The 288,358-nt window shown below is 45.4% G+C and overlaps 1 protein-coding gene across 1 annotated transcript; it reads right to left on the reverse strand.

Annotated features, from left to right (window-relative positions):
- Nucleotides 1–11,045: 11,045 nt before the first annotated feature.
- LOC115471270 (putative hexokinase HKDC1) lies at nucleotides 11,046–231,358 on the reverse strand. The gene is made up of 18 exons (XM_030204972.1): nucleotides 231,292–231,358; nucleotides 207,971–208,133; nucleotides 191,754–191,902; nucleotides 160,640–160,759; nucleotides 159,933–160,028; nucleotides 152,422–152,521; nucleotides 132,407–132,590; nucleotides 131,691–131,846; nucleotides 100,707–100,940; nucleotides 94,370–94,677; nucleotides 92,114–92,262; nucleotides 83,501–83,620; nucleotides 57,155–57,250; nucleotides 56,208–56,307; nucleotides 52,902–53,085; nucleotides 42,052–42,207; nucleotides 14,543–14,776; nucleotides 11,046–11,208 (listed from the first exon to the last, which is right to left on the reverse strand). The coding sequence occupies exons 1-18, from the start codon at nucleotides 231,352–231,354 to the stop codon at nucleotides 11,046–11,048; spliced, it is 2,775 nt and encodes a 924-aa protein (XP_030060832.1). The 5' UTR covers nucleotides 231,355–231,358.
- Between the last annotated feature and the right edge of the window lie 57,000 nt (nucleotides 231,359–288,358).

Below are 288,358 nucleotides of genomic sequence, written 5' to 3' on the forward strand. Positions count from 1 at the left end.
TCTTGGCTGATAAAGGTGTAAAAGTGCATGGATTTCAGTTCATGAACAGTTATACAGATTCCTAAAGACATCAAACTGCACACCTGAAGCTTTATGGCATTGGACATTGCCGGCCTTTATAAAGTTTTTGTATCTTATGTATGACTAGTAAAAAAAGGCCCGTTTCTGGCTCAAATGAAACGGGCGCTAGCAAGGTTTTCCTCCCCAACACCCCCTCCCTCCCTACCCACTGGTTTGTCGTTCTGAAGCCACTGACGCCATAGGTCCGCACCTCGTGAACGCACCTTCATCAGCTTCTTGGTTGTGAAGCCACTGACGCCATTGGCCCGCCCTCGATGCGTGACACCATTGCTCTGCCCTTGACGTCATCACGTTTGACGCGAGGGCAGGACCCAGCGACATGGTGCTTTCGGTGGCTTCACCACCACAAACCCTTCATTTCGGAAGTGACGTCAGTGGCCTCAGAACGTTGAGGGTGAGTTTTATATACGGAAGTGATGTCTGTGTCCTCAGAACGTTGAGGGTGAGTTTTATTATATTAGATGTTTTGGTCCTCATTCAGCTTTAAATTTTCTGAACATTCCACAGCACCTGCCTGCTTTGTGCCCCAGAGATCGCAGTAGTGCTACAACCAACCCACAATGTAAGAAGACAGACTCTCGTTCACCTTAAAGGGAGATATGAATCTGAAGATGGAGTTGATCCGGAGGGTGGCTACCAAATTGATAAACGGTCTCTGTCCTAAAGCATATGGTGAATAGGCTCATGGACCTCAACATGTATACGCTCCAAGAGAGGCAGGAGAGAGGGGATATGATGGAGACATTTAAATACCTCAGTGGCATTAATTCATAGGAGGTGAGCCTTTTCCAAATGAAGGAAAACTCTGGAATGAGAGGGCATAGGATGAAGTTAAGAGGAAATAGGCTTAGGAAGAATCTAAGAAAATACTATTTCATGGAAAGGGTGGTGGATGCCTTGGAGATGAGGACTGTGATGGAATTTTAAAAAGCGTGGGACAGGCACATGTGATCCCTTATGAAAAGGAGGAGCTAGTGGTTACTGAGGAAAGGCAGACTGGATGGGCTTTTTGGCCCTTTTCTGCCATCATGATTCTATGTCTCTATGAAAGACTGGAGGAGCATCACCTCTGAGACTCTCCACACCAATCTGTGGTAGGTGAGGACCACTACAGTAGCATCAGCTGTCTTTCCTCTCTTCCTGATCCTGACCTCTTGCCTTCTATGGCACACACATGCCCTGAAGATCTATTGGACAGCAGACTTTCAATACGAATCTGCTAGACTGCAGACAGTGCAAAAGCTTGAATTATGGGCCAACTTTTATTCTTAAATTTGGCAATAGTGATATAATTTTTCCATTCAAAATGCAGCATCATTTCCATACACTCTGTCTATTAAGAGAAATTGATTTTTACTTTCCTTGCTGAATGCCTAACAATGACAAAGCTAAAATAGCAGAAACCATTGTATATTTTATTAAAGCACATAGCACTACATTCCAAGGCTGATGATCCAAAGTCTATTTCTCTATCAAATTAAGTCCTGAAATCCCCCAGTGAGGCATCATCTCCGAAAGCTTCCTATTCAGTGTTAATGCACATTTTCCCCTCATTGCCTTCCACTAAGCTGTTACTCATTTCTTCCTTTTAACAGGCATTGGTACAAGTATTGCAAATGATACAAAAATAGACAATGAAGCATAAATTCCAGGTAAAGTGTAAAACAGTGACTGGAGGAATTGCAAAAGTGAGACTGCAAGCAGAGTAGGGCACTGTATTCATTTTGAAATGGAAGTGAAATACAGTGAAACAAGCTTTTTTTACTATTTCTTTTTAAAAAAGACAAATTTCATTTTAATGCATGAAATAAGGCAAACTAGAAACCAGGGCCGCCGAGAGGGGGGGACAGGGGGTACAAAATTCTCCCTGGCATTGAATTTAAGCGCCTCACCTTCGAAAGCGCAGCAAGCAGCGGCAGACCACTCCTTCCTTCCGTGTCCCGCCCTCGCCTGACGTAACTTCCGCAAGGGCGGGACACAGAAGGAAGGAGTGGTCTGCCGCTGCTTGCTGTGCCTTCGAAAGGTGAGGCGTTTAAGGTCAGTGCAGAGGGCCCGGGGGTGGAGAGAGGGCCTGGTGGTGGGTGGAGGGGGGACCCGGCGACCTCAGGTGGGGGCGGCCTTGTCCCGGGCCTGGCCCAGTCTCTCGGCAGCCCTGCTAGAAACTACATATGAAAAAAAAATAAACTACAGAAAACACTTATTTTGAAAATGAACTGCTAAACGAACATGAAATGAAAGATGGCCATATGCACACCATGAATCAGGCAATGGGTAGGAACATGTAGAGGCTAACAATGAAAAGCAAGTGTACTAAATTTTCTGTTGTTCACTGAGAAGTCTTGAAGGTGGAACACAGAAACTACCACAAACAGGAATAGAACCGAAGTGGACATTTTTCAGAAGACTGTTTATAGGTATTTAGCTGAACTAAAAATAAAGCAATGGGTTAGAAAGGATACATCTTTGTATTACCCTCCCTACAGAATTAATTCTTTACCTAGAGATTTATGTATAGAGACCTCTTACCACAAATTCAGCTCTGCCCTAAAGGCACACTTGTTTAAACTAACATTCCCAGATTATTTGTAGGCCTTTGTCATGCTGGGGTCCTGTCTGCACTTCTATATTACAGTTCTCCACATTCCTTTGTTATGTGTGTTCTGCTCTGGATATTTCTGTGTCCCAGGAAGGCTCACAAGTTTGTACATGAGGCAATGGAGGGTTAAGTGACATGCCCAAGATCACAAGGAATGAACAGCAGTGGGATTTGAAGTGGCTTGCATTTGGTAGTTTCTGAGATGGACGTCCTTAGTTTCGATTATCACTGAAAATCGGAAACAACCAAGTCTAGGGACGACCAAATTTAAGGAGTTGGACGTCCCTGATGGTATTTTCAAAATGAAAGATGGACGTCCATCTTGTTTTAAAAATACGGATTTCCCTGCCCCTAGATTGGGACGTTTTGCAAGGACGTCCAGATCAAAACATGGGTGTCCCTTTTCGAAAATGCCCCTCCTGTTTTAATGATGACTAAGTCACAAAAAGGTGCCCTAAATGACCAGATGACCACTGGAGGAATAAAGGAATAACACACCCTTAGTCCTTCAGTGGTCACTGACCTCCACCCACCCCGCAAAGATGTGAATTAAATGGTACATACCAGCCTCTATGACAGGTCTAAACCCATTCATCTACGCAGAAGATGTGACCATCTTTATCTCATTCAAAAACATCATTAACTAACACTTCTGGTCAAAACACCCTATTTATCAGTTAATTCAATAAATTATCTCAATTATAACCTAAATATTACAAAAACTATACTCAACCTAAACTAGTACATCAAAAACCGTACCTTTATTAACATTCAACATAAAAATTCAACATGAAAAATCAAAATGGTAATGGAGATTCAATTTTTACCCACCGAAGTAGGTTAATTATCAACTATAACAGATGTCCGTAATTATCAAGCATACCTCCTTGAACTTTGCGTATAATAAATGTAGTCTTTTACTTATCTTATTTGCATTCCCAAAAAGACACTGTAAAGTTCATCCATAAATAAATGTCAAATATTCTGTTCGTTGATAAGAAACCACTGTCATCAATCCAAACAGTATCAATCTCCTTAGGAGGGTGCAATCTCTTCAAACGCATTGGGCATTATTAATGTCCGTATAAAAGTAGGTGCTGTGCATAAAGTTTGGAAGTTCAATTCAGTATGATGCTGTACGTCATCAGTGAGGGTTGTCCTGTTTTTGAGCCTAGCGCTTAAATGTGGCTGGTAAGAGATTTAAATAAATAATTGTTGATAGAATGATTTTTTAATATACGTTATAGGGTTTAGTAAGTTTGTATGTGTATATTTAGGATCTCCTGAAGAAGTAATTATGAAACACGGCCTGTGTTGAGATCCGTGGACTGAGTGGATAATGTGAGATTACAACACCGTTGTGGGAGGTATCCAACAGAAGGATTACTTTGGAGTGCAACAGATTGCGTTTGAAGAGATTGCACCCTCCTAAGGAGATTGATACTGTTTGGATTGATGACAGTGGTTTCTTATCAACGAACAGAATATTTGACATTTATTTATGGATGAACTTTACAGTGTCTTTTTGGGAATGCAAATAAGATAAGTAAAAGACTACATTTATTATACGCAAAGTTCAAGGAGGTATGCTTGATAATTACGGACATCTGTTATAGTTGATAATTAACCTACTTCGGTGGGTAAAAATTGAATCTCCATTACCATTTTGATTTTTCATGTTGAATTTTTATGTTGAATGTTAATAAAGGTACGGTTTTTGATGTACTAGTTTAGGTTGAGTATAGTTTTTGTAATATTTAGGTTATAATTGAGATAATTCAAAAACATCAAAGATATCACACAGGAAATCCAAAAGAGGCCTAAACACGTTAGAAAACTAGGCAACCACCTTAAAGCTCAAACTCAACAGAGAAAAGACCCAATTCCTGATCACCCTACAAACAAACCACCATACCTGGTATAACCATTGTCAAAATCACATACCCCCTTCTCAAACAGCCTAAAACTCCTGGGAGTGATCATTGATCAAAAACTAACGTTCGAACACCAGTTCACAAAGGCAATGAATACATTCCACACAATGTGGAAACTAAGGAGAATTAGAAACAACTTCCCCACAAAAGTATTATGACTCATTGTACAATCCTTAGTTCTTATACATTTAGATTACTGCAATGCTATCTACTCAGGTTGCAAAGAGCAACTCATAAAGAGATCCCAAACTGCCCAAAATCATTTTCAGGAAGACATGATATGAAAAGGCCACCCCTCTATTGCAAGTTCTCCACTGGCTCCCAATGAAAGCCTGCATAACAGCCAAACTCTGTACCATGGTCAGGCACATAGACCACGGTGAAGTGCCTGCATACCTCTCAGACATGATCATCCTGCCTCTTAAGAACACCCTGAAGGAGGCAAGGAAATACCTGACTCTTCACTATCCCATATGTCACAGGCTAATCTACAAGTCCGTTCACTCAGTGAACTTCCCCTATCAATGTTCCAAGCTGTGGAATGCCCTTCCCAAATCACTAAGAGGGTCTTTTACTAAAGCACGCTCACATTTTTGGTGTGCACTAAAATTGTGGGCGTGCTAAATGCTAGAGATGCCAATGCATTCCTATGAGTGTCTCTAATGTTTAGCATGCCCACAATTTTAGCGTGCGCTAAAAATGTGAGCGCGCCTTAGTAAAAGACGCCCAAAGATCCTTAACTTCTCACACCAACTTTCGGAAACACCTCAAGACTTACCTGTTCAAAAGGTTCATACCCACTGACAACAAAAATGAACAGATTAGCTGAGCCCCCCCCCCTCCCAACTCTCACTAAGGCAACCATCTGCCCCTCACTCCCTAAGACCTCCCTTTCAATCCTCTACACACCATCTAATCTCTAAAAATGCAATTCGCTAAAACTGTTAAAATATAATTCTTGTTCCTACACTTCTCCACCCCCTCAAAATCTAATTCTCTACCTGTAACTCTGTTAAAATGTAATTATTTTGTCTCTACACTCCTCCTCCATCCCCTTAAATTCTACCTGGACTAACTAAAATTATGAAACCACATTGAACCAAACATGTTTGGAAAATGTGGGATATAAATGCTGCTATAAATAAAATAAATAAAGATATAGGTGACTTCTGCAAGCATAAGGGCTGTTGTAGTGGTGTACTGTTGGGTACAGTAGGTTTTTGGTGGATTTTTGAGGGTTCACCATAGAATATAAGGGACTAACAGTGAGATGTGTACCTGGGACCTTATATGTGAAGTCTACTGTAGTGCCCCCTAGTGTGCTCCACTGCTCTGCTGGGATGTCTGTGGCCAGTCTACTAAGAATGCTGGTCCCCATATGTCCCAGTGCCTTCTTTTTTTGCGTTTTTCACTTGGACTTTTTTTTTTTTAATGGTCGCAAAAGAAAAAAGCATTGAGTACAAAATGTTTAGGAAAGGGCCATTTTTGAAACAAAAAGATAGTCCACCACTTGATTTTTGGATGTTTTCAATGGCCAAAGTTGGATTTAGACATCATATCGAAAAAGCCCCTTCACTCCTCTTTTTATCGTAATTGCTGTCTCCTTTTCAGCAGCGGCGTACCAAGGGCGGGGTGGTGGGGGCAGTCTGCCTTGGGTGCACGCTGCAGGAGGGGTGCAGGGAGCATGTGCGTAGCTGTTGGCTCTGCCGGTTCCCTGCTCCCTCTGATGTTACTTCCTGTTCTGGGGTACAAGGAGCAGGGAACCAGCAGAGCGGACAGCCGCGCAGCTGCTCCCAGCATCCCAGAAGGTAAGAGCAATGCACTGGGGAGGGGGGGGGGAGGGGCGCAGCAGCGATCCACCCTGGGTGGCAACCGACCAAGAAGCACCACTGCTCTTTAGTTTCCAACAGTTTCCAACATTGGACATTATTAAAAAAAAAAAAGACCTTCTCCCATGTTGTGCCAAAGGAAAAATCTTTTGTAGAAAAGACTTCTATTAATACAAAACTGTAGAAACCTAAAGCATGATATATACCAAAAAATACCTTCTTGATCTATGTAAGATCATCTCTGGGCTCTTTTTATTGCATAACATAGAATGCTAGATGCATTTAATTGTGTAAGAACAAGGCATATGGGATGCTATTTTATCAATAGTAGAATAAGAAGAAACAGTTTTATTGTGATATTGTGACTGCTTTGAGGTACAGGCTATGTTTTGTCATTGAGTCCTGCCCATTCTGTGCCTATATGGAAAGCACTGATGAATTTCACCAGGGGGCCCCAGGATAAAATTGGTGGTTCATGTCTTCACATTTCATATAGTACATCAAAGCAATCCAAAATCAACAAAAAATTTAGGGCTTCTTTTGCAAAGCTGCGTTAGTGATTCCTGCGTGGCAAATAAGAGGAAGCCCATTCAATTCCTATTAAGGACTGTAGAGCCTGGAGTCGGCCAACAAGTTGTTCAGTTGGCCATTCATCTCCACCATACAATCATTGATCCTGGCCCATACATAGTCTCAGTTATTTTTTTTTACATAATATCAAAATCATATGTGTGTTTTCTAATAAAGCAAAGATTTCTTATATCTTCAAATACGGCTTTCTTATCTTAAATAGCTGGATGTTGAACATATTCCCTCCTCCTGACTTAAGTTTCATCAATTAGTCTTTGTCAATGGTTGGCAAAGTTCAAAAGTCAATAAACCCAGTGCACAGTTTATATGCTTTTCATATAGTATACAAAAGAAGACAACCACTGTAACATATGGGAGAGATGTGGTTCTTGAATTTTACTTATTTTCAGCATTTATATTTGGCTCTAATTTACCAAGTTTAGGTGGAGTACATAGTTACATATATAATTATCAAAAACATAAAAACATCAAATATAAAACAAAGATAAAATAAAATCATTCTTAAAAACAAAAGCCATAACTTCAGCATAAATGCAATGGTGTGTAGTTTGACAGTAGGCATACAAAGGGTGGAGCATGGGCAGAATGAACAGTTATGCACATAAATTATAGACTACAATAATTTACATAAATATTTTAACAATTTACACTCAAGCATTTACAGCTTAAGTGCTCATGCCTAATGTAAACATGCAAATATACCTGGTTACATTGGTGCCTACTTTCCTTTATAGAACATGAGCATCCTCTAGGTGACTAAGGGGGTCTTTTACAAAAGTGCGCTAGTGTTTTTAGCGCATGCTAATCAGCGCATGCTAAACACTAGAGACACCCATAGGAATATATTGGCATCTCTAGCATTTAGCCCTAAATGTACTGCAGGCACATCTTTATAGAATTCCCTTCCACCTGCTCATTCTATATTGCTATCTCCTGCCCAGAGCTCATTAGGGGCCCAATGCTCCCAACTTTGAGAGTTACGCTCATAAATTGGCCTCTTTGAACATTTACTAGGGCTAAGTGTATAATTTTATACTGAAAGGGAGTAAAATTCAGTCCATGGCAGTAAGCAGCTTGTAAGCCACTCAAAGCTGTGGGCTGAACCGAGCCTTGTGGAGCTGCCGGCATTGAATACCTGGGTATGTGAGCTGACTGGTGCCCAGTTAACTCAGCACATCGATAGGTCAGCCTTTTATGCACTTAGTTGGTTAGCAGACAAAATGTTGGGTCCTAACTTGCTTTCTCAGAGATAGAACACAAATCAAATTAAAACAAAATTCAGTGAATAAAAGCCCCAATGCTTAATATAAAATATGTTCCTTAGAACATTTATCTAAAGCTATAGCTTTCAAGAAATTAAACTGCCTAAATAGCTGAGGCTCTCAATTTATCTGAGTACTACTCAAAGACCATTATGTCTTGATATCCACCACAAATGGAAACTGCCAAAACAACCTGTGGCCAGTAGAAGAGGTCAACAAATGTACAACTCACAGATAGTTGTAATTAAAATATTCTTTACTTGATTTTTTTTTTTTAAGTAGTGTTATTGGTGGTATCCTGTTTTTTCACAGATTTTGGTGATCACAGTCCACCATGTGATTATAGCATTCGTGGTAGGAATCTGCCACGGTTTGCTGTTGTCTTTTACAGCTCTTAGAATCCAAGTAGCTACCAGGATCTGATAGATTCAAGCTCATCCATGGTGGTGTTACTGGGGGTATCACAGCTATGGTACACTGTACATATTGAGTTAGTTTACTTTTTGTGATTTTTAAGTAGCCAGGAGAATATGATGCCCTTGTTAAGAATTATTTGCTATTTCCCTACCTTTTTCGTCCTTCTGGCAAACTTAGAGGCATGTAGGAGTGGTTTAGTGGTTAGATGCAGTGAGTTGCAAACCTGGGGAACTGGATTTGATGCCCACTACAGCTCCTTGTGACCCTGGGCAAGTCACTTAACCCTCCATTGCTCCTGGAGTGAAGGAGTAGTTTAGTGGTGAGCTAAGATCCTGGGGAACTGGGTTCAATTCCCACCCCAGCTCCCTGTGACCCTGGGCAAGTCACTTAACCCTCCATTGCCCCAGATAGAAATAATACTTAAATTTGGGACAGAAAGTACCTGCACAGATATTTGTGTGTGAATTGCTCTATGCCTTCATGTCACGAACACCTAGCACCCACCTGGGGTTAACACAGTGGCTACCTGGAGGGTCCCCAGCACTGCTCAGGCCCACTACCATCTGAGCACATACTCTACACTGGCATACCCTTCCACCTGTCTGCTGGGCGAGTCTCCCACTCTCATTTATTCCCTGGCGATTTCTAGGACACTGACCTGCTTATAATCGAACGAGAAAAACGCCCAAGTTCCGACCTAAATCGGGAGATGGGCGTTTTTCTCACAAAAACAAATAAAGCGGTATAATCGAAAGCCGAACTTTGGACGCTTTCAACTGCACTCCGTCGCGGATGCGGACAAAGTTGACGGGGGCGTGTCGGAGGCGTGGTGAAGGCGGAACTGGGGCGTGGTTATCACCCGAACAGAGATGGGCGCCTTTCGCCGATAATGGATACGTTTGTAGCTAGAATTTAGGGCACTTTTCCTGGACCCTGTTTTTTCACGAATAAGGCCCCAAAAAGTGCCCTAAATGACCAGATGACCCCCAGAGGGAGTCGGGGATGACCTCCCCTGACTCCCCCAGTGGTCACTAACCCCCTCCCACCACAAAAAAATGATGTTTCACAACTTTTTACTTTCACCCTCAAATGTCATACCCTCCTCCCAAGCAGCAGTATGCAGGTCCCTGGAGCAGTTGTTAGGGGGTGCAGTGGACGTCAGGCAGGTGGACCCAGGCCCATCCCCCCCCTACCTGTTACAATTGTGCTGCTTAATGCTTAGTCGTCCAACCCCCCCAAACTCACTGTACCCACATGTAGGTGCCCCCCTTCACCTCTTAGGGCTATAGTAATGGTGTAGACTTGTGGGCAGTAGGTTTTGAGGGGGATTTGGGGGGCTCAACACCCAAGGGAAGGGTGCTATGCACCTGGGAGCTCTTTTACCTTTTTTTTTGTTTTTGTAAAAGTGCCCCCTAGGGTGCCCGGTTGGTGTCCTGGCATGTGAGGGGGACCAGTGCACTATGAATCCTGGCCCCTCCCACGAACAAATGCCTTGGATTTATTCGTTTTTGAGCTGGGCGATTTCATTTTCCATTATCGCTGAAAAGCAAAAACGCCCAGCTCACACCTTGGCGAATAACACATGGGCGTCTATTTTTTTTAAAAATACGGTTCACTCCGCCCCTTCACGGACCCGTTCTCGGAGATAAACGCCCATGGAGATAGGCGTTTCTGGTCGATTATGCCGCTCTGAGGCCACACTCCCAGGGGTCCCACAGTTCCTACAAAGCACAAACCACCAGGATTCTTAGTCAATCCAAGACATCAGAGCTAATAAACTAATGGGTTTATTATCACAGAAATAGAACAGTGGCTGATATAAAACAGGTGGAAAAACAACAAGCAATAACAGGTAACAATAAGGATAAATATTAAAACTAAACACTTTGTCACTACCTGGGTAACACCTGAGGAGTTTCAGAAAAATAACTGCTCACAGTTCTTGAACAGAGCCTTAGGGAAGAGATGTTTACCCTCTGCACTCCCTATCTGAGACTGGGGAAAATCCAGTATCTCCTGGCTGGATTTGAACTCCAGAGCTAATCAGAGCCCACAGCATAAAAGAATCTGGCCAATAGTAGGGCAGGATACTTTTTCCTCAGGGCTTAAACTGAAAAGAAACAGCTTTCTCTGCAACAGCTTTAAAACACAGAACAAACACCACCGGCTGGCCAAACAAGAGAAATACACTGCATGAAAATATTATTACAGTTCACAGGCTTGAACTTTTTAACATAAACTAAAGGTTATGTAGTACAACATATAGTTGCACTCTCCTACTTCTCATAGCCTAAGCCTTTTGGATGGCTTATCAAACCCTTCAAGTACATTTTGGCTACAATATACCTTTTCTGTCTATTGTAATTTTATTGTGCAGTCTCTTTGCCACTGCAGTAATGAGTGCAGCCCCCTTGCCACTACCATCTTCAGACAGCATGAAAGTCACGTTGCACTTGGGAGCCAGGTCTGCCACAGTCTCTTGTAAAATCCTAGAGAAACTAAATTTAAGACAAAATTAGTGTAATCATGTTTTCTACTTCAGAAAAGAGCAATGAGAAATCTCTACACTCAGATTCTATATAGGTCATCAAACTTAAGGCATGGTGAACAGACTGATTAGTTAATAGGCCATTAACAATCAATTGGTGTTAATTTGCACTCATTTGGGTTTACATGTGGATCTGCCCTGTGCCGTATTCTATAAAATGTGTGCCTAAATTGAGCCTGCAAATAGGTGGGAAAATGTGGGATATAAATGCAGCAAAATAAAATAAATAAATAGCACACAACACAAAAAGAGGGTGTGGCCATGGGAGGGGAATGGATGGGTCAGGAGCATTCCCAGTATTTAGGCACAACGTTATAGAATAGGGTTGTTTACATGCCCAACTGCCATTAGTTGCACACCAGCATTTACACTAGGTTTCAGCAGAGTGACATCCAAAGTTAAGCATGAGATCCGCAACAAAGTAGTATTTTATAAAGAGCATTCCACACAGAGTGCCCTTTGCAGAATACCAGTTTGGTGCAGATCTTCCCGGCACCTAATTTTGGGCATCATTTATAGTTTTAGTCAACCTCCAAACCCTCAAGTTCTTCATAGTGGTTGTTCTGTCAACTTCTTTGACCTCATAGCTGTAGTATGTTTCTATAGAGCAGGGGTTCTCAACCCAGTCTTTAGGACACAACTAGCCAGTCAGGTTTTCAGGATATCCACAATCACAATGAATATGCATGAGGTGACAAAACAATGCAACAAGGAGGTGGCTGTGGCCATGGCCAGAAGGATGCTAGGCTGCATAGAGAGGGATATAACCAGTAGAAGAAAGAAGGTGTTGATGCCCCTCTACAAGCTGTTGGTGAGGCCCCACATGGAGTTTTGGAGGCCATATCTTACTAAGGATGTAAAAACACTTGAAGCGGTTCAAAGAAAAGCGACAAAAATGATATGGGATTCTGCATTGCAAGAAGTATGAGGAGAGACTTACTGTCCTGAACATGTATACCCTGGAGGAAAGGAGAAACAAGGGTGATATGATACAGACGTTCAAATATTTGAAAGGTATTAATCTGCAAACAAACCTTTTCCAGAGAGGGGAGGATGCTAGAGCTAGAGGACATGAATTGAGGTTGAAAGTGGGCAGACTCAGGAATAATGTCAGGAAGTATTTTTTCATGGAAAGGGTGGTAGATATCTGGAATGCCCTCCTGCAGGAGGTGGTGGAGATGAAAACAGTAATGGAATTAAAAAATGCCTGGAATAAGCACAAATGAATCCTGTTTAGAAGGAATGGATCCAAAGAAGCTTAGCGGAGATTAGGAAGCAACACCTGCAATTGGGAAGCAAAGTCAGTACTGGGCAAACCTCTGTGGTCTGTGTTCTGATCGTGGCTGGACAGATTTCGCTTCAGCTTCAGAAGTTGGAGAACAAGGCCAGTGCTGGGCAGACTTCTATGGTCTTTGCCCTGATCATGGCTGAATAGATTTGGATGGGCTGGAGTGGAGCTTTTCAGGGGCTTCGATGTTAACTTCACAAATTTTAGAACAAGGACAGTGCTGGGTAGACTTCTACTTGCCCTGAAAATGGCAAGGACAAATCAAGGCCAGGCATACATATGAAGTATCACATACCATATGCAATGAGTTTATCTTGTTGGGCAGACTGGATGGACCATACAGGTCTTTACCTGCCGTCATCTACTATGTTATATGTAGATGGATTTGCATGTCCTACCTCCATTGTATGAAAATTTATCTCATGCATATTCATTGTGGGTATCCTGAAAAGCTGACTGGCTATGTGTGTCCCGAGGACTGGGTTGAGAATCCCTGCTGTAGAGACACACACCTTATCAATAAGGAACCCTTAAATCCACTTAAACTTATTTTGCTTGGATTTATATATATATATATATATATATATATATATATATATATATATATATATATAGTGATAAACACAGTGTCTGCCCTTACATGAGGAGGCCGCCAGAGGGCGCTCTCCCACTGAAAACCGGGAAAATGCCCATTCTGGTCACTAGAGGGAGCTCCAGAGAGATAGCTGGGGGAGTGAGAAGAGACTTCTAGGCCAGATCTTTCTGGAACCAGAGGGGCGAGGTCTCAAGAGGTGGGGAGGTTTATTGGACACCTCATAAATAGCTTCCTCTCAGTAGAGGAAGGAGTTTTGCCCGAGGGAAAGGAGATGGGAGCCTGGAGGCCGGAAGCCTGAACTGTGGAGGAGGAAGGACTGTGTGTCCAAGAAGGAAAGCAGGCTGAAAATTCTGGGATAAGAAGTCCCTGAAGTATTGGGGTGGGACTGTGTGTCCTCAGTACTGGGAAAGAACTGGGTGTTCAAGGGGAAGGACTGTGTGTCCAGGACTGTGGGTCCCCAGTACTGATGTTGGAACTGTGAAGGGTTTAAAAAGAACAAACAGCCGTGGGGTGGAGGATAGGACCGTAAGGTTAATGTGAATAAAGAAGGTCCTATCCAGGGGAGGAGGCTGTTATACCCTGAGACCCAGGTGTCCCACAGTAAATGGTCTCAGGGGAGTGAATTTGGGGTAACCAAATAATAGTTGGAAAGCAAGGTTCCCACTAGACTGGAGCATAATTCCAATAAACTGAATTTAATTATGATCAGCTTAATTTGCATATTTCTGTGAGCAAAGGGATCTGCGCTATCTTCCAGAGGAGGGTGACCAGGGGGCCCACCAGAAGAACTGGTAAGGTGGGTCGGTTACCAGGAGATACAGCGGGGAGGCCGGGCCAGGACTGAAGGTTAATGCAGAGGTCACCCTGAGGTAAAGGGGAGGACCAAACATAGAGGCCCGAGTCAACGGAGACACAGAGAGGTCTGGTTTCAAGGTGGTTCCTTGAAGCCAAGGGCTGGTGAGGATGGGCAGGAGCCACTAGAGGGCCACTGCATATATATATATATTTTTGTGGGTTGAGGGTGTGGAAAAGGGGGGGGGGGGGTGCTATGTTCTTCTTTTGTCTTTAATTTTCTTCTTTCTGGCTTCTTTTTCTCTCTCCCTCCTCCTCCCCCTCCCCAACTTAGTTTTTCTGGAAAATTATGTATACCTGTGCATACATTTTCTAGATTAAATTATACATTTGTACTTAAATTTTTGAAATCATGCAAATAACTGCAATCCTACCCTTTGGAAATGCTTCCAATATGTGCATGTAAAAGTGTGCACATACCTGCATATAGGGAAGGCAGTTCTTGTAAAAACCCATTCCTATCATGAAAGCACTGTTTTGCCCACTGAAATGGCTTTGAAAATTTTCCACCATGCAAACCTTTATGAAAAGCTGGTAAGATTCACTCACTGTGGGTGCAGCTTGTACAGAATTCCGTCCACACCAACAGTGATATCCAGATGATGTAATCCTCTGTTCTCCCTGATCTTATCCACGACAGCAGCCATTCCGGCACCGCAGAGCTGGGCAGCTCTTTTAGAAACTGTGCCACACACTTTTTTTACAATAATACTGTCATCACAGGTGCTTTCCAGGCCCAGCTGCTGTAGAATATTTCTTACTTGATGCAGGGCTTGCTGGTCACTGCATCAATATAAACATATGCACAGCAGATCTTACAGGTTATACAATACACTGTGAAACACAGTAGCAAGAGCATACAGTATTACTTAAATCAGTCAAATTACTAAAAGCTAAAGATGGTTGCTCTCATCACAAGAGCCTGGATTATGAGACGTACATGCCAAGCTAACTAGTTTGTATACACTTTAATCTGTAAAAATAAAATGGACTTCCAAAAGAAATGGCAGAGACACAATCCAAAAAGGAATTCAAAATAAGAAGGGGAAAAAGCAAGCAGAGCATGGCTCATGGAATTCATTTCAGCCCCTCAACATGTAAATGCTTCTATGCGTGTTGGTGGGGGGATTTTGGGTGGTTCTGGGGAGGGTGTTCTGTGTGTCTGTGATCAGGAGAGATGATGGGAGTGGAAGCCCATTTGAAAGGTGAAATTCCTTTATCACTACATGTGAATCAATGTATGTATACAGCAACTGTTGTAACTGCTTCTCCCATACACATGTACTGAGCCATTTTTGGAAGGGGTTTATTTCTCTTTGAAGAAACTTCCTCTGAATCACCTCCCTCCATCATAGAAGCCCAGACCAGATGTGTTCTACAAGCAACAGCCAGCGTGGTTAAAAGGTGAAGCAGTTGGGGGGGGGGGGGGGGGAATAGGGGGGATAAAAGGGTTATAAGCATAATGTTAAAATAAAAATTAAATTGTTGCATTGTCATGTGCTGGAGCCAATGGCTCGTTGTTATGTTTGAGATGTTATTTCAATAAAAATTCAAAAGTTAAAAAAAAAAGGTGGGATGGCGGCACGCAGGTTAGCGAGCTCTGAACTCCTCTGGGATTGACGCGCTGTAAAACGAATTCCTCTGAATTATGCCACATACTAAACGGAAGGGCAAGGTCCGGAATGTAACCTTGACACCCCGGACCTCAATCCCGCGTCAGCTGTTGATCGATCAGTTCACCTCGCAAACTTCTCTCCCATACGCCGTGAGTGAGCCCGCTGTCCACCAGATAGGGGAAACTCTGGAGGACTTGGGCCTTGAAGTCACGCTTTCTCCTCTAGCGCTTGAACCTCCACCCCACCCAGAAGGTCGCCAACTACAGAGAGGTTCTACCGGGACCGAAGGAGTATTTTGCAAAAACATGTATCATTACTACTACTACTACTACTATTATTTAGCATTTCTATAGCGCTACAAGGCATACGCAGCGCTGCACAAACATAGAAGAAAGACAGTCCCTGCTCAAAGAGCTTACAATCTAATAGACAAAAAATAAATAAAGTAAGCAAATCAAATCAATTAATGTGAACGGGAAGGAAGAGAGGAGGGTAGGTGGAGGCGAGTGGTTACAAGTGGTTACGAGTCAAAAGCAATGTTAAAGAGGTGGGCTTTCAGTCTAGATTTAAAGGTGGCCAAGGATGGGGCAAGACGTAGGGGCTCAGGAAGTTTATTCCAGGCGTAGGGTGCAGCGAGACAGAAGGCGCGAAGTCTGGAGTTGGCAGTAGTGGAGAAGGGAACAGATAAGAAGGATTTATCCATGGAGCGGAGTGCACGGGAAGGGGTGTAGGGAAGGACGAGTGTGGAAAGATACTGGGGAGCAGCAGAGTGAGTACATTTATAGGTTAGTAGAAGAAGTTTGAACAGGATGCGAAAACGGATAGGGAGCCAGTGAAGGGTCTTGAGGAGAGGGGTAGTATGAGTAAAGCGACCCTGGCGGAAGATGAGACGGGCAGCAGAGTTTTGAACCGACTGGAGAGGGGAGAGGTGACTAAGTGGGAGGCCAGCAAAAAGCAGATTGCAGTAGTCTAAACGAGAGGTGACAAGGGTGTGGATGAGGGTTTTGGTAGAGTGCTCGGAAAGAAAGGGGTGGATGCATACTGAACTTCAGATTTTTTTGTTTTTAACATTTCAATACTGTAAATCCCCCCTTCCCATATCCTCCCTCCCCTCTCCCCCCCCTCCCTAAACCTTCTCCAACTTCCCATATATAGCCCAGTTAGCCAGAACATTTTTGTAGAAAGGGTCCCCAAACCCTTTCCCATGCGGGCTTAGTTTTTCTTCTTACTGCAGTTAGTCTCTCCATTTCACATATGTTTCAATAATTTTTATTGATGAACATCAAAAAGATCCAATACAATGAGATAAGAAACATTTAAATGCCAATCTCAAGAAACAGAAAATTGTTTTTACCACATTTGTTCCTAAAGCCATTGTCATCAATTCGTTTTTCACTTTTATATCCCCCCTCCCCCTTCTTCTATTATAGCACTAAACAACAACCAAGAGAGCAGATCCCAAGGAGCCTGTGTTCTGATGGCCCCCCCGAGATCCCCCCCCAGGTCCACACTTTATCACCTATTCCCACCCCTCTACCCTCCCCTTCCCTTCCAAAGCTCTAGATATAGGTCAATGGGACAACGTCCTGGGTTATTCTATCAGTCAAATGTTCAAAAAGGAGCTTTTCGCTCTTGGGGGCAAAGAGTCCAAAAACGGGCCCCATCTCAAACAAAATTTATCAAACTCACGCCTGTCACCTTCTTTTATCATCATACGCTCAGTTCGCAATAGTTGTACCATCCGCACTCGCCAGCTTTGAAGAGATGGGCCTTCCGGTGATAACCAAGCTGCTAGAATGGACTTTTTTGCAATCAGAGTAGCTCGCCGGACAAAGTTTATAAGACCTTTCGGCCTTGGAGCTCTTAAGCAGGGATTCCCAAACAGCAGGAGCGGCGAACCAGACCACTTAGTTCTCCACAAAGCAGAAACCTTTAAAAGTAGAGTTGACCAGAAGTTCTGAATTTTTGGGCAGGCCCAATACATATGTCCCAAGGTCGCCCCTTCAGCATAGCACTTGGGGCACATCCCATCTGGAGAGGCCCCTGCATAGAATGCTCGTCGGGGTGGCATATGCATCCGAAAAGCAAAGCGATACTGTAGCTCCCAATGGTCCGCTAGGGGAGACGCTCTATGCAGTGTTAACACATGTTCTTTAAGCAAACCCGATGAAACTTCTACCAGCAGGTCTCTGCTCCAAGCCTCCGCATATTTGCCAAAATCCGGTTCTGCAATTGTATGTTTAATATGTCGGAGATGGAATCTCAATGGAACTTTTTGTTGCGATCCCAAGGCAAACGCCACTGGCAATTCCTCTTGCACATCTTCCGCTAAAGATTCCCAAGGTAGGCTCCTCGTGTAATGTAGTAACTGCCAGTAATGAAAATAGTCTTTAGGGTGAAATAGGCCTCTTTTTTGTAATTCCTGAAACGATTGCAGCTTTCCCTCCCGGGTTAAGATCTGTTGCAGGTAAATTATGCCCCGCTCTCTCCATTGTTTGAAGACATTATACATCATTCCAGGGGGGAATTCAGGGTTCCCATACAATGGTAACATCGGGGTGACCTTTGTCGAAAAGTGATGTAATCTGCAGATCCAGTTCCATGCCTTCTGCGCCTGTGGCAGGATATTAGAAATATCAACAGTGGAGAGGCCCCCCCACTCCCATGGAGACAACTACTGAAATGAATAGGTTCAAATAAGCTCAATTCCATGGCAGTGGCTGAGAAGTCCGTAGAGTTACGGAACCAGTCTGTTACATGTCTCATAGCATTTGCAACCGCCAGGTGTCGCACACTTTGTAAGCCCAACCCTCCATACTCTTTTGGAACATACATTTTGTCTAAAGGGAATCTAGGTTTCCTTCCCCGCCACAAGAATTTCCTTAACATTCCATTCAGTCGTCTTTCATCCCTATTTGTGAAGTGTAGAGGTAGGGTTTGGAACATATATGACCAGCAGGGGATAACCATCATGTTGTAAAGCGCGACACGTCCCAAGAGGGAGATAGGAAGACCCCGCCACTGCTCCAGTTTTCTAGCCGTGTCCCTCAGCAACTTTTGAATGTTCACCTCATACAGACAGCTTAATGTCCTAGGAATTAATATACCTAAATACTTAATCTCCGTCCCCGCCTTCTGCAGTGAAAAATCCTTTGGGCCGGGGCCATCTAAATGATCATGTAATCTCATCATTTGCGATTTTTCCTGATTGATTTGAAACCCTGATATAACACTAAATCGTTCTATCTCCTCCAAGAGGGCTGGTAAGGCCACACTCGGGGATGTGGATATGATCAACAAGTCATCTGCAAAGGCAAATGTCTTTACCCGATCTCCCCCCACTGACACCCCTGCCACCCCTTCTCCCCGCTGGATACTTCTAATCAATGGCTCAATGGAAAGCACAAAGAGGAGTGGGGACAGGGGGCATCCCTGCCTGGTCCCTCTCTCTATATTTATTTGCTGAGTTCTGCCTCCATTAATCAGCACGGCTGCTTTAGGGTTAGAATATAGCGATCTGATAGCCCCAAATGCCCAGCCTCTCACGCCTACAAATTGTAGTACCTCAAACATATAATCCCAACCCACCTTATCAAATGCTTTTTCAGCGTCCAGGCTGACCAACATCGTTTCACAGCCTGAACGCTGGGTCTGAGCTAGGGCTAATAACAATCGCTGCACGTTGGTTCCTGAATGTCTGTTACGGACAAATCCCACTTGTTCTTGACCAATAAGCCTAGGTAGGTATTCCTGCAATCTATTTGCCAACAACTTTGCAAGAATTTTTACATCTACGTTAATTAGTGAGATCGGTCTGTAAGAGCCAGCTTGATTTTCAAGTTTCCCTGGCTTAAGCAATAATGTTATTAATGCTTCATTAGCATAAGCTGGAAATTGTCCCTGAGTCACTACCTCTTCCAGGTATGAATGTAGGGGACCCACCAAGTGCGGACTTAAAATTTTATAGAATTCGCTAGTGAACCCGTCTGGGCCTGGAGCTGAGTTTGAGGGGAGTGCCCGAATGATTCCCTGCAGTTCCTTTCCTGTGATAGGGCTATTTAGTTCCTCCACTTCCAATGCCGTCAATTCTGGCATCCCAGCTTCTCTCAAATAGTCTGTTATGGTTGCTAAGGATGGGGGGGGGGGGGGGTTGCTTTTTATACAAATCACTGTAAAATTTCTGAAACACCTGTTGCACTCCCTCCCTCCCATTCTGGATGTGCCCTGCCTGATCTTTCACCGCCACTATCACTCTCGGTCCACCCCAGGACTTAACCACCCTTGCTAACATTGCTCCTGACTTATTCCCATATCTCTGGAGACGGAACTTCCTGGTCGCTAAAGCTCTAGAGGCTCTTTCATGTAATAGAGAGTTTAAAGCTATTTGGGCTATTTTCATCTGTTCCCGGTTATGATTCGTTGGGGTCGCAGCAAACCGGTGTCTAGCTCTCCCCAATTTGCGTTCTAGATTAAAGATTGCCCCTGTAATTCTACGTTCACGTTTCACCGTGAATGCAATCACTGCACCCCGTATGACCGCTTTCGCTGCCTGCCAGAACAATATGGGGTCATCCTTGTGTCTTCCATTAAATCGTAAGTATTCCCCCCAACTCTCTAACAAATGCTGTTTAAACGCTGGGTCATTAGCCAAATATGAGGGAAACCTCCACCCTCTTCCCCCAATCCCTGGGTCTCGGTCTTCTAAATCCAGCCAAACCATAGAATGGTCTGAAATTTCCTCCGGGCCAATCTCCACTGCACTCACGTATGGGAATACCCTTCGGTCTACCAAAATATAGTCCAATCGGGAGAGTGTCCCATGTGCCCTCGAAAGGTGGGTATAATCCCGTTCCCCTGGATGTAAGACACGCCAAGGATCCACCACTTCAAGAGCCTGCATAAATTGAGATAAAATCCTTGATTCTGGGCCCCTCCGGGTCGCCCTCCCAGAGGAGGAGCTATCTAATGTGGGATCGGCTACTAAGTTAAAGTCTCCCATTAGAAGCAGTGGCAATGATCTATGTGGAAGACACATCTGGAGCAAATGGTCATAAAAGGGTCTCCCATGTTGGTTTGGGGCGTATAGCGCTACTACCAAATATTCAATATGATGGAGCCAGAGACGTACCACCACATACCTCCCCTCAGGGTCACTACCCACCAATTGTGCCTTAGCCACCGCCCCCCTTCGAATTAGGATTGCTACCCCACTTCGCCTGCCCTCAGCCTCCGCCCCGAATACCTCTCCTACCCAAGCACGCTTCAACTTTTGTAATTCCTCCTGTGACAATCTCGTCTCCTGAATGCAAGCCACATCGGCACAGTGTCTTTTTAAAGCATGTAGGATCTTTGTCCTCTTAATTGGAGATGTTATGCCCCCTACATTCCAAGTTATAAATCTAGTCCAGGCGCCCCCCCGTTACAAATGGAGTAATTTCCATAAGTATAATACATAGTAACGTACGGGTAACCCAGGCGCCCAGCTCCACCTAAGTCTCCCTCTGTCTTAACCATTAACCCTGCGGCGTATCCCTGACCCTCAACCCTCTGATGTTCTTTAATCCCCCCCCTTCCCCCCTCTTCCTCCCTCCCGTACCCTCCCCCTCCCCAAATTTCCCCCCCCCCCCAACTACCCATGCCCTCTTCTTTCGCAACATCTACTAGAAGAGCGCCGGTCTGTCAATGGCAGGGGTCCCCTTCCCCGCCCCCTCACTCATTCCTTTGTCATCCATTCCTCTTTCCTTACATTAAGTTACAATTTATGCATAACATACAACAGCCCCCAAACAAACTGTTTTAATGACAGTATAACATAACAGATGTCAACTGGGTGCACCATTTACCAACAGCCCATGTGCGACTTTTGCCTATTAACGGGCTCCCCCTTGGCCCTCTTCCTGTAAGTTCCATCAGCCATTTTGTCCAGGGGGAGAGGGAGGATTCTCCCGCAGTAGGCCCTGAGCCTCTTCCAGCGAGTAGTACATCTTCCAGCCTCCCTCTTCCAGCACTTTAAGCTGGGCTGGGTATAGTAACATAAATCTTTGATTTTTCACTGCCAAATGGCGGCACACTGGGCCGAACGCCTTCCTACGCTCTTGCAGGGCCGCAGAATAATCCTGAAAAATTTTTACAGCTGCTCCATCAAACGACAATGAGTCCCATTTGGAACGAGCCCCTCTCAAGATTTCTTCCTTGTGCAGGAAGTTATGTACCTTAATTATGACCACTCTTGGCCTGTTGCCTCCTCCGGTTTTCCTACCCAGGCGATGCGCTCTCTCCAGGCACAGCGGGCCAGCGCTGTCCGAGAGCGCGAACTCGGATTTCAGCCAATTCTCCAACTGGGTAGGTAGGGCACGATCTGACACGGATTCCGGAATCCCAATCAGACGGAGGTTAGACCTCCGAGATCTATTTTCTAGGTCGTCCAAATGTTTTGCTTGAGTTCGCAGCATTTTCTGTAAGTCTTGCACAGCAGTTTCCCTGTCCCTACTCGAGTCCTCCAGCTCAGACACTCGTACTTCAAGTTCCCCCGTTCGTCTAGTTGTTTCTCCTAACAGCTACTCCACACCCGCTATTTGTTCAGATAGCTTTGTTAGCTCTGGCTGTAAAGCTGCTTTCACCGCTTCTGTAATTTGCTGTACTTGTAGCGGGTGGAATCTCGGAGGGGAGTCCGAGATCGGGTCGGGCGCCATCTTGGCATCCCCCGATCCACGCTGTTTCTCGGCGCTTTTTTTCCCTGATTTCAGCGCTGACGCCCGAGTCTCCTTTGTAACAAAAGAATCCATTGATAGGCAGTAGATGTGCCTTCAATTTCGGAATGTTTTAATTCGATTTTCACTCGTTATTCGGGGAATGAAGGAAGGGGAGCCCCGGAGAGAAGAAAGACACGACTTCCTTCCTCAAACCATCACGTGACCTCCAGAGTGTGTATTTCTCCATTTCACATATATAACGCACCTTAGTGATCCAATGTACCATTGAGGGAACTTTGGACGACTTCCAACTCTGTGCTAAATTTGTACGCGCTGCATGCAAGGCTCCTCTCGTCAGAAGCCACTGATCCAGCGTAAAACCCTCAGGCCACTGCCCAAGTAGGAAAATTAAAGGATGCCATTGCACAGATTTACCCACCCAAACCTGCAGACGCGACTTCACCCCCTTCCAATAGGCCTGAGCTTTAGGACATAACCACCAAATATGACCCATGGTCCCCACTCCCCCACATTTTCGCCAGCAATCTTTGGGCACATGGGCAAACATATGATGTAATCGGACTGGTGTTAAATACCATCTATAAAAGACTGATGGCATTTTCCTGCATTGCCACTGCTATAGAAGATCTCAGAATCTTTTTTTCCAACGCCAGCCATGCTGCCTCTGGTAGAGTAAAATGTAATTCCTGTTCCCACCATTTCCTATGCAATACATAATGTTTAACTGTCATCACCTGGTAGGCATACAAGTGGGATAACATGTCCCTTGTTATGTTCCAATTAACACATAGCTCTTCCATAGGGTGTGTGTCCCGCAGCATACAACCTCTATAGACTTGTCCTAAAATGAAATGTTGTAACTGTAAGTATGCATAACGATCGTCAGGCCGAAGCCCAAAATCTTCCACCAACTTCTCAAAGGTTACCATGTTACCACCCACATGTACCTGTCCCAACATGTCCAAACCTGAGTCTGCCCAACTGCTAAATGTAGTATTTCCTATACCCGGTTCAAACATAGGGTTATCCACTATTGGGGCTAAGCCTGACACCGGTGGTTGATGCTCTGCAAACATAATGTCCCAATAATAAAAAGTGGTCTGTACAGTAGGCGGAAACCTATCCACTCGTCCTCTATATTTACTAGCAAACCACGTTATGTGTCCCAACTTCCGAGTGCCTACCAGGGATTGTTCAATATCTACCCACAATTTACTTTCGTCCTTCCTAAACCAGTCTATTGCAGCTCTAGCTTGTGCTGCACAATAGTACCAGAACAGATTTGGCACTCCCAGTCCTCCCTCTCGTCGACTTTTGTAAAGAAAGGCATGCGGCAGCCTTGGCCTCCTCTGATTCCACACATATCGAATCAATACATCCTGCAGTCCCAACAAGAAGGTGCGAGATAACCTCAGGGGAAGGACCTGAAATAAATATAAGAGACGGGGCAGTATATTCATTTTGATCGTCGCTATCCTCCCAAACCAGGATAACTCCATAGATGACCACTTATTCAGGTCCTCTCGCACCTCCTTTTTAAGTCTCGGGTAATTTGCTATGAACAGCTCAGATAAATCACTCCGTATCTTAACTCCAAGATAGGTTAATTCATGAGCAGCCCACTTAAAAGCAAAAGACGTCCTTAATGTCTCCATCACACCCTGAGGTACTCCCACTGCCAGGCCAAGAGATTTACTCGCATTTAATTTGTAGCCCGATATCCGGGTGTAGTCCTCTATCACCCTCATTAGATTGGGTAATGAGATCAGCGGGTTTGCTAGAGACAACAGCACATCATCTGCGAATAATGCTATTTTATATTCCCGTTCCCCCACCCGTATTCCAGCTATATCGTCATTCTCTCTGATAGCTGCCGCTAAGGGTTCCATTGCTAGAGCGAACAGTAAGGGGGACAATGGGCAGCCCTGTCAAGTTCCTCGACCCAACACAAATGTCTCTGAATTCCCCCCGTTGACTCTCACACAAGCTTGCGGCGAGGAATACAAGGCCTGTATTCAGGCTCTAAAAAGCTGTCCAATCCCTACTCTATGTAGAACCTTGTCCAAATATCCCCAGTGCACTCGGTCAAACGCTTTTTCTGCATCCAACCCGAGTAACACCATGGGCCTGGCTTTTATCTGAGCAGCATAGAGGAGATCCACCGTTCTACGTATGTTATCCATGGCCTGTCTTTTTGCTATAAAGCCCACTTGGTCTGGGTGGATTAGATTAGGAAGCACCTTTCCCAAACGGTCAGCCAACACCTTTGCCAAAATTTTGACATCTGTGTTGAGAATCGAGATGGGTCGGTAAGAAGCACATTCAGTTTTGTCCTTGCCTGGCTTTGGTATAACCGCCACCCAAGCCTCCATCATTGTCTTAGGGAGAGGAGCCCCTTGCCTCACAGCATTGATTATCATTGTCAGGTAGGGTGCCAGCTCTACCACATATGTCTTATCAGTGCTTTTTTTGTAGAAAAAAAGGTGCCGGTACTCATTGTGGGCGGAGTCACCACATGTGACTCCACCCCTATTATAGCCACACCCACCTTAGCCACACCCCTTATATCCACCATAGCGCATATAAACACACATCATTGAAAATATTATACTAGTATAGGAGAAAAAAATAATGTGATTTTTTTTTTCATTATAAATAATTTCTGTAAGCTGTTACAGCTCCAGTATACCTAGTGCAAAATAAGACAGCAGATGTAAATTCTCAAATTGGACATATTCCAGACACTAAAATGAAAATAAAATGATTTTTTCTACCTTTGTTGTCTGGTGACTTTGTTTTTCTGATCGTGCTGGCTCAGTATCCGATACTGCTGCTATCTATCCTCTTAACTCCGTTTCCAGGGCTTCCTTTCCATTTATTTCTTTACTTTCCGCCTTTCTTCTTCATTTGTTGCCCTACATCCGTAAGTAAAAGCTGGGTCCTCCGCAGACTTGACTGTCCAGTGGATCCAGCTTCTGCCTATTTTCTTCATCCATGTGCAGTTTTTCTCCTCTCTTCCTTTTCCCTCATCTCATCTCCTTCCTCACTCTTCCCTCGCCTCCATCCATGTCCAGCATTTCTTCTCTCTCCTCCATCCACCCATGTCTAGCAGCTCTCCTCTCCCCTGCCCTCCATCCACCCATGTCCAGCATTTCTTCTCTCTCCCTGCCCTCCCCTCCATCCGCTCAGGCTATTTGTGAGACCTCACTTTGAATACTTTAGATTTGGAAGCTGTATCTTTGTAACAATATAACATGGCTAGAGGTTGTCCAGAGAAAATCAAAATGGTGCAAGGCCTGCACCAGAAGACATACAAGATGAGAACTGAGAGTCTAAATATTGTGGTAAAGGTACCTTTGGGTTAGCTCTTTTGGACAGGAACTCAACTGTCCGCTGGTGTACTATTTATATTCTTTATTTACCAATTTAAATGTGAAACCTCTCCATTAACTTATTAGCAAATTTCCATGCTTAACATACAGCCACTTATAAAGCCATTTCCATACCAATTAACCGATAGTGCTTTCCTCAAACCATAACATGCAATAGACCTTTTCTGATCCAGACTTCAGTCAGTGGTTTTAAACAGCTCAGTTCCAGTGAATCATAGGCTTACAGTTGACTTTTCTAAGTACAGTTTCCAGGCAGGCAAAATACCTCTGTTTGGATAGCTCTATGCTACTACATTTATTCTAATTATAAAGTTACTCCACCCATGCTCTCTGGTCAGCAACTTGGAGCTCTCTAGCAACATTCTAAACCAGCACAGCATAAATGCAGCTTTATGGCTTCCATCAGAACATTTCACACAGCATACACGTTATTCTTCTGTCTGCTCAAACACTACTGGTTCCTTAATACCTTAAATATAAAGCTAGAAAGCATTCGGGGTTCTGCGTTATTAGAGATTCTGAAAATTAAACATGTAGTGCAAGCTGATCTCCATCTCCCAGCTGCATATTCTCACCTGGTCCAGCATCAGCTTCTGCTTTGCCACTGCCAACAAGTACCTGGTCATCCTACAAGCCATGCCTCACTGTGCCCTCATTACTGCCTCAACTTCCCAGCAGCTCTTCCTCGGTGCCACAGCATGTTCAACTGGCAGGGTTCAAGGCCTCTCTACAAAGTGCCACTTTCTTAAAAAAAAATATATACAAAGCAGCGGCGCGGTGCCTCGCGTCAGAATGTAAAAGAAGAAAAATCGCTTCGGCCAGCCTTCTGTCGCTGTGTCGTCCCGCCCTCTGATGTAACTTCCTATTTCCGCAAGGGCGGGACGAACAGCGAGGGAAGGCCGCCCGAAGCGATTTTTCTTCTTTTATATTCTGACGTGAGGCACCGCGCCGCTGCTTCGTATATTTTTTTTAAAGGCAGTCAGGTGCCAGCCGGGTTGGGTGGCAGACGAAGAGGAAGACTGACTCGGACCCTGTAGGCTAGCTTGGGAGGGGGTTGGGAGGAAGGAAGGAGAGCAGGCTCGCTCTCAAGAGCAACCGGCTCCAGCACGCCGGACCTACAAAAAAGGTGCCGGTACGCCGTACCGGTGCGTACCGGCACAAAAAAAGCACTGTGTCTTATAAAACTCATTAGTAAAGCCATCTAACCCTGGCACCTTCCCCGTGGGCAAGGCTTTTACAACCCCTATAACCTCCACCCTCACCGGTTCCTCCAGCTCTCTTTTTTGGAATTCAGAGAGGGCCGGCAGCTCCCTAGCAGCCAAATACTCATCTATTCCCCCCGTCTGTACAGTAGCATCCTCTGTATATAGGTTCTCATAATATTGGGCAAAACGGTCCCTTATCTGAGCTGACTTATGCAACATATCTCCCTTGGCATCCCTTACCCCCAGGATATGCCTATCCGCTCTCATCTTTCTTAATTTAGCAGCTAACAATCTTCCCGGCTTATTGGTTCAAGCGTAATGTACCTGTTTCATTCTCTCATTCACATATTTTAAACTCTCCTCATGCAACCCTGCAATTTCCAGTCTCACCGCCTGCAATTTGCATTAGTCAGCCACAGAGCCGGAGGCCCTGTATCTGTCTTCCAGGACAGCCAATCTTTCCATACACTGGGCTAGACGTACTCTATGGACTCGGGCCTTTTGACTAGCACATTTAATAAAGTGCCCTCTTGAGACTGCCTTGAATGCGTCCCACACCGTACCCAATGTTGGTCCCGAGTCCATATTGATGTCAAAGTACTCTTTCAGAACTAGTTTAAAACTAGCTACTGTATCCATATCCTGTAACAGGTTGTTGTTAAACGTCCACCGTTTGTCCCTCACCTCCTCCCTAAGAGAAGGGATGACAGTCCAGACCGGGGCATGATCCGATATGGAAATATTGCCTATAGAGGATTCCTCTCCCCCTTCAGACAGTTTTATCAAGAAAAATATAGTCTAGGCGGGAGTAAGTGAGGTGTACCTGGGAGTAGAAAGTGTAATCCCGCCCCCTAGGATGTCCCATTCTCCACACATCATACAGGCCAATCCCCTCTACAAAGTTATTCAAAGCATAAGATATTCTGCAATCCGTCGGAGTAGGAAGGGCTGACTTATCAAGCCTAGGTTGCATAGTGGCATTAAAATCTCCCGCCACCAGAACCTTACCCCTGACGAAGGCCTGGAGTTCCCTTTGAAGTCGCTTGAAAAAGTGTTCCTGCCTCTCATTTGGCGCATATACATTAACCAATGTGTATTCTTCATGCTCCAACATAACATGTAAAAAAAGGAATCGTCCCTCCCCATCTCTCTTTGTATGCATAATCTGCACCTGTACATCTTTGTGAAACATGATAGCCACCCCTCTTTTTTTAGCCCCTTTTACGTCCGAGGCACAGACCACATGCGGATATTGTTTAGAGGTCAATAACCTCTCATGCTTTTTTAAGAAGTGAGTTTCTTGTACAAAGACCACCTGTGGCCACGCCAGACGCAATTCACGCATTAGTCCATGTCTTTTATAAGGGGAATTCAACCCCTTTATATTATGTTTAAATCTTTTTATTATGAAGCAGTGACTAAACTTTACCAGACATTATCCACATACAAGCACCTCCAATGATCCAATTATGTCTGTCTAGAAACAATGTACAATTTTCTCCCAACCCCCACCCTCTCCCCCTCCCCAAACCCCTCCCCCTCCCCCCCTCCCCCCTCCCCCAAGAATAACCCCCCCCACATTACCCCCCCCCCTCCCGCCCACAACACAAGGTAACACTCATCAGTCTATCCTACATTCCTATGACACTGTCAATTCAGGAGTCTACTGCGTGCTAGGGGTTGCAGTGTGTCCCTAAAGCTCGCCCATGTTTTTTGGAGAGCCCGACCCTCTTTAGAGTCCAGATCCTGAACTCCGCGCCTCTCCAGCTTCAGCAGTTCTATCATTTGTGACCTCCATGCTCCAATAGCTGGTGCTCTGTGTTCTCTCCAATGGAGGAGGATGACCCATTTTTCCATCAGGACAGTCCGCTGTACAAACGAACAAAAACCTGGCAGTGTGGGTTTAGCTTGTTTGAATTCTCCAAAGAGAAGTAGAGGTTGTCTCTGGATTGTGCGTCCCCAATATTTCTTCGTCTCACCAAGAATGAGAGTCCACAATTGCGACGCATGGCGACAAAACCAAAACATGTGAGCCAGCGAGGCATGGGCCACCGCACACCATGGGCAGGCATCTGATTGACCAAAGTCTGTCTTGAAGGCCCTCGTTGGGGAGACGTACAGTCTTAAAGCAAATTTATATTGCATCTCCCAGAATCGAGTAGAGATGTGTTCCGAGTATGGAGGTCAAAAATCTGCTCAGTACATCTCCTGTGATCTCGGCCTGCAGGTCAACTGCCCATTTCCGTGCTCTGGTATGATAGTCTATGTCCTCTGTTGAATCCTGCAGGAATCTATGATGAAATTTTAACGGCACTGGGTTATGTGCTCCCAGTGTCAGAGCAGTATTTAAGGTATCCTGGACATCCTCACTCAAGTTACTCCAACCCAAGGCTGTGATGTAGTGATGAATTTGTAGGTAGGCAAACCGGTCACGTTCAGTCAATCTAAATTCCTGCTGCAGCTCCGCAAATGGTCGTGTCTTGCCCTCCTCCGACACCAACTGATAAATGTATCATATTACCCCTTTATATTATAAGTGAAAAACTTATAACCCACCATTGAACCATCTCTGAATGATGCTAGTTATTAAAGAACGGTGTAAGGCCTTCCCTAACTCTCCCTTTGCCCCTCTAACTATACCCAGCCCCTCCCCAACTATCCCCCCCTCCCTCTCAACCCCTCCCCCCCTACCATATCCACCCACCAGACAATGCCTTCTAGCATTGCATGGGAACCTGGAATAAAGTGACTCAAGGAGCGAACTCACCACCCACTCCTCCCCCCACACTTCAAACCAGTGGTGTAGCTACGTGGGGCCTGAGGGGGCCTGGGCCCCCATAGATTTCAGTGGGGACCCCCCTGCTGCCTACCTTCCATTTTGCTGGCGGGGGACCCCACTCCCCGCCAGCCGACGTCCTCTCCGACCGTAGAACGCAGCGGCAGCCGGCAGAGAAAAGTCTTCTTCCTTGCATGCTGACTCAGAGAACAGTTCTGTTCTGTTCTCTGAGTCTGACGTCCTGCATGTGCAGGACGTCAGCATGCAAGGAAGAAGACTTTTCTCTGCCGGCTGCCACTGCATTCTACGGTCGGAGAGGACGTCGGCTGGCGGGGAGTGGGGTCCCCCGCCAGCAAAACGGAAGGTAGGCGGTGGCGGGGGAGGGTTTGCGGCGGGAGGGGGGTCGGCAGAGACGGGGGGGGGGCGACAATGGTGGCAGGAGGGGCGGCGGCGGGGGGGGGGGCTAAAATGTGCCCCTCCCCTCGAGCTCTGGACCCCCCTCCCACGGAAGTCTGGCTACGCCCCTGCTTCAAACACATCCCCACCACCTCTTTTAAACCAGATAAACAGCCCACTACAACCTTAAAACCCTTGCAAAACAGAACACTTCTCAATCTCCCCAGCTCATCCAGCTAGTCAGCATTCATCTCTGATATTGATACAGATATAATTAGAACAGTAAAGTCCTCTTTGAGCCTTCAGGTGTGAGCCTTAGGTGTCTTCTGTTTCTGTGGAACTCTCTTCCACTTCTGCAGGCGTGCTTTGGTCGTTGAAGCCAGCTCAGCAGGCAACATCTCTGACGTGGTCAGCCCAGCCTCATATAAAGACTTCCACACATCAGCCACTTTCCGCGTCCGACATTGTTGTCCCTTAAGTTCATAGCAGATGGCAAATGGAAAAGCCCATCTGTAGGCAATTTTTTCTTTATTCAAAACCTCAATCGCCGGTCTCATGGCACGCCTCTGTGTTAATGTGAACACGGAGAGGTCCTGGAACACAGACACCCGGGCTGCATTGTAATCCAAGTCTGGGAGCTTATGAGCCTTCTGCAAGAGCAGTTCCTTAAACGCATATGATGAAACGCGAACAAGAATGTCTCTCGGTCTATTATCCACTCGCTGACCTTGCACTCTATGCGCTCTATCAATCGCCGCTGCAGCCGGATCCCAGGCCTCACCCAAGATTTTTTCACAAAGGTTCCTCACCATCACTGGGATGTCCTCTAGGCCTCCACTTTCAGGAATTCCACGAAAGCGTAAATTGTGCCTTCTGCCTCTGTTCTCGAGGTCATCAAGTTTATACTGAAAGTCCTCTGATTGTTCCTGCATCTGCGAGATACGCATGGTCAGCACCCCATGTTGTTCGACCTGGTCATCTAACTGCTCCTCCAAGGTTTCTACGCGGCTTGCTAGCTCTCTCAAATCCAAACTAACTGCATCAATATGCTCCAAGATTTCCACTTGCGTTGCTTTTATTTCGGCGCGAATCGCCTCCAAACATTTTGCCAGATCCGTGGATGCACTCTTTTTTGAGGCGGAGTGGCGCACCGCCGCGTGTGAGGCCGCTGAGTCTGAGTCCGACATCGCGGGAGATGTATGGCGCGAAAGGCTCCTCGCGGTCTGGCGCTTCGAAGTACGCTCGCTTCCCCTTTGCTGCGACGCTGATGACTTACTAATTTTAAGCAGCAGTTTGTCTGGAACAGCTTTCAGTGGGGTTTCGCTGAAAATATTCCTCAAATAGCGCTATTTGGGCAGCGTTAAGGTAGGGAAGTGTGGGAGCTATAAGCTTAGGCAGCCATTCGCCTCCGTGACATCACTTCCTTAATGCCCGCAGGCCACTTTTTACTGCGGCTTTGTAAAAGGGCCCCTTGGAGCCTTACTGGTAACACAACTAGGATGGTATTCGTAGTGTTTAAATGGAATGACAAGATCTCAGCTCATCTAGAGAAGGAGGATTAGAATATTGTGACTTCATGCCACGACATTCTGTTGGGCCAAAACCACTCTGGCCTAATATTTTGCAGTCTCCACAGAACTTATATACAGGGTGAGGCAAAAAGTAACCTAGAGTTATTTTTTTGCTTTTTTTTTTCAGCAACCACTTGGAATTGCAATGTGAAATTTTACAGCTTTATTTTTTGTTATTATCTACATTTATGTGCCTAGTGAAATGAGATTATCTTTAAACATGGTGAAGTTACACATTTTTTAGTGTGACCACCCAGCGATTTTCATGTGTTCAAAAATGTTTGTACTGTAACATTGCCAATACTTGGAAAAAAAAGTGTGTGTGTGGGGGGGGGGGGGGGGGGGGGAGGGTGGGGGGGGGGGGTACCAGCTCACTGTTAATGACATCACAGTGATGTAGACATTTTCTGGGGAGCAATGTTGGAGGCCTAGCATAAGCTCCACCCAAAGTCGCAAACAATCGCCAAAGTCAAGGAAGTGTTGCAGATGATCTAGGGACAGATTGAGAAGGCTGTTAAGAACATCAGTGACTGAAGGCCTGTGTTAAAGCTGGGGGTGGACACTTTGAGCATTCACAGTGACTGTGAAATTCTGACACATTGTTAATTGTTTTGAATGATGTTATTTTACTGTGTTTTAACTCAAACATTTTTAACGTGCAAAAATCACTAGGTAGTAGTATTAAAATGTCATTAACATTACCATAACATAAGATAATTAAATAGCATTTAATAGTAATATGTAAGTATGATGACTAAATAAGTACGTAAAATTTCTTGTTGAAATTCAAAGTGGTTGCTGAGAAAACAACAAAAAACTCTACAGGGTTACTTTTTTTTGCCTCATCCTATATACCCAACCTTCTATAAATTCAGCTGACATGTTAGCAGGGGCGTAGCCACGGGTGGGCCTGGACAGGCCCAGGCCCAGCCATTTTCCCTCCAGGCCCGACCATCCACATCCTTCGTGCGCTGTCGCTGCCCTTTTGTCCCGCGGAGGCAGCGTTCAGTGTTTCCATCCTGCCCTGTCTTCCCCAAGCTCCGCTGCAAGTGCATTCTCCTTTTCGCCCGTCACGCTGCACTGCCATTCACACAGGCAGCTTCGCTCCTCCCCCTGCTGCGCCCATCTGGCCCTCTCTGATGCACTTCCTGTTTAGGGCCGGATGAACGCGGCAGGGGGGAGCGAAGCTGCCTGTGTGTATGGCAGCACAGCGCGATGGGCAAAAAGGAGAAGAATTCCACTTGTAGGGACTGATGCAGCGGAGCCTGGGGAGAAGACAGGGCAGGAAGGAAATGCTGAACGCTGTCTCCGTGGGACAAAAGGGCAGCGACAGCGCGCGAAGGATGTGGATGGGTGGGCTCGGAGGGAAAGTGGCTGAGCTGCTGGGACATGGGAGGGAGAGGAGGAAGGGGCTGGAGTGCTGCTGGACAAGGGATGAAGAGGAAGAAGGGACTGGAGGGAAGGGAGAGAGCTACTGGACATGGGAGGGAGAGGAAGAAGGGACTGGAGGGAAGGGAGAGAGCTGCTGGGACATGGGAGGGAGAGGAAGAAGGGACTGGCAGGAAGGGAGAGAGCTGCTGTACAAGGGAGGAAGAGGAAGAAGGGACTAGAGGGAAGGGAGAGAGCTGCTGGACATGGGAGGGAGAGGAGGAGGGGATTGGATGGAACGGAGAGAGCTGCTGGACATGGGAGGATGTGGAGAGAAAGAGGGGAGATGGATGAAAGGATGCAGAGAGAAAGGGGAGAAACTGGAAGGATGTGGAGAGAGAGGGGAGACTGAACATGGGACATGGGACAAGGGAGAGGAGGAAGGGGCTGGAGAGCTTCTGGACAAGGGAGGAAGAGGAAGAAGGGACTGGAGGGAAGGGAGAGAGCTGCCTGACATGGGAGGATGTGGAGAGAAAGAGGGGAGATGGATGAAAGGATGCAGAGAGAAAGGGGAGAAACTGGAAGGATGTGGAGAGAGAGGGGAGACTGAACATGGGACATGGGACAAGGGAGAGGAGGAAGGGGCTGGAGAGCTTCTGGACAAGGGAGGAAGAGGAAGAAGGGACTGGAGGGAAGGGAGAGAGCTGCCTGACATGGGAGGATGTGGAGAGAAAGAGGGGAGATGGATGAAAGGATGCAGAGAGAAAGGGGAGAAACTGGAAGGATGTGGAGAGAGAGGGGAGACTGAACAGAAAAGGGTAGAGAGATAGAGAGACACTGGCTAGAAGGAGAGGGGAGATAGAGACACTAGATGGAAGGATCAGGAGAGAGGGTAGATGGGTGGAAGGATGAGGAGAGAAAGAGGAAAGACACTGGATGGAAGGGTAAGGAGAAAAACAGGGCTGTGCCAAGGGTCTCTGGTGCCCCCCTGCAGACTATCAGTTGGCGCCCCCCCCCCCCCGCCGGCAGCGGCAGGAATTCACCGCTACCGCTGCTGTTTGGAACCTCTCTTCTGCCGTGACCCACCCCCTTCTGATGCAACTTCCTTTTATGCGGGGGTGGACCAGGGCAGAAGAGACTTCAATCAGGCTGCATGAAGCGGTTGTGAATTACTGCTGCTGCCGGGGAACTTCCTTCAAGACATTTGGGGGGGGGGGGGAGAGAGTCAAAGAAACAGGGAGAAATGTGGCAATGGGCCCCCTGTTGCTCTGGGTCTTCAGTTGCCAGAAGTCAGTCCGCTCCTGCCCACATCTCACCTAGGGAGCAGCTGTGGCACACCTGTTGAAAAACACTGCATTGGACTTTGTGTGTAAGCAAAATAAGGTAGCCACACATAGGGTGACATCATCACTAGAAGACGCCAGTTCTGACCTGCTCCCTAGAGCCCAGAAAAATCTTTGAGCATGTCTGAACTTGCACACCTAGTGGTTACTCCAACCAAAGCACCCATGTGCCAGTCTGTTTCATGAGCTTTTAGCCTACAGACAAATTCTGCTCCACTCTCTATAACAATGCTGGATTCCAAAGCACAAAAAACAAAAGACAAATCAAAATCAAAGGCCAAGCCTCACGACCCAATATGAAAACCAGGATTTAAAAAATACCCACAGTGCGGGAAGAATATGGCACTATCAGACTCCCACCACATGTGTGTCCAGTGGCTGGAGCCCCAAGCATAATGTGGTTATACAGTTATATATAGTTGCTGGATCTTAAGTACTACTAGAACTGGAAATATGACTGTGTTATGTCAAAATCCATTTTATTACTCATTATCAACTTATCTCTTCCTTTCCTCGTGTCTTAGTCTCCCCTCCTTCCTCCCTGATTCTAGCTTGTTCTCTCCCCCCCTCCCCCCCAACAGAAATTTCCTTGCCTGTTGGCTGTTGTTTATTTGTTGCATTTATATCACACATTATCCCATCTTTCTTTTCTTCCCCAGCTGGCCTGGTTGGTTCCAGTCCCCCACCCAACCTGCAGCCTCAAATGCACTTTCTTTTTCTTTATCCATGATAAGTAGGCCCACGCCACGCCAGCCAGCCAACAAAGTAATGAAAAGTTAACACAACAAGGCGAAACCTTACCAGTGCTGTCCACCACAGTCTGACTCTGACTCTCACAGCAAAAAACAAAATTAATGCGGAGCACCACAGGAGCGGGCAGCGATCAATCATCCAGCAGCGGCGCCGGCTCTCCTCTCTCCTCTCAGCACTGCTGCACACTGCACTCCAACGCGATGGCGGCAACACCCGTCCAGGTCCTGGAGAGTCGGACTGCCTGCGAGGCTCCACAGGCGTGCGTCAGAGCTGGGGCGGTGCTAAACAGACGAACGAGTGCTGCGCACGGGAAGGCAGCAGCGAGCCAGTCAGCCAGACCCAGCAGCGCATGCGAATAGGCGCCAACAATGCGAGAGAGGTTTATATTTTTTAATTTTAGAACACGACTTGGCTGGCGGCGGCAGCGGCGGTGGCGCCCTTGATTGGCAGGCGCCCTCCTGCCGTGCTTACCGCGCTTACCGGGTTGGCATGGCCCTGGAGAAAAAGGAGACGCTGGATGCAAAAGAAAGAGGGGAGACACTGGAAGGATGGGGAGAGAAAGAGGGGAGCTGCTGGATGGAAAGAGGTAGAGGACAGAGTAGGGAAAGACTGGAGAATAAGAGGAAGGGGCATGTGGAGAACAAGGGTGAGGAAAAGATGAAAAGCCATAGGTGATGAATGGACAGGAAACCCTGGCAAGAGAAAGACGAAGGAAAGCAGAATCTAGAGACTGGGAGCAACACAATAAGAAAAAGTAAATGGCCATACAACAAAGGTAAAGAAAATAAATTTATTTTTAATTTAGGATAAAGTAATATGGTACCTGTGTTAATAAAGTTTCAGAGACCAATACTTCCTTCCTTAGGTCAGGAGAGGATACCATAACAGCATTATACTGACCTGAGGCAGGAGGTTTTGGCCTCTGAAAGCTCATTGAAAAGGGTGTTAGGCTATTAAATAAATTATTTTCTGAAACCTGATGCACTGAAAAGAAGCACTTTACCCCTGTGTGACAAATGCATCTGATTAGTGTGACTAAATTTTGCTGGGGAAGGGGAGTAGAGAGAAAATTTTGTGCCCACCCACTTTAGGTTCAGGCCCATCCAAAATTGGTAGTCTGGCTATGCCGCTGCATGTTAGTCCCCTTTGCTGGAGATGCTGTAGATGTGGTAGATACTGAAAGGCTTTGCTTAACAGAAGACTATCTCTACTTCAGGAAGCAAGTGAAAGCTTGTATTTTTCAACTAGGCCTTTAATGGAAGAAGTAACTAACTTGTTAGTCACACACACACACAAGGAATGACCCTGGCTGCACATTCTATAGCACAAGTTTACACACTCCTACCCTAGCCAAAATAACATTCAAGCACACTTCTGACCTCCTCACTTGCAACTTTCCTTAAATTAGTACCTTATTTTCTTACTCCTGTTACTCTACCTTATCTGTCTATATGTTCCATCTTTGCTTACATCCTATACTGTCTATTAAAATGTTTTATTGCATATTCTGTTGACATTGTAATGTAGCATACTATGCCATACTTTGTAATGTTGTTTGAATATTTTTACTGCTGTAATTATCTTTTGCTTATGTTTGACTTATTCTTGCAGTATATCACCTTGAGTAAATTTCTTCAAAAAAAATAAATACATTTCTTATGGTTTCTCTCTTCTGGGCAGAGGTGTTCCACACTGTTACAGGAATTGTAGACTTTTTAGTGGATCTATTCCCAGAATTAGGACTTCTAAGTTCCTGGTGTGCAACTGATCATTTATGGAGATGCCCCATCATACATGTCAGACTTAATTGACTTACCAGAGAGAAACAATAAACGTTCATCACGCACCTGCTTAAACTTTCATTATCCCAATTGCAGAGGCCTTAAATACAAGTCTGTACATACATCCAGTTTCTCATACACCTGCACGCAACTATGGAATGAATTACCGATTGCCATAAAAACAACACATGACCTGACAATCTTCCGAAAGTTATTAAAGACCTACTTATTCATAAAGGCGTACAATAAAGATTCCCCATAACGATCTGACTTCCTAATTATTCCAATCACAACTATTAAGGAACCCTCCTATCTGTCCATCCTAATTACATCCTCACGACTGAATATTATGTTTAAATTATATTTATTAGGCAAGATACAAATTATCAAACAACTATGCAGTACTTATTAACATAATGCTTACCATCTTTTATACAAACCATCACGACTGAATATTATATCTTGTCCTGATATCATTATGTTATGTTATGTTGATCTTTCAATCCACTTCCAATCCAATATGATTTACTTATGCATTCTTATTTGTAATAATTGTAAAATTATTATTCCGTTAATATGATTGCTTTGATATTCTTCCCTAAGTGCAAAGGCATAAAGTACAAAGTACTACATGCATCAACCTTCTCCTATATGAGCACGCAATTCTGGAATACACTACCACGCAACCTGAAAACGATTTACAAATTAACCGACTTCCGCAAACGATTGAAGACTTATCTCTTTGAAAAAACTTACTGCAAGGACCAAAACACATGAACTCCATACACACTAATAGAAATGCATCAATACACTCTCTTCTGAATTCTCTTCCCCTGTATTCTCTCCACACCTAAAATCTACCCACAAATAAAGTTGTCATACCCTAACACCCTCTTGCTATTATTCGATCATCCTATCATTTCCGCAATGTCACATTCAATAATTTCCATGCCCCAAAGATGTTTTGACTTGACTTTGTCTTCCATAACTCTTCACAATGTAACCTATAATCGCATTGTAACAGACTGTATTTCCATCATTCACAATGTATTGTAAGCCACACTGAGCCCGCAAATAGGTGGGAAAATGTGGGATACAAATGCAATAAATAAATAAATAAATAAATGCTATGTACCCATCTGTATCTATATTTTGAAATTCTTATCCTATAATGTGTACATGTTGTTATACCATTTTGTAAGCCACATTGAGCCTGCAAATAGGTGGGAAAATATGGGATACAAGTGCAGCAAATAAATAAATAAATACATACATACATAAAATACTTCCAGGAGCTCAAAAGCAATGATCTTATGTGCTTTGGGCAGCAAGATTTACTATTGCTGGCTTGTGAAATGTATCCCTACCAACTCAGTCTTGGATATCACAGCCGCTTGAAATAGACCGCATGCAAAAGTTAACTTGCTCACTAGAAGAAGAGCTGTACAGATACAGGGGTAAGGGTTACTAAGGTGTGCTAATGATTAGCATATGCTAAATGATAAAACACCCATTATATTCCAAAGGGGCAGAAGTGTAGCCAGGTTTTCACGTCAGGAGGAGTAGATGTTTTGTAAAATAGGTGCTGGTGCGATGCTGCAGGCCCAATCCATTTGGGGGAGTGGATGCTCTCCTTGCACCCCCTAGCTACGTCTCTGCTGTGGGTGTTTTATCATTTAGCATGGGCTAATTGTTAGCGCACCTGAGTAAAAGGACTCCACAGTGCCTTGCAAAAGTCTTCACTTTCTACCATCTAAAATATGCAATTCAAAACATATTAAAATAAGAATTTGTTTCCAAATCTATACAACATATTCTACTTTTTCATAGAATGCCCTGCCATGTCAAACTAGGAATAAATGTTACCCAAGCAATTGTTTTAAAAGCGTTATAAATGTCATTATTTGTGGAAAGATCTGGTTGAAACAAATTGTTTGCTCCTTGTGTGTTTTCCTTGGATAAATTGTAGCACTTACCTACTGTGGACTGTTTGTTAAAATGTCTATATCCTATGCTAACTGCCCAGAACTGTACAGTGGCGTAGCTACGTGGGGCCTGGGGGGCCTGGGCCCCCGTAGATTTGGCCTTGGACCCCCCTGACGACGACCCGCCCAACCCTCCTCCCGCCGCCAACCCGCCGTCGCCTGCCTTTGCTGGTGGGGGACCCCAACTCCCGCCAGCCGAGGTCCTCTTCTTCTCGCAAAAGGCAGATCTGCAAGGCTTCGTTCTGTGAGTCTGTCGTCCTGCACGTACAACATGCAGGACGTCAGAAACAGAAGGAAGCCTTTTGCGAGAAGAAGAGGACCTTGGCTGGCGGGGGTTGAGGTCCTCGCCAGCAAAGGTAGGCGACGGCGGGTTGGCAGCTGGAGGGGGGTCAAGAGGGTCGGCGGCAGGGGGGGGCAAAGTCGGCAATGGCGGGGGGGGGGGGGATAAAATGTGCCCCCTCACCTCGGGCTCTGGAGCCCCCTCCCGCTGAAGTCTGGCTACACCCCTGGAATTGTACACTGCTCGGATATTTTGTTGTAAGAGATACAACAAAATTTGGGGCCCTTTTACTAAGTGGAGTGGAGGAATGGTCTAATGGCTAGTGTAAAAACAAAAAAGGAGGTAAAAACCTTCACGAAACCGTGAGATATAAAACAAAAAGTGAGGAGAGTGAATGAGGATACCAAAAAATATATTTATTCACATACAAAATAAAAATTTAAAAAGTAACATAATATACATAAAAATGACCTTTGGGCCGAAACACGGCCGTGTCGGGTCATTTTTATGTATATTATGTTACTTTTTAAATTTTTATTTTTTATGTGAATAAATATATTTTTTGGTATCCTCATTCACTCTCCTCACTTTTTGTTTTATATCTAATGGCTAGTGTAGCAGGTTGTAGACCTGGGGAAATGGGTTCAGTTCCCACTGTTGCCTGATGGCCAGCAGTGGGCTAAGATCCTGGGGAACCAGATTCCTTTCTCTCTGCAGCTCCGTGTGACCCTGGGCAAGTCACTTAACCCTCCATTGCCCCAGGTACAACAGTAGTACAATGTATTACTCAGATTGTGAGCCCACTAGGGACTGTACAAAAAAAATGAAACTGTAAGCCACTTAGGTCTAAGTGGTATATAAATACCTAATGGGGTCTTTTACTGAAGCTTAGCTTGAGTTATCTGCAGCAGGGCCCATTTAATTCCTATGGGCCGTGCTGCAGATAACTCAAGCTAAGCTTTAATAAAAGATCCCCTAAATAAAATAAGCTGTGCTAAAAGGTGGGCTGCACTATGATTAGCACGTGGGTTTCCGCATGTGCTGAGGCCATTTTTAGTGCAGCTGTAAAATGACAGATTTTTCATTTCCTCAATTAATGTCCACGCACTAATTAATTAGTGCCTGGCCATTAGAGTGAGAGCCCTATTTAGTAGGCGGAAAGGGCTCGCACGCTAACAATGCACTAATCAGTAGGCGTGTGCCAATGTAGCTATGCTAACTGATTAATGCTGGGCATGCCTACTCTTCGCCCCCAAACACACTCCCAGCGCTAAAAAATAGAAAATATTTTTTAGTGCATGGGAAGGGTGCGCAGATGCCAGCACTACTGTGGGATGCCTCAGCACGCCCTACGGTAGTGCATTTTCCCACACGGTAAGCATTTGTTAGTGCTTACCATCACTTAGTAAAAGGACCCCTTAATACATAAAGAAATAGAAATAATTTATAGAGGCTCTTTTGCAAGTTTATGCCAGTATATGCACAAAAAGGACTAGATTCAGGAAATGGCGCTCAAATTTGGGCACCAAAAAAAATGACCACTAAGCACTATTACATAAATGGCACCATTTATAAAATAACAGCACTGGGATCTACACCCAAGTTTGGGACCAAGGATTTATACCAAAACCTGGTATAAATCTTTGCACCAAATTTGAGTTTAGATATACCATATTTTATAATACTGCTCACATCTTTAGTGAATGCCCCTCCCATGGCCACACCCCCTTTTCACTTGTATGCTAAAAAATTTGTGCGTGCATCTTTATAGAATAGTGCTTAGCTAGATGCGTGCATAAATTTAATTAGTGTCAATTGATTGCACCCAATTATTGGTGCCAATTGGCTTGTTAGCCAATTAAATTGCATGCACTAATTGGGCATGCACACAATTTTGAGCACTATTTTTAGAATTTGGGGGACTATGCTGCTTATAGAAATTACCCTCAGGTAAAATTACCCACTGTGACAAGAATGTTCGTATGTTTATGTAACTCAGGTATAGGCATATTTGGGGGTGGGTTTTAGGTGGAATATGGATAGAATTGCATTTTATGCGTGTATAAAATACATGCATTCTGAGGGACTGTTCATGCGAATATTTATACCTGCTACTGAACAGGTGCAAATATATGAAGCTTTATTTTATTTGCAATTTCTGTGGCTTTTATGGGGAAATTTTATTAAAATACATAGGTGCCCACAAGTTATTATTAAATAGGTCCAAAATAGGCATCTACTTGCCCTCCAGCTAGTCTCCACCATTACTCTCCACATGTATACATTAATTGGTCGATATTTAGTTCATGGTGGGTTGAATTAGGCCTGGATACTCAGTGCCAGCCAGTGTCTGTCTGAGCCATAAAAAAGAATTACAAAAAAAAAAAAAGAAAAAAAAAGGTAAGAATTAGAAATACATAAAGCAGCATGTGGCATTGGGATTTATAGTGTATAGACAGCCTTCAGAGACTAATGAGAAGATGGATTACATGGCAAATCTTGAACAATGAAGGACCATACAAGATGTGGAATTAAAGATTTATGTCGTTAAGGAAAAATTCTGCATTAAATGGAATAGTTACCACAAAGCAGTAGTGTGAGGGAAATAAGGAGAAAGAATGCAGATATGATAACTCTACTAGCAATGGAAACTTATGCAGCCCAGTCATTAGAAAATTACTGAAAGAGACCAGGATCATATTACCAAGTTTGCATTTAATTTTTTTTCTTCAGTTTCTGATAAACATATTCATGCAGTGCCTATTTATTGAAACATTCCATTAGAACCATATCAAAGAAATATAACTTTATATTGAACATTATATATATAATATATTTATATTTGAGCATTATATCGTAGCATCTAACATTTTTCTTACCTTTCAATCATGGATATAAATTTAGATTCAAATATGCCTTTAGTTCTTAGTCTTTCCGAAATCAGACCTCTGAACAACAGGTCATGTTTGGTTAATTCGATCAGAATTTGCCTTACTATTTCACCCAGATACATTCCACTGATCATTTTTTCGAACCTAGTGTGCAAAGAAAATTCCCAAAATGAGGAAACCATCTTCAGCATATAGTCAACACCATCACTGCACTACTCATAGAATCCACAGACCCGGAGAACAGCACCAGTAGCATTTTAAAGATCTGAAGGAAATGTACATTTCTAGAGTAGGCTTTATTAATAGACAATATATCATTATATTTGTTGTTTATTGTTTAATATACTATGCAGAGCTGTTACAAAGTTCTGATGTCAAGATTTTAGAATTCTGTTCATGTCTGGTGTGGCCTAGTGCTTAGAGTATCCATATTGACATCCAGAGATGGCTGTTCAAATCCCACTGCTGCTCCTTATGACCTTGAGCAAGTCACTTAACCTTCCATTGCCTCAGGTACAAACTTAGATTGTGAGCTCTCCAGGGACAGGGAAATACCTAATGTACCTGAATATAACTCTACTTGAGCTACTACTGAAAAGGTGTGAGCAAAATCCCAGTAAATAAATAATAAATAAATATATGCCAAGGATTAGCATTAGAGAGCTACATATAGTCTATAATATATACTTGAAAAGCAAGAAGTTTGGTTCATAGTTTAACAAGATATAAATTACATACGTTATGACACAATGGCACATTTCCCCTTGCTCTATTCGCAGAATCAGGCATGTCTGTATGGAGGGCTTGATGATAACAGATGTGGTAAAGTATGTCTCCGAGTACCAGAGATTGGGTAGGTTAGTGGAAGAAGACATATATGATATCTGCATGTTGTGGCTGGCAATGCAGGACTGTACTAAGGACTGTATGGGTACACAGGGATACAAGGGAGGTGAGGGTGCCAAAATTGCTCCTTGTCCATTGTTCCCTATCCTTGGCTGCAGTGCAGTGGGCAGAATGGGGGCACCAGGAGTTGTTTTGCATATGGTGTGATTCTGGCTCAGTATGGTCCATGTGGAGATATATATGAATTGTGAACATATCTGAGTGGTGTATTTATAAAGAGTGGAGGTATGTATCTTGAGGGATATCTGACAAGTGTGTATGGTGTGTATGAGATGTTGAGAAGTTACGTGGAGTGGCATAGCATGGGATGGGATGTTGGTGTTACCTACCGGACCTTTTCGTATACAGGATCTAGGATCAAAGAAATTGTTGCATAGCAGATAGCAACTGAACACCCATTCCTTGGTCAGACCACTACAAACTGACCTTCTCCCTACACTGGAGAGAGGTAGGAATAACAAAGGAACACAACAATACCCCAGAAATCCACTGAAGACTTATTGGCATCCTGGGATACCAGTAGCAGGCTAATCCTGGAGACGACAGCACCCAAAAAAATGCAAAAAAGAAGACAGCCACCAGATCCTCCCTCTGGATTAATCAAGAGATTGAAACAGACAAGAGGCTTTGCAGGAAACTAGAGAGGAAATGGAGTAAGGATCACACGGAAGATAATAAGGTAACCTGGAGCAAGGCAGTGAGAACCTACAACAATCTCATCCAACAGGCTAGAAAAATCATTTTGAGCGATACATAAGCTCAGGCCAGCTAAATACCAAAAAACCTTTCCACTTAGTGTCCAACGTACTAGATACACAAGATACTATATCAATAAATGAAGACCCCCCTCCCTCCCCACACACACAGTGACCGCCCTAGCCACATACTTAGAACAAAAGGTAAGCAAGATCATATTTACAAACACCAAAGAATAATGTTGATCGATAGATGGACACACTAAACAGGGAATGGGAACCCATTTGTGCAGACAGATCATGGTCTGCCTTCCAAACACCCACAGCTACAGAAATAAATATCCTATTACACAAATATGCAAAATCACAATGCATCCTTACGAATGTCCAAACACCTTCATGAGAGACGCTCCCACATGGGTCATTGCCTCACTGATGGAACATCTAACCCACATGCTTAATAATGGATACATTCCAAGTAACAAAGGAAGTATCATACTCACCCCACTCCTCAAGAACACTGCAAACAAGAAAAATGATGTATCCAACTACAGACTGGTGGCTTCCATTCCTTCCATTCCCCTTCTAGTAAAAATCATGGAAGTAGTAGTTTCACAGCAACGGAAGGAATATGTATCCTGCTTCTTGGTTCTCCACAAATTGCAATCAGGATTTAGACTACAACACAGCACAGAATCTGTATTGATATCACTGGTGAGTGATGTGAAAACAGAGCTCAACAATGGTAGCTCAGTCCTGGTCCTACAGTTCGACGTGTCCAGCGCATTCGATATGGTGGACCACGACATAGTGATTTACCTACTAGACACAATACTCTGCTGGTTTCGTGCCTTCCTCACCAAAAGATCATACAGAGTTAAAATGTCCAAATGCTTCTCCTCCTCCTGGTCCCCTAACTGCGGAGTACCAGAAGGCTCACCTTTATCATCCATGTTATTTAACATTCTAATGTCACCTTTGGGCAGGAAACTAGAAGAAAATTGATTCAGGATGCATATTTATGTAGATGACATAATGATACACATCCTGCTTAAAGGAAATACCCTCGATATAAAAGACCAAATCCAATTAGGACTTAATATCATGGCAACGCGGGCATCCACATTCAGACTGAAGTTGAACAAAGACAAGATCAAATTCCTGGTAATATCTAATCCTACTAACCCCTATATCCAAACTGACCTTGAAATCAACAATCACAAATACCAATTGGAAAAGAGCCTTAAGATACTCGGGGTAATTATAGACCAACAACTAACCTTCGAACCACAAATATCTGCAGTAATAAAAAAAAACGTTCCACACATTCTGGAAACTAAGAAGAATAAGGTCCCATTTCTCTACCACCACATTTTGTCTCTTGATGCAATCCCTGACACTATCTCAAATTGACTACTGCAACAGTATCTTTATGCTGGCTGTGAAGAATACAGCTTAAAGAGACTGCAAACGGTGCAGAATACTGATGCACATCTGATTTTCAAAGCATCACGATATCACAGAGCAACCCCCTTATTACATACATTACACTGGCTTTGTTACACTCTGTTCCACTCCTCCAGAGGTGCAGCCTGCTTGCGCAGGGTATGGGCATTCGAGGATGCGGCGGCCATCTTGGATGTGGTATCTCCAGGATAGGACGGCCATCTTGGAGATGGGCGTCTCAGGTTGTGGCAGCCATCTTGGAGTTGGGCAGCTTCAGGCAGGAAGCCCATATTTGGGCGTAGGACATCTCTTCTGATGGAGGCAGCCATCTTGGATCAGCTGCACATGTTTGAACCTAATTCCTACACTATTTAAAGCCCTGCCTCCAGTCCTTCCTTGCTTCAGCTTCTAGTGCTTAGAGGTCGTGGTGTACGTCTGTGTTCTACAGCCAGCTATCTTTGTTTCTGTGATTCCTGTGTACTAGACCCTGGATTGTTGCCTGACTACACGCTGAGTTGCTGCCTGCCTAGACCTCGGACTGTTTCTCTGACTATTCGCTGCGCTGCTGATTCCTTGGCTCCTGGACGGTGTCTGCTCTCCCTGCCTGTAGGGTCAGTGGCCGTGCAACCCCGCCGGTTCCGGAAGTCCTGGTGGCCACCTGGACCTGGGGGCTCAACTCTCGGGAAACGGCAGTCGCTTCACAGGTGAAGCTAGGGGTTGTCTGGCTACCTGACCGAGTGTGGTGTCACTCCATCTTCGTTGTGCTCAGTCGGGGCACAAGGGCTCATATTCCCAGACATAACAGGCTTCCAGTGAGAGTGAGAATACAATTCAAAATCATGACCATTGTCTACCAAATCCTCAACGGCATGACCCCCGAATATCTTAGCCCCTACTGATATTACCACAATGAAATGCCCAGTCAACTGCTAGAAACTACCTGTTGTTATGCCTACTCAATTGCAAAGGATTAAAACTGAAGTCCATCCATGCCTTGGGCTTCCCCTACCTGAACACACTACCATTAGCTGGAAGAAAAATGACTATCTACAATTCCATAAGACTCTAAAAACATTGATCTTTAATAAGCACTATATAGACAACGCCTAGCTCGTCAAATATAGGACCACTACACAATGCCTCTACTGAATTGATTAGAAATACACACCTAGAAGTACTAATTTGCCCTCTATGGTCACGTTGTTGAATAACCACTATACACTATACCAGTGATGGCGAACCTTTCAGAGACCGAGTGCCCAAACAGCAACCCAAAATCTAATTATTTATCGCGAAGTGACGGTACTCATTATGGGTGGGGTCACCACATATGACTCCACTCCTATGATAGCCACACACCCTTACACTAGCCATGGCGCATATAAACAGACATCATTGAAAATATTATACTAGTATAGGAGAAAAAAATAACATGATTTTCTTTCATTATAAATAATTTCTGTAAGTTGTTACAGCTCCAGTATACCCAGTGCAAAATAAGACAGCAGATGTAAATTCTCAAATTGGACATATTCCAAACACTAACATGAAAATAAAATGATTTTATCTACCTTTGTTTGGTGATTTTGTTTTTCTATCCATATTGGTCCTAGTCGCTGATTCTGCTGCTCTCTATCTGTTCTCTTAACTCCGTTTCCAGGGCTTCCTTTCTATTTATTTCTTTACTTTCCTCCTTTCTTCTTCATTTCTTGCCCTCCATCCATGTCCAGCAACCCTCCTCTCCCCTCCAGCCACCCTCCTCCCCAGCCACCCATGTCCAGCCACCCTCTTCTCCCGCTCACCCAGCACCCAGCATCAGCCCTCCCAGCACCCAGCATCAGGCCGCCAGCCCTCCCACCCAGCACTAGGCCTCCCTCCCTCCCAGCACCCAGCACCAGGCCTCCCTCCCTCCCACCCACTCAGCACCCAGCATCAAGCCTCCCTCCCTCCCACCCAGCACCCAGCGGCACCCAACACCAGGCCTTCCTCCGTGCCAGCACTAAGCATTAAGCCTCCCACCCACCCAGCAGCACCCAGCGTCAGGCCTCCCTCCCACCCAGCAGCATCCAGCACCAGGCCTACCTCCCTCCCACCCAGCACCAGGCCGGCCTCCCTCCCTACTACTACTACTACTACTTAGCATTTCTATAGCGCTGCTAGGGTTACGCAGCGCTGTACAAGTTTAGCATGGGGAAGGACAGTCCCTGCTCAAGAGAGCTTACAATCTACCAAGCACCACGCCGCTTGCCCTCACTCCCTCCCTCTTCCAAACAAGCATCAGCCCGCTCGTCCTCCCTCCCAGCACCAGGGCCCCCCTCCTCCTCCTCTAAAATTGAAAAAGCGTACCGGGTTAAGGCAGCGTCGGCAGTGGCAGCAGCAACAAAAAGCTCTGAGCTTGAGAGAGAGACAGAAGGGAAGCGCGCTGAGTGAATACCACGCTTTTCGTTGCCGCTGCCAAAGCTGACGCTGCCTTAACCCGGTATGCTTTTTCAATTTCAGAGGAGGAGGAGGAGGGGGGGGGGGGGGTGCTGGGAGGGAGGGAGGGAGGACGAGCGGGCTGATGCTTGTTTGGAAGAGGGAGGGAGCGAGGGCAAGCGGCGTGGTGCTTGGTGGGAGGGAGGGAGGCCGGCCTGGTACTCGGAGGGAGGGAGGGAGGGAGAGTGGGCGGAGCGAACCAGCGACCGGCACGCGTGCCAAGGGAGAGGGCTCTGCGTGCCCTCTCTGGCACACGTGCCATAGGTTCGCCATCACCGCACTATACTGTTTTAATTTAGGCACCAATGATGTCCTACCCAACCACACTACAAACACTACTTCATACATTCCACCTTAGTTATACTACCAGTTACGTTGTTATCTATATCGTTATCTACCCTGTCTATATTATTATCTATTGTTATCTACCCTAGTTACATTGTTATCTACATAGAGGGCCATTTTCGAAAGAAAAGTCTAAGTGTGAATATGGACATTTTACAAAGATGTCCAAATTCAGAGGCGGGGAGGTCATTTTCGAAAAAAGATGGACGTCCATCTTTGTGTTCGAAAATACCATGGACGTCCTTGGATTTGGATGTCTTTGATTTTCGGCCATTTTCGGAACCAAAAACGTCCAAGTCTAAAATGTCCAAATTCAAGCCATTTGGACATGTGAGGAGCCAGCATTTTTAGTAGACTGGTCCCCCTGACATGCCAGGACAGCAATCAGGCACCCTAGGGGGCACTGCAGTGGACTTCATAAAATGCTCCCAGATACACAGCTCCCTTACCTTGTGTGTTGAGCCCCTCAAAACACACTACCCCCAACTGTGCACAACTACCATAGCCCTTATGGATGAAGGATGGCACCTATATGTGGGTACAGAGGGTTTCTGGTGGGTTTTAGAGGGCTTGCTGTTTCCTCCACAAATGTAACAAGTAGGAGGGGGTATGGGCCTGGGTCCACCTGTCTGAAGTGCACTGCACCTACTACTAAACTACTCCAGGGACCTGCATGCACTGTCATGGACCTGAGTATGACATCTGAGGATGGCATAGAGGCTGGCAAGTAATATTTTTAATCATGTTTTTTGAGGGTGGGAGGGGGTTAGTGAACACTGGGGGAGTAACAGGAGGTCATCCCTGATTGCCTCCAGTGGTCATCTGGTCATTTTGGGCACCTTTTTGTGACTTATTCGTAGTAAAAACAGGTCTGGGTGAAAATGTCCAAGTTTTAATCCTGGACGTCTTTGCTTTGTTCTATTATGGCTCAAAGATGTCCAAGTCTTAGGATCGCACAAATCCTGCCTCAAACATGCCTCCAATACGCCCCCTTCAGATTTGGACGTCCTTGTGATGGACTTCTGAGAAAGATGTCCAAAATCGGATTTTGATTATACCGATTTGGACGTCTCTGTGAGATGGACGTCCAAGTGCCGATTTATGTCATTTTTTGGATGTCCATCTTTGTCAAAAATGAGCCTGAAAGTAACATAGTAAATGATGGCAGATAAAGACCTGAACGGTCCATCTATTCTGCCCAACACCATCCATTTTCACACAGTTATAATGTAAGCCACATTGACCAGAACTTTGTCTGGAGAATGTGGGATATAAGTACAGTGCAATCCGCTTAAGTGCAAGGGTCTGGGACCAAAGAAATACATGCAGTTAACCGGAGCGTGCACTTAACCGTTGTGACCCAAAGAAGCTTGACATCTGATAAACATATGTACAGTACTGTTTATTATATGTACAGTATACAGTCCCCGTTAACTGACAATAGGCTTACTTGATGTAATCAGTCATAGTCCTCTGTACACTCTTGTATCTGTGAGTTCCACAGACTACGTCTGCCAAACGGTAAAAACTGTCATAGCACTGACATCCAGTGGCCTCCAGATAGGCCCGCACGGTGTTGAGACTCTCCAGCGATCTTGCAAAAGTGACAGGAGGTTGTTCAATTTTGTCAGCATGTGCCTCGCTGCTCATTTCATCATCTGTTTCATCATCAGCCGTTGCCTGCATGTAGGCGCATATCGACATCAGTGCTGTCGTCAGCTGTTCGTAGATCGTAATCAACAGATACGTAGTGATGAAACTCCTCTTCAGTAACACCGGCTGGGATGTCAATAGCCTGTTCATCTGACTCGTTTGCAACAGTTGCATCTGTTTCGTCCCTCTCCACATCCTTAACAAAGCTTGCCCGCTTGTAGCAGTTCACAATGGTTGCCTGTGTAACATGATTCCAGGCTTCTTTCTGCATATATAGGGACTCCAACAGTGATAGATTACGAGCCAGTTCAACAGCACGTTTATCCTTGCCAGTCTGGTCATCCATAATGCTCATCAGACGACGTAGCACAAGAGCCCGATAATGTTGTTTGAAATTGGCTATTATAGGTTGGATCAGAGAGGTAGTGTTTGGTGGCAGGAAGACCACCTTGAAATTAGACAGCCTGACATCATCACTGTGTGCAGCACAATTATCACAAAGCAACAAAATCTGATGCTTTTGTGCCCGCATTCTAATGTCTAACTTCTTTAGCCACTGCTTCCAAATTTCCCCAGTCATCCATGAATTTGCGTTAGCCTCGTATGACACAGGAAGTCGCATAACATTCTTGAAGCAACGGGGCTGTTTGCTCTTTCCAATGACGAGGGGTTCCAACTTCTCACTCCCATCCATATTGCAGCAAAGGAGGATCATTAGTTGGTCCTTCGACGTTTTACTTCCTGTGGTTTTGGCTTGTTTGAATGCAAGTGTTGCACTTAACCGTTGTGACCCAAAGAAGCAAGTGTTCCATCCGGAATTGCTCGCCAGTAGAGACAGTTTTCATCAGCATTGAAAATGTCACGAGGTGCAAATTCATTCAAGATGGTAGGAATAACTGAAACAACCCAATTTTCAGCACCAAAGTCATCAGCGTCTTGTTTTCACCATGCTGTTTCTTGAATTTTATGTTGTTCCTCTCCTTCCATCTTTCCAACCATCCAACAGTGGCTTTGAATTCAGTTAGTCCAAGACTTTCAGCTAGCTGATTAGCTTTCTCCATAAGCAATGGACCACTGACAGGAAACTGTCTGCTCCTGACTTGAGAAAACCACCGAAGAAGAGCATCTTCTACATCCTCAGCTTTTCCCGCCCGTTTTCGTTTCCTGTGTGGATTTGTATTGTTTTGCCAGTCTTCCAGAAACTGATCTTTCTGCTTCAAGATACGTGAAATTTGACTGGGATTGACACCATATTCTTTAGCAATAGATGCTTGACTTTGTTTGTTTTCTAATTTTTTAAGAACTTCTATTAATTCAGCCAGTGTTAAAAGTCTTACAGTTGCACAACGACTCCAGTGTACACTCTAACAACATTCTTTCGCTTATTCTGCCTGAGGCAGTTAGCCAACGAGATTTCAAATTTACCGCCCATTTGTCACGTGCCAATCGGCTTCCATATTCCATGCATTTCCTGCAGAGGAGCGGTCTTAAACCATGCATATAAGCGAATCTTGCACTTATCAGTGGTGCTCTAAACCGAAGTTTGTCCCCATAGAAATTGATGGTGCCAAAAACGGGACCGAAGTACGGCAAGTTAAACAGAGTATGCGCTTATCCGACGTGCACTTAAATGGAGTACACTGTACTAATAAATGAAAAAAATGGAATTAAACGGTGGGAGACTGTGTGATTATCTAATGGAAGAGCTGTATATGGTAGGTGGATTGGGATGTTGAATGTTTGGGAGTTGAATGGACATCTGATGTGGTGTAGAGAGATATGGATAACTTAGTCATCACAATACAGGATTTTTTAGGGTGATCAGCACAGCTCAAGAGATTCTCTCTTTCAGTCAGAGCACATAACTCACAGTTCAGTTCTATTTCTTACACTTTTTTTATTTATTTTTTTTTTTATTTATTCCATTATATAATTTTACATTCATATCATATAAATGCTCAGAATTAGAAAATAATCAATAAGAAACTAACAAAAACAATTCCCAAAAGGGATTAATGGAAATTAAATTTTTTATATTTGACCACAATTTTTTTTTTGGGAGCAAGATCTGGAAAAAGAAGAATAAAAAATGAAAAAAAAAGAGAGGAGAACACAAAATCAACCCGCGTGTCCTTATTTAAATCTGGAAAAATTTGTATCTTTTCACCCAAGAACTTGTCATTCAAATGTTTAAAATATAATCTGAAAACATTATTACGATCGGATTCAAATGCAAATGAAACTAATAAGGTAGATCGATGAGTAACAACTTCCAGTGAACTTTCCAAGAGATCGGTTATATTGAGTCCAGGTTGAAGTTCCAAGCCTCTGGATTTAATTCCATGTATAGTCTGGGCTCGAGTAATAGGAGGAACAGCTTCTGTTGGAATTAGCAAGATTTCTCTAAAATATTTTTTCACCATATCAATTGGAGACAGTACTGAAATTTGCGGGAAGTTTAAGAATCTTAAGTTATTCTTTCTGGCTTGGTTATCAAGATATTCTAGTTTTTTCACTAGAATATCCCTGTCTCTAATAATTGTTCCTGTTTGACTCTGTAAATCCTTAATCTCTCCACTTAATGATACAATCTTTCCTTCATTTTCATGTACTCTTGCTAGTATTGAATCCTGTGTTTGTTTTAATGAAGAAACTTCTTCGGTAAAAGTCTTTATAGCTTGGGAAAAGGTGGAGTTCAATCCCTGAATTGCCTCCCACAGATTGTCCATTGTAACTATAGCTGGTTTTGTCAGTCCTCCAGCCCCCGAAGAAACAAACCCTATGTTAGTGGCAGGAATCGGATCACTCACCGTTCCACCTCCCAACATCGATGTTACAGGGGTTGAGGCATCAGCAGGCCCTCCTCCGGCTGCAATCAAGCTCAGCTCCTCAGGCATAGTTTGTTGCAGCAGTTCTGCCATCCTCGGTTTGCTTCCGGGTTGCGGTGGAATGGCCAACAGGGGCGGACTCAATGATGCCGCTTCAACGCTGTGATCCGAGAAAACCTCGGATCCAACCAACGCGGGTGTTTGTTGTTCCTGTCTCCGAACTCCACAATCTTCCAGCGTCTGCTGGCGGTAAGCGGGACCCTCGGGGGTGGAGGAGACTGGTCGCCCGATTTTCCCCTTCCTCTTGCCCATGTTCTCTAGGGGCAGGAGGAATCTCACTCGTCGGCGTCTGCTGGAGTAGGGAGCTCAGGAGCGCACATCCTCTCCCGACGCCATCTTGCTCCTGACTCTATTTCTTACACTTTAATGGTCAAATTAAATAAAAAGATTTTGTACCCCTCATACTATCGAACAGTACGATGATCCCTACCTCTGCTTTCCAGAATTCAGTGACCCTTCATCCACTTGTTGGTCATAATTTGTTCTGATATCATCGAGGCAGCCGTTGTCACCAAATCCTCCCCATTCTGTGTTGATGCACATTCTTTCTTCCTTTTCTTCTATATATTCTATGTTTTTCATCTCTTCCATGTAACACACATTTGTACCAGTACCTAGAAGGAAAAAGAGTTCAGCCATTAACTGACATCATCACTCCTGTGGGCTGTTACATTTTTTGAAGGAATGAATAAACATGTGGAAAACGGTAACCCAATTGATGCAGTGTACCTAGATTTTCATGATTTGAGAGACGTCTGAAGAAATTAAAAAGCCATGGGATAGGAGGCAATGTCCTGTCATAGGTTTGGAATTGGTTAAAATATGGAAAACAGAAGGTAGGAGGGTAAATAGTGGAGTACCACATAGAACCAGAGCTTTTTAACTTATTTATAAATGAACTGGACAAGGCAGTGGCATAACCTCGGGTGGCCACCCCACCCCACCCAGTTGTAGCACACCTAGCTCCTCCAGCTCTCCCTCCCATGTACCTTTTAAATAGCAGATCTTCTCAAGTTGCGACTGATATACACTGCTCACGCCGGCCCTACAGCCTACCTCTGATGTACTCCCACCTATGCGGCAACAGGAAGATGCATCAGAGGGAAAGCTGTGGGGCCGGCACGAGCAGTGTGTATCAGATGCTGCACACTGCTGGTGAAGATCTGAAGGCCTGCCTTACTCAAATCTCTGATTGGTTAACCAATCAGAAACGGTAACCCAATTGATGCAGTGTACCTAGATTTTCATGATTTGAGAGACGTCTGAAGAAATTAAAAAGCCATGGGATAGGAGGCAATGTCCTGTCATAGGTTTGGAATTGGTTAAAATATGGAAAACAGAAGGTAGGAGGGTAAATAGTGGAGTACCACATAGAACCAGAGCTTTTTAACTTATTTATAAATGAACTGGACAAGGCAGTGGCATAACCTCGGGTGGCCACCCCACCCCACCCAGTTGTAGCACACCTAGCTCCTCCAGCTCTCCCTCCCATGTACCTTTTAAATAGCAGATCTTCTCAAGTTGCGACTGATATACACTGCTCACGCCGGCCCTACAGCCTACCTCTGATGTACTCCCACCTATGCGGCAACAGGAAGATGCATCAGAGGGAAAGCTGTGGGGCCGGCACGAGCAGTGTGTATCAGATGCTGCACACTGCTGGTGAAGATCTGAAGGCCTGCCTTACTCAAATCTCTGATTGGTTAACCAATCAGAAACTAAGAGAACACAGTGGCATGCTGGTTCTCTGGAGGTCCATCCTTTCCTACTATTCCATTGCATCTCTTTGGTGCTAATACTGTCCAGTAGAGTCTTTTAGATATCTTGGCATTATTTTAGATTCCCATCTGACGTTCTCCCCACAGATTTCTGCCCTTTGCAAAACTAGTTTCTTCTACCTTTGTCAACTAAGGGCTGTTTGAAGATTTTTTGATAAGAAAACTTTCTATTCTCTTGTATCGTCCCTCTTGGTTTCTCGGCTCGACTATTGTAATATTATTTACTTAGGCTGTTCCTGAACAAATATAAAATGGCTTCAAAACACTGCCGTTAAACTCATTTGCCATGCATATAAATTTGACCATGTCTCCCCTCTATTTCAGGAACTTCACTGGCTTCCAGTGGAAAAGGGATTTATTTTCAAATTACTTACACTTACATTTAAAGCACACAGGAATGGTTTACCCGACTACTTATCTATTTTTCCCATCCCATACTCCCCTGTGCGATTGCTTTGTTCTATCAATGACCATCGTTTAGTTCTTCCAAACCCCAAAACAAGCACAATTAGAATCCACATGTCATCGCACTTTTTATTTCCAGGCACCATTCCACTTGAACTCTCTCCCACTGTATATCCGCTCTGAATCATCTTTTTAAAAATTTAAGATAGTTTTAAAAACCTGGCTATTCAAACAAGCATTTGATTTAGTCTGAGGGGTGAGGGTGTGTTGCATCATTTTCACGATTGGTTTCCTTTCCCTGTATTTCTTTGTCTCCCTTACCCTCTTGGTCTATTATGCTGTCTTCTGTTGTGTGCCTGACTCTATCCTATTGATAAATTGGAGTATTGTTTTAGACTGAAAACCGCCCTAGTCTGCAAATCAGTTTGGGTGGTATAGTAAGTTTTAAATAAAATGAAAATGAAAAAAGATCTGATCTCCCCACAAACCTCCCCAGTTCTGATCTCCCTTCCATTATCCTCCTAGTTCTGACCCCCCAATCCTTCCCAACCCCCCATTCCCCAGCCCACCGCCTTGGTTCTGGTACGTCTATCTCTAGAGTCAACCTGCCATATAAAGAGTCCAGGGGGATCGGGGTATTGAACCAGGGAGTATGGGAGGATCTGAAATGGGATTAAAGGGGAGGATTTAATTTGGGGTATGGGGAGGGTCAGAAATAAGGGGGGTTAGAAAGGGGATTGAGCGAGAGGGATCAAATTAGGAGGAAGGAATAGATGGGGGTGGGGTGGTGTTGGAGTACCAGATCCCTTTATCCAGGTCCTGGCTGATATTTAACTAGGACCTGAATAAGTGTCTTATGCATGGCCATACATGCTTTGGTTTGGGATGCCCAGGTTAGGGGTGCCTCGAGACTTGGGATCTGTGGATCCCAACCCTAGGGCTCCCCAACTTTGAGGCTATGCTAAACCTTTTACTTCTCATTGACAGTACAAACTTAAAACTTCATTTTTTCTCTGGAGATGAAGTTAAGCTTCAGCAGTAACTGGGAAGGAAGTAATTCTCTGTACAGCTTATTAGCATGTAGTTCCATGCATACAGCATTAAGAGTAGTTCAGCACTTTACATCTGGTGTAGTGCTGATTTTTATACACTACACTATGATCCCTTCTACATCAAAAGTGATCATAATGTATAAAAATTGGCGCTAAACTGGAAGTAATCTGCTATACTGAGATTAGTGGTTTATTTCACTGGGATTACAGATTGTAAAGCGTCTTAGCCAGGGAAATAACTTCTGTGCTTATAAACAATTTGTGTTTTGCTTGGATATGGAAGGGTAAATAAGCAAATCTGCGATAATTCACGGTAAATATAGAAATTAGGTAATTCCACTATTTGGGCTATAATCATCTGAATCTGATTGACAGCAGAAGAAATTTTTTTTAATAGAGAAATGTTTTAGAGCCCCACAGAGGGATCCCTGGAAGTAAAACTGCAGAATTTATTATACCTACCCTTTCATAGCTAAATGTTTACTCAAAACAGGGTCTTACCAACAATAAGACCAATTTCACAGTTTGGATCTTCATATGCACATGCCATCATTGTCCCAACGGTATCATTGACAACTGTTACAATATCCAGGTCAAACTCCTACAGTAAGACAAACACATCAGTAATCAGTTGGTAGAATGAGCCTCACCGGACTTGTGGAGGGTAATTTATAAGGGGGTGCCCAGCATAATTCCATTTTAAAGTCACTTATAAATACAAATGCAGTAGACACCTACTTGTTTTTATAAAATACTACTGTAATAGTAGAAAATACACCTACATTGAAAGGGCGGACATTTACACCTGCTCTGGAGCACCTGTGTCCACACCTATAATTTTTAAATATGCGTAATTAGTGTATTTTTTTCATTTTGGGGGTATTTTATCCAAATGGGTTAGTTTTACACATCAGACCAAAAACGGCAGGTGACTGCTTCCACAACAATCAAACAGGGAAGCAAAAAAGTGGAAAGAATAGTTCCAAGAACTGTCAGAAGTCCAATGTCTTCAAAATGAAAATTTATTCTCCAATAAAAGTTACATACACAGTGCTGACCCAATACGGACCATGTTTCGGCAATGTGCCTTCCTCAGGGGTCACAACTTGACATGAATGTAAAAAAAAAGTATGGAGAATAACTGCAATATTAGCAGATAGCACAAAAATCATCAGTAGCAGCATAACGAGTCTGTTCATGACAGGAATGAACCTCACTCCTAAACCAGGGTATGTTGAGGATGATCTCAGTCTCAAATTTACTGCTAACGCAAATATGAGCGTACATGTGTGCTGTATCCATGCTCCAGCAAAACTCTACCCCTGTACTTGTCTACCAGCAAAGTACGCTCCATCATGTCAAAGTGAGAACTTTTATGTGGGCCAGAATTTTATAAGAAGCCTCATTTGTGCAAAAATGATTTTATAAAATTACCCCAATGTGCTTACATTTCTCCTTTTTATAGCTTTTCTCAGCATGTCAACGATATCTTCCCCTTCACAGTTTGTTGCTTTGAAACCTTTAGTCCACTCAATAAGAGTTCCCTGTAACAAGGCCAAAAACATAACAGTATAGAAAACCAAGTTTTTCATGGAAAGGTTGATCAGAAATTAACACAATTTGAATAGCATAAAGATATCTATTTTTTAATAAAATGATGTTGAACATTAAGGAGAAATTAGACCTTACCTGCTAATTTGCTTTCCTTTAGTCCCTGTGGACTGGCCCAGAATGTGACCGATGGATTGTGCACACCTTCCAGCAGGTGGAGACTGAGAAAAAACTGTGACTGTAGAGAGAGCCAATAAGAGCCCTTGCCAGCTAGAGAAAGATCCAATTATAAAGTACCAAAGCAGAAGGAAGCAAAACAGTACGGAAATGGTCTGTGCATCCGAAAGCCTGAGCATCCACCGGCACATTGCCAACAGAAGGTGTGTGCCACAGAAAATATAGTGTCCCAAAGACATGCCCTGCATATCATGCACAACATGTTATGTACTGATCCATAGAATCTTTTTTTTTTATTTTTTAACTATAGAACCACAAACCAGCAACACAGCTCCCAAGAAAAAAAATCAGTTAACTCTTGAAGACACAGAATACCTGAAGGGAGGGATCTGAACCGGTTCGGAGGGACTAAAGGAAAGCAAATCAGCAGGTAAGGTCTCATTTCTCCTTCCTTAGCATCCCTCCAGACCGACCCAGAATGTGACTGATGGGAAGTAACAAAGCAGTAAGATTATGGGAGGGACCCTAGTAGCCCCACCGTTAAAACATTTGCCCCGAAAACAACTTGCTGACAACTCAGGCCGTCCAATCGATAGTGCTTAGAAAAGGAATGCAAAGAAGTCGCCACCCTACAAATGTCCTCTGGAGGCACCAGACAACGCTCTTCCCAAGAAGTTGACTGACCTCTGGTAGAGTAGGCCTTAACTCCTTCTGGAACAGGTTTCCTGAAGAGAAGGCAAGCTGAGGCAATCATTTCCTTAAGCCAACGGGAAATAGTGGGCTTAGAATCCATGAGCCCTTTGCGTGAACCTTTTGATGAGAATAAACAAATGATCGGACCGACGAATCTCCTCCGTAGACTTGACATAATGCTTCAGAACTCGTTTGACATCCAAACATTTCAAGCGACACTGCTCCTCCGTCCTGGAGAAAGAACCTAGTACAGGCAACACCACCGGTTGAGATAAATGAAAATGAGTCAATACCTTGGGTAGAAAAGAAGGAATCGGTCGCAAAACCACCTGATCCGAGCTGAACTCCAAAAATGGTGACCTACACGAAAGAGCTTGCAACTCCGAAACTCGCCTAGCCGAGGCAATAAGCACTAAGAACACTGTCTTCAGAGTAAAGTCCTTCAAAGTATAAGAAGACAAAGGCTCAAAGGGAGGCTTGGTAAAAACTGAGAGCACTAAATTAAGATCCCAGCGAGGAAAGGAGCAGTGAGACGGAGGACGAAGGAGGTTAGCCCCTCTCAAAAAACGGAGCACATCTGGGTGGCTAGCTAGAGACTTTCCTTGGACACGACCTCAAAAACACAAAAGGGCTGCAATCTACACCTTAAGAGAGGCCAAAGCAAGACCTTTGTCGAAACCATGCTGCAGAAATTCTAAAATTTGTGGAATAGATGTGCGAAAGGGAGATATACCAAGCTCCTCACACCACGCCTCAAAGATCCTCCGTGTCCGAACATAATTCAAAGAGGTAGAATGCCGATGAGAGCGAAGCATAGTGGCAATTACGTTCACGGAGTATCCTTTCTTTATCAATCTCGCCTGCTCAAGAGCCAGGTCGTAAGACAGAATCGACCCGGATCTGGATGAAACACTGGGCCCTGTGCCAAAAGATCTTGCCTGTCTGGGAGCCTGAGCAGAACCTCTACTAGAAGCCATTGAAGATCGGCGTACCACAGTCTGCAAGGCCAATCCGGCACCACCAAGATCACGCGGCCCCTGTGCGTCTCGACTCTCTGAAGTAGACGTCCTATCAGTGACCAGGGAGGAAAGGCATAAAGAAGACTGGCCGGACAGAGTTGAAGAAGCACGTCTACCCCCTGTGCCTTGGAATCCTTGCAATGACTGACAAACAGAGGAAATTACGCATTGAGAGCGGAAGCAAACAGAACCATCTTGGGAAGCCCCCAACAGTTCACCACCACATGAAACTCTACATCGCTTAGAGCCCACTCCCCAGGATCTAGCATGTTTCGACAGAGAATGTCTGCCTGGACATTTTGAACTCCTGCCACGTGAGCCGCTGACAGTGCCACCAGATGCACCTCCGACCACTGGAACAGTTGCAACGCTTCTTGCTCCAACTGCCGACTCCTCGTCTCCCCTTGCCGATTGATATAAGCCGCCACGGTGGCATTGTCTGACATAATGCGGACTGATTCGCCCTTCAACAGATGGATAAAGGCCTGGAGCGCTAGTCAAACTGCTCTGGTCTCTAACAGATTGATTGAGCAAAATCTCTCCTGAGGGGACCACAGGCCTTGAGCATACTGCCTCTGACAGTGAGCTCCCCAGCCCTGGAGACTGGCATCTGTTGTAACTACTCTCCAGCTGGGCTGATCTAGAGGCATTCTCTTGGTTAGAGTGGAATCCCATAGCCACCATCGTAGGCTGCTCCTCACATGTGCAGGAAGTGGCAATCTCTGATGTAGAGTCTTTTTGTGATGACCACCGAGATAGAAGTGACCTTTGTAGAGGCCTCATGTGAACCCTGGCCCAGGGCACTGCCTCGATCATCGCCGCGATGGAACCCAGGACTTGAAGATAATCCTTGGCTGTTGGTCTCGGGGACTGCAATAACTGACGAGTCTGAGACTGCAGCTTGAGGACACAAGCTGGCGGAAGAAATACAGAATTCAAAAATGCGTGGGATAAACATAAAGGAATCCTGTTCAGAAGAAATGGATCCTCAGAAGCTTAGCAGAGATTGGGTGGCAGAGCCGGTGGGGGGAAGCGGGGCTTGTGGTTGGGAGGTGGGGCTAGTGCTGGGCAAACTTCTATGGCAGATACAAATCAAGGTCAGGTAACACAAAAAAGTAACATATGAGTTTATCTTGTTGGGCAGACTGGATGGACCGTGTAGGTCTTTCTCTGCCGTCATCTACTATGTTACTATGTTACTATCCAGCTTATTTTCGAACGAGATCGCCGGCCATCTTCCGACACAAATCCTCAGGACTTTAGTCTCCCCAAGGCTACACACCAGCTTGTTCAACTCATCACCAAACAGAAAGGAACCCTTAAAGGGAAATTTACTAAGCTTGGACTTAGAGGCCGCATCCGCAGACCAGTCACGAAGCCAAAGAGCGACGGGCCGCCATGCTTTGAGCCATAGACTTCAAAGAGGCTCAAAGCAAATTGTAAAGAGCATCCGCTAAAAAGGCTGAACCCATTTCCAATTTCGCCACTTCGGCATCTATCGCTGAAAGATCATCAGAAGTACGATCCAAGACCTTTTCAGACCAACAAAAACAGGCTCTTGCTACTAAGGAACCACAAAGAGCAGCCTGCACTGCCAGAGCAGAGACATCAAAACTATTCTAAAACTAGGATTCTATACAGCGATCCTGGACATCCCTCAAAGCTGTACTGCCATCTAAGGGAACCGTATTTCGCTTGGTGACCGTGGACACTACCGCATCTACAACTGGAGGGCGTAAAAGAATCCAGGATAGGATAAAGCCTGACCATAGATCTAGCAAGACGAAAGGCAGAATCGGGCACCTCCCACTGTGCCTGAATGATGTCCCTAATATCCTGATGCACTGGAAAAGTCTTACCTGGCCTTCGAATACCCTTCACCAGCAAATCAACTTTTCTGCGTTCTGCCACCGGAGCCTCCTGCTCCTCAAAATGCAAGGTAGTGGAAACCTGAGGAATAAATTCCTGCAGGTCATCTTTATGAAAAATTCTCACCACTGAATGGTCTTCCCCTGCAAGGAGAGGCTCCGCTCCATCATCCTGTTGAATGAGGTCCTCAGGTAAGTGACCTTCAGGAAACAACTCTGGCTCTTCCAAGGATGGCATTTCCTGGTCAAGGTCAGAAGAAAAATCCGCTGCCTGAGCCACTTTGTAACTACTGATTGCCTCTCCTGAGACCTCTTCACTGGAGCTTCTACCTGAGCAGCTTTGTGCAATAAAAAAGCTTGATACATTTGTAGCACAAACTCAGGCGGGAAACCTCCTTCACACGCTGAAGAAATAGGAGTCTGACTCAGAACTGGTAGAGAGACCGGCATTGCAGGCAGGGACGCAACATTCAGAGAGGAAGATAAAATGGTGGCGCTTCCTGCCAGAATTGGCACCGCCACCGAAGCCGACCCGACTGTACCTGAAACGCCCGAATCTACTACTACTTAGCATTTCTATAGCGCTGCCAGGGTTACGCAGCGCTGTACAAGTTTAAACATGGGGAAGGACAGTCCCTGCTCAAGAGAGCTTACAATCTAAAGGTAAAAACTATGTAGTCAGTGTAGGTATCAGGAATGGGAAGGTGGTTAGGCGCCAAAAGCAAGGGAGAAGAGATGGGCCTTGAGTAAGGACTTGAAAATGGGCAGGGAGGGCGCATGGCGTATGGGCTCAGGAAGTCTGTTCCAGGCATAAGGTGATGCAAGGCAGAAGGGGCGGAGTCTGGAGTTAGCGGTGGTGGAGAAGGGTACAGAAAGGAGTGATTTGTCCTGAGAGCGGAGGTTACGGGTGGGAACATACGGGGAGAGGAGGGTAGAGAGGTAATGGGGGGCTGCAGATTGAGTGCACTTGAAGGTCAATAGGAGAAGCTTGAACTGTATATGGTAGCGGATCGGGAGCCAGTGAAGCGACTTGAGGAGAGGGGTGATATGAGAGAATCGGTTCACGCGGTAGATAAGACGTGCGGCGGAATTTTGGACAGATTGAAGGGGGGATAGGTGGCTAAGTGGGAGGCCAGCGAGGAGAAGGTTGCAATAGTCAAGATGAGAGGTAACGAGCGAGTGGACGAGGGTTCGGGTGGTCTGTTCAGAGAGGAATGGGCGAATTTTGCTAATATTATAGAGGAAGAAGCGACAGGTCTTAGCTGTCTGCTGGATATGGGCAGAGAAGGAGAGGGAGGAGTCAAAAATGACTCCGAGATTGCGGGCTGAAGAGACGGGGAGGATGAGGGCGTTGTCAATAGAGACAGAAAGTGGGGGAAGAGGAGAAGAGGGTTTGGGTGGATAGACAAGGAGCTCAGTCTTTGCCATGTTCAGTTTCAGATGTCGGTTGGACATCCAGGCAGCGATGTCTGAAAGGCAGGCCGAAACTTTGGCCTGGGTTTTGACTGTGATGTCAGGAGTGGAGAGGTAAAGCTGGGTGTCATCAGCATAGAGATGGTACTGGAAACCATGTGATGAGATCAACGAGCCCAGGGAAGAGGTGTATATCGAGAAAAGAAGCGGTCCAAGGACAGATCCTTGAAGGACCCCAACAGAGAGCGGGACGGGGGTGGAAGAAGAGCCATTAGAAAATACTCTGAAGGTGCATTGGGAAAGATACGAGGAGAACCAGGAGAGGACGGAGCCCTGGAACCCAAATGAGGACAGTGTGTCAAGAAGTAAATTATGATTGACGGTGTCAAAGGCAGCAGATAGGTCAAGGAGGATCAGGATGGAATAGTGATCTTTGGATTTGGCAAGGAACAGGTCATTGCAGACTTTAGAGAGTGCTGTTTCTGCTGAGTGTAGTGGGCGAAAGCCGGATTGAAGCGGGTCGAGGACGGCCTGAGAGGAGAGGAAGTCAAGGCAGCGGCTGTGGACAGCACGTTCAAGTAATTTGGAGAGGAAGGGTAGAAGAGAGATGGGGCGGTAGTTGGAGGGACAGGTGGGGTCAAGTGATGGTTTTTTGAGAAGTGGTGTGACTACAGCGTGCTTGAAGGTGTCAGGGACAGTGGCAGTGGAGAGAGAGAGGTTGAGGATGTGACAGATTGAGGGGTTAACTGCAGGAGAGATGTTGGTAAGCAGATTGGTGGGAATGGGATCAGAGGAACAGGTGGTGCACTTAGAGGAAGAAAGAAGGCGAGCAGTTTCCTCTTCGGTGATCACAGGGAAGGAGGAGAAGGAGGCCAGGTTAGGTTGGTTGAGGGAGTGGGTTAAGAAGTCACAGGGAGGAGAAGGCTTGGAAGTGAATTCAAGGTTTATCTTCTGCACTTTATCGCGGAAGTAGTCAGCTAGTGTTTGAGGAGAGAGTGAGGGTGGGGTGGGAGCGGAGGGTACTTAAGTAGGGAGTTGAGGGTGGCGAAGAGGCGACGAGGGTTGGAGCCAAGAGAATTGATTAATTGAGAATAATATTCCTGTTTGGCAAGGAATAGGGAGGACTGGAAGGAGGATAGCATGAATTTGTAATGGGTGAAGTCTGACAGGGTGCGAGATTTCCTCCAGAGTCGTTCAGCAGAGCGGGTGCAGGAGCGAAGGTAATGGATGCAAGGGGTTAACCAGGGCTGAGGATTAATGCGCTTAGTGGGGCAAGAGACAGATGGTGCTAGGGTATCCAGAGCAGTGGAGAGAATTTCATTGTAGGTAGAGACAGCCGTGTCGACAGATTCAGAAGACGAGATGGAAGGGAAGAGAGTGGAGATGTGAGAGGATAGGGTAGGGGGGTCGACAGCTTGAAGATTCCTGAAGGCAGTGGTTATAGTTGGGCGAGGTTGAGGGGGAGGGTGATGAAGAGTGAGGGTGATTAGGTGATGATCTGAGATAGGAAGGACTGAGGTGCCGAAATTGGAAGGTGAGCAGGAAGAGAAGAGAACGAGGTCGAGACAATGGCCATCACAGTGAGTAGGGGTGGTAGAGCATAGTCAGAGGTTGAAGGAGGATATCAGAGTGAGGAATTTAGAAGCGTAGGGGTTGGATGGGTTGTCAAAGTGAATGTTAAAATCACCAAGAAAGAGGGATGGAGATGCAGGATCAAGAAAGATGGTGAGCCAAGCGTCGAAGTCAGTAAGGAATGAAGAGAGGGGCTTATCAGGGGGGCGGTAGATGACTGCAACTCTGAGTGGTAATGGGTAGAATAGCCGGATGGAGTGAGCTTCAAAGGACGAGAAGCAGTGGGACTGCGGTAGGAGGAGGGGTTGGAAACTACAGGAGGGCGAGAGAAGTAGCCCGACGCCTCCACCGCGGCCATCTGGGCAGGGAGTGTGGGAGAAGAGATAACCTCCATGACAAAGTGCCGCGACTGAGGCAGAGTTGTCAGGGGAGAGCCAGGTTTCAGTTAGGGCGAGCAGTTGGAGGGAACGAGAGATGAAGAGATCTTGGGTGAAGGGCAGTTTGTTGCAGATCGAGTGGGCATTCCACAAGGCGCATGAGAAGGGGAGGGAAGAGGGGGGGAGGAGGGGAATAGAGACGAGGTTGGAGACATCACGGAATCGTTTGCATGGATAGGAGGAGGACAGGTGAGGGGGGCCTGGATTAGGATTAATGTCTCCCGCGGATAGCAGGAGGAGGAGCAAGAGAGTGCGGAGGAGGGTGGGGGAGGTCGGGCGACGAAGGCGGGGTGCACTTAGGAGGAATGGTGAAGGGTTAATGGTAGGAAGGAGGTGTTGGAGATTAAGGGCTAGGAAGGATGAGGGGGACAAGAGAGATGGTGAGGTGGTGAGGGATGGGGTGAATAGGGTATTGCCGTAGTGGGCAGGACGGGAGGGAACACAGGTGGTCAATGAGTTCCAGCGGTAGACAGCGGTAAGGGGAGGGGAAAAAGATTAGGAAGGGACAGGGCAAGGAAGAGGATGTGGACAGGGGCCAAAAGTAGTGATTGCGGTGTGACAGGTGTAAGTGTAGTGACTGAGGTGAGAAGCAGATAGATAGAGCGAAGAGCCGGAGGCTTGGAATTGGAGGGATTGATGGACTGGAGAGTGGGTAAGTCAGTGGCTGGCAAGTTAGCAGGCAGGCAAGTGAGGCAGTGGCTGCCAAGCTTGCAGGCGGAGTGGAGCAAGCTGGTGCGGATGGACAGGAACGAGCAGGGAGAGGCAGGGGAACAGGTAAGTAAATGGCTGTCAAATTAGCAGGTTGGCAGGTAAATAAATGGGTGACAAGCTAGCAGGCGGGTTGGGGCATGATGGGGATGATGGACAGGAACGAGCAGGGAGACGCTGGAGAGCAGGTAAGTCAAGGGCTGACAAGTTAGCAGGCAGGCAAGTAAGTCAATGGCTGACAAGCTATCAGGCGGGCTGGAGCATACTAATGCAGAAGGACAGGAACGAGCAGGGAGAAATTGGAGAGCAGGTAAGTCAATTGCTGATGAGTTAGCAAGCTAGTAAGCTAGTAGGCAGGCAAGTAAGTCAATGGCTGACAAGCTAGCAGGTGGGCTGGAACAAGCTGGTGCAGATGAACAGGAACGAGCAGGGAGAAGCTGGAGCAAGCAGGCTGTAGCAGATTGACTGAAACAAGCAGGGAGAAGCTGGTTCAGGTGGATTGGAACACGCTGGAGCAGATGTACTGGAGCAGGCAGGCTGGAGCAGGTACTGGAGTAAGCAGGGAGAAGCTGGTTCAGGCAGACTGGAGCAGGTGTACTGGAACAAGCAGGGAGGAGCTGGATCAGGCGGACTGGAACACGCTGGAGCAGATGTACCGGAGCAAGTAGGCTGGAGCAGATGGGCTGGAACAAGCAGGGAGAAGCTGGTTCAGGCGGACTGGAACACGCTGGAGCAGATGTACCGGAGCAAGTAGGCTGGAGCAGATGGGCTGGAACAAGCAGGGAGAAGCTGGTTCAGGCGGACTGGAACACGCTGGAGCAGATGTACCGGAGCAAGTAGGCTGGAGCAGATGGGCTGGAACAAGCAGGGAGAAGCTGGTTCAGGCGCACTGGAACACGCTGGAGCAGATGTACTGGAGTAGGTAGGCTGGAGCAGGTGTACCGGAGCAAGTAGGCTGGAGCAGATGGGCTCGAACAAGCAGGGAGAAGCTGGAACAGTCGGACTGGAACACTGGAGCAAGCAGGGGAAGCTGGATCAGAGGACTGGAACAAGCTGGGATCAGGCGGACTGGAACAAGATGGGATCATGCAGACTGGAACGAGCTGGAGCAGGCGGACTGGAACACACTAGAGCATTTGGACTGGAACAAGCAGGTTGGAGCAGATGGACTGGAACAAGCAAGGGGGAAGCTGGATCGGTGGACTGGAACAAGATGGGCTCAGGCGGACTGGAACAAGCTGGAATCAGGCGGACCGGAATAATCTGGGATCAGGCGGACTGGAACAGGCTGGGATCAGGCGGACTGGAACAGGCTGGGAACAGGCGGACTGGAACAATCTGGAATCAGGCGGACCGGAACAAGCCAAGCTGGGATCAGACGGACTGGAACACGCTAGGGCAGCTGGATTGGAACAAGCAGGGTGGAAGCTGGATCAGCGGACTGGAACAAGCTGGAACCGTCAGACTGTAGCAGGCAAGCGGAGAGAAGCTGGCTCGGGTGGACCAGGGACCAGGGAAAGCTGGAGCAGCTGGGCTGCTCTCAGAGCAACAAAGCTGGGCTGCCCGCCACCCCAGTGTAGGAGCGGACAGTGTAGGAGCGGACAGGTAGGGCAGCAGGGCAGAGTAGGGATTACTGGGACAAGAGAAGTGGGTCAGAGAGAGGATCCACACGAGGGCCTAGGGATCGGCTGGCACAGGTCACCTGGCTCGCCACTCACTCTTGTCAGAGAGATCTACGCAGGGCCCATGGAGTACCTGCCCCAGATCACCTCGCTCCCCACTCTCTTGGGCCAGGGGATCGACAGGAGGGCTGAGGGAGCAGCCGCCCAGGACCCCTGGCTCACCACACTCAGAAGGACTAGCACTACAGGCAGGGAGATGACTCGCAGCACTCCCAAGTGCTGACGAGCCGCTGCCCTCTGCCTTGCCGCCCCACTCAGATCTCCCGGCTCACGCTGCACCGGCCACCAGGAAGGAGGGAGGGACAGCAGCCACGTGGACGCTCGGTCCCGCGGCGCCCTACCTCCTGACGGTCGCGCTGCTCTTGTTAATCGGATCCGTTGCCGATCCGATCCACCTGTCCTGCACTGCCGGCCTCCCGCCTCTATGCCCGACCAGGCCAGCGAACAGAGCGAAGCTCCGATCCCACCACAGCACAGTACCCCAGCGATCAGCTCCCTCCGTTCGCCGCCACCACATCCGCTGCGCCGTCGGCCGTAGCCTGGCCGCTGACCCGCTGGGTCCAAGCCGAGCCTCGGGCCGCGTGGGTCGCGCAGTGCAGGGCAGTGTAGGGCAAGCTGGGCCGCACACGCGTGCAGCTCCGAATCGGACCCCCCAGGCAACGGCACCAATGTTTTAACAGCCCCTGCCCCTTGCTCCGACGATTCCTCCACTGCTATGCAAAATTTACAAGCACCGCTTGTGCCGATTCCCCGCCGCTGACAGATTGAACAGCGGCGGAGCTTTTCTGCCATCGCATCTGGTTAAAAGAGCTGTGAACAAAATCAGCCCAAATTAAAAACAGAAGAGAACCGCCACAAATTGAGAACAGGAGCTGTCTTGCCCATTTAAACTCAAAAGCAGAGGACAGAGAACAAGATTTAATGTTCGTTCGTTTGGTTTTTTTTTCAGCGGCTGCCTCTCCCTGCCTCTAAAGCTCTTCCCCCAAAGAGCTTGAGGAAACTGTCTTTCTGTGCTGAGCTTTCCTGTATTGGTCCTTTTTTTTTTTTATTATGTTTTAACGATTTTTATTGATGACAAGTCAAAAGGCACACATCCTCCTAAACACAGCAAGTTCGGTGCAATCGTACAATGCTCAAAGTAGGAACACATCAAAATACAACACTACTTACAGTCATCAAACTTTCATCATTTTTAACCCACCTCCCCCCCCAAAACTATATTTCCTAGTAAACTGTTTATTGAAATACACCGTAAACATATTTACTTTAAATACTGCTATATTTGTAGTCAACTAGCCCATTAATACTTAAGGATTACCCTTCCCCCCCCCCCCCCCCCCGCACCAGGATCTTCTTTCTCTCCATCCATGTCTCACAGGGTCTGGACTCTTATAACCCCACGGGCCATTGGCCGAGAAGTCTCTATGAAGTCTGTGCCATCGCGTGCAAGTGAGGATTCAGTCGAGGCACTCTAGTGATCTTCAGGTTGACCTTGTAACTTTAATTTACCTATTCCTCTCCATACCCCCTCTCCTATGTTTAAATCTCTTCTTGACAAGAGGTACAATACCAGCAGTTGTATAACTTCAACCAAAAAGAAACAAAAAACCATAGTACAAATACAATCGAATTGTCTAAACTGCCCCCATTCCTTAATTCCGTTATTCTGAAGCTTAACATATTTTATTCAGTGATGACCTGGGGGAGCTTGACTACTGTTATCCAGGAATGATATCTTTCAAGTGAAACCAAAAACAAGAAAAAGATGAAAAGGGGAGAAACCGGTAGTTTTCCCTTTTTTTTTTTTTAAATCAAGCACCGCTCAAAAGAATACTAGGGAGGACATGGGGGAAGGGACTCGGCCACCCGACTTTGACACCCCCGAGGCACTAAGAGACCCCCATGGGCCTCTGCCTCCAACTAACAGGCTTTGTATTTTTTATTTTATTTTTTCCCTGATGCACCTAAACCAAGATTTTAGCAAACTAAAAGAAATACAGCAAGAAATAGAAAAGTATAAGGAATGAAACTGAAGGGCTCACCACCTTCCACCTGCTGGAGACTGAGATTACTGGATCTTTCTCTAGCTGGCAAAGGCTCTTATTGGCTCTCTCTAGAGTCACAGTTTTTTCTCAGTCTCCACCTGCTGGAAGTCGTGCACAACCCATCAGTCACATTCTGGGCCAGTCCGGAGGGACGCTAAGGAATCTTTGTTTACGTATATGAGAAATCCTGCTGAATTTTACAAGAAACAGAGGTGACATTTTGCCAAGCTGCGGTATAAGGGAACCTGAACTCGTGTTAGCAGGGCCGGTCTTAGGGCGAGGCGACCGAGGCGGCCGCATAGGGCCCCGCGCTCAAGGGGGCCCTGCGCGGCGCGCCTGGGGTCGCCCTGCCCGCCGCTCCCCCCTCCCCCCGACGATTGATCGCTGTCCTGTTAAAAAATTGAGAAGCGGTCGAGTAGCAGGCAGTGCCTCGCGTCTGCCCTGCTAGTAAAAATCTGCACATTGTCGGGCCGGCCTTCCCGCATTAAGTCCCGCCCTCCTCCGAGGTAATAGGCTCTTCCCGCATTAAGTCCCGCCCTCCTCTGAGGTAATAGCCTATTACCTCAGAGGAGGGCGGGACTGAAGAGCCTATTACCTCGGAGGAGGGCGGGACTTAATGCGGGAAGAGCCTATTACCTCAGAGGAGGGTGGGACTTAATGCGGGAAGGCCGGCCCGACGACGTGCAGGAGATTTTTACTAGCAGGGCAGACGCGAGGCGCTGCCTGCTACTCAGCGCTTCTCAATTTTTTAAAAAAAGTTAGTGGGTGCAGCAGGAGGAGAACAGAGTTGGTAAGTGGGTCGGGTCGGGTTGGGGGGGGACTCAGATGGGAGAAGGGTGTGGGATGGGGGTTCTCAGTTGGGGGGAGGGGGTAAGGGGGACTCAGATAGGAGAAGGGTGTGGGATGGGGGTTCTCAGTTGGGGGGAGGAGGTAAGGGGGACTCAGATGGGAGAAGGGTGTGGGATGGGGGTTCTCAGATAGGAGAAGGGGGCTGGAACTGGGGTTTGAGAAGGGGCCATATGGGAAATGGGGGCCATGCTTGGGGCTGGTGGGAAAATGGGGCATGCGTGGATCAGGTGGGAGAATGGTTCTGAGGCTGAAAAGCGGGGCTCTAACACAAGGCATGTGGATGAAGGGGGCTGAAAAGGAGGGTATGTGGGATAAGGGGGCTAGTACTGGGACTGGAGGCTGAAAAGGGGCAGGGGCTGAAACTGTGGGTACTGGGGGCTGAAAAGGAGATAGGGAGAAGTGGCTGGGGCTGAAGCTTGGGACTGGTGGGAGAAAAGGGCTGGGGCTGAAACGGGGGACTGGTGGGATAGTGGGGCAGATCCTGGATGGAAGGGGGAGCGAGAGGGAGGGCAGACCCGGATGGATAGGAGAGGGAGGGCAAATGGTGGATTGAAGGGGCAGAGAGAAAGGGCAGACAGTGGATGGAAGGGATAGAAAGGGCAGACAGTGAATGGAAGGGGCAGAGATAGAGGGCAGATGTGCACGGAAGGGGCAGGGAGAGAGGGCAGACATTGGATGGAGGGGACAGCAGAGAGGGCAGACACTTGATGGCAGAGAGAGAGCGCGAAGACAGATGCTGGATGGAAGGAAGACAGTGAAAAGAAGATGAGGAAAGCAGAAACCAGAGATGACAAACTGTAAATAAAATATATATTTTTATTTTTTTGCTTTAGGATATAGTATTGTAGCTGTGTTAATAAATGTTTATAATAGAACATGTAAACAATAAGGTAATCTTTTTATTGGACTAATTTTAATACATTTTGACAAACTTTCGGAGAACAAAGCCCCCTTCCTCAGGTCAGGATAGGATACTATAACAGCTCTATACTGTATTGGCCTGAGGACGGAGGTTTTGGCCTCTGAAAGCTAAATGTATTAGTCCAATAAAATGGTATTATTTTATTTTCTATATTTGTTTTGTTTCTATTTGTTAATTTGTAAAGTGGTGATTAGTATTTGTTAGTTTTTTTTTCAAATTTACATCTGTTGTCTTTATATTTTGCACAGTACTAGGGGACATTTTCTGTTTCTGTGGTGTTGCATTGTATGCAGAGTCTGGCATCTTGGGGGTTCAGTTTAATTTTTGTCTAAATAGAAAGTTTAAATATTACTACTTATTCTATAGTGGATTAGGGTGTATCTGTGTTTGTGAAAAAGACATGGTTTTCAGTTGGCATTGACTGTGCAGGATCGACAAGCCCTGGAGCTGGGGGCCTTGGAGCTCGGAGGGAGGGGTGGCCGGCTCTGGAGCTAGGGTTGGGGGGGCGGAGTTAGGGTGGGGGCTGGGCTAGGGTGGGGCCCCATCAAATTGGTCTGCATAGGGCCCCGCACTTGCTAAGACCGGCCCTGCGTGTTAGTGCGTGGTTTTTGACATGTGCTGAGGCCCGCTTTTACTGCAGTGGGTAAAAGGCTGTCTTTTTGAATGGAAAACAAATGGCCACTTCATCTTTGAGTCAAGTAACAGTTTATTTACTTATTTTAAAAAACTTGCACCCCACCTAACACTAAGCAGCTTACAAGCGTTTCATGTTCCAGTTTATCTTTTCCTAAATAGGTATCTGTTTTTTTTTTTAAAAGACATGTTTAAGGAACTTTTCAGGACATGTTTATATGTGTTGAATTTATGAACTGTACTGTATTGACCAATTTACAAAGTGCTGTCTCTGAAAAGCACCATGGTATACAAGTTCTAGGAAGGGTATTGATGTTTACCAGGATTCAGTTAACCCCACTGCCACATTTTGTTTACTTCAGATCCAAAGCGAAGACAGCAGACATGGCTGATTTTCAAAAATTGTTCTGTTTATTTACCTTGACAGGGAGATCTATGAAATCTTTGACTTTTTAAGGTCAGATCCATGTATTTATTTATTGTTATTGCATTACTAAATGATTTTGCATCTCAAGTACAGAAACTACAGAAATACATTATGTCCAGCTTCACAAAAAGCACTATTCACAACAGAAATACTGTTTACAATATTAGAGCCCACATTATGGGGAATAAGAAAAAACAATATACAAAACAAAGGGAAATCCGAAGGGGCCCATGCCCTCATATAAACATATGCTACCCATCTAACTACACCCAGTGCTTTTTTTGTAGAAAAAAAGGTGCCGGTACTCATTATGGGCGGGGTCACCACATATGGCTCCACCCCTATGATAGCCACACCCACATTAACCACACCCCCTACACCAGCCATGGCGCATATAAACAGACATCATTTAAAATATTACAGTACTATAGGAGAAAAAAAATATCGTGATTTTTTTCATTATAAATAATCAATGTAAGCTCTTACAGCTCCAGTATACCCAGTGCAAAATAAGACAGCCAATGTAAATTCTCAAATTGGACATATTACAAACACTAAAATGAAAATAAAATGATTTTTTTTCTACCTTTGTTGTCTGGTGACTGTTTTTCTTTCCATATTGGTCCCAGTCTGTGATTCTGCTTTCCTTTGTTTTCGCTTAACTCTTCTGTGCCATTTGTCATTTTTGTCTCCTTTTTCTTTGCTTTCTTCAATATTTTTCAGGCTCTCTCTGTCCAGATTTAATTCATTCTTACTATCCATTCTTTAATTTCCTTCATCTACCTGTGGCTTTTCATCTTTTCCTCACCCTTGTTCTCCCCATGCCCTTCCTCTTATTCTCCAGTCTTTCTCTATTCCCCTTTTCCATCCAGCAGCTCTGCTTTCTCTCCCCTATTTCTTTCTGCATTCTTCCATCCAGCGTCTTCCCTCTTTCTCTCCCCATCTTTCCGTTTTCCCTCTCTCTCTCCCCATCCTTCCATCTGTTTTTCCCCCTCTCTCCCCATCCTTCCATCTGTTTTCCCCCTCTCTTTCCCCATCCTTCCATCTGTTTTCCCTCTCTCTTTCCCCATCCTTCCATCTGTTTTTCCCTCTCTCCCCAATCCTTCCATCTGTGTTTTTCCCTCTCTCTCCCCATCCTTCCATCTGTTTTCCCCTCTCTCCCCAATCCTTCCGTTTTTTCCCCTCTCTCCCCAATCCTTCCATCTGTTTTCCCTCTCTCTCCCCATCCTTCCATCTGTTTCCCCTCTCTCTCCCCAATCCTCCCTCTCTTTCCCCATCCTTCCATCTGTTTTTCCCTCTCTCCCCAATCCTTCCATCTGTGTTTTTCCCTCTCTCTCCCCATCCTTCCATCTGTTTTCCCCTCTCTCCCCAATCCTTCCATCTGTTTTCCCTCTCTCTCCCCAATCCTTCCCTCTGTTGGTTTCCCTCTTTTTCTCTCTCCCCAATCCTTCCCTCTGTTGGTTTCCCTCTTTCTCTCTCTCCCCAATCCTTCCCTCTGTTGGATTCCTTCTTTTTCTCTCTCCCCAATCCTTCCCTCTGTTGGTTTTCCTCTCCCTGCCAAGTTTCCCCGCGAACGGCGCGAAGTCGTGACGCACGCGGCACCAGCCCCTATTTCCGGCCGCTGCTGCTTCTCCTGTTGAGCAGCAGCGGCCGCTACACAAAGAAAAAGAAGATTTAAAAAAAAAATTTCAAACCTGGCTGAAACGCGGCACCCGGCACTGTAGACAGCCATTAGGCATTGGCTGTTGCCCCGCAGCCGCTCCTCCTCTTGCCTCTACGTCACTGCCCCTGGAGGAAGACCCAGGAGGAGCGCAGTGACGTAGAGGCAAGAGGAGGAGCGGCTGCGGGGCAACAGCCAATGCCTAATGGCTGTCTACAGTGCCGGGGTGCCGCGTTTCAGCCAGGTTTGAAGTTTTTTTTAAATCTTTTTCTTTGTGTAGCGGCCGCTGCTGCTCAACAGGAGAAGCAGCAGCGGCTGGAAATGGGGGCTGGCACTGCGTCCGTCAAGGGGCGGGGGGGGAGCAAAAAAAAAAGGTGCCGGTACGCCGTACCGTTGCGTACCGGCACAAAAAAAGCACTGACTACACCATTCCCTCCAGTCACACTCTGAGTTTTCATTTCAAGAAATTTTTCCAGTTGGACATGTAACAAAACGCCTAGCCACCCACCTGGGGCTACCCTGCAGCCATCTAGAGGGTCTATTCCCAGCACAGCTCAGGCCCGCCTGCACCTGCTGCTTGTGCTCTACACTAGCATCCTCCACCCCACCGACTGGGTCTCACTTTGCCTCTGGGTGAGTCTCCCGCTCTGAAATTATTCACATTGATCTCTAGGTTACTAGGGCAACACTCCCATTGCTCCCACAGTTCCTAGAAAGCACTCACAGACCCAACACACAAACCACCAGGATTCTTAATCAGTCCAGACAAGCAGAGGCAATAAACTGAATTGTTTATTGTCATGCAAAAAATTAGAACAATGAATTGAAAAGGTGCAATCAGCAAGCAGTAACAAGTAACTGAAATATGTATCCATTATAAAACTAGCTAAACATGTGTTTACTATCTAAATAGTACCTGGGGAGATCAGGACATATAGCTGCTCACAAATTATCAAATACAACTGTTTACAGTGCTTCAGCAAAGAGATCTCTCTTTCTCTCTTCTCCCTGGCTGAAACTGGAGGCAAAACCAGTAACTCCTGGGTAATTTCAAACCCCAGGCCAATCAGAGCCCAGAACAACAACATTTGAAAATAGATGGCCACATCACTGCAGGCACCACCGCCAACTCCAGGCTCCGCCCTTTCTGCCTCGCCTCACCCCATGCTTGGAATAAACTCCCTGAGCCCATACGCCAGGCCCCTCCCTGCCAATCTTCAAATCCTTACTCAAAGCCCACCTCTTCAATGTTGCTTTCGGCACCTAACCACTATACCTCTATGCAGGAAATCTAGACTGCCCCAACTTGACATTTCATCCTTTAGATTGTAAGCTCTTTTGAGCAGGGTCTGTCCTTCTTTGTTAAATTGTACAGCGCTGCGTAACCCTAGTAGCGCTCTAGAAATGTTAAGTAGTAGTAGTAGTAGTAACTCCTGGGTAATTTCAAACCCCAGGCCAATCAGAGCCCAGAACAACAACATTTGAAAATAGATGGCCACATCACTGCAGGCACTTCCTCTTTGTGCTGAAACTAGAGGAATCATTCATTGTTCTGCGATAGCTTCAAATATAACATGCACCACCTGCTGGCCAAACTAGAGAAATACATTGCAGGAAAATATCAATTATCACAGGCTTAAAAACCCACTGTTCTGTCATAGACATGATTCACAAATGTATACATAGCACCCAAATAATGCAGCACACATTTACAGGGACATTACTAAAAAAGTGGCCCCATCCCAATAACCTTATGCTTTTTTTACCCAAAGAAAATGTCTCCTGCAGATCTGGGGGGGGGGGGGGGGGGGGGGCTGGCAGCAGCAGTCCTAGGAGGGCAGGCAGTGGCGGTCCTGGGAGGAGGCCTAGGAGCGGCGCCCTGCCCTGGGGCTGGCTCAGTCTCTTGACAGCCCTGCTGGTTTAGTACAAAATGACAGGAAAAATCCCTTGAAAATGTTTTTTTCCAGTATGTCATCAATAGTGCACACTTTTGTTTGACTAATAGTGTGCATTATCCTCTTGATTCTATAAAAGTCACCAAAAATTGCATGTGGAAATTTAGGTGCAGCCCTGATTTGTGTATGCAATTTAATAGAAGGTAAGTTAATTAGTGCCAATAATTAGCTTATTAACAAGTAATTGGCACTAATTATATTTAATTGGGACTAATGCATGTAAAGTTAGGCGCAGGATCCGTGTCTAAAATTTACATGTGGTCCAAAAGAGGGGACATGGAAATGGGAGGACTGAACGGGGGCATGGTTTTGAGTAAGGTGCATAATTACAAAATATGGATGTTCCACATGTAAATTTAGGCAAGGGAATTTGTACCGTGTTTTCATTGGTGTAAACGTTGGTGCCTAAATTTATCCACAACCTCTCTGCTTAAGTATTTATTCTATAAACTGTGTCAAACATTAGAATCTATATAAATAAATCCCCCCTCAAACGTTCTGAAGCTCACTCCGTGGCAGTGAAGCACAGAGAAGCACTGAACTCCTGTACTCTTCGTAGGCTAGGCTATGAGGACCACTCACCCTCACTCATAGACCTGCCCTCAGCCACGCCCCATCTGCACATAAAAAGCAACCTCAACGTTCTAAGGCTGACTTTGTGGCTTCAGGGTTCGTAAGTTCGAAGCTCTGTAACCACTTTTACTAACCATCTATCTCTGCCCCGCCCTCACGTCAAAACGTTATGACGTCGAGGGCGGGACATAATGACCACAACTACACTAAGCTAGGAAGCCCATTGCTTGATCTCTCTTTCCACTCCCCAATGCAGCCGTCATTCCCATACACCCTAAACCAAGCAACATCGACCCTACCTACGCGTCGCCCCCCCCTCCAAAATCCCCCCTCTCTCAGTCTCACAGATGCCCCTGCACATCACCCCCCCTCCAAAATCGCCAAACCACTCCCATCTGTCTCTCACACATGCCTCCACCCGCACAACGGCCCTCCCCTCCCCGACATAGGCCCCGCCCATCCCCCTACGTGCACGTTCGCCACCCTCCAAAATTGGTAACCCCCATCTGCTACCCTCCCTTCCTCTTACCGGGGTCCCAGTGGCAGAACTGAGGGGCAAGGTAGCTCGCACATTCTGCTGCCTTCCCTTCTCTTCGCTCTCAGTTCTCTGCTGCACTGACTCTCTGGTCCCGCCCTCCAAAAACAGGAAATGAGGGCGGGACCAGAGAGTCAGGGCACAGAGCTCATAGCGAATAGAACGGAAGGCAACAGAAACTCCGACCTACCTTGCCCTTCACTTCTGCGGCTGGGACCCCGGTAAGAGGAGCGGAAGTAGTAGAGGGGGGTTACCGATTTGGGAGGGGGGGGCCGACGTGCACGTACGGGGGATGGGCGGGGCCAATGTCGGGGAGCGGAGGACTGTTTAGTCCCGGAGGGGATGGAAGGGGAGGAAAAAATCATTCAGTATGAAGGGGAGGGCAAAGGAAAAAAGGGAAACAAGTGGCTCAAATGGTTGTGTTGTGCTATGCCATATTTTACAACTGTCTCTCCATTTTTACACTAGCCTTGCACACTCTCTTTCACATACACACACACACACACACACACACACACACACACACACACACACACACAGTGTCTCTTTCACACAAACGCCAACACACACACAAATACACACTCTATCACACACACACACACACACACACTTACTCTGTCTCACACACACACTCGCACATTCACTCTCTCTCTCACACAGTCACTCTCACACAAACTCTCTCAAGCAAACACACTCCCAGGGAAACCTTGCTAGCGCCAGTTTCATTTGTGCCAGAAACGGGCCTTCCTTACTAGTATAACATATAGAATATAACTTAATATATAATAAAAATATATATAATATAGTACTGGACGTTAATCACAATTAATGTGCTAATTATTAATCATGATTAAAAATTTTAACTGCCCTCCCGACTGCCCACCTGCATGGTCAGTCCAGCATCTCTCACTCCTTTCCTGGACCATGCGATTAAAAAGTTTAATCGAAATGGAGCCATAATATTTGTATATATCCATCTCTCTCTCTCTCTCTCTCTATCTATCTATAATTAATATAACTTATTAGCTTATAGAATACCAGTTAAGCAGGTCGGCACCATATATAGAATTTAGCCCCATATAAGCAATAGTGTGCTTTATTTGAGTAATAGCGCATGCTATTGATGACACTGGCCAAAGAAAGAAAAAATATGGAGAAAGCCGAAATAAAATGAAAATTCCAGTAAAAGTAGGAAACGAAACAAAATTACAATTTTTGGCCTTTACACACCCAACTCAAAAGTCAGCTCCCACTCTCTTTGTCTGCTGTTACTGCTGCTGTCAGGCTAAGACTGAGCTCAGCAGCTGTCCCTTGATTTGAAAGGAACAGGGAAGAGGAGGAGGAGGAGGTGACAGTGAAGATATCTGGTGGGAGAGGGGAAGAAGCAGAACAGTTTTTTCTTTTATTTAAAAGTAAGGGGGGACCACGTGACGCCGTGCTGGAGAGAAGAAGCTAAAGGGAGTCTCTCCGGTCCCTCGATTAAATTCTCTTGTTTTTTAAACGCAATTCGGACCCCGCAGGACTTGCTCTAGCTTGGTGAGGCAGAGAGTAGAAATAATTCCTCTGAGAAGCAGACGCAGGGGAGATGGCGGCAAAGGCAGCACACAAGGAAAAGTCCTGAGGCAGACAAGTGGAAGGCAAGATAGCGGCGCCTCCGAGCCCATTTGGGGCCATGGTTTCCTCAACGTGGATTGCCGAAATTACAACTGAGATGATAACGATAATGGAAGAACTGCTAGAGTGCCGCTTCACCCCACTTGATTCTAAATTGGAGCGTCTAGAGGCTCAGCTAATGGAATTGTCCAAGGAATGTGGGACATTTCAACAACACACAAGTGAGGTGGAAGACTGAATTACTAAGGTAGAGGAGGTACAAGACTTGGTACATAAAAAGATATCTGCATTAGAAGCTAAAGTGGAAGACCTGGAAAATAGGTCATGCCGAAATAATTTGCGCTTAGTTGGATTCCCAGAAACAGTATTGGATAAGGACTTGGGTGCCTTTTTGGAGCAATGGCTCACCAAGGAACTACAACTTCCAGAACAAGGAGACCCGCTGCGCATGGAGTGCGCACATCGGCTGTGGCCCAAGCAGGGTGGAAGACCAAAACCCAGGGTGGTGATATTTCGAGTATTGAATTTCAAGCATAAGTAGGCGATTTTACAATCAATGCATTCGGGCAAATCTCTCATTTATGGAAACCAAAAGGTTCTTTGTTTCAAAGACTATTCAGCAGGTGTGGCTGCACAACGCAGGATTTTTGTCCCCATACGCTCTAAACTTTTTGACTTAAAAATAAAGTTTGCTTTGGCATATCCAGCCACCCTTCGGATCACTTATGATGGAGTCTCACAGATCTATGCAACCGTGGAGGAGGCCCGAGAGTTTTTATCGAAACTGGGAGAAAGAGCAGGAGTGGTGGGCAAGAATGTGAAATCGCTGATGGGCGACGCAACACCTGATATGTAGATTGACTGTGTTTTCCTACAAATCAAGTTTGGATTTTCTTTTGAATGCTTACCACAAATAGGAGCAGTAGTGAAGTGCTCTGGATTTTTCATGTTGGGATATAACGTTTATAACACCTATGATAGCGCTCGCACGCTATGGCGCTGTTGGAGCAGGGGTTCAACACTTTATGAACTGTGGTTAAGGGACTGAAGAGGAGCCTTAAGGAAGTATAAGACCTATAATTTTTGGCTAAACCAGGCTTTATTGCCTATTCAATACTTTAGTTTCTAAGTGGTACAGATATACAGTTTTGATTGTTTGACAAAGGCTAAGGAAGAAAAACAGAAACTCAAAAAACAATTTTCTCTCCCCTCTCGCTCTCTTTTATATAGGATATATATACAGGGTCTGAAGCATGTTACAACAGGTGATGCTTGCTAAGTGGGAATGGGGGGGGGGGGTGTTAAAAAGTGGTTGTTCCTTTGGGGAAACGAGGAAGGAGAGGTTAGGGAAGGGAGGGGAGAGGGTGGGGGGGTACTTGGGGGGTCAAGGTTTCAAGGTTTGGGTAAATTTGTTCTTGTGTGTGAGGATTGGATGTTGTGGAGGATGAGGAAGGAAAGGATGCAGGCTGATACAGGGAACGATAATACATATCAGGTATTATTCGGGGGGGGGGGGGCGCTGGCTGGGATGGCGCCCCTAGATTTATAATTGGGGTTGGGTGCAGGTGAAACCTCTGTCTTTAATAGAGCTATGGTGAATGTGGTGACTTGGAATGTTCGGGGGATTGTCTCGCCTATAAAGAGGTCAAAAAGTTTACAACACTTGCAAAGAAATAAGATTGACATTGCTTTGTTGCAGGAAACTCATCTGAGTGATGTGGAGCATGCTAAATTGAAGACTTGGTGGGTAGGGGAATGTGTAGCAGCAGCGGCTAAGGGGAAGAGAGGGGGGGTTGCTGTCTTGGTTTGGAAGGGTTTGACAGAGAAAGTGCAGTCTTTGGCCGTAGACCCGGAGGGCCGTTATGTTTTGGCAGAAATGACTATTAATCACCAAGTCTTCCTTGTTTGCAATCTATGTGCTCCAAACCAATATGATAAAAAATTTTTTATCAAAAATTGATGGGTCTCCTATTGCCTTATAAGCATAATACATTATTGGTGGGGAGATACTTTAATGTGGTGTGGGACCCAGAGATAGATAAATCCCTACCAGGGGAGGTACAGTCTTATTACGCTAATAGAGGCTTACTTCAACTTAGCTGCGTGTTAGATCTTGTTGATGTTTGGAGAAAGCTGCACCCTTCGGATAGGGATTATACACATTTGTCAAGGGCACACTCTACTCAAGATCGAATAGATTACCTATTACTTTCAAAAAAGGAGTTCAGTAGGGTGGGGAAAGCAGATATAGGCCCATATGTCATCTCAGATCAAGCCTCGGTATGGATGGATTGGTCCTTGGGGTTGAAAGCTCCCCGATTGACTAGGTGGACATTCCCTCTAGAGTTGTATAAAGATCCTATCTTTCAAGAACGTCTTTTAAAGTGTTGGAAGTCATATAAAATTAGTAATGAAATACATGAGACAGACCCAGTTCTATACTGGGAGGCAGCAAAAGCTGTCCTGCGAGGAGAAATTATAAGTTATTCCCACTACATTAAAACGGCTCGGGATAGGGAGATTTTGAGGTTAAACACACAACTTCATAGGGCGCATCAGAGATTTGGGACTTTGCACACACCAGAAAGTTGGCAACAAGTGTTACACTTGCAAGTGGCCTTGAACAGCCTGCTTCATCAAAGGGCTCTTAAGTCGCAGGTGTTCTATAGATACATGTTACACCACCATGGCAATAAAGCAGGGAGGCTATTGGCTAGGCTAATACGCCCTAAAGGAAGTCTTTCAAAAATTATAACAATGCTGGGGGAAGGAGGAAGTAGAACTCATTCAGATGAGGCTATTTGTGATATCTTTCACAATTATTACTGCTGGCTTTATGCTCCGCCCCCAGAGGAGGGCTTGCTGGGACAGTTATATTGAAATAATTTGTCATTGCCTTCCATTAGCCAGGAAGTAGAGCTTGCCATTGGTCATAGTCCTTTGCTGAAAGCTCCTGGGGTGGATGGCTTCCGGGCGGAATTTTATAAGCTTATGGCGACGGAGGTTGTCCCCCCACTAACCAACTTCTTTAATAAGATTGTGGATGGACAGTCAATGCCCCCATCTCTGGATATGGCGCAAATAATTGTTTTACTTAAACTGGGAAGAGACCCGACAGTTCTGGAATCATACTGCCCTATCTCCCTTCTGAATTACGAGGCTAAGTTACTTGCTGAAATAATGGCAAATCGGCTAAGCCAGGTTTTGCCTATACTCATCCACGAGGCACAGGTGGGCTTTGTAAAGGGGCGGTCGGTGGCCAAGAACTTGAGAACTATACTGGCCACTTTAGAATACAGACAAAGAGAGGATTTTCAAACATTGCTTATTAGTTTTGACGCTGAGAAAGTGTTTGATAGGGTGCACTGGGACTTTTTGTTTGCTTCACTGGCAGCTTATGGATTTGCAGGCCATTTTGTATCCCAAATTTTTCCCGTGCTTTGAGAGACGCAACAGGGTTGTCCTCTCTCTCCCCTTCTTTTTGTACTATTGCTGGATCCCCTTGTTAGAGATATAATGGGAAATCTGGACATTCAGGGTATACAGATAGGGTCCCATTGTTTTAAGGTGGCAGCCTTTGCCGATGACCTTTTGGTACATATTACAAATCCCCGGGAATCATTGGTAGCGCTATTAGAAACTTTCCAAGAATATGGAGATTATGCAGGGTTTAAACTCAATCTTGAGAAATCTGAGGCTTTGTCATCATCGGTACAATTGCAGGATGACTGGGGCCCGAATTTTCCACTGCGTTGGGCGGAGGGGTCATTCCGATATTTGGGTGTTCGCTTGGCAATGGAGGTGACATCATTATATTGCCTCAATGTCGTGGCTCTAATGGAAAGTACTAGGTGGCAATTGGAAGGCTGGAGAGGCCTCCCTATTTCTTTGGTGGGCAGGGTGAATCTCCTGCGGATGGTGCAGTTCCCCCGATGGCTTTATGTCCTTCAGACTTTACCTTTGAGGCTTTTGCAGAAGGACCTGTGTGACATACAGAGATTGTTCAGCCGTCTTAGAGGGTGGGGGGTATAGGACTACCTAACAAAACATACTTGCATTTGAGAGACTTCAGGACTGGGTGGGGGACACATGGGGCGCTCACTACACATATTTGCAAGTCAAGCATTATGTTTGCAGTTTGAATGGAACCCTTGTAGGGGATCACTTGGGGTCCAGCATTCGGACCTTTTTTCAGGAGGTGTCTGAACGGGGTCTCACAGTTTCAGGGTTGCATAGAGCTCTTACTAAGGGGGAGCCAGACAGAGATTTCACGAGGTTGAAACATAGGTGAGAAATAGATTCTGGGGCCAATTTAATGGATTGGGATGTCACTGCAACACTGCAGGGAGTATCCTTTTTAACAACAAATGCAAGACTAAGGGAATATGGGTATAGGGTGGTCTTGAGGGCCTACATGACAAAAGCACAATTAGTTCACATAACCGACCTCGGAGAATCTGGGTGCTCGTAAGTGTGGACACTCTCCCCATACATTCTTTCATGCTTTTTGGGCCTGTTCCGGGCTGAGGCAGTTTTGGGGCGGGTCAGGGGGTTTCTGTCTATAATGTTGGAATATAATATCAGAGGGTCAGTAGAACAATTTTTACTAGATAAGCCAGGAACTTACAGACCATTGAATAGAAATGCTATTCTTTTGTGCCGTAAACTGTGTTTGGTGGCTTGGAAAGTTGTTCTGCACTATTGGACGACTCCTGATTCCCCGGCCTTCTAGCACTGGAGGAACCAGGTTCATCTTTTGATAACATGAAAGGCCTAGGAGACGAGGGGATCCCCCAAATGCAGACAGAGATTTGTATTGCTTTGGAACCCTTACGTGCAGATCCTGAGTTCTAGAGGGAGAAGCCTTATTCTTAATGCTTTATAAGCATTGTATGGGACATTTGGCCCTGGTCAATGCAGTGTGATCAATAAGACTTTTCTATACCATATGGGATCTGGGGATATTGCTCGACTAGAGACCTCACACACAAGTTATGATTTCCAGTGATGTTGCATGGTGGGGGGGGGGGGGAGAAAAGGCAGAATATTGGGTTTTGTAATTGAGATTACTTCGTTCTGTATTGTAAAGACAGTTTTGGTGCTGCTATTGTATTGTTGATATATCTCTCAATAAAAATTGTTTAAACATAAAAAAGTAAGGGATCCTGACTCTCTCTTATAAAAGTAGGGATGAGAAGAAGGATTGGCTCTCTGGTCCCTGCCATATTATTTGTGACCTCACTGCTTCAGATCACAGGTTGAAGGAGGGTCAAATATATTGTCAGTCCCACTCTGTCTCTGTTTTAGGTCTTCAATGTAGAGGGTGTTAAGGAAAAATTAATTTCTGAGCAGGCGGCATCAATGGACGAGGTTTAACCAATAATTTCAATTGAAACCTAGAATCAGCACGTCTTAGAAAATCTTGTTTGTCAGCAGCGTAATGTTCAATTCTTCTACTTACCTTATCAATGCTCACTTGCTTGCAGGGGAAGGAAAATTTGAAACCCAGGGAAAGAGGAGTCCCTTTTATTCTCATGAATTCCAAGAAATCAGCAATGCACTGTACAATGTGATCAAAGAGCTGAAAAGAAAGAATATTGTAACAGCAGTAATTTGTATCACCAATCTCATCTCAACTGGAGTCTGACACGTTTTAACTTAGGGGCCCTTTTACTAAGCCACTGTAAAGTCCCCTTGGTCCCTTGCCCCCTTGGAGGAGAGGACACTTCAGCCCTAGGGGCTGGAATAAGAGAGACAATCAGACTTAGGTATCTGCGCAACCAGTAAAAATCTTTATTGGTATCTCACTAAGCCAATACAAAATAATTGTTCTCTCTGGAGCAGATTGTCACCCAGTAGCCAGACACACAGACTGAATAACAAAACTGCTCAGCAAAACTTTCCTAGCCATCACATATATACTGTTGTAAGTTTCGTTTCTCCTAAATCATGTGATTTCTCCTATGGATTTTCCTGTTTCCTTCCATCACACAATATAGTAATATACAAAAATGGCAATTTCCTGTATTCTACCATCCTCTCCTACTTGTGTTCACATGCACACTTTGTGGCCATTGGCTAATTCCTTATCAGTAAAGCATGATCAAAGCGTGCAAAAACCATGTAGCAAGCTAGTATGAAACACTTGGTGTCCTCCTTCTCTGAACACATATTTCCGTTGGAACATCTTGGAGTCTGCAGAGTCCTCAGTCTCTCATCACCATCAAGGTTATATCCATGTGTATCTGCCATATATGGGCCGCATAGCCTCAGTTCCTCCTAAGAGTCACCTTGACATGTAACATGTACTTTCCATTTACTGAGAAAGCACTGTAGCTTACATGCAGCTGCAGGAAGAAACTAAAAATATGCTGACGACAGCAAAGCAAGGAATACTGAGGGCCATCAGAGCCATATTACAGGCCTAGTATAGGAAGGAATATACACCACGTAAGCGTCTACGCGTGCCCAACATGCACCAAAATGAAGTTACCGCCCAGCTACTGCGTGGCTCTTTTTGTAATTTCATTTTTGGCGTACGTCCGATACGTACATCCGAAAAATAATTTTTATTTTCAGACACGTGTATCAGATGTGTGCCAAGTGGCATTTGATGCGCATAGGTCATTACTGCCCGGTTACCACGTGAGACTTTACCGCTAGGTCAATGGCTGGTGGTAAGGTCTCAGACCCAAAATGGACACGTGCCAATTTTGATTTTGCCTCACGTCTGTTTTTGGCAAAAATTTAAAAAGGCATTTTTTTGCAGGCGCACTGAAAAATGGATCTGCGCGTACCCAAAACACATGCCTACACTACCGCAGGCCATTTTTCAGCACACCTTAGTAAAAAGACCCCTAAGTATTTCAGGAACATGCACAAAGGCATTTTCCAGCTGATATTCAAAGCGATTTAGCTGGCCACTGACCAGTTAAATCGCTTGGTTGGGGCTAGCTGCCAATTTTCAGCGGCACTTAACTGGCTAAGCACCGCTGAAGTTTTCTGTTAGCGCCTAACTCAAAGCCGGCTTTGCTGGGGGCATTCCAGTGATGGAGTCAGCAATTGGCCGTTTAAATACTGATATTCATCCCTTAACCCCCGGATTCTATGTAGCACACCTAGAAATCCAAGCATGGGCGTAGACTGGGGGGGGGGGGCAATGCCCCCCCCCAAACGACAAAGACGATGAAGACGAGTTGTTTCCCGCAGTGGTGAACAGGCGGGCAGGAAAGCAGCAAGCAAGCAGCCAGGCTGAACTCTGTCCTTCGCTTCCTGAATCCTGCCCTCTCAGCGTCCCGCCCGCCCCATAGGAAATGACATCAGAGGAAGGCGGGACGCAGAGAGGGCAGGATTCAGGAAGCGAAGGATGGAGTTCAGCCTGGCTGCTTGATTGCTGCTTTCCCGCCCTCCTGCCCGTTCGCCGCTGCAGCTTCGGGAGTGGAGTGAGCCAGGCCTAGCTGTAACAGTCTGTAAGTAAGGAAGCCATTTCCACTCTCCCGCGCAGCCGTCGCTGTTCACAAACACAGCAAGCAAACCTGTGTGAGCTGCTGCTGCATCCACGTTGTCGTTCTTGGGAGATGCTTTGAAGGGGGAGGGAGAGGCTGGATAGAATGGGGAGGGGAAGGGAAAGGGATGGAAAGAAACAGGATGGGCAGGGGAGAGAGAAGAATTGTTGGACAACAGGGATTGATGGAGGGGACAGGGGAGAGAGGAAATTTGCTGGAGATGGATGGAGGAGAAGGCAGGGGAGAATGGAAAGTTGCTGGACATGGAGCGGAGGGCAGGGGAAGGAGGAGAATTGCTGGACATGGATGGATGGAGGGGAAAGGGGAGAGAGGAAATTTGCTGGAGATGGATGGATGGAGGAGAGGGCAGGGGAGAATGGAGAGTTGCTGGACATGGATGGATGAATGGAGGGGGCAGGGGACACAGGACATTTGCTGGATATGGGTGGCTGGAGGAGAGGGCAGCAGGGGAGAATGGAGAGTTGCTGGACGGATGGATGGAGGGAGGGAGGGGAGAGAAGTCAGGGAGGAGATGCACTTGGATGGAGGGGAGGGAAGAGAGGAGAAATGCTGGACATGGATGGAGTGGAGGGCGGGGAAGAGAGGAGAAATGTTGGACAAGGATGGAGGGAAGGATAGACAAATATCAAATGAAAAGAAGACACTGCATAAAACAGAGGACACTAGGACCAAAGCGAATAGAAAAACTAAATGATCAGACAACAAAGGTAGAAAAAAGTATTTTATTCAGAATTTATTAATTGGAATATGTCAGCTTTTTGAAATGTGCATCTGTGATATTTTGCATGTAAGTTTCAATTTTTCTGGTATTGCTGCATGCTGAGTCTGACTTCTTGAGTTAACTTTCCAGTATTTTGCCTTCATATTTTTTGATTTCTAGTTCCTTGTGTCATGTGTTTTTCATGTTTGATATAGGTGCAGTATTCTGCTAGCGTGTAGTATTTGCAGCCCTTTTTGTTTTGCTTTTTTTTCACGAGGTAGTGTATTGGTGTTTTAGAGCTTGCCTGGTGTAATTACAGTTCTGCCTTTTCACGCATAAAGTTGTAGCTCGTCCTGTCCTTGGAATTAGTGCTGTTATGGTTTAGTAAGGATATGAGTGTGTTTTTGCACAAGTTTGTGTATTGCGTTTTCCAGTGGAGAGATTGTGTGTTGGCCTTACTGTGGTGGCACCAAAACATCAGAAAGGGTGTAGAGCCTAAATCATGACATACACTACCTCTTGAAGGATCTACTTATAGAGCCTATGCATTTCTAAGGTCAACACTGGCATGGTATGGGAAAGGGGGTGGGGAAATACTACCAGAGAGGAAGAGGGAGTGCTGGGTAAGAAGGAAGGAAGGGTGAAAGAGCTGGCTTGATATCTCATACATATTCATTATGGTTATTCCCCAAAAAAGCCAGCTCTTTTTCCCTTCCTTCCTTCCTCCATATTAGCATATTCATTTGAATATATATATATATATATATATATATATATATATATATATATATATATATATATATATATATATGCAAATGATATGCTAATATGCTCCGCCCCATCCTTTGCCCCCCCAAATGAAACATTCAAACTACACCCATGAATCCAAGCGTATTCTGTAACAACGCGCGTAACTTAATTGGCTTAACAAGCCAATCAGCGTTGATAGCACTTAACAAGTAATAGTGAGCACTAATTGGCAATAATTAAAATTTACATGGAGAACTCGCTACACGTATTCTGTAACACAGTGTGCCTAGCTTCTAATGTGCACAGCCAAAAAGGGGCATGGTTATAGGCAGGGAAATGGGTGTTTTGTGGGTGTTTCAAAATTTACGCGTGCAGTTGTAGAATATGGCCCCGTGCGCCTAAATCTACACGCCAGGATTTACACCATGTTTTCATTGGTGCAAATGGATGCGCATAGTTTTAGGGGCTGGGATATCAACTAAGCGTATTCTATATACTGTGCCTAAATCTAGGTGCAGCTTGTAGAATATGCTTAGGCAAAAATGTTTTCTGTGTGGATTTTTTAAGCACCATATATAGAATCCCCTCCTAAGCAGCCAAATTTAGCGCATATATGGGACCGCATAAAAGTCTGTCCTATCTTTATTGCTAACCCATGGCTACTTAAGTGCTGAATATAGACTTACTAGTAAAAGCCCGTTTCTGAAAGAAATGAAACGGGCGCTAGCAAGGTTGTCCTCTAATGGCAATTATGTTTTTAAGGGAACTGTTAGGAGAGAGTATGTGTGAGAGAGTGAATGAGTATGTGTCAGAGAGTGAGTATGTGTGAGAGACAAAGAGTGTGTGTCAGAGAGAGACAGTGTGTGACTGAGAGACAGAATGTGTGTGTGTGTCTGTCTGTGTGAGTGTGTAGTGTGTGTCCCGTGTGCACCAATTATGCTCTCTCCCCTGCATTCATCTATATGCAGGATCTCTCCCCTGCCCCCTCCATCCATCGTGGTGCAGCAATTCTCCTCTGTCCCTTGCCCTCCCCCCCTACATGTGCATCACACCTCTCCCCTCCGAGTTCCAGGCCCCCTCCCTCCCATTTCCATTCCCTCCTAGTTCCAGGCCCCCCTCCCTCCCTCCCTTCAACTTTGTGGCCCTCCTCCCCCCCTCTCTCTCTCCTTTCCCTCCCCCCCTCCGAGTTCCAGGGCCCCCCACCGAGTTCCAGGGTCCTCCTCTCTCTCCGAGTTCCAGGGTCCTCCTCTCCCCTCCCCTCCTTCCCTCCTAGTTCCAGGGTCATCGTCCCTCCCTCCCTCCCTCCCAGTTCCAGGCCCCCTCCCAGTTCCAGGGTCGTCGTCCCTCCCTTCCAGTTCCAGGCCCTCTCCCTCCCTTCCTCCCTCCCAGTTCTAGGGTTCCTCCCTCCCAATTCCAGGATTGTTGTCCCTCCCTTCCTCCCTCCCTTCCAGTTCCAGGGTCCCTCCCTCCCTCCCAGTTCCAGGGTCGTCATCCCTCCCTTCCTCCCTTCCAGTTCCAGGCCCCCTCCCTCCGATTTTTAAAACTCATCTTCGCTCACCACGTCGGCGTTATGGCAGCCGGCAGCAGTGGTACAACACACGCAGGCTCGGCCTGTCTCTCTGTCTTAGCTCTGGTCCCACCCTCATTTCCTGTTTCTGCAAGGGCGGGAGCAGAGCTAAGATAGAGACGGGCCAAGCCTGCGTGCGTTGTACCGCTGCTGCCGTAACGCCGACGTGGTGAGTGAAGATGAGTTTTAAAAATCGGAGGGAGGGGGCCTGGAACTGGAAGGGAGGGATGACGACCGTGGAACTGGGAGGGAGGGGGGACCCTGGAACTGGGAGGGAGGGGACCCTGTCACTGGCGTTAAACATCTGAAGTGGCTCCTCGACAGCGTCTCTGTAGTAACATCTCCTGGCGTCAGGCAAGCAGGGTTCTAGTGCGGGCCAGTGACGTCAGGAGATGGTTACGATCCCAGTGAGACACATTCGAACGTTGAAGGAGCAAATTATTATATTAGAAGTGGCTATGTGTTAGCTGGCTCAAAAATAACCAGATATGCAAAGCTGAAGCCCAGATAGAACCCAGCTTTGAATATCCAGGAATAACACCATCAGTGGTGAGCAAAACGATGGAAAAGAGGAGATATCTATATTATTTACAAAGCTGAGTTTGATAAACAATTACAAAGAATGTAGACTCTCATTCTACAGACAAAGTACTATAGGAAATACAGTGAATATTTGAATACAACTAGCAATGATGGGGGAAGGGGGAATAACAAAATAGAAGGAGAAAGAGACTGGGAGAGACAAGAGACTACAGAATGAAGAAAAATAAACTACTGAAGGGAGGAGCGACAGAAGAAACTGCAAGAAAGATGAAGGAGTTGAAAGACTAGAGAAGTAACAACAAGAAGAGACTGGGGAAAAAATGGAGGAAGAGACAGCAGAAAGAATGAAAGAAGAGATTGTGAGAGTAGAAATTGTGATAGAAAGGACAGACTAGGTAAACAAAGTTGTTGAAAACAGTTGACTTTTTTCATCTGATCAATATTTTTGTTATATACAGAAGGAAGATGGGGAAGGGATAGGAAATGAGAAAAAAAGTGAGGGGGCGGGAAGGAGAGTGAGATTACTAAGGACTGCACAGTAATATGTTGCATGCCAGTTTGTACACCAGTGTAATATTCAGCTTTAGTGCCATGGCAGTTTTAAAGACAATGGAGTCAATATTCAAAATGATTTAAGCAGCTAGGAATTTAAATCTCTTGTCCAAGGCTAACTGGGCATATTCAGTGACACTTAACTGGATGGTGTCACTGAATATACTCGGTTAGCACCCAAGACAAAACCGGCTAGTTTGTAGATATTCTAGGGATGGAATTGGCACTTATCCAGTTAAATGCTGATATTTAAAGTTAACCAGATAAATAGGACTGCATAAAACACAGTGCTATCTTTATCCATTTTGATTTACCCAATTAAGGGCCCCTTTTACAAAGGCATGCTAGTGTTTTTAGTGTGCACTAAAAATAAGCATGTGCTAAACCCTAGAGATGCCCATAAATTCCTATAGGTATCTCTAGCGTTTAGCACATGCTAATTATTAGCGTGTGCTAAAAACACTAGTGTGCCTTTGTAAAAGACCCCCTAAGTGCTGATTATCGCACGTAACTGAATAAGTTTTATCTGGCCTCCTAAACTTGGATATTCAATGCCGGTATCCAGACCTAGCCTGGCATTGAATGTTCGTGGATAATGTCGACGGCGACCAAAAAACGCTGACTGCTGCTGGCTGAATATGGTAATGCAGGCTGAAATCTCCATTCTCTGTATCAAGCTCTGTAACAGCTCTAGCTGAATGGGGCACTTAGAGCTTGGAAAGTTGTCCCATTCCTTCTGGGAACAAGACTGGACCTTTGGGTCAGTGACTTCCCTGCATCCAGAAGAGGTGAATGCCACAGAGCACCCCCAGAAGAGTTACTGCCCATCATGGAGGAAAATCCAGTCAAGTTTATGCGATCTGGATTTGATCTCACTGCATGCAATAATCTGTGCAATGGCATAGCCACGGGGGGGGGGGGGGGGGGGGGGGGGGGGGGGGGGGGGAGGGGGGAGGGGGGAGGGGGGGCTGGTCCCCTAATTTGAGTTCAACCCCCCCCCCCAATTGATACATTGTTTGCTGGTTTGGCTGGTGGGGGTCCCCAAGCCCTGCCAGCAGAAGCCCTCCTCATTATTTTCCTGAGCTGCCGTGCTGTCTGCCCTGCTCCCACTCATGCATATGCTGGTTTTAGTGAACTTGATAATGTATGAGGGAGGCTCGCCCCCACTCACATTAGTGCAAATTGAGGATGTGCAGAAGGTGGGCCTCCCTTGCGCATGCTCAATTTCACTAAAACCAACCATGCACAGTGTGTGGGGGGGGGGGGAGGAGGGGGACAGGGCCAGACCCGGGCCAGACCAGGGACAAGGCTGCCCCTGGGCTCCCCACCCACCCAAGGTCGCCGGGCCCCCCTCCACCGGGCTGGGCCCTCTTTCTATCCCCGTGCCCTCTGCACTGACCTTAAGCGCCTCACCTGCGAAGGCACAGCAAGCAGCGGCAGACCACTCCTTCCTTCTGTGTCCTGCCCTCGCGGAAGTTACATCAGGCGAGGGCGGGACTTGGAAGGAAGGAGTGGTCTGCCGCTGCTTGCTGCGCTTTCGAAGGTGAGGTGCTCAAGTTCAATGCCAGGGAGTGATGGAGGGCGGGCGGGCTATTGCCAGCCGGCAAGTGCCATTTCCCACGCTAGGGAAAATTGGTCCGTATTATTTAGCACGGTGCTAACCTGGTGGTAATCGGGCAGCGCCGCGAGCTACCTGGTTACTACCAGGTTAGCACAGGAGTCCTTACTGCCACCTCAATGGGTGGCGGTAGGTGCTCTCCCTCGCATGGTCACGCAGTAAGAGCAATCTTACCGCATGGCCATGGCTATTTTCAGAACATAGCAGAACAGCGAAGATGACTCAAAAATAAGTAGACGATGCTGCAGGAGTGGCCTAGTGATTAGGGTGGTGGACTTTGGTCCTGGGGAACTGAGGAACTGAGTTTGATTCTCACTTCAGGCTCTGGGCAAGACACTTAACCCTCCATTGCCCCATGTAAGCCACATTGAGCCTGACGTGAGTGGGAAAGTGCGGGGTACAAATGTAACAAAAAAAAAAAGATGGTTTAACGGGTGGATGATTTTATTAAATCCAAGAGACTCCTCATGCAGGCATTGTTTGCCAAAACACAGCTGTGTCGAGTCTCGTTTATCCTACAATAAGCTGCTAAACCGTCTGCAGCATCGTCTACTTATTTTTGCATCATCTTCATTGTTCTGCAGCGTACTGTACACTATTTTAAGCCATTTTTTTTACCCATTGCGGTAAAAAGGGCATTAGCGTGCGGCAAAAACAGCCCCTGTCGCTAGTGCAGGGCCATTTTTACCGCAGCTTGGTAAAAGGACCCCTTAGAAAAGTGTTCTCACTAGATCACAGCTCCTAGCTGTGTGACATCATGCAAACGCTGATATTTAAAAGCTGGTGAAATGACAGCTAACATGTTTCTGAAAAGTTACCTCTTCTCCTGTCCCTTGCATGATTTCCAGAGGGATACCAAAATTATCATTGCACATTGTGACGTATTTTCTTTGTCCACTCCTGATTTTCACAAGGAGCACCTTGAAATTTGTTTCTCCAAGATCAAGGACCAAAAAGTTTCCTTCCTCTGCCAAAGAAGACATGCCTTATTTTATAGTTCAGGGCTCTTCAAATGTAAAATGCAATTGCAGACAAAAATATTTGTGTCCCTCATGATCTGCAATACAAATACTTTTGATTTCAACATCTATATTAAAATTATTAACACAATATGGTTTTTTTATTGACTAAAAGAAGGTGTTCTGAAGGAACTATTATTTGATCCTTCTTACTCTAGTGTAAGTAATAAATGCATGTGATATTATTATACCAACAAGATCAAATAAAAATTTGGCGCTATCCCTGTTATTGTCCTGATCTGAAATTCCGGCTATAATTTGAGCATTTAATAGCAGGCAGGATTTAGTCATAGAATGTGATTGCAGACTGGAATACTAAAATCCAAGAAAATCCAGATTAACTGCATCATGAAGGCTTGGGGTTGGGAGCGATTAGTTACTATGGGGCCCTTTCACAAGCGGCGGTAAGCCCAGCTTTCTAAAAGGGAAGTACCTTCGAGCTACCGCAGCAGCCCAGCAGTAGTTTCCATCTCCAGTACGTGCCATTTCCGGTGGTAATTGGGTAGTGCCACATGCTGCCCAGTTACTGCAGGGGTAGTGCGGGAGCCCTTACCACCACCTCAGTGGGTGGCGGTAAGTGCTCCCACCCAAAATGGGTGCACAAGTGCTTCACTTGTCACATGTCCATTTCTTTAAAAACAAAACCCTGCCTTTTCCCGCCATGGTAAAAGGGGACTTCGGCACGCTTCAAAAACATGTGCCGACACCAGCACAGACCCCCTTTTGCCACATCTTCGTAAAAGGACCCCTATAGCAGCTGTCTTCCCTATTCTTCCATGATCCTTCCCCAGATTCTGTCAGATTTTTCTCCCTTTCTAGTGGTCCTTGGTCCCCTACTCTCCTTGATCTCCTTTGTCCTCTCCAGCCAATTGCCAGGAGCAGAGTAGTAAATTGTGCCAGGCTGACCTCCTCTGCCCACCATGCTCTTTCTGGTGGTTTCAAAAGTTCTTTGTGAATAAGGCTCTCTAGACTCATGATTTTATCATTTGATGAGATGCAAAGGCCAGTAAAGAGTGTTATCAATGTGGAGTGCCTGATGTGCAATACTGCATGTATCCGGGTTCCTTGCTATTCACAAATCTATGGTAAACCTTCATATGAAAGCATTGTACTTTCACAAATACAGTATATAAAAATGTCTGAGCATAAAAGAGTAGAAATATTTGACTTCCTGAATCGGGGTGGGGAAAGGCATTAAGGGGCCCTTTTACTAAGCTGTGGTAGGGCTAACGTACAGTTAGCATGTGCCAAATTGACACTATCAATGGGCTAGCATGGGCGCCTGGCAGTAATTTCGAAGTTGGTGCATGTTATTTCCTGGGGTAGAAAATATTTTTCTATTTTCTACTGTGGGGGCGTTCCCAGTGGTATTCAGTAACACGGTCACATTAGCATGCTAACTGATTAGTGCACAAGTAGTGCGGGAGCCCTTACGCTAGGTCAGTGGCTGGCGGTAAGTGCTCAGTGAATAGCCGCATGCTACTTTTAATTTTAGTGCACATCCATTTACTGCCAGTAAAAAGAGCCCTTTTTCCCAGCCACGGTAAAAAAACAGCCCAGTGTGCGCCAAAATCATGCATCCATACTACCGCAGACCATTTTTACCGCAGCTTAGTAAAAGGACCCCTAAGGATCTTATTGTTGTTTTGACTTCTAACAGCAGAATCCTTACAGACAGGTAGTTGTAACATTTTCGTTTCATGTCATTTCCTGTGCCATTTCTGGGAATTTTCATTTTATTTGGGTTTTCTTGACCATTTTTACAGGAGCAATGTAGTGTGCCTTCTTTGCAAATAGTGCACATTAATAGAGGGAAATGAAAAAACGCAAAATGTCATGTTTTTTCAGTTCATTTTCATTTACTGACATGGAACGATATGGGATATATTGTTGACATAAGATTTCAAAGTCAGCCACTGTCTGTGGCCCAAGCCAGGGACTATTCTACAATGACTGAAGAGGTGGAAAGGAAGAGGAACCTAGGATAAAGTTGCCATAACTTTTGACTCCAAAACTTAAAGTTTAATTAAAACCCTAGTCATTACGTTACTGTACCTGTTCCATCTGGGGTTCCACAAACATATGTTGGTAGCATTTTTACTGTTGCAGAGTCATGAATTTCTTTCTTCAGGCCATTTTTCAATTCCACCATCATTTTCTTTTTCACGTCTACAAGGGTTTGCTTGTTAAGTTTAAATAAGGCTAGAATCTCATCTATCTGTTTACCCTGCTGTAATTGTAGTCTAAATGCCATAGGAATGACCATGGCTGCACCCTTCCCACTTCCACTTTCAGAGAGAAGAAACCGAACATCACAGTTTGGTTCCAGTCTTTTTACAACTTTATGTAATCGTTTAGCATACCTAGAGGGGGGGGAAAAACAGACTCATGAGATCATTCTTATTTGGCTCATTTATTTTGTACTATTTGAATTAGAGAATCATTTAGAGAATAGTCCTAATCTAATCTAATTCGAGATTTGTACACCGCACTAGTCCCAGCGGAAGGTTCAGTGTGGTTAACATGAAAGAAAACTCTTAACAACACAAGGAACTACAAAAAACAATGAAAAGAAAACAATCAAAATTTATCAGATAAAAAAGTTTTTAATTTTTTACACAATTCCCATATAGCCAGCCTCAGATCAAATTGATAAAGGAAGCGAATTCCAAATTGTAATAACTCAGAAGGAAAACATCGCCACAAAATGACATGTCAATCGAACACCGTTAAATGTGGGAAGTTTTAATATGAAATTTTCTCGCAACCAAGAAGAAAAGAAAAAAAAGTTCAGAAAAACATAACTCCTCAGATTTTGGGAATGGTTGATAAACTTGTTTTCCCTTATATTAGTGCTGGGACTATGGTCTGAGGGCAGAGTCTGGGCGGTCCCAGAAAGTCATATCTTTGACTAGTTAGCTATGCGGGTGTGGCATTGAATGTCAGCTATTCCCGCTTAACTTCTGAGTATGGTCATTGATGCAGGTATTCAGTGCGGTGCCCAGACATGGCCTCACACTGGATATCTGGGTCTAACTTAGCCAGCAGCGGTCAGCGTTTTAAAAAACGCTCACTGCTGCCGAATGAATATTGATCAGATACTTTTTTTCCTTTTTCTTTCTCTTTTTGTGCCATTTATGCTTTTGTGGTTAGATCATATCCGCTACTGCAATTTCAGCACTAAGGACCCTTTTTACTAAGGTACGCTATCGTGTTTAGCGCATGCTAAAAATGAGCACGCTCTAACTGTGTAGACTCCCATAGGAATATTATGGGCATCTACACGGTTAGTGCACACTAATGCTTAGCGTGTGCTAAAAATGCTAACGTGCCCCTAGCGCAGCTTAGTAAACAGGGCCCTAAATTTTGATTCCCACTCACCCCACTTCCCTTACATGCTCTCCCTAAATATTATGGTGGGGGGGGGGGGCTTTCCACTCCTCTAGGAAATTAGCAGAGTGCAGCATTATTCTTTGCTCTTTTCAAAAGTTATTAGAATTCTTGTGTGTGCCGAATCCCATATACTCAAATTTTATTAAGGTATTATTTGGTTGCAATATGAGAGACAAACAAAGCAGCAGGATCAAGGCTATCCAGTGCCGTAGTGAGGGTGCCTGACACCCGGCTGCGCACCCCCCCCCCGGGTGCAGGGCACGGTGCACCCCCCAAAAAAACGCACCCTCCCCCCTGAAACGCACTCTTACCTTGCAGTGGGGGGCAGGCGGGAGGGCCGATCCGCCCCCAGTGCACGTCACTGGGAGCTGCATCGGCTCTGCTGCTTCCCTGCTTTCTCTGCCCCGGAACAGGACCTGTTCCGGGGCAGAAAGAGCAGGGAACCAGTGAGCCGACACCCCCCCAGCGGCGTGCACCTGGGGCGGACCGCCCCACCGCCCCCCCTTCCTACGCCACTGAGGCTATCCAGTCTTTTGTAAGACATCTAAGACAGCCTTCTTGCTGTAGAGAAGATATGGTGCCTGAAAACTCCACACCAAAAAATACACCTAGCCATATGGTGTACTGTATAGAATATGCCTAAATTTCCATGCAGATTATAGAATACGCTGAGCACCCATCCACATGGGTGCAAGAGGCCATTAGCACCGTACTAGTGCACGCATTTACCCGTGCAGAGTGTTTGGAGGCCCAGAGCACAGGAATAAATGAGCGTGCAAACAGTGGAAGTACCATGGTAATGTAGTCAACATCATGATAATGAGGTTATTTTGTTTTCCTCCCCAATGGTCAGAAAAGAGCACCCCAAACAAAACTGCCTTACCGCTGCAAGAAATAACGCCAGGTCGGAGCAGGCATTAGGGTGCTGGTTTTGATTGCTTTTGGAAGCAGAAGAAGCCCATGCAAACCCTTAACTGCTGGTCATGAGAAATCAATATGTGCAAGTCACAGCAGACCCAAGAGTGAAAGCATCTGTTTCCTGTGTTTAAATCTAAAAGTCCAAGCTATAAAAATTAAAAATGCCTATATTTAGGCCGCAGAAAACAGATGCCAATATGTGCTTTCTGTCCGGGTTTGCCAATCATATGCTGGTCATGAAAAACAAATTTGCGCAAGTCACAGCAGACCCTAAAAGCACACAGTGGCATCTGTTTCCTGCGTTTAAATGTGTCAAAAAAGAAAAAATTTCAAAATGCTCATATTGAGGCCACAGAAAACAGATGCCAATGTGTGCTTGATGTTCGGGTTTTACCAGGCACATGCACACAGGAGCAGAGCTTACTGTGGAACTCCTCTACACTAGAGAGTTGCACGGGAACAGACATCCAGCCCATCCGCTCCGGAATCTAACCTGTCCCTGTCTGTCCCCATGAGGAAACTAACCCATCCCCACCCGTCCCCGCCACAAGTAATCTCCATCCCAGCCCCAGCCCCTGGCCCGCCCAACCCCTGCCACACCACACCGCACCGTAGTCACCTTGCTCCCCCCCAAGAAAGAACTCAGCATGAAATATTTACTTTTATTATTATGTCTTATGAAAACCACTTGTCCCTGAAACATGCTCAAAACAGAATAATACATTTTTACAAAAGAGATGAGATGAAGATATGATTTCATGTGCCCCAATGAAAGTAGAGTTTAATTTTACTTCCAGTCTTTATAACACCAGGCTTCCCAAGACAGATTACAACAATTAAGTTGAACCCATCAGTAAACAGGATATCCTCACAGATTGTATAGAACCGTGTAGAAAAAAGAGCCTTTATTAGTGCTGTTTCCACCAGCTACAATAATTTTTGAAGCTGTTTTAGTGATATTCAGTTCTGATTTCATGATATTTACATCTAGATATGGGAAGCTTTCAAATAAATTAAAAAACTATCAAATAAATAAATAAAAATTCTCCACCTTTTTAAGGCACTGCCTATCCAACGGGACAGCTTTTTACAGATGGACCACGCATAGGCAGTCCTTTATGTCAAATAATCTTTTGCTATTGTTTTCAATAGCTTTTGCTATTGTTTTGGGTGAACCAATGTTGCGGAAATCTCCGCCCACTGGCTTCAACCTATTGGGCTAGATAGCCTCGTACCGTCTTCTGTTCTCAATCTAACCTCCTTGTCCCTTATCAATTTTTCCCTCCTCCCTGCACCCACACTCCCACCTTTTTTACAGCACCCTCTCTGCCACCCACCTACATGACTACATCTATCCTCCCTCCAGCCTTGGGTGCCCTCCCCGCATATACCTCAAGTCACCCTGGTGGGCTAGTGGCTTGCTTCATGGCAGGAAAGATACCCACTTTTTCCTGCCCGCTGCTGCTGATCCTCTCACTGCCACCGCTTGCTTAAAATGGCTGCTGAGGAAATCCTCGGGGGATCCAAGATGGCGACGTTGTGAATTCAATCACCAGACGCGCTACTACCTACCTCCGTTTGACGCTGAGGGAGGTGTTTTGCCGATCGTCAGCGATGGGCAAACGGAGAGGCAAAGTCAGGGAGGTTCCCTCTACCCCTGGCGAAACCCCCCAACTTCAGCAGGCAACGCTGGAACGGTATGGAATCGCGTCGGGTCCCGAGATGGTGTCAACTCCCGCTGCCGGAGCTAGCGCGTTGACGCTAGCCAACAGTATAGACGGGGTTTCTCTGAGCCCCGTCGAACGTGCGGCTCCCCCGCAACCCGGACGAGGTAGTATTCCTTCAAGTCCTGCCACACTACTCCCAGGAGGAGAATGGAGTGAACGGAGAGGGAACTTGTTGGAAACAGAAGGAAAACTGGACGCCAACTACCTGGGTGAACCAACTTTTTCTAGTCCTGTAATAAGATCTAAAACAGTGAGTACTTTGGACCAGGTTGTTAGAGCCCCCCTCCCGGATTTTTTAGCAGGACAGACAGAAAAACCAGCTGTAGTGACCTTAGAGTCACTGTGGGACTTAACTTCCAACATGCACTCCTCACTACAAACTTTGGTAAAAAAAAATACTGAGACAATTAAGACTTTGGCTGAGACTGCGTTGGCACAATTGCAAACTAATGATCTCCACACCATTGAAGTTAAAGCTCTGACTGAAAGAACTGAGAAAGTTGAGCTTATGGGACAAGCTTTTCTAAAGGATAAGAACTTATCCTTTAGAAAAGCTTGTCCCATAAGCTCAACTTTCTCAGTACTTTTTTGTACTATTTTTGTACTTTTTTGTACTATTTTTGTACTATTTTTGTACTTTTTTGTACAAAAAAAATGGCTTAAAATAGTGTACAGTACGCTGCAGAACAATGAAGATGATGCAAAAATAAGTAGACGATGCTGCAGACGGTTTAGCAGCTTATTGTAGGATAAACGAGACTCGACACAGCTGTGTTTTGGCAAACAATGCCTGCATGAGGAGTCTCTTGGATTTAATAAAATCATCCACCCGTTAAACCATCTTTTTTTTTTTTGTTACATTTGTACCCCGCACTTTCCCACTCACGTCAGGCTCAATGTGGCTTACATGGGGCAATGGAGGGTTAAGTGACTTGCCCAGAGCCTGAAGTGAGAACTTTACTTCAAGGCGATTGGAGTATTTAGAAAACCAATCTAAAAGATTGAACTTACGTTTCATAAATTTTCCTAAATCACCACTAGTTACTCCATTGCAAATGGTTAGAAAATACCTTATTGAGATATTAGGTATGTCTGAGAACTCATTGCCTCCAATAACCTGGGCTTTTTATTTGCAAACAAACACTAAAGAAGTTAAGGAAAAATTGCAAACCCAGAAAGAGGAGGCAATGAATCTCACCACTTTTCTTGAATCCTCACTTGAGGTGATAACTCAAAGACTAACCTTGTTAACTACCTTTGCACTGGAATTAGATAGGGACGCAGTGCTCAGACTCTCTCTTAGACATCTAGATTCTTTGTTCCTGGGTTCAAAGATACGAGTGTACCCGGATTTATCAAGGGACACACAAAAGAGACGCAGGATGTTTTTAACCCTGCGTCCTAGGGTGCTTGCTATAGGTGCTAATTTCCTGTTAAGATTTCCCTGTATATGTAGAGTATTGCACCAGTCTAAATCTTACCAGTTCTTTGAACCCAGTCAGCTAGAGGATTTCCTGATTAGTAGAGAGGAGGTTAATGTGGTAACATAGTCACATATGTAATACTGTATGACAGCTTGGAGTGACCACTTGGGACAAGATGTTTTCTTTAATTTAGTTTTTTCCTTTGTTTAATTTCTTTTTCTTGGATCATTTCTTTAATAATATTGTGGTCGATGAAATGAAACCTTAGATTTGAATTTACTTTTTGCTTTTTATGATATTACATATATGTGTAAACACTCATAAGAGTTATTATGATTGTTAAAAAATTAATAAAGAGAATTAAAAAAAAAAAAAAAATGGCTGCTGAGACTTTAAGCGGTTGCCTCGCAACAGCATGCAGGAAAGAAAGGGGATCTTTCCTGCCCCGAAGCAAGCCACTAAACCACCAGGGTGAGTTGAGGTATGTGTGGGGAGGGAAAGCAAAGCTTGGTTTGCCAGTTCCGCGGGAACCTCTCAGGTCCAGGGTCCATCTCCATGGGATTCCTGTGGATCTTGGTCCATTCACACAGGATCCCTGCGGACCTGAAGGAGATTCCCAGGGGATTCCCCCTATTCCCGTTCAGCTCTCTAGTCTGCACATGCGCCAAGCACAATCCTCCCGCCGAACTCCTTAATGCTCAATGTTATGAGCGTACTGATATTTGCATCTCCTTAGCGCTGAATATTAGGGAGTTGTTCTTTGGCGCTGTACTGGTGCTATTTTTACAGCGCTGTTCGGAACAGCACCGGAGTTCTGAGCATCAGGGCCTAAAAGCATTTTTTGTTGGTACCGGAACTTTAACCTTCATTGCTGTAGGAAGTACGTGTGAACTAATTGCCATCACAGAAAGGCATGCAGAATGTACTCACTGAGGATGTATCCTGTAGACAGTCCCATCTACTCCTACCGTGATTCTAAGTCTCTTTAGCTTTTTGTTTTCTCTGATACGTGTCAGAATTGCTGCCAGCGCTGCTGCGCACAGCTTTGCGGATCGGAAAGAAACAATGGTGCAGACATGCTGGACAGCAATGCAGTCATCTTCTGAAGGGTCCAGATCCAGTTGTTTAAGGATTCTTCGTGTATTACTCAGACCTTCTTTATACCTAAACAAAAATTTTAAAATAACAGAAATAAATAGAAGCAGGACAGGAAGGGTTCACTAAGCTGTGTGCATGAAAGTGAAAGTGAAAGTGCCTTGGTGCTTTGTAGCTTTTACTACATGAGACGTGGGGTAAGGAATATTGTAGATGAAAATATTCGAGTTATTCCCCAAGTTTTCCACGTCATCACTGTGACCCCTGACGCAGGTGCTAGTCACCGAAACACGGCCCGTGTCGGGTCAAGGCTCATTCATTAAAGAACTTTGTTCCATTTTAAAGGCCCGTGGTGCTGTTTTTTTGTTTGGACTTTAGTTTGTACTTTGTTCCCTCTCTTTTGTTATACCCATGATACAGTATCAGAAATATGTAAATTAAAACAACGGAGTAAAATATTCATACAGCAGTTAAATGTTGGCAGAATACAAATGATACACCACGATAGGCAGCACAAAAGAACATTCATATAATACAAATATGATACTATATTTGCACAGTACAATGAAAACCTTAATATGCAACGTATTAGAACATTCAAATAACATGGATATGATGCTAGCAATAGGCAGCTGAGGGGGTAAGTTAAGTTCAGACATATAGGACTAAATTCTATATATCACGCCTAAAAATTTGGTGCTGAAATAAAATTTGCTTAAGCGTATTAAATAAAGTACACCTTAATTTATGTGTACTTTATAGAATAAGCCTAAATTTCCACGTGATTTACAGAATAGGCCAAGTGCTGCTCCATGCGACTAAATACCTGAATGCGGAGTCCCACAGGGATCCCCCCTCTCACCAACTCTATTCAACTTAATGATGATACCCTTGGCCAAACTATTATCAAACCAAAACCTCAACCCATACATATACGCAGACGACGTAACGATCTACATCCCAGTTAAACAAGATTTAAAGGAAATTTCCAATGACATTAACCAAAGCCTCCATATCATGCAATCATGGGCGGATGCATTTAAGTTGAAACTTAATGCAGAAAAAACCCAATGCCTAGTATTTACCTCTCAATACAACACGAACAAATTCACCACCATTAACACACCAAATCTGAACCTTCCAATTTCGGATACCCTAAAAATTCTTGGAGTTACCATTGATCGACACCTAACACTTGAAAGCCATACGAATAACACAACCAGGAAGATGTTCCACTCAATGTGGAAATTAAAAAGAGTAAGATCTTTCTTCCCAAGGACTGTTTTCCGCAACCTGGTACAATCAAAGGTGCTTAGCCATCTAGACTACTGCAACGCACTCTACGCCGGCTGCAAAGAGCAAATAATCAAAAAACTTCAGACAGCCCAGAACACTGCAGCAAGACTCATATTCGGCAAAACAAAATATGAAAGTGCTAAACCCCTACGAGAAAAACTACATTGGCTCCCACTTAAAGAATGCATCACGTTCAAAATATGCTCCCTAGTCCACAAAATCATTCACGGAGAAGCACCAGCCTACATGTCAGACCTGATAGACTTACCACCCAGGAATGCTAAAAGATCATCCCGCACATTCCTTAATTTGCACTTCCCCAACTGCAAAGGTCTAAAATACAAATTAATGCATGCGTCAAACTTTACCTACTTGAGCACACAGTTATGGAACGCACTGCCATGCAACTTAAAAACAATTTACGAACTAACCAACTTCCGAAAACTACTGAAGACCCATCTCTTTAACAAAGCATATCACAAAGATCAACAAATGTGAACATACACCACTCCTCCACATATATTCAGAACTGTCTTATAATATCTGCTTGTTATACTACTAGCATGTTCTATCATTATCATGTTACCCATGATTCTTCTGTTACACTAAATGTCTATTTTCTAATATATCTTCACCATTCATGATGTATTGTAAGCCACATTGAGCCTGCAAAAATGGTGGGAAAATGTGGGATACAAATGCAATAAATAAATAAATAAATAAATTTAGTTGTGGCCAATTTTGCCAAGTAAAATCTGGTGTAAATCCCAATGCCTAAATTAGGCGCAGAGCAAGTGTATTCCATAACAACATGCATAGATTTTAGATTTGCCCACAACCTGCCCATTCCATGCCCATGGCCATGTCCCCTTTTCAACTATGCAACTTAGAATTTACACACACCACGTTATAGAACATACTTAGCATGTAGTGTGTGTAAATTCTAATTAATGCCAATTAGTACTAATTGGTTAACATCCAATTATCAGCTCTGATTAGCTTGTTAACCAAATAGTTTCTGTTCATTGTTATGGAATACACTTCGATTTTCACATGAAAATCTCAGCACAATATATACAATCCTGGGGACAGAGGGAGATTTTGATATGAAGTCTAAATCTGACTTTGGATGTTTAGCAGAAAACGTCCAAAAATCCAATAGTGAACATAGCCATTTTTGAACCTGAAAAATGAGGTTTTTTTTTTAATGGCTATTTGCTAGACGTTGTTCTACTCAGTGCATCTATCTTTTTGGACCATTTTTGGAAAAAAAAAGCCATCCAAGTGAAAAATGCACAAGATCAAGCCATTGGGATGTAGGAGGAGCCAGCATTCTTAGTAGACTGGCCACACAGACATTCCAGCAGAGCTGTGGGGCAAAGTAGGGGCACTGCAGTGGACTTCACACAAAAGGTCCCAGGTACACATCTCACCATTACCCCCTTATATAGTATGGTGAGCCCTCCAAAACACACCAAAAACCTAATGTACTCAACTGTATACCACAATAGCCCTTATGCCTACAAGTGTCACCTATATGTAGGTACAGTTGGTCCTACAGTGTTGTAGTGCTCACACTTTCCACCACAAGTGTAACAGTTAGCGTGGGTTATGGGCCTGTGTCCCCTTCTCTACGGTGCCCTGCACTAACCACTAGTCTACTCCAGGGACCTGCTTGCTACTCTAATAGCAATGACCATATCATCTGAAGCTGTCATAGAACCTGATATGTACTGTTTCTTTCACATCTTTGGGGGGTGGGAGAGAGTCAGTGACCACTGGAGGAGTAAGGGAATCATTCCTTGAACTCTACAATGGTCATGTGGTCACCTTTTTGTGACTTAGTCGTTGTAAAACAGGTCTAGCCCAAAATGTTTAACTTTTAGCCCTGGATGTTTTTGCTTTGTTCCATTATGGCAGAAAAATGTCCAAGTATTAGAAACGTCCAAATCCTACCCCAACATGTCTTCAACACATCCCCTTGTGATTTGGATGCACTTCAGATGACCTCCATAGAAAAATGTCTTAAAATACGTTTCAAAAATAGCGATTTGGATGTTTTGGGGGAAAAATGTCCAAATGCCGCTTTTTGGATGTTTTTCCGTTTGAAAATGACAAGATGAGGGGGGGGGGGGGGGGTAGGAGAAAACCATAAGGATAAATACATGGATGGTTTAACTGAATGCAACTTATATGTATAGTTGAATAAGATATGTGAAAATGGTCTTAGGTACAGAGTATGTGATAAGCCAGTTCAGATGTGGAGTGAGTGGATAGTTAATTGCCACAGGCATTAAACGCTTGGGAGAACAGCTCTAAAGCATGTACTTGTAGACACGTATAAGTGGTGGCATTTCTACATGGAAATCATGCACAGGTCTTCTAAAATAATAGTCTTAATTATGTTACTCTGTTTATTGTATTATTTTATTGCTTTTTTTGTTTGTAATTTGCTCTGGATGTTTTGAAAGCATTGTCATTTCAAGTTTGATTTAGTTTTCATATACTGCAAAATCATAGTAAAATATCTAAGCAGTTAACAAGTTAATATAATGGGAGGATACTATAAACAGATCAAAAACATACAACAAGGACCCAACAAGACAAAAGGAAAATGAGATTACAATCTATAGCAGATAAGGTGAAAGTAGCAGGGCCACCAAGAAGGGGAGGGGGGGGGGGTAGGGGGACAAGATTTCCTGGGTCCAGCATCTAAGGGGAGTCCATTTCCAGGGTCTTTTTCTCTCCTGCTCCTGTATGTTGGGACCTGGGTGAATGCATTAATGCAATAACTCACATCCCAGTACACAGGAGTAGGAAAGTGCAGACTGAGGGAGGAGCAGATGCAGGAAGGTAAGGGGAACTGGGGTGGCAGCTGCCCAGTGTGGGGGGGGGGGGGGAAGCACGGGCGGTGGCAGCTGCAGCCCTGCCCCAGGTCCGTCTCTGTCTCTTGGCAGCCCTGGATAGTAGAGGGTAGAGAAAACAAAAGGTGCTACGCTGTCAGCTACAAACTGGATGCCCACTTGACAGAACATGTCAAGCAAAGTCGTGGAAAAGCCTTGAGTGAAAAAATAGGACTTGAGGGAATTTTTGAGAGTTAAATTCTGAGGAAAAGGGGAAGATTATTCCAGCGTATCAGGGCAGTGATGCTGAAACAGGAGTGTCTAAGGACATCAAGCTAGATATGGTAATGAGAAGGTACTGTAAGTTGAGAGGAAGAAACAGTTTGGTGTGGAGAGTAGGAAATCAAAAGATTGGTTAAGAATGTCGGAAGACCACAGAACTTGATGGACTATAATCAGATATTTAAATTCACCAACCTCCACCCCTGATATGCAATTAGAAGCCAGTGTTCAGAAATAAACAGAGATATGTGGTCATATTTTTTTAATCCAACTAGAAACTTTATGGCAGTAATTTGAACAAGCTGCAGTTTTCTAATCTGGGTGACTTGCAGACTGTGGTATAAGGAGTCACGGTAATCTATTTTAGAGATAACAAGTGCGAGAAGGAGGATCCTAAATACATAAATACTAACCCCCACATTCTATTTAGTGCGACTTGAGTTGTATGTACAAATCTGGGCATATTCTGATTTGCACACACAATTGGTTAACAAGCCAATCAGTGTCAATAATTTGATGTTAACAAGCAATTATTGGCACTAATTAGAATTTACACACACTACTCGCTAAGGGTATCCTATAATATAGTCTGCATAGATTCTACTATGTGGATCTCAAAAGGGGGCGTGGCCATGGGTGGGTCATTGGCATTCCTAAAATTTACATGCAGTGTTATAGTATAACCCATTCTGCACCTAAAGTTAGGCATGGACATTTACACCTTTTCATTAGTGTAAGTAACTGCACCTAAATTTTAGTTGTATGGACGGTGCTACACCTTTTCTGTAAAGCATTTATAGAATGCACATAGGTGCATTTTCCATCGACACTGATTTTTTTCAGCGCCAAATATAGAATCTGGTTCTAAGTCTATAAATACGAAATAAATCACAGTGAGGCTGATATTCAAAGCAATTTAAGCAGGCAGGAGCCTCTCTTGCCCACTTAAATAGCTCTAAGGTGCCTAACTGAGGATATTCAGTAGCAATTAACAGGACAGTGCTGCTGAATATTCTCTGAGACTGTCCAAACAAAAAGTGGGCAGGTCAGGGGCAGCGCTGGGGGCTGCACTGGGGAGGAGCCCCAGTTTATGAATGTGCCGGCAGTATTCAGTGCTGGCACCCACATAACTAAATGGCTTCATTTAGGGCAGCTCAAGAGCTGTCATAAATACTTTCTAACTCTTCGTACTTTCTTACCCATCTATATGTTACAACTTTGCCTTACCCTTCACTATCAATTATAATGTTCTATTACTTATTGTGGTGACATTGCAAACAGTATACCATGCCATACTTTGTATTGTTAAATATTTTTACTGTATTAACTGCCTATTGCTCATGTTTGATCTATTCCTACTGTACACCGCCTTCAGTGAATCCCTTCAAAAAGGGCGGTAAATAAATCCTAATAAATAAATAAAATAAATAAGGCTGCTTAGCTATGTGGGTGCCGGCGCTGACTATCGGGCCGACACCCGCGTAACTTTTTTATGTTGTTTAAAATAAAGCCCCTGAGTCCCCTCCCACCCCAAAGTCCCTTTTTCCCTTCCTCCCTCCCCCCCGCATATTATTCTCTCCTGCAAGACCCCCACCCCTCCTCCTCCCAATGGTGAAAGTAAGCCCCTGGTCTTACCTACATCTGTGGTGGTATAGCAAGGTCATTGGGGGTAGGAATGCAGCTTCCTCGCTCCTGCCACTTGCAGCGCCTCAGTAAAATGGCTACGCAACCTCTCACTGAAGCCATTTTATAGAGGTGCCACAAGGGGCAGGAGAAAGGGAGCTGCGCTCCTGCCCCCAATGACCCCACTGGACTGCCAGGGATGCAGGTAAACCCAGGCGCTTACCTTCACCATTGGGGGGAGGCAGGGGTGGGGGGGGGGGGTCTTGTGCAGGGAGGTCTTAATGTGTGTGTGTGTGGGGGGGGGGGGGGTTCTTAATGCACGGGGGAGGGAAGGAGGGAAAATGGGGACATTGGTGTGGTAGGGGCTCAGGGGATTATTTTTAAACAACAAAAAAAAGTTATGTGGGCCGGAGCAGCCCAATATTCAGCCAGGGCCGCATAACTCTTAGCTGAATATCGGCCATGCTCACATAACCTTTGGCAGCCTGCCCGCCCCAAATTATCCCCCGCTATTCAGTGCCAGTGCCCAGACATGGCCCAGCACTGAATATCGGGGTATAATTTATTTGGTGACAATCAGCATTTTGAAAAACTCTGACCGCTGTCAACTGACTATTGGGGGGGGGGGGGGGGGGGGGGGGAAACAAAATTCTCAGTAGCAAAAACAATGCCCACAGTTCCTTTATTTATTTAACAACTCACAAACTTCAGACATAAAGAACATGTTAATCCCTTTTTACCAGATGGCCCTAACCTACCCCTTAACCCTTAAATCTTTGGGATCTTGCCGGGTATTTGTGACCTGGATTGGCCACTGTTGGAAACAGGATGCTGGGCTCGATAGACTTTTGGTCTTTCCCAGTATGGCAATACTTACTTAAATTTAAAGGCTAATCGGTGACAACCTAGCCACAACTCCCAACATTAATTTCCAACAAAGCACATCAAATATTATATTAATTAAATTCACTTAAATTCAATTAAAGTGAGCCTTGTCGTGACACCAAGACCTTGCCTCGGTGTGATGCTGTATTGCACCTGAGCCTTGAATCTTCACACACCAACTCCATTGAATTCAATCTCAAATTTCTCACCACCTCATTGGCTGCCTGGTTTCATACCCTCCTACTACCCCTAAACCAGCCCGATTTCACATGCCCCCTTCCCTACTAAAATACCCATTCCCTTCCCACCAACCCCAGCGTGGGCAGGAGGGATGCACCAAAAAATCCTTGTTTCACCTTCCTGAATCCCTCACACCACTTCTACAACCTCCCACCACCTGAAATATCCCTCAGCCTGCCAAAACAACATTCCAAACTCAAGCATACCCACCCGTTCCTATTCAACCAACCCTCTCCTCACATATGCTCCACAGCCTTCAATCTGCTCAGAAACAACTCCCAATCACCACAAACCCTATCCTTTCTATTTGCTTGTCATACATTTCATCAACTTACCTTTTACCTCCTCTCTCCCCCTTCCCCCCTTTGAATTGAATTGAATGCAGCTCTGGCCAAGGTTAAAAGCCTACTGCTAATGTCAGTGGGATCCACAAATCTCAAGCATCCAGTGGATAGAACATGTCTTACAGTGAAAAACCTCTTCTGGACTACATTGCAAATCTACTTATTACCTTTCTCCTGCCCTTATCACTGTGCTCTATCTGCTCCAGGAATGTTCAACTTCTTGAGCTAGGTTGCCACTACCTCTGTCACTAAACTTCTCCAGTTATTTACACCTATTCAATAAGAAAGAAGGTAAAATTATGTATAATCATACCTGATAATTTTCTTTCCATTAATCATAGCTGATCAATCCATAGACTGGTGGGTTGTGTCCATCTACCAGCAGGTGGAGATAGAGAGCAAACTTTTGCCTCCCTATATGTGGTCATGTGCTGCCGGAAACTCCTCAGTATGTCGATATCAAAGCTCCATCCGCAGGACTCAGCACTTAGAGAATTACACCCACGAAGGGACACTCTGCCCAGCTCACCACCGCCGAAACGGGGGAGGGGAATTAACCCAGCTCATCCCCACACAAGTGGGGGAGGGGAATCCGTCCAGCTCATCCCCGCGGAACGGGGGAGGGACACCACACCCGCCGATGCGGGGGGATCTGGCTTATCCTGCAACCGCAACCGCGGGAGGAGCTGACTGACCCTAACACCGCCGAAGCGGGAGGGGTACAAAGCTGCCCTACAGCCGCACAAAGCGGGAGGGAGTGCCGGCAGAATTTATGTCTCAATCCAGCCCCGTAAAACGGAGGGGAGAGGAATGCAGCAGCTCACTGTAACACAAACTCGTCTCAACTCTTGAAGAATCCAAGTGAAAGAAGAACTTGAACACGAAGTCCTCCTGAAGTAACTGAAGGCTAAACTTGAACCTAAAATTCAACCAGAATATAAACAGTACAGATATCTGGGAGGGGCTATGGATTGATCAGCTATGATTAATGGAAAGAAAATTATCAGGTATGATTATACATAATTTTACCTTCCATATCATCAAGCTGATCAATCCATAGACTGGTGGGATGTACCGAAGCAGTACTCACCCAGGGCGGGACATAGAAATCCCTGACCTCAACACTGAAGCTCCAAACCGGGCCTCCGCCCGTGCAGCCACAGTCAAACGGTAATGCTTGGAGAATGTATGAGCCGAAGCCCCCGTTGCCGCCTTGCATATCTCTTCCAAGGAGACGGATCCGGCCTCTGCCATCGAGGCCGCCTGAGCTCTCGTGGAGTGAGCCTTCAGCTGGATAGGCGGCACCTTCCCCGCGGCCACATAAGCCGCTGCAATGGCTTCCTTGACCCATCTTGCCACTGTAGGCTTAGCAGCCTGCAGACCCTTACGAGGACCTGCAAACAGGACAAAGAGATGATCCGATTTCCGGAAATCATTGGTCACTTCCAAGTATCTGATGATGACTCGTCTCACATCCAGATATTCAAGAGCGGAGTACTCCTCTGGGTAGTCCTCCCTACGAAAGGAAGGGAGACAGAGCTGCTGATTCACATGGAAGCGAGAAACAATCTTGGGCAGGAAGGAAGGCACTGTGCGAATAGTCACTCCTGCCTCAGTGAACTGCAGAAAAGGCTCTCGACATGAGAGCGCCTGGAGCTCGGAAACTCTTCTGGCTGAAGTGATAGCCACCAAAAAGACTGCTTTCAACGTCAGGTCTTTCAGAGATGCCCTCGACAAGGGTTCAAAAGGCGGCTTCTGCAATGCTCTTAGCACCAGGTTGAGATTCCACGCAGGCACCACTGAGTGCAGAGGAGGGCGCAGGTGATTAACTCCCTTGAGAAAGCGCACCACATCTGGCTGCGAAGCCAGGGAAGCACCCTTCAGGCGGCCCCTGAAGCAAGCCAGAGCCGCTACCTGGACTTTAAGGGAACTGAGCGACAGGCCTTTCTCCAGACCTTCTTGCAGGAACGCCAACACTGAAGAAATTGGAGCAGTGAAGGGAGAAAGTGAGCCTGCTTCACACCATGCTGCAAAGATACGCCAAACCCTGGCGTAAGCAGTAGAAGTAGAGCGCTTCCTCGCTCTCAGCATAGTGGCGATGACCTTGTCTGAGAAGCCCTTCTTCCTCAGACGCTGCCGCTCAATAGCCAGGCCGTAAGACCAAAGGGAGAGGGATCCTCCATCACCACGGGACCCTGATGTAACAGGCCCTGCTCCACTGACAGCCGCAGAGGATCGTCGACTGAGAGCCTGATCAAGTCCGCATACCAGGGACGTCTGGGCCAATCCGGACCCACCAGGATTACCCCGCCGGGATGCTTTGCCACCCGGTCTAGCACCCTGCCCAACATGGGCCAGGGCGGGAACACATAGAGGAGCTCTTGTGTCGGCCACTGTTGGAGAAGAGCATCTACTCCCAGGGATCGAGGGTCCCGTCCTCTGCTGAAAAAGCGCGGCACTTGGCAATTGGCCGATGACGCCATCAGATCTAGGCTCGGCTGGCCCCAGCGCTTCGTGATGTCCAAGAACGCCTGAGCAGATAGTTGCCACTCTCCGGGCTCCAAGGTATGGCGACTGAGAAAGTCCGCCTTGACATTCATGACTCCGGCAATGCGGGCCGCTGAAAGCTGCTCCAGGTTCGCTTCCGCCCACTGGCAAAGACTCATAGCCTCCTTGGCTAGAGGGGCGCTCTTGGTACCTCCCTGGCGGTTGATATAGGCCACAGCCGTGGCATTGTCCGACAGGACCCGTACAGGCTACAACACCAGTACCGGGATGAACTCCAATAACACCAACCGAATGGCTCTGAGTTCCAGGAGGTTGATAGACCACTTGCCTCTGCAGGAGACTAGAGCCCCTGCGCTGTCCTTCCCAAGCAGTGGGCTCCCCAGCCCATCAAAGAGGCGTCTGTCGTGACGACAGTCCACTCCGGGGTCACCAGAGGCAATCCTGCAGACAACTTGTCTGTCTGCGTCCACCAGCTCAGCGCCTTGCGCACTGCTGGGTCCACGGGAAGGCGCACAGCATAATCCTCCGACATCGGAGTCCAGCGCAGCAGCAGAGATAGCTGTAGTGGTCTCATATGAGCCCTGGCCCAGGCACTACTTCCATCGTGGCCGTCATAGAGCCCAACAGCTGCACGTAGTCCCAAGCCCGAATAGGAGAGGCTACTAGGAACTAGTCCACCTGAGCCTGAAGCTTGACAATCCGATTGTCTGGCAGGAACACTCTGCCCACTTGGGTGTCGAATCGAACTCCCAGATACTCCAGGGACTGAGTCGGGCGCAGCTGGCTCTTCTTCCAGTTGATGATCCATCCCCGGGAGCTCACAAGAGCAACTACCCGGTCCATAGCTTTGCCGCACTCTGCATAAGAGGGGGCTCGGATCAACCAGTCGTCCAGATAAGGATGGACTTGTACTCCTTCCTTTAGCAGGAAGGCCGCTATGACCCCCATTACTTTGGAAAAGGTCCGCGGAGCAGTAGCCAACCCGAAAGGGAGGGCTCTGAACTGGAAGTGTCGTCTCAGGACTGTAAAACGCAGAAAGCGTTGGAGAGGAGGCCAGATGGGAATATGCAGGTACGCTTCCTTGATGTCCAAGGAAGCCAAGAACTCTCCTGCCTTCACTGCCGCTATAACAGAGCGGAGAGTCTCCATGCGAAAGTGCCTCACTTTCCAGGCCCGATTGACCCCTTTGAGGTCGAGGATAGGCCGGACAGAACCTCCTTTCTTTGGAACCACAAAGAAAATGGAGTAACGTCCCTTGCCAATCTGATTTTTTGGCACCGGAACGACCGCACCCAGGCGGATCAGGTTGTCCAAGGTCTGCTGCACTGCCACAGCTTGACCGGAGACTTGCAGGGAGAGAGTACAAACCCGTCTCTTAAGGGTTGGCAGAACTCTAGCTTGTAGCCGTCTCTGATGACTTCCAGCACCCACGCGTCTGAAGTTATAGTGGTCCACTCGCCCAGAAACGAGGACAGCCGTCCTCCAATCTGCACTGGGGCGTGGACCAAGGCCCCGTCATTGGGTACGAGACCCTGGGGGAGGACCGGAGGGAGCACCTCCGGGACGGCGGTCTCTGCGAAAGGAATGCTGCTTGGGGGAGAAATTCCTCTTGAAGGAAGAGGGGGCAGAGGAACCCGACTTGCCCGGGCGGTACCGACGGGCTTCCAGCAACCGTCCTCTGGAGGTACCGGGACGAGTACTAGCCCGAGCCCTGACCTCTGGTAATTTCTTGCCCTTAGACGTGCCGAGATCGGTCACGATTTTGTCCAGCTCGACCCCAAAGAGCAGCTTGCCTTTAAAAGGCAATCTAGCCAGGCGGGATTTAGAGGCGTGGTCAGCAGACCAATGTTTCAGCCAAAGCCACCGCCGCGCAGAGACTGTCTGAGCCATGCCTTTAGCTGAGGCTCTCAAGACATCATACAGCAAGTCTGCCAAATGGGCTAAGCCCGATTCCAGGGCCGGCCAATCAGCCCTCAAGGAAAGATCCGAGGGGGAAGCCCGCTGCACCATAGTCAGGCACGCCCTGGCCACATAGGAGCCGCAAACTGAGGCCTGCAAACTTAAAGCAGCTGCCTCAAAGGACGACCTAAAGGCCGCCTCCAATCTTCTGTCTTGGGCGTCCTTTAGGGCCGTGCCACCTTCCACCGGCAACGCCGTTTTCTTAGTCACCGCAGTGATTAAAGAATCCACGGTAGGCCACAGATAGGCCTCACGTTCACTCACAGCCAAAGGATAGAGGCGGGACATAGCCCTAGCCACTTTAAGGCTCGTTTCCGGGACATCCCATTGAGCCGCAATTAAGGTGTGCATGGCATCATGCACGTGGAAGGATCTAGGCGGGCGCTTCGTCCCCAGCATAATGGCAGAGCCAACAGGGGCTGAGGGAGAGACGTCCTCCGGAGAGGAAATCTTCAAAGTGTCCATGGCCTGTAACAACAGGTTGGGCAAATCCTCTGGGCTAAAAAGCCGCGCTGCAGAGGGGTCATCCGCTCCATCCGAGCGGGGATCTATCTCCTCCAAGGAATCCGCAAAGGACCGTTGGGAGACCTCAGACACGCTGCCCTCATCTACATCGGAGGAGACAAAGTCCTCCAAGGCCTGGAAATCAACCCGAGGGCGTTTACCTCTGGGAACCTCAACCTCTTTATCAGAAGAGGGAGCAGGGGCAGCGTTTTGCATGAGGAAAGCCTGATGCAGCAGCAAAACAAACTCGGGGGAGAAACCCCCCAGACTGTGCACTTCCGCAGCCTGGGCAACAGCCCTAGACGCACTCTCAACCGGCGCTCGCAATAGCGGGGGAGAGACATGCTGCGCATCCAAAATGGCGTCCGGCGCGAAACTCCGCGAAGGAGCCGCGCGGGAAGAACGGCGCTTAACTTTAGCCGCTTTGTGCCGTCGCCCAAATTAAGGGCGTTCATGGCATTAATGTCTCCAACCTCAAGGGCGGCCCACGAAGAAGCCGTCCGAGCCGCGTGGCCGGCCAAGATGGCGGAGGCGAGGAGCGGGGGATGGGCGTTTATGGCGGGAAAAAACCGCCACGCCGGAGGAACGACCGGGACATTCATCGGTCACTAAACTGTCACCCATCAAGGGCGAATCAGGTTGTAAAACCCCCGCATCCCCTCTAGAAGCGCTCCAGCGATCCGGGGAGCGACCCTTTGCGCCCTCGCCCTCCGACGCCATATGCCACGAGGAGAAGAATCGGGGAACCCCCTGCCCGCTATAAAAAGGTAAAATTACCTGCTTGCCGCTCCGAGCTGTAACGAACTGGTGTCCCAGTGAGTAGCTGCAATGAACGTTTAAAGAAACGTCGAATTAAACGCCTTTAAAGACGTTTAAAAATTTTTTTTTTTTTTTTTTTTTAAACGGAGCCAGCGGGAGGGGGGAGAAAAGGAGGGACCTGGCACCACCAGGTTTGCACTTGCTCAAAAGAGCCCTCAACCCCAGGCCTCAACAAAACCTAAGGATTAGGCTTGGAGGCCTAGCCAGAGCTGCTGCTGTGTGTGACCACCACCTGCTGAGATAGAGAACATACTGAGGAGTTTCCGGCAGCACATGACCACATATAGGGAGGCAAAAGTTTGCTCTCTATCTCCACCTGCTGGTAGATGGACACAACCCACCAGTCTATGGATTGATCAGCTTGATGATATGGAAGCATTGTTTCTTTTGAATTTCTTCCCTACAACTTTGTATCATGACAACTTGTCCTAGGATTTCTTTTTCCATGGAAGATTACTCATATTCCCAGCATTCTCCTACTCTTAGATAAAATATGTGCTAACAGGTCAATAAAATCCTTGGCATATTGCCAGGGAAACAGGTAAGTATCACTAAATTAGATGATAAAATTTCCTCTCCTGTTCTCCTCCTCCTCCTCCTCCTAAACCAGGATGGGTGCTGGAAGGAAAGGAGGGAGCAAGAGGAGGAGGAATTATTACCATTGTTTTTTCCCTCTGCCACTGTGGATATTCCATCCCTCCACTACCCTTGGCAATTCCACAGGGGATGGGCTATTTCACAAGAGGGGCTGGATTTTATGGCCCTTCCTGTGGTTGCAGAATCATGAGAGACTGGGTGCACTGACAATACCGTACACCTGTACATATAGACTGATAGAATGGACAAAGTTAATAACCCTTCTGGAATGATGGCACTTCACATATTGTGACCTGCTGAGCAAAAAGGTACTAAAAGTGGGGTATGTGACTTAGTTATACCACAAGATAGAGGGATATCAGCTGCATAATCTTGCCAAATTTCAGTCTCAGGTATGGACTAATTACATCTTTAAAAGTAAGAAACATTTAGCAATAAAAAGGAAATTAACTCCATAACTCACATACCCCCCATTTTAGGTACCTGCAATTTTTCAGGTTGTAGAACATGAAAAACAAAATTTGGGGGAGATAAAGGCTATAACAAAGTTGTGAAAAAATTGCATAGTCCCATCCTACTGACCCTATAGTACACAAAACTTTCAAAATGAAAGTCGCCCCTCCAAATTTTTATAGCCTTTATCTGTATTATTTGTAATCCTATTTGTGGTACTTTTTTCACACAGTGGGTCACATTATCCCCCTAATTTTATAAAGGCCACCAAAAATTGTGTGTGCAAATTTGGGTACATGCCCAATTTAAACAAGTAATTTAATTGAATAATGAACCAATTAGCGCCAATGATTGGCTTTTTAACAAGCAATTATTGGCACTAATTAGATTTAATTGGCACATACATATGTAAATTTAGGTGCGGGATCTGTGCCTAAAATTTATGTGTGATCTGAAAAAGGGGATGCAGAAATGGGAGGGTCATAGGCATAATGGAGACGTTCTTAAAATTAATGTGCAGATATGCCTAATGTATGCACGCACATTTGCACCACATTTCAGTTGGTGGAAATGGCTGTGCGTAAAGGGCCCTGTTTCCTAAGTCATAGCAGGGGCGTATCTGGGGTTCGGCGGTAGGAGGGACCAGAGCCAGAGTGTGGGGGGGGGGCACATTATAGGCCCCCCCCACCGCCATTGCCACCCCCCTGCCGCCATCACCACCACCCCCCTACCGCCGCCAACACCTAGCTTTGCTGGCGGGGGACCCCAACCCCCGCCAGCCGGGGTCCGCTTCCTCTAAAAATATTCCTTGAGCTGAGGTCTTTTAAGTTGTTCGTCCTTGCTCCCACTCCTCTGTGCTGCTGTTCAAAGTCTGCGGAATCCAGTTTCGGAGTCTGTCTGACGTCTCAGCACGTTGTACGCGTACAACGTGCTGCGATGTCAGACAGACTCCGAAACTGGATTCCGCAGAGTTTGAACAGCAGCATAGAGGAGTGGGAGCAAGGACGAACAACTTAAAAGACCTCAGCTCAAGGAATATTTTTAGAGGAAGCGGACCCCGGCTGGCGGGGGTTGGGGTCCCCCGCCAGCAAAGCTAGGTGTTGGCGGTGGTAGGGGAGTCCAGGGTGAAATCTGCGGAGGCCCAGGCCCCTGTGGCCCCATGCAGATACGCCCCTGAGTCATAGTAGCATTTTTAACGCACGCTAAACACTAGAGACACCCACATATTCCTATGGGTGTCTTTCAGGCTCATTTTCAAAAGAGAAGGACGCCATCGGAAGATGGGCGTCCTTTTCACAGGCTCGTCCAAATCGGTATCACCGAAAGCCGATTTTGGACATCCCCAACTGCTTTCCGTCGCAAGGATGGCCAAAATTCAAGGGGCTTATCGGAGGCATAGCGAAGGCGGAACTTGGGCGTGCCTAACACATGAACGTCCTCGGCCCATAATGGAAAAAAAGGGTGTCCCTGACGAACACTTGGACGACTTTACCTGGTTGTGTTTTTGTTATGACGAAGGCACAAAAAGGTGCCCGAAATGACCAGATGACCATTGGAAAGAATCGGGAATTACCTCCCCTTACTCCCCCAGTGGTCTCTAACCCTCTCCCACCCTCAAAAACATCTTTAAAAATATTTTTTGCCAGCCTCTATGCCAGCCTCAGATGTCATACTCAGGTCCATCACAGCAGTATGCAGATCCCTGGAGCAGTTTTAGTGGGTGCAGTGCACTTCAGGCAGGCCGACTGAGGCCCATCCCCCCCCACCTGTTACACTTGTGGGGGTAAATGTGAGCCCTCCAAAACCCACCAGAAACCCACTGTGCCAATATCTAGTTGTGCCAATATCTAGTTGTCCCCCCTTCACCTGTAAGGGCTATGGTAGTGGTGTACAGTTGGGGGTAGTGGGTTTTGGGGGGCTCAGCACACAAGGTAAGGGAGCTATGTACCTGGGAGCAATTTCTGAAGTCCACTGCAGTGCCCCCTAGGGTGCCCGGTTGATGTCCTGGCATGTGAGGTGGCACAGTGCACTAGAAATGCTGGCTCCTCTCACGACCAAAGGGCTTGCATTTGGTCGTTTCTGAGATGGGCGTCCTTGGTTTCCATTATCGCTGAAAATCAGAAACGACCAAGTCTAGGGATGACCATCTCTAAGGACGACCAAAATTTCAAGATTTGGGCATCCCCGATCGTATTATCGAAACGAAAGATGGATGTCTATCTTGTTTCGATAATACAGGTTTCCCCGTTCCTCCATCGGGATGTTTTGTGAGGACATCCTCAACAAAACTTGGGTGTCCCTTTCAATTATGCCCCTCTTTAGCATTTAGTGCACAATAATGTATAGCGTGTGGTAAAAACACTAGTGCGCCCTTAGTGCAGTTTAGTAAACAGGGCCCAAAGTTAGGTGCGACTCTCAGGTGTAAGCACTATTCTATAAACCGTGCCTACCTTTGGGCCCTTTTACTAAGCTGCAGTAAAAAATGTGCTGCGCTAGTTTGGACCGTGAAATTAGCACGTGCTGGTCCATTTTTTACTGTGGCGGATAAGGAGAAATTAGGCCTTACCTGCTAATTTGCTTTCCTTTAGTCCTTCCAGCCCGGCCCACTGATTGACTGATGGGTTGTGCACACCTTCCAGCAGGTGGAGACTGAGACTTCTGACTCATCTAAGCTAGCCAACAAGAGCCCTTGTCAGATAGAACCAGTATACCGTACCAAAGCAGAAGGAAAGAAAACCCCCAATCTGTGCACCTGGGAACCTGAGCAGCCTGCACAACATGCAAAAGGTGCCTAACTCCGTAGATACTAAGGCATAGCCTGAGAACGCATGAAAAGTTGCAAACAGGGCCGACCTTTCGGCTTTTTTTGTTTGTTTTTTTCAATAACAAAGAAGTATGACCGACAATACAGCTCTGCTCTAGAAAGACAACATACCTATACCCAAACCACAATAAACCAATTGCTGTACAGGAGGAATCTGGGCAGGTCCAGAGCGACTAAAGGAAAGCAAATTAGCAGGTAAGGCCTAATTTCTCCTTCCTTAGTGTCCCTCCGGACCGGCCCAGTGATTGACTGATGAGAAGTAACACAGCAGTGAAATCATGGGCGGGACCCCAGCAACCCAGCTCTAAGCACTTGCGCCCCAAACACTGTATCCTGACGACTCTACACATCCAACCTGTAAAGTTTGGAGAAAGAGTGCAACGAGGCCCTAGTAGCAGCCCTGCAGATCTCCAACGTTGGAACCAAACACAGCTCAGCCCAAGAAGCGACTTGACCTCTGGTAGAGTGAGCCTTAACTCCTGCAGTAGCTGGTTTGCCTGTCAAAAGGTAAGCGGAAGCAACTATCTCTTTGAGCCAGCGAGAAATGGTAAGCTTAGAAGCGGCTAGGCCTTTTCGTGACCCTCCGATAAGGACAAACAAGTGATCCGCCCACCGAAACTCCTCCGTGGGCCTCAAATAGAACTTGAGTGCCCTCTTAACATCGAGATACCTGAGGCGGCGCTGCTCATCCAAACCTGAGGAAGACCCTAGGATGGGTAAAATGGCAGAGTGTGAAACCTGACAATGCGACCAGACCTTCGGAATGAAGGAGGGAACCGGCTGCAAAACCACTCGGTCCTTCACGAACTCCAAGAAACTGACAAGAAAGGGCCTGTAACACAGAAACTCTCCTAGCCAAAGCTATAGCAACCAGAAAAAGAAACCTCCTGAAGAGGAAGACCTTCAAAGAGCAGGACGCGAGAGGTTTGAAGGGAGGCCGAGAAAAGACGGAGAGAACCAAATTAAGGTCCCACAGTGGAAAAAAAACAAACTGCTCGGGAGGGCGCAGGAGACACGCTCCCCACAAGAAACGAACTACATCCAGGTGGGAGGCCAGGGACTTACCCTGAACTCGACCTCTGAATATGGTGAAGGCCTTGGTCTGAACTTTAAGCGAGGAGAGTGCCAAACCCTTGACGAGCCCCCACTGCAAAAACTCCAGGATCTGAGCAATGGAGGCGCAGAAGAGGGAAAATATCCACACCACGCTCCAAAAACAAATCCTGATATAATTAAGAGAAGTGGAACAACGCCTAGACCTCAGCATGGCAGAAATGACTCCCGCCGAGAAACCTCTTTTAGCTAACCTCACCTGCTCAAGAGCCAAGCCGTAAGACAAAATCGACCGGGGTCTGGATGAAGAACCAGTTCCTGCACTAATAACCCTGGAAGGACCATGAACCTGAGAGGGGAACCAGCCAACAGACTCTGAAGATCGGCGTACCAGAGTCTGCGAGGTCAATCCAGGGCTATCAAAATCACTCGACCCCTGTGAGCTACTATCTTTTGGATCAGATGACCTAAAAGAGGCCATGGCGGGAACGCATACAGGAGACCCTCCAGCCATGGCTGAAGCAGTGCATCGATTCCCTGGGCATTGGGGGGGGGGGGGGGTCTCTTTGGTGACTGAAGTAGGCCGGCACTTTCACGTTGGCCACTGAGGTGAACAGATCCACTGTCGGGAGTCCCCAACGATGCACAAGACTGTGGAACACGTCATCGCCTAGAGTCCACTCCCTGGTGTCCAGAGTGGTGCGACTGAGAAAGTCTGCCTGCACATTTTCCACCTCTGACACATGGACCACTGACAGGTCTAGAAGATGACTCTCCACTCAGCTTAGAAGAAGAGCGGCCTAAAGACTTTTTGTTCCTCCTTGGTGATTGAGATAGGCCACCGCCGTGGCATTCTCGGACATGACGCGGACTGACCTGCCTTCCAGGAGTGGACAAAAGGCTCGAAGTGCCAAGCGCATTGTCCTCGTCTCTAAGAGGTTGATGGAGCTGTTTGCCTCCTCCGGAACCCAGAGACCTTGAACAAACTGTCCCAGACAATGGGCTCTCCAGCCCGTCAGACTGGTATCCGTCGTAACCACTGTCCACTGCGGAGCATCCAGCGGCCTTCCCCTGGTAAGGAGGTACTGAGAGGGCTCCAAACTGACTTTCAATGGGGTTTACTACTTAACCGAGGACAGAAGAAAAAACTGGGCAACTGGAGATGTACCTTGCAGCCTCTTCAGGAGTGACTTAGTGATGACCAACCAATCATCCAGGTAAAGGTGAACTAGAATACCCTCCAACCTGAGAGCTGAAGTCGGAGAAAGGTCGAGGAACTGTAGCAAGACCAAAAAGCAAATCCTGAGACAGATAAAGCTTGCTCAAGACTGCAAAGAGCAGAAACCGCTTATGAAATGGACAAATTGGGACTGGAAGACCGGAAACTCCACTGAATGCCGAATGACTATGATGGAACGAAGATTTTCCATAAGAAAAGAGGAGATCTTGAGAGCTCAGTTGTCCACCCTGAGAACTAAGGGATCTAAAGGACCTTTCCTTTTTTGGAACGGCGAAGTAACCAGAGTAGTGCCGTGTTCTGATATCTGCCAGAGGTACTGTACCAACCGCTTGAAGGATGAAAAGCTTGTGGAAAATAGCCCTGACAGCTTCCGTTTGGAGACACGAATGACAAGACTCCAGGAGAGTATCTGGCAACTTCCTCGCAAACTCAAAGGCGCTTTGCTTCATCTTCTCCAAACCAGCAGAGCGGAGAAAACAAAGCTGGAACCACTAACGAAAGCAGAGTAGTGATAAGGGAGTGTCAACAGGACAGTATAGGAGAGGGCCCTTGGCTGGTTTATATGAAGACGGTGGAGAATCCAAAGAGCTTTGAAATAGTGCTAACTATGGCCTTGTCCCAGCGCTATAGACTTATGCCTAGAGCGTGCCACATGCAAGCATGTAAAAGGTGCTTTAACTGACATTTTCCAAAAAAAAAAAAAAAAAAATTTTTTTTCAAGATATGCCAAAATATGGGAGGAGCACGGGGAGACCATGGACATGGCACTGAGAAAAAAATGCTTGAAACGTATAGAATACTACTAGTCAAGAATGCCACATGGAACATACAGGGAAAACTGTTATATATATGGTATAAAGGGAGGAGAGGAGAAGCCCAACGGGCAGTGCAGCGAGCTGAGAACCCGGGGAGCAGGGCTAGACCCTCACTGCAAACCCCTGCACCCACAGAAAAGGAGATATTTTTTTACCTAAGATTTGGCACACGAGAATGGGTTTGCACTAGTAAGCTTATCGTAGACGTGCATATATGCCATGATAGAAATGAGCCCCAAACTCAAACCTAAACTGAAGCACCAAGGTACATTCTATGTTCTGAGTACTAGAGACTGATATCAGTGCAAGTCTAGTGGGAGGAGAAGTGAAAGAATTTTCCAGAGGATGGAATGGCATGTTTTGAATTGTGCATTATACCATGAAAACCTGAAAAAAAAGGACCAAGTAAACCCGGCGAAATACTGCTGAACGCCGCTTTTTTTGTTCCATTATCCGCGAAAGCCAGCCATCTGGTAGCCACGCCCATGCCTGCCCATGCCCCGCCTTCGCCAAGCTGCTGACACGCCCCCTTGAACTTTCGCCGGCGAGGTGACGGGAAAGCGGCGATGTTGTCAAAAAAGCAGCTTTCGATTATACTGATTTCGCTGCTTTTAAGAAATCGCCAGCCATCTCCCGATTTATGTCGGGAAATGGCAGGCGATCACTTTCGAAAATAAGCTTGATAGTGTAAGCTGTCCCAGCTATGTAATAAACTTCTTGTCAAGGCAAGCGATATGGGAGAGTGAAGTAAAATATGCCCCATATGAAAAAGAGGCGAGTGCCACAGCTTCTAATATGAAGCACAAACCAGCCTTAAATCTGTGACCTTCAGGTTGAAGGCCAGCCATCTTCCAGAAAAAAAACCTATTTGCTGAAACTACTGCACCTGGAGATAATGCCTCCATGGCAGCAGTGGAGGTTTCATGGTTACCATGGAGACCAGAGCACTAGCCTCAGAAAATAACAAAATGTAACATTTCCTACAGAAACATGGAGCCAAAGGCACTAAGCCTAGAAACCAGTGTTGCCAGGTGGGCGGTTTTACCGCCCAATTGGGCGGTTTTCCGCGACCCGCCGCGGGAAATTTTTACCCGCGGCGGGTTGCGGTTTTTTGGGCTGTTTTTGGCCTTCAGGGCGGTTTTTTCGGCCGCGGGGGGGCGGGGTTAGTGACGTTTTTGGGTGGGGTTAATGACGTTTTGGGCGGGGTTAGTGACGTGGGAGGCGGGGCCGATGACGTGGGAGGCGGGGCCGATGACAGGGAGGCGGGGCCGATGACGTGGAGGCGGGGCCGATGACGTGGGAGGCGGGGCCGATGACGGGGAGGCGGGGCCGGTGACGGCGGGGGCGGGGTTGATGACGGCGGGGGCGGGGGTGATGACGCGGGGGTGGGGGTGTCAGGGGCGGGGTTTGTGTTTGGGCGGGTTTTGGGCTGTTTTTTGGGCTCCATCGGGCTGGAAAAAAATTTTCCACCTGGCAACCCTGCTAGAAACTCCCTTCTAAAGGTGCAGAAAAAAAAAAAAGAAAACCTACAGCACCTGGTATTCGCAGGTAGTCTCCCATCCAAGTAGAAACCAGGCCCAACCCCTGCTGAGCTTCCAATTTCTGAGGGGATCAGGCACACTCAGCGTGGTGTACCCATAGACAATACCTATACTACCAATACAAAAAGTTCCACAAAGGAAGTGAAGGAAACTTTCAGGGTGTTTAAACAACTGCCCTCAGAGAAGAAAACTGAGAGGACCGAAAAGCCTGTAAATAAAAATACGAAATAGGTCCTACACATAAGAAGCCCTGCTCTGATGCTGTTCAGTGTTTCCCACACCAAGAACAGCCTTTAGCCAACGCAGGAACTATAAGAAAATCTAAACTCACCACAGACAGTGAGGCCTATTGGAGATTGTTGCCATCAATGCACTCACTTAGGCAAACATGGCTTTCCAGCTCAGGAGATTCTTGCTGCCTATGTGCAGAAAGGGACTGCCCTGAAAAGACTCCCTCTGAACTGAGGAAGACAGGAGAGCAATGGAACCTACTGCTGAGCTGGTGAGTAAACATCCCCTCTTTGGGGCAGGGGCCATCAGTGGAGACTGAGACAGGGAACAAGCCAGAAATCTCCAAAGGCTGAACTAAAAAGGAACTGTCAGTTCCCCTACCGGACTTCTGCAACATATAGGCATATGGAGCAGCAGAATGAACTTGGGGGGAAGGTCAGAAGCCCCCAGCCCCAGAGAAACCCCCAGACTGGCTGGCTGACGTGCATCCCAAAAAACAAGGCACACCGCAGAAGGACCATCAGATTGCTTCTGGAAAACCTTGTGGTCTAGAATCCATCCGCCCGAGATGGGCGTAAGAACTCCCCCGAGCCGGAAGTTATCGATAGGGAACCAGAGAGGAGTCCCAATGACCCCACCTCCAACACGGATCCCAGCTGCCTCTCCTGGAACACTGGAGCTACTGCAGAGGGTAGCAAAGTCATTACTGTACCTGAAGAAACCCTGAAAAGGGGCAGACTACAGACAAATGCTGAGGGGACAAAAGCCACTTCAACCAGTGGACATGGAGAAAATGGAGGAAGAAATCTGGGCACAAAACAATCCCCTGAATCAGGAGAGGTCAGTACAAAGCCTGAAGGGGTCCCCATAGCAGAGGCAAAGCCACCAACGCAGCCAACAGCCACCAAAAGAAAATGGCGCGTTCACCAGACACCTCAGAGCAGTGGCGTAGCCAGAAGGCAATTTTTGGGTGGGCCAACAGGTTGGGTGGATGGGCACTAGAGAAACACCTGCCACCTGATATGCCCTTCCCACGCCCCTACTCCTACCGCACATCTACTCCACTTCAATAGGAGTAGCAGTGCTGGCCTCTGTGGCTGCAGGCCACATTGAGAGCTAGGGGAAATATAAGAGGGTGCACTCTTCATCCTCCACTGAGCCACGGTTCACCAATACACATAGGCTTCCCTTAAATATGGCCTAAATATTACAGTGGGGCCCTAAAATATCAATACATCTATCAAGAAAACTGAAGAAGCCAAACTACTATAGAATACTACATAGAAAATTGATGCTCACAGAATACTTTGGTCACACACACAGAACACAAATACAGAATAAGTGACCACAAATCATAAACAAATTATATCAAAATCTCAAGAGGCCAGACCTTGCATTTAGCACAGCACAGAGAAATACAAAGAGATGCTTTTTCTCCTATACTGTGCAAAATCACATGCAAGAGACAGTGTTAGGGGAGGTACAACTAGGGCAACTGTGTTTGGCCCCCTAGCCAGAGAGAACCCCAGGCCAGCTGGAAGCTGAAGAAGGTGCAGTCTGTTAGTAAGCTTTTGTGTCCCCTCCCAAATTTCTGCCTTGGGCCCCAGCCATATCTAGCAGGATCAGTGCTGTGCTGGAGCCGGCTCGCACCGGCTCGCAAGAGCCGGTTGTTAATTTTTTAAAGATCTTGCGAGCTGGTTGTTCAGCATGGCAAGCTGGTTCTGGTAAACGAGGTAAGCATGGCAGGAGGGCGCCACAAGCCATGCTTACCCCGTTTACCTCACCTCCCACCACTGCCTTCGTTTGCCTGCACCGCCCTCATTTGCCTGTGCCACCCAGCGATTCTCCTATCTCCCCTGATTACCTCCGTTGAAATGGCCACGTCATTGAAAGCCCTGCCCGTCTCTAGCCTTCCCTTCGTGAGTTTGTTCCCTCAGAGTTCCACCTTCTGACGTCATTTCCCCTTTCCGCAAGGGTGGGACTCTGAGGGAACGAACTTAAATGGAAGGCTAGAGACGGGCAGGGCTTTCAATAATGCGGCCGCTTTGACGGAGGTAATCAGGGGAGAGAGGAGAATCGCTGGGTATGGATAGCTGGAGGGGGGGCAGGGGAGAGAAGAGAATCGCTGGGTATAGGTGGCTGGAGGGGGGCAGGGGAGAGAAGAGAATCGCTGGATATGGGTGGCTGGAGGGGTGCAGGGGAGGGGATAGTTGCTGGACATGGGTGGATGGAGGGGAGGGGAGGAGAGAGGTGAGTTGGTGAGTTGCTGGACATGGGTGGATGGAGGGGAGGGCAGGGGGAGAGGAGGGTTGCTGGACATGGGTGGATGGAGGGGAGGGCAGGGCAGGGGAGAGGAGGGTTGCTGGACATGGGTGGATGTAGGGGAGGGCAGGGGAGAGGAGGGTTGCTGAACATGGATGGAGGAGAGGGAAGGGAGAGAGAAGAAATGCTGAACATGGATGGAGGGGAGGGAAAAGTGAGGAAGGAGATGAGATGAGGGGAGGAAAAACTGCACATGGATGAAGAAAATAGGCAGAAGCTGGATCCACTGGACAGTCAAGTCTTCAGAGGACCCAGCTTTTACTTATGGATGTAGGGCAAGAAATGAAGAAGAAAGGCGGAAAGTAAAGAAATAAATGGAAAGGAAGCCCTGGAAACGGAGTTAAGAGGACATATAGCAGCAGAATCAGATACTGGGCCAGCATGATCAGAAAAACAAAGTCACCAGACAACAAAGGTAGAAAAAATCATTTTATTTTCATCATAGTGTTTGGAATATGTCCACTTTGAGAATCAGATGCTCAACATTAAAAGTTTATATTTACAGTGAAACCTCGGTTTTCATCGATAATCCGTCCGAAAATAATCGGCGAAAACCAAAACCAACGAAAACTGAGGCAATAAGAAATTTTTTCTTTTACATGAATAAAAAAGACAAATGCATAGAATAAATGAACATTTAACATGGCATTTACCTTTCTGAAGACTCTTCTTGGTGTTTGGAAGAGGGAGAGAGAGTTGCAGATATTATTGTTTGGAAGGGGGATCCCCCTCCATAAGTACAGTAGGTATCAAGGCACTATCTGGGGGGGGGGGGGGGGGTCACTTCCCTTCTTGGTCTTTTGGCACTAGGACCAGCTTCAGAGTCAGTGGACCCATGTCGCACAAGAAAGCTGTCCAAAGAGGTTTGTTTCTGCCGCCTCTTTAAGATTTGCCTAAAATGGGGCAAGACATTATCATTAAACAAGTTGCAGACACGGCCTGCAACAGCTTTGTATGGGTGATTTTTCTTCACAAACACCTGTACTTTACTCCACATGGAGAAGATGTCCTTAATCTCTGAAGAAGGTACATTTTCCCCTGTCTCTTCCTCCTTATCCGAAGCAACTTCATCTGCCGTCTGTTGCACTTCTAGTTGAAGGTCTTGCAGCTCTTCAGTGGTGAGTTCTTCACTGTGGTCATCCACCAACTCTTCCACATCCTCACCACTCACCTCCAAACCCATGGAGTTCCCCAAATAAACAATTGACTGCACAACATGTGTAGGGTTATCAGGTAAAGGCTCTAACCCTTCTAAATCTCTCTCATGCACAAATCCAGGCCATAATTTCTTCTAGCCACAGTTCATCGTCCTTGATGTCACCCCCTGCCAAGTCTTATCTATGAGGCTAATGCAGTTGAGAATGTTGAAATGGTTTTTCCAGAACTCTCTTAAGGACAACTCTGTATCTGATGTCACCTCAAAGCACCTTTGAAACAATGCTTTCGTGTACAGTTTCTTGAAATTGGAAATGACATTCTGGTCCATGGGCTGGATGAGTGGTGTGATATTAGGGGGCAAGAACTTCACAGTGATAAAACTGAACTGCTCCAACAATGCATCTTCCAAACCTGGAGGATGTGCAGGACTATTGTCCATTAACAGGAGGCACTTAAGGGGCAAATGATAATCCTGAAGGTATTTTTTCACACTCGGGCTAAACACTTCATTAATCCACTCAATGAAAATTGGCCTTGTGACCCATGCTTTCTTGTTTGCCCTCCACATCACACACAATTTACTTTTGACCACATTGTTTCTGCTAAATACTCTTGGAGTTTCTGAATGGTACACCAGTAAGGGCTTCACTTTACAATCACCACTAGCATTACCACACAACAAAAGAGTTAGCCTATCTTTTATAGGCTTATGTCCTGGCAGTGCATTTTCCTCCTGTGTAATGAACGTTCTCTTTGGCATTTTCTTCCAAAACAGGCCAGTTTCATCACAGTTGAAGACTTGTTGGGGGATGAATCCTCCAGCCTCTACTTAGTCTTTGAATTCGGACACAAATTTGTCGGCACCAGACTTGTCCGAACTCGCACCTTCGCCGTGCCTAGTAACACTGTGTATGCCAGTGCGCCTCTTGAATTTTTCAAACCAGCCTCTGCTGGCCTTAAAATCATTTAGTAAACTAGCACTTGTCCCTGGCATGTTCTTAATGAGATCAGTATACAACAGTCTGGCCTTTTCACATATGATGGCCTCAGAAACAGAATCGCCATCTAACTGTTTTTGATTGATCGAAATTAATAATAACTGTTCCACATCTTCAATTGTTTGCGATCTCTGTTTCGTTAGCACATTCACGCCTTTTGCTACTTTTGCCTCCTTTATTGCCACAATTGAACTTATCTTGGATGGTGACTTCCCGTACATGCGGCCAATTTCAGCAATCTTAATGCCGCTCTCGTATTTTTCAATGATTTCCTTCTTCAACTCGATCGTGTTCCTGTCCTTCTTCTTTGAAGGGCTGCTGGCTCTAGAAACTTTTTTTGGTCCCATGATGACGAAATTTCTATCATCAAGCCACAGTCATTTATGAAGAGGCACTGAACCAAAAGCAACAGTGTGGGCAAAATGAGAGCAGGCAGTGATCACACAACGAGAAACAACACAGTGTGGGACAAACGACAAAATTCTTATTTGCTATCTGTTGTCTGAGAGCAGGCAGTGATCAAACAATGAGAAACAACGCAGTGTGGGACAAACGACGAAATTCTTATTTGCTATCTGTTGTCTGAGAGCTGGCAGTGATCACATAACGAGAAACAACGCCCAAGAAGAACGGCCCAGGAGAACGCCCCAGAAGAACGCCGTAGGAGAACGCAAAATTGGCAGCGTGGGCACACTGACGAAATCCAAAGCAACCAATGAAAAAAGAGACAAATTTTTCGCTAATAAATTCGACGAAAACCGAAAACGACGAAATCCGAAGTCAACGAAAACCGAAGTTTCACTGTGTTTACTTATTTATGGCATTTTATCCCACATTAAACATGAATTAGATTGGAACCTGGGATAATTTAATTTTTTTTCCTGGAGTAATGCATTGCCCCCCCCCCCCCCCAGGCTCTCTCCCCGGCTATAGCCAGCTCTGCAATTTGGGGGGGGGGGGGGAGCACAGGTGGACGAGGGGCGCAGAGGTGGACTGGGGAGAGAGCCTGTTGTTAAACATTTACCAGCACACCACTGACAGGATGTACATTTTTGAAATCTGATGCATTCTAGTCACAAAATACAAAAATAAAATTCTTTTTTCTACCTTTTGTTGTCTGCTCATTTTAGTTTTCAAGTCATGTTGGTCCTAGGCTCTGGTTTCTACATCCTTCTCTTAACTCACTCACCAAGGTCTCATGTCCATTTGATAGTTCCACTCTCTCTCTCCTTGTATCCATCTTCTTCCATCTCTGTACCTCTATCTTCATGTTTAGTATCTCCCTTTCTCTGTGTCCCTATATTTCTCTGTCCAGCTTCTCCCCTCCCTTCATCCCCAGTGCCAATATATCTCTACCCTCTCTGACCCCACCCCATCCAGCTTCTCGCCCTCTCACTCCCTCCCCTTTCCAGCATCTGGTTTGGTTGCTTGATTCCCTGCCTGCCTACCCACCTTGCCCTCCCTTCTTTCCTCACACTGTAGGTTTAGTATTTGTTCCCTTTTCCTTCATCTCCTTGGACTAGTATCTCTATTTCCCTTCCTCCTTGTGCTGTACCAGCAGTTCTCTCCCTTCCCTCCAGTTCTCCTCCCCCTCTTCCTCCCATGTCCAGCAGCTCTTTCCCTTCCTTCCAGATCCCCTCATCCTCTTCCTCCAGCAGTTCTCTCCCTTCCATCCAGTCTCCTCCTCCTATTTCTCCCAGTGCAGCAGCTGTCTTGCTTCCCTCCAGCCCCCTCTTCCTCTGAAGTCCAGCAGCTCTCTCCCTTCCATCCAGATCCCCTCATCCTCTTCCTCCAGCAGCTCTCTCCCTTCCATCCAGATCCCCTCATCCTCTTCCTCCAGCAGTTCTCTCCCTTCCATCCAGTCTCCTCCTCCTATTTTTCCCAGTCCAGCAGCTGTCTTCCTTCCCTCCAGCCCCCTCTTCCTCTGAAGTCCACCAGATCTCTCCCTTCCATCCAGTCCCCTCCTCCTCTTCCTCCCATGTCCAGCAGCTCTCTCCCTTCCCTCCAGTCCCTTCTTTCTCTTTCTCCCTTGCCCAGCAGCTCTCTCCCTTCTCTCCAGCCCCTTCCTCCTCTCCCTCCCCTGGCCAGAAGATTCCATCCAGATCCCCTCCTCCATTTCCTCCCACCTCCAGCAACTCTCTCCCTTCCATTCAGTCCCCTTTTCCTCTTCCTCCCACATCCAGCAGCTCTCTCCCTTCCCTCCAATCCCCTTCCTCCCACAAGTCCGGCAACACTATCCCCACCCCCCCAAGTCCAGCACTTCTGCCTTTCTCCAGTTCATCCTGCCCCAATCCAACAACCGTGCTGCCTTTTCTCCAGCGGCTCCGGGTCTGGCTGTCTGGGAGCGTTGCCTGCCTCAAATTCTGCTCCTCCCCGCCGCTGCCTCGGTCCCTGCAGCATTCTTTTTTGGCCCATCACCGGAAGCACTGCAGTTCACACAGGCAGCTCAGCTCCCCTTTGCTGTATCCATCTGGCCCTCTCTGATGCACTTCCTGTTTACGTAGGGCCAGATGGACGTGGAAGAGGGGAGCGGAGCTGCCTGTGTGAATCGCAGCACTGCCAGTGACGGGCCAAAAAAAGAATGCTGCAGGGACCGAGGCAGCGGCGGGGAGGAGCAGAATTTGAGGCAGGCAACACTCCCAGATGGCCGGACACGGAGCCACGGGAGAAAAGGCAGCGAGGGATGTTGGGTTGGGGCTAGTTAGGGCAGGCCTTGAGCAAAAGTGGCTGGGCCTGGGCCCGTCCAGGCCCGCCCATGGCTCAGAGCGGGAATCCCGTTTTGAGAGAAAGAAATCCCTGGTGCCTGCCTGTGCCTCTGTGCACCCGGCAACACATGTCCCCGCTGCCACCAACGCTTGCTCAGAACACGAGCCTCCTATGGTGGCCTCTGCTGACAAATACCGCACGTCCCTCAATGGCAGAAAAAAATGCACTCACCGGAGACACACAGCCACATTTTCCGCCGACAGCAGGCTACACATACACACAGCAACTCCAGAGACGCTGCCCCCAAGGCTCCTCTTAGCAACCTGCTGCCCTGTTGCAGCTGCAGAGCCTGTGTCCCAAATTGATAACAGCAGCAAACAGAGGTCTGTTGTGGACTAGAGAGGCTTTTTTTTTTTTAGTGAGGAAGGCTACAGTCCAAACTCTGGGAGGAAAGGGACCACAGGGTAAGGCAGGGACCCAGGCCACCAGGCATGCCTCTAAAGTTGGCACAAAGCCCAAACACCCCCTAAGTTCAAATGGCCTAAAGGCCCAGGAGCAGGCCCAAGAAACGAATCCAGGAGCTGCAGAGGCACCGTCTACCACCTGCTAGAGATAGAGATATACTGAAGTGAAGGAGGAGGAGCTGACCGTCTGGTATCACTATCTTCATCTTTGAAATTTCTATCTCCACCTGCTGGTAGAGGGACACAACCCAGTTCCTGGATTAATCTGCTACCTACGCCAAGGAATGTGGCCGTGCTTCCGATTACTGCCAGGAAACTCCCCCCCCCCCCCCCCCCCCGCGTTAGAAAATAGAAAATTATTTTCTACCGTGGGAAACAGCGCACACCAGTGGCGTAGCCAGACCCAGTATTTTGGATGGGCCCTTCCACGGCATGGAACTCCGCAGCCCCCTCCCCCAGAGATATTTTTAAAAATTTAGATTTTTTCACCTACCCTACATCAACATCTCTCCTCCTCTGCGGCATCCAAGCATCTGCCTGCCTGTCGCTGAGCTTCATCCCTCCCTGGTATACCTTGCAGTGATTCAATTATTGCTGCCTGCGTTGGCCCCACATGCTTCCATCGGCCGGGTCCCACCTTCGCTTTCATCATTTCCTGTCTGGTAGGCCCCGGCCCATTGAAGCATGCAGGGCCGGCGTAGGCAGCAATAACTGAATCACTGCAGATGCCGGGGACGCCTGCAAGGTACACCAGGGAGGGATGGGGTTCAGTGACGGGCGAGCAGATGCCGGGATGCCGAGGAGGAGGAGAGATGTTGATGTGGGGTGCCGCCACTGGGTGGGCCTGAGCTAAGAATGTGTGGGCCTGTGCCCACCCAGGCCCACCCATAGCTATGCCCCTAGTGCACACTAACTTCAAAACACAGTGCGCCCATGCTATCCCGGCGGTAGTGTCGATTTAGAGTATGCTACCCGCACATTAGCCCTACAGTGGCTTAGTAAAAGGGCCCCTTTAAGTGCATCTTACAGAATATTGCTTTTTCCAGCACTAATGTTTTTGGGTGTTATATATAGAATCTAACCCTAGGTGCTTGATGTGTGGTTGGCATCTTACTTTTCCATGGCAGCCACATGTTCTGTCTCAATCTTCTGTTTGGTAAGTAGTGCCGTGGATACCTTCCCATTAAATAAAAGGCCCCTCTTTGTCATTTCTAATAGAATGACCCTCACGAGTTCTCCTAAATACAGTCCACCAATCATCTTCTCAAACCTGTAATTTAAGAACAACTGGTAAATTAACAAATCCCATAATGTAACAGCACATTTCACTATACAAAATCTGCATTGAAATACACAAATCCTAAAGCCTTGATCTCCTTCAGTTTTGTACCTTTTTAAAAATGAACTTGACTCATCATTACAACAAAATTAGACAATTGGCCAAGACTGCATACATGCTCATAGATATATAGATCATAGATCTATAGATCTATATGCTCATAGATCATAGACCTAGTTATATAGAAAAAGCAACGAGAGGTGACTAAGAATGACTGTAACACACTAACACCAGTAGCTGATCACAATGTGGAACCATTCAGTGCCAATAACAAAATTCTGTGTTTTACAAATTACAATACAGGTCATGAGTGAGCTAAAAAGCAAAGAAGAAACCCAAACAGAAATGGCACACAGCATAATTGCCAAACTTCATATCAACGATGGCACTTGATAGAGGTACATCTTCAGCAAAATTAACACATTTTTTAATCCTGCAAAATGGAATTTTACATACCAGAGATTTATTCAATTGTCAAAGCAAAGACTTACAACTGCACTCCAGGGTTGATGGATCCTGAGTCTATTTCTTTATCGAATTCAGTCCTAATATCCTCCAATAACCCATCATCTCCGAAAGCTCCCCATTCAGTGTTAATGCACATTCTCCCCTCATCGCCTTCTACCAGATCAACGTTACTCATTTCTTCCATGTAACAGGCATTTGAACCAGTACCTGTATTGCAGGTGATACAAAAATAAAGACAATGAAGCACAAATCCCGTACAAAGAGTTACCTTAACAAAAGAACAACTGTTCCAGGCTAGATTATGCACCATCACCTTTAGATAAAGAAGAGTGCTTTCTGAAGAGTGCAATAGTCAGGTGTTGTACCTCATTAATCTTTCATTCTTTTTGAATAAACCAACTGCACAACAACATAGTTAGGGTAAGCTGAAAATGTCAAAATATGAACCGAATATATCCTTTCAGTTTTTTCTTGATTTCTCTGACTGGGTGACCAGAGGGTTGGATCAAGTATATGTGTTAAATGTAGTCTACTTGGATTTCAACAAAACCATTAACATGGTGCCTCAAAGAGGCTCATGAATAAACTCAGCAGACTGAAGTTAGGGCCAAAAGTGATGTACTAGATTTGGAACTGGTTGAGTAATAGACAACAGAGGAGGATGGTAAATAGCATTTACTCGGAGAAAAGAAAGGTCCTTCTCCCAGTCTGTGAGGGGCATGTATTGGGGGGCACATCGGATGTGTAGGGGGAACATTGGTGGGGGGGAGGAGGAATGGAGGCAGCTGCTGAATTTGTACCAGCCCCTTTAAGAAGTACCCTGGAGCATCAGCTGTGGCTTAATGCAAACTGTGTTATTCATGTACCGCAGGAGTGACTAACAGGTGGTACTGAGCTATCACAGGTTCGTCACCTTCATGGGAAATTAAGGTGCAGTAAGTCCTTGACTTTTACTGCACCTTAATAAATACCCTGCTACCAAAGAATGTGCAAAATATGTATGTGTTTACTATTATCTGCAGTGAGCAGAGGCTTGGGAGGTTTCCATTTAAGCACATACTTTAAGCACTACCCTACGTACTATGTGCCTTCCTCTCACCTGTACTGAACCCTGCCAGATCAATGATTCAACCCTATTAGACTATGTTGTGATCCAATTCGAGTCATTTTTTGTAACTTTCTACCAATAGTCAAATAATCACCACAGAATCCCCTATGAACGCAACCTAGCTCTATAATCTGCGCAAGACAACTCCACAGACTCGCACTAATCTATTGAATTGTTAACCTGCTTGATAACTTGTAACTGCCCCCTTTATTCCATGTAAGCCACATTGAACCTACCAGAAGGTGGGATAAAGCGAAGATACTTACCTGTAGCAGGTATTCTCCGAGGACAGCAGGCTGATTGTTCTCACATGTGGGCCAACCTCCACGGCCGCCCAGGAATCGGATATTTTGCAAGCAAAATAAAAAAAACCCTTTTGCTAGAGAGTTCTGGTGCGCGAATCGCGTGCACCACGCATGCGCGGACAACTTCCCGCCCACCGCGCGATCGTGTACCTCAGTTAAATCAATAAGCAAACAAATAAACTAACAACAACTCTAAAGGGGAGGAAGGCAGGTTTGTGAGAACAATCAGCCTACTGTCCTCAGAGAATACCTGCTACAGGTAAGTATGTTCGCTTTCTCCGAGGACAAGCAGGCTGCTTGTTCTCACATGTGGGGTATCCCTAGCAGCCAGGCTCACTCAAAACAATAAACATTGGTCAATTGGGCCTCGCAACGGCGAGGACATAACATAGATTGACCTCAAACCAAAATCAACTAACTGAGAGTGCAGCCTGGAACAAAATCAAAATGGGTCTAGGGGGGTGGAGTTGGATTCTAAACCCCGAATAAATTCTGCAGCACCACCTGCCCAAACCGACTGTCGCATTGGGTATCCTACTGAAGGCAGTAGAGAGATGTGAATGTGTGGACTGATGACCACGTTGCAGCCTTGCAAATCTCTTCAATGGAGGACCACTGACGCAGCCATGGCTCTAACATTATGAGCCGTGACATGGCCCTCCAGAGTCAGCCCAACTTGGGCAAGTGAAGAATGTGCAATCTGCTAGCCAATTGGAGATTCTGCGTTTTCCAATGGCGACTCCCCTCCTTTTGGGATCAAAGGAGACAAACAACTGGGCGGACTGTCTAAAGGGCTTTGTCCGGTCCACGTAAAAGGCCAATGCTCTCTTGCAGTCCAAGGTGTGCAAACTGCTTTTGCCAGGGTGGGTATGATGACAGGGAAAGAAAGTTGGCAAGACAGTTGACTGGTTCAGATGGAACTTCGACACCACCTTTGGCAGGAATTTAGGGTGCGTGTGGAGGACTACTCTGTTGTGATGAAACTTGATATAAGGTGCATGCACTACCAAAGCCTGAAGCTCACTAACTCTATGAGCTGAAGTAACAGCCACCAAGAAAATGACCTTCCAGGTCAAGTACTTCAGATGGAAGGAATTCAGTGGCTCAAAAGGAGCTTTCATCTACTGGGTGAGAACGACGTTGAGATCCCATGACACTGGTGGAGGTTTGACCGGGGGCTTTGACAAAAGCAAACCTCTCATGAAGCGAACAACTAAAGGCTGTCCAGAGATAGGCTTAACCTCTACACGGTGATGATAGGCACTAATCACACTAAGATGAACCCTTACTGAGTTGGTTTTGAGGCCAGACTCTGATAAGTGTAGAAGGTATTCCAGCAGGGTCTGTGTAGGACAAGATAGAGGATCTAGGGCCTTGCTGTCACACCAGATGGCAAATCTCCTCCATTTAAAAGTGTAACACCTCTGTGTGGAATCTTTTCTGGAAGCATGCAAGATTCGGGAGACACCCTCTGAAAGACCCAAGGAAGCAAATTCTAAGCTCTCAACATCCAGGCCGTGAGAGCCAGAGACTGGCGGTTGGGATGTAGAAGCGACCTCTCGTTCTGGGTGATGAGGGTTGGAAAACATTCCAATCTCCACAGTTTCTCGGAGGACAACTCCAGAAGAAGAGGAAACCAAATCTGACTTGGCCAGAAGGGAGCTATCAGAATCATGGTTCCGCAGTCTTGCTTGAGTTTCAGCAAAGTCTTCCCTACTAGAGGTATGGGAGGATATGCATACAGAAGACCTGTCCTCCAATGTAGGAGAAAGGCGTCTGATGCTAGTCTGTCGTGGGCCTGGAGTCTGGAACAGAACTGAGGGTCCTTGTGATTGATCTGAGTGGCAAAAAGATCCACCGATGGGGTGCCCCACGCTCAAAAGATCTTGCGGACTACGCCCATGTTCAGTGATCACTCGTGAGGTTGCATTATCCTGCTCAGCCTGTCGGCCAGACTGTTGTTTACGCCTGCCAGATAAGTGGCTTGGAGAAACATGCCATGACAGCGTGCCCAAAGCCACATCTGGACGGCTTCCTGACACAGAGGGCGAGATCCGGTGCCCCCCTGCTTGTTGGTGTAATACATGTCAAACTGATTGTCTGTCTGAATCAATATGATTTGGTTGGACAGCTGATCTCTGAAAGCCTTTAGAGCGTTCCAGATCGCTCGCAATTCCAGGAGTTTGATCTGAAGACATTTTTCCTGAAAGGACCAAGCTGCTTGAGTGTGAAGTCCATCTACATGAACTCCCCACCCCAGGAGGGATGCATCCGTCATCAGCACTTTTTGTGGATGAGGAATTTGGAATGGATGTCTCAAGGTCAAATTGGATCGAATCATCCACCACTGCAGGGAATTCCGAAAGTCGGTGGACAGTTGGATCACATCCTCTAAACTCCCCGCAGCTTGATACCACTGGGAAGCTAGGGTCCATTGAGCTGATCTCATGTGTAAGCGTGCCATGGGAGTCACGTGAACTGTGGAGGCCATGTGCCCCAGAAGTCTCAACATCTGCCGAGCTGTGATCTGTTGAGACGCTCGAACCAAGGACACTAGGGACAGGAGGTTGTCTGCCGTCGTCTTGGGTAGATAAGCTCGAGTTGTCTTTGTATTCAACAGTGCTCCAATGAATTCCAATTTTTGAACTGGGGTGAGATGGGACTTGCAGTAATTGATCACGAACCCCAGTAGTTCTAACACCTGAATAGTCATTCACATAGACTGTAGAGCGCCTGCCTCTGAGGTGCTCTTCACCAGCCAATCGTCGAGATAAGGGAACACATGCACTCCCAGTCTGCGTAGCGACGTTGCAACTACAGCCAGGCACTTTGTGAACACCCTGGGCACAGACGCCAGACCAAAGGGCAGTACACAGTACTGAAAGTGCTGTGTTCCTAGCCGAAATCGAAGATACCTCCCGTGAGGTGGAAGTATTGAGATGTGGGTGTAAACATCCTTTAAGTCCAGAGAGCATAGCCAATCATTCTCTTGAATCATTGGAAGAAGGGTGCCTAGGGAAACCATCCTGAACTTTTCTCGAACCAGATATTCATTCAGGCCTCTTAGGTCTAGGATGGGACGCATCCCCCCTGTTTTCTTTTGCACAAGGAAGTACCTGGAATAGAATCCCAGCCCTTCTTCCCCTGGTGGAACAGGTTCGACCGCACTGGCCTTGAGAAGGGAGGAGAGTTCCTCTGCAAGTACCTGCCTGTGCTGGGAGTTGTAAGAATGAGCTCCTGGTGGGCAATTTGGAGGTTTGGATTCCAGATTGAGGGTGTATCCTAACCGGACTATTTGAAGAACCCACCGGTCGGAGGTTATGAGAGGCCACCTTTGGTGAAAAAACATCAACCTCCCCCCTACCGGTAAGTCGTTCGGTACAGACACTCCTACTGAGGCTATGCTGAACTGGAGCCAGTCAAAAGCCCGTCCCATGCTTTTTCTGGGGAGCAGAGTGGGCCTTAGTCGCATGCTGTTGACGAGAACGAGCACGCTGGGGTTATGCCTGGGCAGGCTGCCGAGAAGCAGGAGTGTACCTACTCCTAGGATAGGAATAGGGAGCACTCCTCTCCCCCCCCCCCCCCCCAAAACCTCCTAGATGAGGAGGCAGTAGCAGAAAATGCTCGGTGAGAGAGAGAATCCATAGCATCATTATGCTTCTTGATTTGATCAACTAGATCCTCTACTTTTTCTCCAAAAAGATTGTTCCCCCCGGCAAGGAATATCCGCCATCCACTGCTGAACAGAAACACGCAGCCATGAGAGTCTGTGCATCACTATACCTTGAGCAGCGATTCTGGATGTCATGTCAAAAATGTCAAAAGTACCCCTGGCCATGAACTTGCGACATGCCTTCTGCTGCCTGACCACCTGGCGAAAAGGCTTGGCCAGCTCCGTAGGGAGTGTGTCAACCAAGCTGGACAGTTGATGTATTGAGTCCCACAAGTGTACGCTCGTGAAGAGCTGGTATGACTGGATCTTGGCAGCAAGCATAGCAGCCTGATATGTCTTCCTCCCAAAAGAGTCAAGAGTCCTAGCTTCTCTGCCTGGGGGTGCCGAAGCATAGTATCTAGAACTCCTAGCTCTCTTGGAATTACCCCATGGAATTGTGGGGTAATTGGAACCTCATCAATCCAGGTTCACTGTGGATCCGGTATTGGGACTCAGCTTTCTTGGGATTCACAGGGCCAGACAGAGGGGCGGACCAGTTTCGCATAAGGACTTCCTTCAGTACCTTATGGAGAAGAATAATCCAGGACCTCGAGCATCTCAGTCCTGGGCTCATCCTCAACCTCCACAGGGAAGGGAATAGCTGTAGCCATTTCCCGGACAAAAGAGGAAAAAGACAGACTCTCGGGTGGAGATAGGCAGTGGCGTAGCTAGGGTAGTTGACACCCGGGGCCGGTCATTTTTTTAACCCCCCCCCCCCCCAAATCCAGTACTAGGCATATCGAGAATACAAAACACTCAGGACCTATAGAGCAATTCTACCATACCATAAACAGTAATTTGTACGAGTCACACAAGGAAAAGGAAAGCATCTTAAACACTACAGTGAGCACTAGAACATCAATTCACCTATTGTAAAACGAAAACAGACAGATTAGTACAGATCATCAATCCTGCACAGTCAATGCCAACCGAAAGCCATGTCTTTTTCACAAACACAGATACATCCTAATCCACTATAGAATAAGTAATCATAAACTTTCTATTTAGCCAAAAATTAAACTGAACCCCCAATGCCAGACTCTGCATACAATGCAACACCACAGAAACAGAAAATGTCCCCTAGTACTGTGCAAAATATAAAGACAGCAGATGTAAATTTGAAAAAACTAACAAATTCCCATCACCACTTTACAAATTAACAAATAGAAATAAAACAAATACAGAAAATAAAATAATACCATTTTATTGGACTAATACATTTGGCTTCCAGAGGCCAAAATCTCCTTCCTCAGGTCAATACAGTATAGTACTGTTACAGTATCCTATCCTGACCTGAGGAAGGGGGTTTTCTTTTCTGAAAGTTAAGTCGAAATGTATTAAAATTAGTCCAATAAAAAGATTACCTTATTTACATGTTCTATTTATAAACATTTATTAACACAGCTACAATACTATATCCTAAAGCAAAAAAATAAAAAAATATATTTTATTTACAGTTTGTTGTCTCTGGTTTCTGCTTTCCTCATCTTCTTTTCACTGTCTTCCTTCCATCCAGCATCTGTCTTCGCTCTCTGCCATCCAGTGTTTGCCCTCTCTAATGTCCCTTCCATCCACTGTCTGCCCTCTCTCTCTGCCCCTTCCATTCACTGTCTGCCCTCTCTCTCTGCCCCTTCCATCCACTGTCTGCCCCAGTCTGCCATCTTCCTCCCATCCACATCTGCCCTCTATCTCTGCCCCTTCCATCCACCATTTGTCCCAGGCTGCCCTCTTTCTCTCTGCCCCTTCCACCCACCATCTGCCCTTTCTCTCTGCCCCTTCAATCCGTCTGCCCTCCCTCTCCCATCCATCCAGGGTCTGCCCTCCCTCACACTCCCCACTTCCATCCAGGGTCTGTCCCCTCTCTCTCTGCCCACTCTTTTCAGCCCCCTTCATCCACCACATGCCTTGCATCCCCCTTTTTCAGCCCCAGACCCATTCTCCCACCTGCCCCAGGCATGGATCCATTTTCCCTCCTGCCCCCTTGTCAGACCCCAGTTACAGCTTCAGACCCCTTCTCCCCTCTGAGCACTCCCCTCCCCAGTCCCCTTCTCCCCTCTAAGCTCCGCCACTCTCCCCAATCCCCTTCTCCCCTGAGCACCCCTCTAAGCTCCCCCACCCTCCCGAATCCCCTTCTCCCCTCTGAGCACCCAGTGACCCATCTAAGCTCCCCCACCCTCCCCAATCCCCTTCTCCCCTGAGCACCCCTCTAGGCTCACTCACCCTCCCCAATCCCCTTCTCCCCTGAGCACCCCTCTAGGCTCTCCCACCCTCCCCAATCCCATTCTCCCCTGAGCACCCCTCTAGGCTCACTCACCCTCCCCAATCCCCTTCTCCCCTGAGCACCCCTCTAAGCTCACCCACCCTCCCCAATCCCCTTCTCCCTTGAGCACCCCTCTAGGCTCACCCACCCTCCCCAATCCCCTTCTCCCCTGAGCACCCCTCTAGGCTCTCCCACCCTCCCCAATCCCCTTCTCCCCTCTGAGCTTCCCCCTTCCCCGAGCCGGTCCCGTCCTGTGCCCCCTCCGTTGAGAGCCGACAGCTCTCGTCTCCTGCCGCTACCCTGCTTTTTTTTTTTTTAATCCATTGCACCGACGCAGGCAGCGCTTCCCGTCTGCCCTGTGAAGGAGAAAATCGCGTCGCTGGCGTCGGGCCTTCCCTCGTTGTGTCTCGCCCTCGAGGAAATAGGAAGTTACCTCAGAAGAGGGCGGGACAAAACGAGGGAAGGCCCGACACCAGCGACGCAATTTTCTCCTTCACAGGGCAGACGGGAAGTGCTGCCTGCGTCGCTGCAATGGATTAAAAAAAAAAAGCAGGGTAGCGGCAGGAGACGAGAGCTGTCGGCTCTCGACGGAGCACCCCCCACCCGCCGACACCCGGGCAGACCGCCCCCACCGCCCCGCCCTTGCTATGCCACTGGAGATAGTCTTCTTTCCAGCGGAGGGGAAGGGTCAGAGGGAATCCCAAAGGACTCATCAGAAGAGAAGTACCTAGGATCTTCCTCTGAATCCCACGAGCGCTCCTGCTCAGTGTTGGATACAACCTGTGTCAAGGTACTTCGACACTGGACCTGCCTCGACGCCGAGGAACGATGTCCTCTGTGTCGATGTCGAGAAGCTGAACCCCAATCTGACTGCGGCGAAGCTCCCTCCACCGACATCGAAGGGGAACCGACCTGGGTGGCAGCCGACCAGGCACCACTGCAGCAGATGGCATAGAAGGCGCAAGCACCCCCGACACCGAAGCTGATTGTCGCAGTAAGCCTTCCAGAAGTTCTGGAAACAAGGCCTGGATACGCTCGTTGAGAGCCATCATCGGAGAAGGCTGCGGGGCTGGTGGAATAGGCGGTGTCAGAATCCATGGAGGCTCGGGAGCAGGTACCGGACTGCCAAGAGACCAACGCATCGGCACCTCCTGTTCCGAGGGGGAGCGGTCCTCTTGGCACTGACGCTTCTCAGGTGCCGACTCTCTCGACGCCCCGGAGCTCCCAGTATCGTGCGTCAAAGGAGAACGATGACGGTGCTTCTTAGCCTTCGCTCAACGTCCCTCACCGAGACTCCTTGGTACCGATGAGGAGGAAATGGAATCCTCACGTCTCCTTGGGGCCGGGTCCCACGACAGTCAGTCCCAGGGGGCCTGCATAACAGGAGGCCTTGAGGCAGATGGAGACCCATTCGATGCCTCACTGCTCCCAGCGCGAGTTGGTCGTTCTGCAGCCATTACCTCTCTCCTCGACGTTGATACTCCTGTCGATGTCGCCGACCTCGGTACTGATGTCGATGTCAATGTCGAAGGACCGGACTGAGCCCCAAAAAGCTTCTCTCATTGGGCTTCTCGAAATGCTTGGGTCTGCTTCTTATACGAAGACACAGACAACAACGTTTGAAGCCACTGGGTGTCTTCGATGACATGGAAGAATAAAACTGCTTCGGTGAAATCAAATGACGCGATTGTGCCAAAAAGAGAAAGCACAAAAAAGGGAAAAACCCGACTGCGTCGAAAAAGAAAGGAAACTTTAAAGGTGGACAAAAAATAAGAAACTACGGGAAAACTACTTTTTTTTTTTTTTAATTTTTTCCTGTAAAAAAAGAAAATAAAAGGAAAATAAAAGCGAAAATCAGTCGTAAAGAGTAGTTCTCTTCCTGGGCCGAACGGAGTGCAGAGTAAACACTGCTGCACCTAACCGTGGAGAAAAAAGAACTGAGGTACACGCTCGTGCGGTGGGCGGGAAGTCGTCCGCGCATGCATGGTGCGTGCGATTCGCAGGCCAGAACTCTCTAACAAAAGTTTTTTTTGTTATTTTGCTTGCAAAATATCTGATTCCTGGGCCGCCATGGACGTCAACCCACATGTGAGAACAAGCAGCCTGCTTGTCCTTGGAGAATTCGGGATACAAATACAATAAATAAATAAATAAATAAATAATTTGAGTGTATGTGTTTTTTTAATAACCCAGAAAATGTATGCTGCACTGCACGATTGATGCCTACACATTTAGCACTGTGATTGCTTTTTCGTGTTTTCTGCTGTTGCCAAAACAAATTGTTCAGGTTGTTTATCAGCTGTGCTACTGTTAGCAGTTACTTTCATTTTGCCCTCACAGTCCAACAGAGTGTGGGGGGAGGGGGAGGGTTGTTTGATGGTATTGTGTTTATATCTGTGTTTAAACAGTACAAGGGGTTTACAAGTCCAGCTGAAGCTGAGACTCCTGAGGCAGGCGCACTACATGCCAAAACGCAGGACTGCATCGAGTCTTGATATCATTGTTATAGATCCCTATAAAAATGTCTTTTCAGTTGATCTTTGTTTGTGACATTTTTATGTTTCAATCTTTTTTATTGATGTTAAAAATTAACATTTGGCCAAAATAACCAACACCATCTACAAAATTTTTCTTCTGCATCCCCCTGAAAAACCCCTCCCCCATCCCTTACCTCTCCACCAGAATCGCCCTCCCTCCTTCCCTTCCCTTCAACCACAAAAGCTTAATAACAATTGATGCAAATTACATCCAGTAAAACCAAGCAAAACAAGCAGATTGCATGACTACTTTAATACCCCCTCCCTTCCCCCCACCCCATACCCCTTCTACGTCTACTATAATGCCATGCCGTATCATGTTTCAAGAATTAAGTATTCTGCTCCGTGCCACTGCTGTTAAAGAGTCCCAAAACGGGGCCCATGTCTGACAAAAAGCCGTACCTCTAGGTGAGGCCAAATCACCCACCGCTCTGCGCTCCAAGGAACAAAGAAAAATCATCCTGGTGTGCCATTGCACAAGCAGTGGGTAGTCCGTTGCTATCCACAAGTGTAGGATGACCTTTTTCCCTATCAGGACTGTCTTTTAAGAAATGGGTTTAACCCTTTTGGAGAGATCTGAGATAGGTAAAACTTATCAAACAACAACAACGGTCTCTGATGCAGGGCCGTGCCTAGGGTCTCTGGCACCCCCCTGCAGCCTATCAGTTGGCGCCCCCCCTGCAGACTATCAGTTGGTGGCGGCGGCAGCGGCGGCGCCCCCCCCCCCCCCCCCCCCCCCCCGTGAAAATGATCGCTCACCACTTGCCACACTGACAGGAATTGTCAGCAATATTCTTAGAAAGAAATTGCTATACATTGCAAAATAAGATAGCAGATGTAAATTCTCAAAGTGGACATATTCCAAACACTAAAAATGACTAGGCATACTTTATAGAATAAACCAAAATTCCCGTGCAGATTATAGAATATGCAGAGCACCTGTCCTCGCAACTAGGCATACTTTATAGAATAAACCAAAATGAAAATAAAATGATTTTTTTTCTACCTTTGTTGTCTGGTGACTTTCTTTTTCTGATCATGCTGGCCCAGTATCTGATTCTGCTGCTATCTGTCCTCTTAACTCCGTTTCCAGGGCTTCCTTTCCATTTATTTCTTTCCTTTCCTCCTTTCTTCTTCATTTCTGGTCCTCAGCTTCTGCCTATTTTCTTCATCCATGTGCAGTTTTTCTCCTCTCTTCCTTTTCCCTCATTTCATCTCCTTCATCTCTCTTCCCTCCCCTCTATGTCCAGCAATTTCTCCTCTCTCCCTGAGCCCTGCCCTCCCATCCATGCTCCTCTGTCCCCTGCCCCCTCCATTCATCCTTTTCCAGCAATTCCCCTCTCTCCCTGAGCCCTGCCCTCCCAATCCATGCCCATCCATGCTCCTCTGTCCCCTGCCCCCTCCATTCATCCCTATCCAGCAATTCCCCTCTCTCCCTGAGCCCTGCCTTCCCAATCCATGCTCCTCTGTCCCATGCCCCCTCCATTCATCCTTTTCCAGCAATCCCCCTCTCTCCCTGAGCCCTGCCCTCACAATCCATGCTCCTCTGTCCCCTGCCCCCTCCATTCATCCTTTTCCAGCAATTCCCCTCTCTCCCTGAGCCCTGCCTCCCAATCCATGCCCATCCATGCTCCTCTGTCCCCTGCCCCCTCCATTCATCCTTTTCCAGCAATACCCCTCTCTCCCTGAGCCCTGCCCTCCCAATCCATGCCCATCCATGCTCCTCTGTCCCCTGCCCCCTCCATTCATCCCTTTCCAGCAATTCCCCTCTCTCCCTGAGCCCTGCCCTCCCAATCCATGCCCATCCATGCTCCTCTGTCCCCTGCCCCCTCCATTCATCCTTTTCCAGCAAGTCCCCTCTCTCCCTTCCATGACCCCCCCTCGCATCCATGCTCCTCTCTCTCCCATGTCCCAGCCTGGCCCGCCCTCTTCTCCCCCCCCTTCGCATCCATGCTATTGTTTCTCCCCTGCCCTCCCGCTCCTATTGTTCAACTGCCCACCCTCTTCACTCCCCCCAACATCCCTTTTCTTTTTTTTTTTTTTAATTTACCTCCGTGGCGGTTCTGGCAGCGCAGCGTCAGGGAAGGAGGCGGCACTCCCGACGTCTAGCCTTCCCTTCGCTGTGTTCCGCCTTCTTCTGACGTCATCCTTGACGTCAGAAGAAGGCGGAACACAGCGAAGGGAAGGCTAGAGACGTTGGGAGCGCCGCCTCCTTCCCTGACGCTGCGCTGCCGGAACCGCCAGCACGGAGGTAAATTTAAAAAGAAAAGGAATGTTGCGGGAGGGCGAGCGAGGTGAGCATGGTGCGGCGGCGCCCCCCAGAGGGAAGCGCCCCCCTGCCATGCTTACCTCGCTTACCGGGTCAGCACGGCCCTGCTCTGATGCCAAGTAATCCCCCACAGACTGGACATATGATTACAAATCTGCCTCCAGAAATCAAGAACTCTTGGACACTTCCAGAACATGTGCCCCAGGTCTGCCGGGGAGTAACCACATTTCAAACACTTGCTATCTGTCCCCTTACTTGTCCGCCATGCCCTATTTGGAGAGATAAACATGCTGTCTCTCGCAACGCCACACTCTCTGAGACTCGTGGAATGTCCAAAAAGCATGCCTTCAATTGTTCTGCTTGAATGGTCACCACTAATTCCCTATTCCACCGGACTTGTAGGGGTATTTCCCTGTGTGTCTCACCTTGCTGGTCTTGGCCTGCATAATCCTATGCCATCAAGATGGAGTCTGCAACCTATGACCTGCACATCAGTGATTTAGCTAATTCAGCTTTCTGGAAGATCACTAGCAGTCATGTACCACCAAGGACATGCTGTGGGCAACCCCCCCCCCCTTTATCTCCCTGAGAATCTGTAAGGGAGTGAGACGGCTCCAGCAGGCCGGGTGAGAAACAGAAAATGCATACCACAATGTAACAACTTGAAGGTCAAGAACAACGGACCCTTCTTGCCATGCAGTGAGCTGAAGAAGATACAGATTGGGTTCCTGCAGTCACCTGACCGAGAGGTACTGGAAAAGCGGGAACAAGGAGAAGTTAGTTAGTCGCAATCCTTGGAAGAAGGTGGAAGCTGGAAAGAAGACCAGAGAGACCTGATTAGGTCCACCATCTTGAACTGTGTATCTGGAGAAAAGTACCATGTGGTTCAGCCACCTGCAAGGAGTGACCTGTGCCCTCCCTGTCTGCTGCAGAGTACCGGTCCTAGCTCTGACTAAGACTTGCTGGAACTCAGCTTGAGTCTGTGAAGTATCCTGTGCCAACTCCCAAGAGACTGCCCGGAGGTCAGCCTGGTGAGAGACACGGTGATTTATTTCCTTTTAGTCTGGGTTTAGTGAGTGGTAATTACCTGAGCAAAAGACTGGGTATAGTCATACCGTGATCCGGAGATAAGCTGCTAATAACCGTACTACCTCATAACATAGCTGGAGCATTACCAATCAGTTGTGTAATTTTACCTGGTAACCAGTAAGGAACAGAGTGTGTAATGTGACAATATAGTTTGTAAGTTATCAGCCAGTATTTTTGTAGTCAGCTAAAGCTTTGCCAGAGTTTCTATATTTGTATCTTATCTATATTTTCTTATCTATAATAAAAGCTAATATATAGTCCAGCCTGCTTTCAGTTGCGTTTCTCTCTCTCTCTGAAGTAATTGGCTAGGTTCCAATCCAAGGTTCCCTCCCCTAGACCGAGTACAGAGTATTTTGCTTGCAGATAGTTCTGTTTGGGGAACCTGGGACACAGGTAATTTATTACCTGTGGTAAATAACCTCTAGACTATCAAATTAACATAATCATAATCGCCAAGTTGTACCCGAAGCCCTGTATGAAAATATTTTAGGGGGACCGCCCTTTGAGCATCTAAGGCTAAGATGGACAATAACCTTTCCCAAACTACCGGGTGAATTGACGAAGGGGGGAGTGACCACAGATAGTGACGTAACTGAAATACTACAAAGAAATCCTTCCTTATAGCTCCAAACTCCCGTGTTAAATCCTCCAAGGTCTTCAAAGTCCCCTCTTCTGTATATAATCGATGAATATACAATATACCATGGGTAGCCCAGTTTGCAAAAGTAGCTGAAGTAGTCCCCGGTGGGAAGTGTTCATTGCCCCGTATCGGTAACAATGGTGAACTTGTCGCCGAAAGCTTATAATGGCGACATAACCAACGCCAAGTCCTCCGTAATGGGAGCAATAAAGGCGCAAAGAATGGTGGGCTTTGTAACTCTCTTGGCGACGCATGTAACCAAAAACTAAAATGTCGTGAAGACAACACTTTTGTTTCCATCTCTGTACATGAGAAATAACTCTTGTTACGAAACCAGTCTGAAAGGTAGTGCATATTGCTAGCCACCGACAGATATTTAAGATTCAACAAAGCTAACCCACCTTGAGTACGCGGAAGATATAGCTTTGCGGACGCCACTCTAGGCCACTTATCCCGCCAAATATACTGGGTGACCATCTGCGTCATCAATCGCTCATCCTTATGGGTAAGAAATATCGGCAGAACTTGAAGCACATACACACACTTAGGGATTAAAATCATATTATAGAGAGCTATCCTGCCCATCATAGAAAGAGGTAAAGACTTCCATACCCGCAGTGTACTTCGAGTCTTATCCCTCAAAGGCGCTATATTCAGCTCATAGAGACAAGTCAAATTTGTAGGTATCCAGACTCCCAAATATTTCAAAGGACCCTCTGCCCAAGAAAGCAGAAAAACGCCGTCCCAGGACTCCCGTATCTGTGACTGAATTGGCAAGGCCACCGATTTCTGCATATTTATAGAGAATCCCGAATAATAGCCAAACTCCTCGAGAGCACTTAATAAATGAGATAAGGAATGCTGTGGTCTAGTCAAGGTCACCAGCACGTCATCTGCAAAAGCTAATGTTTTTATTGCTCTTGAGTGCAGTTCTATTCTCGCAATATCCAGATCTCTTTGAATAGTTCTCAACAGGGGTTCTAGGTACAAAAGAAATAAGATGGGTGATAATGGATACCCTTGTCTTGTACCACACGCAACCGGAAAGGAAACTGAACGAATACTGTAAGGAAACTGAACGAATACCGTTGACTACTAAAGAGGCCCGGGGACTCGCATATAACGTTGCTATAGCATTGAAAACCAAACCTTGTAAACCTATATACTCCAACACAGAAAAAAGATAGTCCCAACACACCTTGTCGAAAGCCTTTTCTGCATCCAGACTAACCAACAACAAAGGCTCTGCGGTGGAAAGGTTCTGCGTGATGGCTAAACAAACCTTCCGGACATTTTGACATGAATGGCGGCCCCGAACAAACCCCACCTGATCCTCTCCCACCAAATCAGACACAAAGGGAGCTAAATGCTCCACTAAAACCTTCGCCAAAATCTTCAAATCAACATTGATGAGCGAAATCAGTCTATAAGACCCTGGATTTTCTAGCGGCCTACCCACTTTTGAAATTAAAGTGATCAGAGCTTCATTAGACTCTTGTGGAAATGCCCCTTGCACAATGGAATCCTCAAAGTAACCCAACAAGGAACCATAAAGTTGAGGGAATAAAAGCTGGTAGTACTCTGCCCCAAACCCATCAGGGCCCGGAGCCGAGCCTCTCTTAAGCGATTTCACCACTTTCTGCAATTCCTTGGCTTGCAACGGAGCGTTCAGCCGGTCTAACACCTCTGGGGAAAGGCGCGGCAATCCAGAATCTATTAAATAGTCTTCCAATGACAGTCCCTTCTGGGGCTCTGGAGTAGCATATAGCTTTGCGTAATAATCCTGCATAATTTTAACAACCCCTTCTATACTAACCGTCCGCCTACCATCAGGGCCCTGTAAAACTGGTATGAATCTATTACCTCCCCAGGTCTTAGTAATGCGTGCCAGCAACCTACCTGACTTATTACCATACTTATAAAATGAATAAGATCTATAAAAAAGCTGTTTCTTTGTTCTCCCATGTATCATAGCATTCAGTGCTGACAACGAGGCTAACATCACTTCCCTATTCCCTTCAGAGGGTGTTGCTAAGTAAGCCCGTTTAGCAATTTGATATTTCTTCTCCAACTGCACTATCCCCCGTGCCAGTCTCTGCGAGCGTGCACACATGAAGGCAATAATATCACCTCGTAGCACCACCTTAGAGGTTCCCAGAACAATTGTGCCTCATGCTCATGCCCACCATTCGTATCTACAAAATAAGACCAGCGCTGGTGCAGATAGTCTTTAAATGTCTCATCTTTTAAATGCACTGGAAATCTCCACATGCGTTGGCGGAGCCTAGCAACTCCCAATTCCAAGTCCACCCAAATTAAAGCATGATCTGAGACTTCCATTGGACCTATCTCTGCAGATGACAGTTGCGGGTACAAAGTAGATGACAACATAATATAATCTAGACGAGACCAGGTACCATGGGCCCTCGACATATGAGTATAGTCTCTGGCTGAAGGATGACTTAGCCGCCAAGGGTCCACCAAATTTAAAGCATTACTCAAAAACGCCAACCCCTTCCCTTTACCCATTGCTACTCCTGCAGTGTGGCCAGAGTGATCCTGCCACCCATCCATAACTTGATTAAAATCCCCCAGCACAATCCATGGAGCATTTGCATGTTGTATCCCCAGTCGAACCAAATATTGAAAGAAAGAATGGTCATAAACATTAGGACCATAGTCATTAAGAAGGAAAACCTCCTGACCCATTATATTCAAGTGAAGTAAAATATAACGACCTTCCCTATCTCTTTCCACTACCCTAGATATTCATTGCATGCTTTTATGAATCAGTACAGCCACTCCCCCCCTTTTGCCCCCAGAGGATGCAAAGTTACACTCTCCCACCCAGCGTTGTTTAAGTTTTAAATGTTCCACATCTGTTAATTTAGTTTCTTGAAGGCGTGCAATGGAGGCTTTGTGGCGCTGTAAAGCAGACAGAATCTTTGTCCTTTTAATAGGTGAGGAAATACCAGACACATGCCAAGAGATCAATCTAGGGATTTGTAATTTAACCAGGGTCCCACCACTCAGGTATAAACAAGACTAACATCTTCAGAACCTTAAGGACTCCCAGGTGCCCAGCCCTCACTTAGAAGCCGTACAATATCAACAACAATGGCACACAACCAGAACCCATGAAACAAACACCCCTGACAGGCATGGCACAGCAACTCCCCCCCTCCCCCCTCCCTCCCACTTCCACCCCCAGAAAATATCCATCTATACAAATTCCCCTCCCTACTCCCTCCCTCCCGCCCCCTCCCTCCCCCTCCTGTGTGTCTTCCTCTCCCCCCAGAGCATAACCATCCTTCCTCATGGATCGTCACCAACCCACAAGATCACTTACTAATGCCTATCAGGTCCCTCCCTCCTACAGGAGCCATGTTGAATTTATATTCGGCTTTCTAAACTAAACACTCTGAGACTTCATGTGCACAACACTCTCACACACATCCATCCGCCCCCCACCCCTGCTTCTCAACCCTTCTGCACTCGCACCTCTCATGCACTATGGTTTACCATCCCACTCTCACTCATACTCCCCGCTATTCTTATATCCTGATCAGGACTTACAATTCTTCAAACAATAAAACATCAGGTTTCCTAACAAATAATGAAAATAACTCAATAGTCCCCATGCAATTGTGTTACCAATGCAGTTCCTTAAGTGATCCGAAGCCAACCTCAAAGTACCATCTTGGAACTTAAAAGGAACACCGCAGCTCCGCACTCAGAATTAACTAGTGTTGTTAACCAGTCTCGTACTCACAATTCTGTCCAGATAAATCAACATAACTTTGTAAATCGTAACCACCAAGTCCCACACTTGCGATATAGTTTGTTTATCCTGGGCTTTGCGAAGCTGAATTTTTGGGCACCCCTTGCAACCAGGTCAGAGCGCTTTCCGGAGATTCATGGGAGCGCCACTGGCCCTGATCAAAAATTCTCAATTGTGCTGGGTACCTTAACTGGAACTTATAATTCTGCTCCATCAACTTCGCACACATGGGGGAGAACAGCCTGCGCTTCACTGATAACTTCACTGAGTAGTCCTGGAACACCCGGATTAGCGCTCCTTCGTAACGAGTCTTCTCCCGGTGCGCTCGGTAATAGTGCAAAATCAAGTACTTTTGAGCCGAGCGATGAAACTTCACAATCACAATCTGTGGTCTTTGGTCACCTGTCTTCTTAACTCCTATACGATGTGCACGTTCAAGCTGCACCTGCTCTGGCTGGCCCGCCTTTCCAAGCATCGTTCCCAGATATCGCTCCAATTCCTGGCGCAGAGTTTTCCCAGGTAATGCCTCAGGTATGCCCACAAACCGCAGGTTGTCCCTGTGGGATCGATTTTCCAAATCGTCTAATTTGGTTTGTTGGGTTTTTATCGCTGCCACCAGGCGAGTCAGGTCCGCGCTTACCACCTGCGCACCATCTTCCAGATTGGAAACTCGCACTTCCAGCTCTCCCGTTCTCCGGGCTAAATCTGTAGTTAACTGCAAGATACCCGCAACTTGTTCTGACAACTGTAGGAGTCTCGGATCCAAGGCGTTTACCACTGCCGCTGTTAGCTCTGCAATGGCTGAATCTGTGCACGACAGCTGCAGGGCCTGCAGTGGATCCGCCATCTTTTCTTTGGCCTGCTTAGCCCGTTCCGAGCCTTTTTTCCCAGATTTAGTGGACATCGTGGCCGTAACTTTCACAAATTTGTCCATATATTGTGGAGAGCTGGTCCACGCCAAAATAGCTGCGGTACACACCGTTAAAACGCTGATGTAGTGTGATGGAGGAAGGGAACCCTGAGCAGCTCCAGGCACCCACATCCGAATCTCCTCACGGCATCCCGTGATCTCTGTTTGTGACATTTTTAATACTGTAAATATTCCTCAGTTGGTACTTCTTTGGCCATTCCCCTTTTCATTTTGTTTCTCCTTATTTGGTTTTGCAAAGGGATTACTTTGTTGTTTCTTTTCTTGTTGTTGTTCTGCTGTTACAACAGAGGTGTTTTGCATACATTTACACTTCATATCGTATATATCAGAAACATTGACTCCTGAAACAGGTATTCATGCCAAAACATGGGTCTGTGTCAGGTCCACACGCATGATTGCATCTCTCTCTGGTGGACTTCATACTACAGTTGGAAAGCCACCGTTGTTCCCTATTACTATTTTATGTTTTTTGATGGACATTGTTACATGCATTTGATTTTATTAAATGATGATTATTTTTTCACCACTTGTGCCTTCTTCCTTCTGTGTTGGAAGACCATGGTCTACCCATACTCTTGGGCTTTGCTGCTGTTTTACGTAGGGTACCTTGTCTCCTTTTTTTGTTTAACCTAGAAAAAATGTGCTTCTCAAAAATCAGGTTGAAATGCAAGTGCAAAGTTTTTTCTGGGGCAATTTTACAAAAGAAGTAAGCATGTACAGTACTTAACATTTTGAAAATCTAGTAAGATCCACATAGGGAAAATTCTGAGTGTATTTGCTAACTTTCAGGCCCTTTTACAAAGCCGTGGTAGGGCCACCATGACAACGGTGCGTGGCAAATTGGCCCTACTGCTGGGCTCCTAAAGGAGCCTGGTGGGAGTGCCAGTGTGTGCTATGCACCATTTTTAGCACTCAAAATTTTTAAATTTTTTTTTAGGACCGGGGGTTTATCTGGCGGTAATTAGGCAGTGCTGCGTGGTTACCATCGGGTTAGCGTGGGAGCCCTTACCCCTTCCTAAATAGGAGATGGTAAAGGTTCCCCAGGAAATGGCCACTTGACAAGTGCTTAACTTACTGCATGGCCATTTCCATTAAAAAAAAATCCTTTTACCCACTGTGGTATAAAGGAGCCTTGGCGCATGGCAAACCCATGCACCAACGCAACTGCAGGGTCCTTTTACCACAGCTTAGTAAAAGGACCCCTTTGTGTACAGTGATAAAATTACCCCCTGCTGGAACAGGTCAATTTAACAATACACAGTAGGAAAGTTAAATTTCCACTATGCCCGACTACATAAGACATTGCAGAACATTTTTTGGGTTCAGTCCATTGTCGTTAGTTAATTTTACCCTATAAAACTTTTACTATATTATTGCAAAATAAAGTAAATGATTAATTTAATTACCAATAATGACACCAACTTCACAGTACTGATCATCATATCCACATGCCATCATAGTTCCCACTGTATCGTTCACCAGCGCTAAGACATCAACATCAATGTCCTAATAGAGCAAACACATTAGTTGCTGAGCTCATACTTATGTATACATTCTTTTGCAATTTATTCTTATGGATCAATATTAGTTCATAATTGTGGAATGCAAAATGTTACATATTAGGTTTCAGTATGTGTGTGTAATTTCTCTTCAAGGATACCAACAAAATATACCAACTAAATGTTACGCTTTAACCAATGTAGTTATTAAGCTGCAACAGGGCCTTAAGTCACGTTATTTGCACCTCAACATGATTTAAAGGGCTCTAATGTAGCTTCTCTTACTCTGCCACCGTGACATTTAGATCACTGCTGGTTAAATAGTAATGAGATGCATAAAATGTAAATGTAAAGCAGCTCATCTCTCTATATAAAACGCACCTCCAACGTTCTAATGAAGCCTCTGTTAGCCAACATTCTAAAGTGAAGGGGGTGAGATCGCATTGTGTCTGCCCCGCCCACGCGTCAAACGTGATGACGTCGAGGGCGGAGCAATGACACTCAACCAATCGCAACGCTCGGCAGCGAAGCGTCAGGGAAGGAGGCGGCGCTCTCGACGTCTAGCCTTCCCTTCGCTGTGTTCCGCCTTCTTCTGACGTCAAGGATGACGTCAAAAGAAGGCGGAACACAGCGAAGGAAAACCTAGACGTCGGGAGCACCGCCTCCTTCCCTGACACTTCGCTGCCACGGAGGTAAATTTAAAAACAAGAAAAAAAAAAAACAACAACCATGTTGGGGGGAGAGAAGAGGGTGGCCACTAAACAACAACAATGGGAGCGGGAGGGCAGGGGACAAACGACAGCATGGATGCGAAGGGGGGAGGGGGGGAGAAGAGGGCGGCCCAGGCTGGGACATGGGAGACAGAGAAGCATGGATGCAAGGGGGGGTCATGAAAGGGAGACAGGGGACTTGCTGCAAAAGGATGAATGGAGGCAGCAGGGGACAGAGGGGCATGGATTGGGATGGCAGGGCTCAGGAAGAGAGGGCAATTGCTGGAAAGGGATGAATGGAGGGGGCAGGGGACAGAGGAGCATGGATGGGCATGGATTGGGAGGGCAGGACTCAGGGACAGAGGGAAATTGCTGGATAGGGATGAATACAGGGGACAGATGGGCATGGATGGAAATGGATTGCAGGGCAGGCCTCAAGGAGAGAGGGCAATTGCTGGATAGGGAAAAATGGAGGGGCCAGGTGACAGATGAGCATGGATTCGAAGGGCAAGACTCAGGGAGACGGGAATTGCTGGATAGGGATGAATGGAGGGGACAGATGGCCATGGATGGATATGGATTGCAGGGCAGGCCTCAGGCAGAGAGGGGAAATGCTGGATAGGGAGAAATGGAGGGGCCAGGTGACAGATGAGCATGGATGGGCATGGATTCGAAGGGCAAGACTCAGGGAGACGGGAATTGCTGGATAGGGATGAATGGAGGGGACAGATGGCCATGGATGCATATGGATTGCAGGGCAGGCCTCAGGCAGAGAGGGGAATTGCTGGATAGGGATGAATGGAGGGGCCAGGTGACAGAGGAGCATGGATTGGAAGGGCAGGACTCAGGGAGAGGGGAATTGCTGAATAGGGATGAATGGAGGGGACAGATGGCCATGGATGGATATGGATTGCAGGACAGGCCTCAGGCAGAGAGGGGAAATGCTGGATACGGAAAAATGGAGGGGCCAGGTGACAGATGAGCATGGATGGGCACGTATTGGAAGGGCAGGACTCAGGGAGAGGGGAATTGCTGGATAGGGATGAATGGAGGGCACAGATGGCCATGGATGCATATGGATTGCAGGGCAGGCCTCAGGCAGAGAGGGGAATTGCTGGATAGGGATGAATGGAGGGGCCAGGTGACAGAGGAGCATGGATTGGAAGGGCAGGACTCAGGGAGAGGGGAATTGCTGGAAAGGGATGAATGGAGGGGACAGATGGCCATGGATGGATATGGATTGCAGGACAGGCCTCAGGCAGAGAGGGGAAATGCTGGATACGGAAAAATGGAGGGGCCAGGTGACAGATGAGCATGGATGGGCATGGATTGGAAGGGCAGGACTCAGGGAGAGGGGAATTGCTGGATAGGGATGAATGGAGGGCACAGATGGCCATGGATGCATATGGATTGCAGGGCAGGCCTCAGGCAGAGAGGGGAATTGCTGGATAGGGATGAATGGAGGGGCCAGGTGACAGAGGAGCATGGATTGGAAGGGCAGGACTCAGGGAGAGGGGAATTGCTGGATAGGGATGAATGGAGGGGACAGATGGCCATGGATGGATATGGATTGCAGAGCAGGCCTCAGGCAGAGAGGGGAAATGCAGGATAGGGAAAAATGGAGGGGCCAGATGACAAAGGAGCATGGATGGGCATGGATTGGAAGGGCAAGACTCAGGGAGAGGGGAATTGCTGAATAGGGATGAATGGAGGGAACAGATGGCCATGGATGCATATGGATTGCAGGGCAGGCCTCAGGGAGACAGCGGAATTGCTGGATAGGGATGAATGGAGGGGCCAGGTGACAGAGGAGCATGGATTGGACTCACACTTTCACTCTGACTCTCAAACACTCACTCTCACATACACTCTCCCAAACATACACACTCCGAGGAAAACCTTGCTAGCGCCCGTTTCATTTGTGTCAGAAACGGGCCTTTTTTACTAGTTATTATATAAAAACCATAGGGCCCCTTTTACTAAGCCACGTAGGCACCTACGCGTGCCCAATGTGTGCCAAAATGGAGTTACTGCCCGACTGCCGCGTGGCTCTTGCAGTAATTTCATTTTTGGCGCACATCTGCTTCGTGCGTCTGAATTTTGGCGTTGGCATCTGATGCATGCAGGTCATTACCGCCCAAATTCTTTACCGCAAAGTCTATGTCTGGCGGTAAGATCTCAGACCCAAAATTGACGCGTGGCAATTTTGATTTTGCCACACATCCATTTTTGGCAAAAAAGAGGCCTTTTTTACAGGCGCGCTGAAAAATGAATCTGCGCACGCCCAAAACCCATGCCTACACTACCGCAGGCCATTTTTCAGCATGCCTTTGTAAAATAATGGTAAAATAGGAGCATTGGGCCTTAAAGCTTCAGCCTGATGTTTTCAGGCCATAGCATAAAGGGGCCTGTGCCATTCCCTCCTCCCATCCAATCAAATCACCCCTGATCAAGATCCCCCAGAGCACATCCCCCCAGTCAAAACCTGCCTCCAGTATATCCCCTCACTCTGATCAAGGCCCCCCTGAGCTCACCCCCAGATCAAGGCCCTACAAGCACATTCCCCCAAACAAAGCCCCCTGAGCATATCCCCCTGATCAACCTATCAACCTCCCCCTGAGCGTATCCCTCCACCTCAGTTAAGCCCCCACTTAAGTGGCTGTCCAACATGTATAAGGCCTACCAACCCTGCACCTGGTGGTCCAATGGTTGTTGGGCAGGAACGATCCCCAGTTGCCCCTGACCTGCTAAGCCATCTCCAAAATGATACCCCTAGCAATAGTTTTGCACTACTACTGCTAGGGGTCATGTTTCTATCTATATGTTTCATATATCTGTCTATATATGATCCCCTCCCCCCCCATATTCAGCGCTATTTAACCAGCCAGGAAGGGCTCCTGACCAGTTAAATAGCACTTAACTGGCTACTCATGAGAGGTAAAATATTTCCTAATCTTCAATTTGGATGTTTCTTTCTTTCTTTCCTTGTTGTTTTATTATATACTAGTGGAAAAGGCCCGTTTCGAAAAGAAATGAAACGGGCGCTAGCATGTAGTTTGTTTTTCTGTTATTTTTGTCTGTTGATATTAAAAAATATAAGTGTTTTTAAAAAAGACAGCATTTTTTTTGTAAAAAGTTGTATTTGTATTGTAATTCTTAGTAACATTTTTTACATTTCATAGTAAACAATATGTTTTGTATAATGTTTGTTACAATCATGTAAAAGGTGTCTTTGTTCTGGTACATAAATGTTTTTTTACAAATGCAAGAGAACAGATATATATGCTCCGCCCTCGACGTCATCACGTTTGACGCGTGGGCGGGGCAGACACAATGCGATCTCACCCCCTTCACTTTAGAATGTTGGCTAACAGAGGCTTCATTAGAACGTTGGAGGTGCGTTTTATATAGAGAGATGTTACTCTGTTAGTGTTATTACACAGTTTTTGCATACTATTGACACATAGGTGAATGCAAATGATGTGCAGCACAGTGGCGTAGCTCAGTGGCGTAGCCAGAAGTCAATTTTTGGGTGGGCCAACAGGTTGGATGGGTGGGCACTACAGTGGTGTGCTGGTAAATGTTTAACAACAGGCTCTCTCCCCAGTCCACCTCTGCACCCCCCCCCCCCCATCCATCTGTGCACCTCCCCTCAAAATTGCAGAGCTGGCAATAGCCGGGGAGAGAGCCTGGGGGGGGGGGGGGGGGGGCAATGCATTACTGTCTCCAGGAAAAAAAAATTAAATGATCCCAGGTTCCAATTTAATTCATGTTTAATGTGGGATAAAATGCCATAAATAAGTAAATAAATATAAACTTTTAATGTTGAGCACCTGATTCTCAAAGTGGACATATTCCAAACACTCTAATGAAAATAAAATGATTTTTTTCTACCTTTGTTGTCTGGCGACTGTTTTTCTGATCATGCTGGCCCAGTATCCGATTCTGCTGCTATCTGTCCTCTTAACTCCGTTTCCAGGGCTTCCTTTCCATTTATTTCTTTACTTTCCTCCTTTCTTCTTCATTTCTTGCTCTATATCCATAAGTAAAAGCTGGGTCCTCTGCAGACTTGACTGTCTACTGGATCCAGCTTCTGCCTATTTTCTTCATCCATGTGCAGTTTTTCTCCTCTCTTCCTTTTCCCTCATCTCATCTCCTTCCTCATTCTTCCATCCCCTCCATCCATGTCCAGCATTTCTTCTCTCTCCCTTCCCTCTCTTCCATCCATGTCCAGCAACCCTCCTCTCCCCTTCCCTCCATCCAGCAACCCTCCTCTCCCCTTCTTCCACCATGTCCAGCAACCCTCCTCTCCCCTTCCCTCCATCCAGCAACCCTCCTCTCCCCTGCCCTCTCCTCGCCCCTTCTTCCACCATGTCCAGCAACCCTCCTCTCCCCTTCCCTCCATCCAGCAACCCTCCTCTCCCCTTCTTCCACCATATCCAGCAACCCTCCTCTCCCCTTCTTCCACCATGTCCAGCAACCCTCCTCTCCCCTTCCCTCCATCCAGCAACCCTCGTCTCCCCTTCTTCCACCATGTGCAGCAACCCTCCTCTCCCCTTCCCTCCATCCAGCAACCCTCCTCTCCCCGCCCTCTCCTCTCCCCTTCTTCCACCATGTCCAGCAACCCTCCTCTCCCCTTCCCTCCATCCAGCAACCCTCCTCTCCCCTTCTTCCACCATGTCCAGCAACCCTCCTCTCCCCTTCCCTTCATCCAGCAACCCTCCTCTCCCCTGCCCTCTCCTCTCCCCTTCTTCCACCATGTCCAGCAACCCTCCTCTCCCCTTCCCTCCATCCAGCAACCCTCCTCTCCCCTTCTTCCACCATGTCCAGCAACCCTCCTCTCCCCTTCCCTCCATCCAGCAACCCTCCTCTCCCCTTCTTCCACCATGTGCAGCAACCCTCCCCTCCCCTTCCCTCCATCCAGCAACCCTCCTCTCCCCTGCCCTCTCCTCTCCCCTTCTTCCACCATGTCCAGCAACCCTCCTCTCCCCTTCCCTCCATCCAGCAACCCTCCTCTCCCCTTCTTCCACCATGTCCAGCAACCCTCCTCTCCCCTTCTTTCCATCCAGCAACCCTCCTCTCCCCTGCCCTCTCCTCTCCCCTTCTTCCACCATGTCCAGCAACCCTCCTCTCCCCTTCTTCCACCATATCCAGCAACCCTCCTCTCCCCTTCTTCCACCATGTGCAGCAACCCTCCTCTCCCCTTCCCTCCATCCAGCAACCCTCCTCTCCCCTTCTTCCACCATGTCCAGCAACCCTCCTCTCCCCTTCCCTCCATCCAGCAACCCTCCTCTCCCCTTCTTCCACCATATCCAGCAACCCTCCTCGCCCCTTCTTCCACCATGTGCAGCAAACCTCCTCTCCCCTTCCCTCCATTCAGCAACCCTCCTCTCCCCTTCTTCCACCATATCCAGCAACCCTCCTCTCCCCTTCCCTTCATCCAGCAACCCTCCTCTCCCCTTCTTCCACCATGTCCAGCAACCCACCTCTCCCCTTCCCTTCATCCAGCAACCCTCCTCTCCCCTGCCCTCTCCTCTCCCCTTCTTCCACCATGTCCAGCAACCCTCCTCTCCCCTTCCCTCCATCCAGCAACCTTCCTCTCCTCTCCCGTCTGCCCTGTTTCCTTCCTTCCTTCCTTCCTGCCCCCCCCCCCGTACCTTTAAATATTATAGTTTTGCTGGAGTCGCGGGCAGCCGGCATTGAAGACATCGGCAGGCTTACGCCGGTTCCAGCAGCCTTCCCTTCCCTCGTTGCAAGTCGGATGATGGCTCCGCCCTCTTCTGACGTATTTCCTGTTTCTACGAGGGCGGAGCCATCATCCGACTTGCAACGAGGGAAGGGAAGGCTGCTGAAACCGGCGTAAGCCTGCCGATGTCTTCAATGCCGGCTGCCCGCGACTCCAGCAAAACTGTAATATTTAAAGGTACGGCGGGCGGCGCGGGGCAGTGGCGGGATCGGAGCTCAGCCTGCTCCCTCCGCTCCGCTGCCTCCACTGCTGGGTGGGCCTGAACCAAAACTGGGTGGGCCTGGGCCCACCCAGGCCCACCCGTGGCTACGCCCCTGGCGTAGCTACTTGGGGCCACGGGGGTCTTGGCCCCCAAAATTTCCTCTGGGCCCCTGGTTTTGCTGGCGGGGGGGGGGGGGGTCCCCAACCCCTGCCAGCTGAAGCCTTGTCCAGCGCTGGTCTCCAGCGCCGCCCTGTTGCCTGCCCTGCTCTCTCTTCTCCCTCACGTTCTGCATGCTTCTTTTAGTGAAGTTGAGCATGTACAGTTTCACTAAAAGGATCATGCAGGATGTGAAGGGGAAGAGAGAGCCTGGCAGGCAATGTGGTGGCCCTGGAGAAGGCTTCAGCTGGCGGTGGTAGTGGACCCCTGCTGGCCAAGGTATTTGCTGAAACAGTGGGTGGGGAGTGGCAGGGCAACAAGGTAGCGAGGCGACAGACCAAAATGTGCCCCCCCCCACCTTGGGCTCTGGCCCCCTCCCACTGCAAGGTCTGGCTACGCCCCTGGTACAGCAGCTTAATTTATATCAGGAAAAGATGGGACTTTAACAATAAAATCTAAACCAATGTACCAGCAGGCAGAAAGTTAGCAAGTGGATGAAAGTATACCAGAGATCCATTTGAGATCAGAACACAAGGCATCTATTGCACAACTGAATTCCTTTAGAAGCAAGTCCATGAGGGCTTCACTATAACGTGTACTGTACCTTGTGTTTGTTGATGGCATTTTGAAGAGAGTGGACCACATCTGTACCCTGAACTCCTTCTGCTTTAAAGCTTTTTGTCCAAGATAGTAAGACTCCCTTTAAAAATAATATCATAATTTAAAGTTTGGAACACAAAAGTAAAATAAACATTTATCCCCTAATTCTATAAAAGTTGCCAAAAATTACACGTGTAAATTTGGGCAGATGGCCAATTTGTGTGTGCAATTTAATTGAATGAGCTAGTTAGTGCTAATTATTCAATTATGCAATGATACCCTGTACAAAATAACCCAACTTGTGGTAAAATAACCTGACTTAATAATAGCCCATTTTAGTAACTTCCCCCTAAGCCGGTTAAGCAATGTACTAGATTAGGGTGTTCCTGGAGTGGCCTTTCTAAATTTAGCTGGGTACTGAAATCAGGTAAGGGATGTAGTTATCAATGTAGGCTACGGTTAAGACTTGTTATTTTACCACTAACTTGTGCTGGGGTTAACAGTAAAATAACACATCATACTGGTAGCCCACGTTGACAACTTCCTGTACAGATAATTCTTCTCATAGAAATAATACTTTTCCTATTCAGGTCAATTTAGAAAGTCTGCCCGTAAATATGGGCCATGGCCATTTCCTTTCCCATTTCCCCTCCAAAGAAAACACAACTCCCACCAGCAGCTGGACCTCTAGCTGCGTAGGTATTTTCTTACCTCTCCTAACTTAGTCTGTTTGCAAGGGAACGAGAATGTAGCACCAAGGGGTAGTTTCTTATGTTTTAATTTTTTTGTCTCCATAAAATCAACCAGGCAGTTAGCAACATATTCAAATAACTGCAAAAGACAAAGAGAGAAAAAGTTGAATGAACCATCAAAGACAGACTAGCTGTTGGACTGTGAGAATGAAAGGAGCTTGCAAATTAGATAAACCTCTCTGAACTAGGGGCTTTGGAACACAATGGCGGTAATTCTTATAGGGACACCTGAAATTAGGTGCCGTAAATAAATGTGCTGTGCGCATATTCTGTATTGGCAATTGTATTCACTATTGTTATAGAATACTAGCATAAATCTGCATTTATGCACCTAACTTTAGGTGAGCAACTGTACACTGCCTTGAGTGAATTCCTTCAAAAAGGTGGTAAATAAATCCGAATAAATAAATAGCTAAATAAAATTATGCTAACTCAATGGCTAGTGTAAATGCTCACACCCCTGTAGGCAGTGAGGCACATTATTTTATTTATTTACTACATTTATATCCCGCCTTTGTCCAAGGCGGGCAACAAAAGGTCATACATAGTCATTAAACGTAAAACAATCCACAATAAAAAATAATTAATAAAATTCTCCTAAAGGAAAAAAAAAACAATATTACAGTAGTCTTCATTTATCCAAAAAGGTCTTTACAAACAAATGTGACTTTAGTGTATGTTTGAATTGTTGAATGCTATCACATGATCTCAAGTATCCAGGTAAAGTATTCCATAAGGATGGAGCAGCAATAGAGAAAGCTCGCAATTTGTTTTCTCTACATAATGATACAGGAGAGGGTAAACAGAGGTGTTAAGATGACTCTGATCTTAATACTTGTTTTGGTTTATATAATTGCAAAACAGTTTGAAAATAAGTTGGAACAATCTCATATATGCACCCTGATTCATAAAATTATATACAGCGAAGCCCCGAGTTACATGACAGACCTTATAGACCTACCAACCAGAAACACAACAACACGAACATACCTAAATTTCCCAAGCTGCAAAAGCCTCAAATACAAATCAACCTATGCATCCAGATTCTCCTATATATGCACACAACTATGGAGCGCATTACCGACCGCAGTGAAAACAACATATGACCACCTAAACTTCCGGAAATTACTAAAAACTAACCTGTTCAAAAAGGCATACCCTAATGATCCAACTTAAACGCTTGAACCCTGTGTTGAATAAAAGCATAAAAATGTTGAATAAAAGCATAAAATAATAGAAGTGGAAAGCTTCAAAGATCATGCAGAACAAGCTGTTTCAACACTAAACTAAATCTCCTGAGACATGAGGCCCACATCAGCCAAAGGCAGGCTCCAGAAAGTCTGTGGGATAATGGGAACCAGATGCAGCATATGTTCTGCTGTAGGATTTATGGTATGGTACAGCCTGCAAGCACGTGATATCAGGAGAAGATTATAAGGAGAGTGGAACAAAGAAATAAGTAAGCATTTTTGAATTTTTCTTTGTCTGTGTATAGCATTTTGATTTGCCTTAAGCTTGCTGTATATTGCTTGTGTGTGTAGATATGCTTTGAGTATAGAAATGCTTCCTGACTACCCCTATTGATGGTAATCAGCTTGTACACTAAACAAATGAGTAAACTGTTTATATTAAATATGAAATTCGTCTGGCCTTCTCTACAAAAGTGGCGGCATCCTTTTACACAAAAGTGGCGAGCCAGCCAGGAGTAGGCCGCACACGGAAAAGAGAAGGCGAGACGAAGGACAAATTAAGTTGTTGTTAATGAAGTTTTTTACAGGATTGAAAGCAAAGCAAGCGTTGTTTAAACCTGATGATTTCTGTGCTCCACTGATGTGGGATTGATCAAACTACTGACGTGGACATACAGGTGATAACTCCTGGGCTTGCTAAAAAGAGAAATAAGAAGACGCGTGAGTAAGCTTACACTGTGGCCTTATTACTGGTATATTTGTTTAGCTTTGTAGTTTTCTTTTTTGTATATTTTCTTTGTTTAAGTGCATTAGTATATTTTTGTAGATTGTGGCTTTATAGGAGAAATTGTAATAGTCAGAATACAATGAAAGGGAAAGGGGCAGATAAGAAAGAAAAGCCTCCTGTATATGCTATGTATTTAGATTTAGATAGTTCAAAAAAAATGCTCCCCTTTGCAGCATGTCATAGAATTATTCCCATTAGAAAAAAAACAGATTGAAAAGATACATGAGAAATGGATCAAATATGATGCAAAAGATTCTGTTTTGAGCTGGTCTCAGGATGGATCGTTTGATCGTCCAAAATTATTATCTCTCCTGAGCTATTTACAAGAAAATAAAAATAAAACTAGGCAGAAGAAAAGCTTAGAGAAGCATCTTACAATTTGGAATTTATTTTCTTTAGCAGCAGATCTGTTTCATGCTGATGTAGATAGGATACAAAAAGAAGCAGAAAGAAATAATCCCCCGTCGTATGAATCTAGCAGGGACACGTTGTGCCCCCTAAGGGCGACTGATAAAATGAAGGAATCCAAGGCAAAGCGCCCTGTGCCATGCTCTGGGTATTCGGCTCTTGATGACCCCCCCAGTGAGTCAGAAAGTGAAAAGGGAGGGGATAATGAGGACAGTGATGTGGGGATTAGGGAACAGAAAAAGGAAAAAAAATGGGTGAGACAGAAAGAAAAAGGAAAATCTAGTGCAGAATCAGGCACTTACCCTGATTTGAAAACTCTAATTACATCAGAACAATATGATTTGGCAACGCAGTTCCAAATTGAGGGTAAAATTCGGGTATGCTCTCCAGAAGGGGACATACTCCCTGGTAAGGTTGACAAAGTAACAGATAAATCTGTTCCTGTCATCTTCCGGAAAGAGAATGTTAAGAAAGAAATGGCTGACACAGGCTGCACTAAATATGGTGAGGACTGGTGGGGGGCAACAAAACATTTTTTTGATTCGCGCCGTATTGAAATGCCATGCCACCAGGGAGGTCCTGGAACATTACAGGATATTGAAGTCCTTGCCTCAGCAGTACTGCGCCATGGTTCAGGTTTAGGAAAAGATTCCTTCGTAAGGGAAGGCTTAGAATACTGGGATAATTGGTTTAAGATTCTGGCCAAAATGGAGGCTGAGGACGCTGCCCATTCCTTACATTCCTCATCTAAATTGGAAAAAGGAAAGGAAGGGCTGATGGAGGGGGCATGTAATCAATCAGCCTTCCCAGTCATGACACGAATAGATGCAGGAGGAAACCGCATGCAGCATTATAAACCATATACTCCTGTAGATGTTACAATGTTGATTTCCAAAATTCCTAGTGTTGTGAAAGGAGCCCGCATGTGGTTAGAAGGGATAGAACAGGTTACAGCAGGCACTCTATTGACTATAGGTGATTTTAAAGCTTTGTGTGCAGCCTCGGGCATTAATATTTCTCAATTGGCAGTACAATGTGGATATCCGCGCCTGCCGTCATATACGGCCGACGGGGATATCTACGCGGGACAAATTAAGGCGCAGCTTTCTACAGCGTTGCATATTATGTACCCAACCCCAATTGATTTTTCAGCCATTACCGGTAGTAAGTGGGATCCAAAGACTGATTTTGCAGCCCACTTAACGCAGTGTTTGACCTTGTATAAAGCACAGACAGGGCAGGATGCGGATGTAGCTCATAATGTTGCCGTGTTTTTGCATCTTTTTATGTCTACCTTGCCTGGTAATATGCGTAAAAATTTGGATGCTGTTATTGCTCTGTCTTCAAAACCATGGCCAGAAATAAGACAGACTTTGATGCATTTTAGCAATGTGCATCGGAAAATGATAGAAACCCCTCAGAAAGAACAGGCAAAATTAACTTCTAAGTTAATGACTATGCAGTTAAAAGATTTGGAAAGTAAGGAACAGGATAGAAATAAAAAACAGGAAACAATGGTGATGCCCTCTGCCTCACCTCCACAGGTCATTTACTATGTACAACCGGGATATAGCCGGCCGTACCAACCAAGGGGACGAGGCATGGTTAGAGGCAGGGGTAGAGGTCGAGGGATGCAAGGATCAGGACTATCACCTAATAGAAGGGCACATGTACAATGTTGGGGATGTCAGCAATTTGGTCACTATGCCTCAGAATGTTATCAGAATGCAGGAATGCCCCAAGTACAAATGCAGACGCAGCAAGGATTAATGCCACAAGTAGTAGGGATACCTGCGAGTGCCCCGCAGACTGCAATACAGCAGCCAGCGACGCAATCACAGGGACCAGGAGTGGCAGTACAGAGACAGGGTACTGTAAATGCCTTTCCAACTTGGCAGAATATTCCAGACCAATGCTATTGACTGGAAGCAAACCCGTGTCAGGAAGAGGGAATGATTTTCAGATTAGACACAAGGGAACCCTTTATTACATTGACAATTGGCAAATATGGAACTTCTGTGAGATTTTTGATAGATACAGGGGCGAGTACCTCTGTGTTATGTGCAAAACCGCAGGGAGTTAAGCTTTCAAATCAGTATAGAACAACAGTGGGATTTACGGGGATAGAACAAAGAAAAAGGCTAACAGAACCGACTCTGGTGCGATTGGAATGCCAACCGCACGGTTCGAGGGAGGCTGTGGTACCCATCTTAGTGGCACCTGATTGCCCAGTAAATTTGTGTGGTAGAGACTTATTGTCTCAATTAGGATTGTGTTTAGATTTTGGAAATAAAGAAATACCAAGTTTGCTCACTATGGTCCAGCAGTTGAATAATGAAAATAAAGTAAGGGTTATGGAAGAATTACCACAACATATTTGGAGTACAAGTGATTCACCATATGGACTAGCCGTAAATGCAAAACCCCATAAGATAGAATTAATAGAAGGGGCAAAGGGGCCGAAGCAAGACCCTTACCCCATACGACCTAAATTAGTATCCAAAACCTTGGAACACATTGATAAATTATTGAAATGTGGTATTATTGAACCTTCAGTATCCCCGTACAATACCCCATTGTTTCCGGTCCCGAAAGGAGAAAACAATGTAAGGATAGTACATGATTTAAGAGAGCTAAATGAGGTTACAAAAAATCAATTTCCGATTTGTGCAAATCCTGCTACACGTTTGCATACCCAGAATATATATGCATATAACACTGTTATTGACTTGTCTAATGCATTCTTTTCAATACCTCTTCATCCAGAGTCTAGGGATTTGACGTCATTTATAGTACAGAATGAGGCATACAGGTGGACTAGGATGCCTCAAGGCTTTACTGATAGTCCATCGGTATTCTCAAAACAACTAATGATGGATTTAAAGGATTTCAGGAGTCAATTGCCTGACACGGTGTCATTGTTTGTCTATATAGATGATATTCTACTGTCTGCTGAGACTGAAACAGAATGTCTAGAATGGACTAGAAAATTATTTTTGTTATTAGGAGAGTTAGGATATAAATGTAACAGGGAAAAATGTGTTATAGCTCAGTCTACTGTCACCTTTTTAGGACAAAATGTTTCAGCAGAACATAAGGTCATTATACCGGAAGTTATATCTATTTTAAATGAGACTCCGGTACCGCAAACAGTTACCCAGTTACGTGCTGTTTTGGGAATGTTAAATTACTGCAGACAATGGATACCAAATTATACACAAAAAGTAATGAGACTTTATAAACATTTGAAACTGCCCGCAGCCACACTAAAGAATACATTAATTGTATTGGAAGAGCAGGATAAGATAATATTGGCTAAGATTGTGAGGGATTTGTTATCCCCAGGACCGTTAGCAGTAATAGATATCCAATCACCTGTGCATTTGTGGGTAAAAGACATGGGAAATAGTTGGGCAGCTATGATTAATCAAAACAATGAAGTAAATGCACCAGTAGCTTTTTTGTCAGGCTCTTTTAATCATGTGGAGAAGGGAATGAAAGAAATACCAAAGTTACTGACAGCTATTGTGGCAGCAGTAGGTAAATGGAGAGCACAAATGCCTTTTGTTCCTATTGTAATACATACTAACCACACGATTAAAATGCTGTTGAGCCCTAGCCAGACGGCATTGACAGCCACTAGATTTGGAAAATATCAAGCAGTACTTTTAGGACAAGATATAAGAATAATACCATTAACTAAAGAACAGAGAAATAAGATAGATCTGCTTTTTCCTGTCGATCAAAAGGGTGAGATCGATACTATAGAAATCCCTACATTTCACTGTCTTACTTTTGAACCCTTATCTGATGGATTAATATGGTTTACAGATGGAGCTTGTGAAAGGACTGTTGCAGGCTTTGCCTGCGTGCAGGTAGATGAGAATCTAAGAAAGATAATGCAAGTACAATATAAAACCCCTCCTGATCAGACTGCACAGCATGCTGAACTTTTAGCCGTTATTACAGCCTTACAACACACTGATATGACTCAAAATGTCACTATATATACTGATAGTGGTTACGTTGCAAGTTCACTACAGTATCATATATTAAAATGGCAGCGTAGGGGGATGATAACCAGTGCAGGTAAAAATCTACAACATTACACATATTGGAAATTGCTGTTTGAAATTTTGGCAAAAAGGGAATGTGAAGGTAGAAAAACTGCAGTTGTGTGGACCCCGGCCCACACTGAAAGGCCAACCTTTGAGGCACTAGGTAATGCAATGGCTGATGCAGCTGCAACGGAGGTGGTTAAGCAAAGTGAAAAGATTTTGTATAATACTAGACAGACACAGGAAGGGCCACTTACGAATGTAGATAAGATTGAAATGTGGCAGCCAGAGGGACAGGAAAGTGAAAAATGGTTGAAGAGAGGATGTATGAAATTGGGAAGTGAATGGTTTAATGCAGAAGAAGGATTACCTTGTATGCCAATGAGCCAGGCGATTAAGGTATTGGCTGAGTGGCATGCAACCATGCATTGGAATAAGGAAACAATGAAGCAACAATTTGAGCAAAGATTTTGGACTTTAAAAATTGATAACCTGATTCAACAGGTTGTGCAAAATTGCATGGTATGCAATATTAACATACCTAAACGAGGTCCTAAAATATCACCTGGGACACTTCCAATACCAGAAGGCCCAGCAAAAGAATGGTATATCGATTTCACCGATATGATTGTTCCAGTGCAGGGAAAAAGATATTTGTTAGTTTGGGTGGATGCTTTTTCAAGGTGGATAGAAGCATTTCCATGTAAAAGGGAGACAGCACATGAAGTGGTACAATGCCTGGTAACTCATATTATGCCAAGGCATGGGTGTCCGTCTAGAATAATTTCTGATAACGGGACACATTTTAATAACAGTGTTTTGAAAGAAATGGAAACGATTATGGGTTTAACACACAGAAAAGTATCAGTGTATCGCCCCACCTCCAATGGTTTGGTGGAGCGCTACAATGGTATTTTAAAAACTAAATTGAGAGTATTACTGAAGGCTTTAAACAAGGAAACAGCAGGTAAACCATATACCTGGCTTGATTTGTTACCATTAGCTTTGATGGTTATAAGGGCCCAACCTAATGGGCGTACTAAATTGACCCCATTCCAAATTCAGACAGGACGTCATTTCTTCCCGATGCAGACAGCAAGTACTGATAGCACAGCTCAGTACTGGCAAAAGCTACAACCTATGTTGAACCTGACAAGTGATATGATCCGAACAAATGTAGCATCACAGGCAGGGACTACTAATGATGTTTGTGCTTTTAAAGTAGGTGATCTAGTACTGCGAAAGAACTTTACACATAAAACATGGAAAGATCCTGTGTATGTAGGGCCTTTTGCTATCACGGCCCTTACTCAGACCGCTGCCCGTCTGGAAGGTCATACTTCCTGGATACATTTATCAGATATTCGACGAATCAATAATACTGAAATGGACAAAGAATAAACATGATGGTATTGGACTGTTGTTGTTTGTTAATGGACAATGAACACATATGATAATAGACTTGTTGCAGCGGCCAAGATGTTGAATTTGACTGATTGTATCATATGTGCCCACTGACTGACATCATCCTTGTCCTTGCCAGCTATGATATATGGGACTACAATGATAAAATCATGACTGTTATCCCAATAATACCTGTGTAAGGGACTTCATTGGACAAATGAGACTATTTATAAGCAAGCCTTGCTTACGGACAAGTATCCACAGACATCATTTTGGTGTCTGATTAATAGTATGACAACTGAACACATTCCCCTGATAAAGTGCACTTACACGCAGAATGTTGTAACAACTGATTCAATGAATGTTATGCTTTTAATTTGTGTAATTTTTAATGCCACATCAGCTAATGAAAAGTAAGAATGAATGACAGTGTATTCCCCTGTGATGAAGCTCACTGTCCTATAAATTATATACCTCAAGAGATATAAATTTTGTACCCTAGTACAATTGAATCTGTTTAATGCAATATGTATTAGCATGTTTGCAAAGATGTGCCAGGATGCTTTTAAAATGATAATGGTAACTGAAATCAGGAATGAATAGAACGTTAATATGTCAGCAGAAATATTGAAAGATGTATGATAAAGATGATGAAAAGGCAGAGCTTGCAGGCACAGCATATCATAAATAACAAGGGGGAGGAGATTTAGAAGGGAGGTAAGGAAACAGACTGGAGCTGAAACAGATGTTTGAGGCCTGAAACAATCAGTCCTCAAAAGGGAGGATGTTGAATAAAAGCATAAAAATGTTGAATAAAAGCATAAAATAATAGAAGTGGAAAGCTTCAAAGATCATGCAGAACAAGCTGTTTCAACACTAAACTAAATCTCCTGAGACATGAGGCCCACATCAGCCAAAGGCAGGCTCCAGAAAGTCTGTGGGATAATGGGAACCAGATGCAGCATATGTTCTGCTGTAGGATTTATGGTATGGTACAGCCTGCAAGCACGTGATATCAGGAGAAGATTATAAGGAGAGTGGAACAAAGAAATAAGTAAGCATTTTTGAATTTTTCTTTGTCTGTGTATAGCATTTTGATTTGCCTTAAGCTTGCTGTATATTGCTTGTGTGTGTAGATATGCTTTGAGTATAGAAATGCTTCCTGACTACCCCTATTGATGGTAATCAGCTTGTACACTAAACAAATGAGTAAACTGTTTATATTAAATATGAAATTCGTCTGGCCTTCTCTACAAAAGTGGCGGCATCCTTTTACACACCTGCAACATAACAAAACCATAGCTTGTACTGGACATAACTTAATCTCCTCCTTATGATTCCCCAATGTGTCTGTCACACATGAACTTTTACTCTACTACTATATCACTTTGTATTTGTTCATACCGAAACTGGCGATTGCCATTAAGGCACTATGTGGTATTATGTAAGCCACATTGAGCCTGCAAATAGGTGGGAAAATGTGGGATACAAATGTAACAAATAAAGAAATACTAGTAAAAAAGGCCCGTTTCGAAACGCAATGAAACGGGCGCTAGCAAGGTAAATTCCCACTCCCTCCCTCCCTTCCTTCCTTCTTTCCGAGTTGCAGACCTCCTTCCCTCCCTCCCTCCCGAGTTCCAGACCCTCCTCCCTCCCTCCCTGCAGACCCCCCTCCGCCCCTCCCTCTCTTCCTCCCTTATGAGTTCCAGACTCAAGCCCCCTCTCGAGTTGCAGACCCCCCTCCCTCCCAGTTCAAGGCCCCCTTCACGCCCCTCCCATCGAGTGGCATACTCCCCCTCCCTCCGATTTAAACACCCCCCCTTCGCGTTACTTGCCCCTGGCCCCCCCGTGGCGCGACCCTCTGGACACCACCCTTTTCTCCGGAAAACCTCCCCCGAAGCCTCTGCGTACCTCTGCTGACGGAGCCGAACTTCTGTTCTCGGCTGCGGGGTGTTCCTTGTTGAATGAGCATCTGTTGAAGTTTCTGTGCGTGCGTCTGATGTCAGACGCACGCACAGAGAGTTTGACAGATACTCCTTCATCAAGCCACGCCCCGCAGGCGAGAAGAGAAGTTCAGCTCCATTAGCAGAGGTAGGCGACGGCCTCGAGGGAGGTTTTTCGGAGGAAAGGGTGGTGTCCAGAGGGTCGCAGCAGGGGGGTCCAGGGGTCAGTAACGTGGAGGGGGGGTGTTGCAATCGGAGGGAGGGGGGAGTGTGGAACTCTGTGGGAGGCGCGTGAGGGGCCTTGAAGTGGGAGGGATGGAGGAAGGGAGTGACATGTGTGTACTCCTTCTCCTGCCTGCGTCGCTGTGTGCTTGGGGTGGTGCAGGGTGGTAGTGGTGGCTACCTGGGGTGGGTGTAGGGGTGAGTTGCGGCGACTTTGGGGGGGGGGCGTTGCGAAGGGTGGATGCTACGCCTCCTACCTTCCAATGGGACGTCATCTCTCTGTAGAAAAGGCACCTCCAACGTGTCAAATAGGGTTAGCGATGCGATTGGGTGAGTGTCATTGCTCTGCCCTTGACGTCATCACGTTGTGACGCATGGGCGGGGCAGACACTCATGTAGCAAAATCGATCTTAGCCACTTTACCACTCATTGCGCAAAATCGATCTTAGCCACTTCACTTTTAGAACGTTGGGAGAGTGAGGCTTCATTAGAACGTTGGAAGTGCGTTTTATATAGAGAGGTATACATTGATAAATCAATACAAGAATCTTAGGGCCCCTTTTATAAAGCGACAGTAAGCCAAACGCAGGCTTACCGCTCGCTAAACAGGATGTACAGACAGGCTACTGCAGCAGTCTGGCGGTACTTCCCACTCTCAGGGTGCCATCATATCTGGTGTACTGCCAGTGTGTACTCAGTGGTAATCAGGGCGCACTGCCCAGTTACCTCAGGGTTAGTGCAAGAGTCCTTACAGTGGCACTAAGGGCTCCCCCTGAAATGGCCATGCGGCAAGTGCTTTACTTGCTGCAAGGCCATTTCCAGGCGAAAAGAAAGACCTATCCTTTTATCTGCTGCGGTAAAAGGGAGCCTTGGCGCATATTAAAAACATGTGCCTTTTGCTGCAGCTTGGTAAAAGGACCCCTTAAATGGAACTCTATACAATACAGGAAGCCAATGTAATGCTTTCAATGTTGGAGTGATATGTTCAAACTTTGAAACTCCTCGTGCAGCTGCATTTTGGATGATCTGCAGAGCTTGAATCTGGGGAGATGATATATCCAGAAATAAAGAATTAAAAAAATCAATTTTTGTCAATACCAAGCTCTGCACAATCGTCCGAAAGTCATATGGTGTTACTATATTTTTCAATTTACTCAAAAATTGAAGTTGAAAGGAAGATGTAGAGATCATATGATCCATATATTTTTGCCTTGTCAAGTTAGTATCCAGGAAAACTCCTAGACTATAAATAAAAGCTTCAGCGTATTTTTTTCTCCCTGATATTCAAATGCTAGTATTCTGTAAATTGCATGTGCTATTGTTGAGTACTCCCCTGACCCGCCCAGTTCCATAACCCTTGCAGTAGTGCTGGGTTGGATAGATGTGGTGTGTGCAATTTATAAAATGGCAACTAATGGCATTTAAGTCAATTAGCATCAATTAACACCAATTAGAGCCAATAATTAGTTGTTAATACCAACTAGCAACTAATTATTAAATTAAGTTCTGCATGCAACGGACATTTCTACATCTTCCATGCACAACTTAGCACGCTACTCGTAAAATTGGAAGAGCAAGTTTATGGAATTAGGGCAGTTAACCTGGTCCTGGAGGCACCCCATTTAGTCAGTTTTTCAGGATAGCCACAATGAATATTCATGAGAGAGATTTGCATGAAGTGCATGCAGATTTCTTTCATGAATAATCATTGTGAGTATCCTGAAAACCTGGCTAGCTGGGGTGCCTCCAGCACCAGGCTTGGGATCCACTGAAACTAGGGGAAATGTGGAAGGAAGATGTAATCAATCCCCCATTATAATGGGGATTACTAAAGAATATGCTAGAACTCTCCAGAGTTACTGGGGGGGAAGGAGTGAGCTCTGAGGGTGGACAAAGATCCAGCCCAGGGAGTGTGTTTATGGGATAAGTTGCAGAGGGAAATGTTTCTTAGTGTTGAATGACAGGGGTTGAAGTTTAGAGTTGATAAAAGTTGTTGTTTCACTGAGCAGATGGTCTTTGGTAGCCTTTACCCCCGCCAGGACCCATGAGGCGAGGGGATATCCTGGAAAGGCCAGATAACCCAAGGCTGAGTCTAAGGGGAAGTTATCGTCAGCCAAAGGCAGTAGATGAAAGTGTGGAGTACAGTGGCGTAGCCAGAAGTCAATTTTTGGGTGGGCCAACAGGTTGGATGGGTGGGCACTAGACAGTGGTGTGCTGGTAAATGTTTAACAACAGGCTCTCTCCCCGGTCCACCTCTGCACCCCCCCCCCCCCCCCATCCACCTGTGCACCTCCCCTCAAAATTGCAGAGCTGGCTATAGCCGGGGAGAGCCTGGGGGGGGGGGGGGCAATGCATTACTGTCTCCAGGAAAAAAAATTAAATGACCCCAGGTTCCAATTTAATTCATGTTTAATGTGGGATAAAATGCCATAAATAAGTAAATAAATATAAACTTTTAATGTTGAGCACCTGATTCTCAAAGTGGACATATTCCAAACACTATAATGAAAATAAAATGATTTTTTTCTACCTTTGTTGTCTGGCGACTGTTTTTCTGATCATGCTGGCCCAGTATCCGATTCTGCTGCTATCTGTCCTCTTAACTCCGTTTCCAGGGCTTCCTTTCCATTTATTTCTTTACTTTCCTCCTTTCTTCTTCATTTCTTGCTCTATATCCATAAGTAAAAGCTGGGTCCTCTGCAGACTTGACTGTCTAGTGGATCCAGCTTCTGCCTATTTTCTTCATCCATGTGCAGTTTTTCACCTCTCTTCCTTTTCCCTCATCTCATCTCCTTCCTCATTCTTTCATCCCCTCCATCCATGTCCAGCATTTCTTCTCTCTCCCTTCCCTCTCTTCCATCCATGTCCAGCAACCCTCCTCTCCCCTTCCCTCCATCCAGCAACCCTCCTCTCCCCTTCTTCCACCATGTCCAGCAACCCTCCTCTCCCCTTCCCTCCATCCAGCAACCCTCCTCTCCCCTGCCCTCTCCTCTCCCCTTCTTCCACCATGTCCAGCAACCCTCCTCTCCCCTTCCCTCCATCCAGTAACCCTCCTCTCCCCTTCTTCCACCATATCCAGCAACCTTCCTCTCCCCTTCTTCCACCATGTCCAGCAACCCTCCTCTCCCCTTCCCTCCATCCAGCAATCCTCCTCTCTCCTCTCCCCTTCTTCCACCATGTCCAGCAACCCTCCTCTCCCCTTCCCTTCATCCAGCAACCCTCCTCTCCCCTTCTTCCACCATGTCCAGCAACCCTCCTCTCCCCTTCCCTCCATCCAGCAACCCTCCTCTCTCCTCTCCCCTTCTTCCACCATGTCCAGCAACCCTCCTCTCCCCTTCCCTCCATCCAGCAACCCTCCTCTCTCCTCTCCCCTTCCACCATGTCCAGCAACCCTCCTCTCCCCTTCCCTCCATCCAGTAACCCTCCTCTCCCCTTCTTCCACCATATCCAGCAACCTTCCTCTCCCCTTCTTCCACCATGTCCAGCAACCCTCCTCTCCCCTTCCCTCCATCCAGCAACCCTCCTCTCTCCTCTCCCCTTCTTCCACCATGTCCAGCAACCCTCCTCTCCCCTTCCCTTCATCAACCCTCCTCTCCCCTTCTTCCACCATGTCCAGCAACCCTCCTCTCCCCTTCCCTCCATCCAGCAACCCTCCTCCCTCCTCTCCCCTTCTTCCACCATGTCCAGCAACCCTCCTCTCCCCTTCCCTCCATCCAGCAACCCTCCTCTCTCCTCTCCCCTTCCACCATGTCCAGCAACCCTCCTCTCCCCTTCTTCCACCATGTCCAGCAACCCTCCTCTCCCCTTCCCTCCATCCAGCAACCCTCCTCTCCCCTTCTTCCACCATGTCCAGCAACCCTCCTCTCCCCTTCCCTCCATCCAGCAACCCTCCTCTCCCCTTCTTCCACCATGTCCAGCAACCCTCCTCTCCCCTTCCCTCCATCCAGCAACCCTCCTCTCTCCTCTCCCCTTCTTCCACCACGTCCAGCAACCCTCCTCTCCCCTTCCCTCCATCCAGCAACCCTCCTCTCCCCTTCTTCCACCATGTCCAGCAACCCTCCTCTCCCCTTCCCTCCATCCAGCAACCTTCCTCTCCCCTTCTTCCACCATGTCCAGCAACCCTCCTCTCCCCTTCCCTCCATCCAGCAACCCTCCTCTCCCCTTCTTCCACCATATCCAGGAACCCTCCTCTCCTCTTCTTCCACCATGTCCAGCAACCCTCCTCTCCCCTTCCCTCCATCCAGCAACCCTCCTCTCTCCTCTCCCCTTCTTCCACCATGTCCAGCAACCCTCCTCTCCCCTTCCCTTCATCCAGCAACCCTCCTCTCCCCTTCTTCCACCATATCCAGCAACCTTCCTCTCCCCTTCTTCCACCATGTCCAGCAACCCTCCTCTCCCCTTCCCTCCATCCAGCAACCCTCCTCTCTCCTCTCCCCTTCTTCCACCATGTCCAGCAACCCTCCTCTCCCCTTCCCTTCATCCAGCAACCCTCCTCTCCCCTTCTTCCACCATGTCCAGCAACCCTCCTCTCCCCTTCCCTCCATCCAGCGACCCTCCTCTCTCCTCTCCCCTTCTTCCACCATGTCCAGCAACCCTCCTCTCCCCTTCCCTCCATCCAGCAACCCTCCTCTCTCCTCTCCCCTTCCACCATGTCCAGCAACCCTCCTCTCCCCTTCCCTCCATCCAGTAACCCTCCTCTCCCCTTCTTCCACCATATCCAGCAACCTTCCTCTCCCCTTCTTCCACCATGTCCAGCAACCCTCCTCTCCCCTTTCCTCCATCCAGCAACCCTCCTCTCTCCTCTCCCCTTCTTCCACCATGTCCAGCAACCCTCCTCTCCCCTTCCCTTCATCCAGCAACCCTCCTCTCCCCTTCTTCCACCATGTCCAGCAACCCTCCTCTCCCCTTCCCTCCATCCAGCAACCCTCCTCTCTCCTCTCCCCTTCTTCCACCATGTCCAGCAACCCTCCTCTCCCCTTCCCTCCATCCAGCAACCCTCCTCTCTCCTCTCCCCTTCCACCATGTCCAGCAACCCTCCTCTCCCCTTCTTCCACCATGTCCAGCAACCCTCCTCTCCCCTTCCCTCCATCCAGCAACCCTCCTCTCCCCTTCTTCCACCATGTCCAGCAACCCTCCTCTCCCCTTCCCTCCATCCAGCAACCCTCCTCTCCCCTTCTTCCACCATGTCCAGCAACCCTCCTCTCCCCTTCCCTCCATCCAGCAACCCTCCTCTCTCCTCTCCCCTTCTTCCACCACGTCCAGCAACCCTCCTCTCCCCTTCCCTCCATCCAGCAACCCTCCTCTCCCCTTCTTCCACCATGTCCAGCAACCCTCCTCTCCCCTTCCCTCCATCCAGCAACCTTCCTCTCCCCTTCTTCCACCATGTCCAGCAACCCTCCTCTCCCCTTCCCTCCATCCAGCAACCCTCCTCTCCCCTTCTTCCACCATATCCAGGAACCCTCCTCTCCTCTTCTTCCACCATGTCCAGCAACCCTCCTCTCCCCTTCCCTCCATCCAGCAACCCTCCTCTCTCCTCTCCCCTTCTTCCACCATGTCCAGCAACCCTCCTCTCCCCTTCCCTTCATCCAGCAACCCTCCTCTCCCCTTCTTCCACCATGTCCAGCAACCCTCCTCTCCCCTTCCCTCCATCCAGCAACCCTCCTCTCCCCTTCTTCCACCATGTCCAGCAACCCTCCTCTCCCCTTCCCTCCATCCAGCAACCCTCCTCTCCCCTTCTTCCACCATGTCCCGCAACCCTCCTCTCCCCTTCTTCCACCATGTCCAGCAACCCTCCTCTCCCCTTCCCTCCATCCAGCAACCTTCCTCTCCCCTTCTTCCACCATGTCCAGCAACCCTCCTCTCCCCTTCCCTCCATCCAGCAACCCTCCTCTCCCCTTCTTCCACCATATCCAGCAACCCTCCTCTCCCCTTCTTCCACCATGTGCAGCAACCCTCCTCTCCTCTCCCGTCTGCCCTGTTTCCTTCCTGCCCCCCCCCACCGTACCTTTAAATATTATAGTTTTGCTGAAGTCGTGGGCAGCCGGCATTGAAGACATCGGCAGGCTTACGCCGGTTCCAGCAGCCTTCCCTTCCCTCGTTGCAAGTCGGATGATGGCTCCGCCCTCTTCTGACGTATTTCCTGTTTCTACGAGGGCGGAGCCATCATCCGACTTGCAACGAGGGAAGGGAAGGCTGCTGGAACCGGCGTAAGCCTGCCGATGTCTTCAATGCCGGCTGCCCGCGACTCCAGCAAAACTGTAATATTTAAAGGTACGGCGGGCGGCGGCGGGCGGGGCAGTGGCGGGCTGGGGAGGCAGATGCGGGATCGGAGCTCAGCCTGCTCCCTCCGCTGCCTCCACTGCTGGGTGGGCCTGAACCAAAACTGGGTGGGCCTGGGCCCACCCAGTCCCACCCGTGGCTACGCCCCTGGTGGAGTACTCTGGGTGGGTAAGAGGAACCCAGCCCGGGAGCAGGAACTGCCTGTTCAAGGCCAGAAGGTACAGGTCAGAGAAGTGCATCTCTGGAGATGAGGACAGATAGGGAGGTCTGATCCTGGAGGAGTTTGCTTTTGTTTACCAACACTACAAGCACAGGATTATGTATTCTGAAGGGATGGGTGATGGACTGGAGGAGTTGTAAATATGCACATACTTTAGGATTCCTATAACAAACAGTTCATTAAGTGAATAAGACTGTAACCCAGTGGTTTCCAAACCTGGATCTGGAGGCACCCCAGCCAGTCAGGTTTTCAGGATATCCACAATTAATATTCATGAAAGAAATCTGCATGCACTACTTCCACTGCATGCGAATCTCTCTCATGGGTATTCATTGTGGATATCCTGAAACTCTGACTGGCTGGGAGGAGACCTCTTAAACCAAATACAATCTGTACATTAGAAGTTATGGATTCTTTACCAGTTGCTGAAGTTCAGTAAAGTTCTGTTTTTGCATAAACTACAAATCATAAGAACATAAGCGTTGCCATACTGGGACAGACTGGAAGTCCATCAAGCCCGGTATCCTGTTTCCAACAGTGGCCAATCCAGGTCACAAGTGTCTGGCAAGATCCCAAAACAGTACATTACATTTTATGCTGCTTATCCTAGAAATAAGCAGTGTATTTTCCTTGGTGTGGAGAGTATTCTTGTGAGTGAGAGTGAAATACTTGCTCCCGGACTGATCAAGAGTGCTCAGGTAAAGCCCAGTTTAACATCCTATGGCCTACTGGAGTAAGTTTGGCCCCTGCCCATGCCCAAGCTTGTATAAGAAAGACTGCATTGAGAGAGTGAGAAAAAAGATTTTGCTTTGTGGCCCAACAATGAGAGCTGGTCATGGAGACCCAAATTACATAGAAAGCACCAGAAATTTGGTCCATGAACCAATAGCCTAAATCAGATTGTTTTGGTTCTGGTAGTGGTCCACTCAATTACCACAGAAACAACTTCTTTGGCTATGGTCCGGGTGGTGCTGAGCAATTCATTCTAATCTGTTATGCCATTTTAGGTCAGCTCTCACCTGGGAAATTCAGATTAAGCCGCTCTGTGCTGGAAACTAGAAAGGATAGGGCAAGAGCTAGAAATTGACAGAAAAATAAGTAAAAAACAAATGCTGGAACCAAGAAAATGCTATGAAACATTTTATTGTTATTGCTAAAGAAAATCATGAAAGAAAGAATGAGAGAGGAACCAGAGAACACTGAAAACTATCTGTCATTTTCCAGGGTCTGGTTGCATGCTGTAGTGTTTCAGACCCAGATGCACAAAGGTCTCCATAAAGAATCTGTCTCTATTTGGAAATACAAAGCAATTCCCAAAGCAAAGTGCATGCAAATGAGCTGCTCACTGCTTTTGCAGACAGGTTCATTTGCATGTGATGAGGGGGCGCCAGTTGGTCAGCTGAGCATGCGCAGAGCAGCCAGTCGCTAAGCACGGCTACTGTGCACATGCCACAGACAGCTTTCATGCACACAGCTGTGTGTATGAAAGTAGTAGAGGTAGCATTTTTTGTTTTATTGTTTTGTTTTCTTGCAAGCACAAGTGCCAGGTTCTATTAGATATGGGAGGCAGTGTGTAGAGAGTGGCAGTGGGTGTGGCAGTGCTGGTGGGGAGTGCACTGGGAGGAAGGTGCTGCCCACTCCCTTTGAATGGAATCCTGCTGAGCCTGCAAAATGGATTCCACACCACAGAGACAGAAATTTACATTCAATACCCAACTCATCAGTGCTGCGTAGCTCCATGTAATGACCAAAACACGACTGAATATAATGCTCCCTCCCCACCATGTCTGGAGCAGGGGGTAGGATTTGTAGTACTACTACAGGCAGTGCAGGGAATGCATCAAGAGCAATTTAACAGAAAAGTCCAAAGTGTGATGGCCACAGATTTCTCGGTTTACCTTTAAAGCACTAGCTAGCAAGGAAGGGAAGGCACTTTTATGAGCCTTGGGAATGAGCCTATCTGACCCAAGAGAGATACTTTCAGGTCAAAAACTAAATTGCAAAGTGAGCCTGCTCTTGGAACTGCAAATTATACACTGCTGAGGTCCGATCTCCTTTGTGAGGAGAAGCAGTCGTGGCCAGCCTAGTGAAACAGTCACCCGCGATTATGCCTGCCACTAAGAGCAAAGCCTTCAAGAGCACAGCCTTTATCAATATCAGCTCTGATGGGATGCTTCTTCCCTCCATCCTTTCCCTCCACTGTTTCAGCTGTCATTCTAGGCAGTACCTGCAGCTCCTGACCACCTGTTAAATTTTCCATGGTAAAGGTAGGAGCTGCTTCAGTGTATCACTGGGAAAACAGCTGTGCATTGCTTTGCATGCACATTTGTATAGTAATTAGCTCATTATAATAATTTTGCATACAATTTTTGTTAGCTGCTAGTGTGACAGGAAAAGAGCTTGGAGAAACCTTTTGTGCATGTCTTGCTTTACTCCTTGCTCGCTAAACCGGCTAGAACCAGTGTAAAAACCACGTTGCTGGCTCGTTAGGTTTTGTGCATGTGGTTCTCAGTCTTAATCTGTCAGATAGGTTTGGAGCAGTTCATGCTCCTTCACATTGATTATTCTTCATTAGTAAAAGTGATCCTGTAACAGGGAATCTCAGTTGATAGAATTATACTGTTAGGAGATTTTAATTTGCATTTGGAGCTTGAGGTCAGGATCAGATTTTATCCAAGCACTTCTTTCTTTGGGATGGTATCAGTTGTTTTATTATTCTACTCATGATGCTACAAACATAAAGGAAACCACTTTGTTTTGAACTGTTTGCTTCTGTGCTGTGCTTGCTGGAGTTACCCAGGATTTATCCCTGGGGGCTTTGAACTGCTTTGGTTGGAACTGTCTGTGGCTGAGCAGTTTGCAGTTTGCCTGGCCAATTGCAATACACGGCTTGGTTTGGGAGACAGGGGAACTCCGAGGAGACTGGCAAGTGAGACCCCGGCCAGCAGAGGGCTGCATTTCAGAATCACCCAGTGGCCGGGAGCTTTACAATTATTTCCATTCCATCCAAAACTGACACAACATTCATTAATCAGGATAAATATAAGGTCACGGATCTAAAAACCAAATGGTGTCCCAGAATAAAGTCTTTATTAAAGCTTCCATTGTGTGAAGCTGTAGAGATGAGATTGCATCATGGAAAAAAATGAGTAAATTATAGACAATATAGAGGGGCATTTTCAATAAAATGTGCAAATTAGCATTGGGATGTTCTGATCATAATGTCCAAAAGAACCCCATCCATCTCACTGGAGATAACAAGGAACAGGGATGTCTGTCTGGCAGTATTCTTAGGAAAATTGCCACAATAAATCCTTGCAGAACGGAGTAGTCGCCCGCTGGTTAGTGAAATGTACTGTAACCCAAGGGACACAGGTTTAAATCCCACTGTAGCTCTTTTTTTTTTTTGGTAAATGTGATACCTCCAGGAACAGAAAAATGATTACCGTGTAGTGAAGATACATACCTGTAGCAGGTATTCTCCGAGGACAGCAGGCTGATTGTTCTCACATGTGGGTCGACGTTCGCGTCGGCCTGGGAATCGGCAATTTTTGCAAGCAAAATATAGAAAATGTTTTGCCAGAGTCTTCTGGTGCGCGTGCAGCGCAGCCATCTTCCCGCCTGTTGCGTGAGCGTTCCCGCTCAATTAACTAAAAAATCAAATAAACAATAAACAACAACAACTCCAAAGGGGAGGTGGGCGGATTTGTGAGAATACCTGCTACAGGTATGTATCTTCACTTTTTCCAAGGACAAGCAGGCTGCTGTTCTCACATGTGGGGTATCCCTAGCACCCAGGCTCACTCAAAACAATGAACATTGGTCAATTGGGCCTTACAACGGGGAGGACATAACATAGATTGACCTGAACTCGTAAACAAGAACAAAAATGGGCCTAAGGGGGTGGAATTGGATTCTAAACCCCGAACAGATTCTGCAGCACCGCCTGCCCAAACCGACTGTCACGTCGGGTATCCTGCTGGAGGCAGTAGTGAAATGTGAATGTGTGGAGTGATGACCATGTTGCAGTCTTGCAAATCTCCTCAATGGAGGCTGACTTCAAGTGAGCCACTGTCGCAGCCATGGCTCTAACATTATGAGCCTTGACATGGCCCTCCAGAGTCAGCCCAACTTGGGCATAAGTGAAGGATGTGCAATCCACTAGCCAATTGGAGATTGTGCGTTTTCCAATGGCGACTCCCCTCCTGTTGGGATCAAAGGAGACAAACAACTGGGCGGACTGTCTAAAGGGCTTTGTCCGGACCACGTAAAAGGCCAATGCTCTCTTGCAGTCCAAGGTGTGCAAACTGCTTTTGCCAGGGTGGGTATGACGACAGGGAAAGAAAGTTGGCAAGACAGTTGACTGGTTCAGATGGAACTTCGACACCACCTTTGGCAGGAATTTAGGGTGCGTGTGGAGGACTACTCTGTTGTGATGAAACTTGATGTAAGGTGCATGCACTACCAAGGCTTGAAGCTCACTGACTCTATGAGCTGAAGTAACAGCCACCAAGAAAATGACCTTCCAGGTCAAGTACTTCAGATGGCAGAATTCAGTGGCTTAAAAGGAGCTTTCATCAGCTGGGTGAGAATGACGTTGAGATCCCATGACACTGGTGGAGGTTTGACAGGGGGCTTTGACAAAAGCATACCTCTCATGAAGCAAACAACTAAAGGCTGTCCAGAGATAGACCTACCCTCTACACGGCGGTGATCAGCACTAATCACACTAAGGTGAACCCTTAAGGAGTTGGTCTTGAGACCAGACTCTGACAAGTGCAGAAGGTATTCAAGCAGGGTCTGTGTAGGACAAGAAAGAGGATCTAGGGCCTTGCTGTAACACCAGACAGCAAACCTCCTCCATTTGAAAGAGTAACACCTCTTCGTGGAATCTTTCCTGGAAGCAAGCAAGACTCGAGAGACACCCTCTGAAAGACCCAAGGAGGCAAATTCTAAGCTCTCAACATCCAGGCCGTGAGAGCCAGAGACTGGAGGTTGGGATGCAGAAGCGACCCCTCATTCTGGGTGATGAGGGTTGGAAAACACTCCAATCTCCACAGTTCCTCAGAGGACAACTCCAGAAGAAGAGGGAACCAAATCTGACTTGGCCAGAAGGGTGCAATCAGGATCATGGTTCCGCAGTCTTGCTTGAGTTTCAGCAAAGTCTTCCCTATTAGAGGTATGGGAGGATACGCATACAGAAGGCCTATCCCCCAATGTAGGAGAAAGGCATCTGACGCTAGCCTGTCATGGGCCTGAAGTCTGAAACAGAACTGAGGGACTTTGTGATTGATCTGAGGGCAAAAAGATCCACCGAGGAGGTGCCCCACGCTCAGAAGATCTTGCGGGCGACACCCATGTTCAGTAACCACTCGTGAGGTTGCATTATTCTGCTCATCCTTTCGGCCAGACTGTTGTTTAACCCTGCCAGATAAGTAGCTTGGAGAATCATGCCGTGATGGCATGCCCAGATCCACATCTGAACGGCTTCCTGACACAGAGGGCGAGATCCTGTGCCCCCCTTGCTTGTTGGTGTAGTACATGGCAACCTGATTGTCTGTTTGAATTAAGATAACTTGGTTGGACAGCCGATCTCTGAAAGCCTTTAGTGTTCCAGATTGCTCTTAGATCCAGGAGGTTGATCTGCAGACCTCTTTCCTGAAAGGACCAGGCTCCCTGAGTGTGGAGCCCATCTACATGAGCTCCCCACCCCAGGAGAGATGCATCCATCATCAGCACTTTCCTTGGCTGAGGAACTTGGAATGGTCGCCCCATGGTCAAATTGAATCGAATCGTCCACCACATAAGAGAATTTTGAAAGCTGGTGGACAGTTTGACTACATCTTCTAGATCCCCTGCAGCTTGAAGTCACTGGGAAGCTAGGGTCCATTCAGCTGATCTCATATGTAGACGTGCCATGTTACATGAACTGTAGAAGCCATGTGCCCCAGAAGTCTTAACACCTGCTGAGCTGTGACCTGCTGGGACGCTCAAACCATGGACACTAGGGACAGAAGGTTGTCCGCCCTTGCCTCGGGAAGGTAAGCTCGAGCTGTTTGAGTGTTCAACAGGGCTCCAATGAATTCCAGTTTTTAGACTGGGGTGAGATGGGACTTGGGATAATTTATGACGAAGCCCAGTAGCTCTAGCACCCGAATAGTCATTCGCATGGACTCCAGAGCACCCTCCTCTGAGGTGCTCTTTACTAGCCAATCATCGAGATAAGGAAACACATGCACTCCCAGTCTGTGTAGTGATGCTGTGACTACAGCTAGGCATTTGGTAAACACTCAGGGTGCAGACACCAGGCCAAAATGCAGTGCACGGTACTGAAAGTGCTGTGTTCCTAGCCAAAATTGAATACTTCCTGTGAGCTGGGAGTATCGAGATGTGGGTATATGCATCCTTTAAGTCCAGAGAGCACAGCCAATCGTTTTCCTGAATCATGGGAAGAAGGTTGCCCAGGGAAACCATCCTGAACTTTTCTCGGACTAGAAATTTGTTCAGGGCCCTTAGGTTAGGATGAGATGCATCCCCCCTGTTTTCTTTTTCACAAGGAAGTACCTGGAATAGAATTCCAGCCTTTCTTCCCCTGGTGAAACGGGTTCAACTGCACTGGCCTTGAGAATGGCGGAGAGTTCCTCTGAAAGTACCTGCCTGTGCTGGGAGCTGTAGGACTGAGCTCCCGGTGGGCAATTTGGAGGCTTGGATTCCAGACTGAGGTTGTATCCTAACCGGACTATTTGAAGAACCCACCGGTCGGAGGTTATGAGAGGCTACCTTTGGTGAAAAAATATCAACCTCCCCCTGATCGGCAAGTTGTCCGGCACAGACACTTTTTCTGAGGCTATGCTGAACTGGAACCAGTCAAAAGCCCGTCCCTTGCATTTGCTGGCGGAGTGTACCTACGCCTAGCATAGGTACAAATCGCAGGAAGATTGTGGAAAACTACAAGAGGACCTTACGAGACTGGGAGACTGGGCGTCTAAATGGCAGATGACGTTTAATGTGAACAAGTGCAAAGCAAAGCATGTGGGAAAGAGGAACCCAAAATATAACTACGTTATGCAAGGTTCAGCGTTGGGAGTCACGGACCAAGAGAGGGATCTAGGTGTCATTGTTGATGATACGTTGAAAACTTCTTCTCAATGTGCTGCTGCGGCTAGGAAAGCAAATAGAATGTTGTGTATCATTAGGAAAGGGATTGAAAATAAAAATAAGGATATTATTCTGTCATTGTATCGCTCCATGGTGTGACCGCACCTCGAGTATTGTGTTCAATTCTGGTCGCCGCACCTCAAAAAAGATATAGTGGAATTGGAAAAGGTGCAGAGAAGGGCGACAAAGATGATACATGGGATGGGACATCTTCCCTATGAGGAAAGGCTGAAGAGGCTGGGGCTCTTCAGCTTGGAGAAAAGGCAGCTGAGGGGAGATATGATAGAGGTCTATAAGATATTCAGTGGAGTGTCTGTTTACGCTTTCCAAAAATACTAGGACAAGGGGGCATGTGATGAAGCTGCAGTGTGGTAAATTTAAAACGAATCGGAGGAAATTTTTCTTCACGCGTAGTTAAACTCTGGAATTCACTGCCGGGAAAAGTGGTTAAGGCGGTTAACTTAGCGGACTTCAAAAAAAATGGTTGGATGGCTTCCTGGAGGAAAAGGCCATAGAATGTTATTGAATGGATGAGGGAATAATACACTATTTCTAGGATGGGCGGGACAAATTGCTTGTTCTTTTGGTCGCTGTCGGTGACAGGGTGCTGGGCTCGATGGACCCGGTCTGTCCCAGCATGGTGATGCTTAGGTACTTATAGGGAGCACTCCTCTTCCCTCCAAACAACCTCCTAGATGAGGAGGTGGTAGCAGAAGACACCTGGCGGGAGAGAGAATCCATAGCATCATTGTGCTTTTTGAGCTGATCAACCAGATCCTCTACTTTCTCACCAAAAGTTTATTCCCCCAGCAAGGAACATCCGCCATCCACTGCTGGACCGAATGATCCAGGTCAGAGAAATGCAGCCATGAGAGTCTGCGCATCATTATACCTTGGGCTGCGATTCTGGATGCTACATCAAAAGTGTTGAATGTACCCCTGGCCAGGAATTTTCGGCATGCCTTCTGCTGCCTGACCACCTGGCGAAAAGGCTTGGCCTGCTCCGGAGGGATGGCATCAACCAAGCTAGATAGTTGCCTCACCGAGTTCCACAAGTGGATGCTCGTGAAGAGCTGGTACGTTTGAATCTTGGCAGCCAGCATAGCGACCTGATATACCTTTCTCCCAAAAGAGTCCAAGGTCCTAGATTCTCTGCCTGGTGGTGCCGAGGCATAGTCCCTAGTACTCTTGGCCCTTTTGAGAGCGGAGGCTCGTGAAGAGCTGGTACGTTTGAATCTTGGCAGCCAGCATAGCGGCCTGATATGCCTTCCTCCCAAAAGAATCCAAGGTCCTAGATTCTCTGCCTGGTGTGGCCGAGGCATAGACCCTAGTACTCTTGGCCCTTTTGAGAGCGGAGTCCACCACCATGGAATTGTGAGGTAGCTGAGACATCAGTCCAGGTTCCTCATGGATCCGATATTGGGATTCAGTTCTCCTTGGGATCTCAGGGTTAGACAGAGGGAACGACCAGTTTCGCATAAGGACTTCCTTAAGTACATTATGCAAAGGAGCCGTTGCAGCCTCTCTAGGTGGAGAAGGATAATCCAGGACCTCGAGCATCTCAGCTCTGGGCTCATTCTCAACCTCCATAGGGAAGGGAATAGCTGCAGCCATTTCCCGGACAAAGGAGGTAAAGGATAGACTCTCCGGTGGAGACAAGTCTCATTTCTGGTGGAGGGGAAGGTTCAGAAGGAATCCCAAAGGACTCGTCAGACGAAAAGTACCTGGGATCCTCCTCCTCCTCCCACGAGCGCTCCTCTTCAGTATCGGACAAGACATCTCTCAGAGCAGTCTGAAACTGAGCCTGCCTCGACGCCGAGGAACGACGTCCGCGATGGCGGTGCTGAGAAGTCGACACCCGCCTGGACTCCGGTGAAGCTTCCTCCACCGACTTCGAAGGAGAGTCGACCTGGGTGGCAGCCGGCACCGAGGTCAGGGACCTCACCAAAGGCGAAGGGCCAGAGACCGCTGCAGTCGATGGTACGGAAGGCGCAAGCACCCCAGACACCGAAGCAGCCTGGCACAGTAACCCTTCCAGAAGCTCTGGAAGTTCGGCCCTGATGTGGTCGAGAGCCGCCGTCAGACAAGGCTGCAAGGTCGGTACAGGAGCCGGTGGCAGAATCTGTCAAGGCTCAGGAGCAGGTACCGGGCTACTGGACTGACGCATCGGTACCTCCTGAATAGAGGGGGAGTGATCCTCTCGGCACCGACACTTCTTGGGTGTTGAATCCCTCAATGTCCCGGAGCTCCCGGCACCGTGTGTCGAAGGAGAACGATGACGGTGCTTCTTCACCTTCACTCGACACCCGTCATCGAGACTCCTCGGTACCAATGAGGAAGACGTGGAATCCTCATGTCTCCTTGAGGCCGGGTCCAATGAAGGTCGGCTCGGGGGGGCCTGTATAACAGGAGGCCTTGAGACAGGTGGAGACCCACTCGATGCCTCACTGCTCCCAGCACGAGTTGGTCATTCTGCAGCCATTACCTTCGCTCCCGACGTCGATGCATCCCTCGATGCCGATGCTGCCGACCTCGGTACCGATGTCGAAGGACTGGAATGAGCCCTAAAAAGCGTCTCTCGTTGGGCTTCTCGAGATGCTTGGGCCCGTTTCTTCATACGAAGACACAGACTACAAGTGGCTGGGCTATGGTCGGGCCCAAGGCACTGGATACACCAAGCGTGGCTATCGGTACCCGAGATAGTCCGGTTGCACCGAGTACAACGTTTGAAGCCGCTAGGTTCTTCAATGACATGGAAGAAAAAATGGCTTCGGCAAAATCAAAATACGCGATCGTGCCTTTAAAAAAAAATAGTGCATGGAAAAAAGGGAGCAACCCGGCCACGTCAAAAAAGAAAGGAAACTTAAAAGGGGCAAAAAAGCAAAGAAAAACTACGGGAGTTTTTTTTTTTAAACTGTAAATTGTAAACAATAGAAGAAAACAGAAAAATATACAGAAAAACTCTTTCCTGGGCCTGTGAGGAACGGAAAAAAAACTCGACTGCACCTCACCGCGGAGAAAAAAATAACTGAGCGGGAACGCTCACACGATGGGTGGGAAGATGGCCGCGCATGCGCAGTGTGCGCTGCATGCATGCCAGAAGACTCTGCAAAACTTTTTTAATATTTTGCTTGCAAAAATTGCCGATTCCCGGGCCGACGCGGACGTCGACCCACATGTGAGAACAAGCAGCCTGCTTGTCCTCGGAGAACTGAATGTACACCACCTCAATAGCCTTCAGGCTTACAGGTGTCTTACCTTTAAGTATAGCCCCCCTCCACAAATATTCAGCAGGCGTCAGGCAGCGTGGTTAGCAGCCGGCACTGGTGCTGACCCCGAGTATTCAATACCGGGTTGTATCTGGCGACCGGAATTGAATATCCAGTTTCAGTTTTGTCTTCGGCAACTGAACTTATTAAGCCAATATTCAGCGCTAACGGGTTAAATGCTTAGGGGTTAAAGATAGGCCTACGTCAGAGGAGGGCGGGCCCAGGAAGAAAGAAGGGACGTCTGAGGAGGCCTGCCGAATCGCTGATCAGCTGTTATTGCCCGTGCAGCAGAGGTGAGAGGCAAAGTAGGGGTCATTGGAGGGGGGAGTGGTGGCGACGACCTAAGGGGGGCTGCGGAGGCGGGGCACAGGAGCGGAGCATGGCGGGAGGCGGAGCTAGTGTGGGAGAATACACAGAAGAACAGGAAGGGAGGAGGGCAGGGGCCGGGGCTGCTAAAATTGGAGTTTTTTCGTGCGGAGGGGGAAGCAGGGAGCAGCGGGGGGGGGGGGGAGGCCGTCCATATAGGACGCTCATGACGAGCGCCTTTGCCCCCTCCCAATCCTTTTGCTTCAGTTTTTTCTTTTCTATTGCAGGGGGAAGCGGGGAGCCATGTGTTTTGTGGGTTATTTAATTTTTCTAACGTGCCAGAAGCTTGGATTTATGCTGCAGGGAGAAGCAGGGAGCAGTGTCACAACACGCTGTGCTGAGCCAATCACAGTGCGTTTATCACAACTATGGGCTGGGATTGGCTCAAGGTTTGTTTGTTTATAGTTTTCCAAGCCCGTGCAGCCCTAACGAGAGGTGCAGACCTCTCGTTAGATTTCACGGCGTTTCAATCGCTTTCCTTGCGGTAAACCAATCGGAAAAGGTTAGTGCATGTCATTTCAATGGGGTTTGTAGAAGAATTGCTCAGCTGCATTCCGTTTTTGTTAGCTGCTACAGTCGTCGGAAAATGGGCTTTAGTGCATGGAAAGGATAGGAAATTCTTCCTTGAGGGCTCATTTAACGATCAAAAATGTTTAGTGCATCTGGGCCATAGAGATTTATATTTCCTTTGTAGTTGTTTCCATGCATTGAGTGTTTGTTCCTCTTTTATTTTTCTCTATGTGCGATCCAGTTTCCTAGTTTGTGTTTTTAGTTTTTTTAGTTCTTCATTGAACCACGGTATCGAGTTGTGTCTGCATGAGGTTCTTATTTGTAAGGGTGCTATTTCGTCTAGTATGTGTCTGCATCTTTTGTCCCATTCTGAGAGGTAATGTATGGAGTCCGTTTGTGCTGACCAGTCGTTGTTGTACATTTGTTGCCAGAACGTATCCAGGTCTATTTGTCCTCTCGTGGTATAAGTTGTGTGTTCTCGTGTGTGGGGAGAACCCCTTTTTCGCCATTTTAGGGCTAGGTTTAGTTTGTAATGGTCAGTCCATGGTGTTTCTGTCCAACTAGTTTGTGTTATGGTTAGGTTCTGGTCAGTGGACAATTTGTATGAGATGAGGTCGAGTGTGTGGCCCTTCACGTGGGTTGTTTGCATGTTTGGCCATGTAAGGTCGCATAGATGAAGGAAGTCCTTGCAATCTTGTGCGTTGGTAGAGTTTAGGTCTTCAAGGTGAAGGTTAATGTCTCCTAATATTAGTGTATTGGAGTTACATACACATGTATTTGAAACGAAGTCCATGAAGTCCGCCTGGCTTTCATTCCAGTCAGTGCTGTAGCGAGGGCGGCTGACACCCGGGGTGGGTCGCCGCTGCGCACCCCCCCCCCCGGGTGCAGCATGGCGCCCCCCTTCGGTGAGCACCCTCCCCCCTCTGGAGTGCACCCTCCCCGGAGCGCATTCATACTTGCATAGTGAAGTGGCGAGGGGCGATCCGCCCCGAATGCACTTCGCTGGGAGCTGTGTCGGCTGCACTGGTTCCCTGCTCTCTCTGCCCCGGAACAGGAAGTAACCTGTCCCGGGGCAGAGGGAGCAGGGAACCAGCGAAGCCGACACCGCCCCAGTGGCGTGCACCCGGGGCGGACTGCCCCCCCCTTCCTATGCCACTGGTTCCAGTTACATGGTGGTCTGTAGAATAGGATGCAATTTAGGTGGTCGAGTAGGGTTTTATGGTGGATTCTGATTGAGGCTCTTTCGAGTTGGGTTGTTATAGATTCCGCAGTGGTTTCAATTGTGAGGTGAGATCGGTATCAGTCTTTGCCTCCAAGGGAGGGCCCGGGACTGGCACCGACAAGCTGCTTCCTGCATGCCTGCTCCCATGGTCTGTCCTCTCCTGTTCCTGTCTGTAAAGACCTGGATGATTGCATTAACGTGATATCACACTAACACAATCATTTGCATCCTAGGCAGAACGCAGGAGCAGAAGAGGACATACCCAGAAGCTGGCAGCAGGAAGAAGCTTGCCGGCACCGGGCCCGGGTCCCCCCTTGGAGGCTGGGCCCAGGGAATCCCCCCCCCCCGTCTCCCCCTGAATTATACCAACTAAAACCAGGTGTAAACCCTGGTGAACAAGTTGGGTGCACATCTGTGTTATTCTAAATACTGCACACAATTTTCTGTACCACTCCTGTGCATGCCCCTCCCATGGGAACACCCCTTTTCCAGTTGTGCGCAGATACATTTAGGAGCTGTACTATAACTGTGCACTCAAGTGTATGTCTGCGCTAATCTGCCATTTCAGCACCTTGCGTCCATTGGAATATGTCTCCGCACCAAAATGTAGGTATGGAATCAGTGCCTACCTTTAGGCACCATTTATGGAATTCCACAGTATGTGCATGAATTAGCTCACCGTGTTACTGCACACATGCACTAACAGTGCTAATCACTAACTGCTTAGTGCACTTTAGTGAAAGGGCCCCTTAATTTTACTTTGTCAAACTGGGATTGGCTGCTTGCAAAGGATTGGCCCTCTTTTGGCTCTAAGTTGTCTGAACTGAAAAATAAACATGCAGTGCCTCTGTTAACCCCTAGGCTTTAATGGCCAAGGGGGGAATTTATCAATGTGGGCTACCATTACCACAAGTTGTGCTACTTTAGCACAAGAGTTTACTGTATAAAATGGAACCCTGTACTAAAATAGCACACAATAAATCCTTGCAAAACAGGGGAGTGGTATTGCCTTAATGCAGGGCTAGGCAACCACAGCCCTTGAGGGTCACAAACTATATGCATGAGATTGCTTTCCATGTACTGCTGCCACTGTTTGCAAATAGATCTCATGCATATTCATTGTGGAAATTTTGAAATCCCAACTGGGTTGTGGCCTGTGAGTACCATGGTTGCCCACCACTGTCTTAACGGTAGCCTGCAATGATATCTTCCTTCCAAAATGTCAAAAATAAAATAAAAGCTGAAACAAAACCAGTACTTTGTGTACAACTTATTTTTATTTCAAATGAAGTGAAATTATTTTTTTTCATTGTATTTTTTATTTTCTTTTCAAATGAGTGTACATCCCTACTGCAAATGATCTCAGTTGGCCATTGTTAGTTGAAGTGAACAATGATATCACACAAGAGACACCTTGTTACTCTGCTGTAGACTGAGGCTTGGCAGAGTTTGTAGGGTATAGCAGAAGTACAAAGGTCTTTCTTTATAGCGACCATGTTGTGACCCTAAAAGTGCGAAGGTGACTTTCATTGTTAGAAATACTGGACAAGACTACAATTTGATATAGATAAGATCTGTTATCAAATGGATATAAATGTATATTCTAAAAAGAAAGTACTATATCCTTAGCAAAAACAAGTTGTTGAATAAATATATTGTGCATTGAGGGGCCCTTTTACAAAGGCGCACTGAAAAATGGCCTGCGGTAGTGTAGACGCATGTTTTGAGTGAGCGTAGAATCATTTTTCAGCGCACCTGTGAAAAAATGCCTTTTTAAAATTTTTGCTGAAAATGGTCATGCGGCAAAAAGGAAAATTGCTGTGTGTCCATTTTGGGTCTGAGACCTTGCCACCAGCCATTGACCTAACAGTAAGATCATACAGTAACCGGGTGGTAATGGTCTACGTGCGTAAATGGCCACATGATAGCCAGGCGGTAACTCAAAATTGATGCGTATTGGGAGCACATAGGCACCTACGCAGCTTAGTAAAAGGGCCCCTGAATTCTGAAGGACAGAAGTGAGTGACATGTACTTACTTTTGCCCCACTGCCATGTGTTATCTCTTTGGGGGCAGGGTATAGCTGGCTGTCAATCTGCACACTCCCTTTTCTATTTTTAGACAGTTTCACATTTAAGACTCGGAATTTGGAACCACCCAGATCAAGGGCAAGGAAATCTCCATTTTCTGGAAATGATAAATAGTAGTAGTAGTAATACAGACATTTTATTTATACATATATACTATGCATATAGTTTTTTTCCCTTTTCAGTTATCACACAGGGCTTTTTGCCATAATCTTTCTCACTGACATTCTGATTGTGCAGTGTTCCTCACTCCTAGCCAACTATCACCTGTCACTAGTCTCCTTAGTTCTGCTATTCACTTTGATAGAGAACAGCCTGAATGCCTGCTAACAGCTAGCTGTGCCTGTACTTGTTTTCTTTTGAAGTCTTCATAGCCAGCTTTACTTATGATACTAAATCTTTTTTTTTACTGCTATGAAGCTGTGTGACCTTTTATAATTAAGAAGGAAGCAAACTACACAATCAGATCTAACACAGTATTGATCTACAGCTGAGCAGCAGCAGCAACACCTGAGAATTCCTTCCCAGAAATTCACGATAGCTCCTAGGAGCAGGAATGGCAATGCACAAATAAATCCCGATCATTTCGCAAAGCAAGACAATATTCTAGTCCTGGCCCACCAAGCAAATCAAGTGGATATGACTTAGTAAGATCTTTATTTCATTTAAAATGTGGATAAGATAAAGTATACTATACAATTTTATTTGGCAGATCACAGTAGAAGAACGCCCCTGACTTGCCCATGCCCCTCCCATGGCCACACCCTCTTTGCAGATCCACAGGGAAAATTTACACGTGCATCTTTATAGAATAGAGACTGTAAAGATACACATATAAATTTCAATTAAATGTTATTGTGGTTTTAATAATTAGATTGGCCAATATTTAAGCACTTTGCTTAGTGTTTTTTAAAATCGCTGGCCGTGGGATAAAGATAATCTGGCTAGTCAGCACCACTATCCAGACTTCAAATGGCACTGACTATCCAGATAGAGCAGCAGATGCTGTCACTATGCAGATAGGGCTAGACTATGTATACAGTGCTGAAATATCTGTGCCGAAAAAATGAGCGCTAAGTGCTATTCTATAAAGGGTGCCCCAAATTGTGTGCCGTTTATGGAATAGAGTGCGGCACCGGAATCCATGCCGAATTTTAGGTGCAGGGATTTATACTAAGTGAAATTAGTTGTGTGCTGTTTATGGAATAGAGTGCGGCACCGGAATCCATGCTGAATTTTAGGTGCGGGGATTTATACTAGGTGAAATTATGTATGGATTTGCCTTATTCTGTAATTATTCTGCACCCCTGACCCACTCATGCCCCTACCATGGCCACACCCCCTTTTCAGATCCACAGGGAAAAATTTCAATGTGCATCTTTATAGAATAGAGACTATAAAGATGCACAAATAAATTTCAAATATTGCCAATTAGCACCAATAATTTATTGTTAATGCCCAATTATCGGTGCTAATTGGCTTGTTAAGCAATTAAACTGCATGCACAATTTTGAGCGCCATATATACAATTAGGGTGATAGAGGCAATATTCAAACCATTGTCCCATCTATCTGGATAAAGGTAGGACGGCACTTTTTCTGATCTAACATCCGGATAGTGGTCCCAATATCACTGCTTTCTAGATAAATTGCCACTACACCCACAAACCATAGGCGTAGACTGGGGGGGGGGGGGCGATGACAAGGCACCGCAGCGCCATTAGTAAAAAAAAAAAACACATGCAGGCACGCGCTGCTCTCCATCCGCTTGGCTTCCCTGCCCTCTCTATCTGCGTCCCGCCTTCCTCTGACATCATTTCCTTTCGGGCGGGACGCAGACAGAGAGGGCAGGGAAGCCAAGAGGACGGAGAGGAGCGTGTCCGTCTACCCCTCTCTCTTCCTCCCTCCCTCCGGCGCAGGCAGCAGTCTTTTTCAGTGTTCCTGACAGCGGTAGCGATGTACACGCTGCCTTCGGCTCTGCCCCAAAGCCTTCTCTTCAAGTTCCTGTTCCCGCATAGGTGGGAACAGGAACTTGAAGAGAAGGCTTCCGGGGCAGACCGAAGGCAGCGTGTACATCGCTACCGCTGCCAGGAACGCTGAAAAAGCTGAAGACTGTTGCCTGCGCCGGAGGGAGGGAGGAAGAGAGGGGGTAAACGGAGTCACCATCTTGGACCTCGCGGGGGGGGGGGCAGTAGAAGGAAGATGGATGGAACTGGGAGGGGTGGGGAGCAGAGGGAAGATGGATGGTACTGGGAGGGGTGGGGAGCAGAGGAATGGACCAGGAGATGGATGGGATTGGGAGAGGTCAGGCACAGCAGAGGGAAGGAACAGAAGATGGATGGGACTGGGAGGGGTGGGGAGCAGAGGGAAGGAGCAAGAGATGGTTGGGACTGGGAGGGGTGGGGAGCAGAGGGAAGGAGCAAGAGATGGATGGGACTGGGAGGGGTGGGGAGCAGAGGGAAGGAGCAAGAGATGGATGGATTGGGAGAGGACAGGCACAGCAGAGGGAAGGAGCAGAAGATGGATGGGACGAAGGGATGGTGAGCAGAGGGAAGGAACAGAAGATGGATGGGACTGGGAGGGGTGGGGAGCAGAGGGAAGGAGCAAAAGATGGATGGGACTGGGAGGGTGGGGAGCAGAGGGAAGCCTACTGGAAAGAAGACACTGCATAAAACAGAAGACACTGGGACCAAAGCGAATAGAAAAACTAAATGATCAGACAACAAAGGTAGATAAAAGTATTTTATTCATAATTTATTAATTGAAATGTGTCAGCTTTTTGAAATGTGCATCTGTGATATTTTGCCTGTAAATTTCAATTCCGTCCTCCATATTAGCATATTCATTTGCATATGTATATATGCAAATGATATGCTAATGTGCTCCGCCCATTCTTTGCCCCCCCCAAATGAAACAGTCAAACTACGCCTATGCCACGAACTCCCTCTAGCTTTATGTGGATAGGGCCAGATTGTTTTCCTTCAGTTTGAGCTACCACTATAACATTTTGTAGAGGATGTCCCAGCACCCCAAATCTCAGGTACTGATAGTGCAGCCCCTTTAAACATAATTGTTCACCAAATACATGCATAGGAAAGTTTTATGTTAACAAAATCAAAAATGTAAAAAATAAAAAGCTAATATTTTTATGAGTTTGCAGTAAATGTAATTTCATATACAATATCAAAAATGTCAAACTAATCGAACTTGCTTCACATATTGAGATGTTCTCTGCATGATTTTCTATAACTATCCTTCAGTACAGGTATTCTAGGTAATCGGTTAAAATTGTATTTTCCTCACTGAACTGTAGATGGTGCTCTCATCTTGGTCCGCTCTAATGTACAGAGTACAGAGCTGAAAAATGGCTTGTGCGCCTTTACATGTATAACATCCAGCAAGATCATATTTTCTTTAATCCTTTTTTAACATTTCTAGGTATATAACAAATGAAACCACCTCACTGATCAAACTTAATACTTGTTTAACCACCAATAAAGCACAATCAAACTGACATACCTCCTGAGTCTGAAGTTAATGATATTCAAGTGAAAAACAGTTTAGTATCCCATAGAAAAGTACCCACTCTCCTCCACTCCTAACAACCAAGATCTTCTGTATTTCACTAGAAGAACTCAAATTATGGAATGGGATCTGCCTAGATTTAGGCAGTAAATAGGCAGCTACTTTTATAGATTATCTCCATTTATGCACACATATATTTAAATGATGGTATTCCGACTGACCACTATTCCGTAAAGTCTCACTTATATGCATTGGTGTGTACTTTAGAAGAAGACATGCATGTGGTCTAAGATTGCGCAGAGCATGGGCAGAGTGCACATTTACTTAAGGTTGACTGAATTATGGTTTTGGTTTCGGATTCGGTACCAAAACTGACCCGAAGTTTGGGTTTCGGCCAAAAATACCTGTGCATTTTCAGCAGAAACTGAAATCATGGTTCTGCCTCCTGCCACTGGCTTGGGGGACGGACTCGTGACAGCGACAGTGACAGGGGGCATGGCCATGGTTTCAGATTCGGCTTTGGTTCCAGCTGAAACCAAGGGAAATTTCAGTTAGTGATTCGGTTTTGGCAGAAACAAAACCACTGGTTTTAGTCAGCCTCTAACATTTACACATGTACATTCTGGAATACTATAACTTATACATGTTCTTCAGCTGATTATGTGCTCACAATGAGATTATGGGCACATGTGTGACATGCTACACTAGTATTCTATAAAGAAAAGTGCGTGCCAAGCAGGGTCCAATTAGGCACTCAACAGGCAACTAAAATAGGCCCCCCATTCCAGAATTGCCCCCAAGTTGAGGATAATTTTCTACAGGTCACCAAAAGTTAGGCATGAGGATGATGCACACTAACCCACAAATTCTATATATAGTGCTCAACATTGTATGTGCAAATTTGGGCATTATAATTTGAACACGCAGTTTAATTGAGTAACAAGCCAATTAGTGACAATAATTTGGTGCTAACAATTGTTGGTGTTAATTGGCTCCAACTTGGATTTACGCATGCATCTTACTAAGCGCTATTCTATAAAGATGTACAGATAAACCTTTTAGTGTGCAATTGAAAAGGGGCATGGCCATGCGAAAGGCATGAGTGGGTCAGGGGTGTTCACTAAAGATGCGTGCAGTATTATACATAAGTACATAAGTATTGCCATACTGGGAAAGACCAAAGGTCCATCAAACCCAGCATCCTGTTTCCAACAGTGGCCAATCCAGGTTGCAAGATCCCCAAAAAGTACAAAACATTTTATACTGCTTATCCCAGAAATAGTGGATTTTCCCCAAGTCCATTTAATAATGGTCAATGGACTTTTCCTTTAGGAAGCTGTCCAAACCTTTTATAAACTCCGCTAAGCTAACTGCCTTTACCACATTCTCTGGCAACGAATTCTAGAGTTTAATTGCACGTTGAGTGAAGAAAACGTTTCTCCAATTCGTTTTAAATTTACTACATTGTAGCTTCATCGCATGCCCTCTAGTCCTAGTATTTTTGGAAAGCGTAAACAGACCCTTCACATCTACCCGTTCAACTCCACTCATTATTTTATAGACCTCTATCATATCTCTCCTCAGCCGCCTTTTCTCCAAGCTGAAGAGCCCTAGCCGCTTTAGCCTTTCCTCATAGGGAAGTCATCCCATCCCTTTATCATTTTCGTCGCCCTTCTCTGCACCTTTTCTAATTCCACTATATCTTTTTTGAGATGCGGCAACAAGAATTGAACACAATAGTCGAGGTGCGGTCGCACCATGGAGCGATACAAAGGCATTATAACATCCTCATTTTTCTTTTCCATTCCTTTCCTAATAATACCTAACATTCTATTTGCTTTCTTAGCCACAGCAGCACACTGAGCAGAAGGTTTCAACATATCATCAACGACGACACCTAGATCCCTTTCTTGGTCCGTGATTCCTAACGTGGAACCTTGCATGATGTAGCTATAATTCGGGTTCCTCTTTCCCACATGCATCACTTTGCACTTGCTCACATTAAACGTAATCTGCCATTTAGACGCCCAGTCTCCCAGTCTCGTAAGGTCTTCTTGTAATTTTTCACAATCCTCCCATGATTTATTGAATTTGAATAACTTTGTGTCATCAGCAAATTTTATTACCTCACTAGGTACTCCCATCTCTAGGTCATTTATAAATATGTTAAAAAGCAGCTGTCCCAGCACAGACCCCTGGGGAACCCCACTAACTACCCTTCTCCATTGAGAATACTGACCATTTAACCCTACTCTCTGTTTTCTATCTTTTAACCAGTTTTTAATCCACAATAGAACTCTACCTCCTATCCCATGACTTTCCAATTTCCTGTGGAGCCTTTCATGAGATATTTTGTCAAATGCCTTTTGAAAATCCAGATACACAATATTAACCTGCTCACCTTTATCCACATGTTTGTTCACCCCTTCAGAGAAATGCAATAGATTGGTGAGGCAAGATTTCCCTTCACTAAATCCATGTTGGCTTTGTCTCATTAATCCATGCTTTTGAATATGCTCTGTAATTTTGTTCTTTATAATAGTCTCTACCATTTTGCCCAGCACCAGCGTCAGGCTCATCGGTCTATAATTTCCCGGATCACATCTACTACTACTACTACTCATTTCTATAGCGCTACTAGATGTACGCAGCGCTGTACAACCTGAACATGAAGAGACAGTCTCTGCTCGACAGAGCTTACAATCTAATTAGGACAGACAAACAGGACAAACAAGAGATAAGGAAATATTAGTGAGGATGATAAAATAAATGTTCTGAACAAGTGAATAAGGGTCAGGAGTTAAAAGCAGCATCAAAAAGGTGAGCTTTTAGCTTAGATTTGAAGACGGTCAGAGATGGAGCTTGACGTACTGGCTCAGGAAGTCTATTCCAGGCATATGGTGCAGCAAGATAAAAGGAATGGAGTCTGGAGTTAGCGGTGGAGGAGAAGGGTGCAGATAAGAGAGATTTATCCAGTGAATGGAGTTCCCGGGGAGGAATGTAGGGATAGATGAGAGTGGAGGTACTGAGGAGCTACAGAGTGAATGCACTTATAAGTCAATAAGAGGAGTTTGAATTGTATGCGGAAACGGATAGGAAGCCAGTGAAGTGACTTGAGGAGAGGGCTAATATGAGCATCTGGAACCATTTATAGAAAACTAGCATAAGTTTGCAGTTATGCACTTACCTTTAGGCACAATCAATTATGTTAGCTCAATGGCTGGTGTAAATGATTGTGTGTAACTGAATTCAGGTGCATAATTGATAGTATTCTATAACCTGTCCCTGAAATTCTATATATTGCGCCTTAATTTCTATGTGGAAATTGAAATGTATTCTACAGTATAACAATGTGCATAACTTAATTGTTTAACTAGCCGATCAGCATTGTCAGTTGGATATCCTGCGTTTTTCACTTGGACTTTTATTTTTCCGAAAATGGACCAAAAAGATAAACACACATAGCTCAAAAACATTTAGCAACTAGCCATTAAAAAAAAAAAGATAGACATTTTGCTATTTCAAAAATGACCATATTCCCCAATCGAATTTTGGACATTTTGAGCAAAACATCTAAAGTAGGACTTAGATGTCATATCGAAAATGCCCCACATAGAGGGGCATAATCGAACGCGAACGCCCATCTCCATGGGCGTCTATGTCAGAAAACGGGTATGTGAAGAGGCGGGACAGACCGTATTATCGAAAAAGATGGGCATTCATCTTTCGTTTCGAAAATACGGTTTGGACGGACCAATTGCCATGGATTTGGTCCTTTCTGAGATGGGCGGGTTTTTTTTTTTTAGCGATAATGGAAACTAAAAATGCCCAGCTCAGAAACGTCCCTATCCAAGCCATTTGGTCGTGGGAGGGACAAATGCACAACACTACCATAGCTCTTAGGGGTGAAGGGGGAACAACATGTGGGTACAGTGGGTTTTAGAGGCCTCCCATTTACCACCACAAGTGTTACAGGTGGACGGGGGGGGGGGGGGGGGGGTGGACCTGGGTCTGCCTGCCTGAAGTGCACTGCAGTACCCACTAAAAGTGCTCCAGGGACAGGACTTGTTGCTGCTGTATAACCTTGGCACAGCAGTTCACACCTGAAGACTAATGTCGCTGAAAACGTCCTTTATTTGAATAAGCACGTTTACTCACAGTTAACTGCAGATTAGAGATTGTGCCCCACTGGCAACGAGTCTCACTGGTACTGAGATTAGCAGTAGGTCCGAGCTGGCAGAATAGTGTATAGTGCCCTCTTTTAGCAACATTCAAGGTAAAAACTAAGTGCTGTAACGTGGCTAACACATGAAAGGGATCTAAACCTGTCTTACACAAATGGCCACTACCTCATGGACTACCGGAAACAAAACAGGGCACACTCTGACCCAGTAAGCAGAGGGAAAAGCACCATGGGAGTAGAGCTTACCAACTACCAACACCGTGAGCATGTAACACAAGCTAGTGGAATCACAGAGTCCAATACCCTACACCCACCACAATGCATTGCTGATGTGACTCTGCAGTGCCCATAACAGAAAAGGTGTCACACTCGCCCGAGACCCGCATCAGAACCAGGGAAAGGCTGTCAGAGGATAGAACACATTCTGCTGTCATGGAGGTGGGTACGGCTGGGCATTTGAGGCTGGCATACAGGCTAGGAAAAAAGTTTGTAAAGTGTTTTTTTTTTGGTGGGAGGGGGTTAGTGACCACTGGGGAGTCAGGGGAGGTGATCCCTGATTCCCTCTGGTGGTCATCTGGTCAGTTGGGGTACTTTTTGGGGACTTGGACATGAAAAAAAGGGTCCAAATAAAGCGGACCAAATTCTCGTCAAAAACGCCCTTCTTGTTTCGATTATCAGCTAAAGACGCCCATCTCTCCTCGGCCGATAACCACGCCCCAGTCCCGCCTTCGCCACGCCTCCGACATGCCCCCATGATCTTTGTTCGTCTCCGTGATGGACTGCAGTTGAGGACGCCAAAAATCGGGTTTCGATTATACTGATTTGGGCGCCCACGGGAAACGGACGCCCATCTCCCAATTTGGGTCGAAATATGGGCGTCTTTCTCTTTCAAAAATAAGCTGGAAAGGTGCCTAAGGGGCATATTTTCAAAGCATATAGATGTCTCATAAATGGGCAAAAATTATCCATCTGCCAAAAACATTCAAACTACAATTTTGGAATGACAGAATTTGGACGTCCTACACTGCAGTTTGTCCAAATAGCAAGGGCATGTGTTTTAGGGACTAGGGAGGGCCCAAAATTAGGACGTCTAACAACAATAATCAAATCGGATGAAACGTCCAAGCCTAGAAAGAAAGAAAGAAAGAAGGAAAGAAAGAATGCATCCATTCTGCAGCCCCCCATTACCTCTCCACTCTCATCTCTCCCTACATTCCTCCCCGTGAACTCCGCTCACTGGACAAATCTCTCTTGTCGTCCCCCTTCTCCTCCACTGCTAACTCCAGGCTTTGTTCCTTTTCCCTCGCGGCACCTTATGCCTGGAATAGACTTCCTGAGCCTGTATGTCTAGCTCCATCTCTACCTGTCTTCAAATCTATGCTGAAAACCCACCTTTTCACCACTGCTTTTGGCTCCTAGCCACTTCTCAATTGCTCTCCCCTTGTTCCTTCTCACCCAGTACTTCCCTCGCCCTTAATTGTCTTGTCTGTCTGTATTTTTTAGATTGTAAGCAGTGGCGTAGCTAGGGTAGTTGACACCCGGGGCCGGTCATTTTTTAACCCCCCCCCCCCCCGAAATCCAGTACTAGGCATACCGAGAATACAAAACACTCAGGACCTATAGAGCAATTCTACCATACCATAAGCAGTAATTTGCACGAGTCACACAAGGAAAAGGAAAGCATCTTAAACACTACAGTGAGCACTAGAACATCAATTCACCTATTGTAAAACGAAAATAGACAGATTAGTACAGATCGTCGATCCTGCACAGTCAATGCCAACCGAAAGCCATGTCTTTTTCACAGATACACCCTAATCCACTATAGAATAAGTAATCACAAACTTTCTATTTAGACAAAAATTAAACTGAACCCCCGATGCCAGACTCTGCATACAATGCAACACCACAGAAACAGAAAATGTCCTCTAGTACTGTGCAAAATATAAAGACAGCAGATGTAAATTTGAAAAAACTAACAAATACCAATCACCACTTTACAAATTAACAAATAGAAATAAAACAAATAATATCATTTTATTGGACTAATACAGTTAGCTTTCAGAGGCCAAAACCTCCTTCCGCAGGTCAATTCAGTATAGTACTGTTAGTGTCCTATCCTGACCTGAGGAAGGGGGTTTTGTTCTCTGAAAGTAAAATGTATTAAAATTAGTCCAATAAAAAGATTACCTTATTTACATGTTCTATTATAAACATTTATTAACACAGCTACAATACTACTTTATCCTAAAGCAAAAAAATATAAATATATATTTACAGTTCGTTGTCTCTGGTTTCTGCTTTCCTCATCTTTTCACTGTCTTCCTTCTATCCAGCATCTGTCTCCGCTCTCTCTCTGCCATCCACTGTCTGCCCTCTCTCCCTTCCATCCACTTCTGCCCCTTCCATGCACCATCTGCCCCAGTCTGCCATCTCTCTCTCTCCCCCTTCCATCAACATCTGCCCTCTATCTCTGCCCCTTCCATCCACCATTTGCCCCAGTCTGCCCTCTTTCTCTCTGCCCCTCCAATCCGTCTGCCCTCTCTCTCCCATCCGTCCAGGGTCTGCCCTCCCTCACGTGCCCCCCTTCCATCCAGGATCTGTCCACTCTCTCTCTGCCCCCTCTTTTCAGCCCCCAGTTCCAGTCCCCTTCATACACCACATGCCTTGCATCCCCCCCTTTCAGCCCCAGACCCATTCTCCCACCTGCCCCAGGCATGGACCCATTTTCCCTCCTGCCCCCTTGTCAGACCCCAGTTTCAGCTTCAGACCCCTTCTCCCATCTGAGCACTCCCCTCTCCCCAATCTCCTTCTCCCCTCTCTGAGCACCCATCTGAGCTCCCCCACCCTCCCTAATCCCCTTTAAGCACCTCTCTGAGCTCCCCCACCCCTCCCCCACCCCTCCCCAATCCCCTTCTCCCCTCCTTGATGCTCTCCCACCCTCCCTAATCCCCTTTAAGCACCTCTCTGAGCTCCCCCACCCTTCCCCAATCCCCTTCTCCCGTCTCTGAACTCCCCACCCTCCCTAATCCCCTTTAAGCACCCCTCTGAGCTCCCCCACCCTTCCCCAATCCTCTTCTCCCTCTCTGAGCTCGCCCACCCTCCCTAACCCCCTTTAAGCACCTCTCTGAGCTCGCCCACCCTCCGTAACCCCCTTTAAGCACCCCTCTGAGCTCCCCCACCCTTCCCCAATCCCCTTCTCCCCTCTCTGAGCTCCCCACCCTCCCTAATCCCCTTTAAGCACCCCTCTGAGCTCCCCCACCCCTCCCCAATCCCCTTCTCCCCTTTCTGAGCTCCCCACCCTCCCTAATCCCCTTTAAGCACCCCTCTGAGGTCCCCCACCCTTCCCCAATCCCCTTCTCCCCTCTCTGAGCTCCCCAACCCTCCCCCAATCCCCTTCTCCCCTCTCTGAGCTCCCCCACCCTCCCTAATCCCCTTTAAGCACCCCTCTGAGGTCCTCCACCCTTCCCCAATTCCCTTCTCCCCTCTCTGAGCTCCCCCACCCTCCCTAACCCCCTTTAAGCACCCCTCTGAGCTCCCCCACCCTTCCCCCAATCCCCTTCTCCCCTCCTTGATGCTCTCCCACCCTCCCTAATCCCCTTTAAGCACCTCTCTGAGCTCCCCCACCCTTCCCCAATCCCCTTCTCCCCTCTGAATCCCCCCCCCGACCTGAGATCCGTTCTCCTACCCTGTCCTGCTTTAAAAAAAATGTTTTCGAAGCGCCGGAAAGTGGCAGGCAGCGCGCCTCGCTGGTAAAGAAGATCTCGCTGATGTCGTCGCCCTTCCCACAATGAGTCCCGCCCCCCTCTGAGGCAACTTCCTATTACCGCGAGGGCGGGCAGGACTCAATGTGGGAAGGGTGACGACGTCATTGAGATCTTCTTTACTAGCAGGGCAGACGCGAGGCGCGCTGCCTGCCACTCTCTGGCGCTTCGAAAAATTTTTTAAAGGTGGAGCAGCGGGAGCGAGCACCCCCTCACCCGATGACACCCGGGGCGGACCGTCCCCACCGCCCCGCCCTTGCTACGCCACTGATTGTAAGCTCTTTTGAGCAGGGACTGTCTCTCTCTGTGTCAGGTGTTCAGCGCTGCGTGCATCTGGTAGCGCTTTACAAATGCTAATAATAATAATAATAATGTTTTCATTAAGACCTGTTTCAATCACTTCCAGGGTACAAAAGGTTGCTCTGATTGATCAGCTGACCACTGGAGGGATCAAGGCAGGACCCCTCATGAATCCCCCTGTAGTTGCTATTCCACTCCCTCTCGCCTGAAAGTGAAACCTAAAAGAATACCGAGCTCCATTATAGCATCAGGTATTATAGGCATTCTGAAGAAAGCAGAAAACAGTTTGAGGAGTAGGCAAGTGGTCAGTACAGTGTACTGTAAAGCAGGGGACTCAGGTTCAATTCCCATTTCAGCTGTTTAAAAAAAAATCCTTTAAATTGTGAGCCCTCTAGAAACAGACATATACCTACTGTACCTAAATATTTATGACACCTGCACTATTGAGGTGCTATACAGTCAGGTACTGGAGGTATTTCCCTGTTACTGAAGGGCTCATTATTTAAAATAAGAGTTATAGAGAGATATGAACCTGGATAACTTGGTTTACAGTGCACTGCACTGACCACTAAGCCAGTAGCATAGCCAGGTTGAGGGTGCGGGGGCAGTGGAGAGCGGACTGCTGACAACACTGCTTATTTATTTATTTAATACATTTATACCCCACATTTTCCCGCTAGTTGCAGGCTCAATGTGGCTTACACAAAACTGTTGCCTCCTACAGCAAGATAATGCATTAACTATGTCTTTATTCACACTCACGTCCTACTGTTGTACTATAACATTCTGTAAAAAAAACCCATTTCTTCGATGTCTTCATAACCACTATGTACGTGCAAAAAGTTATAGTAGTGCAAAATTCTTCCAATGTTAGACAATACAATACTTAACGCCTAAATGCTGCTAGCACTGTTAACCAATGATGGCTCAGTACAAACTCATATAAACTGTTATATCATACTCACATATACAAATACACATCAGATGTTAAAACAGACAAAAGCTATACTCACAGTTTTAGTTGTATATGATATTAAATCATACTTCCATTAGATATGCCTCACGTGATTTAGTGAGCACTCTCCTTGCAATTCCACACCACATTCTACTCCATAACAGATAATCCCCTTAACTCTGGCCGAGTTTCGCAGTTGTGAAACCTTTGTGTGAGGTCCCACAGTTTGCATACAGGAGGGATTGAAATCTGGGAGAGTTGTTATCTAACCCCTGGTGTAGACAGGAGGAGCAACCCGGGCACTACAGATGTGGTAATTGTTCTTATTGCCAATATGCAGCTGAGGGGGATCGGATTCAGATACCCCACAGCTCACGACAATTTTACATGCATAGTAGAACTGACTGTAAAACTGTGGGGGTGGTCTATTGCATATGGTGCCCATGTAAACTGTTTTACATTGGTCAGATGACCCGAAAGATTAAAACTCGTATTGGGGAGTATATCAGTAACATTAAGACAGGGAAAGCTGAAGCACCTTTGTTGGCCCATTGGTAAGAGTGTCATCATGTACTATCTGAATTACAATATACAGTACTGTTGCAGGTGGTTCTGGATAGAGGTGGATCTTTGGGTAACATATTGATGCGAAAAGAGCATTGTTTTATTTTCACCTGGGACACTATTCAGCCTTGCGGCTTGAACAGAGACATTGAATAGTTGTGATAAAAAGTATGAGGAGGAGATCTGACCAATAGCAACAAGAGATTTGACACTCGTTGGGGATAAAAAGGCGAGTGTTGCTGATGATGCAATATGTATTGCGCTCAGTGTGGATGGAGCTCTGTCAGTGCCCATCGGGGTATGTGACTGTAAGGAGGATTGGGAGTTTGTTTTGTAAGTAGTTTGGATTATATATGTGTTAGGTGCTCTAAGTATACAATTAGGCTCATTTTTGAAAGAGACGGACATCCATCTTCCGACATAAATCGGTACTTGGATGTCCATCTCTCAGAGACGTCCAAATCGGTATAATCGAAACCCGATTTTGGACGTCTCTAACTGAAGCCAATCGCAAGGACGTCCAAATTTCAAGGGGGCGTGTCGCAGGCGTGGTGAAGGCGGGACTTGGGCGTTCGTAAGACTTGGACGTCTTTGACCCATAATCGAAAAAAGCAAAGACGTCCATGTCTAACACTTGGACGTTCACCCGGACATGTTTTTATTACGAATAAGGCACAAAAAGGTGCCCAAAATGACCAGATGACCACTGGAGGGAATGCCCCTCAATATATTTGTCTGGGTGGAGTATTTGATTTGAGTATGTATGTGTGTATGTAGGTTCCCCTTCTGCAGAAGCAACTGCGAAACTTGACTAGGGTTAAGGGGATTATCTGTTATGGAGTAGAATGTGAGTATGATATAACAGTTTATATGAGCCACTGAGCCATCATTGGTTAACAGCGCTAGCAGCATTTAGGCACTGAGTATTGCCATAAAGAACTTTGCACTACTATAACTTTTTAAATGTACATAGTGGTTATGAAGACGTCGAAGAAATGTTTTTTTACAAAATGTTATAGTACAACAGTAGGACGTGAGTGTGAATGAAGACACAGTTAGTTCATTATCTTGCCGTAGGAGTGTATGTACATACCTGTTATGGGATTTGGAACGCTTAATGGGCAATGATGGTTCCAAATATGACTCTGCCACATGTTCCCTTGGGGATGTAATGGTAGGAATAGGTATGAACTGAGCACATTAATATCACTATTATTGAGGATTATATTTATATGTTGATAGATTTAATACTGAGGATTATTTGGAAGTGTATTTTAAATGCGACAGATCAAGTGAAAAATAGGCGCTAGCACCGTCGGAAGTCTGTTTGGGGGAGTGACCGCTCCCCTGGTGACCCACCTAGCTACACCACTACTCTAAGCTGCCCCTCTGCTCTACGTCTGTGTGGCCATTTTTGAAAAAAAAAAATGCTGTCAGACAGATGTCCTTGTCTTTGTTTTTTTTTTGTATTTATTTATTTATTATTTATTTATTTATTGCATTTGTATCCCACATTTTCCTACCTATTTGCAGGCTCAATGTGGCTTACAGAGTCCTGTTATGGCTTTGACATTCCAGGATGTCAGATACAAGTAGTGATGTGAAAATATTAAATAAGGGAGATAAGAGAAGATTTAGGTGGATAGGTATAGAAAGTAGACTTTCATAACTGGGTGGGTTGGCGAGGTGATTTAGTAAGGTTGTGGGTTTTCTTTGTAGGCCGTGTTGAAGAGATGTGTCTTCAGAGATTTACGAAAGTTGGTGGTTTCGTCAATAGTTTTCAAGGTAGTAGGTAATGCATTCCACAACTGCGTGCTTATGTAAAAGAAGGTAGTTGAATGTATCAGTTTGTATTTTAGTCCTTTACAGCTGGGGAAGTGTAGATTCAGAAATTTGCGGAATGATCTTTTGGCATTTCTGGGAAGCAGGTCCACGAGGTTTAGCATATAAGTTGGGCCGTCTGCGTGGATGATTTTGTGAACATTCGTGCTAATCTTGAACGCGATGCGTTCCTTAAGTGGGAGCCAGTGAAGTTTCTCTCTTAAGGGTTTTGCACTTTCATATTTAGTTTTTCCAAATATGAGTCTGGCAGCGGTATTTTGGGCTGTTTGGAGTTTTTTTATATTCTGTTCTTTGCATCCAGCGTACAGTGCATTGCAGTAGTCCAGATGACTCAGTACCATTGACTGTACCAGGGTACGGAAGATGTATCTCGGGAAGAAAGGTTTTACTCTTTTGAGTTTCCACATGGAGTGGAACATCTTTTTCGTTGTATTCTTCACGTGGGCATCGAGTGTGAGGTTACGATCAATGGTAACAACGAGAATTTTCAGATTTTGTGAGACGGGAAGAGAACAGTATGGTGTGGTTATGGTGGTGAAGTTATTTGTCTTATGTTGTGAGGTAAGTACAGGACATTGTGTTTTTTCTGCGTTAAGTTTTAGCTGGAATGCATCCGCCCAGGAGTGCATGATTTGGAGGCTTTGGTTGATCATATTCATAATTTAAACGTTCCAATTTGTAAAATGGCTGTTCATTTTGGACGTTCACACATATTTTCGAACAGGAAACCACAATGTATATCCTGTTTGAAAATGGCTGTGAGATGGACAGTTTTTTGGGCATTATGAGCAGGACATCCCAATTCTGGTATGGATGTCCTTTCAAAAATGCCCCTCTTTGTGTCTCTATAAAATAATAGTGGAAACGTCACAAATAGTGCCTACTTTGCATGGACATTTATACCTGCCAATTTTCTGTTTATGAGGAACATTTCATTAAAGCAACATTCACTTACATTATATGAAAAACAACACAATGTTTGCAGTGACATTCTGTGTATTTTCCTGAATTCAGTAGAAGAGAGAGAGTTGCTCACCTGATCCATCAGGGGTTGACCTGACATGTGTTGGCAACATTTTTACTCTAGCTGTGGGGTTTGTGTCCTTTTTCAGGCCCTTCTCCATCTCTGCCTGGAAACGAGCCTTAATGTCCAGTAACACATCATCAGAGAGGCGCATGTGTTGGAGAAAGCTGTCGACCTAGGGCCATGAAAGTTGGCATGTTTTAATGATTTACTAACATGCAATCACTGAATCAAGCTACTCTGTACTTCAATTGTAATCAGAAAGAAATTTAATAGAAACGTTGCTTAGCCTATAACCTGTATGATGGAAATATGAAGCACTGATTTCTTACTGACCATGAAATCCTATATAATAATTTTCACCTCCAACAGGATGTGCTTGGGACCGTGCCTGCCGGAAGTGGTCTGCTAGGCAGGCATGCACTGACCTCAGTGACATTAGTGACAGACAATTTGACAAAGCAAAACAATCTGAGTGCTGGTCATTAGGACACAGGGTTGATAGGAGAGTTTTAAAAGACTGAAGGAACCAAAAGTGTTAAATGGGGGGAGGGGGGAGTTCTGAACGACTGAAAGACATGAACATTTGGGAAAGGAAAACAATCTGAATGCTGGCCATTAGGACACAGGGTAGATAGGAGAGTTTTAAAAGACTGAAGGAAAGTGTTAAACTGGAGAAGGGGGGTGGGAGTTGTGAATGACTGAAAGACATGCAAATTTGGTACAGGAAAACAATCTCAATGCTGGCCATTAGCACACAGGGTACATAGGAGAGTTTTAAAAGACTGAAGGAACCAAAAGTGTTCGGGGGGGGGGGGGGGGGGGGCAAGTTCTGAATGAATGAAAGAAATGAAAATTTACGACAGGAACACAATCTGAATGCCGGGCATTTGTACACAGAGTAGATAGGACACTTTTTTTAAAAAATGAAGGACGTGAAACTATTACATCTTGGGGGAGGGGTGAGGAGGAAAGCGGTGGGGTATCCGGATACTGGGCGTTAGGGCCACGGGGGTACATAGACTTTTGAAAGCCTTAAGGAACCCAAAGTGTGGGAAGGAGGAGGAAAAGGAGGGGAGGAAACGGGGTGAGGGGCATTAGGAACAGGGGAGGGGGCCCTGTCACACACTCTCATTCTCACACACACACTGTCACACAGACAGTCTCACTCTGTCACACACCCGCACATTCACTCTGGCTCTCTCTCTCAAACATACACACTCCCAGGAAAACCTTGCTAGCGCCCGTTTCATTCGTTCCAGAAACGGGCCTTTTTATTAGTAGTTTATAAAGAAAGACTGAGTGGCAAATTATTTTTTTCAAACTTTGGTCACATAACTTCAGAGCTTAATGAAGGGCTATGTATTAGCTATATGATGTTTGCAAGGGTGAAACATAATTTCTTAATTTTCTGCAAAAGATCCACCCAGTTTTTCCCAAGCATGGTGTAAATACATAAGTACAAAATCATTGCTGTAATGGGACAGGCCAAAGGTCCATTACACTCAGCAACCTGTTACCAACAGTGGTCAATTCAGGTCACAAGTACCTGGTAATCCCCAAAAAGTAAAATAGATTTCAGGATGCTTATCCCAGGAATAAACAGTGGATTTCTCAAGTCCACCTTAATAATAAATGTATGGACTTTTCTTCCAAGAATTTGTCCAAACCCTTTTAAACCCTCCTACACTAACTGCTTTTATCACATTATCTAGCAACACATTCCAAACTTTAATTACATGTTGACTGAGGAAATATTTTCTCCGATGTTATCTAAATGTACTACTAGTAATTTTGTTGTGTGCACTCTAGTCTGTGCACTTTTGGAACACCCCGCAGTCAAATTTATAAACGTCACCCAAGTTTGGGTGCTAAAATCCAGGGCACTGAATGCAAATTCTATAACAGTATCTGGGTGCTGAGATTCTGTTCTAGAATAGAAAGCAAGTTGTCATTTGTGCATCAATATTTAATCTCTATTCATGGCGTAAGTGTTAGAGCATAAATGTTGCATTTTAGTGCATAACTTCTAGCAGGGTTGTCCAACCTCGGTCCTCGAGGGCTGCGATCCAGTTGGGTTTTCAGGATTTCCCCAATGAATATGCATGAGATCTATTTGACTGCACTGCCTCCTTTGTATGCACATAGATCTCATGCATATTCATTGCCCTATTAAATAACTACATGTTATTCTAATATAAACTCTTTATTAGTATCAAAACTGATTATAAAACCAACAATTGGAATTTACCAGGTCCTTCTAATCTTCTATGTCTTTCACATACATTCCACTCATACACACCACATCATAACCCTCTACATTCATACTATAGTCCACCCACAATCACTTTTCCCTTGAAGAGATACAGAGATAACATTTCAATATAACACCCCTTGTCAATACACAAATACATAAAGTTATTATTATACTATATATTAGTATTCTATATTCCAAAATGCTATAAAGAGTCCTCTCTATGATGTAGAGTTTCTCTTGTTGTAATTATTGATAATATATTTTAATCAGCCAAATGTTATTATGTAAAACCACTCTTCTTTGAATAGGTGTTTTCCTTTTGTTTTCCTTTTGTTCAGTACCTCAGTGGTATTCATCCACTGCCATGATCAAATCTGCAAATATGATTTCCACTGCTGTAAGCACTCTGTTATTTTCTCTTGAGCTAAAGCGCAATCGTCAAACCCGACACAATCAATGCATTTCACTTTCAGCGTCTTCAGGAGTTTAACTAGATACAAACACATACATAAAGCACAGAAGAAACCTGCTTCCGTACCCTCCTTAGCAATCTCTACCAAATTTATATAATAACTATGTATCTTATTACATATTTCTGGCTGCTCATCCAGGATGGGACTCTTGCAGGTGCCCGGAGCAATGGCGCCGATACTTCTAAATGCCGAAGCATGTGCACTCCTTAAAAAGGTGTCATAGGCTACGTAATCAGATCAGGATGCTAAACTCATATCCCCATCCACTCCACCTCTTTGTTAAGCCTAGTTGGAAATACTGTACGCCACTCAAAAATCAAGCGTTGTTCCTTAGGAAGCATTTTCTGTAGAATATTTCCCCCACTGGTAACATCAAACTGGACCAAAACCAAAAGCAAAGATCAGTTACCGCGTGATTGTAAGATGTCCAATGTTCTACCAACGGAGTGTTTGTTTTTAATAATTGAATATTACTCAGGTGTTGTGCAAGTCGATATTTCACTTTTTTATCTGTCTGTCCAATGTATCACAATCCGCACGGACATATAATGGCCTAAATTGAAGGAAAAGATCCAAGATGGCAATTGGAGCAGTCGTGGCTTTCTGAGCTCCTGAACAACCTCAAGTGTGCCTTTCATTGGGAACCTTCCCCGTGTTGGAAATGGGGGAAAAGGAAAGGGAAAAACCAAGGTTATTACCTCCTCGAGCCTAGTAGGAACCTCTACCCCACGACAGACCACTCTGGAGAGTTTCGGGGTTCGAAGGCTGGGAGAGCCAATGCTCGCTTCTACGGACCCCGCCACAATTGAGGCGGATTGCAGCATCGAGGGAGTTTCACTTAGCCCTCCCTCTAGCACAGCTCCTCCACGACATGGAAGCAGTTTCATGTCAGCGGGGTTACAGCGTGTTGAAGCGCCCGAGGAGGGACAGGCTTCCCCTGCTGTGTGAGGAGTAACTGTCATAGCGTCGTCCCCGGGAAGCTTAACATCAGAGGAGAGTCAAGTTCTTCAGCTTCCCTCTTCTTTTACCCAGGGCTCTGCTTCCAGTAGGAATGGAGGTTTGGAGAGACCGACTGTGGTGACGTTGGAGTCGTTATGGGATGCGATTCAATGTTTGAATTCCTCCCTTCTTCAAGTTTCTAATTCTTTTAAGGGAGAGATTTTGGAATTAAAACAATCATACCAATCCTTGTCCGGCAAGATTGAAGATCAGGTAATTAGAACTAATTCACTGGGGGTCACGTGATGGCAGGAGCCTAGACGGACGTCTCGAGGCTGCTCTCCTCCTCATCGCTTATAAATCAGCTGATTTAATGTGCTCAAACCCCCGATCTGGTCCCTCAAAACATCGTCCAGTACAAGGTAGCGTGGGCTGCATCGATTGAGCAATAAAGGAGAAAGATCAGAAGCGGCTTTCAGGGTATGCCGGCAAAGACCCCGCGTACTCAGAAAGGGCACGGAACCCCCCACGTGGCTAAGATGGCGTCTGGAAAGGAGAAAGGAGAGGCGACCCAGAGTCAGGATGTGCCGGTGGTAGCCATACAAGACGCAGCGATACAAGAGATAATGAAGCACATGGCAGCAGTTCTGGATGACAAGCTGTCGGCGCTGCATGTCTTTATGGACGAGATGAAAGAAAGCATGGCGGCACAAAGCACCCGCATACAACTGGCAGAGGAACGAATATCACAGCAAGAGGATCTGGTGAATAATGTGAGTTCTCAAATGTCTGCTCTGGAGAAGAGGTGTAAACTGCTGGAAGAGCGGGTAGAAGATCATGAGAACCAGAGCAGGCGGAATAATATCAGGCTGGTGGGAATACCGGAATCGGTCAAAGATAAAGAGCTCTGGGACTTGGTAGAAGTCTGGCTGCCGAAAGAGCTTGGGATTGAGTCAGAAGGGCAACATCTCAAAGCAGAGCGGGTGCATCGGATCGGAGCGCTTAAAGAACATAGCAGTAAGTCACGCCCGGTAATTGCTCGTATTCTCAACTATGCTGAGAAAGCCCAGCTGATGGAAAAGTATCGCCAGAAGAGAATCCTGACTTATCAGGGGACAGGCGTGCTGATGTTTCAAGATTTCTCGCCGCGGGTGTCAGAGCTAAGAAAACAAGTGTCTCCATACTGCTCTCAGCTCTACAACAAAGGGATCCGGTTCTCGCTGCAGTACCCAGCAAAGGTGAGAGTGCTGCATGAAGGTCGTGTTCTATTCATGGAGCAGCCAGAAGAATTGCGCTCATTTCTGGAGCGGTTGCAGTGATAGAGTGCAATGTTAGAGTGGTTGAAGGGTGCCGGCTTGAAAACACCTTTGATGACACGTGGTGTGCCACCGGAGACATTATGCCAGGCAGGCTAGGATTTATTTCTTGTTATTTTTGACGTGCAGGGGATTGCAAGCAGCAGAACCATTAAAGATTGATTACTGTAAACAACAAGGAGTGGAGCCCGGGGCATTCTTAAACGGGAGACATTGTTGATTTGGAAGGAGAGGCTGTTTGTGGGGTTTTTTTTCCCCCCAGCTTTATCTGGATGCCAGCTAGAAGATTGAAGACTCAGTGGGGAAGTTGTGAGTTGCCTGGGGACGATTTGTAATTTAAAGAGGCTTGTTGCAGTGAAGCCTGTGTTCTTTTTTATAGGCTGCACGAGGGAGAGAGAGAGAAAAAAAAGGAACACAATGGACTATAGTTTGAACAAGTTTGGAGGGGTACTGTTATTTGTATAATTTGCCTCTGATGGGATCGTTTTACTTTTCTGCTGTCGTATTGGGGGAGTTGAAGGGAAAATGTTGAAACGGGTGGTGGATGTTTAAGAAAGGGAAATGCAGCGCTCAGGCAAGCTGAGGGTCCTTTTCGGGGGGGGGGGGGGGAGGGGAGGGGAGTAGCTTTCTCTTAGGGGAGGGTTGTAACACTGGTTGTTCTAAAGGGGAGGGTGGGAAGGGACTTGAGGGTGTGGACACAGGTAGGGGGGAAGGGGATGGGAGGGGAGAAGTGGGAGGAAGGAGCTATTTGACTGGATGGAGTGAATGGTACACAGAGTGTGGATGTAGCAAACGAAGGGAGGGACAGGGATGGGAAAGAGAGGGAGGGGAGGGGGAGGGGCTGGGGTGGGGGGAAGGCTCCTGGAGAAATAAGGAATACTGTTACATGGAGGAGATTGGTACCGAGGCAACACCTGGAAAGGGAGGGGGTGGTGAGCTGGGACATCACCCCTTGTTCTCGGACATAAGGCTGCATATTGTCTTTCGATCTGACAGATGGGTAGTTTGAGAATAGGATCATTAAATGTTGATGGTATTCACTCACCGGTTAAGCGGACTAAAATTTTGGCATACTGTAATAAAATGAAAGTTGATGTGATGTTTTTACAGGAGACTCATCTCTCACAACAAGAACATCGGAAGTTACAAAAAGGGTGGGTTGGGGAGGTAGTGTCATCTTCCTTTAATAACAGACAAAGGGGGGTGGTTATATTATTCCATAGAAGGCACCATGTTAGCATGCATAAATTAGTACAAGACCCAGAGGGTCGGTTTGTCATATGGTGGGGAGAGGTTGCAGGGCAGAGGGTGGCCTTATGCTCCATATATGCGCCAAATGTATATTCCCACTCTTTCTTTTCTGGTCTTTTAGCTCATTTGGTATCAGTTAGTGGGTACAAATTGGTGCTGGGGGGAGATTTTAATATTACTGCAGACCCCTTGATAGATTGCAAGCCAGCAAAGCCGCGGCCTCCAGCATGGAAAGATAAAGGGATTGACTTTCTAGTACAAGAGCTAGGGCTCCTGGATATCTGGCGGATCTTACATCCAGAATCATATGACTACACTTTTTTTTCTCAGGTACATGGGGTATATGCACGGCTCGATTATTTACTAGTTGATGCAACCCTTATGTCGAAAGTGCAGGCGGCAGATATAGTGGACGGGGCAGTGTCGGATCATTGTTTGATTTGGGCAGACATCCAGTGGCACCAAGGCAGTGCATCAAGGATGTGGCGTATGAATCCAACGTTGTATTTGGAGCCTGAGTTTCGTAGTTTTTTGTTGAAGATGTGGGACAATTATCTAATGGAAAATGACCCGGAATCAGTAGACCCTATAACTTATTGGGAAGCGGGGAAGGCCGTGATGCGGGGACATATTATCGCCTATAGGGCAAAATTAAACAGGGAGCGTAATAGTAGATTAATTGCCTTATCGAGCCATCTGCAACAGTTGAGGGGGAGGCATGTACGGCAGAGGGAAGACGAGATAAAAAAGGAATATTTGGACACTCGCCGGCAAATTAATGATATTTTGAATGCGCGGGCGGCTCAGGATATCAGCTTGTATAAATTTAATTTGTATAGATGGGGGAATAAGGCGGGGAGATTGATGTCGACCCTGGTAAAAGGCAGAGGGGCCAAAAAAATCATAACGAAGGTGAGATCTCCTGAAGGGCAGGTAGTGGCCACATCTGAGGGCATCCAGGAAGAGTTTGTCAAATTCTATCAGGCACTGTATAATGCAGGAGAGACAGATCGGACCCAGCGGGAATTATTTTTTCAGAATCTTCCTTTACCGCAGTTATCGCAGGAGCAGAGAGATCAGTTAAATGCGCCGGTGAAGGGAGAGGAAGTACTTCAGGCAGTGAAACGCCTTAAGTTGGCTAAGGCCCCCGGTCCGGACGGCCTAGGGCCTGAATTTTATAAGATATTAGGTGCCAACGTAGGACCCCCTTTTCAAGAATTATGTCATCATCTCTGCACAACTGGGGAGGCGGGCGGTAGACTTACACATGCACACATAGTGGTACTCCCTAAGCCTGGGCGAGATGAGGAATTGCTGGGTTCCTACAGGCCCATATCGCTCCTTAATCAAGACATAAAGCTTTTTGCCAATATTATGGCAAATAGGTTGGGGAGGGTCTTACCTGGCCTGGTTCACTCGGATCAGGCGGGATTCGTGCCAGGCCGATATGCATCTTCCAATATTATGAGAGCCTTGACAGTGTTGCAGAAAGGGGGGGGGGGCAAACCCGGAGATGCGATCATTACAAGTTTGGACGCGGAAAAAGCATTTGATAAGATCTTGTGGGACTATCTATTTTGGGTGTTACCGCAATTTGGTATCATGGGAGCTTTCTTAGGAGGAATCCGCGCTTTATATAGCCATCCCACAGCTCAGATATTAATAAATGGAGCATTGTCATCTGTCTTTTCCTTAAAGCGGGGCACACGGCAAGGGTGCCCGCTCTCCCCGATGCTATTTGTGCTGTCCTTAGAACCCTTTGCTATCAAAATTCGACAGACGGACAAAGTTCAGGGAATTAAAATGGGATCCCAAGAATTTAAAATTAATCTGTTTGCAGATGACATGCTTATATATCTAGATAGAGCATCCGTGACTGTTCCTATTCTTATAGACTTAATTGTCCAATTTGGGTCTTTCTCTGGTCTATGTATTAATTTTGATAAGTCTGAGGCTTTGCCGGTGTCCTCCCCTTGTGCGTGTAGGCAGCTCCACATGTTTCCCTTAGCTTGGTCAACCGGAACTTTAAAATATTTAGGAGTGTATTTGCACGCGGATATGAGAGTGGTATATCGTTGCAATATACAGGACAAGCTAGATGGCATTAAAAAACTGTGCCACAGATGGAGAGATTTGCCCCTTTCTTTATTGGGGCGTGTAGCGTTAGTAAAAATGGTTATGTTGCCAAAGATTCTATACCCCTTACAGATGATGCCATTTTGGATAACACGGAAAGATGAACTATACTATAAGGGGTTTATTGGTACTTTTCTTTGGGCGGGAAAGCGGGCCAGGATAAGTTTTGCTAAATTGACGATTGCTAGGAATAAGGGAGGATTAAATCTTCCGGACCTGCGGTTATACAATGTGGCAGCGCTACTTAGGTGGATTTTTGAGCTCCATTCTGGGTCTGCTAAATATGCCCCAAAAGGTATCTGGCAAGGTGAGGTGCTGCTGTATTCAGTGTTTAATAGTTTACAAGTACAGGGAAGCTCGAAAGGAGACCTCCAGTGTTTGCTTCACCCTCTGAGAAAGGCCTGGAATTGGTGGCGGGGTGGACTGGGAAAGGCCACAGGACCATCTCCGTTTCTGACAGTAGTAGATAAACCCTCATTTCCAGCGGGTCAGGGGGCGTCGCGGTTCAAAGTGTGGGCCAAAAATGGGTGTCGTTATGTGGGACATTTTATGGTGGAGGGACAGGGGATATTCCCCACATTTGAGCAGGCTCGGAATTCTTGGAGCTTGGGGCAGGAAGATTATTTCCCTTTTCTTCAATTGAAGCACTATTGTGCGACCTTGTCTTCTAGGAAAGAGGGGGGGCCTAGTTTTTCGCAGCTGGATAAGATGTTTTGTCAGATGCCGAACGCTGCAAACAAATTGGCGGTATGGTATTCTATAGGAAGGGAGCAAAAGGAGGACTTCTTCATTGCTGGCCTGGCAAAATGGTGGGGTGAACAAGTGGGGGAGGAAATCACGGGTAACATGTTGGCAACCTACTTTGCAGCGTCATTTAAATTGACAACTAGTGCAAATTTGCAGGAGATGCAGTTTCGGTTGCTACATGGTGCTTTTATAACAAGAGAGAAAGGAAAGCGGATGGGGCTTTGGGAAGATGACACTTGCATAAGATGTAAACACAGCAAAGGCACCTTAGTACATACCTTTTTGGAGTGTACTGAGTTGTATGTATTCTGGAAAGGGGTGCTGCAAGTACATAAGTACATAAGTACATAAGTAGTGCCATACTGGGAAAGACCAAAGGTCCATCTAGCCCAGCATCCTGTCACCGACAGTGGCCAATCCAGGTCAAGGGCACCTGGCACGCTCCCCAAACGTAAAAACATTCCAGACAAGTTATACCTAAAAATGAGGAATTTTTCCAGTCCATTTAATAGCGGTCTATGGACTTGTCCTTTAGGAATCTATCTAACCCCTTTTTAAACTCCGTCAAGCTAACCGCCCGTACCACGTTCTCCGGCAATGAATTCCAGAGTCTAATTACACGTTGGGTGAAGAAAAATTTTCTCCGATTCGTTTTAAATTTACCACACTGTAGCTTCAACTCATGCCCTCTAGTCCTAGTATTTTTGGATAGCGTGAACAGTCGCTTCACATCCACCCGATCCATTCCACTCATTATTTTATACACTTCTATCATATCTCCCCTCAGCCGTCTCTTCTCCAAGCTGAAAAGCCCTAGCCTTCTCAGCCTCTCTTCATAGGAAAGTCGTCCCATCCCCACTATCATTTTCGTCGCCCTTCGCTGTACCTTTTCCAATTCTACTATATCTTTTTTGAGATACGGAGACCAGTACTGAACACAATACTCCAGGTGCGGTCGCACCATGGAGCGATACAACGGCATTATAACATCCGCACACCTGGACTCCATACCCTTCTTAATAACACCCAACATTCTATTCGCTTTCCTAGCCGCAGCAGCACACTGAGCAGAAGGTTTCAGCGTATCATCGACGACGACACCCAGATCCCTTTCTTGATCCGTAACTCCTAACGCGGAACCTTGCAAGTGTTGGAGCATTTGTTGGCACAGGCTGTAGAGTGGTCCTACCGGATTTTGCTGTTGGGGGATGAGTCTCAGTTGCGAGAACAGGGGTTGCAGCCATCTCAGGTCCGGTTTGTATGTGTAGCGCTGATGCTGGCACGAAAAACGGTATTAGCACACTGGATTTTGGAAGACCCGCCGGCTATCAACCAGTGGTGGACTAGAATGCTGCAGATGGCTAGATGGGAAACGGAACGCAGTAAGTCCACTGGAGGGAGAGGTCAGGCATATGGTTCTTTATGGAAGCTGTTTGAGGTACTGTATTCTGCAAAGAAGGAATCTCCAGGAGCGGGGAGGGGGGTGGGGGTTAGACGAGTATAAACTAAAAAGTTAGAGGGAAGGGCAGAGGAGATATATTTATGTTTAAAATGGCCTCATTTTGAAAGTTGTATTATGTTAAGGTTATACAATAAGGTTTGTTAGCTGACACATGTAGTCAATGTATTCATTGTATTCATAGGTTATTATCGGCTGCTAGATATTGGAAATATTGGAAATAGTTGGCTTCATTGAGCCGGAATGTGATGTTCAAATGTTACATGTCTTTTCTTCTAATAATAAAGATATTTAAAAAAAAAAAAAAGAACTAATTCACTGGAAGGTGAAGTTGTCCGCCTACAGAGTTTTGCCTCAACAGCTATCAGAGACAAAGATGTACAAGCTCGCAAGCTCGAGTACTTGGAAAAACCAAGGAAGAAAGAATAACTTGAGTTTTTTAAATTTTCCTAAGTCACCACTTATTCCTGCCCTTGATATGCTAAGAAAATACTTTGGTGAAATATTGGGAATTCTGGCTGAGGGCTATCTGCCCATAGTTAGAGCCCAATATATAACGGGAACTTCTAGACCTTTAACTGAGCAACCTCAATCTGATTTAAATTTAACTGAATTTCTGGAAAGTTCTTTAGAAATAATAACGGAACAGAGTACTCTTCTAGTGACTTTTGCTTTAGAGCCGGACAAAAATAATATTTTTCACACATATTTTTGCCATATTAATGCAGTTTTCTTGGGATCTAAAATTCAAATTTTTCCTGATTTAGCAAGGGATACACAAAAAAGAAGGAGAGAATTCTTGGCCTTAAAACCAAGGATTCTCAATTTAAGTGGAATGTTTGTATTGAAATTCCCCTGTAGGTGTCTAGTGTATCTAAATTTAATTAATTATGTTTTCTTTGACCCCAAGAAACTGTTGGAATTTGTTATTACTAAAGAAGGTACTAGGGACACCTTGGTTGCACCTAATAATTGATTATGCTGTATATCGGCTGCGAGTGTTTATAGGCTCTTTACTGCTCTATTGATGTAATTTTTTTTTCTTCTTGTTTGTTTCCTGGTATCTGGATCTAAATGCATGTGGACTAAGTTGATAGAAATATTTCAATGGTAGATCTTATTTTTCCTATTATTCAATGTAAGGATATTGCTTAAGCATTTATGTTAATTATGTAAATGTAAAATAAAAATATAAGATATAATGGCATAAATTACCATCCTAGAGATACAATCAGTGTTGGATTTAAAAAATCTTTTTTTTTATTGTTTGTCTGATTAGGTATATAAACCCAACTGGTTACCAATGCATACTGACAATAAACACAGCCAGTGCATTTGGTATGACCCCCCCACTGAATGTTGATTGGTATATCTCCCTGCTAATCTCTCACCAATAATTTGCCCCCTAGTATATGCATACCGGGGCACATTTTCAAACCCGCCATGAATTACCAAAATAGGCCAACACCTAACAAAGGTATGAACACCCCCTAGATTCCACAAGAAGGGCAAAGTATACCAACAATGGCACAGAGACCCCAAGGCACAAAAGGATATATAGAGCACAAGGTAGAGGAAGACAGGTTTCAATCCCCAAAGACACAGATTGCAGAGCAATGTGTAGGGGCATTTTCGAAAGGGACATCCAAGTTGCGAATTGGATGGCCTTGCAAAACGGCGAAATCTAGGGGCAGGGAAACCCATATTTTCGAAACAAGATGGACGTCCATCTTTCGTTTCGAAAATACCATCAGGGACATCCTAATCCTTAAATTTCGCCGTCCCTAGGTTTGGATGTCCCTAGACATGGATGTTTTTGATTTTCGGCGATTTTCAAAACCAAAGACGTCCATGTCAAAAACGACCAAATGCAAGCCATTTGGTTGTGGGCGGAGCCAGCATTTATACTGCACTGGTCCCCCTGACATGCCAGGACAACAACCGGGCTCCCTAGGGGGCACTGCAGTGGACTTCAGAAATTGCTCCCAGGAACATGGCTCCCTTACCTTGTGTGCTGAGCCCCCCCAAAGCCCACTACCCCAACTGTACACCACTATCATAGCCCTTACGGGTGAAGGGGGGCACCTAGATGTGGGTATAGTGGGTTTTGGAAGGCTCAGTTTCCTCCATAAACGTAACAGGTAGGGGGGGGGATGGGCCTGGGTCCGCCTGTCTGAAGTGTACTGCACTCACTAAAACTGCTCCAGGGACCTGCATACTGCTGTGACGGACCTGAGTATGACATCTGAGGCTGGCACAAAATATTTTGAAAGATGTTTTGAGGGTGGGAGGGGGTTAGTGACCACTGGGGGAGTAAGGGGAGGTCATCCCCGATTCCCTCTGGTGGTCATCTGTCATTTCGGGCACCTTTTTGTGCCTTAGTCGTAAGAAAAACACATCTGGGTGAAAACATCCAAGTGTTCGTCAGGGACATTCTTCCTTATTTTGATTATGGGTCAAGGACGTCCAAGTGTTAGGCATGCCCAAGTCCCGCCTTTGCTACACCTCTGACACGCCCCCTTGAACTTTGGCCGTCCTTGCGATGGAGTGCAGTTGGAGACGTCCTAAATTGGGTTTCCATTATACCGATTTGGACGTCCCTGAGAGGACGTCCATCTTCCGATTTATGTCGAAAGATGGACGTCCTTCGCTTTCGAAAATGAGCCCAATAGTGATACAAATGGCATTAACCTCTCAAGGCACTGAGAGTGAAAGTGCTACCAGCTGCAGAGCAATAAAGACATAATGGTACGAGAAAAGATGCAAAGAAAAAAAGAAGATGAGGACTGGCATCAGTTCCCAAAGACATTGATTGCTGAGCAAGGCAGCAAGAACAGTGGTAGAAATAACATGATCAACCTGTTCAGAAATGACCCTGTGAGAGGCAGTGCGATTCTCTTGCTCAGATTCAAGTAACAAGCTCACCTAACATTACTACTACTACTATTTATTATTTCCATATCACTACTAGATGTACGCAGTGCTGTATTCTTGAATATGAAGAGACAGTCCCTGCTCGAGAGAGCTTACAATCTAATCAGGTCAGACAAACAGGACAAATAAGAGATAAGAAAATTACTAAGGTGGGAATGATAAAACATACATAAGTACTATACAAGTGAATAAGGTTTAGGAGTTAAAAGCAGCATCAAAAAGGTGGGCTTTTAGCCTAGATTTGAAGATGGTCAGAGATGGAGCTTGATGTACTGGCTGAGGAAGTCTGTTCCAGGCATACAGTGTAGCAAGATAAAAGGAATGGAGTCTGGAGTTGGCAGTGAATGGAGTTCCCGTGGGAGGTGTGAAACACCTGTTGGGCAGGAACACCACAAGGCATGGAGAGAGGGGCAAAGCAACAGAAACAGTGGCTTGAAGACCCAAGATACCTTGAAAAGGGCAAAGCAGAACCAAGATTGGTAGGAACCTCATCAAGATAATAATGATGAATAATGTGGACTTCGGTAATCTTTGTGTGTGTGTGTGCCAAAAATGTGGGTATTGAGGTTCAGTACCCAGGGTGTCATTGTCTGTAGCATTCATCAACTCTCCAAGATTTGCTGAGTACCTTCAGTGCTCTAATTCATCTAATTCTTTAGTTACAAATATTGCCTTTAGTTGTCTGTGGCACTGGCATCCCTTTCAAAGCCATGTTTTAGCTTATTGTGAAACAAACAGGAATATCAGTCACAGCATATTTAATAATCTGCACAGTAAATGCATCTTTGGCTATCAAAAGCAGGTCCTCTAAAGCTCTGCACCACTGCCCACCTTCAGAATATTGTTGTATGTATATGGACACATCACATTGTTGTGGTAATTCTGAAATTTTGGAACTAGCCGTATAAGTAGGATTGGTACAAAGATATTAGGCACACTACATGAATATTCAGTTTTGTGCCCCTTGTAATTAACTTTTAAGCCCCCAGTTCTCTGTGAGAACTAAATTGAACAATTATGACCACCAAACAGCATCCCCTTTCCCCCTAGATAATATCATTTATTTATTTGTACTGGAACAGATTGCTTGTTTTGTTATGAGAATAGATCAAATATGAGCAATAGGCAACTACAGCAGTAAAAGTATTCAACTAACAATACAAAGTATGGCATGGAATACTACTTGCAATGTCAACACAATATGTAATAGAACATTATAATTGATAGTGAGGGTAGGGCAAAGATGTAACATATAGATGGGTAAGAAAGTAGGAAGAGTTAGAAAGTAAGGTGACTGATTTGAAGAAAGTTGAACATGGAGTCAGAGAGATGGTTAAATATATCTCAGTTAGGTTAGGAGTCGATAAACATGTCCTGCTGCAGTATGTGGAGCCCCTTGTGTGTGAGAGTGAGAATAACAAGTTTGTTACTTCTTCCATTAAAGGCTTGGTTGAAGAGCCAAGCTTTCACCTGCTTTCTGAAGTATAGATAGTCTTGTGTTAAGCGGAGCTTTTCAGGCAATGCATTACAGAGTGTGGGGGCTACTCTGGAGAAGGCTCGCTTGTGGTTATCACGTACACCGCCTTGAGTGAATTCCTTCAAAAAGGCAGTAAATAAATCCTAATAAATAAATAAATGACCAGCAAAGGAGTAGTGTGTTCAGCAAGGCTCTCCTGTAAAAAAACAGAAGGACGAGGAATCTAATAAATAAAACCTTTTATTCTTCAGGACCCGACACAGCACTGTGTTTCAGCATAATGCACTGTAAGTTACCAACTTCCTACAGGAGTTCCTGTTTCAAAATGTCTTCATCAGGGACACCAGTGCTGATATCTGAAAATTATAACCCCTTGGATTAGAGGGTCCTTATTGTAAGCCCCGCCCCCCGGAGCCAACCACACCTGAACTTTATTTTTTTTACTCTTTGTAGTCTGTGACCTTACCTCAGGTAGGGCTCTCTCCTGGAGAACGGTCTCACATTAAATATAGGTAAATTAAGGAAAGAAGGATGGGTTAAAGGTTGAGGAGAATTCAGGGAAAGATTAAAGTAAGTTTATTAAATACAGACAATAATTATATATATTGCATGTAATAAATTTTAATAAATAGAATAAATATATAAATAAATATATTAACTTTACTTTAAAGGAATATATTATTTTTATTCTAAAAACTGGACCAATAAATATCTAAAAACTTTTCTTTATAACTTTTAATTTTCAGTTTTGTCTACTATTGGTACATAACTCCAAGAAAATACAGTGCTTAAGTGCAAGGGTCTGGGACCAAAGAAATGCATGCAGTTAACCAGAGCATGCACTTAACCATTGTGACCCAAAGAAGCTTGATATCTGATAAACATATGTACAGTACTGTTTATTATTATACGTAGAGTATACCGTCTCCGTTAACTGACGTTAGGCTTACTTGAAGTAATCAGTTATAGTCCTCTGTACACTATTGGGTCAGTGAGATCCATAGACTACGCCTGCCATAGCACTGACATCCAGTGGCCTCTAGATAGGTCCGCACGGTGTTGAGACTCTCCAGCGCTCTTGCAAAAGTGACAGGAAGAGGTTGTTGAATTTCATCAGCATGTGCCTCGCTGCTCATTTCATCATCTGTTCCATCATCAGCCATTGTTGCCTTCAGCTGTTTGTAGATCGTAATCAACAGCTAAGTAGCGATGGAACTCCTCTTCAGTAACACCGGCTGGGATGTCAATAACCTGTTCATCTGACACGTTTGCAACAGCTGCATCTGTTTCATCTCTCTCCACATCCTTAACAAAGCTTGCCTGCTTGTAGCAGTTCACAATGGTTGCCTGTGTAACATGATTCCAGGCTTCTTTCTGCATATGTAGGGAATCCAACAGTGATAGATTACAAGCCAGTTCAACAGCACGTTTATCCTTGCCAGTCTGGTCATCCATAACGCTCATCAGACGACATAGCACAAGAGCCCATTAATGTTGTTTGAATTGGCTATTATGCCCTGATCCATAGTTTGGATCAGAGAGGTAGTGTTTGGTGGCAGGAAGACCACCTTGACGTTAGACAACCTGACATCATCCCTGTGTGCAGCACAATTATCACAAAGCAACAAAATCTGATGCTTTTGTGCCTACATTCTAATGTCTAACTTCTTTAGCCACTGTTTCCAAATTTCCCCAGTCATCCATGAATTTGCGTTAGCCTCGAATGACACAGAAGGTCGCTTAACTTTCTTGAAGCAACGGGGCTGTTGCTCTTTCCAATGACGAGGGGTTCCAACTTCTCACTCCCATCCATATTGAAGCAAAGGAGGATCATCAGTCGGTCCTTCGACGTTTTACCTCCAGTAGTTTCAGCATGTTTGAATGCAAGTGTTCCATCAGGAATCGCTCGCCAGTAGAGACCATTTTCGTCAGTATTGAAAATGTCACAAGGTGCAAACTCGTTCAAGATGGTAGGAAGAACTGAAACAACCCAATTTTCAGCACCAAAGTCATCAGCGTCTTGTTTCTCACCATGCTGTTTCTTGAATTTTATGTTGTTCCTCTCCTTCCTTCTTTCCAGCCATCCAACAGTGGCTTTGAATTCAGTGAGTCCAAGACTTTCAGCTAGCTGGTTAGCTTTCTCCATAAGCAGTGGACCACTGACAGGAAACTGTCTGCTCCTGACTCGAGAGAACCACCGAAGAGCATCTTCTACCTCCTTAGCTTTTCCTGCCCGTTTTCATTTCCATTGTAGATTAGTATTGTTTTGCCAGTCTTCCAGAAGCTGGTCTTTCTGCTTCAAGACACGTGAAATTTCACTGGGATTGACACCATATTCTTTAGTAACAGATGCTTGACTTTGTTTGTTTTCTAATTTTTTAAGAACTTCTATTTGTTCAGCCAGTGTTAAAGTCTTACAGTTCCGCCGCGACAACAATGACGACCCCAGTGTAGACTCTAACAACATTCTTTTGCTTATTCTGCCTGTGGCAGTTAAAGGGGCAGTAAATTTGAAATCTCATTGGTTGTCACGCACCAATTGGCTTCCATATTCCGCGCGCACAATTATGCGAAGTCTTTCCTGCAGGGGAGCGGTCTTAAACCATGCATATAAGCGAATCTTGCACTTATCAGGGTTGTGCTAAACCGAACTTTGTCCCTATAGAAATTGATGGTGCCAAAAACGGGACCTAAGTACGGCATACAGTTAAACAGAGCATGCGCTTATCTGACATGCACTTACTACTACTATTACTACTACTACTACTCATCATTGCTATAGCGCTACTAGACGTACGCAGCGCTGTACACTGGACATAAAAGTCCCTGCTCAACAGAGCCTATAATCTAATTAGGACAGATAAACAGGACAAATAAGGGAAAAGGACAAAGAAAAGCAAGATTCCGGAATGCCAAGATTCCGGAATCCCACAGACTATTACTACTACTATTTATCATTTCTATGGCGCTACTAGACATACGCAGCACTGTACACTGGACATGTAAGAGACAGTCCCTGCTCGACAGAGCTTACAATCTAATTACAAGAGGACAAATAAGGGATAAGGGAAATATTTATGTTGGGAATGATAAAACATGGGTACTGATCATAAATGGAATGCACTGTGTAATCCTATATCATATAACATAGTAACATAGTAGATAAGTATAACTTTTAAAATTCCCCCAAACCTTTTGTATTTAACTCTCTTTTTATTCTCCCCACTTTCCACATAAGAATTGATTCTTTATGTGCATTTTTTCCTTCAGGTATCCGTACTTCTCCGTTTAGGACTCAGTCTACCAGTAAGTATTGTTCTTGAGTTTCTCTATATCTGTGAAGAATTCTAGGTTTATGATTTGTGTGTTGTGGTATTGCACTTAGCTGAAAACTCTCTTGGCTGGCACTTTGGTCTTTCTTGGAAAGTTGGGGCCCTTAGTCTGCAGCATGTTGTGCAGCACAGATGTCTTTTGCTGATTCAGATCTTCAACCTCACCTGACCTTAATTAAAATAAATGGAGGAAAAACCCTGATTCTCCTAGGTCCAGGATACCTTCAAGGAAATTAGTCTTATACTGTTGGCTCTCTAACTAGAATTTAAAATAAATTTAAATTTTTACCTTGTCTTTTAATACCCTAAACTGAGTCACTTTCCCTGATACTAATGAGGATCCCTTTTTATTTCACTTCTTTTTGACAACCATAAGCTCTCATTACAGACCTTACTCACTCTCCTCTTTCTCTTACTGCATACAGTGATGCTCACACTAAATTAATTCATAAGTTCAGAAATCATGACATGTCCACCTACATCTTTAGTACAGTCACACTTTCATATATGTATAAATTTTCTTTTCTCTCTCTCCCACACATACACTATACTACTTCCACAACTCCAATTATTCACATATCCAATATCTCAAACTAATTCACATTACATGTACACCAGGCCTTTCTTTTAACTTTCAATCACACACCACCTCTAACACTTCCACTCTCTTCAGCAGTCAGGGTTCCTCTTTCCTCTGAGCAACTGTCACAGTAAGTGAAACCATGAAAACCCCCACTCAGCTTGGTCACCTGGTCTTCAGCAACCAATCAAAAGGTTTTAAAAACTTATGTTCCTCTCACCTGTCAACCATGGAACTTTTGATCACGATTCTAATCTCCATTTTGTTTAACACCCCATATAAAATAATGGAAAAATTACATTCTTCCAAATTTTTACTAATAAAACTTAACTAAACAAGACCAAATTTTCCATGCGCTCCAAGCACATCCTTCCTCCCAAGACCATGTTTTTAGATTTTAAAATTCCTATATTTAAACAGCATAATTTAACCTTTCTCAAATTAAATCAATTTAAAATCCCAAACTTTCCCAAAATCTTTATAGAAAATTAAAGCACATTTTCAAAAACACATTCTATCGAATATATTAAAAATGGACCATCCCAGACCCTCAAATTTCCCCAAAACGTAACCTTCTGGCTTTCACTACTTTAAATATAGTTTTTTTAAAAATCACCCCCCAGTTTTCCTAAAGAGGATCTCAAGATCCCATATCAACATATAAAATTTAAATTAACTTAACCCCTTAAATTCCAGAACACTACGTACCAAAATCCAAAATTTTAAATAAACCCAAACAATATTTTGTGCCACCAGACCCCTTACCTTATCCTACATAGTCTCTGACCTGGCAACCACTGCTGGATCCGGTCCCAAATGTCATCCATCAAAATCGGGTCCAAAAGAAAAAGACCCGAAGAACAAGTCAAATCTCTGGAACTCCGGCTGGGCAGTTCTAAAATCGAGCTCCTGGCTTGTGTGGGGCCTAACCGGAGCTCCAGAGACTGACTGAGCATGTGCAAACTCTTCCACATGTTCAGTCCGTCCCCCTCCCGGCAGGCTAGGCCGAAAGCCGGCCATTTTCCTGCCGAGTCCCTGGCTGGTTCCCTGCATTTGCATCCAGCGCACTTTTGCGGCTGGACACGTTTTGGGAGCGCTCTGAGCTCCGGAACTCTCTGGAGCCCCCTGATCACCATTGCTCGCCACAAACTGACCCAAAACGGGCCCGAAGATGCTTGGACCATCTGGGAAGCGTTTGAACGCCCCCAAATCCGCTGGAACGCTCCCGGAGCTCACAACAGGCAGCTCTGGTCACCAAAGTGCCCAGCTCCCCCCCAGCAATATTCAGCATGGCCAGTACTGGCCAAAACAGCAACTAGGGAGCCCAGGTATGATAAAAAAAAATTTAACCCCATACGGTTACATTGTATATATTTTTGTGTATTTATTGAAACAACACATGCACATTTGTATATTTGATTTATTTCACGTCACTTTATTGTACTGATTTTTTTCACATATAATTCTAGAGCCATATAGAACATATTCCATGTTGTATAGAGCCTTGTAGTGTGCAAGTCTCACTGATTTCAACTGCTCGGCTATGGTTACAGCCTATACTGAACTCTCTTAGGCTCTCCACTTAAAATGAAGTACATCAAATATTTATCACATATTAGCTGTGGTTGTGCTTCTCAATAAATATTGTTTTTTTTAGTTACAAGGGATTGACTTTTTTTTGGTATTGTAGCGCCAATCCAGAACTACTGCTGGGCTATCACAGGATTATGGTGATAGTTCCCACCCCCAGTATGCACCTCCAGCACTACAAAAATATTTTCTATTTTTGTAGCACCGTGCTTACCCGTCGGTAAAGCATGGGAGTCCTTACCGTCACCTCAGAGGTTGGTGGTAAGCGCTCCCCCCCCCCCAAATTGGCCACACGGTAAGTGGTTCATCTACAGTACAGCCATTTCTTTTTCAGAAAAAAGACAGCCTTTTAGCCACTACAGTAAAAGGGGACCTCAGCGTGTGACAAAAACATGCTCCGACACTAGCACAGGACCTTGTACCACAGCTTAGTAAAAGGAACCCTTAGTGCTTATTTTACAAAATTACTCTTTTCTAACAAATACATTTCCTGTAGAACAATTTTCTTAATTGTTAATTACTTGGATGTTTTTTTATGCTGACCACTGAGAAAAAGCAAATAAAAATATTTAAAATAAATCTTAAAATGCAATTTTAATACTACGGAAAAGCAAATATTGTACATATTCTTGAAGTGAAAAGGCTTAATCCTTCCAGACAAACCAGTCAGTTGCCTTAAGTTTCAATACTGTTTTTTGACTGGGTCATCCATTTGTCCTTATCTTCTATGTGCCTTAAACTTGAAAGATCATATTCATAGGGGAAAGAAGCCTCCCCATGTGCCACTAAACATATTGTCTGGAAGGCTGTTATAACCAGTGAAGCACTATCCCCCTCCAATGTATATGGTTGGGGACTGCAGTAAATTATGGGGTGCCATTCTGTTTCAAACAAAGAAGTAATGAATTTTACTTAGGCAGCTAATCTTCCTCATTGTAAATTAGTCTGCCGTAAAAGTGGGTCTTTATACCATCATTAAGCAGAGAAACCAAAAAACTAAAAAGTCAGTTCAAAAGACATATTAGGGGAGAAAGGATCCAAGATGGCGTCTAGCTGAGAGGATGTGCGTTTAGCTCTCTCCTATCTCCACTGAAATTTGCACGTGGAGATTCACTTACCGTTATGGGGAAGCGAAAGGGTAAACCCAGTGCACTTATCTCCGCAGGCAGGGTGGAACCTGCTCCGTTGAGGCAGATGACCCTGGCAGAAATGGGATTGCTAACGATGGGAGCTGGCGGTTTCGCTACGGGCAGTCCGGACAATCTTACTGACCTGAGCACCGAGGGAGTCTCGTTGAGTCCTCCCCCAATGGCTGTACCCCCAAGGCCAGGAGAGAGGCAGGATTCAGCGGGGGAACGGAGCGAGGAATCCGGAAGTCGGTCCCCTGCGCTCATTTGTGGAGACCCCGCTGCTTCCTCAACGCCAGAAGGAACACCGTTGCAGGCGAGTGTATCGCCTGCAGTGAATCTGAGCGTGCCCTCTGTAGTGCTAAACTCCAACGTACAACAGATTGCTCAAATCCTAATGGGAGAATTGGTAGAGGTAAAGCAAACTCAAATAGGTATTTCTCTTAAAGTTGCAGAGCATACAACTAAACTGAATGTTTTGGACAATGACTTTAAAGTTGTGAAATCCTCAACAGAAATGTTAATGAAAAGCTCTAATTTTCAGCAGCGTAAAATAGATTTCCTTGAAAATCAAATTCGGATTAATAACTTACGTTTTCTTAATTTTCCAAAATCTCCACTCATCCCAGCACTGGAAATGTTGAGGAAATATATGCATGAGATACTGGGGGTCCCCTCTGAGGGATTCCCACCTATTATTAGAGTGCAATATATTTCTGGTGCAAGAAGGGGTGATATTCCTCAAAACCCTCAAGCTGCTACGAATCTAACTGACTTCCTAGAAAGTTCCATGGAGGTCATAACTGAGAGAACCACATTGCTTGTTACATTTGCTCTGCATACAGATCATAATAATATCCTGAGACTTTATTTTCACCATATGAACTCCACTTTTCTTGGTTCAAAAATACAGATTTTTCCAGACTTTTCCAAGGACACCCAGAGAAGAAGAAAAGTTTTCCTGTTGTTAAAAGAAAGAGTTCTCCGTTTAGGAGGAACCTTTCAACTGAGGTTTCCTTGTAAATGTCTTATTACTATTAATTCCATATCATATATTTTCTTTGACCCAGAAACATTACAAGAATTTATTTCCTCTAAAGAATAATGTTGTAATAGGCACTGTATTAAGGCGCTACTCGGCTGCGATTCACCGTCACTTCTCTCTGTTCACTTAAATTGATTATTCTTTGATTTTACAGTTATTTTCCTAGATCTTGGATCATAATTTGTGGTCGATATAATGTTGGATAATTTCCACTTTGGATTGAATTTTCTTTACTTTTGTCTGGATCGTTATTTATGAAAGAAAAAAAAGACATATTAGAAAAATGTTTGATAGCTTTTGACGATGAATGTCCTTGAATACATGAGTTTACCAGTGTAGAATTCTAGGGCCTAGTTTATAAGCAGCTAACAAAAATGAAGTAATTAAATGATTTCCCCAGAGGTACAATACTTGAGTAATTGTGCCTGTGGGAAAATCATTTTATGAAATAAGCTGGTGGTAGTCTTCTAATGTTCACATTCTGTTGTGACTGCATCACAGACTGACTCCTAAAGATTTTCCTGCAGTTTCCTGCCAGTCAGACTTCTTTTCTTTAATTTAAATATGCTTCACTACACCACTGTATTTACTGTATATTATAATTTCACATCTTCTATAATACTGTGAAGCTACAGCTAAAAATTCCCTCAAACTACCATAGCGATCTTACCGTCTTGATTTGGTCCTTTTTCAGTTTTGTGAAGCACGAGGACACTGGATGCACAGCAAACATTTTCTTGCAAGTTTCTCGTAGTCACAAAAATGGTATACACTTATCAGGACATGTGTTCAGTCCTAATGCATTGCTTCTCTCTCCCAGGATAAGTTGGAGAATTCTGTTTATAACTGTGCTCCTTCGATAGCCATAAGCAAGTCTTCTTTAGAAAAGAGACATTGAAGACTAACCCCATTCAGTCTTGTGCTATGTTGGTTCAATGATTAAACCACCAGCAGGCTTGCTCACTCTCTCCCATATTTTTTTATTATCTAGAAGTAAAGGCCTGGACAACTGCCAAGGTCCAAGGGAGAAAAATGAATTCTTTCCAGCATTTCTTTTATCAGATTAACAGTGCAGTTGCTAGGAAATGTCCTTTATCACAACTTTACTTGGTGTATAACACACATTAGAAAAAAAAAAGCATGATTCACCACATAAAATTAACTTACACTATCTTAGAAATGATGTCAGCTTAGAGGAATCAATAGATTTTGTGCAAGAGCTTGGCATTAATGTTTCAAGCTTTTAACTTTAACCTGTGTTTCTCACCTAATTTTTGTATCTTAATGCACTGATTCCCAAACCGTCCCGCCGTCCCCTTGGCTCCATAAATTTATTGCAGCACACCCCCTCCTCACCCATTGAGGCTATTTCTGAAAACAAATTGTTCAAAATGTTGATAAAATTATTTAATTAATAACAATTTGAGTATTTTACTGCTGTAATTGTCTACTGCTTCATTTCTTCTTACTGTACACCGCCTTGAGGGGCCCTTTTACCATAGCAGGTATAAAGACCCCAGGCACACATGGCCATGCGGTGGTGATAAGGGCTCCCATGCTAACCCAGCGGTAACCGGACAGCACGTGGTGATTAGGGTTACCATATGGCTCCAGAAAAAGGAGGACGGATTGAGCCAGCCGGGTTTTACTTCCATTGCTTTCAATGGAAAGCAATTGCTTTCAATGGAAGTAATTGAGCCAGCCGGGTTTTATTTCCATTGCAAAGCAATGGAAGTAAAACCCGGCTGGCTCAATCTGTCCTCCTTTTTCTGGAGCCATATGGTAACCCTAGTGGTGATGCCCAATTAATGCTGGGTTACTGCCGCGCAAGCCATTTCCGGGGGGGGGGGGGGTGTCTTTTTCCCCTTGAAATAGCACGCGCTTGGGGTAGGACTACCACCGGTGGCCACTTTAGGCCAGTAGCAGTCCCGAAAAAGTGAGCATGAAGCCCTCGTTGGGCTTACTGCCACTCTGTAAAAGGGCCCCTAAGCGAATTCCTTCAAAAAGGTGGTAAATAAATAAATAAATAGTATCATTATATGATTAATGATGGCATTGAAAATTTTATTTAATTTATAACACAATAGCAATTCATATTTTATTCAAAATTTTTTTAAATAAAATAGTGCATCTACTTGATCTATTGAACATGTTTGATTTATTTATTATTTATTTATGATTAGGATTTATTTACCACGTGTTTGAAGGAATTCACTCAAGGCAGTGTACAATAAGAATAAATCAAACATGAGCAATAGACAATTACAGCAGTAAAAACATTCAAATAACAATACAAAGTATGGCATAGAGGGGCATAATCGAACGTGAACGCCCATCTCCATGGGCGTCTATCTCCGAGGATGGGTCTGCGAAGGGGCGGGCCAGACCGTATTTTCGAAAAAGATGGGCATCCATCTTTTTTTCGATAATACGGTTGGTGCCGGGCAAATGCATCGCATTTGGGCGGATTTGAGCTGGGCGGTATCGGTTTTCAGCGATAATGGAAACCGAAGGCACTCAGCTCAAAAATGAACAACTCCAAGGCATTTGGTCGTGGGAGGGGCCAGGATTCATAGTGCACTGGTCTCCCTCACATGCCAGGACACCAACTGTGCACCCTAGGGGGCACTTGTAACAATTAAAAAAAAATTAAAATACCTCCCAAGTCCATAGCTCCCTTACCTTGGGTGCTGAGCCCCCCCCAAATCCCCCTCAAACCCACTCCCCAGAACTCTACACCATTACCATAGCACTTATGGCTGAAGGGGGGCACCTAGATGTGGGTACAGTGGGTTTTGGGGGCGGTTTGGAGGGCTCCCATTTACCAGCACAAGTGTAACAGGTAGGGGGGGATGGGCCTGGGTCCACCTGCCTGACGTCCACTGCACCCACTAACAACTGCTCCAGGGACCTGCATACTGCTGTGATGGAGCTGGGTATGACATTTGAGGCTGGCATACAGGATGGAAAAAAAGTTTTTAAAGTTCTTTTTTTTGGGTGGGAGGGGGTTAGTGACCACTGGGGGAGTCAGGGGAGGTCATCCCTGATTCCCTCTGGTGGTCATCTGGGCAGTTGGGGCACTTTTCGGGGACTTGTTCGTGAAAAAAAAGGGTCCAAAAAGTGACCCAAATTCTCGCTTCTGCCGCCCTTCTTTTTTCCATTATCAGCCGAGCGCGCCCATCTCTCCTTGGCCGATAAACATTCCCAAGTCCCGCCTTCCCCACGCCTCTGACACGCCCCAACACGCCCCCATCAACTTTGTCCGTTCCCGTGACAGACTGCAGTTGGAGGCGCCCAAAATCGGCTTTCGATTATACTGATTTGGGCGCCCATGAGAGAAAGGCGCCCATCTCCCGATTTGGGTCGAAATATGGGCGGTGCCCAAAATTTGTTTTTTGATTATACCAATTTGGGCGCCCATGAGAGAAAGGCGCCCATCTCCCGATTTGGGTCGAAATATGGGCGTCTTTCTCTTTCGAAAATAAGCCTGATAGTATACTACTTACAATGTCAACACAACGTGTGATAGAACATTTTAATAGACAACATAGGATATAAGTAAAGATGGAGCATATAGATAAGAGAGTAACAGGAGTTAGAAAGTAAGGTGACTACTTTAAAGAAAGTTGCACATGAGGTTAGATAGATAGTTAACATATAGATAGGTAAGAGAGTAAGAGGAGTTAGAAATTAAGATGACTAATTTAAAGAAAGTTGCACATGAGGTCAGAGAGATGGTTAAATTTTATCTCAGCTAGGTTAGAAGTGGATAAACATGTCCTGCTGCAGTATGTGCAGCCCGTGTCACTCCTTGTGTGTGTTTAATGGGATGATAGGCTTGATGAAGCAATACCAGTTTCTCAATGTCTAGTTTAAAGTTACTGGGTAGGAGCCTTAAATTCCCATGTTCTACTATTTGGAGTCAATTTTTTTCTTTGGCCTGAAGTTGCCAAACCAACCCAGGCCTCCTCCTCCTTCTCCTCTTTTCCTGATATCACCGAAGAGGAAACTGCCCATCTCCTCTCCTCTCCTCGAAATGCATCACCTGTTCCTCAGACCCCATCCCCACTAACTTACTTAACACCATCACGCCTACTGTCACCCCCCCCCCCCATCTGTCATATCCTCAACCTCTCTCTCTCCACTGCAACTGTCCCTGACACCTTCAAACATGCTGTAGTCACACCACTTCTCAAAAAACCATCACTTGACCCTATCTATCCCTCCAACTACCACCCCATTTCCCTCCTACCCTTCCTCTCCAAGATACTTGAACGCGTCACAGCTGCTGCCTTGATTTTCTCTCCTCTCATGCCATCCTCGATCCGCTTCAATCCGGCTTTCGTCCTCTACACTCGACAGAAACGCCACTATCTAAAGTCTGCAATGACCTGTTCCTTGCCAAATCCAAAGGTCGCTACTCCATCCTCATCCTCCTCGACCTATCCGCTGCTTTTGACACTGTCAATCACAACCTACTTCTAACCACACTGTCCTCATTTGGGTTCCAGGGCTCTGTCCTCTCCTGGTTCTCCTCTTATCTCTCCCACCGTACCTTCAGAGTACATTCTCATGGTTCTTCCTCCACCCCCATCCCACTCTCTGTTGGAGTTCCTCAGGGATCTGTCATTGGACCCCTTCTTTTTTCAATCTACACCTCTTCCCTTGGCTTCCTAATCTCCTCTCATGGTTTCCAATATCATCTTTATGCTGACGACACCCAGCTTTATCTCTCCACACCAGACATCACTGCAGAAACCCAGACCAAAGTATCGGCCTGCTTATCCGACATTGCTGCCTGGATGTCCAACCGCCACTTGAAACTGAACATGGCCAAGACCGAGCTTATTGTCTTCCCTCCCAAACCCACTTCTCCTCTCCCTCCACTCTCTATCTCAGTTGATAACACCCTCATCGTTCCCGTCTCATCCTCCCGCAACCTCGGAGTCATCTTCGACTCCTCCCTCTCCTTCTCTGCGCATATCCAGCAGATTGCCAAGACCTGTCGCTTCTATAACATTAGCAAAATTTGCCCTTTCCTCTCTGAGCACACCACCCGAACTCTCATCCACTCTCTCATTACCTCTCGCCTTGACTACTGCAACCTATTCCTCACTGGCCTCCCAGTTTGCCATCTATCCCCCCTTCAGTCTGTACAGAACTCTGCTGCATGTCTTATCTTCCGCCTGGACCGATATAGTCATATCACCCCTCTCCTCAAGTCACTTCACTGGCTTCCGATCAGGTACCGCCAGTTCAAGCTTCTCCTATTAACCTACAAATGCACTCGATCTGCAGCCCCTCCTTACCTCTCTACCCTCATCTCCCCTTACGTCCCTACCCGTAACCTCCGCTCTCAAGACAAATCCCTCCTTTCAGTACCCTTCACCACCACCGCCAACTCCAGGCTCCGCCCTTTCTGCCTCTCCTCACCCCATGCCTGGAATAAACTCCCTGAGCCTATACGCTAGGCCCCCTCCCTGCCCATCTTCAAAGCCTTACTCAAAGCCCACCTCTTCAATGTTGCCTTCGGCACCTAACCACCATACCTCTATTCAGGAAATCTAGACTGCCCCCACTTGACACTTTGCCCATTAGATTGTAAGCTCTTTTGAGCAGGGACTGTCCTTTTTGTTAAACTGTACAGAGCTGCGTAACCCTAGTAGCACTCTAGAAATGTTAAGTAGTAGTAGTAGTAGTAGAAGAAGTTGGGCCACCACACTAAAATCATGTTCTACCAAGTATGATGCTGGAAATGCGATGAGCAGTTTTTTAAACTATGGTCCATAGTGCAGGATAGCGATCTGAAATTTCTTTCTTAATCAAAACTGTTGAATTGTTCTTAAATTTTGGTTTTAGTTCCAAATCATTTTGTAATTCAATTAGTATTTCTTCCAGTTGCAATGTTATTGCTCCAACTTCCTCAATTCTTGAAAATGGATTGATAACCCAACCTGGAATTTTCATCGAAAGAAGGTCTTCAAATCGTCCAGACAAGTCTTTATGCAGCATATCCAAATGGTTACAATAGACTTGAGGATCATCATTTTGTAGATTTCCTTTCTCTTCCAGACCAGCAAGGTTCTGAAACTGGTAAAACTCACAATGTTTCATATTGTGTTTGAACTAACTTAGCTTTGAAATAAATGTAATAACAGTCTTGGCCTTGACCAGATTGATGTCATTCCCTTGCAACTGCAAATTTATTTCATTAAACTTTGCAAATAGATCTGACAAATAAGCGAAGTCACTCCTGATCTCTGAAGCTGTCTCTTAGCAAAGCATCCTTGTCTTAAAAAAATTCAACAGTGTGAAAAAGGGTATAAAAGCAGCTCACACAGTTGCCTTTTGAGAGCCATCAAACTTCTGTATAGAGAAGCTTTAAAATCTTCATCATTCTCTTCACATAGCTTTCAGAATAATCGATCACCCCAATCTTCCCAGGGCCCTCGCTTCAGGTGCCCAGGGTTTCCAGGTGCTTTTTGGCTAGGATCAGGCAACCCTCAGGGGGAGGAATGCTGGCTTCGGCCTAACCCCTGGTAAGCCTTTCCTTGGCTGAGAGGTGCCCAGCTCTACCACCGGCTGCCTTTCAGGTGCTGTGGAGGACTTGCTGCTCATCTGCATATCCTTACAGCCTTCTCCGGGGTGACTCACAGGTCCGCTCCAATCCACTCAGGGCCTCCGCTCTAGGTGCCCAGCACTCCCACCAGGTGCTGTGGAGGACTTGCAGCCTTTCTGCATATCCTCATAGCTGTATCTGGGGTGACTCCCAGGTCCACCCCGATCTTCCCAGGGCCCTCGCTCCAGGTGCCCAGGGTTTCCAGGTGCTTTTTGGCTAGGATCAGGCGACCCTCAGGGGGTGGAGTGCTGGCTTTGGCCTAAACCCTGGAAAGCCTTTCCTTGGCTGAGAGGTGCCCCGCTCTACCACCGGCTGCCTTTCAGGTGCTGTGGAGGACTTGCAGCTCATCTGCCTATCCTTACAGCCTTCTCCGGGGTGACTCCCATGTCCGCTCCGATCCACTCAGGGCCTCCGCTCTAGGTGCCGTGCGCCGGGGCATTTTCTCTTTACGTTTATTTTTCTCCCAGTTACTACTTATGGCTCCAGTACACTTTTTCTTCTTGGTACTATCCCTTCCTAATCTGTTTCTCCATCTGAAACCACTGTACACTGCAGGAACACATTGTCCACCCTCTGTATTCATCATCTCACCATCTCTTTTTTCCTCTTCCTTTTTCTCAGCTCTCAAACTTCAACATTTCCTTCCTTCCATTCATCCATCTCCTTTCTATATGAGTACATCTCGCCTTTGTCGCTGTCGTCATACCTCTCCTACTCTTCTCCGTACCCTCTTGCTCCTTCTCCTGCTCTCTGCTGGGGACATTAATCCCAATCCTGGTCCTCCACATCAGCTCTCATCCTATTTGTGCAGGTCACACCATGATATCTCCAATCTAATTTCTGTTCCTCTCCTCCCCCCATTCTTCCCTGCCTTTCTCTTGCACTCTGTGGAATGCCCACTCTGTCTGTAACAAACTTTCCTATATCCATGACCTCTTTATCTCTTGTACTCTCCATCTGCTTGCCCTAACTGAAACTTGGCTTTACCCTGAAGACTCTGCTTCAGTCGCGGCCCTATGCCATGGAGGTTATCTTTTCTCCCATACTCCTCACCCGGTTGGCCGCGGAGGTGGTGTCGGGCTACTACTTTCACCCTCTTGTAGATTTCAACTTCTTCTTCCACCTCAGTCTCACTGTTTTTCTTCCTTCGAAGCCCACTCCATCCGTCTATTTGCTCCTCTGCCTCTCCGAGTAGCAGTCATTTATTGACCCCCTGATAAGTCCCTTCCTTTCTCACTGACTTTGATGCCTGGCTTTCTTTCTTTCTTGAACCTTCATCTCCTTCCCTCATTCTTGGGGATTTTAACATTCATGCTAATGATCCCTCTGACTCTTATGCTTCTCAGTTTCTTGCTTTAACATCCTCTTTCAATCTTCAACTGTGCTCCACTGCCCCCAGTCACCAGAATGGCCACTGTCTTGATCTTATCATCTTCTCAAACTGCTCACTCTCCAGTTTCTGTGCCTCAACTCTTCCATTCTCTGACCATCATCTGATAACATTCACACTTAAACACCCTCCTCCACAGTCCCGTCCAATCTTAACCAATACATTTAGGAATCTTCAGGCTATTGACCCTTCTACTCTGTCCGCCAGTGTTTCAGATCACTTCTGTACCACTATGTTCTGTAAACTAAATGTCTATCTTTCTATTATATCTTCACCATCATGATGTATTGTAAGCCACATTGAGCCTGCAAAAAGGTGGGAAAATGTGGGATACAAATGCAATAAATAAATGTTATCCAAGTCTGTCAATGAAGCTGTCTCTTCCTATAATACTATTCTCTCCTCTGCTCTGGATACTCTCACTCCTCCCATTCCCCATTCTGTAAAACGTACCAAACCCCAGCCTTGGCTGACCTCTACAATCCACTACCTATGTTCCTGTGCCCATTCTGCTGAACGCCTTTGGCTGAAATCCCGTGCCCATGCTGACTTCATACATTTCAAATTCTTGCTGACCTCCTTCCAGTCTGTTCTTTTACTTGCCAAACAGGACTATTACATCCAGCTGACAAATTCTCTTGGCTCAAACCCTCGACGTCTCTTTGCCACACTGAACTTTCTCCTCAAAGTGCCTTCACCTCCAACTCCCCCTTCACTTTCCCCCCAGACTCTGGCTGAGTACTTTCATGATAAGGTTCACAAGATTAAACTTGAATTCTCAACCAGGTCACCTCCACCTCTCCATCCTTTAGTCCATTCTCTCAACCCTCCAATCCCTGCCTCCTTTTCTTCCTTTTCTGAAATCAATGAAGAGGAAACTACACATCTTCTTTCCTCCTCGAAACTAACTACCTGTTCCTCCTACTGTCATCCCTTTTATCTGTCATATCCTCAATCTTTCACTTTCCACTGCGACTGTTCCTGATGCCTTCAAGCATGCCGTGGTCACACCACTCCTTAAAATCCTTCATTGGACCCTACCTGTCCTTCCAACTATCGCCCCATCTCCCTCCTCCCTTTCCTATCCAGGATACTTGAACGTGCTGTTCACCGCCGTTGCCTTGACTTTCTTTCATCTCAAGCTATTCTTGATCCACTTCAATCTGGCTTTCGCCCATTTCATTCAACTGAAACAGCGCTTACTAAAGTCTCCAATGATCTGTTCCTGGCCAGATGCAAAGGTCTCTATTCTATTCTCATCCTTCTCGATCTATCTGCTGCTTTTGACACTGTTGATCACAGCCTACTCCTTGATATGCTGTCCTCACTTGGATTTCATAGCTCTGTTTTTTCCTGGTTTTCTTCTTATCTCTCCCAGCGTACCTTTAGTGTATACTCTAGTGGATCCTCCTCTACTTCTATCCCACTGTCAGTTGGTGTACCTCAGGGATCTGTCCTGGGACCTCTTCTTTTCTCCATCTATACTTCTTCCCTCTGATCTCATCCCATGGTTTTCAGTATCATCTTTACACTGATGACTCCCAGATCTACCTCTCCACACCAGAAACCTCAGCTGAAATCCAGGCTACTACTACTACTACTATAAATCACTTCTATATCGCTACCAGTCGTACGCAGCACTTTACAATTGAACATGAAGAAAGACAGTCCCTGCTCAAAAGAGCTTATAATCTAAATCAGGACAAACAGACAGGATCAATAAGGATAAGGGAAGGACAGACAGAAGGACACAAGGATAAGATAAAAGTGACAAGTCAGGAGTTGAAAGCAGCATCAAACAGGTAGGCCTTTAGCCCGGATTTGAAGGCATAAGGTGCGGCGAGATAGAAGGAGCGGAGTCTGGAGTTAGCGAAGGAGGAGAAGGGTGCAACTAGGAGAGATTTGCCTAGTGAACGGAGTTCTAGGGAAGGAGTGTAGGGAGAGATGAGGGTGGAGAGGTAGTGAGGGGCTGCAGAGTGAATGCACTTATAGGTCAATAAGAGGATCTTGAATTGTATACGGAAACGGATAGGGAGCCAGTGAAGCGATTTCAGGAGAGGGCTAATATGGGCATAACTTTGGTGAAATATTAGTCGTGTGGCAGATTTTTGAACAGATTTGTAAACCCCCTGGTGGTAGAGCAAGGTATTAAAATGATGGTACCAAATATGTCACAGCGTTTCCCCAAAATGACTCAACATCAACCAGGGAGTTTAACAATAAAAAGAAAATATTTTTTTTATTTGAATTATATTTAAATGTTAATGAAATTTTACCAACTTGCAAATTTAACATCCATACTTATACACTCCGCCCGGTATGCACACCCAGAACTCACTCATACCAGCTATTCACAGGTTGAAATCTTTGAAGCTGTTTGAACGGTCCTCAGGGAGACCCGTGTAGGTCTCATTATTCTGAAGCTGTGGTGAGTTGTTCCTCCTGAAGAAGGATCATCCGAAATGCGGTTCTCGCATTGAGGAACGAGTGATGGATGCGGCAGCGTGATGGGGTGAAAGTTCAAAGTGGAAGTTACGTATGCATTTACCGGAAGCCCTTGTCAAGCTGCGCTACAGCATTTAACCCAGATTTAACCCGGATTTGTGTGGGTTACAAGTGGGCTATGGAATCATAACGGTGGAAAGCATTTGGAGCAAATATCGACATATGCGAATAGTGCCTGCGGCTATGGACAGAGAAGTGGTTACGAAGGATATAAGTCCATAAAGACATAATATAAAGAACTTTGGACGTGTCTGGACATTTACGCTGACATTTGGCATGTAGCTACACATGTTTATTTACCTATTTTGGATGTATAGTGGCTGGGTTGTGTGCTGGAAGTGAATGGCTGGTATGAGTGAGTTCTGGCCGTGCATACCGGGCGGGGTGTATAAGAATGGATGTAAGTAGATAATTCTAATAAAGGGTTGAAAAGAGAAGTACTCTGGTGTATGTGATATGTGGGAAGGTACTTCAAGTTAGGCTCTTGGAACCCTAGAATATATATATCTTCCACATTTTCAGTCATTTCATCTATTCATCTTTGAACTGAATTGTTGCTCAAAGGAATTGTTTTGGTTATATCATGTGGTGGCCTATGTAAAACAGTTCTCAGAACTTCACTAACAGCTGGTAAGATTAGTTCTTCACCAATTGTATATGGCTTTCCAGACTTGGCAATCAACAATAAAATATTGTACGATGCATGCAAACTATCAGTGTTTTGTTTTGAAGCACTGGAATACAAACCTGACAATGTTGGCTGCTTGTGAAATCGGTCACAAAGTGATTGAAAATATGCTAAGCTCTTATCTGCCTTGTTCGCATGTTTCTTACTCAAATGCTCAATTAATCTTAAAGGTTTCATTGCCTCATTAGAAAACACCTTTTGACATAGTAAGCACAGTGGTAGCTGATTTTTTTGTTGGTATTTTAAATATTCCACACTGTACTGTCTCCATTACTTTGCATCTGCCATTGTTTATTCCTTTTTTTCAGCTAAAAATTTAAAAATAAAAATAAAGGATATCTGAAAATAACTAACTGCAACTGTAACAAAGATACGCATCACAGTTGGTTAATGTTTGATAACTATGATTGTGTGCTTCTAATGAATGGGTAAACAGGTAAATAGTGTTATAGGCGGGCTTATTCGCCAAGCTACCATTTTGATAAAATGATTAAAAAAAGAAATACTTAAAAATTATAAAATCATAATTCTTTAACAGTTCGAATCTTTTTCTGTGGCTAGTATGGGTCGTCTGCTCACAACTATGCTTCAATACTTAGTTGTAAACATCACTATATTGTGCTTATCCCACAAGTGCCCCCCTAAGACAGTGCAGCACACCCACAACCTCAAGGGGGCAGTACCACCCACTTTGGGAATCATTGTTATAATATATTCCTCCAACATACTGAACCACTGCCCTCTTTGCAATAGAAACTGAGCTTGGCAGGCTCAAACAGGGGAATAGGCATAAATGTTCTGAAGATTAGTGCAAAGGAGTGAAAGGGCTGGAGTCTTCAGTGTTGCTACTATTTGGGTTTCTTCCAGGTACTTGTGACCTGGATTGGCCACTGTTGGAAACAGGATACTAGGCTAGATGGAGCATTAGTCTGACCCAGTATGGTTATTTTTATGTTCTTATTATGATTAGCTTCAAAATTAGATCCTGATTCACAATAACCTCGTTGTAAAACAAAGCATAGTGTGAATCCTGTTTACACACTTACAACCACTGCATGTATGCTCATATATTGAAAATGAGAGGAAAAGACCTCATTAACTACTGTGACTCTACTCGGTTACTTTTAACCGGAAAAATACTGTTAGCACACAGTTAAAAAATCATAGGCAAAAAACCTCTCTTTAACTCTTATAACAACGTGGTGCAATAAGCAGAATCGAAATCAAAAACCACTTATCTCAATTAGGCAGCATTCGGTCTGTGCTCCGCTGCTCCGTAATTATCTTCAAAGAGTGAGGGACCTCAGTAAAGCCACAGTAGTATGAGGTCTTTTCCTCTCATTTTCAATATATGAGCATAAATGCAGTGGTTGTAAGTGTGCAAACGGGATTCACACTATCCTGCTTATAATCAAAATAGAAAAATGCCTATATTGTGACCCAAATCGGGAGATAGACTTTTATCTCACAAAAACGAATAAAGCAGTATAATCGAAAGCCGAATTTGGACGTTTTCAACTGCACTCCGTCGCGGATGCGGACAAAGTTGATGGGGGCGTGTTGAAGGCGTGGTGAAGGCGGAACTGGGGCATGGTTATCGGCCGATCAGAGATGGGCGCCTTTCGCCGATAATGGAAAAAAAATATGCGTTTTTAGCGAGAATTTGGGGCACTTTTCCTGGACCCTGTTTTTCCACGAATAAGGCCCCAAAAAGTGCCCTAAATGACCAGATGACCACTGGAGGGAATTGGGGATGACCTCCCCTTACTCCCCCAGTGGTCACAAACCCCCTCCCACCACAAAATATGCCATTTCACAACTTTTTATTTTCACCCTCAAATGTCATACCCACCTCTCTGGCAGCAGTATGCAGGTCACTGGAGCAGTTATTAGGGGGTGCAGTGGACTTCAGGCAGGTGGACCCAGGCCCATCCCCCCCACCTGTTACACTTGTGCTGGTAAATGGGAGCCCTCCAAACTGCCCCCCAAACCCACTGTACACACATGTAGGTGCCCCCCTTCACCCATTAGGGCTATAGTAATGGTGTCGACTTGTGGGCAGTGGGTTTTGAGGGGGATTTGGGGGGCTCAACACCCAAGGGAAGGGTGCTATGCACCTGGGAGCAGTTTTACCTTTTTTTTTGTTTTTGTAAAAGTGCCCCCTAGGGTGCCCGGTTGGTGTCCTGGCATGTGAGGGGGACCAGTGCACTACGAATCCTGGCCCCTCCCACGAATAAATGTCTTGGAGTTATTCGTTTTTGAGCTGGGCGCTTTTGGTTTCCATTATCGCTGAAAAACAAAAACGCCCAGCTCAAAAAAAGATAAACGTCCATGTTTTTCGAAAATTTGGTTCGGCCCGCCCCTTCATGGACCCGTTCTCGGAGATAAACGCCCTTGGAGATAGGCGTTTCCATTCAATTATGCCCCTCCACGTCTTATTATGATTAGAACAATGACTGAATAGTTAACCCAGATGTGTATTGCCTAAAGTAATAAAACAGGGCTCCAGACAGAATGCTTGTAGGAAACATATTGTTTTGTAATAACACCTGTTGAATTACTGTTAGTTTCAAATAAGCCAGGCTTTTTCTTTTGGAGGATTTCAACTTCTGCACCAAAGTGTAAGTCCCAGAGGTTGTTGTGGCATTTCCTTTTACTTTTACGTCACTTGTGTGTGTGTGTGGGGGGGGGGGGGGGGGCTTTTACTAAGCTGCAGCAAAAGCTGGCCTTAGCACAACTTACACAGGTTTTTCCTGTGCACTAAGGCTATTTGTACTATAGCAGTAAAATAGCCAATTTTCTATTTTTTTTGTATTAGAGGCCATGCAGCCATTAGCACTCAGCTATTAAAAAAATTATCAGGGTGCCTTATCTAGAATCCAGGGGATTGTGCATCTATCCAAGCACATGGCTAGCACTTTCACATGTAACTGTAACAGTCTAGCGTGTCAATGCTAGTAGTCTATAACTTACATGTGCAATAGGTGCCTTGCTATAGAATTAGGTGGTTAATAAATCTAACAAGAAATATAAAATGTAAGAAGTCACCCTCCGAAGGGACACCACCTTGTAGTGGTGGAGGGGCTTCTGTGTTTCAATGACTCAGAGGGCTATGCTGAAGGGTTACCCATATCAGACAGGCCTCTGAGGAGAAACCAGACAAAGAGTGTCCCAAACTGGCAGAGTGGTAAGATGATGACCTGAAGTTCGTATGCCCAGCGGCCCAGCTGCCCTCTGAAGTTTTGTCTTCTTTATGTAAATTCCCTCTCCGCAATTGCACTTTCCTTAACTGAGAGGAAGGGAACAACCGGTGGTCAGCCGTTGCTGGCCAGCATTTTGTCCCCTGAGCAGCAAGTGCGGGACCGCTGCGCGTCGAACTGCCCACAGATGAAAGGGTTGGCAAGTCCTTTGATTAGCGCCAGCGAAGGAGCGTCGACGCTCTTGGATCTGGAAAAACAACTCCATCGCTCCCGAATTATTCAACCACCATGTCCAAAGGAGTGGAGGAGTGAGTTAGAGGCATATGCTGAAATGGAGGATGTTTACAGCAGAACCCGAATCGGCGGAACCACTCCTAAACACCTATGAGAAATCAACTTGGAGTTTTTGGCTTCCGTGGAGGTTACATTGAATGCCATCTGGAAGGCGCTTCGGGACCTGACGTCGGTAATAAATAACTTTGTTTCAGATATAGTCTTATTGGAGAGTTACATGGACCACTTCTACACAAGCTAGAAGTGGTTATGATCCTGAAAATGATAATGGACCAGAAACTTTGAATAATAAGGTGGATGTTTTTGTGGATGATTAATGTCGAGATTATTGTTTTTCCCAGAGTTCCAGGTATGACTCCTAAGGTTTTCCTCAGAAATATTTCCTTAATTATTACTTCAAAAGGAATGAGACCTGTGAAAACTGGGATTCCTTTAATCAGTGGGATTTGAATTAGAGACTTAAGTATATGTATTGTTAAATAATTTCTGGTTTTTAAAAGAGAGAGAATGTAATCAGATGCATTATTTCTAACTAAAATCTGGACAATAAGTATGTTCTTAATGAAATGAATTGACTATACACCGTATTTGGTCTTGAAGAAGCCAACCAGATGATCAATGTGGAATAATGAATTAGATGAGTAATATCTGGGGATAATCAGGTTAATACCATGTTTTCTTTTTTCTGTTTAATTGATCTCCTTATCTTATTTCACTCTTCCTATTTTTCTTCACTTTGTGGTCTAAGAAAGAGAAAGATTGTATATAATCCATATATCTAGTTGGGGTTGTTTTCTTCTTATCTTGTATTAATGTGCAGTCATCTCTGTATTACTGTTTGCAAGTGACCCTTGTAAAATGAAAAATTATAAAATGATTTAAAAAAAAATGTAAGAAGTCAACAAACATACACTCACTACAATACACAAAAAATGTTTGCTAGGTGGCAATAGATGTAAAGTTGCACTATTAACAAATCTATAAACAGCTGTTACTGAGACAACTATGCAAATAATTAGAAACCTTAACACCCCAGATCTCTTCTAATAATATAAGACCTTAAAGAAGTCCTTTCTTATCATTGGTTACTTTTAAACCAATGCTGTAGTATTCATCCCAGAGTACTGATAGAATTGAAAAATGAACTTGCCGAACTATTTGTAATTTATCTTTAAAATCAAGCATAGTATCAGAAGATTGGAGGGTGGTCAATATAATGCCAATTTTTAAAAAAAGGTTCCAGAGGAGATCCGGGAAATTACAGACCGGTGAGCCTGACATCGGTGCCAAACAAAATGGTAGAGACTATTCTCTCTTCTTCTCTGCTCATATCCAGCAGATTGCCAAGACCTGTCGTTTCTTTCTTTACAACATCGGTAAAATCCGCCCCTTTCTTTCCGAGCACTCTACCAAAACCCTCATCCACATCCTTGTCACCTCTCGTATAGACTACTGCAATCTGCTTCTTGCTGGCCTCCCACTTAGTCACCTCTCCCCTCTCCAGTCGGTTCAAAACTCTGCTGCCCGTCTCGTCTTCCGCCACGGTCGCTTTACTCATACTACCCCTCTCCTCAAGACCCTTCACTGGCTCCCTATCCATTTTCGCATCCTGTTCAAACTTCTTCTACTAACCTATAATTGTACTCACTCTGCTGCTCCCCAGTATCTCTCCACACTCGTCCTTCCCTACACCCCTTCCCGTGCACTCCGCTCCATGGATAAATCCTTCTTATCTGTTCCCTTCTCCACTACTGCCAACTCCAGACTTTGCGCCTTCTGTCTCGCTGCACCCTACGCCTGGAATAAACTTCCTGAGCCCCTGCGTCTTGCCCCATCCTTGGCCACCTTTAAATCTAGACTGAAAGCCCACCTCTTTAACATTGCTTTTGACTCGTAACCACTTGTAACCACTCGCTTCCACCTACCCTCCTCTCTTCCTTCCCGTTCACATTAATTGATTTGATTTGCTTACTTTATTTATTTTTTGTCTATTAGATTGTAAGCTCTTTGAGCAGGGACTGTCTTTCTTCTATGTTTGTGCAGCGCTGCGTATGCCTTGTAGCGCTATAGAAATGCTAAATAGTAGTAGTAGTAGTATAAAGAACAAAATTATAGAGCATATTCAAAAGCATGGATTAATGAGACAAAGCCAATATGGATTTAGTGACGGGAAATCTTGCCTCACTAATCTATTACATTTCTTTGAAGTGGTGAACAAACATGTGGATAAAGATGAGCCTGTTGATAGTGTGCATCTGGATTTTCAAAAGCCGTTTGACAAAGTACCTCATGAAAGACTCCAGAGGAAAATGGAGAGTCATGGGATAGGAGGTAGTGTCCTACTGTGGGTTAAAAACTGGCTAAAAGATAGAAAACAGAGATTAGGGTTAAATGGTCAATATTCTCAATGAAGAAGGGTAGATAGTGGGGTTCCACAGGGATCTGTGCTGGGACCACTGCTTTTTAACATATTTATAAATGATCTAGAGATGGGAGTAACAAGTGAGGCAATTAAGGGGGTCTTTTACTAAAGCTTAGTTCAAGTTATCTGCAGCAGGGCCCATTTCATTTGTATTGGCCCTGCTGCAGATAACTAGAGCTAAGCTTTAGTAAAAGACCCCCTAAATTTGCTGACTACACAAAGTTGTGAAAAATTATAAGAGGACCTTACGAGACTGGCAATCTAATTTTTTTTTTTTTTTTTTTTTTTACATTTGTACCCCGCACTTTCCCACTCATGGCAGGCTCAATGCAGCTTACATGGGGCAATGGAGGGTTAAGTGACTTGCCCAGAGTCACAAGGAGCTGCCTGTGCTTGACGTGGGAATTGAACTTGGTTCCTCAGTTCCCCAGGACCAAAGTCCACCAACCTAACCACTAGGCCACTCCTCCACTACAGATGATGTTAATGTGAGCAAGTGCAAAGTGATGCATGTGGGAAAGAGGAATCCAAATTATAGCTATGCTATGCAATGCAAGGTTCCACATTAGGAGTCACCGACCAGGAAAGGGATCTAGGCATCGTCATTGATGATACGTTGAAACCATCTACTCAGTGTGCGGCGGCGGCTAAGAAAGCAAATAGAATGTTAGGTATTATTAGGAAAGTAATGGAAAACAAAAATGAGGAAGTTATAATGCCTTTGTATTGCTCCATGGCGCCACCACACCTCAAATATTGTGTTCAATTCTGGTCACCACATCTCAAAAAAGATATAGCAGAATTAGAAAAGGTATAGAGAAGGGCAACTTAAATGATAAAGGGGATGGCACGACTTCCCTATGAGGAAAGGCTAAAGTGGCTAGGGCTCTTCAGCTTGGAGAAAAGACGGCTGAGGGGAGATATGATAGAGGTCTATACAATAATGAGTGGAGTGGAACAGGTAGACGTGAATCACTTGTTTACTCTTTCCAAATGGACTAGGGGCCATGCAATGAAGCTACAAAGTAGTAAATTTAAAACGAATCAGAGAAAATATTTCTTCACTCAACGTGTGCCTAAAATCTGGAATTCATTGCCAGAGAATGTAGTAAAAGCAGTTAGCTTAGCGGGTTTAAAAAAGGTTTGGATGGCCTCCTAAAGCAAAAGTCCATAGACTATTATTAACATGGGCTTGGAGAAAATCCACTACTTATCTCTAGGATAAGCACCTTAAAATGTATTGTACTTTTTTGGGATCTTGCCAGGCACTTGTGACCCGGACTGGCCACTGTTGGAAACAGGATGCTGGGCTTCATGGACCTTTGGTCTCTCCCAGTATGGCAATACTTATGTACTTATATAATATGCATACTGTAGAGAAAAAACAAGACGGCAAAAAAAATATTTCCTCTACAAACCAACAAGGGGAGAAAAAAAAGTCAATCGCACACAAAATCTTCAATAAGAACTTTTTTTTAAAGTGCTACAGGCTCCAAAAAAGAGAGTCCGTAGTGCAGAGTATCTGTATCCAAGAAGTATCAAAAAAATTTAAACCAGTTAGCTTTGAAAAAAAATTATCTGTCACTGTTGTGATCCCAAACTGATCTGTGGAATAGTCAGACTTTCCTCAACAGATAGTGTAGATGAAATTATGAACAGAGGAGTTCACGGCAACCATTTAGAACTGCAGAGCCGGTATGGGAAGCAGCGACAAGGGATTGCTGCTGCCCCATCTGCTACCCTAGACCACCAGGGCGCCATCATTTGGGTAGGTTTGGAGTGGGGAGTGGGACCAGTGAGACTTTTGCGGTCCTCAGTGAGATCACTACTGCCCGACCTAAGAGACTGTATTTTTCTTGACCTGCCTTTTGCAGCTGGAGGTGTTCATTGTTTTTGTGCGGGGATGGGGGGGAGGGAGGTTGGGTGATGACTATAACATGGTTGCACTTTGTGAATTGCTTGACATCAGACACGGTTTGTAGCTGCTGTGATAGAAATAGGAAGTGGGAGACTGAAGCTAAGTGACATTTTAGGGATCTTGGTACTCTGAATTGAGGGTGCAGGTTTATTTGGTTTTTTTTTAGTTGAGGTCGTGAGTCACTATTTTTGCATTCCCCAGAATCCTTGTTAAGCAAGTGTCCAGACCTGCTTTGCTCGCCACATCCTGACCAGGGCATCATTTGGGTAGGTCAGTAAGTAGTGGGTAGTACATTTTCATGTCTTTAAATGTTCTTGTGAAACTCATTAACAGAACATTTAGTTATATATAGTGTAAGATGTTCCATTGCAAATACATACTCTATGGTCTGTATAACAAGTGACAAACTTTTTGTGTGCGTTGTATCTATTTTGTTATGGGATTGAAATTACAAGTTAAAATAAAAGCAGGGAAGCTAAACATCATTTTGTGGTGCACATTTCTTTTGCAAAACAATACAGTATGTATGTAGGTGTTTCCAAATTTGTACTCAAATGCATCGTGAAAAAAAAAATCATTCATTGGGCCTTCAGTCTCCAGTATTGGGATGGTAAATCTCCAGCATTGATGGGCCACTCTTGGCATCTCTGGATCTGTTGGCAGCTATTCCAGGTAGCTTAAGTAGTCATCATTAGCAATATGCAGTACCTGCCTCCACCTCCTACCTGCCGATCCACAGGGGGAATGAGCATCAGTTTGTTAATGGGCTATTCCACTGATAGAATTAGTTACTCTAAAATGCAAACTGTCTAATTAATCTGAGGCAATTTTATGGTGGTAGATGACAGTATCATCTCCTACTTGCTTTGTCTTTCTGTTGTTTGCTAATCTTTATAATTCCACCATGTTTTGTTGACTTTTTTGTGCTTCTTTATTAGGTTCCTAACAGAAACGTTGGATGCCCAGCTGGATAACTGAAGAGCTCCACATACTCACACATTCCTTTGCATTGGCTTGAGATTAACAGGTCACTTATTGCTTATTAGTATGGAGACTCCATAATAACTAGTTCAGAGGTTTGGTCTGATAGTTCCAGGATTTTCTTTCTACATGTTTTCTTGTATTTTGACAAAGATAGCTGGACAGTCTTCTTGCTTTAGCCTTTATTTTCACCTCCTTCATTTGAGCCTTTGCCTGTGTAATCTCTCTCTCTCTCTCTCTTTTTTCTTTGCCTCCTGGTAATTTTTCCTGGCTTCCTCCCACTTCTGTATCTCATGGTTGCTTTTCTTTTTGCTCTTATTTTTCTCCTACTTCTCTTGTGAACTACAATGGTCTCTTCTTCTTCTAGTGATTTCTTGCCATTTCAGTGCTCCTTTTGATTGCTGTCCTTAATTCCTTTCTATCACCTGCTTTAATTAATTAAACAAGGTTAATTTGAAACCGTATGCCCATGCTCTGTGTTCAGGGATTTCATTGAACTGATGTCTTCAGTCAATGACTCATCCAGACAAGATGAAGTAGTTTCGTAGCTCTGCTTGCTCCAAAGAGATTGGTTCCTCTAAACGCCCATCTCCTTGCATCTCTTTTTCTTCCACTGCAATCCTTTGTCCACTATATATTCATATTGGGGACAGCCAGCATCTATCCTAATTTGATTTCCCTCTCCTTTTGCATGAAATCAGGAGTCATTGGGGGTTAATGAAGCAAAATGTGGGACTAAGGTGCAATGAAGGATGCAGGCCCATGTTCTGAGACTCACTGTGGGGCCTTATTTGTATTTTTTGCTTTTCAAATCGCGTATGATTGAGCAGCACAGCGGTTTTTCCGTGCATGATATCGTTTTTAGCTATTTTAGTGCCATTTCTTTACTTGATCTACAAGGCATTGTTCTCTACAGAAATACTAGACCCCTGACGCAGGCCGCACGGCCGAAACACGTCACGTGTCGGGTCAAGCTTGCTATTGTTAATAAAGACCTTGTTCAGGAAGACACTCATTGTGAGAGGACTTTTTTGGATCCACTGTGTATTTTGCCTTATTTGTATAACCACATGACATCACTATTGGACTCATTTTAGAAAGAGAAGGATGCCCATCTTTTGACATAAATGGGAAAATGGACGTCCTTCTCACAGAGTCGTCCAAATCGGTATAATAAAAAGCCGATTTTGGATGTCCCCAACTGCTTTCCATCGCAGGGATGGCCAAAGTTCAAGGGGGCTTATCGGAGGCATAGCGAAGGCAGGACATGGGCATGCCTAACACTAGGATGTCCTCGAGCCATAATCGAAAGAAACAAGGACGTCCCTGAGGAACACTTGGACAACTTTACCTGGTTGTGTTTTTCTTACGACCAAGGCACAAAAAGGTGTCTGAAATGAGCAGATGACCACCGGAGGGAATGGGGGATGACCCCCCACCTTACTCCCCCAGTGGCCACTAACTCCCTCCCACCCTCAAAAAACATCTTTAAAATATTGATTGCCATCACCGACTCAGACAATTTTTAACAAGAGAAGACACAGAACGTCTCTCGGTCTCTATGTTATATAAGATCTTGGGAAAATTGCCACTTTTAAAGGACCGGGAGTTAATACAAATACGATGGGCCCGAGATTTAGCGAGGCCAGGGCTGTCCTTGGATTTTAATATGTTAGTGGCTAGAATTCCGGAGATGACCGACAATGCGGGCTTCCGGGAATGCCAATACAGAATTTTACATAGAGCATACCTTACAAAAGCTCAGATTTTTAGAATGGGGGGGGGTGGAAGATCCACTATGTGAAAAATGTAGAAGGTTACCTGGATCATTGTTTCACTGTTTGTGGGAATGTTTTCGGGTACAACTGTTTTGGAGAGAGATTCTACAGTATCTGTCCTTGATATTGGGCTCTGGGGTGGTGATCTCCCCGATGGGTGTGTTGTTGGACAGGCATGAGGTGTTTGCATTGCAGAGCATATCTGGGAAACACTTGATCCGAAGGGCCTGTTTGGTGGGCAAGAGGTTATTACTTTGTCAATGGGTTGGAAGTGCTCTCCCGGACTTCTGGCACTGGAGAAACAGATTCCATGAATTAATGTTATGTGAACGTCGAGGGGTGGGAGGCTCAAGTAGGAGGAGGAAGGCCTTTTTGGACATTTGGGGCCCATATATTCAGACATTACACACCAGAGGTAGAAGTCTGGTGCTAAATTCCCTTTGATTTTACAGAGAGATACATTTCTGGAAGATATTTCAGGGTGGGTTAAGAGGGGGTGGGAAGGTAAATGGGGAAAGTAAGACATAGATTGATGGGGATCTGAAAATGGGAACAGGAAGATTTTTTTTTTTTTTTAAATGATACGTTTCTCCTGTCCTGTGGGCGTAAACGTGCTGATGAACAACAACTTTGACAGATGATGGGATGAAACGTGGAAAGCAATGAAACACAAGATTTGCATATACTGACTATGGAATGTTGACAGCATGCCATCTTTATTTCCATTAGAAATCTGGCTGAATAATACAATGGCTGTGGTTTAATATACGTTAAAGGTTCATGTTAAACTTCCTGGATAATAATTTTGTACAGATTTTCTTTTTCAATATTGGATGCAGTCAATAAACATAATATACAACAGAAAGGGGAGGGAGGGGGATGGGGGGAGGGGGGGGGGGAAAATAAACATAAAAATGTTGATGATAGATGCTTAAAGTATTAATACAGAGTTGAAATGTTTGCTAATTGAGTTATAAAGATTGTTAGGATATTGTATCATTTATACATTCATCAATAAAAACATTATTAAACATAAAAATATTGATTGCCAGCCTCAGATGTCATACTCAGGTCCATCACAGCAGTATGCAGGTCCCTGGAGCAGTTTTAGTGGGTGCAATGCACTTCAGGCAGGCGGACCCAGGCCCATACCCCCCACCTGTTACGTTTGTGGAGAAAACAGCGAGCCCTCCAAAACCCACCACAAGTCCACTGTACCCACATCTAGGTGCCCCCCTTCACCCGTAAGGGCTATGGTAGTGGTGTACAGTTAGGAGGTAGTGGGTTTGGGGGGGATTTTGGGGTGCTCAGCACACAAGGTAAGGGAGCTATGTACCTGGGAGCATTTTATGAAGTCCACTGCAGTGCCCCCTAGGGTACCCAGTTCATGTCCTGACATGTCAGGGGGACCAGTGCACTAGGAATGCTGGCTCCTCCCATGACCAAATGGCTTGCATTTGGTCGTTTCTGAGATGGATGTCCTTGGTTTCCATTATCGCTGAAAATCAGAAACGACCATGTCTAGGGACGACCATCTCTAAGGACGACCAAATTTCAGGATTTGGGCGTCCCTGACCGAATTATTGAAACAAAAGATGGACGTCCATCTTGTTTTGAAAATATGGGTTTCCCCGCCCCTGGATGGGGATGTTTTGCGAGGATGTCCTCATCAAAACTTGGATGACCCTTTCGAAAATGCCCCTCCACATGACCCAGACTGGCCATTATTGGAGAGAGAGTGCTGGATGTGATGAACGCTTGGTCTGAACCAGTATGGCACTTATGCAATGATATAGTGGTAAGATGCTTCCCCTGACTACCAGCCATGTATAAAAAGAACACACAACAAAGGCATGAGCAGAGACACCAAGACATTACAGAACATCCAAGAAGGTCCCATAGATTAATTTTTTTTGTTTTAATATTATTTCATAAAGAAAACAACACCTAATGACCTGCCACGTTGTTATTTAATATCATGTAAGGCAGGGATATCCAACATACAGTCTGCTGGCTGTTTCTGGCTTGGCAAATTTGATTCTGTGCCCAGGCTTCTGTCCTCAGTCATTTGCCCCAGTTTCACTTCGCACACAAAGCAATAGCTGCATCATGCTTCTTCAGTGTTAGAGTCTGGTAACACATTTCTTTGATGTCACAGCCCTGTGACATGGTCCCTTTTAGTTCAACTTGAGCCAACAGGTTGGCAGCTTACAAGGCTACTTATTATGCCTGTAGTATGAAAGCATGTCACCACCTATTCCAATAATCATACAACCTCAGAAAGCAAGCTGGTAGCCTTATCATACTGCTCCCACTTGCCACCGAATGAAAGTCCACAATAACAGTGTTATGTCTTACAGCCTTCCAGGCTGCATCAGTCCATCCTGTGCTATTTTATTTTATTGACTACTTAATTTATTTACTGCCTTTCTAAAGAAACACACCCAAAGCAGTGTACAGAAAGAATAACCTGTACATACATGATTAAAGCAGTAAAAAAAAAAAAAAAATTCAAATAACGTACACACTATAAAATAACATGCTACTTCCAATGCCAGCACAGTACACATTAAAATATCTTCCATTAAAGGCTTGAGAGAAGAGACAGGCTTTCACCTGCTTCCTGAAGTAGAGATAGTCTAGACAAAGCCTTTCTGGGAGTGTGTTTCAGAGTGCGGGAGCCGCTCCATTGCATGAAGTGGGACCGTAGTAAATAATATGTGGCATGGAGGAGTGGCCTAGTGTTTAGAGTGGTGGACTTTGGTCTTGGGGAACTGGGTTCAATTCCCACTGCAGGAACAGGCAGCTCCTTGTGACTCTAGGCAAGTCACTTAACCCTCCATTGCCCCAGGAACAAATAAGTACCTGTATTTGATATGTAAGCCACCTTGAACCTGCTATGAGTGGGAAAGTGTGGGGTACAAATGTAAGAAACATAAGAAAAAATATGCATTAATGAATGCCAGTACCCACTTTAGTAAATCTAGCCCTGTCTTTCTGCTTCTGAGGCCCAGGGAAGGATCCTTCTAGCTTTGTGCTCAGCTCATGTCCTCCATGAGCCCAGGCATGTGGGATGCAGCCCCAGCTATGACAAATGAACCTGCCTACAGTCTTACATAAGAACCAAGCAAACCTTTTTTTTTTCTATATTATTTACATTGATCTTTTTCCCTTAACAACACTTCTTCAGCAACTTCACCTTTTATTCTTTCTAAAAATCAACTCAACCAAGCATCTAAGACAATAGGAAATAGCCTTGAATAAACATCCAAAGAAACAGGGTGGGGTATTAGCAAATAAGCAATAGAAACTTAACTTTCTTAATTACTTTCATATCTTTCATCTCAGTGAACAGACGTCAAATAAATCTGCTGTCCTGTGTACTAGCTGGTTGGTAATTACACTTATCAGGAACCATATTTCACCTGCCTAGTACCAAAGGTCAAGGCATCTTAAAAGAGCTACATTTATATTTCATCTCCAATAAGTGACTACAATTTTGTTTCAGAAGCTGGTCGTGTTGCTAGATGGCATCATACCTTAAAAGCAAACTGAGGATATGAGTGATTCTCATGAACAATAACAACAATAGTTGTTATCTCAGATAATCAGCTCAGAAACATTATAAACCAGAAACAAACACAAAGCTGAATAAATAATAATTGGAAACGGCAACACTAAAACACATATAAAATGGAAAAGATCTTATATGTAAAAGCATGTACTGATATTTGAACAGTGTGCACTGAAGCAAATTGGACACAAAAAAAGTGCACTGTGACGGTCATCCGTTAAAGTGAATGCTGGTGTTATAAGAATGTGGATTATAAAAAATTATGATTTTGTACAAAAATAGAGGCTCAGGATCACCCTATATATATATATATATCTTAGGGGAACTTGCCAATGGTTGCTCAGTGCATAAACTACAAGAATGAATGACATCATGTCAGAAAATGCAAAGTGAAAACACCCACGCACAATCATTTAAAAAAGATATTTGGAGCCATTAAAGCAGCAGTACAATTAATGCACACTCAAATAAAAGTCTGAGTTAGAGATAAAAGGTGAAAAAAAATAAAATTGAAAATAATAAAAGGAAAATTAAAAAAAAATTAAACAGAGAATCATAATATACATGTTGGCTGCTGCACAAGGGGGAAAAGGAGCCAGTAAACTTATATGACCTGTATGCAAATACAGGGCAGGTGCTAGGGTTTCTTGTGCCCTCCTGCAGCCTATTAGTCGCCACCCCTACCCACCCAGGGGCAGGATCACTATAGCTCCACCTCTACAGTGGTCACACCCACAGTAGCCACATCCCTTTTACCAGCCATGGCATCATTGAAAATATTACACCAGTATAGAAGAAAAATAATATGTTTTTTTGTTTTCATTATAAATAATTTCTGTAAGCTGTTACAGCTCCAGTATACCCAAAAAGACACAAACCAAATTAGCATACAGACCAGGAATTAGGAGAACAGACAGTCTTGCCAACTTTGAAAAACAATGTGTTATCAAAATCTCAGAATGTAACAAACAGATCCCTATTCAGACACTTGGCCTTGAAGTCACACATACAGAACAGAGATAGTCCCTCTTCAAATTCTTCAAAAATTAACCTGAAATCCTAAGAACTTAGACTCTGCATGCATCACAGTACCAGAAAGAAACACATTGCTATACATTGCAAAATAAGACAGCAGATGTAAATTCTCAAAGTGGACATATTCCAAACACTATAATGAAAATAAAATTATTTTTTCTACCTTTGTTGTCTGGTGACTTTGTTTTTCTGATCATGCTGGCCCAGTATCTGATTCTGCTGCTATCTGTCCTCTTAACTCTGTTTCCAGGGCTTCCTTGCCATTTATTTATTTACTTTTCTTCTTTCGTCTTCATTTCTTGCCCTACATCCATAAGTAAAAGCTGGGTCCTCCGCAGACTTGACTGTCCAGTGAATCCAGCTTCTGCCTATTTTCTCCATACATGTACAGTTTTTCTCCTCTCATCCCTTTCCTTCATCTCATCTCCTTCCTCTCTCTTCCCTCCCCTCCATCCATGTCCAGCATTTCTTCTCTCTCCCTTCCCCTCCATCCATGTGCATCTCCTTCCTGTCTTCCCTCCCCTTCATCCATGTCCAGAATTTCTCCTGTCCTCCCAGTCCCCTCCATCCATGTCCTAAAACTCTCCTCTCTCCCCTGCCCTCCCCTCCATCCATCCATCCATGTCCAGCAACTCTCCTCTCTCCCCTGCCCTCCCCTCCATCCACCCATGTCCAGCAACTCTTCTCTCCCCTCCCCTCCATCCACCCATGTCCAGCAACTCTCCTCTCCCCTGCCTTCTCCTCCATCCATCTATCCATCCATGTCCAGCAAGTCTCCTCTCCCCTCTCCTCCATCCATCTATCCATCCATATCCAGCAACTCTCCTCTCTCCCCTACCCTGTCCTCCATCCATATCAAGAAATTCTCTTCTCTCCCCTGCCCTCCTCCATCCATCCATGCCCAGCAATTCTCCTCTCTCCCCTGCCCTCCCCTCCAAGTCTACACTGCCTTTCCATAATAAGAAAACAATCGGTGATATAACACTTATAGAATCTAATTTCATGGAAAAGTCTCTTCAAAATGGGCAACACAGAGGTTAGCAATACCTGGAGCTAATGATGTGCCCATGGCGATTTGTTGGAAAAATTTACCTTGGAAGGCGGAGTAATGCTTGGTAAGGGTAATGGGAGCAAGGCTCAAGATAAAATTAGGAATCCTTCAGTCAGTCATGCGGTCTCTTAGTGTATTCTCAACAACTGCTAGTGCTTCAATTTGCAGTACGTTGGTACATGTGGAGGGGCATTTTCGAAAGGGACGTCCAAGTTTTTATTTGGACGTCCTCGCAAAATGTCCCCAGCCAGGGGTGAGGAAACCTGTATTTTTGAAACAAGATGGACGTCCATCTTTTGTTTCAATAATACGGTCAGGGACATGCAAATCCTTAAATTTGGTCATCCCTAGATTTGGTCGTCCCTAGACTTGGTCGTTTCTGATTTTCGGCGATAATTGAAACAAAGGACGTCCATCTCAGAAACAACCAAATGCAAGCCATTTGGTCATGGGAGGAGCCAGCATTTGTAGTGCCCTGGTCCCCCTAACATGCCAGGACACCAACCGGGCACCCTAGGGGGTACTGCAGTGGACTTCAGAAATTGCTCCCAGGAACATAGCCGCATTGAGCCTGCCATGAGTGGGAAAGCGCGGGGTACAAATGTAACAAAAAAAAAACATAGCTCCCTTACTTTGTGTGCTGAGCCCGACAACCCCCCCCAAAACCCACTACCCCCAACTGTACACCACTACAATAGCCCTTACGGGTGAAGGGGGGCACCTAGATGTGGGTACAGTGGGTTTTGGAGGGCTTGCTGTTTCCTCCACAAACAGAACAGGTAGGAGGGGTATGGGCCTGGGTCTGCCTGCCTGAAGTGCACTGCAGTACCCACTAAAACTGTTCCAGGGACCTGTATACTGCTGTGATGGACCTGAGTATGACATCTGAGGCTGGCACAAAATATTTTTAAAGATGTTTTTTAAGGAGGGGGTTAGTGACCACTGGGGGAGTAAGGGGGGTCATCGTCGATTCCCTCCGGTGGTCATCTGGTCATTTTGGGCACCTTTTTGTGCCTTGGTCGTAAAAAAAATACGACCAGGTAAAGTCGTCCAAATGTTCGTCAGGGGCGTCCTTCTTTTTTTTGATTATGGGTCGAGGACGTCCCAAGTCCCGCCCTCGCTACGCCTCCGACACGCCCCTGTGAACTTTGGCCGTCCTTGCGACGGAAAGCAGTTGGGGACATCCAAAACCGGCTTTCAATTATACCGATTTGGACGAACCTGGGAGAAGGACGTCCATCTTCCGATTTATGTCGAAAGATGGGCATCCTTTTCTTTTGAAAATGAGCCTGAAAGCGTCAATATCTAAGGTCACCATGATAATATCACTAAGATCACCATTGTTTATATTTCTTAAACTTAATACACCACCTGAACTATCTAGTACAAAGTGGTTTACACCATAAATAAAACATTAACATTTTAAAACAATTATGATTCCATGAGATTTATCACATGTATTGAGTCTTAGGAATACACATGCTTAAAAGATAATCCACAAATATGGAAAGTGGTTTGAGGACAGAGCCATTCACTGACATAATTGGCCTACCAGGAGGATTCTGTAATGATTTATGAATCTTGTGTAAGGTGTAAATCATCAGAACTATAGGATGTTCAGTAATCAAAAATACCTTTTTCATTTTGCATAATAAATCTTTTACTGGCTGTGAATATGACCACCTCGCTCATGACTCATTTCAAATCTTCTGTAGGGTCTGTATCCAACAAGGCATAATATTCAGGATCAAAGAATTTCTTGAATATAGTAGGTTTTGTTTAAGATAACTATCCCCCCCCCCCCCCCCCCCCCATTTTGTCGGAGGGTTTAATTACAATACTATGGTTGTTTGTTATAAAACCTTTTTCTCTTTTAGAATGAGAAATGTCCATTAGTACACATTCTAGGAAATGCATAGCTGAGCGGGCTGCATGGTCCCAGACGGAACCCACTGGGACTTCTGCTTGCCCACTGACATGTCTACATAACTAGTTGGATTAGTTGAGAAAAAATGTGTAATTTGTGAATGAACTTAAAAATATTTACGCTTGTCTGAAATGAATCATATTGAGTGGAAGGAATAAAGGACAAATCTTTCTGAAGGACAAGTAGTTCAATATCTGTGAGAACAACATCAGAAAGATTATAGAAGGGCACATCTCCATGATCTCATTGGAAATTTCTTCCTTCCCCTGTCACATGTGGGGACGGGATCCCTCTGCCAACAGTTCTGTGGATGTTCTGTTTGGAGCTCTTTCCCAAATCTTGTCTAAAAAAGATTTACTTGGCCCAGGCACTGGAGTGGGCACAGGGCTTCTAGGAGTGAAGGTAAAGAGTTCATCTGAATCATTATGGACCATTTTTCTACTTTGTTTTTCTATATTGGTTATATAAGTGGACTGTGTTTGATGTGGAGGGCTCTGGGCTCTTGGTGTAGATATGATGCGTCTAGTGGGTTTCTTGGTCTCTCTAGCCTTTGCCCATGGATAGACTAGGCCCTTCTTGCCAATCTAAGTCAAGTGAAATTCCCGTTAAAAGTTCAGAATCCTCCTTCCCAACAGTGAGAAGTGGGTGCTTAGAGAAAGTGTATAAGTAACATGGCATATCATCCAATTTTATAGCTATCCCGGCTTAGGGATGCAATGAACACAAGGTGACAATTCTATTATGCCAAATAGCTTATAACATATATTCTGTAAAATTGGTCTAATACAAATTGTCTCCATCACATCCTGTATTAACCAGTTCACCAGCTTACTAAAGGTGCTGTGTAAAAATCCAGTCCTCAAGAGTAATAATTGGACTCTTGTTATTGCTCCTCCCCTTAACAATTTTCTCTTCCCAGGCCCTCCCTTCGGCATAGTTTGTTGCATACTGTAAACCACTGTAGTGATTCTTCTAAAGACAGTATATCAAAACCATGCTAACATTAACTACAGACATACTAATGTAGTAGTTCCTCCTTGTAGCAGATTAGAATCTTTCCCATTGGTAATTCATGACATTTATTGCAGCAGTGAATAATTTCAGTAGCTTCTGATTTTTGAGATAAATCGGATTCTTTGCTGGCTGTGGTTTTTTCTTGTTGCAGCATAAAGATTAACAAAAAAACAAAAAAAAAGAAGAGGCAGGCAACCCTCTTGCTCACACCTGTGTGGAGACCAGTGAGAGGCATATTGAGTGAATGTTTTTTGACTGTTGCATTCAGAGTGCTTATATAAGCTATTTTCATGTTTGAAAAGGCTGCTCATTGGCAGAAAAGTAAAAGAATATTTTTCCCCAAAAAATGTTTTTAGTAAATTATTGGCTTGAAGAGGAACTTTTGTAAGTACACAATTATGGCTTATAGGCTGCCATACCATAATATAGTTCAGCGTGGCTTACAAAAGAATAATAGAGAACAAACTCCTGAATTTACACTACTGATAAATAAAATGTACAAAAATATTTAAAACTAGAGAAAGCAGCCAGGATTTTAGTAATTTACAAATCTTCCATAGTTAGATTCAGAGTAAATAAAAGGTGGAAGTTGATTCCACCATTTTGGAGCCTGGTACATACAGTATACCTTAGCATAAATATAGTCCTATAGTGCACCTGCAAAGGAGAAGGAAATTGAAGCAATAAGTAATGTCTAGAAGTATGTTATTCTTTATGTTAGAAGGCTAATCCTGTTTACATCAATTAAAAAGGTATGAGTCTTGAAATTGTTTTAATAATATTTTCCCTGGACGTATAAAATCTTTTTATAAGGATTTTTGTTTCTTTTTTTTTTTCGTAGATATGTCACAATGTATTTAACACTGATGCAAGCGTTAACTGAGACATGGTCATGTTGGGTTTTAATTTGTTTTAGAAATTATTAAAGCATATAGTTTTATTATTTATATCAAATTGACTGGTGTTTAACAATTCATCCAGTTTCTGTTTGTGGCTGGTACCTCTTTACTGGTCTCCCCACCCAGAATAAGGTTATCTAAAGATGATGAAACACACAGGCTTTGAAGACCTTCTGAACAGAGGACCCATATGGAAAATCCAGCCACTCATCTACAAAACTGTTGCATCATTTACATTCAGTTAAAAAACAAAAAAAAAAGCAAGCCTCCTTAAAAACAAGTTATGGTCACTCAACCTCCAGGCCACAAAATTATAGTACATCTCTAAAATTTGCACCTATAACACATCTCATGCAATTTTATTGTGAGAGCAAAGTCTGTAATCAAAGATCACCTTTCTGAAGTAAGGTGATAAACATTTATGATCAGAGGGCAGACTGGAATGTGATACAACTGCCTATGTATTAAAGATTTCAGCGTATACCATAGGTGCACAGTAAGACATGAGGGCAGAGGGCAAGTGGCTTTGGCACACGGGAAGTACATTGAAATGTTTTTCTGTTACAAAGAATGGGCCCTTTTACTAAGCTGCGCTAACACACACCTAACATAGCTTAAATGGCATCCTGTGGGACATTCAGGCATCCTGTGGTAACTGCCAATCAGTGCGCACTAACTACTCACTAAAAAATATTTTTATTTTTTTGGAGGGGGTGTAGAGAGTGGGCATTCCCGCACTAACCAGTTAGCGCAGCTACATTACCACACACTAACTGGTTGGTGCAGGATTACCACGTTATCCCTTACCACCTAAAAAATGGGTAGTGGTAAGGGCTCACACATTCATTTATAAAAATGACTATTTAAATATAAAAAATAGAAAATCAGCCATTTAGCACAAGGAAAGACCCACGTAAGGGCACACTAAGGCCACTTTCTACCGCAGCTTAGTAAAAGTGCCCCTAATACAGGCCTTGACAAGTTTTCTTTGGATCTAGGGGAATCTTTTTCTTTGGATCTAGGCACTCAGCTTCTCTGTTATCTCTATCAAGTTTAAAGTATGATGGGGGGATATGTTCTCCCTCCCAAAATTGGGACCATGACAGCTCCTTTAGGGCCTCATTTACAAAGGTTGTTTCATCAATCTGTGTTGGGGGGGGGGGGGGGGGGAGAAGCTTGTAACCTTGGTTGGCCACTGATGGACCTTTGGTCTGTCCCAGTATAGCATTTTTAAGCTTACTAAATCAGGCCTTATCGTACAATTGCTTCACTTGTTGCTAGAATGTGGGTCCCCAACAGTCTCACCCTCCCCCTCTTAACACCTGCATGTTCCCCTGCCCCAGCCAGTCACATCACTCCTGAAAGTCAGCACCAACTAAGCTGAGCCAAACACCTCGCCCCCTCATCTCAGCCTCCACTATAAAAACAGTGAAACACCGAGGGCATAATCGAATGGGGCGCCCAGGTTTTCCTGAGGACGTCCTCGCAGGACGTCCCGGCGAAGGGGTGGGGAAACCCGTATTATCAAATCAAGATGGGTGTCCATCTTTCGTTTCGATAATACGGTCGGGGACGCCCAAATCTCAACATTTAGGTCAACCTTAGAGATGGTCGTCCCTGGTTTTTGGCAATAATGGAAACTGAGGACGCCCATCTCAGAAACGACCAAATCAAAGACCTTTGGTTGTGGGAGGAGCCAGCATTCATTGGGCACTAGTCCCCCTGACATGCCAGGACACCAACCGGGCACCCTAGGGGGCACTGCCAGATGCATAGCTCCCTTACCTTGGGTGCTGAGCCCCCCAAAACCCACTCCCCACAACTGTACAACACTATCATAGCCCTAAGGGGTGAAGAGGGGCACCTACATGTGGGTACATTGGGTTTGTGGTGGGTTTTGAAGGGCTCACATTTACCACCACAAGTGTAACCGGTAGGGGGGATGGGCCTGGGTCTGCCTGAAGTGCACTGCACCCACTAAACCTTCTCCAGGGACCTGCATACTGCTGTCAGGGAGCTGGGTATGACATTTGAGGCTGGCAAAAAATATTTTAAAATTTTTTTTTTTAGGGTGGGAGGGGGTTAGTGACCACGGGGGGAGTAAGGGGAGGTCATCCCCGATTCCCTCCGGTGGTCATCTGGTCAGTTCGGGCACCTTTTTGAGGCTTGGTCGCAAGAAAAAATGGACCAAGTAAAGTCAGCCAAGTGCTCGTTAGGGACGCCCTTTCTTTTTTCCATTATCGGCCGAGGACGCCCATGTGTTAAGCACGCCCCAGTCCCGCCTTCACTATGCTTCTGACATGCCCCCCGGGAACTTTGGTCGTCCCCACGATGGAAAGCAGTTGAGGACACCCAAAATCGGCTTTTGATTATGCCAATTTGGGTGACCCTGGGAGAAGGACGCCCATCTCCTGATTTGAGTCAAAAGATGGGCGCCCTTCTCTTTCAAAAATAAGCCTGTGTCACAAAAAGAGAGACCCATTGGTCCTCCCAGTCTTCCCATTAGTGCCTGCCTATTGCTTAGTCACAGTTTTGTCACCCCATCGCTCTGCAACTGTAATAGCTGGCACTGCATGGTGCCTGAATAGGAAAAAATTTACTCAAACAGAATATTCACAATCATAAGTATTTAACATCTGTTCTTCAGAATACAACATTCATGGTCAAAAGTACAGTTTTGTGCTTGTATACATAGGAATATAACAAGATAACACGCTCTTTTAGTTTTAAACTGTTCAATGCCAATTTTAAAAAAATACAGAACCAAACTGAAAAGTTCCGAGGGTACTGCTGGAAAGGTTTTGCAGTATTAATTCAGTGTCAATCTTGAACTAAATAGCAGATTAATGATGACGTAAAAATGTCAGATGACTGAAGACCACAAGCAATTTAGATTACAGAGTTAATAGAGGTTCATTAGAGATATGAATTTTTATCTTACCATCTACAACTTTTTTATTAACTCTTGCAGTCTGCTTCAATCTATTTATTGCATACTGAGACCAAAAGTCTTCTTCCCTATTAAGATCGGGAGGCGGGGCTGGTGGTTGGGAGGCGGGGATAGTGCTGGGCAGACTTATACAGTCTGTGCCAGAGCCGGTGGTGGGAAGCGGGACTGGTGGTTGGGAGGCAGGGATAGTGCTGGGCAGATTTATACGGTCTGTGCCAGAGCCGGTGGTTGGGAGGTGGGGATAGTGCTGAGCAGACTTATACGGTCTGTGCCAGAGCCGGTGGTTGGGAGGCGGGGCTGGTGGTTGGGAGGCGGGGATAGTGCTGGGCAGACTTATACTGTCTGTGCCCTGAAGAGCACAGGTACAAATTAAAGTAGGGTATACCCAAAAAGTAGCACATATGAGTTATCTTGTTGGGCAGACTGGATGGACCGTGCAGGTCTTTTTCTGCCGTCATCTACTATGTTACTATGTTACTATGAGTCAAGACTCCTCCTGACTCGAAGTAAAGCTGGGTAACAATGGCCTCTCTTTTGCAGAAATATTTGGGGTGGCAACAGGAGGTAAGCCAAAGTGACATTTCTGTACATCATAATTATCCCACCACATATTCTCAACCCAGTCCTCAGGACACACCAAACCAGTCTGGTTTTCAAGGTATACACAATGAATATGCATGAGATAAATTTGCTAGAAGAAGAAAAGAAGGACAGAGGAAGAGGGTGCCTCCTTTATATGCAAATCTCTCATGCATATTCAGTGTGGGTATCCCAAAAAGCTGTCTGGGGACTGGGTTGAGAACCCCTGCCCTACACTTTTAAATAAGCTATTAAAAGACACTAAGTCCCAAGGGACTTCTATGAATAAAAAATCCCTCCAGGCACTCCAGCATTATTTCACAAATTCTTCTATATTGGAGTGAAATCTGGATTCTATACAAGATAGACCAGATTCCAGATATACCTAGTTCCAGGAGGGAGACATGGTCAATCCTGGTTTTTAATTTACATTCTGAAGCAGTGTGTGAGTTCTATTTCCTGATTCTACCCATTGAAATCCATAATGCATCAGGATAGGGTCATCAAAGCCAGAAATAGGCTAAAATCTCCCTGCTGGAACTGGTCAACTTGCCAGTTCTGAGAATTTGTTTATTATGAACATTTGTTATACCACCACACATGGCGGTTTACAATAGGATGCCAGAGCAAACCAAATGTCAATGTTAACATTAAAAAAAAACAAAAAAGATCAAGCAAGGCACAAATGGAGGGGAAAGTACATAGAATAACAAGAGTAACCTAATGACAATACATGATAAACCGGACACATAAGGAAGGGGGTAAATAAAAAATATAGCCATCTGATAGAGAAAAGAAAAAACAAAGTCTACACAGTACAAACTGTAACAAAACAAAGTTGCTGTATGTTTGTAAAAAAAATAACTGAAATGGGTTATTAAAATCTCTCTCTATTCTGTCAATAAAGTAAAATACCATAAAGTAAAATACCATTTTATTTCTTCTTCCTGTTTCCTTTTGGATTACTATGCTCCCTTTTATTTCCATCAGTGATGCTTCCATTTCTTATTTGATTTTTTAACCTACTACTACTACTATTTAGCATTTCTATAGCGCTACAAGGCGTACGCAGCGCTGCACAAGCATAGAAGAAAGACAGTCCCTGCTCAAAGAGCTTACAATCTAATAGACAAAAAAATAAAGTAAGCAAATCAAATCAATTAATGTGTACAGGAAGGAGGAGAGGAGGGTAGGTGGAGGCGAGTGGGTACAAGTGGTTACGAGTCAAAAGCAATGTTAAAGAGATAGGCTTTCAGTCTAGATTTAAAGGTGGCCAAGGATGGGGCAAGATGTAGGGGCTCAGGAAGTTTATTCCAGGCTAGGGTGCAGCGAGACAGAAGGCGCGAAGTCTGGAGTTGGCAGTAGTGGAGAAGGGAACAGATAAGAAGGATTTATCCATGGAGCAGAATGCACAGGAAGGGGTGTAGGGAAGGACGAGTGTGGAGAGATACTGGGGAGCAGCAGAATGAGTACATTTATAGGTTAGTAGAAGAAGTTTGAACAGGATACGAAAACGGATAGGGAGCCAGTGAAGCGACTTGAGGAGAGGGGTAGTATGAGTAAAGCGACCGTGGCGGAAGACGAGACAGGCAGCAGAGTTTTGAACCGATTGGAGAGGGGAGAGGTGACTAAGTGGGAGGCCAGCAAGAAGCAGATTGCAGTAGTCTAAACGAGAGGTGACAAGGGTGTGGATGAGGGTTTTGGTAGAGTGCTCAGAAAGAAAGGGGCGGATTTTACGGATGTTGTAAAGAAAGAAACGACAGGTCTTGGCGATCTGCCGGATATGAGCAGAGAAGGAGAGAGAAGAGTCAAAGATGACCCCAAGGTTTCGAGCTGAGGAGTCAGGGAGAATGAGAGAGCCATCAACAGAAATAGAAAACGGGGGGAGTGGGGAGGTGGGTTTGGGGGGGAAAATGAGAAGCTCGGTTTTGGTCATGTTTAATTCCAGGTGGCGTTGAGACATCCAGACAGCAATGTCAGACAAGCACGCTGAAACTTTGGTTTGGATGCAAGGTGAGATATCAGGGGTAGAAAGGTAGATTTGGGAGTCATCAGCATAGAGATGGTAGGAAAAGCCATGGGATGAGATTAATGAACCAAGGGAAGAAGTGTAGATAGAAAAGAGGAGGGGACCAAGAACAGAACCTTGAGGTACACCGACAGGCAGAGGGATAGAAGTAGAAGAGGATCCACCAGAGTGAACACTGAAGGTGCGGAGGAAGAAGTAGGAAGAGAACCAGGAAAGGCCAGAGCCCTGGAATCCAAGTGAGGACAGGATATCGAGGAGTATGCTGTGATCGACAGTGTCAAAAGCAGCGGAAAGATCAAGAAGAATGAGGATGGAATAGAGACCTCTGGATTTAGCCAGTAATAGGTCATTGGAGTAAGCACAGTTTCGGTTGAGTGGAGAGGGCGAAAACCAGATTGTAGTGGGTCAAGAATAGCATGTGAGGGGAGAAAATCAAGGCAGCGGTGGTGAACAGCACACTCAAGTAATTTGGAGAGAAAAGGGAGGAGGGAGATGGGTCGGTAATTAGAAGGACAAGTAGGGTCGAGTGAAGGCTTCTTAAGGAGAGGTGTGACCACAGCATGTTTAAAGGCAGTAGGGACAGTTGCAGTGGAAAGTGAGAGGTTGAGAATGTGACAGATAAAAGGAATAAGAGCAGGTGAGATGGCATTAAGAAGGTGGGTGGGAATGGGATCAGAGGAACAGGTGGTACATTTTGAGGAAGAAAGGAGAAGTGTAGTTTCCTCTATAGTAACTTCAGGAAAGGAGGTAAAGGAATGAGGGGAAGGAGAGAGAGGGGAACCATTCTCTTTGTAGCTGGTTCAGCATTTCCTCTGTCAGAAGCCCTTGTTGCATTAATTTGGTAGCAAGAGATTCTTTTGTATGGTGTTCCATGTCTGGTTCAACAGATCTACACCCCAACACTTTGGTCCCTCTCATTCTTCTTGGGCTCAAGGGCTTTGCAGCATTAAGGTCAGCTGTTGGTAAATCTTCCACATTCACTGTTCTGCCATTAGTCCTGTGTGCAGGAAGGTCTTTGTCTTCAGCCACTGCACCTAAACCTGCACTGGTTTCAGAGGCCCGGATCAGTTTTGTAATGTTATGAACGCCAATCTGTATAATGCCATCCAGCTCCTTCTGTATCTCCCTTACAAGGTTAGCATCCGGGAACATGTCCATAAACCGGTAACTGAAAAAGAAAAAGTAGACATTAAAAAAATATATATACATGTTACTACAGTCCACATAGTTCCTAGAAACTACACTTACAGCTCAAATTTTAAAAAAATGACTGTGGGTCACTGACCTGAAACAATAAAACTAAGATTTAATTTTTCAAAACAACCAACAGATATCATTATCTAGATCAATTTGTTTGTACCTAATCGATTCCAGGGAGGTTGTGAAGAACTGTGACAGGACCATAGGTGTAGTTTGACTACTTCATTGAGGGGGGGGGGGGTGGCAAGGGATAGCGAGATCACATTGGTGGCAGAGGGAAACTTTTCTCCCCCTCCCCCCACATAGGCACTGATTAGCTTACCTTCTCCCCTCCAATTCCTTTGTTTTCATATTTTACTTACGTTTCCCTTTATTCTACTATACTCTTCCATTTGCTTTTCCTCCTCTTCCTCCTCACTTTTCTGCACACTTTCTTCCTCCCCATCTCTCCATAATTCCATTTACCTCCTTTCCTCATATCTTCCTTCACCCTCCCTCTGGCTTCTCTCCTCTACCACCCTCTTCCTTTGACTTTTCTCCTTCTGGCCCTTCCTACATCTTTCCTCCCTTCTCATCAATTCTCCTTTCCCTTTCATCTCTCTCCTTTTGCCTTCCTCACCCTGCCTTTCCTCTTGCTTTTTTCCATCTCTTCCCTCCAGTTTCTCTCTCTTCTTTATCTCTTTTCCTTCTCACTCCTCACATCCTCCTCCCCCTCCATATCTATTCCTTCTCTCACCTTCCTACTCCCCAGTACACACTGCTCTTTCTTCTTCCTCTTTCACCTCCTAGCACACTCCCTCACCTCTCTCCTTCTTTCTCCCTCTCTCATTTCCTTAACCATCCTGGAACTCTTCTTCTGGGGCAGCAGAACATCTTTTATTACTTGGAAGAGCCAAAAGATTGTCCCTGCCCCCTTGCCCTTCCCCCGGCGTTGATGCTGCATGGGACAAAAAATTGATAGGGCCATGGTCCCTGTGACTCACCCCATTCTTCTGGCTATGCTCGCCCTCCCTTCCCCTCTCCCTCCTCCAGCACACTCTTCTCTTCCCACCTGCCTGACACTTTGTGATGTAACACAAAACCCTCCAAAATGGACACTCAAGATCATACCATACCAGTACATGCACATGCCATCAGAATCTTTTACCTCAGTTGCAAAACATGACTCTTACCTGATTTTACAAAATAGGAAACCACAAAAAAATATGTAGACAAAAACTAAAAGCAGAGATGCAGGATTCTGCATGTCGTGCAACACCAGAGAAACAGAAAGAAATGCACGTTCTCCAGTACAGTGCACAATAAAGCTGACAAATGTAAATTTAATCACTAAACTGAAAATAAAATCATATTTCCTACCTTTGTAGTGTAAGCCCCGCCCCCTCCTGAGAATTTAACCTCTGAACAAGGAAGTCTGAGTGCCTCTTTAATGTAGTCGAGCCAGGCACTCAGGAAAATTTCTCAGGAATAGAGTGAACAATACAAAAAAAATTAGATCAAGATGGAAATGATTTTTTTTAACAGAAAATTTTTATTTAAAAATTAATCTTCAGCTCAGATAATAAGAATTCACTAATAACTTTATTCATAGAAGCATTCTTATACCTAAAATTCTGCGCTTAAATTTCCTAATGCCCCTATTTTCAATTGCCCAATAATAAAACATTCACAGGTTCAACAACAGAAAATCCTAACATTTGTTTTTCTATTCCCTCCCCAGATTTATTTGTCCAGAAAAATATCAATATCAGATAAGTACTTTCTAAATACTTCTATCTCCTAAGCTGAACATGCATGTAACTAGACTCATTTAGTGACCGTTTAATGCTAGGAGTAAATTCTTTGTCTTTATTCTTCTTCCAGGTTCCTCTTCAGACGGATCTCAGGGTAAGTATAAACATTACTGTTCTAATAGTCCTTCTTTCATTTCTTTCTCAGTTAAAAGGATACTCAAATTTGATGTCATTCTGTCAGCTCTTCCTCCTCTTTAATTCACGTTGGGTACCATATCTGATGATAAGCCGAAGATCCTCTGGCCAGGGAACAGGAACCAGGAACTGTAGAACCTACTGCACTAAACTCAAAAACTCAAAGGAAGTAAAACCCTATCTTATCCCTGACTTAACCACAAAGAAACTTCAAGTTACTTCTTACTTCCACTCTGTTATCCCTATCTTACCCCAAATAAAAGAACGGATAATTATGTGTCCCAATGCCAATTCCCTCCCAAACAATGATTCCCAGCCTTATCCAACACAATTTATAAAATTGGTATAAATACCAATAAGTAAATCTAGAAATAACAACAGCCTCAGTTTACAGAAACTGTGCAACAGTTCCAAAGTTCTTCAACTAGAACTTTTCCACGTTGCCAAACTCTCACTTATTACCTTCCTTTACTTACAAAGGAATTCAACTGAGTTGAATAAATGGCTGATGTTCACCAATCTCACCAGGTATCTCTGTCTCATGCAACAGCTATAGAACTGTAAATAAAACTTCCACTGCTGCCATGAACACTTACAGAGTGACAAGCTGTTCTCAAACTTTTCCAGCTTTTCCAATTGTTAAAGCATATTGTCTTGATTCATTCATTTCAGGTTAAAGACTTTCAGATTAGCATGCATCAGCATACATTAATCTAGAGCCTTAAAATCACTGCCAGGCTCTTACAAATTAGTAAACCCTTATTCAGCCCAGTTGAGATTATTTAACCCCTTGGGTTACAGTAGTTTTGTGATTTTATTATTACAAGCATCAAGTTCCCAATCTTTGTCTCTGCTTTCCTCTGTCTGTGCTCTTTGTTGGATTATTTGTAGTAAATAATTAGCAGATTTTAGTACACACAGCTTCAGCTTTAGAAATGTTAATTTCTTTCTTCATCTCTCTCTCATTCACCCCAGAATAATTCACTGCTGAGTCACTTTAAAGTTGAAGTAACAAAACATCTGTTTACTCACAGTTTGTAGTTAGATTATAATCAGACAGGCTTATATATACATATTACTATACATTTGTATTATCAGCTCCTTCCATGTGCTTAGATGGTAATGGATGCTCACACCACCATAGATCCTCTCAGGTTAGGAGAGATCATGAGCTCCATGTGCTCCATGTGCTGCATGTGCTGCATCTAACCCCCACAGGAAGTTGCATAGCACTGTGACCTCTCTAAGTAATTCACATCAGAGGTCACAGAGTAATCACAGAGAAATAATAGGTGACAGGCAATGCATGTAAAATACAATTACATTCCAACAAACCCCTTCTCATGCATAACTGTCATGCAATTATTTATTCATACAAAGTCCAAGCTTTATACGCAGATTCACAAAATGTTCTCTGGGTAACGGTTTGGTCATGATTTCAGCTGTCATCTCACTGGTGTGACAATAGTGTAGACTGATGACCCCTTCTTTCGCCAACTCTCGCACGTTGTGGTATTTCGTTGCGATGTGCTTGGTGTGTGACTGAACCTTGTCATTCTGTGACAGTCGGATGCAGCTCTGATTATCTTCCATTATCTGGATTGGTCTCTTTTCAGCTATACCAAAATCCAGCAAAAGTTTTTCAATCCACATCAGTTCTCTGCACGCTTCCGATACGGCCACGTATTCAGCTTCTGTAGAAGACAGACTCACAATACTTTGTTTATGACTGGCCCATGAAATTTGTACATTTCCATACATAAACACATATCCACTTGTGGATTTATAATCAGAATGATCCCCTGCCCAATCTGAATCACAGTAACATATTAGTTTTGGATTACTATTGGCTGAAATCTTTAATTTACAATCAATGGTACCCTTTAAATACCTTACCATCCTTTTAACTGCAGTCCAATCTGATTTGGTAGGTGAGCTGACCCTTCTGCTCAAAATTCCTACTGCATTTGCTATATCAGCCCTGTATGTGGTAGCTAGATATAAAAGCTTACCTATGGCTGATCTATATTGGATGTTATCTGGTAAAGGTTCTCTTACTGTTTCATCCTTCAGAAAATCAGTGATCATGGGAGTGCTTACAACTTGGGCATCTTGCATACCTACTACTACTACTACTACTTAACATTTCTAGAGCGCTACTAGGGTTACGCAGCGCTGTACAATTTAACAAAGAGAGACAGTCCCTGCTCAAAGAGCTTACAATCTAATAGACAAGTGAACGGTCGGTCCGATCGGGGCAGTCAAATTTCAATAAGCTCATTTATTTTCTGCTTCTGGCTTAGAAGATAAGAACCATCATTTTGTTTCTCAATTTCTATACCAAGATAGTATGACACATTACCAAGTTCTTTTATCTCAACATTGTGGTTTAAACACTTTACAATGTCCTTGTACTCTTGCTCACTTTTGCTTGCAATGAGCAGATCATCAACAAAAGCTAAAATGTATGTATATTGTCCATTTCTGCACCTAGTGTACAAGCATTTATCTGCTTCACCTTGCTTAAATCCTAAATTTGTCAATATTTCATGCAATTTTTCATTCCAACATTTTGCACTTTGCTTTAATCCATAAAGACCTTTGTTTAATTTACACACTAGCTGTCTTTGTTTTGTATTTATGAAACCTGTTGGCTGTTCCATGTACAAGTCTTCAGTTATATCTCCGTGAAGAAACGCTGTTTTCACATCAATGTGGTTGACTTGCATGCCTTTTGAGACTGCAATGCTCAGAAGTGTTCTAATTGTCGTGTGTTTCACTACAGGTGCAAACACTTCATCAAAATCTTCTCCATATTTTTGAAGATATCCCTTTGCCACTAATCTGGCTTTATACCTTTCCACTTTTCCTTGTGCATTCCTTTTTAACTTGAATACCCATTTGCATCCTATAGCTTTCTTGCCAGGAGGTAATTTTGTCAGAATCCAAGTATTATTTTTATCCAATGCATCAATTTCTTCTTGTGCAGCTTTATGCCATTCAGCAGCTTCTTCTGCTGGCATTTTCTCAATCTCATCCCATGTTAAGGGCTCTTGAGCTTCTGCTGACTTTGTTAGGTAAGACAGTCTTGGGGGTGGAACACCTTTGTTTTCCCTGGATGAGCGTCTGACAACAGGTTGGTCCGACCTTTCTGCATCCTCTAAATCTGAGAGTCCTTCTCCAATTGATTCCCCTTCTCCAACTGTACTGTCTTCTTCAATGATCCTTTCTGTGTCTGCTTCCTCTGCCTGTTCCTCGTTAGATACAGGTGAGTTGCTTTCAGACATCTGCCTTGGTATGGCATTTATATACACTGGCATGTCTATTATGGTTCTAGTTTCATATTCTGGATGATAAGGCTCATCTGGGATAATCCAGCCTTTATCAACCCTCTTGTTTTCATCAAAATATGTAACATGTCTTATGCCAACAATGCCAGTTTTCAGATTCAAAATTCTATATCCTTTGTGTCCTGGAGCATAGCCAACTAAAATGCCCCTTTCAGTTGTGGAATCCAGCTTATGCCTTCTTTGTTTTGGTACATGAGCATATGCTGTACTTCCAAATGTTCTTATGTGTGACAGGTTTGGCTTCCTACCATGCCATGTCTCATGTGGTGTGCGCTCAGCGCCTTTAGTTGGCATTCTGTTTTGTAGGTACACTGCTGTGAGAATGGCTTCCCCCCATAGTCTTTTAGGGAGATTGCTATCTGACAGCATACATCTGGTCATTTCCACAAGTGACCTAAATTTTCTCTCTGCAACAGAATTTTGCTCTGGTGTATAAGCTACTGTTGTGATATGCTGAATGCCTTCTTGTTCTAGAAATGTGCACATGCTTTGTGAAATGAACTCACCACCATTGTCGGTCTGAAGAACCTTTGGTTTTCTTTCAAATTTATTGCTCACCATGGCTACGTATTTCTTCAGCATGTCTGTGACTTGACTTTTTTCTTTCAGCAAATAGGCCACACAGTATCTAGAGAAATCATCCAAGAATATTAGCACAAATCTGTTATTTCCCAATGATGGGATATTAAACGGTCCACATAAGTCACTGTGTATTAAGTCCAGCACTTTATTACTCCTATTTCCTGTGTATGCAGGAAATGAGGGTCTCACACCTTTTTGAGTAACACAGTCTATGCATTTCTCCATTTTACCAGCATCTGCACTTATCTGAATGCCGGTGGCTAGTTGCCCACTGTGAAGATCCTGGATCACCTTAGAATCACGATGTCCCAGGCGGCGGTGCCAGATTTCCAGACTACATTTACCATCATTCTTCCTTACTTGCGCCAGATGTGAGGCTTCACCTGAAATGTTCAGCTTATAAACATCATTATGCATAAAAGCTTCAGCATACACTTCATCATTTTTAGAGATTGTGCACTTACTGTTTTCAAAATGAATCACAAATCCCTTCTTATCTAATGTAGATACACTAAGCATATTGCAAACTGCTTGGGGAATATACAAGACATCACTTACAGGAATTTCTTTAACTTCATTAGACACTTTGCATTTTAAGAATCCAATACCTTTTGCTTGGATCTTAGCAGTCCCTGCGTTTGCAGTTTTAAGAATACCTTCCTCTGGACACATTTCCTGAAAGAAATCCTTACAATTGGTTAAATGGCATGTGCTCCCCGAATCCAAAATCCAAGTACTTTCATTTGAATTATTATTTACCATAGTCAAAGATTTTTCTGCCATTAGAAAGCCCTTGTGTTTATCTTTGTCCTTCATACATTTCCTGGTTTGAAAATTCTTTAGTTCCATTGGCTTAGGTGAGCTAGAGGGAGTGTTTTGTGTTTCCTTACACCATTTAGATACATGTCCCTCCTTTCCACATGAGTAGCAAATCAGCTTGCCCTTGGGTGGAGTTTTCCCATAGCTCCGCCTTCCTCTGTTCTTTGCCAAGAAATTTGTTTCATTTCTCTCTGACTTGCTTTGAGAACACATCTCCTCAGAATCATTTATTATGCATTCCTGCCTTAGTTTTGATGTTGTCTGTTCAAAAGATTGCCCTTCAATGGCCTCATTTACAGACCTAAAAACATCAAACTTCTTTGATAGTGAGGTAAAAAGAAATGCTCTTTTCAATGCATCACACATGGGAATTCCAGAAAGTTCTAGCTTTTGAAATGAAGACATAAGATGCATAATGTGATCATTACATTTACTTTTATCCCTTAATTTGGTTTCATTCAACTCTGCCAACCAAATTGGTTGCTGCTTTGCATATGTAGTTGCATACATAGTTCTCAGTTTATATAAAATGTCCTTTGGTGTATCTTTTCCCTCCACTAATATGGCTTGTTTCTCTGAGAGAGCTTCCAAAATCATGCACTTCACATAATAGTTTGCATTGTCCCATTCAGCCATATTTTCAGCTGTTCTGTCTTGGTCTAAGCATATATTTAATCTTTTTGCTCGAAGGAGACATATGAATCTTAGTTCCCACTCCTGATAATTAAACTCAGTTAATTTAGGCACCTTGAGAGAATAGAACAATAGTGAATTTCCTCCCTCAGCCATTTTCTTAGCCTTCTGTCTGCTGTGTGGGGGGAGAGAGAGACAGACTGAATCTTTCCTTTTAAAACTTAAGAGAAAAATGTGGCCTTTTTTTCTGCCTGGTAATATTTCTCTTCTTTTTCAATTCCTGGACCCTGGGCCCATAACCCTTTTGTTGGATTATTTGTAGTAAATAATTAGCAGATTTTAGTACACACAGCTTCAGCTTTAGAAATGTTAATTTCTTTCTTCATCTCTCTCTCATTCACCCCAGAATAATTCACTGCTGAGTCACTTTAAAGTTGAAGTAACAAAACATCTGTTTACTCACAGTTTGTAGTTAGATTATAATCAGACAGGCTTATATATACACTAGTAAAAAAGGCCCGTTTCTGACACAAATGAAACGGGCGCTAGCAAGGTTTTCCTTGGAGTGTGTATGTTTGGGAGAGTGTATGTGAGAGTGACTGTTTGAGAGTCAGAGTGAAAGTGTGAGTGTGTGAGAGAGAGAGTGAGTCTGGGTGTGAGTGTGTTTGTGAGAGAGTGTGTGTGAGAATGAGAGTGTGTGCAAGTGTGTATGTGAGACACAGTGTGAGAGAGAGTGTGTGTGTGTGGGCAAGAGAGAGAGTGTGTGTGAGACACAGATTCTCTGTGAGAGTGAGTGTATGACACCAAGCGAGTGTGTGAGTGACTGTGTGGCACATAGAGAGTGAATGTGATACAGTGTGAGACAGAGTGTGTGAGAGTGAGAGTCAGAAAGACATTGTATATGAGAGAGAGAGTGTGAGCCGTGCCCTCCCAATCCATGGCCATCTGTCCCCTGCCCCCTCCATTCATCCTTTCCAGCAATTCCCCTCTGTCCCTGAGCCCTGCCCTCCCAATCCATGGCCATCCATGTTTGTCTGTCACCTGCCCCCTCCATTCATCCCTATCCAGCATTTCCCCTCTCTGCCTGAGGCCTGCCCTGCAATCCATATCCATCCATGCCCATCTGTCCCCTCCATTCATCCCTATGCAGCAATTCCCCTCTCCCTGAGTCCTGCCCTTCCAATCCATGCTCCTCTGTCACCTGGCCCCTCCATTTTTCCCTATCCAGCATTTCCCCTCTCTGCCTGAGGCCTGCTCTGCAATCCATATCCATCCATGCCCATCTGTCCCCTCCATTCATCCCTATCCAGCAATTCCCCTCTCCCTGACTCCTGCCCTTCCAATCCATGCCCATCCATGCTCATCTGTCACCTGGGCCCTCCATTTTTCCCTATCTAGCATTTCCCCTCTCTGCCTGAGGCCTGCTCTGCAATCCATATCCATCCATGCCCATCTGTCCCCTCCATTCATCCCTATGCAGCAATTCCCCTCTCCCTGAGTTCTGCCCTTCCAATCCATGCCCATCCATGCTCCTCTGTCACCTGGCCCCTCCATTTTTCCCTATCCAGCATTTCCCCTCTCTGCCTGAGGCCTGCTCTGCAATCCATATCCATCCATGCCCATCTGTCCCCTCCATTCATCCCTATCCAGCAATTCCCCTCTCCCTGAGTCCTGCCCTTCCAATCCATGCCCATCCATGCTCCTCTGTCACCTGGCCCCTCCATTTTTCCCTATCCAGCATTTCCCCTCTCTGCCTGAGGCCTGCTCTGCAATCCATATCCATCCATGCCCATCTGTCCCCTCCATTCATCCCTATCCAGCAATTCCCCTCTCCCTGAGTCCTGCCCTTCCAATCCATGCTCATCTGTCACCTGGCCCCTCCATTTTTCCCTATCCAGCATTTCCCCTCTCTCCCTGAGTCCTGCCCTCCCAATCCATGCCCATCCATGCTCCTCTGTCCCCTGCCCCCTCCATTCATCCATTTCCAATAATTCCCCTCTCTCCCTGTGCCCTGTCCTCCTAATCCATACCCATCCATGCTCCTCTGTCCCCTGCCGCCTCCATTCATCCTTTTCCAGCAAGTCCCCTCTCTCCCTGTGCCCTGTCCTCCTAATCCATACCCATCCATGCTCCTCTGTCCCCTGCCGCCTCCATTCATCCTTTTCCAGCAAGTCCCCTCTCGCCCTTCCATGACCCCCCCCCTCGCATCCATGCCACTCTCTCTCCCATGTCCCAGCCTGGCCCGCCCTCTTCTCCCCCCCCCCCCCCCCCCCCCCCCCCCCCCTTCGCATCCATGCCTCGCATCCATGCATCCCTTTTTTTTTTTTATTATTCTTTTTAACTTTACCTCCGTGGCGGTTCGTGCAGCGAAGCGTCAGGGAAGGAGGCGGCGCTCCCGACGTCTAGCTTTCCCTTCGCTGTGTAACCGCCTTAAGGCGGAACACAGCGAAGGGAAGGCTAGACGTCGGGAGCGCCGCCTCCTTCCCTGACGTTTCGCTTCCCGATTTGTTTGTTTTTTTCGCGAGGGCGGGGCAGAGACGGCTGGCTGGCTTGAAGGCTTCACACCACGAATCCACGAACCCTACAGCTTCAGTGACGTCAGATGGCTTCAGGGCATGGCTTCAGGGCTTCAGGGCTTCACAGAACGTTGTCCTCATTAGAACGTTCACGGTGCGTTTTATTATATTAGATATTACTATACATTTGTATTATCAGCTCCTTCCATGTGCTTAGATGGTAATGGATGCTCACACCACCATAGATCCTCTCAGGTTAGGAGAGATCATGAGCTCCATGTGCTCCATGTGCTGCATGTGCTGCATCTAACCCCCACAGGAAGTTGCATAGCACTGTGACCTCTCTAAGTAATTCACATCAGAGGTCACAGAGTAATCACAGAGAAATAATAGGTGACAGGCAATGCATGTAAAATACAATTACATTCCAACACTCTTAACTCTATTTACAGGGCCTCCTTTCTATTTGCTATTTCTTTTCTCACCTCCTGCCCTATGCCTGCCTGGTACTGATCATTCATGTTTAGCTTTCTTTGATTTCTCTACTTCATTCTCAAGTCTATCTTGTTTTCCCTCTCTTCTCTTCATATGCAGCACATCTCCCCTCTTCCCTTCATGTGCAGCCTGTCTCACTTTTTCTCTTCCCTTTATGTGCAGCCTGTCTCTCCTCTCCTGCGGGTCTAGTCTTTTCCTACCTTCCTCCTCCCACCCCTTGGGCCTGTCTTTCCCCCCTGTCACAATTCTTCAAACTTTGCAGTTACTGGCAGGTATTAGAACAGGTCTTCCTCTGGCCATCCTGAGGCTTTCCCTCTGCTACATCCCTCCTGTACAACAAAAGGAAGTCGCATCAGAAGGAAGGACCCTGGGGCTGGCTAGAGGATGGCTTGTTCTGGTACCTGCCGGCAACTGCGAAGTTTGAAGAATTGCAGCAGAGAGGAGAGAGAAGATGAGGATATCTGGCCACCTCGCAGCACACCTGGGGAGCAGCTGTGGCACACCAGTTGAAAAATACTAATGTATAGCTAGATTTCACTACTTTTTGTCTCCCCTCGAAGTCTACAGTCTCTGTCTTTCCACTTTTCACCTACTTAGCACCTTTTTATTTCCTATTCCTACTTTCTTAGTCTTCCAATTTCCCACTTCTGTCTCATTCCTTCCCCAGCCCATTATATCTCCTTATCTTTCACCAGCTTTCTAGTTCCCCCATCTCCATCCTCCCTGGCCTCATGTACCTTACCCCTTACCAGTCACAGTTACTTCCCTGTCACCAAACTCTTTCCACGCCTAATCCCTTTCCTAAGGCTTAGCCCCATCCAGACTCCTGCTCTCCCCTTTTACTTTCTCCATTTCTACCCTCTCTCCCTTTGTTTAAAGACCAGTCCCCTTCCTTTGTTTCTCAACCTTTTGGTAGCCCTCTGTTTTTTTTCAGCATCCTCCTAATCCATGCAGGTGCTTCTGCCCCATTTTTCTGCACTCATATCCTTGCACGCTTACCCAGTCCCCACTGTCCTTCCAACTAATCCCATCCTACCCAATCTCCAAGTCTCCAATAACATTCCCAAAATTCAACTAATCTTAAAAGTCTGTCTTCTTTTCTCCCACCCAGTTCTAGAGTCTATGCCTAAGTCTGAGTCCCTGCTGCCCCTTTTCTACATATTCATTACCCCTGTCTTTTCCATCATAACTTTCTCTTCTTCCTTAGCATCCTCTTCCTGCATATGCTTTTGTGTTTCCCCTAGCATCAGCTTCCAACTCCCTTTCCCCAGTACTCAGTTCTAGCATCAACCACCAGCTTCTTTTTCCAGGTTGTCAGCTCCCTTTTCCCAGTCCCAGCATTACTCCCCAGACCCATCCTCTAGGATCTCAGCTTTCTCCCACTGCCCAGCTCCAGCTTTCCAGCTCCCTCCTCCAAGTACCTAGCATCAGCAATAGTCTCAAGCCCCAACATCAGTCTCCAGATCCATTCTTCCAAACCCTGCTCCTTTCTTCCATGTTCTACCCTCAGCCCTCTTCTCCCAGCCCCTCAGCCCCAGCATCCATCTCAGTTTCCACCCCTCAAATCTCTCCTACCTACCTTCCCCAAATGTGCTGCTGTCTGCTCCTCATTCTTGGCTGCTCAGCAGGTTTGAGACATGAAGCTAGGCACTTCCTGTTTCTTGGGAAAAACAGGAACTGACTTGCCTGAGGTTTCACATGAATAGGTCAGTGAAGGGGGTGGTCAAAGCTGCCATATCTGTGGATTTACCATGGAATTGGGCTACTTCCAACCAGGGGCGTATCTGGAATCCGGCGGTAGGGGGGGCCACAGCCAGAGAGGGGGGGCACATTTTTGCCTCCCTCCCCCCCCGCCGCCGCCGCCTCTCTCCACCCCCTCCCCGCCGTCAACCCTCCCCCGCTGCTTACTTTTGCTGGCGCCGAGGTCCGACCCGCAATCTCCGTTTTTCGTCTTCCTCCGTGGCCATGCTTCCAGGAAGTAACGCTGCAGTGCTGATTCGTTGAATCCAGTTCGACGTCTGACGTCAGACGCCGAACTGGATTCAACGAATCAGCACTGCAGCGTTACTTCCTGGAAGCATGGCCACGGAGGTAGACGAAAAACGGAGATTGCGGGTCGGACCTCGGCGCCAGCAAAAGTAAGCAGCGGGGGAGGGTTGACGGCGGGGAGGGGGGCCAGGGCGAAATCTGCGGGGGCCCAGGCCCCTGTGGCCCCACGCAGATACGCCCCTGCTTCCAACTCCTCGCTGAGTTTTTTGGAATGCAGGCTATTTTTGCCGTGGCTCGCGAGTTGGCTCCTCATATACTGCTACCTTCCTATTGGTCCTAATTGGACCAATAGGAGGCGAGATCTGGCCCTTTCAAATGTACATAAGTACATAAGTATTGCCATACTAGGAAAGACCAAAGGTCCATCAAGCCCAGCATCCTGTTTCCAACAGTGGCCAATCCAGATCACAAATACCTGGCAAGATCCCAAAAAAGTACAAAACATTTTATACTGCTTCTCCCAGAAATAGTGGATTTTACCCAAGTCTATTTAATAACGGCGTATGGACTTTTCCTTTAGGAAGCTGTCCAAACCTTTTTTAAACTCCGCTAAGCTAACCGCCTTTACCACATTCTCTGGCAACAAATTCCAGAGTTTAATTACACGTTGAGTGAAGAAAAAATTTATCCGATGCATTTAAAATTTACTACATTGTAGCTTCATTGCATGGCCCCTAGTCCTAGTATTTTTGGAAAGCGTGAACAGACGCTTCACATCTACCCGTTCAACTCCACTGCACCTTTTTTTCTGTACTGTCTTGTGCGCAGTGCGCAAAATCTCCGTTAGTCAGAGCCAGAGAGATCGGAGGAGGCGAGGGGCAGCCTGGGCTGGGCCGGACTCTCTGGTGGTGGGTCCCCTCCTGATCTGCTTTCCACTCCGAGTCAGAGAGAACAGGAGAGGGCGACCCACGGCTGCCAGCAGAGATAAGGAAGGAGGCAGAAAGCACAGTGAGTTCGGGAGCCGGGATGGAGGTAGCCGGAACGGAGTAATGAGCTACTGTATCTAGGTTGTCGTGCTTTATTGTTGGTAGCACTTTTATTTAATCTCACTTATATTTTCAAGCATGTCAACTTGTGCTGCATAGAGATGTACATTGCGCAAAGTACAACTTTTCAAAGGTAGAGTAGTAATTTGTTATAAATTATAATCAGGGTGTCATTTGGAGGGGCTAGTTACAGGGACACCCTAGCAGTACATGCTGTGTTGTTTCGTAAAGAGATTTTAGCAGCACGTGTTAAGAGATTCTTTTACACCTGATAAAGGGCCACTAAAACAGACACCATGTGCTGAGAATCAGAGTTTCTAACTATTTACTATGTTTATATCCCATATTCAACACAATTTAGGTTGAAACCTGGGAGAACGTAAAATCTTTTTTTTCCTATGACTAGATCAAAAGAGAGAGAGAGACACTACCAAGTTTCACCCTTTCAAAGGGCTGCATCAGGTGATAGGAAGGTCTTTGGAGTTGCCACAGTTTCTTTTAATGTTGTTTTGAATAACTTTTTTATCATGAGTTTTGTTTTGTTTTTTTGTCCCCCTTCACCACACAGCTTGTATAATACTTTAAGTAAGTATTATGGGATTGTGCATGCTTATAAGCCTTAATTGCCAGAGATCCAAGGACTCAAAACTGACCAAAACTGGGAATCTTTTCAACCACTAACAGTTGAGGTTGTAAGATCACTGCTATTGAAATGCTACCGAGCTAACAGTTCCTTGAATCAATGCCCAAAATATCCACTCAAATCAATCCCTATGGAAGCAGTAAACTGGTCTCAATGAACTGTTGAATACTGGTTCTCTTCCTCCTGATATGGGCAAAATTGTTCTCACTCCACTGCTGAAGGGATTGGGGCTAGACGCAACTTCGACTGCAAACTACTGTCCAGAAGCAAGCATACCTCTTTTTACTAAAGTACTAGGATCCTACATTAGTACACAACTCTCTTTATATCTGGAAAACTTTTCCATTTTACACTGGTCAGAATTTGGCTTCAGATCGTCACATAGTACGGAAATATTATCGCTAGTTCTAACTACATATGCCAAACAACACCTGACATATGTAATTAGAACTAGCAACAATTTGATATATCGGCAGCGTTCGATACAGTAGAACACACATTGCTACTCTAATGTCTGGATCAGATAGGAATAACAGAGACTGTGCTCAAATGGTTCTGTGAATTCTTTTCAAATTGAAGCTATTCTGTCAAGAAAAACAACCAACTTTCCAACTACTTGTCTCCTAATTGTGGGGTCCCACAGGGATCTCCCCTCTCACCTACCCTGTTCAATCTCTTTATGTCATCCCTTCCTCAAAGCACCTGGGTCTTAATGAACTATTATCATACGTGGATGACATCCTGCTTCTCTTACCATTGACAGCATCAAAGAAAGACCCAACTCAATCGGTAGAGAATGGCATGACTGCCATCAGCACCTGGGCCCTGACCAATAAGCTGAAATTGAATGCGCAAAAATTCAAGGTCCTGTGGTTCCAAAATCAGGGAATTGAGGTCCCATCATCAATATCTTTGTCCAATGGTCAAAGCTTTACAGTCGAGTCTGAAACCAGAGTACTAGGGGTGTTGCTCGATTCTTCACTCATTTCATCCCATATTAACCAGCTATGGAAGAAAACACTATTCAAAATGAGACAGCTACGTCTAGTCAGATCATTCTTCAATCAAAAAGCCTTCGCACTACAAGTCCAAATGTTAGTCCTACCTTGCTTGCATTACTGTAATGGTTTATTTCTTGGCATTACGTGTCAAAATCAGAAAAAACTACAAACCATACACAATACAGCTACTAGACTAATATACAGATTAAACAGATATACCACTGTTTCAACAATCTCAACAAACTGCACTTGCTCCCCATAAAAGAAAGACTCAGGTTCAAAGCTGCTTGTTTAGCTTTGCAAATTCTATGCAGGGTGTCACTTCTGAACTGCTGACTAAGACCGCTTCGCTACGACTGGACCAGTCTAACAGACTGAAAGAACAACTGATGCTAGCTTCACCATTTCAAAAGTCAACTCAATATCAGAATACAGCTCTCTATTCATCGTACTTGGGAGTTAAAATATGGAACACTATCTATTGCCATCAGAACAGAAAACAGCTACCTTAGCTTCAAGAAGAGGCTAAAAACCTTTCTCTTCCCAAACACTGCTTCATAATAATCTATTATGACTTCTACCTCCTAGTACCACCCCACTATCCTTTCTTATAATATTTTTGATCTCATACATTACATCAATGATATCTAATTTTCTCATACCTCACACTAACACTATCTGCTTTTGTCTCACCTAGATTGTAAAATGCACTGAACCCTAGAAAGGGATATTAGCAGTATACAATAATTGATTTGAGTCTAATAGGGTCATTTTCACATTTTTTATATATTGCTTGCTATCTGGGTAACCTTCAACCTTTGGAGCCTCTGCATCGAGTGTGCTTTTGGCTCACCTTGATAGATTCACTACATATTGCTGCTTTTCAGGAGAGAAGGTATGTGCATATTGTGCTTTCTTCACTAGTTGCTAATATTTATTTATTTATTTATTTCAGTACATTTTATATGGCAAACTCAATGGCCATGATAGCAAATGTTAACTTTACTCCTTGACATTTTTAATAAAAATGAGCTAAGACAAGATATATAGTATGTACCTTTAAAAATCTTTCACTCAATACGTCTATATTAGTAAAGAATCTTTTGATGCACCTTTAAGCCAGTGGGGAAAAAAACATACTATGAAACATTTTTAGGTATAAACTCTGTACATATGTTTTTTGATTTCAGCTACTTTAAGTCCAGTAGGTGGAATTTTTCGACTGTACCACTGGGATATATATTGGTTGGCTAATTTCATGTGGAGTTAGAATATATGTATATGGATGATTAACAAGTATATATGTTTATACTATATGGCCTGTGCACATTTTAGATACTTATGTTATTTTATAATTTATACTTTTATGTTTCCTTTATATATTTATTAACAGTTGTGACTTCAAGCCCCTGATGCAGCCCTTTAAGAGGGCAAAATATGGCCATATCAGGTTTTAATTATTTATTTATGATTTTAGTGGTGAATAAATTGGCTTTTTATGAAACTTTATTTTTGTACTCCGTGCTCACTGAATACTACATCCCAAGGGCAAATGTTTTGCGGAAAATTCAAGGTAAAAGCTGTGCGGTCAGTGGCTCTACCATATGGCTTTCTGCATCAACCCACCAGGAAAGGAGAACATACCTAAAGATTTCTGTCTATTGAGAATTGCTTGCCCCTTGTAGGCTTCCTGCATCAAGTTTTAAGTTTGATTAAGTTTGAAATAGAGGAGTAGACTAATGGTTAGTGCAGCAGCCAGAGACCCTGGGGAAATGGGGTCGATTCCCACTGCAGCTCCATGTGACTCTGGGCAAGTCACTTAACCCCAGGTTTAAAAAAAAGTACCTATATATAATGAGGCAGCTTGGACAGAGAAATCATATTAATTTGTTAATTCTGTTTAAGTTTGGTTCAGTCCTGTAAAGTGGTAGAATGCCATCTGGTTTTAATTACTCAAATGTCTAGCTTTTGCTAGACTAGAGGTTAGAAAGGTCAGACAGAAATGAAACTTTCTTTGTCCCTTTTTGAGTGATGGATTGTTAAGGCTGGTTCAAAGGCATAATAAACCACATCTGGATGCCATTGATTAGCAAGCAAGCTGTTTTAAAAGATTAGACTGAACGCTGTTTAGAAGGAGATAGTTTAGATTTAAATAATTCTAGATGATTTAGATTTTGTCTTGTAAGGAATTCTGATTTCTGCTTATCTTAAAATATGTTTTATTCTGTTTAATTAATAAGTTTTATTTTCTCCCTGTAAAATATCTTTTCAATTCAGTGTCTGACTTTTCAAGTGAGATTTGTCTGCAGTTTAAGAGGTCATCATCTGGTTTGAATTATCCACAGTCCTAGCTAGTTCTGTGTATGAAGCTAGAAGGTGAAAGAGGTCAGGGAAAGTCAAGTCTTCTCCTTGATTGATTATAGCTAAGTGTAGGACTGGTCTTCTGAAAGTAATAACAAACCATGTCTGTGTGCCATTAAGTAAGATTGGCCCCTTAATGAATGCCAGAGTCCGGTTAGTATTTTAAGCTATAACTGGGAATCTGATTATGTGAATAATAATAAAATGCAGGAGATAGGTGCCACATTGTCTAGTTTGAGAGGCCCCAGGTCATAGGTCAGTTTAGGAAATATCAAACCTATGTAACTGATATTTTTGAGTAAATGTGTAGAGATAATTAGTTCAAGACAGGGTAATCAATCTATTCCTTACCATCTGGTGAGAAAGGGGGGCTAGAAGGGTTTAGGACCCTATATAAATGGGAACAGAAGCAGCTTACGTTAGACGAGAAGGAGCTGAGACGAGAAGGAACCAAGACAGGAGACACAAGACACAGAGAGCTGAAGAGAAGGAGAGAGCTAGCGCTGATGTCCTACTTTGTTTGCTGGCAAATAAAGAAGACTTCTCTCTCATTCTGGTGTGTGGTGTTTGACTCCTGAAGTACCACAGATTCTGCTAACAATAGTGGTAATTCCTGCAACAATAATATATAAACCGCTTTGATTGTAACCACAGAAATGTGGAATATCAAATCCCATTCCCTTAAGTTTCCAAGTTTATTAGTATTTGATATTCTGCCTAATACAATAACTGAGTCAGGTTACAATGAACAGCCTCTAGGTGCACCAGGTCCTTTATGTTCTTGGGTGGAACTTACTAACGGCCAGTTAGTGTGCCTATGCAGCCAGTCAAAGGTCACAGACTCATTCCTGCTGAACTGTCTGACAAACTGGAAGAGAAACAGGTTAGAGTACGTTCTAACACATCTATACAACAGTGCTAGAATTATACAGTCGTTATTTTCAACTGATCAGAAATTATTATATATATGGAATATAGCTTTGAATACAGTCACATTCTTTAACATCTGAATCAAGTGGAATGATATTAACAATTTGATTACTTGATGTTAATTACACTTTTGCAAGTGTTTCTTTTCCCTGGCTTCCTCTCATTGTCTTGCCGATGAGTGTTAACACAGTTTTAGATGGCCAGCTCCAGGAGTTGAGATGTTACATTAGTTTCTATCCCCACTTAATTCCTGATTTCTTTGCTAAGACTGCTAACTAAATGCCAAATAGTGAAAAACAAATGATTCTTTTTTTTCATTTTCTAGTGATATATACTCCTGTTCACCTGGGAAATGGACCATCAAATAATTTTGCAGACACTATGGAATGGCTAGCAAATAGTAATGATTTGAAATTGCTTTGTTGCAGGAATTACCACTATTGTTAGCGGAATCTGTGGTACTTCAGGAGTCAAACACCACACACCAGAATGAGGGAGAAATCTTCTTTATTTGCCAGCAAACAAAGTAGGACATCAGCACTAGGTCTCTTCTTCTCTTTCTCAGCTCTCTGGATCTTATGGCTTCTGTCTCAGCTCCTTCTCTTCTTCTTAGCTCTCTCCTTCTAACGTAAGCTGCTTCTGCTCCCAGTTATATACAGTTTTAAACCCCTCTAGCCCCCCTTACTTTCCAGATGGTAAAGAATAGATTGATTACCCTGTCTGAACCAATCATCTCTACACATATATTCAAAATATCAGTTACATAAGTTTCAGACATTTCCTAAACTGACCTATGACCTGGGGCCTCTCACACTAGACAATGTGGCACCTATCTCTTGGCATTTTATTATTCACATAATCAGTTTCCCAATCAACTTCATACTAACTGGGTTCTGGCATTCATTAAGGGGTCAAGGGGCCAATCTTACTTAATGGCATACAGATATAGTTTGTTATTACTTTCAGGACCAGTCCTACACTTAGCTATTCATCAAGGAGATGACTTGACTTTCCCTGACCTCTTTCACCTAGCTAGGACTGTGGATAATTCAAACCAGATGATGGCAGACAAAGCTTCACTTGAAAAGTCAGCCACTAATGTAACACTGAGTTGAACAGATATTCTACATAGAAATAGAACTTATTAATTACACAGAATAAAACATATTCTAAAATAAGCAGAAATCAGAATTCCTTATAAGACAAAATCTAAATCATCTAGAATATCTATATCTAAACTATTTTCTTCTAACCAGCATTCAATCTAATCCTTTTAAAACTGCCTGCAATATGCCTGGCTCATAATGGTATCCATATGTGGTAAATAATTACTTCTCTCTGACCTTTCTAACCTGTAGCCTAGCAAAAGCTAGACATTCTTGAGCAATTGA

Source organism: Microcaecilia unicolor, chromosome 5 (assembly GCF_901765095.1).
Source record: "Microcaecilia unicolor chromosome 5, aMicUni1.1, whole genome shotgun sequence".
Classification (NCBI taxonomy): domain Eukaryota; kingdom Metazoa; phylum Chordata; class Amphibia; order Gymnophiona; family Siphonopidae; genus Microcaecilia; species Microcaecilia unicolor.

What these genes read in the sequence shown, in the direction of transcription:
- LOC115471270 (XM_030204972.1), bottom strand. Translation starts at nt 231,354, where the DNA reads ATGTTTGCTGTGCATCCAGTGTCCTCGTGCTTCACAAAACTGAAAAAG. An exon ending in ATGCCATCAACAAACACAAG is followed by an intron (nt 152,522 to 159,932) that starts GTACAGTACACG and finishes TTGCTCTATTAG; the next exon opens with GACATTGATGTTGATGTCTT. An exon ending in AGCAAGTGAGCATTGATAAG is followed by an intron (nt 57,251 to 83,500) that starts GTAAGTAGAAGA and finishes GCCTTGTTACAG; the next exon opens with GGAACTCTTATTGAGTGGAC.